Source organism: Pan paniscus, chromosome X (assembly GCF_029289425.2).
Source record: "Pan paniscus chromosome X, NHGRI_mPanPan1-v2.0_pri, whole genome shotgun sequence".
Taxonomy (NCBI): Eukaryota; Metazoa; Chordata; class Mammalia; order Primates; family Hominidae; genus Pan; species Pan paniscus.
The window spans coordinates 110,086,748-110,375,105 of record NC_073272.2 but is presented as its reverse complement, the minus strand read 5'-3'; the positions used below and the strand labels follow the sequence as shown (position 1 = coordinate 110,375,105).

The following is a 288,358-nucleotide window of genomic DNA, read 5'->3' as shown; positions in this document are numbered from 1 at the left end:
AAGACATGGAATGAAACTAGATGTCCATCAATGGTGGACTGAATAAAAAAAAGTGGTACATATACACCATGGAATACTACACAGCCATAAAAATGGAATGAAATAATGTCATTTGCAATAACTTAGGTGGAGCTGGAGACCATTATCCAAAGTGAATTAATGTGAGAAGAAAAAAAACCAAATACATGTTCTCACTGTTAAGTGGGAGCTAAATATTAAGTACACATGGATACAAAGAAGGGAACAATAGACCCCAGGACCTTCTTGAAGGTGGAGGGTGGGGGAGAGGATGAAGATCGAAAAATTACCTATGAGGTACTATGCTTATTACCTAGGTGACAAAATGTCTGTACACCAATCTTCCATGATGCACACTTTACCCATATAACAAATCTGCACATGTACCACCTGAACCTAAAAGTTGGAAAGAAAAAAATTATTGATAGGTGCAGATTTACTATTGCCATTTTATTATTTTTTTCTGTCTGTTTTGTAGTTATTTTGTTCCTCTCTGCCTCTCTTGCTGTCTTTCATTGATATTTAATAATTTTTAGTAGTGATTTGCTTTGATTCTGTTTTCTTTATCTTTTGCATATTCATTATAAGCTTTTTTTTCTTTGTGGTTAGCTCAAGCCTTGTATAAAGTATCTTATATTTGTAGTTATTTTAAGTTGATAAAAAATTTAACTTCAATCGCATTCAAAAACTCTACTCTTTTACTCCCCACAACTTTGTGATTTGTAGTCAGAGTTTGCTTCTTTTTATATTGAGTATCCATTAAAATTTGGCTTATTTTAACTTTTATATTAAAAGTTATTTGTACACCACCATTACAGTGCTACATTATTCAGTATTTATCTATGTGTTTACCCTTACCAGTGAAATTTATGCTTTCATATGCTTTTGCATTGCTGTTTAGCATATTTTCTTTTCAATTTGGAGAACCCCCTAAGCATTTCTTTTAAGGCAGTCTAATGGTGATAAACTCCCTTAGTTTTTGTTTGTGTGGTAAAGATGATCTCGTCTTCATTTTTAAGGGATAAATTTGCTAATATAGTATTCTTGGTTGACAGTTTGTTCTTTCACTATTTTGAATATATCATGCCACTCTCTCCCCATATAAAAGTTTTGCTGATGGGCTTAGGCAGTTTTCCCTCATATGTTATGGGTCACTTTTCTCTTGCTGCTTTCAGAATTCTATTTTTGTCCTTGACTTTTGACAATTGATTTTAATATGCCTCCATGTAGTACTCTTTTTGTTGATCCTTTCTGAGATGCATTATACCTAATGAATCTGGATGCCTATTTCCCTCCCAAGATTTGGGAAATTTTCTGTCATTATTTCTTTAAATAAGTTTTCTCTTCTTTCTCTCTCTCTGATGCTTCTAAAAATTCCATAACATAAATATTGGTTTGCTTGATGGTTGTCCCATAAGTCCCATAAGCTTTCTTCACTCTTTTTAATTTTTTTTCTTTTTTCTTCTCTGACTGGGTAATTTTAAATGACCTGTTTTCAAGTTCATACATTCTCCTGCTAGAGTGAATCTACTTTCTATTGCATTTTTATTTCATTCATCGTATTCTTCAGCTCCAGAATTTCTGTTGTTTTTCTATGATTTCAATCTCTTTGTTGAACTTCTTAATTTCTTCATGTATTGCTTTCATGACTTTGTTAAGTTTCCCATCTGTGTTTTCATGTATTTTACCGAGCTTCTATGAAAACTATTATTTTGAATTCTTTGTTAGGCAATTTATAGATCTCCATTTGGGGAGGATTAGTTATTCAAAATTTGTTGTGTTTCTTTGGTGGTGTCATGTTTCCACTGTTATTTGTGTTCCTTATAATCTTGTGTTGATATCTGCACATTGGAAAAAGCAGTCACCTCTTTAAGACTTCATGAACAACCTTCAGTGGGGAAAGACTTTCACTTACAGGTGAGTGCAAGGGCATGAGCTAGGTAGGGTGTAGTGGGTCTAGTTCCAGAAGGAAACAGTGGCATAAATTCCAGACCAATCTGTCAGCTGAAGTCACTGTTGGCAAAGACAACAGAAGTACTTGGCAGTGAAAGATGTGTGTGTCCATGATGGTAGAAAGATCTGCTAGAATCCTTGCTAGGGAAGACTGCTGGGGTGCTCCTGCTCTCCTTTTTTTCCCATCAACATTAGTTATGACCAAGGTGATCCCTTTTGGTGCTGGAGTATTGAGCACAGTTGCGTGTGCAACAGCAGCACCACCAAGGCCTGAGAGATGAGTGTGTGTGTAGCAGTGACCATGCCATGGCCCAGGGCATGGGTGTGCACACAGTGGTGCTATAGCAGGGAAAAGGTGTCACAGCTCCAGTCACAGGGTTCACAGTGGCATGAATTTCAAACAGCTCCACCAGCTGGAGTTAGCATTGTCAAAGACTGTTGGAGTCCTTGTTGGTGAAGACTCCTTGGGTCTTCCTGCTCTTCTTTTTCTTCCACAAGGTGAAGTCGCAGCTGAGGGAATCCATCTTTGCACCAAGCTATGCTGAGCTGGGGCATAGGCTGATGCTGGTAAAATGCTTCTTATACTTTTCTATGCCAACATCCTTTGTTTTTGTGTTCCACTAGGTTGCTGCAGCTTTTTCATTGTACTCCAGAGTTTTGCCAGAGATATTTTCATCAGTGGGTAGTTGTTAATCATTATTTTGGCAGGCGGGATATAGGCTGGGACTTCTTAGTCTGCCATTTTGCTGATGTCAATTCTAGGGGATAATTCTAGTGACTAAGAACACCACTATTCAAGTAGCATATTACTGCCTTTGAAATAATACTCCAGTTGTATCAAACATTGCTGCCAAAATCATCAAGGAAATTCTCCATTTCCAAGAATGTGACATCCACTGATCTCTCATGAGAAAGTCATGTTTGTATCCCCACTTTGGAGAATGCTGTCAAAGCCCTCCACATTTGCATCTACCTGTCACCATCTGCAGATGGATGTTATGGTGGGTCCTTTAAATGGACTCTTGGACTTGGAAGCATCACTCTGTGCTACACCTCTTATGTACAGTAGGTACATTTTTTACCAACCTATTAAAGTGGGATTCACACAGAGTCAGCCACTGCACTCCTCCAAGAGGCAGAATCCCTTCCAGAGCAAACAGTTTTTCAGTTTTCTATTTAGTACTTCCATTACTCTAATGGCTAACCAGAACCTAAAGGATATCCAGGCCAATCAACAGATGCTGGTGAGGTTGTGAAGAAAAAGGAACGTTTATACTCTGTTGGTGTGAGAATAAATTAATTCAGCCATTGTGGAAGACTGTGTGATTATTCCTCAAAGATCTAAAGAAAGAAATATCATTCGACCCAGCAGTCCCATTACTGGGTATATACCCAAAGGAATATAAATCATTGTATTATAGAGACATATGCATGCCTATGTTCATTGCAGCACTATTCACAGTAGCAAAGACATGTAATCAACTTAAATGCCCATCAATGATAGACTGGATAAAGAAAATATGGTACATATACACCATGGAATACTATGCAGCCATAAAAAATAATGGCATCATGTCCTTTGAAGAAACATGGATGGAAATGGAGGCCATTATATTTAGCAAACTAACACAAGAACAGAAAACAAAATACCACATGTTCTCACTTATAAATGGGAGCTAAATGATGAGAACACATGGACACATAGATGGGAATAACACACACTGGGGCCTTTCAGAGGGTGGAGAGTGGGAGGAGGGAGAGGATCAGGAAAAATAACTAATGGGTACTAGGATTAACACCTGAGTGATGAAATAAACTACACAACAAACCCCATGACACAAGTTTACCTATGTGACAAAGTCGTACTTGTACTCCTGAACTTGACATAAAAGTTAAAAAAAAAATCATGTTTTTTGTTCTTGAAAAATAAACAGAAGCACCACCACTCCACCACCCTGGTGTGTCTATGATGATAACTAGAATGCTGCTGGCCCTTTTCTCAGCCTCAGGGGGTGCTCCTCTGCCTGCCTCTGCTCTCAAATGAAGGATGCCTACTTGATACCCTTAAAAATAAAAGAGACAGTCAGTTTGGTGGCATTTCTACTCTGTGTCCTCCCTTGCATATTTCACCATTCTCTGTTTCATCTGAGCTATCCCTCAACAACTGCCCCAATTACTCAAGTTGGTAAATAGAATGTGTTGCAGAAAATGTAGTTGCTCACTCAATTCTCATTTCCTTTAAAAGCTTCTTGCATGCCCATGTTACTGCAGTTACTTGTCTTAAGAATCAAAAGTTAGGATAAGCTTTATTCCCTATTATGAGCTTCTAACATCTCTTCCCTTTGGCTGCTTGTAGACTATTTTTATTGGCTGGAGCTTGCTACAACTGGTTCATGAGAGCTGAAAGTGTGCATCTTTTCCCAACTCTGTATTCAGTGATGCCACATTAAATAGAAATTCACATAATAGAAATTATGTGAATTTCACATAATAGAAATTATGTGAAATTCACATAATAGAAATTATGTGAAATTCACATAATAGAAATTATGTGAAATTCACATAATAGAAATTATGTGAAATTCACATAATAGAAATATGATGTCACATAATAGAAATATTAACATGAAAGAAATTGCCACACACTGGTTTTCCCCTGCCTGTAGAGCCAGTTATTACACATTGACCAGCAAATCCCTGCTTGTACCTTACCTTCCCATTTTTTACAAGTCTCCTTTGGCTTTCTGGCCTGGCACAGATATTTTCCTTTTTTCTGAACTTGCACTTATTAAGGAAGTTGCTTCAGGGAGCTGCTCTTTGATTCCAAATATCACATCAAGGAGCAGGAGGCATCCCACTTCTTCAGCTTGCCCAGGCATAAGGGACATCCCTCTGATCAGAGCTACAGTAACCTTTCTGACTCAACTTATCACAGGCAGGGTGTCAGACAAGCTTTAGAGTCCACTTGACTCCTGGGGGCTTCTATTTGCATTTCACAGAGGAGGACTGTGGCAGTGGTATATTTAGACACTCTGCCAAGTGACAGCCCAGCATTGGAACTGTGGAGTTTCAGTATCCAAACCTTAGTTGTTGCTTGCAAAACTCCCAATCCTGTAGAAAATCACTGATGATTCCTAGTGGTAGTCCTACTTTCCATTGAAGACATTCTGCTCCAGGAATGTAGGGGAAGGTTGGGCATGTTACATTTCTGATCTCTTGACAGGCAGATAACAAAAATGACAGCATGCTAACATAGCATTCACCATCTATCACATATTAACTAATTTAATCATCACATTAACCCAAAAATGGGTACTATTATATACCCATTTTAAAGATGAGGACACTGAGGCATAAAAATATTAAGTAACTTGCCTAAGTTCACACAGCCAGTAAGCAGCAGAATCAAGATGGTGACCCAAGCAGTCTGCCTCTAGATCTCATTCTCTTAACCACTACATTATGTTGCCTATTAACACAAAAATGTGGGCAATTCTCTTGCTATAGCTCAATAGTACATCCCTCACAAGAGCCAACATGTGCTTAGCAATTCCATCTAGGATGATCTTTTCTGAGCAATGGATTTCTGCTATGTTAGTGATTTTCAGTTCTTGGCATGGGGCTGGAATGAAATGATTTTCCTCACACACACAGTTCTGAGATGATCTCAAGGGTACAGATCCCAAGCCCCTGAGAACTGCAAAACTGGCAGACCTATTAACAGTCAACCTGCATTTTCCACTGCAGCTGTTGACATTGCCCCTCCAACTCACACTAAAATCAGCTGCCTGCACACATCATTCATTGACAACTGTGGAGTGTATGTTTCCAAAGGCTGGGAAAGCACCTGTGCCTATTTTCCAGAGGTGCTGGTCCAGTCATGTGTACTGGAGCTGGCTTGTACTGGCTCACAAGAGCCAAATGTTAATGGGTTCATAATATTATTTAATTTTTAATAAAATTATTAAACACAGCCATTATTAAAAATTAAATAATATAAACTTCAAATTAAATTATATGAAAAACAAAGATAATACTCAAAATTTATCACTTGTTAACTATTTTATTATATTTTGTTATCATCATCTATGCTGTTGATGTTATTTATGGCTTTTGTATATGTAGGGTGGAAATAGCATATAATGGTGTACTACTGTATATCTCTTCCCAATTCCATATTCAGTGATACCATGTGGGCAGCTTGGAGCATGATGGTTTGAACTATGCTGGGAATAATTATACCATGAAAATCAGCAAACACTACAAATCAGGGCTTCTCCTTTTGAAGAGCTGATAGTTAAACATGTACCATGACACCATAACCCTTGTGTCCTGACCTACAGTGTCATTGCCCTCTTCCGTCAAAGACACATTGAGCCCAACAGCATAGAATATACAGGCCCAAGTGCTATTGAACGTGAACTCACAGTAGCAAATGGGCTTCTATCTCTAGGTAAAGGCTTTGAAGTCCCCACCTCCCAACGCAAAGCCCCCCTGATCTGAGATGACATAGTGATACCAGTCAGTCCACAAATGCCTACCTGCTTCCTTTCATGTACCAGTCACTGTTTTAGGTGCTGGTAATTTAGCTCTGACAAAAACAGACAAAAATCCCCACATTTACAAGGTTTTCATTCTGGTTGGGGTCGAGAAGATAAAAATAAACAAATACAAAAATATAAATAACATGATTTCATGTAGTCATGTGACAGACATAGAGTGGGGACAGCTATTTTAGATTGAGTGATCAGGAAAGGCCTCTCTGATAGAGTGACATTTAAGTTGAGATTTGAATGATGAGAAGGAGGCATTTCTGTGACAATCTAGAGGAAATTGTTTCAAGCAAAAGGAACAGCAAATGTAGGAGCCTTGAGGCAAGAATAATTGCTTCCATCCTAGTAGTTAAGAGGGCAGGTTCTGGATTTAGTCCACTTGGGATTGTTACTGGCTCTGTTATCTTTTCTGTGACCTGAGGCAAATCATCTAACTTCTCTGTGCTTAATTTTTCTTATCTTTAGAATAGGAATACTAATAGAACAGGCATTATAAGTAGTCATGAGGCTTAAATGAAATACTCCATGTAAAATGCTCAGCACAGTGCTTGGCACATAGTAAGTAATAAAAACATGCTATCTATTATTACTATTAATACTGATATATTTGACAGGCATTACTTGTGAAAGGGATCAGTAAACATGGAGCCATGCCAACAAGCTGGAAATGGGAGAAAGCGCCAAGAGGCTTAATATGGTTTGGCTCTGTGTCCCCACACAAATCTCATGTGGAATTATAATTGTCAATGTTGAGGGAGGGACCTGGTGGGAGGTAATTTGATCATGGGGTCAGATTTTCCCCTTGCTGTTCTCATAATAGTGAATGAGTTCTCATGAGATCTGGTTGTTAAAAAGTGTATGGCACTTCCCTCTTCACTCTGTCTCCTGCTCCTCCATGTAAAGAAGGTACTTGCTTCCCCTTTGCCCTTCCACTGTAAGTTTCCAAGGCCTCCCCAACCATGTTTCCTGTATAACCTGCAGAACTGTGAGTCGATTAAAACCTCTTTTCTTCATAAATTACCCAGTCTCAGGTAGTTCTCTATAGCAGTGTGAGAATAGACTAATATAAGGTTTGTGCATCCCATTACACAGGGTCCACCTCCACCTTTCCGCTGGGCCCTCAGCCTTTCCTGGGTAAAAGTCTTCAAAGTGGTTATCATCTGGAAAAATCAGGATTTCCCCTTTATAACAAAATGATACAGTTATCATGTTCCTCCTGTGCCCCTCAGTCCTGGATCACATGGAACACTGTCCATCATGAGGGGTTTTCTTGCAGTGAGTAGGGAAACTGACATTACGCAGAAGTCTAGCTGTTCCAGTCACCTTGGACTCCAAGGTTCAGGCTACTGCTCAGTTCACATATTGTGTCTTAGAGCCCAAGAGTAAGACACTAATTTTCTGCAGTGCTTCATTCACTTCCCTTGATGACACTCCTGATTTCTTTTTAACTTTGATAAATGAAGAGTTCTACCCTTGCTTGGATGCCAGTGATCTCAACATTATCACCACTGCCTGTTCATGCTCAATTCAAATCTCTGGGACAAGCTATGTGAGGTATCACTATGAAATGGAACCTCTGGGGCCCTACAGTTGTTCATTTCCTGGGGGGTGACAAGTAGAGGTTGCACTTCAGCCAAGGTAAATCTGCTGTAGTATTATTTGGCCTGAGCAATCTTGAATATCTTCTAAATCCTAGTGGAATGGAAGACAGCATAGCATTTGACAGTGGTTTAGCATAGGTGTTCAGAGCATGGGCTCTATAGTCTCACTACCTTAGTTTAAATCTCAGCTCTTCCAATTAGTACCTGTGTGATCTTTGGGTAAATTAGCTATCCTTTCAGGTTCTGAGTTTGCTAACCTATAGAATAGGGGTAAAAAGAGGATCGGGTTCATAATAAGTGCTCAATAAATGTTAGTCATTATTATTTTAATGATCAACATCTATGTGACCTCCTGCACAGATAGTCTGTTCTCTACCTGGATGACATCCTATTTTATTTTCACACCTGCTTTTAAAAATAAAACAAAACAAAAAGCATGGTCTGGCATGTTCATAACTACCTGTAGTGGTATCATCTTGAACCCACAGTAAAAAGTGCAGATTCCAAAGTTCAGAGGTAGAATTCTCAAACTAACTCTTGTCTGACTAATATGCTAACCACCTAGGAGTAGTACCTCCTTAGGCTAATCAAAGATGCCCTTAGAAGCCTGAGGTTCACCAAGTGCTGCTGAACATTTATCCACCATTTTTCTGCCCCGATATTGTAAAAGGTAGATTTTTACCTAAGGGGAATGGGATCCTCTAATCTTCAATCATAGCCATGGCCATAAAGACTCTGTTTACCTCTGCTCAGATTCTAGTCTATCCAACTAGGCAATATCCTAGCAAAGGTGATTCCTCCAGCATTATTTTGGGGGAGCCATTCTATCACAGGTGAATCCCAACACCAGTGCTCACTTCTGTTGTGTCTGAGTCACCAAGACATCATCAATGTTTTTTTTTTTTTTTAAAACGAAGGCTACTGACCAACAAAGCTCTCTCAGAAGCATGTTGTTACTTCCTCAAGGATCCCAGAACATGATGACAGAATACTCAGATCACTGAGGTCTAGAGCAACTGATACACAGTCGTTGCTGCTTACTTCTGGTTTAACTTCTAGGCACACTATGTAACATGGAATTTTGTGGTTATCAGGACACAGCCACAGCCAGCAGAGGTGATCTGAGTATTCTGTCTCCATGGCCTTGGGTGGAGAGGAATGACCACATCCTGACATTACCCCAGCTGTCCACCATAGCTCATTCCAAACCTTAAATACAAGGCCTATGGGCAACCTGGCAGCTGATATGATATGCTCCAGTACACTGCAAACTCTGGCACCTGTATCCAGGTCAAAGATAGATCTGGGCAACCCAAAGATTAGTTTCACCTACTCCTGACACCATACTGTTCCTGGGACACCATCTCACTCGAGTTAATTTCCAACCTGGCCTTTGCCATAGCCACAAAATCATCTTTGTGATAGTGGTGGGTGGGTGTTCTAACAAAAAATTGTCATATTAGATCCTGACTCTGACTTCCACTCATAATGCATTCATTTGTTCAAATAAATAAATGCCATGCATTCATTTGTTCATATAAATGAATGCCATGCATTCATTTGTTCATATAAATGAATGCCATGCATTCATTTGTTCAAATAAATATGTATTAAGTACCTACCATTTCAGTACTGTGGAAACACTGCTGAAAAGGAATGACAATGTCCTGGACCACATGGATGTTATAATCTGGGAATGGGAGGAATAATACATAAATAAATAAATCTGCAAATGTTGATAAATTCCACCAAGTAAATTAATAGGGTAATTTTAAAGACTTTAATTAGTAAGAGACAACTCTAGACAAAGTGATCAGGAAAGAGTTCTTTGAGGTAAGATGTACACTATGAAAAGGCACAAGCTATGCAAAAAAACATTCCAGGCAGAAGGAAGAGCAAGTGCAAAGGTCCAACAGTAGGAAAGGGCCTAGGTTTCAGGAACAGAAAGAAGAGGCAGGATTATGGTGAATGAGTGGGAGACTGATAGGAAATGAAGATGTAAAGTTAGGCAGAGACCACCACAACCTTAATTATCTTACAAGATCCTTAGCCCCTGTGGACTTCCCAGCCATCTGGCCCAGTTTCATCCATCAGTGTACCATCCATCTACAGACTAAGTAAAAGTTTCATCATTCCAATGCCAGAAGAATTTCTCTGTGGCTTTACCGCCTACCAGCCAAATGACTGATCCACCTACTTTACCATGGCAGAAGTTTCCTATGTCATCTCATTGTAATACTGCTTTGGAAACACTTCCTTTCACAGTAACTATAGTCTTAGCCTTCACACTTATTTCACTTCTACCATCACGGACATCCTTGTAATTAGCTTTTGCCCTGCAAGGGGAGCTTCAGGATGCCTAGAAAGTTACCTAGGGCACTTACTGGTGGGTCAAAGACAAAGGCCAGGCACGGTGGCTCACACTGTAATTCTAACACTTTGGGAGGCTAAGGTGGGAGAATCGCTTGAGCCCAAGAGTTCAAGACCAGCCCAGACAACATAGTGAGATCCTGTCTCTCCACAAAAAAATATTTTAAAAATTAGCCAGGTGTGGTGGTGTGTGCTGTAGTCCCAGCTACTCGGGAGGCTGAGGCAGGAAGATCATGTGAGCCCAGGAGTTTGAAGCTGCAGTGAGCCATGATTGCCACTGCACTCCAGCCTGGGTGAAAGAGCAAGAACCTGTCTCAAGGAAAAAGAACAGTACAAAGGATAGACCTCCTAGTACTGGGTATGGAGTAGGGCCAAGACAATGGAAAACCTGATATGGAAGACAACTTCTGGGTCTTCTCTGGGCACATATGCACCATGGAAGATCAGGGATCACAGGGGTCACTGCTTGAGACTTTTAAGGTATCTATCATCAACTCTGCAGGTCTCTGACACCAGCAGCCTTCCTATTCCATGCCTTTTGGTGAATATCCAACCTGTTCTAGATATGTTTACTGCTACACCTGTCCCACTATGATCTAGTCTTCCATTTGGCACTTCAGTGTCCTTCACAGACGGCCTAGAATGAAAATCACTATTACAGAAAGGGAAGGTATCGGGTTCATGTTGATAGTATGATAAGACCTATACCTGGCTTGTTGATAGGGTAACAGCCAAAAGACTGGCCTTGGGAATCTACCTCTGGTCAGCAACAGGCCAGAGTTTATGAGGCAAATACAGGAAAATCCTGGGATCCTCTACCTGTCAGAAGGAGTCTAGAAGGGAATAGTGTCTACTCTGTTATTGTCTATGTTAATGCTTCTAAAAATACCATGACAGGGGTCATGGGCACTGGATAAAAAGCCACTGAAGTCACCTGCATTCTGGCACAGTTGTTACTCCAGGCCTCATTCCCAGCTCATTCGCTCAGGGTACACAACCTCTCTTGCAGATCTCATTCTTTGTCCATCTCCCTCAAATTCATACATTTACCCCCTCTTTTGGTTTAGACTTATGTGGATTAGCAACTTGATTTTGGACTTTCCTGATGGCTCTGACTAGGAATTTCCTCAGGACAGTGCTCCAAATAACTTCCCCTGAACTGCATTCAGTACAATAATAACAATAAGAAAGAAGAAAAGTAGGAGGAGAAGGAGAGGAAACATTTATTGAGCTGTTACTAGGTATCAGGCGTTGTGCTAAACATTTTATGTTTGTTATCTTATTTACTCCTTGAGAGTTTCTTATAGCTAAAAAATGTGAGGCTCACTAAGGTTAAGTGACTTGCCAAGAACACACTGGTAGACAGAGACACAGATTCCAGTCCAGATTCATTTGACTCCGGAGCCCATGCTCTAAACCATACTCTGTCCTTTCTACATGCCTAGCCAGGCTTGCAGCATAGGAGGGGAATCAGACACATCATGGCCAACTTTAATATGCACCCCCTCTAAATGTGGCCAGTATGATCATACCCAAGGCCATGGGCACTGCATACAAGGCTGCTACTGAGTCCCTAAATGAAGGAAAATTCTTCCAGATTTGGCTCCCTTCCACTTCTGCAAATCTCCTATCTTGGCCCATTTTCTGCCTACCTTTGTATTTTGGGCTCCAGCTTTGATTAAGACTCATTCATGTTTAGTAACCTGGTAATGCTAGAGAATACCATTTCCAGTTACTAGCTGTAGGCTAAACCTTCTTAAAACAGAGATGAGAAGCATTATTGCCCCAGTATCTAGCCTAGGAATATGAGATGACTCTCACACACATGCTCATGGGTACCATAATCTGTCCTGCAGAAACCACTGGAACCAGGGACTTTGTGTAGCTTCCTCCTGGATCCCATTGAGGATGTGGGGCTGTGCTTGTAGTACAGTTTGTCTGCACTATTTCTTCATGTACCTAGAGCATGGCTGCCATCTCCACCATCTGTAGGTTGATGACCCAGGCCTCCAGCTGCCCTGTGAGGGCATAACAATGACAGAAACTCTCTGATGTGCAATCTCATATAAATGTGAATAGTGGGGAGCACATCAAAAGACATGTCCCAATTTTTATCAAGTATGATAAAACTTTTCACGAAACACAAATTAGATCATGCCCCTACTCTGCTTAAATCTTTCAATAGCTCATCCTTGTTTACAGGAAATTGTCCAAATGAGTTAGCACAGCTCCCAAGGCCTCTATGACAGTGGCTTTTAAATGTTGTTCACCAGGATCAACAGCAAAACCTACATTTTATTTACTCTCCATCTTTATCCTTGGTCAACAAGGTTTTTGGTGCTAGCAGCCTACAACTTTAAGCTACTTTCTCAAAAAGCCATGTTCTTCCCTTTATAATGTCCAGTCTTCTTGTGGGCCCTATGCCATCTGTCAATCCTGGGCCCAGATCCCAGGAGTAATTTTACTCAGGAAAGCAGACCTGCCTCTGCAGCCAAGGTACCTATCCAGTACCCATATCCATCTCAAAGCCAAAGACCTAGGCCTTCTATCAATACAGGGCAACTGACACTATATAGCTTGACGGTTAAGCACAGAAGTTTTGGGGTCAATTACATCAGAGTTCAAATCCTAGCTCGGTCTCTCATTAGCTGTGTGACACTCTCCCTTATTAGCTGTATGACACTCTCTGCCTCAATTTCCTTCTGTAAAATGGAGATGATAATAACCATTGTGTCTATCTCATAATGTTGCTATGAGAATTATATGAAACAATGCATATAAATCACTCAGGGTCTTACTAGCTATCTAGCTTGGTTCTCTAATGCTTACAGATAAGGGTGCAGGTGCTGCAGTCAGACAGACCTGGATTCAGATTCTATGTCTTCCATTTGTTATCTGTGTAACTTTTGGCAAACTAACCTCTGAGCCCTTTTCTTTACCCATTAAATCAAGGTACTAATAGAATTGTTGGGGAGATTAATTAAGCATAGAAACATGGTTATCATAGTTTCTGGCACATAATATATGCTCAATAAGTGCCAGCTATTTGCATAATTGTAATAATTACTATTATTACTGTGATGATGATGATGATGATGTGTTGGGAGAGTCATCAATTCCTCCACCTCCACCAAAGAAGACACAATGCTCTGCTTAGTTTTTATTTTTTATTGTGGTAAAACACACACAAAACTTTACAAAAGTAACCATTTGAAGGCCTACAATGTGTGACACTAACTGCACTGACAATGTTGTGCAACCGTACTACCTATTCCCATAATATTTTCATCACCCCAAATAGAAATTCCACACATATTAAACAATCATTTCCCATCATCCCTCCTCCAGCCCCTGGCTAATGCTAATCTGTTTTCTGTCTCTGTGGATTTGCTTACTTTAGATATATCATATAAATGAAATTATAAATCATACAATATGTAGCTTTTGTGGGTAGCTTCTTTCACTTAAGATAATATTTTAAAGTGTCATCCAAGTTGTAGCATGGATCAGCACTTCATTCCTTTTCATGGTGAAATAAAGTTTTATTGCATGAATATGCCACAATTCGTTTATCCACTCATCTGCTCGTGGGCATTTAGGTCATTTTCACCTTGTTGCTATGGTGAATAGTGCTTTTATGACCATTTGTGTGCACGTATTTGTTATAGTACCTACTTTCAATTCTTTTGGGTACACACATAGGGATGGAATTGCTCGGTCATATGGTAATTCCATGTTAAACTTACTGAGGAACTGCCAGACTGTTTTCAAGAGTGGTTGCACTATTTTACACTTTCACCAGCAATGAATGAGGATTCCAGTTTTTTATATCCTCACCAATTTTTGTTTTCCATTTTATTATATTATAGTCACCTAGTGAGTATGACGTGGTATCTCATTGTGGTTATGATTTTTATGTCCTTAATAACACCATTGAACAACTTTTCATGAGCTTTTTGGCCATTTGCATATCTTCTTCTGAGATATATCTATGCAAATTGTTTGGATCTTTCATTTAATGGGTTGTTTGCCTTTTGTTGTTGAGTTGCTAGAGTTCTTTATATATTCTGGATAGGAGAACTTTATCAGATATATGATTTGCAAATACTTTTTCCTATTCTGTGGTATGTCTTTTCACTCTGTTTACAGTATGCTTTGATGCACAAAAAGTTTTTAATTTTGATAAAGTCCTGTTTATCCATTTTTTCTTTCATTGCTTGTGCTTTTGGTATTATAGCTAAGAAACCATTGCCAAATTCAGGGACATGAAGGATTCATGTCCACTATGTTTTCTAAGAGTTTTGTAGTTGTAGCTCTATATTTAGGTCTTTGATCCATTTTGAGTTAATTTTTGTATATGGTATAAGATAAAGATCCAGCTTCATTATTTTGCATGTAGATATCTAGTTGTCTCCGTACCATTTGTAAAGAGACTATTCTTTCTGTACTGAATGATCTTGACATCTTTCTAAAAAATCAATTGACCATAGACGGAGGGGTTTATTTCTGGGTGCTCAATTCTATTCCATTGATCTATATGTCTGTCTTTTTGCCAGTACCACTCTGTTTTGATTACTATATCTTTGTAATGAGTTTTGAAGTCAGGAGTGTGAGTTCTCCAACTTTGTACTTTTTTTTAAAGATTTACGGGCTACTTGAGGTTCCTTACAATTTCATATGAATTTGAGAATCAGCTTTTACATTTGTGCAAAAAAAAAGACTGTTGGGGTTTTGATAGGGATTGCACTGAATCTGTATATCACTTTGGGGAGTACTGCCATCTAACAATATTAAGCCTTCCATTACATGAACACAGAATGTCTTCCATTTATTTAGGTTTTCTTTAATTTTCTACAGCAATGTTTTCAGAGTATAATTCTTGCTCTTGGTTAAATTTGTTCCTAAGCATTTTATCTTTTTTGATGTTTTTGTAAATAGAATTGTTTTTTAACTTCCTTTTAGATTGTTCATTGTCAATATATGCAAATTCAATACACACTTGAAGAAAAATATCTCAAGGCTTGGCCTCTTCCACGACTACTTTGATTTAAAAATTGTTGTCTACAATTTAATCTGTGGTAGGAAAGTTAAGAAATGGACAATAGCCTACGAAAATCTCCCAGCTAAACCGAATACACTACCCTGCCCTTTGGCCTTCGTAATATCTAGTCATTCTCCATTAATAAATAACCAGTATTTCACACCACTACCTGGACAGAAGTTTATTGTCTAGCTGGATGACATTCTCAACTATCCAGCCTTCAGACCAACTATGAGAGGTATTCATTTAAAAGCCATGAGGTCTAACTCTTGAGTCAAGAGTTACTTAGCCAAAGTTCTCCCCTGATGTCAGGGGTCAAGTTACATGTGTTAGCCTTGCTAGACTTGCACTCACTTAAGACAATCTAAGCCATCTAGTCATTCCTTGGAATTTATTGGGTATTAGCAAAGGTTCAATCCTTCCTTCTTCACTGTGACTGCCTAGCTAACCAAAATCATCACTCAGGAGAGAAATGTATCTGTAAATGTATCTGTATCCTGACCTTTTGTATACACTCTCCTATTCTGACCATTCTTCCCTGAACCTAGACAGACAAAACCAATGCCTTTTTCATTGCAGTGGGAGCCATCCTGTTTCAGAAGAACTTAGTTACTTCCATCTCTATACTTATTTCTCTAGGAAGCTTCTTCTGGAATCAGTGCTGTTTGTCCACCAAGGCCACCTCATATTGTTCTGCTCTCAGACCACTGCAACCTGGAGCATAAAAGGTAAAGTCAAAAAATCACCCTACACCAGATAAGTCATTCTATTTTTTTTTCAGCTTATATTCATGATCACCATGAATATAAGCTGAACCTCCAAGTTTTTGCTTATTTTGGTCGTGTGCTACTTGCTACTCCATTTTGAACTGTGTGCAGTTTAATTCCAGTAGACCAGTGACAACATCCAGCACACAAATCAGGTTTTAGAGCAGGATTTCTCAACTGAGGCAGTATTGACATTTGGGCCAGAAAATTATTTTATGTAGAGGCCTGTCATGTGGATTGTAGGACATATACCAGCATCCCTAGCCTTTACCCAGTAGATTCCAGCAGCACTCTTCCCTCCCATTTGAGACAACCACAAATGCCCCCAGGCATTCCCAAATGTGTCCTGGATTTAAGTGCACTCCTGGTTGAGAACTACTATTTTAGAGGAGTACCTCTTCTGCTACATCTCCTTCCAAAACACAACTGATCTTATCTCAGCACAACGGAGATGCACTAAGAACAACGGAGATGCACTTCCAAAACACATCTCCTTCCAAAACACAGCTGATCTTATCTCAGCACAACTGAGATGCACTAAAAGCACTGCAGTCCATTTCTCAAAACAGCTTCTTTCTCTGCAGCCAGAGTTTCCACTGCTATTCTCCCAAACTCACTGGAGCCAGAAGATCTCTATAGGAACTAGAGGCTACTCCACAAAACTTCACTTTTTAATGTATTGTTAGAAGGAGAATACCAATTTGTACTAAACCACCAGGAAGGACATCTGAATGGACCACAACAGATGGTCCACTTTCATCCACCATTCTCTACTCATTTATTCTACAATCTGGAAGGTTACTACTGGGGACTCTGACGTGGCAGAAGTTGCCAACTCAAAGCTCTTCCAGTTCAAGCAGACCTCCTCTATGCACATCCAACCAGTCTTGCCTTACTGCTAGCATCACAGCAAGAAGTCAACAACCCGAGTTCAAAAACGTGAGTTTATTATGCAAGTGGTGGTGGGTTCAAGGAAAGGTCTAAATATTGACACCCAGGAAGTTGTAAAGGCCCCAGAAACAATCAAACAACCTGAATGATACCCTTGGGGTTGTGCAGTGCACGGCATGCCATAATGGTTTGCAGAGGCACATTTTCATTTCTGGAATCCTCCCAGACACTTTAGAATGTTCCTCTAGGCAAATCTCCAAGGAAAAATGGTTCACTCCACTTGGAGCAGGAGCCTGTAAAGATGGAATGGTGTTCTTTTTTGTTTTGGGGTTTTTTTTTTTTTCTGTTGTTGTTTTGTTTTGACAGAGTCTCGCTCTTTCGCCCAGGCTGGAGCGCAGTGGTGCGATCTTGGCTCACTACAAGCTCCACCTCCCGGTTTCACACCATTCTCCTGCCTCAGCCTCCCAAGTAGCTGGGACTACAGGAGTCCGCAACCACGCCCAACTAATTTTTTTTTTTTTTTTTTGTATTTTTAGTAGAGAGGGGGTTTCACCGTGTTAGTCAGGAATGTCTCGATCTCCTGACCTTGTGATCTGCCTGCCTCGGTCTCCCAAAGTGCTGGGATTACAGGCATGAGCCACCGCGCCTGGCTGGAATGGTGTTCTTTACACATTAGTCCTTTTAACTGCCCCTAGTGTGCCTGTGCCAGAAGCCCTAGTAAGTAACCCAATGCAAGCCAATTCCCCCAAAGTTTTAGCGTGCCTTTCACCTACATCAAATATCACACAATGGCCTTCCTGGTCCTTAGATCTCTGCTCTTACCATTTGGTCATCACACTCCAGCCACAATGGTCTCCTTTCTGTTCTTGAACATGCCAAGCTCCCTTCTTGCCTGCAGGCCTTTGCACTTGCTGTTCTCTACCAGAGATACTCTTTCCCCACACACTTGGTTTCTAACTCCTATTTATCCATAAGGTCTCAGCTTAAAGACTACTTCCTCAGAGAGCCTAACCCTAACCACACAGTTGAAATCATTATTTCCTCCTGTACCCTTCCTCCAGTATTCTGCCTCTAGCTCCCTGTACTTTTTTCTGTAACACATCATACTCATTCAGGTTTTTTCTTTACTGTCTTTTTCACTGGACTGAACTCCATGAAGGTGGCGATGGTGTTAATTTTGTTCACCATTGATTGTGTCCTCAGTGCCTAGCACAGTGCCTGACACATGATATGCACTCTAAAAATATTTGTCAAATAAATGAATATGTACAAGTTGAAGTGTCTTCCTTGTGAGATATAGATTAAATTATTCTGAACATTTCATTTTGAAAAGATCAGCTGTCTATCTTTACTAAATTTGATTCTAAAACCTTTTCCATGGCTAATTTAATCTAAGATGGTTAAACTTTTTGATGAAACACAAATTGGATAATGCCATTACCTTACTTAAAATCCTTCAATAGCTTGCCATGGCCTACGGGAAAATGTCCAAAAGTATTAGCAGGGCTGACAAAGCCCTCTTTGACAGTGGGTTTCAAACTTTTTTTGGCTGTTACCCACAGTACATAATATATTTCACTTCGCAACCCAGTACTCATCTATACAAATATGTATTTACAGAGCTAAAAAAATTTTTTTTAAAAGTTTACCCTTACTATACGCAATGCATTATATTTTCTATACTTTTATAGTTCATATCATTTAATAAAATTTTGGCCATGACTCACCAGATTTATTTCACATTGCAATGAGTTCCAAGCTGCAGTTTCAAAAGCACTGCTCTATGATTTGGCCCCCATCTTCAGTCCCTCCAACAATGCTGATGGCCTTCTGGGCCGTTATTCTCACCTTTACTCATATTGCTCCCACTATCTGTAGAACAGTTACTTGTGTTTCAAGACTCAGTTCAACACTTAATAAAGCTGCCTGGCCTCCCTAAGGAGAAGTGATCACTCTCACTTCTGGGCCTGCCCCAATCCACTCATCAGCACCCTGTAACAGCATCCTTTATCAGAGCTCTTAACATGGTATGCTATATGTGGTTTCTTACGTAGTTCCTCTTCAGCACCAGGTGTGGGTATAAATACATTGAGCATCAGAAAGTTCTTAGTCCCTTTGTGCCTAGCAAACTTCTTAAGTAGCTCTTGGAGATCATTAGGCACCTTCATTCTGAATTCCATTTATCAACCCTCACTACACTCTTAATGAACCACTCACGAAAAGGACAGACTTGGTTTGGGTTCCAGTGGAAAAGCTTAATGATTTCCCATACATTGCTACAATGGAAGATGGGCTCCTATAATTTTTCTTCCATATTAAATGTTTACTGTTGGGCTTAGTATTCTTCCCCAGATAGGTAGGAGCTGGAGAGCGAATGTGACAGACCCAAATGATGGTGTCCTTGGGGCCTAGGTTGGATGCTACGATTGGCACAAGTTTGCCAGGTCAGTACCATCCTGACTTTGGACACTCTTTCTTCGTTTGAGTTTCATTATTTCCCTTTGTGATTAAAATTTGTACTTAATTTGCTTTGCTTGACCTTCTGTGCTTCATAATTTGAATTCTCTGCTTTGGCTCATTAATGTTTCTGATTATCTTGGGGTGAGGAAGACAGATGTACTCTGCTTCTCATGACTCCAACCCCAGCACTGGCTCACTTGGCTAACACTCCTAGGCTAGACTTACCTTAGCCCCCTGACAGAAGAAGTTCACTAATATAAAAATGGCTAAGACCCAGTCCCTGTCCTCATGAAGCATACAGTTTATAGACTATATTGAGTGACTAGAACTTTCCTTAATCCAACATATCTGCTTTTAATTAGTCTTACCTAGTTCTAAACTCTTGTCATTCATGGGTTCTGGGCTTCTAGACCTCCAGCTACCTCAGCTTTTTGTTGTAAACTGTGACCACATGTCACCCAGTGTGACCACAGAATCCACCTAGCCAGGCAGTGCAGTTCTCCAGAGATCTCCTTGGAACAGAGAGGAGTGAGCTCCCACTGCACTTCCCTCTGTCTGGGGTCTACACCCTTTCTAAGATATTATAGCCCTCCTTTATAAGGTAGTATAGCATCCTGGCAACCACCAATCTATAGTCTCATAATATTTAAAGAAAACCTATGAATGAGACTCTCTACCTCCCCTTTCCAAATCCTAGTACCTTTTATGAAAAAGGAGAGAATAAAGTTGAGGATGTGCTGAAATGCTGAGAATATCAAAGCAGTAATAATAAAGGATCATGAACTTTGTGCTCAGGCCCAGAGTTTCATAATACCTCAGGGGACTGAGTATTCATAATCCTGAACCTAGGGAGGAGAACATGATCCTCTCTAAATCACAAAGGAAATGAATGAAAGTCAGATTTTTAGATCTTTACAGGTTTAAACTATTTAATGATTCCCTTTGGCATATCCTTTGGCATATGCAGTGCCTCGATGATATATCCACACCTTATGAATGGCATCATTCACAAGACTGAAACTGATTTGTTTCTTCAAAAACATACTAACATACTCCCAAGATCTAGTCTCCCTTAATGCGCTGATTTAGACGTTCTGGAGTGACTACAGAAGAGCCACCATACACGGGAGACAATATAGCATAATTACACACACACCATAGACAAATACTAACTTTATGCTGTTGGCTCTTAAACTTGTGTCTCCAGCCTGGACCTTTCCTATGAACACCAGACTTATAATTCTGACTTTCTACTTGACTCTTTACTTGGATGTCTAATGAGGATCTTAAATTTAACATATCTATAAATGAACTCCATCTCTACCCCAAAAAACCTTGTCCTCTCATGGACTTCCCAATATCAATTAATGGCAATTCCACGCTTCAAGTTGCTCAACTGAAGAAAACTTGACTCATCCTTGATTCTTCTCTTTCTCACTCCACATTCAGCATGTCAGCAAACCCTTTCTACTTTGCCTTCAAAACATATCCATAGCCCAACTGCTTTTCACCACTGCTACTATTTCCGCTACAGCCTAACCCTCTATCATCTTTTTTTTAAGAAAAAACAGACTTATTGACATACAATCCACATTCCATACAATTTATCTATTCAAAGTGAATGGTTTTTAGTACATTCAGAGTTTTGCAACCATCACCAAAATCAGTTGTAGAACATTTTTATCACCCCCAAAAGAAATCCTGCACCCTTTAAGTTATTTTTATTGATAGAATAAAATAAAACACGTTTGTAAATGTTTTGGAGTACATGTGATATTCTGGTAAATGTATACAATATGTAAGGATCAAATCAGGATAATTGGGATATTCATCACCTCAAACATTTATCTTTTCTCTATGTTGGGAACATTACAACTCCTTGCTTCTAGGTATTTTGAAATATACAATAAATTGTTGCTAACCATAATTTCCCTATTTTCTATCAAATACTAGAACTTATTTCTGCTTTGTAACTGTACTTTTGTACCCCCTAACCAACTTCTCTTCATCTTCTCCTCCCCATCTCCCTTCCTAGCCTCCAGTAACCACCATCCTATTCTTTACCACCATGAGATACACTTTTTTAACTCCCACAAATAAGTGAGAACATGCAATATCTATGTTTCTGTGCCTGGCTTATTTCACTTAATACAATAACCTCCAGTTCCATCTATGTTGCTACAAATAACAGAATTTCTTTTTTTGGTTGAATAATATTCCATTTTGTATATATACATTTTCTTTATCCACTCATCCATTCATGGACATTTAGGTTGATTTCATATCTTGACTATTGTAAATAATGCTGCAATAAACATGGAAGTGCAGATACCTCTTCAACATACTGATTTTGTTTCTTTTGAATATATGCCTAGCAGTGGGTTTATTGGATCATATGGTAGTTCCATTTTTAGTTTTTTATAGAAGCTACATACTGTTTTAAATAATAGCTGTGCTACTTTACATTCCCATCAATAGTGTATGAGCATTCCCCTTCCTTTGCATCACCACCAGCATTTGTCGTTTTTTTTGTTTGTTTGTTTTTTTCATAGTAGCCATTCTAACTGGGGTGAGATGATATCTCATTGTGGTTTTGACTTGCATTTCCCTGATGATTTGTGATGTGGACATTTTTTACTATACCTGTTGGCCATTTGTTTGTCTTCTTTTGAGAAATGTCTATTCAGCTCTTTGACCCATTTTTGAATTAGATTATATGGTGCGGTTTTGTTGTTGTTGTTGCTATTGAGTTGTTTGAGTTCCTTGCATATTCTGGTTATTAATTCTTTATTGGATGGATAGTTTGAAATATTTTCTCCCATTCTGTAGGTTGTCTCTCCACTTTATTAATTGTTTCATCTGCTATGCAGAAGCCTTTTAACTTGACATAATCTCATTTGTCTCTTTTTGCTTTTGTCACCTGTGCTTTTGAGGTCTTACCCCAAAATATTTCCCCAGATCAATGTCCTTCTTGTAGCACTTCTCCAGTGTTTTCTTTTAGTATTTTTCATAGTGTCAGGTCTTACATTTAAGTCTTCAATGCACTTTGAGTTGATTTTTGTATATGGTAAAAGATGGGGACCTAGTTTCATTCTTCTGCATATGGATATCCGGTTTTCCTAGCACCATTTATTAAAGAGACGGTTCTTTCCTCAATGTATGTTCTTGACACCTTTGTCAAAAATGAGTTGGCTGTGTGTAGATTTATTTCTGGGTTCTCTTTGCTGTTCCATTGGTTCATGTATCTGTTTTTATGCCAGTATCATGCTGTTTTGGTTACTATAGCTTTGCAGTATAATTTTCAGTCAGGTAGTGTGATGCCTCCAGCTTTCTTCTTTTTGCTCAAGATTTCTTTAGCTATTTAGGGACTTTTGTGGCTCCATTTGAATTTTAGGATTTTTTTTCTATTTCTCCGAAGAATGTCATTGGTATTTTGATAGAGATTGCATTGGATCTATATATTGCTTTGAATAGTGTACACATTTTGACAATAATAATCTTTCCAATTTATGAGCATGGGATATCTTCCCATTTTTTTGTAGCCTCTTCAATTTCTTTCATCACTGTTTTATAGTTTCCTTTATAAAGATATTTCACTTCTTAAAACCCTGTATCCTTTAGCTATCACCCACGTAGTTGCCCATTCTCTCTACCTCCCCAGTCTAAAACAACCACTAGTCTACCTTTTGTCTCTGTAGCTTTGCCTTTTCTCGAAAGGTCATATAAATGGAGTTATACAGTATGTGGTCTTGTGACTGGCTTCTTTCATTTAGCAAAGTGCTTTTCAGATACATTGATGTTGTAACATAGATCATTACTTCACTTTCTATGACCAAATATCCATTGCATGTATACATTACATTTTGTTTGTCCATTTTTAGCTGATGAACATAGGGGTTGTTTCCACTTTTGGGCTATTATGAATAACGCTGCTGTGAACATTCACTTACAAGTTTTTATGTGGACATATGTTTTCATTTCTCTTGGGTATATGCTTAGGAGTAGAAGTGCTGGGTCACATATGGTAATTCTTAAGTTTAACCACTTGAGGAACTGCCAGACCCAGCTCCATCATCTTTTGTTTGAATTATTTCAATAGATTCCTAACCATTCTCCCTACTTCTGCCTATGCCTCCCTTTGGCTTATTCTTACTTAGTGATCGGGACAATGCTGTTATAACCTAAGACAGATGTCAAACCTCAGTCTCGCTTAGAGTAAGATATAAAGTCCTAGAAGCTCTGTATGATCTGGTCCTTCAATTACCTCTCTGACTTTATTTCCTTTTACTCTCCCCTGCATTTGCTCCATTGCAATCACAAAGGCTGCTTTCCTAGTCCTCTAGTACACCAAGTCCGCTACCAACTCAGAGATTTTGCACTTGCTTACATACCTTTCTCTTTGACATCTGAATGGCTGCTCCATCTCTTACTTCTGGGTTTTGCTCAAATGTCACTTGCTTAATGAGATCTTTCCTGGCCACCTTATTTTTACTTCCTCCCCTCCAAAAACATTATATTGCCACTTGTCTGCTTTTCTTCCCTTTGGCACTTACAATTATCTTATATACTATAGAATATACTTTACTTACTTATGTAGTTTATTGTGTGCCTTCTGCATTAGAGTAAAACTTCTATGAGAGCAGAGATTTTTTATTCGTCTTACTCATGTTCCCTATTGTATGCTCAATACCTAGACCATGTCTTTCCCATCGTATTGTCTCAACAAATACTTGAATGAATAAATGAATGAATTAATGAGCAAGTGAATGAATAGTTATAAGCATGAGCTTTGGAGTCAGATAAACGTAGTTTCAAATCTCAACTTTGTCACTTATTAACAGTGTGACCTTGGGCAATCTTTTCTGAGCTTCAATTTCTTGCATGACTCACAGGGCTGATGTAAGAATTTTAATGAGATAATCTATGTAAAGTCCTTAGTATAGTTCTTGGCACATAGAAAGTGTAAGTAACACAAAAAATAATTAATATACACATATTTTTAAATGCATATTTGAAAACACAGAGGATAAATTCCTAAGTCATGTCCTGGCTGAAGCTAGACATGACATCCTCAGATGTAATGTGGCAAGGCAGGATTCTTGAATGAGCAAATGGATCACAGAGATTGCTGGTGGTGATGAGGTATCACCTTGGAGTCTTGTCCATTTTCCCCCTCTGAATGATCTCTCTCTTCCTTTCTTTTTTTTTTTTTTTTTTTTTTTTTGAGACAGGGTCTCTCTCTGTGGCCTAGGCTAGAGTGCAGTGGTGCAATAATGGCTTGCTGCAGCCTCGACCTTCTAAGCTAAAACGATTCTCACACCTCAGCCTGCCAAGTAGCTGGGATCGCAGGCACATGCCACCATGCCTGGCTTTTTTTGTTTCTTTGCTTTTTGTTTTTTGTTTTGTAGAGACAGAGTCTCCCAATGTTGCCCAGGCTGGTCTCAAACTCCTGGGCTCAAGCGATCCTCCCACCGCAGCCTCCCAAAGTGCTAGGATTACAGGTGTGAATCACCATGCCTGGCTTAAGTGATCTCTTTAGGAAAAGATGAGCCTTCCTCTGACTCTAACTATGTTTAAGGCCTATTTACCTCCACTAAAATCCTTGCAACTCTGACCTGACTTATCCATGATTCATGGAGACAGGCACCTCCACTATTGTCATAGTGACCATCCTATCACAAGAGGGTACCTGAAAAAGATCTGCCCAGAAAATGTTGTGAGGCTAAGCTTGCTGGAATCTCATCGGGAGGTAACAGTAACTGACTTTTATACCCAGCAGCAATCTGTAGGGTATAAAAGTAAATTCCAACTGCCCAGACTCAAAAATATTATGATGTGGCATCCAATGGATGGGATGTAGGAGTGGTGATATCTTAGTGCAGGGGCTCTCAAACTTAAGCCTGCATCAGAATACATGGAGGTCTTGTAAAAACATACATTGCCTGGTTCTACTCCTAGAATTTTTATTTCACTAGGTGCATTAGTCCATTTTCACGCTGCTGATAAAGACATACCCAAGACTGGGCAATTTACAAAAGAAAGAGGTTTATTGGACTTATAGTTCCACATGGCTGGGGAGGCCTCACAATCGTAGTGGAAGGCAAGGAGGAGCAAGTCACATCTTACATGGATGGCAGAAGGCAAAAAGAGAGAGAGCTTGTGCAGAGAAACCCATTTTTAAAACCAGCAGATCTCGTGAGACCCATTCACTGTCATGAGAACAGCATGGGAAAGTCCTGCTCCCATGATTCGATCATCTCCCACTGGGTCCCTCCCACAACATGTAGGAATTATGAGAGCTACAAGATGAGATTTGGGTGGGGACACAGAGCCAAACCATATCAGTAGGTCTAGGATGGGGCCCAAGAACTCGCATTTCTAACAAGTTCGCAGGTGATACTGATGCTGCTAGGCAGTTGTGGGGGCACACTTTGAGAACTACTGCTATAGTACAACTACATAATCATCCCTGAGCCTAAAAATCTGATTCAGTAGGTCTGGGACCCAGTCCAGGAATCTCCATTTTAAGCGAACAGTTTAAGTAATTCTGATGCAGGTGTTCTATGGACTGAGTACACTTTGTGATGCCTGCTATGGATGCTCAGGCCCTATCTATCTCTGAAGATGCTGGTTGAGTACGTTCTGGGGTGGCACCTGAGAATTCATGTGTTCAATAAGCCCCCAAGTGGTTCTGATGCACATTAAAGTTTAAAAGCCATGGTTATTTACTGTCATCAGTTAGCTACACTTCTGAAACAGCTATTACAAACAGCTCCTTACAAGGCACAGCTGGGAGATGTAAAGGGAAGAAGGGATGTCCACATTAGCAAGTGAGAGCTTGCATAGAAAGAGCCTTGAGAGAAATTCTTTTCCAAATAGGGACCATTATGCAGGTAGGGGTAAAGGGAGGGGATGGAGAGGGCAGTTAAGTAGCTGTAAGGCTCAAGCAGGGTTTGCAAGGGAGGTCAGCTTTTGGTTGCTTGGGCAAGAGCTGCTCTGACAACAGTATACGCAGGCAGACTCCTCCTTATCCTTCAAGACCCTACTCAGAAGCATCTAATGCCTGGAAGTGACCTAGGAAGCTTTCCTAGGGCCAGTTCAAAGCTGTTCTTTGGACAATTCCTCAAGGAAAAGTCACAAGATTGAGAGGAACTTCAGACATCTTGCACCTAACCTTTCCCTTGTGGAATTATGGATGTGGGACATTGAGTCCCTGAGACAGGATTGGACTTGAGAGAGAATAAAAGCCTACACCAGTGCCAGAGAGGGGATCCTGCACATAATTTAATAACAGCAGCTAGGAATTGTGCTAGGCATTTTATATGCATTATCTCCTATAATAACCACAATCCCATTAACTAAGCACTATTATTATTATTATTATTATTGCACCTCATACCTTCCCCTGCACTCTGAGACATATAGAGGCTTTTGCACCTGAGTGTAGGTGTGCACTTGAATAGAAGTTGTTATAAGGGCAGTGAGCTGGATAAAGCAATAGCCGAGTAAACAATATCAGCTCCCTGATTGGTCAGAGCAGTAAATTCCAACCACCTAGCAACCATGTTTGGGGAGGAGGATTGGTGATTATTTCATAACAGGAGACTAGGGAGAAAAGGACAAAAGATGGCTGCTTGTCAGATAACTGCACGTGTGCAGTAAAGAAGAGAAGAGGTCAGTTACACACAGAAAGGAAGATTTTCTTCTGCCCACAGCCAGGAAAAAGGTAGCCATGCAATTGAGCCTGTGCAATTGGAGCAGAGTTTTGTAAAAAGGATCCTGGGACCCAACCAGCAAGTTAGCAGTGACAAATGTCAGGGGTGGGAGCTTCAACACAGCCAGGGAGTGGCTGGACTGGGATTTGAGCTTAGGTCTATCTGAAACAGAAGACTGCTTTTAATTTTACATTAATGACCTGGGAGGCTAGTTATAAGTACATGTCCCTAGGCCCCAACCACAGAAATTCTGATCCAAAGGGTTTTGAGTGGGGTCCAGAGATCTTCAAATAGCCCCTGTAGGAGATTATGTTACAGCTGGTCCACTGGCCATAATTTGAGACACACTATCTTGGACATCCTAACAGACCAACACCATTCCCAGGCCACAAAACAGTGGTCATTGTCAACATCTTTATAAATATGATCCACATCTTCCCCTGCACCCAGCTGTCTTCAGCCCTAGTCACTACCTGCATCAAAAGAGCTCTGCCCCTCAGAGTCTTCAGAACCAAATGCTTTGATCAATTGTCCCATTAACAGCCTTTCCCTTTTAAACACAAGAGTATAAGTGATCACTGATGGCCCATAATTACTGACAGCCCATTAGTATTTCTTGAATGTTGTAATTCACACATGGTAAAATAAATAATTCAAGAAGTTCAAAAAAGCACAAAATTAACTGTGGAGACTTCTTTCTCACTCCCCGCCCCCACCCCATCCTCTAAAGGAAATCACCATCAACAATACAATATTTTGTGTATCCTTCCAATTTGTTTTATTTATCAACTACTGACTGTGGACATCGTGCTTCAGACCTACCTGTTTGCCATCCACAGGTCAAAAGAGTTAACACCGAATGTGCCCTATATATGTACAAGTCTCCTCACATGTATTGTCTCATTTAATCCTCACAACAACTTAATGAATTCAGATAGCATTATTATCGTCATTCTATAGATAAGGAAACAGGCTTAGAGAGGATAATGTGCCCAAATTCACACGGAGAACACATGACAGAGCTAAAACTTAACTTACTCTGTGTCCAGAGCCTATACCTTTAAACAATCAGCTCTATTGCTTTTGGCAGAATCTAATAATAACAGCTAACACATATTAAAATTATACTATGTGTCAGGCACTTTCCTAAGTACTTTACCTACATTGCCTAATGTTAACCTGTTGAGTTGGGTACTATTCATATCTCCGTTTAACAGTTAATGAAGCAGAAGCACAGAGAGGTTAAATAATTTGCCCAAGATCATACAGCTGGTAACAAGCTGAGCTGGAATATAAAGCTGGGCAGTGTAGCTTCAGTGCCTGCATGCTTACCCACAATGGAGCTGGGCAGTGCGGCTTCAGTTCCTGCACACTTTCCCACAATGCATGTGACCTCCTTAGGCAGAAGGAACACATAAACAAGAGTTTAAACACTTCAGACTTCACAACTGCCTAATTCATGCATGATTGCTCCTGGTGTCCCTTGTTCAGAGCATCCCATGTCAGCAACTTTGACACCCACTGGATGTTTTCCTGCATCCCCAGACTCCCTCACCCTGAACCTTTGAAGCCAGCTTTCCCTGCTTACACCAGACACACCAGCTGATCCACAATGGCAAGCTACCATGACCCATTGCTCATCAGGATAATTACCCTGCAGACTGTTCTGTTCTTACTTCTGCCTATGGCCTTCTGGCTTTTCAGCCCCTTGATTGACTTCCTGTGCAACCTCTGGACCTTAAACTTGAGTTTCAGGGTGACTCTTTCTAGTAGCCCACCTTTATTTTTCTCTAGTGGAAACTGACTTGGCTAGCCCTCCAGTTTTTGTGGTCCAGCTTGCCTCTCAAGTAGGGATCCCAATTCTTCCTTTAGCCCTGCAGGACCAAGCCTCATCCCCCCGCTTCTTTCCTTCTTCCTAGGTGGGTTAGCCTCGGTCTCTGAACCCCATGGGGTAGAGAGCCAAACAGGTTGTCTACAGCTCATTCTTCACAGCGTGGTCACCCGCTGTTCCCGGAGAAAGGAAAAGGCAGATTTCTCTTGGCAGGTGCTCATCCTGGCAGCTAAGTAAGCCACAGAGAGGCCAAAACTGCTCCTTTGCGGGTGGTGATGCCTCAGGGTGTAGCTGCCAAAGGATCTCTAGCTCTGCCTCTATGCCACCCTCTGGAGAAAAGAGGAAGTGACTCCAGAAAAGTGACATCTAAAGCTGCAGCTGACTCTGGCACTTGGTACAGGAGCCTGAACACAGGGGATTTAAAAAAATGGGAAGGGTGGCTGCTCTAGCAGCTGGTTGGTTTCCTTTCAGGGTGTTCCGTGGGGTTTCTGATTACCCTCTTCTAAAAACCTTCCAAGAGGGTAGCCCAGGTTGCAATCTGCAGCCTCCTTATCCAGAGGTGCTCTAAGGCAGCTTAACCTGGCCTTCACAGATGGGGTTCGTCCACAGTAGGGATCTGAGAATTTGGATTCAGAAAACATATCTTTGTCTTTACTAACCTCTAATTTCAGTTTCCTTAAATTCAGTGTAGCATGTCCTACAATTACGAACATAAGCAACAGCCCACAGTGGTGTCAGCAGTACCTGTGACTTTGTCATCAGTGGAAGTCACAGATGGTTGCATATCACATTACAACAGCTGCACTACAGCATCTTCTAATACTGCTTATTCTTATGACCACTTTAAAATTACAGTAGTAGAGACCTGCCACTAGATCGTGTTACTTAATGTGTGATAACTATATCACAAGTTCATTTTTAATATTTTGACAACTCCATTTCAGTGTAATATGTTTCCTTTTTATTCCTATGTATTTTGTTCTAGGCACCTAAAAACGTGATTCTGATAAGGGGTTCTGTTGGCTTCACAGGCTGGCCAAAGGGTTCCATGACACCTAAAAGTCAAGAACCCTAACTCTTAAGAATTCTGTCAAACTTGGTCCTAGAAACTGGGATGGGTATATCTGAGCTGAGGGCCCATGTTAGGAAGGCTTGGTGGAGATGGAGCTGTAGGAGGTGGGAGAGCAGGGGAGCAGGTCAAAGGAACAATGACTGATTGCTAAAACTGCAAGCAGAACAGAACAGAAACTTAGGTATGAGGCTGACCTCACCATTGCCACAGGAGCCTACACTCCCTCTACTTCCCTACCCCTCGGTTAAAAAAAAAATAGGAAGCCAGAACAGCCAGCTCTGTAGCTGGTAGCCTGGCGCAGTGGCTCACACCTGTAATTCCAGCACTTTGGGAGGCCAAGGGAGGCGGATCACCTGAGGTCGGGAGTTCGAGACCAGCCTGACCAACATGGAGAAACCCCATCTCTACTAAAAAAGAAATACATAATTAGCCAGGCGTGGTGGCGCATGCCTGTAATTTCAGCTACTCAGAAGGCTGAGGCAGGAGAATCACTTGAACCCAGGAGATGGAGGTTGCAGTGAGCCAAGATGGCACCATTGCACTCCAGCCTAGGCAACAAGAGGGAAACTCCATCTCAAAAACAAAAACAAAACAAAACAAAAAACAAAAAAACCTCATTCTCCACTGCACAGCATATACCACAAGATGGCGCAGTTGTATGAGTTGGTGGTCAGGAGGGGACTCTGCCAAACAATATCAGAACTGTATCGTAACAGTAATATAGTCACTATTCAGAATTTTCAGGATTTATTGTCAAGGCCCAATTAGGACCTTCAGAGGCCTTGAAGCACTGAAAAGACTATGGCATTCCCACTCACATGTAATTCAAAAGAAAAGTAAAACTAAACTAAATGATTTTGCTGAAATTCCAGTAATTTATTTCTAGAATTCCTGATTGCAAAATTCTGGATAAGGTCTTTGAAGTTAAACCTTTCCTTAGGCCCTAATTTCCTGTCCTGCATCTGACAGTCCCTGCATCTGACCTGTCCCTGACAGTTCCTGCATCTGTAAACGGCCTGCAGCTTGTAATAGGTCTTGTAATAGGTCTGAATTCTCAGCCTTTGAAGCAGCTGATGAGCAAAAACCCGGTATCAGGGTTTCATTTTTACTGATTCTCTCCTCCATCAAGTCCTTGGTTCAGCCACCACTGGGTCTACTACAACAGTATTAACACGGGTAAATAAGCATATTTAAAACAGAAAGTTCATTGGCAGTTCTTTCTACGTGCCCAGGGCATCTGCATAAAGTCAGACAAAAAAAAAATCACTTCTTACCTGGAGAAGGGATCCCTCTGAACCCTTAAGGATCTGTAGCAATTCCTGCCTTCTGTTGGGCACTACTTTAGTTTTCTACACTTGCAGTCTCACTGCTGCCAAGGGTCTGGAAGCAACAAAACGAAACGATTCATTTGGGATGGAGAATGCACTGGAGAGGGTTCTAGCCTTCTGTGATGCAAACCTGTTTTTAAAAAGGCTGCCTTTAGGAGGGCTGGAGGTGGAAGGGGGATGGCAAGGGTGGGTTCTAGCCCAATCCAGCCAGGCGGCTGCCCTGCCCCGGGTAGGCCACCATTACCCATCAGGAATGGCCAGCCCAGTCCCACACCTTGTTTATGGCCTAGGTGCAATTTACTTCCTTGCAGCTCTGTGTTTAACCTTATCTTAAATTTTTAAAAATACTTTAACAAATACTTTTCATGCTTCTATGTGCCTGGCACCATTCTAGACCCTTTATATGTAATAAATTATTCAATCCTTACAACAACTTCCTGACATGGGTGCTATTTTTATTTCCATTTTGAGGTGAGGAAGCTGAGACACAGAGAGGTAAAGTAACTTTCCCAAGGTGAAACAAGTGATAAGCAGTAGAGTCAGAATTCAGACCTAGGAAGCCTGACTCCACATTCCATGGGCTTAATCACTATGCTATAGCCTGCTTTGCCATGTGATGCCTCTGATAATACCCTTTTAAATTCTGGGCCATAGTCTTACCTTGGGTTTCATTTGTTCCCACCCATTCTAGATAAGTGTCCTGCCCATTGCCACTCAGCCGTTAAGACTTTGCCCAAGCAGAGTCCCAGTAGAACTAGTCCTCCCCTCTTCGACCGCGCCAGGTGCAGCCAAGCTCCACAGAGAGGATATAAACCCAGGGAAGAGGTGTTGAGGGGCTGAGGTGAAAGCACTGGCAGTGCGGTTGGAGGAGAAGCAGTAGATACAAAAGAAATTTCAGAGGAAACATCGGCAGGATTGTGAGACATGAGGAAGACAAGGTCAACAATCATCTCTAAGCTTCTGGCTTGGATGGCTGAACAGGTAGATGGTGATGCCACTCACTGAGGTGTGGGCATGGAAGGCAGAGGAGTTCGGTGGGGAAGGTAGTAATGATAACAGCTAGCCTACACTGCACATATACTATGTGTCCAGCACTTTACATATGGTCTCATGTGTAATTCTCACAATCACCATTTGAGGGAGGAAACAAGCACTATCAGTATTTCCAATTTACAGATGAGAACAATGTGAGGCTCTGAGGTTTGCAGTGACTTCCCCAAGATCACACAGTAAGTAGCAGAGCTGAGATTTGAGCCCAGGTCTGTGTGACTCTACGTCTGCACTTTTAACCAGCTGAATGGAAGACATTCAGGCTGTATTCAGACCCCATTTCTTTGCTCCGTTAGTTCAATCCTGGTTGGGGGTCTGTCTTCATGGTTCCAAAGTTTCTGCCTTTCCAGGGCCTTCATTTTACCTTGGGTCCTGACGCTGGCTGCCTACTCGTCAATGACTCCCAACATTTCTTCAGTCTTCAGTACCTGAATACCATCCTTCCCACCAACTTCCCCACCCCAGCTCTCTCACCACCCCTTTCCTTGCATACCTCATCCAGACTGTAAACATAACTGAATCTACAGGTTTTAAGAACCTTCTCCATATCCCACCCACTGTCCAGTCTCCATCCTTGGGTTCTTCCGGGCTAGCCCTGGATGAATATCAAGGCCCTGACTCTATTTCCCCTTGAGAGTTTATATCTGTACCTGTCTAATTCTATGGTTCTGTATGCATGTGAATATGTATAAGATAGAGACTGGTATACAAAGGAGGTGGGAAGCACTTAATGGAAAAGAGGATGCTAGACGTCCTCAATGTGCTAGACAGTCCCACACAGTGAAGAATGCCCCATATTCTGTCCAAATTTTGAATGCCACCTCCCACCCAGTTATTCATGTAGGTTAAAAAAATCTGTTAATAATTAGCTGTGCCTAGAACAGAACTCTGATTTATACATAAACACAAAGTATTTTTTGCACAGTTTAATTTCAGTATATGCTGAAATTTCCAGGAATACAGCTACCATGTAAATTGAGGGAAAACTGCTCTTTGTTGTGTTCAGAACTCTCCCAAGAGTTGTTTAACATTTTTGAAGATCATATTGCCAACAACAACGCTGATCATGGTAATTGAGTCACTAATGCAATGCCCCTACATGCGCCTGCATTTGTAGTGTTTGAGTTCATGCTGTTTCTGTACGTAGGTGCAAGCTTCTACCTGTTCCCCTACATCTTATAGCATGGTGTGGCCTCAATCTTTGCAGATGGAAATTCATTATTTATTACCAATAATTTCCTTTTATTTCTCCTTCACACTAGTTGGGCCTCTCTCTCTCTTATATATATATATACACACACACACAAATATATAAAATTATGTGTGTGGTAGGTACATTGCTCTATGAGTTTCTCTGTCTCATTTTAGGACAGTAAAGGGGCTGTAGCAAAGTATTTGTCAAAAATTACAAGCACTTACTAAATTGCCTACACTGCTTTCAGTGCTTTACATACCAGTCTCAGTCAATCCTCACAGAACTTCACAGAACCTGAATGAGATGAGTATTATTTGCACTCTTATCTTGCAGATGAAGAGGTGCATAGAGGTTAAGTAATTTGCCCAAGGTCACGCACTTAGTAAGTGATAGACAAGTAATCTGAACTCCAACCTGTTTGACTCCAAATGCAGTATACATTCAGCTGCTTGCAGTGTGGTAGATTACATCTACTGTTTCTTATTCGTGTTAGAACAGGCTCAGGATGATTCCAAGGGCAGTGTATTCCAAAACTATTTGAGGATTCCTACAAATGTATAGACACCCCCACCACCTGAATGACTGAAAACACTCATGCATACATCTGGATATGTTTCACACACACAGCCAATCAATGACCTGAGTCAAATTTAATGGTGTCTTATTCCTTAATTGCTTCTTGTGTCCAATTAGATTGTATAATGCCTGAAAGCAGATCTGTGCCAGCCATATTTTCCTTTTGAAAAAAATAAGGTACATAATCTGATGCTGAATGTTACAATGGGAACAAATAGGTTCCATCTGGACTGTCCTGTACAATTCCCACCCCATCAGCAACTAGCCACATTAATAGGACTTGGTGGCTAACAAATGATATATTTAGACCTTTATTTCCCTCAATTAACACGATCTATCGAGTGAAATGTACATCGCATAACTACATGCCTTATTCAGAGAAACTAGCCATTCCTCTTTCTCGGTGTAAACGAAAGCTCAGTGGTTTTCTCCAGGCTTCCATGAAGAACTACAGATCTCATTCTCAAGCATATCTAAATTCCATCACTAGATGGCAGTGTTGCCCAAACTTTTAATAGAGTAGTAAGTCAGCTTTGTTTAATGCCATTTTCTTCATGAGTCCTAGATCGAATTAATCATCTTTCCTGCCACCAGAAAAACGTCCAGAAGTTTTCCATGCTGAGATTTCAGGAAAGATAACTTGTCTGTGGCAACTTGTTGACATTTAAAAAATAAGCTTAAACCTGTTCCAGTACAGCTGGGTCGCCTCAGTTTAGTTCAAATACCCATTGAGTCTATATTGTGTTGAAAACACTGAGCTAGGTGCTGGGGATACACAGATGAAGTTGAAAGGGCCTGACTCTCTTAAGAAAGGCGCAATCTAGTTGGAGAGACTGACGCACAAACAAAAAGTTCTATAACAATATCATAACACTGTGATAGGGTAAGCATAGGATGGGGCACCCATCTCAGTTTGGGGATTCAGGGATCTACAGCTGGTGACACTAAAAGCTGAATCTTTTCAAAAATTTATTTTTATTTGTATAAATTTAAGGGACACAAGGGCAGTTTTGTTACATCGATATATTAAATAGTGGTGAGGTCTGGGCTTTAATATGTCCATCTAAATGGATCTACCATAAAGATAATAATGATAATAATGTATGTTTTACTCATTATTTTCTCATACCCCACCACCTCCCACCATCCCACCTTTCTTGAGTCTCAAATATCTATCATTCCACACTCCATGTTCATGTGTACCCATTATTTGGCTCCCACTTAGAACTGAGAATATGTGATATTTGACTTTCTATTTCTGAGTTGTTTTACTTAAGATAATGGCCACCAGTTCCATCCATATTGTGGGAAAAGACATGATTTCATTATTTTTTATAGATGAACACTATTCCATTGTGTATATATACCACATTTTCTTTATCCAATCATCCATTTATGGACATTTAGGTTGATTCCAAAGCTTGGTGAATACTTCTGCAATAAGCATAGGAGTGCAGATATCTCTGCTATATACTGATTTCAATTCCTTTGGATATACATTCACTAGTGGGATTGCTGGGTCATATGGTAGTTCTATTTTTAGTTTTTTGAGAAATATCCATACTGTTTTCCACAGAGGGTGAACTAATTTACATTCCCACCAACAATGTGTAAGCATTCCCTTTTATCCACATCCTTGCCAACATCTTTTTTTTTTTTTTTGACCTTTTATAATAGCCATTCTGACTGGTGTAAAATATCTCATTGTGGTTTTGATTTGCATTTCTCTGATGACTAGTGATGATGACCATTTTTTCATATGCTTTTTGGCCACATGTATGTCTTCTTTTGAGAAGTATCTGCTCATATCCTTTCCCATTTTTAATGGAGTCATTTGGTTTTCTGTTGCTTTTGTTGAGTTGTATGAGCTCCTTGTAAATTCTAGACATTAGTCTCCTGTCGGTTGCATGGTTTGCAAATATTTTCTCCCATTCGGCAGGTTGTCTGTTCACTCTGTTGATTATTTCTTTTGCTGTGCACAGTTTAAAGTCTTATTTGCTTATTTTTTATTTTTGTTGCTTGTGGTTTTGAGGTCTTAGTCATGAATTCCTTGCCCATACCAATGTACAGAAGACTTTTTTTCCTAGGTTTTCTTCTACGATTTTTATAGTTTCAGGCCTTACATTCAAGTCTTTAATCCATCTTGAGCTGGTTTTTGTGTATGGTGAGAGACAGAGGTTCAGTTTCATTCTTCTGCATATGGCAATGCAAGTTTCCCAGCACCATTTATTGAAAAGGATGTCCATTGCATTAGCTGACTTCAAATTGTACTGCAAGGCTATAGTAACCCAAATCGCATGGTGCTGGTATAAAAATAGACACACAGATCAAAGGAATAGTATAGAGAACCCGGGAATAAGGCCATATATCTACATATCTTTGACAAAGTAGATAAAAACATACACTGGGGCAAAAGAATCTTTAAGAGTGGACAGGCATTAGCCAGGGAATAAAGTATGAAAGCATATTTCAGGAATGAAACAGACTAAGCAGAAAGGCTTGCAACAGTGTGGTGTGTGCTGAAAAACTAGGTAGAAGATGTGGGGCATAATGAGAAAACACACTATGAAGTGTGGAGGTAGATAGAAATCAGGTCAAGGGATGCGATAATAATGATACAATCAGGAATCAATATATAAAACCATCTGCTTCTCCCAACTATTTGCTGAGATAAGAGCATCATCACCTTACCTTGAGAAAAAATGATGCCGTTATTTCTCACAACCACATGGTGTAGTTCAAAATAACATTTACCTTTATTACTAAGTACTGGGAACCATGATAAGAGCTTCTTCATGCGTTGCCTTTTTAAATATCAGCAATTATTCTGAGATGAGTATTATTATACTATTATCATCTATATTTTACAGATAAGGAAACCTAGTTTCAGAGAGGCTAAATAACTTGCTCACAATCACACAGCTAACAAGTGACAGAGCCAGGAATTGAATAGAAGCATGTATGAGATACAAAGTACAGGAGAGAGAGGGAATCACTAATAATACTAGTGGGCATGGGGTTGAGAATGACAAAGTAGACTTTCTGGAGGTAATGCCTAGGCTGGATTTAGTAAAATCGTTAACAATAGTGAAAATACAACATTTTTGAATATGTGCTATGTGCTAAACTCTGTACTGAATATTTTATAAGTATTACCTTGGCTGGGCACAGAGGCTCATGCCTGTTACCCCAGCACTTTGGGAGGCCAAGGTGGGAAGATTGTTTGAGCCCAGGAGGTCAAGGCTGCATGAGGCTTGAGTCCTGTGATCTCACCACTGCACTCCAGCCTGGGCGACAGAGCGAGACCCTGTCCAAAAAACAAAAAAAAACAAAAAACAAAAAAAGTATTGAAACGGGAGAAGTTCCCTTATCCCTCTTGCAGGGCGTGCGATGGGGGTGTGGTTCACTTTCTCAGTGCCCCGCTGCTCAAACCTCTAGGGGGAGCATGCAGATGGGCAGATTGTGGGGCTTTGACCCCAAGGCAGTGTGTAGGGGTGAATATTTACAGCTGAAGCCCCATTGGGTGTTTGTTGCAGTGTGCTCCTTCAGTTTTGTGTGTATGCGGTTTTTTTTGTTTGTTTTTTGTTTTTTGTTTTTGAGACCGAGTCTAGCTCCGTCGCCCAGGATGGAGTGCAGTGGCACTATCTCTGCTCACTGCAACCTCCACCTCCTGGGTTCAAACTATTCTCCTGCCTCAGCCTCCCGAGTAGGTGGGACTACAGATGCATACCACCACGCCTGGCTAATTTTTGTATTTTTTGTAGAGACGAGGGTTTCACCATATTGAACAGGCTGGTCTCGAACTCCTGGCCTCAAGTGATCCACCCGCCTCGACCTCCCAAAGTTCTGGGGTTACAGGCATGAGCCAGTTTTTCCCTCTGTAGGCTGCTTGTGTTTATCAGCTCAATGAGACCCTCTGCCTTATCGCAAGGACAGAGGGCTTTCTGTATGCCAGGTTTCTTGCCTTAGTGTACAGGAAAAATTGGATCACAAGTAGGCTTGGAGGATGAAGGCAAGGTTTTTTATTGAGTGGTTGTAGCTCTCAGCGAGGTGGATGGGGAGGCCAGAAGGAAGATGGAATGGGAAGGTGGTTTTCCCCTGGTCAATGGCCTGCAAGTGTGCTCTTCCTCCAGTGTGTTCCCCTCGACGTCCAGCCGCTTGTGTCTTCTTCTGCTTGTGTGTTCCCCTCAATGTCCAGCCACTTGTGTGCCCTTCCCACTAGGGTCTTCGGGTTTTTATAGGCACAAGATGGGGGCATGGCAGGCCAGGGTGGTCTTGGGAAATGCAAATGTTGCATTTTATGCCCAAATGTTGGGCATAAAAACAGAAATGCCTGTCCTCACCTAGGTCCATGGGCACAGGCCCAGGGATGGAGCCCCAGCCATGGACCCTTCCTCCTCTACCCAGCACTTCCCTGCCCACAGGGAAAGGAATCATATCAGTATTACCTCATTTAATCTTTACAACAACCCTGTGAGGAAGGAACTATTATTACCCCCATTTTACAGATTAGGACACTCAGGCACAGAGCAGCTAACCAACTCGCCAAAGGTGACATGGCTAGTAATTGACAGAGGCCAGATTTGAATCCAGGTAGTCTGGCACGGGCACCAGGAGGACTTGAGTGGCGGCATTTTAGGCAGAGGAAACAGTAGGAAGTGGGCATGAACCAGCATGAAGAATTGGAAACACACCGAACTTGGAATCACTGGACTGTAAAGTGGGGATAACCAAAAGGTCAGGATTGTGAGGTTGGAACAGTACCTAGGAGCCATATTGTGAAGGGCCTCAGATGCCCTGCTCTCAGCTTGGGCTTGACATGTTAAGAGCAAGAGGCGGGAAGGACAGGAGAGTCTTAAGGAAGAACAGACCTAATCCCATTGGTGTGATGACTGTTTTTCCTTCCCCAACTCCCTTAGGTAACAAACTCATGCTGCCACACAGAAATCACACCAAACCTCATTCTTTATCTAAATGTGCATAATTGTACTTCTTGCTGCTGCATTGCCAGACGCTCTCTAAAGACAGTTATACTCTAAGACAATGGTTCTCATGTTGAAATTTCTGGACTGGCAGCATCAGAGCCAGCTGAATACACAGTTCTTTCAGCCCTACGCAGTACCTACCGAATCAGAAACCCTGGAGGTAGGGCCTGACAATGTGTGCTTTAAAAAGCCTCCAGGGCCAGGTACGGTGGCTCACGCCTGTAATCCCAGCACTTTGGGAAGCAGAGGCTGGCGGATCACGAGGTCAAGAGAGCGAGAGCATCCTAGCCAACATGGTGAAACCCCGTCTCTACTAAAAATACAAAAATTAGCTGGGCGTGGTGGCGCACACCTGTAGTCCCAGCTATTCAGAAGGCTGAGGCAGGAGAATGGCGTGAACCTGTGAGGTGGAGGTTGCAGTGAGCCGAGATTATGCTACTCTACTCCAGCCTGGCGACAGAGCAAGACTCTGTCAAAAAAAAAAAAAAAAAAAAAAGCCTCCAGATGATTCTGAGACACATAACACATGAAAACCACTGTTTTCTATCGTTGCTTAAATATTGCATATGCATCTGGTTTATTTCTTCTCTCAACTCCTTGAGGTAAGGAACCATGTCTTCTGTTTTATCATCCTGCATGCCACCCCCAATTCCTGCTCCCTGACATGGATAACTATACATATCTCAGCTCTGCTACTGTACATAAATCTCTTATTCTTTCTATGCCTCAGTTTAATCATCTGTAAAATGGAAATAATACTACTGACTTCATTCAGGTTTTGTATTAAGAGTTAATGCAAGAAAAGTTATCAGAACAGTTCTTCTTGACTCATATTAAGTGCTCAATTTTATACAGATGCCCCTTGACTTACAATTGTGTTAAATACTAATAAGCCCATCATAAGATGAGGAGTGCCCTGAATGCCTGTCACCTTTGCACTATCATTAAATTGAAAAATCATAGGTTGAACCATCCTAAGTCAGGAACCATGTGTATATTATTAGTTATTTGTACCTAGTGTTCAATGAATACACAATAATTGATTAATAATTGAGAGTAGATTTAGACAAAGTGGGTAGAGAAAAGGCAGGATGGGAGAGCAGGCCAGAGAAAATGAGAAAAGAAAACCTGTTTTAGATTCAGCTAGCCCTACAGGGCGTTCCCAGCAATCCAGGAGCCTGGCTTTGCAGGGAGTCAGAGAAGGAGAAGGGGGAGAGAGGAAAGAGGCAGAAATAGGCCCATTTATGTCCACAATAGGGAAATCCACAGAAATAGAAGGTAGATTAGTGATTGCTGATGGGTGGTAGGTGGGAATGGAGTTTGACTGCTAATGGGTATGGGAATTTTGGGGTGAGGGTGATGAAAATGTTGAATTACCTAGTCATGATGATTGCACAACCCTGTGAATATACTCAAAACCACTGAATTATATATTTTAAAAGGATAAATTTTATGCTATATGAATTCTGTCTCAAAGAACAAAAACAAAAACAAAAAAACTGTTTAAAAAACAAATAGGCCTGGTCAATCTGGAAAGAGAAGTCAAGACTTTAGTCTTTTTCTTCCATTAAGCCCCAGGAAACTAGGCACAGAGCAGGTGCGGAATTGAGACCAGGAAAAAAAAGACAGAGTCTTGTGGCTGGATTTTGCTCTAATTTATTTGCTTGCCACATAGGGGCAACCAACTCATTTCCTGTGTCATTATTTCTAAAGACATAAAGTCTGACATTTTCATTAAGATCCACCATATCAATGGCATAAAATTAAATTCCAAGACAGACACAACCTGATTGTAATAAAAGTGCAATCCAAGACTGGCACATAATGGAGAATCTCACAAGCGTGTGTGTCACATGCTTGAGGTCAACATGGGTGAAAATATCAACCTTTTATTTCTAAGTCCTCGGGCAACATAACCTAGCCAAATAGTCCTGGAAGATCGAATTATATACCCTAAGGGCCCAAACCACTTAACTTTCCCTCCAAGCTTTTAGAGTTTCCAAGAAAATCATTTGATTATTATTTCACTGAGTGATAAACACAGACTTATGCCTTTATAATACAGGGTAAATGAATCAGGACTTGGGGACTTTTCAGGTTTAAATATATGCTCCAGTGTTAATTGTGGGGTAGGGGGCACTTTATTTTATTAAAAATAGTCTAAACATGTCTGCTTTATAGACACTCTGTGCGACAAGATTGCTTGTTGCCAAGAGAGTTCTACCAGGAAAAGTCCAAGACAAGAAGCAAAATAAACAAGTACGAATCAATGAGTGCTGGCAAAAGTAATCTAAATAAAGGCAAAAGGGAGGACATGCAGCCTAGAAGAGTCAAGGATGCCATATGCCACAGGCCTAACTTTATTAGACCTGAAATCCTCAACCAAATTAAAGATATGAATCTATATAGTGCAATGATTGAGCATGCAGATTTTAGAATTAGGCTGCCTGGGTTCAAATATTGACTCTATTCTCTGCTCTTCTCACTTCCCTAAAACATTAGTCTATTATTTCCTTCATAGCACTTTCCACAATCTTTATTTTTATGACCTGACTCCTACTAGATTATAAATTCTATGAATAAGACAAAGTCCCATATAGTAAGTACTCAATAAATATTTGTAGAGTTTAACAGAACCCTTACATTTCTGTGGTTGTAGTACCTATGTAATAAAGTTGTTGACAGGAATCTACATAAAAGTACAGTGCCTGATACCTAGCAAGTGCTCAAAAAATGCTACGTATTATAAAGGAGAATTTCTAGATAAGCACCATGCTTGGAACAGGCAACTCAATAGGCTGGAGTCCTTTCTTTAACAATGACATTTCATTTGCTTTTAAAACATAAGCAAACCTAGCAAGAATGTTAATACATAAATTCTGGGTCATGGATAATTTGTGGTTTATATATTATTCTCTGTATTTTTATGTTTCATGTTTTTCAAACATGCCTGATGTCCTTGATGTTTTTCCTATAGATAGGCAGAGTATCTGTCCTCTCCTGTTGAATCTTGGAAAGTTCACCTGTAACCCACAGAATGTTGTGGGAGGGACACTGTGTGTCAGTTTTGAGGTCAGGTCAGAAAAGATGATTTCTGTTTCCTCCTTGCTTGCTGGGAACACTTATGCTTGGAGCCCTGAGCCATTATGTAAGAAGTTTGGCCACCCTGAAGCCACTAGACAGTGAGGAAGCCAGTATTGTGAAGAGGCAACACGTAGACAATTGAGTTAGCATTTCTAATCATTGAGAATCCTTCCAGCCTAGGCATCAGAAGTAAGAGTGAACAAGATACTTCAGATGATTTTAGACCCTGGCCATCAATTCATCCCTAGCCTTCAAGTTTCCCAGTAGAGACACCAGACTAGAACAGAGACAGCTCTCCTCATTATGTACTTTCTAAATTCCTGACCTGAGGAATGTATGAGCATAATGAAATAGTGGTTGTTTTAAGCTGTGAAATTGGGTGGTCATTTATAATAATATGTTTGAAATATTTCAGAATTTAAAAGAAAGATCATTAAAAGGACCAGTCCTCCTCTTATGCTGCCACCCCCAATTCAGCTCTGGGTCACTGGAGCAAAAGCTAGGATGTGTCTCAAGAGTGAGTAGCCACATCACGATGCCATTTGAAGGGCACTGAATCTCCAAAATACATCACCCCCTTCTAAGGTCTGAAATGCTCCCAATCAAGATTTCTTTGAGATATTTTATCGTGAGAGCCCACTATTAAGAAATATTTATAAGTAATCCCCAAAAGGCATGGGGGTGGGGGACAAGGAAGGAGATCATTTGACCTGGGCATCTTATTCACTAAGGGCTTTAACTTTCAGCTTCTGACGTTACTACCAGATGAGTTTCCAGATATGCAGAATACAATGACACAACGAAAAGAAGATATTTGTCATATTAAGCTTCTGTCTTATTATTGGAAAAACCAAACTCTGTAAAATATTTAAAGAGGTTTATTCTGAGCCAGTATGAGGGAAGATGGCCCCAGAAACAATTTCAAGAGGTCCTGAGAAAGTATGCATAAGGTGGTTGGGTTACAGACCAGTTTTATACATTTTAGGGGGACAGATGTTACAGTCAAGACATAAATCAACACATGTAAGGTATACACTGGTTCAGCCCAAAAAGGTACAACATCTCAAAGTCAGGGGTTGGGGGAGGAAGTGCCACAGTTCATAGGTGGATTTAAATATTTTCTGATTGGCAATTGGTTGGAAGAGCTAAGCTTTGTCTAAATACTTGAAGTTAGTAGAAAGAAATGATTGAGTTAATATAAGGGAGGTTATGAAGGCCAAGGCTCCTGTCATGTAGATGAAGCCTTGTAGGCAGTAGCCTTCAGAGAGAATAGATGGTGAATATCTCTTTTTGGACTTAAAGAATGTCAGATGCTTAGTTAATCTCATCTCGATCGGGGAAAGACCTAGAAAGGGAAGGCCTGGTTTCATTAATGAAGATTCTCTATAGATGCAAATTTGTCCCACAAAAGACAGCTTTGCAGGGCTGTTTAAAATATATCAAAGAAATCTATTTTGGGGTAAAATATTTTGATTTCCTTCAGGGCCTGCTATCTATCATGTGATGCCATGCCATAGTCAGCTTTGAATTTGGTATCTTATTATCACAAACAATCTGTTTTGTCAGCTTTATGACCTCTATTTTAATGTTAATGCTAGTCAGTTATGCCCAACCTCCAAAAAGGAGAGGATATAATGAGTTATGTCAGACCTTCCCTCCCATCACAGCCAGGAATTCCATTTTTCAGGTTTCTCTGAGGTTCCCTTGGCCAAGAGGAGGTGGTTCATTCAGTTGGGGGGCTTATGATCTTATTTTTGTTTTACAGTCTCATCAGCAGACCCACTACCTGTCCTGCACTGTGATTTTTTTTTAACCTGGCAATTATCTTGTGACTACTACAGTTGTATTGTAGAACATTGCCATCTGTGGTGAAATATTTAAATTAGAATTAAGCTATAGATTATGAGTGACGCACAGTCATCAGCCAAACCCCTAATTGGCAAAATCGTCTCTGATACATCAAAAATCCTGTGACATCATTTAGCTGCAAAAATTCAGAACATTGGAATCAGTCAAAAAATATGTTAATCATTAACTCTTTATGAGAAGATAGAAACAAATTAATGCATTGTCTTTTTAAAATTAAAAGTGTGTTTTTGTTCCACATAAAAATTGAAAACATAGCAATATAGCACAATATGAGAAACGTATTTGGTATTTGAAATATATATATATATATATATATACAGAGAGTCTTAATACCTAGAAATGGCCTCTTTGTATCTGGCTTTCTGAGAAGCCCCAGGGGATACTAAAAAGCTGTCATTTTGAAGGGACATTGGGAATGAAGTTTAATAGTGGAGTTTTATACAGAAATTATCTTTGAAATCTTTTCTAACCATGAAGACCAGTGAGTGTTTGACCAGAAAAAGGCCCCTTGGGGGATAATGTGCAGCTCAGGAAGAGGAAGAACTAGAGTCTTGTATCAAATAGTCTTTTCTGCAAGTTTTGCCTAGTACTCCTAGAAAAAAAGGGTCCAGGGGACTGAGACTGACTGGATCAGTCTTTTCTGAATGTGGATGTCTTGATGCAAAATTGAACCCTGTGAATCCAAACAGGGTAGATGGCACAAGTTCCTATCTGATCCCAGGAAAGAGTGTGTGCCACACTGTGGCTCGTCCATTCCTTGCAACACTAAGCCAGCCTCAAAAGCTCCCTAATCCACTAGGCAGCCTGCTGTTGGGGCCCCAGAGACTGCCCAGAGGGTCCTCATCAGACAGCTGCTGCTGCTTCTGCCACCTTGTGTCCTGTTAGGAAAAGCAATTGCTTCCTGAGAGAAGAGCTCCATCTTTCAAAGAGAGAGCTCTCCCTATATGAGGTGGTTTGGTGGTATCCCACCTAACATTTACCTGGCAATCCTTGCCTAGGGCCTTCCAAGGATTCCTGGGTGGTGGCTGTCTTAGTTTGTTTTCTGGTGCTATAACAGAATAGCAGCACAGTCAGCTACCATGGACTGAGTAACTTAGAATGAACAGAAATTTATTTGGTTCATTTCTCTCTACTCTTCCCTGTATCTTTTTTTCTTCCTCCCATCTTTTTTCTTTCTTCTGATCTCTTCTCTTTTTTCTCTACTTTACTGTTTTCCCTCTACCTCTTGAGCTCTCCACAGGCCCCTCCTCATTCCTCTTTTTCATCAACCTTTATTTGATCTGGAGTTCTAGGATTATAGGATATGAGTATACATTATATTAAGCAACTTCTTATTGCCAGATCTTGAAATAGGCTTACAATGGGTAAGAGGAAGTGAAAGTTGTAAATCTAAGGATTGTTCCTTGTGAGGCAAGAGAAGAGCAAGAATCCTGCATCCTTACTTCTAGACTTTTCAGGCCCTAGTATAGCAAGCTCAATACTTGCTATATTAGGGGAGACAGAGAGATCACTAGGAGCCCTTTGAAATAGTTTATTATGAAATATCAAAGACATACAAAAGGTATGTATATCTTTTTGTTTAATCATTAGCCAGACTAAGAAAATTGATTATTACCAATGTAGTTGGAGCCCCCATGTGCCTCTCTGATCACAACCCCTCCTTTTACTCCAGAGATTACTTCCATTCTAAATTAGGAAATTGCTATTCCGTGGGTTTCTTTATTATTTTACTACATATGTATGTAGCAGCAGGAGCCCTTTTAAGGGCTTTGCCAACTCCCTAGTAGCAGACTTGCACCATTTTGGCAGAAGTAACAGAAAGAGGAGGTTTTGATGATTCTTTGGAGGCAGACAGCTTTCAGCTTCATGCACAGCCTAGATCCTGTAGGCTGTCAACAGTTAGCAGTACATAATGTGATGGTTAAGAACCTGGACTCTGCAACCACACTGACTGGCTCTGAATCCCAACACTGCACTGCCTGCCTATGTAACCTTGTAAAGTCTTTAGAATAAAGAGTGCCTGGTACACAGTAAGTGCTCCATAAATGGAAACTTTTGATTAGTAGTAATGAAGGGCACTTGCTAGATAATGAAGTGGAAGGCTTCTCACTTTGACATCAACAAAGAGAGGCTTCAGCTAGATAATGAGTGGCCTCTGGGATTCCACATGGGAGGAGCAATTTCATGGATCTGAGTGAAACTGACCCAGAGGAAGAGTAGTTGAGACCCTGCCCTACTCTAATTAGTGCCTTATAAGATGTCTGGATCTTGTAACAGAATTTCCGGAGACTCCAAGTTTTCTCCGAAGAGCACATGCCTGATGAGGACTTGGAGACTGTGCTATAAAAAATTATGCTGCGACAGTGTCTATGCAATGATAACAAGCTTTCATCTACTATGACCACCCCCCACCCCCGACACATGCATGGAAAAAAAGACCAATCACAAATAACAACAAAAATAGGAACAAACAATGGATTCATCTGAGTTTGTTGCTGTTGACTTTGAGGTTTGATTCTGGGATCCTGGAAGTATGGTGGTGCTACTGATGTACATGGAAGAGTTGATGCAGGGAAGCAATTTAGAGTGGAAGAAGAGTAAGTTTAGATACGTTGAGTTGAAAATGATGATGGACTATATAAATGGAAATGCTCTCTAAGCAGCCCTCTAAAGTAAAAGGCAATTGCTCCATTTGCTTATTGAGCAAAACAAATAAAAGGCAATAGTTCTTCAGTTTTATTTTATATCAATTCGTCTTGCTAGGGCTCAAGAATCTGCATTTTAATAGTATTTTAAGTGACTTGGCTCCTGGTGGTCTTTGCACAAAGCACACTAGTAAAATTTCTGATACATGGTGTAAGGAAGGGAATTTCATATAGGGAAAATGGTACACTCCCAGGATTATGCAAAGGGAAAGGGGTCAAAGAACAATCTGGCCAGCTCCCCAAATGTTTGCTGAGGGGTAGCCCTGACAAACCAGGCCTTTGGTTGATTAAGTGGAACGAAGCCCTTCCTTCCATTCCAATTCTGTCCTCCCTACCCTGACTGTGTAATAAATCATATCTTTCCTTGCACTGTTATCTTATCATCTTATATTTGTTTATTGGCATCTAGCTTGGGGATATGGGGAGGAATCAGTACTGAGGCATAGGGGAGTATTTAGTGTATTGGCATAGGGCAATTGGGATGGAGATGAAGGTAGGGGCTCTGAGTTTTCCATCGAGGTTTCACAGTACAATTTGGATTGAGCTTGCTACTTTGAGAGACAATAGGGTAGGCCATGAGGCAACAAGACAGACCAGTACTATAGATGTATATTTCTGAGTTATTAGCATATATGATAAATTATACCTCAGCTACATGAAATGATTTGGAAATTATGTTGTTTATTTGTCAGCATAGACAAGTGATCTGGCTAATTCAGCCTGTTCACTAATGACTGCATGAACTCATAATTTCCAGCTAACAATCTCACTGTGGGCTCTTGTAAACACAGTTCCAAGTTTTCAAGTTCCACTTGAAAAAGAGCAAGTGAAAAGTTAAGAGATCCAGATAAAGCAAGCTGTGCTTGAAGAGCCATAGAAATGAAGATTGCTATGAGACTAAAATCAAGGAAACACTTGGCCAAGAGAGGCATAGAATGGGAGAGGACAGCTTGAAGCTGCTTAAATTTCTGGAGGGGCCAAAAAAATCAACTGATTCCTCCTTTTCTCTATAATCCACAAACAGGGGGTTACTCAATGAAACCAATGGCAAATAAACATAAAACAAGTAAAATGGATTATGTTTTCCTGTATGTCACTCCTCTGTGGAAGTCACTACCACGGAAGTCGTAAATGGAAATGTCTGGAACATGCTTTAAAAGTGGATAGGCTAAATTTAGTTCTAATCATATTTGCATCTTTGGCCCAAGTTAAGTATAATTCATTTTCAGGTTTCAAGTTCCAAGCCTATAACTTGGTGAGGCAGGGGAGAGGGGAGCTTCAGGAAAGAACGAGGTCTTCTAAGAAGAGCAGTATACAATTAACATGCACTGTGGGGTTTCGTTAGCTGGCTTGCGTTAGTGTACAGGAGTCTGAATCCATTTTGCTCTCACTTCTCTTGGAGCCTTTTTTAGCTTTGCAGAATTCATGATTCACAGAATCACAGTACCATGCACTTCAGAGTTGGAAGCATCCTTAAAGAGGACCTAGTTCAATCCTGTCATTGTTCACATGGGATTCAGAGCCCGGAAATGACTTTCTTAAGGTGTCAAACCTAGTTATGTGCATGGACAGAAGTAGAAATATAGTCAAACTAGTTATTTGGTATGGAACTGGTAAAATGCTCAGACGCTTGTCTGAATTGACTAGATCAGTGGTTCTCAACACTGGTTGCAGGAGGGGTATTCAAAATATTTAATAATGGGTACCGTACTGGGTACTGATTAATTAGAATGGAATCTGGCTAAATGCGGAAGCATTGTGCTGGAGGACTCCTTCAGGGCCAGGCATTAACTCTATAGTTACTGATTATGAGAAAGTCTAGGGATTCTGAGCTGGAGGAGATGAGGTTTCCAGGGCACTTGGGTCTCAGGGCATTTACCAATTCACTTGAAAATATCTCAATATTTTCACAACTTGTATGGCTATACCAGTGCATCCTGACTGAATTATCTTCCTTCTTTGACCTCACACTAGAATCATTGGGAAGCCTTTGAAAAATTAGTGCCTGGGCAAGACAGGGATGCCCTCGCTCACCACTCCTATTCAACATAGTGTTGGAAGTTCTGGCCAGGGCAATCAGACAGGAGAAGGAAATAGAGGGCATTCAATTAGGAAAAGAGGAAGTCAAATTGTCCCTGTTTGCAGATGACATGATTGTATATCTAGAAAACCCCATCGTCTCAGCCCAAAATCTCCTTAAGCTGATAAGCAACTTCAGCAAAGTCTTAGGATACAAAATCAATGTGCAAAAATCACAAGCATTCTTATACACCAATAACAGACAGAGAGCCAAATCATGAGTGAACTCCCATTCACAATTGCTTCAAAGAGAATAAAATACCTAGGAATCCAACTCACAAGGGATGTGAAGGACCTCTTCAAGGAGAACTACAAACCACTGCTCAAGGAAATAAAAGAGGATACAAACAAATGGAAGAACATTCCATGCTCATGGGTAGGAAGAATCAATATAGTGAAAATGGCCATACTGCCCAAGGTAATTTATAGATTCAATGCCATCCCCATCAAGCTACCAATGAGTTTCTTCACAGAATTGGAAAAAACTACTTTAAAGTTCATATGGAACCAAAAAAGAGCCCGCATCACCAAGTCAATCCTAAGCCAAAAGAACAAAGCTGGAGGCATCACACTACCTGACTTCAAACTATACTACAAGGCTACAGTAACCAAAACAGCATGGTACTGGTACCAAAACAGAGATATAGATCAATGGAACAGAACAGAGCCCTCAGAAATAACGCCACATATCTACAACTATCTGATCTTTGACAAACCTGACAAAAACAAGCAATGGGGAAAGGATTCCCTATTTAATAAATGGTGCTGGGAAAACTGGCTAGCCATATGTACAAAGCTGAAACTGGATCCCTTCCTTACACCTTATACAAAATTTAATTCAAGATGGATTAAAGACTTACATGTTAGACCTAAAACCATAAAAACCCTAGAAGAAAACCTAGGCAATACCATTCAGGACATAGGCATGGGCAAGGACTTCATGTCTAAAACACCAAAAGCAATGGCAACAAAAGCCGAAATAGACAAATGGGATCTAATTATACTAAAGAGCTTCTGCACAGCAAAAGAAACTACCATCAGAGTGAACACGCAACCTACAGAATGGGAGAAAATTTTTGCAACCTACTCATCTGACAAAGGGCTAATATCCAGAATCTACAATGAACTCAAAAAAATTTACAAGAAAAAAAAACCCCATCAAAAAGTGGGCAAAGGATATGAACAGACACTTCTCAAAAGCAGACATTCATGCAGCCAAAAAATACATGAAAAAATGCTCATCATCATTGGTCATCAGAGAAATGCAAATCAAAACCACAATGAGATACCATCTCAACCGGTTAGAATGGCGATCATTAAAAAGTCAGGAAACAACAGGTGCTGGAGAGGATGTGGAGAAATAGGAACACTTTTACGCAGTTGGTGGGATTGTAAACTAGTTCAACCATTGTGGAAGTCAGTGTGGTGATTCCTCAGGGATCTAGAACTAGAAATACCATGTGACCCAGCAATCCCATTACTGGGTATATACCCAAAGGATTATAAATCGTGCTGCTATAAAGACACATGCACACGTATATTTATTGCGGCACTATTCACAATAGCAAAGACTTGGAACCAACCCAAATGTCCAACAATGATAGACTGTATTAAGAAAATGTGGCACATATACACCATGGAATACTATGCAGCCATAAAAAATGATGAGTTCATGTCCTTTGTAGGGACATGGATGAAGCTGGAAACCATCATTCTTAGCAAACTATCGCAAGGACAAAAAACCAAACACTACATGTTCTCACTCATAGGTGGGAATTGAACAATGAGAACACATGGACACAGGAAGGGGAACATCACACACCGGGGACTGTTGTGGGGTGAGGGGAGGGGGAGGGATAGCATTAGGTGATATACCTAATGCTAAATGACGAGTTAATGGGTGCAGCACACCAACATGGCACATGTATATATATGTAACAAACCTGCACATTGTGCACATGTACTCTAAAACTTAAAGTATAATAATAATACAATTAAAAACAAAATTAGTGCCTGGGTAATTTTAATGTGTGGCCAGGAATGAGAACCATTGGACTAGATATGCTGCCATTGTGGAGAGCTATTTCCTTTTGAGCATAGCTCACAGCCATCACTTGGGTGCACGATTAGGATAAGAACAAGTGATCAAGCCTGCTGGACTTCCTCTAAGGCCATTGGACTTAATCCTGGTTCCTAAAGAAGCATATCATAACTTGCCTGGGAAGGTGTTCATAACACTGCCTGGGCCCCAATATCTATACAAATTATCTTTGCAATAAACTGAAGTTCTCATATTTAGTCTGGATATAAGGTAGCACAGAAACTCCACACAAGGTCATCTTTAACTCTACAAGCCAGGATGGAAACCTTTGTGTGTCCAATGCAATTGTCTTTGTACTGTGAGCTTGTATCTCTGAAAGTAATGGGCCTAGAAGCTAATCCTTTTTAGTGGGAGCCAGGGAAGGGTTTTAGAACTTGCAATGGAAGGTTTCATCAGATGGAGCAGTCCCTTGAAGAGATCCAGCAGACAAGCTGACTACATCCCTTATCAGAGGACAGTTTGAAATGAACTTAGTGATGGGGATGGAAGTCATGGTTGTATATGGGGGGTAAGATATAACCTGGAAAACAAAACAGGAGGGGGAAGTTCAGATACTAAATATGAGTGAGCATGGAGAAGTCATTCACAGAAAGAGATGTGGGGAGATCATGGGTACTCCTGAATGAATCAACACAACCATCATTATTCTCTCCAACATTTTTTAACCAAGATTTTCAAACATACAGAAAAGTTGAAAGACTTTCACAGTGAACGTCCATATACCCAACACCTAGATTCTACAATTTACATTTTATTGTGCTTTGCATTATCACAAACTTAATTTCTCTATCCCACTATCCATTCATCAATCCATATTATTATTTTGATACATGTCAAAGTAAATTGCAGACAGTAATACACTTCTCCCTAAATACTTCAGCATGCATATCATCAACTAAAGTTCAGAATTTTTTATGGTACTTTTTCTTTTGAAGTTAAATTTACATAAAATTGAGATACATAAATCTTAATTGAACCACCAGTGAGTTATGACAAATGGATACAAACGTGTAACCAAAACCCCTTTCAAGATGTAAAACATTATTATGACTTCAGAAAGTTTTTCATGCCCTTTTCCATTCAATCCCCACCTTTATCTCTGCCTCAGGCAACCACAGTTTTTTTCACCATTGATTAATTTTGCTTCTTCTAGAAGTTTATATAATGAAATCATACAGTTTATTACACTCTTTTGTGTAATAATTCTTTCATTCAGCATAATTTTTTAAGATCCATCCATGCTATTGCATATATCAATAATTCATTCCTTTTTATTGCTAAGTAGTATTTCACTGTACGCCTATACCACAGTGTTTTATCCATTCACATATTAATGAACACATGAACTATTTCCAGTTCAGAAGTATTATGAATAAAGCTTCCATGAGTATTCATATGTAAGTTTTTGCATGGACAAATGTTTTATCTATTTTGGGCAAATACCTGGAAATAGAATTTTTAGATAATAAGGTTGCTGTATATTCACATTTATAACTAACTGCTGGACATTTTTCCAAAGTCGTTATACCATTTTAAACTCCCAGCAAAAAATGTATGCAAGTTCTAGTTGCTCTGCATCCTTTCCAACATTTGGTGTTGTCTGTTTAATTTTAGCTGTTCTTCTGGGTGTCTACTGGTATCACAGTATGATTTTAGTTTGCAGTTCTCTGATGTCTAATGATGTTGACTGCATAGTCATGTGCTTATTGGTCATTCACATATCTTTTTTTTTTTTTTTTTTTTTTTAAGGCAGGAGTAAGCAAACTACAGCCCACAGACTGTTTATTAAGCCTGTGACCTAAGAAATATATCAGATAAAGAAATGGTATTCAGAATATATAAAGACAAATAACCTAATCAAAACAGGCAAAATGTTTAAACAGAATCTTCACAAAAGATATGTGAATGAATAGATCATTCACATATCTTTTGTGAAGATTCTGTTTAAACATTTTGCCTGTTTTGATTAGGTTATTTGTCTTTATATATTCTGAATACCATTTCTTTATCTGATATATGCTTTGGGATACTTTCTCTTAGAATGTGGCTTGTCTGTTCATTTTCTTAATGGTGTATTTTGATAAAAAGCTGTTTTTAATTTTGATGATGTTTAATGTATCAATTTTTATTATATAATTATTTCTGTGTCCTAAGAAACTTTTGCCTACTCCTGGTTCATAGAGATATGCTCCTATATTTTCGAGAATTTTTATGGCTTAAGTTTTATCATTAGGTATGTAATCCTATGCAAATTAATTTTTGTATGGTGTTATGGTCTGAATATTTATGTTCCCCCCAAATTAATATGTTGAAATTATAATCCACTAGTGATGGTATTCAGTGGAGGGGCCACTGGGAAGTGATAAGGTCATGAGAATGGGACCCTCATGAATAGGATTCGTTCGTTTCCCTATAAAAGAGGCCTAAAAGAGATTGTTTACTTCTTCCACCATGTGAGGACACAGTGAAAAGACAGCCATCTATGAACCAGAGAGTGGGGCCTTACCAGACACCAAATTTGCCAGTGCCTTGATCTTGGACTTTCCAGCCTCCAGAACTGTAAGGAATAAATTTTGGTTGTTTATAAGCCAGTCAGTCTATGGTATTTTGTTATAGCAGCTCAAATGGACTAAGATATGTAGTTTGAGGTATAGATTAAGTTTCTATTTGTATATCCAGTTTTCCAGCACCATTTGTTGAGGATTCTTTACTTTTCTCATTGAATTGTTTTAGCATCTTTGTCAAAAATCAGATGACTATATAAGTGTGTGTCTATTTGTAGACTCTATATTTTGTTCCATCACCTTATTTGTCAGTCCTTATGCCAATGATATATGGTCTTGATTACAGTAGTTTTACAATAAACATTGAAGTCAAGTATAGGAAATTTTCTGGTCTTTCTGGTGAGTTTTTACTGCTAATAAAATTGGTTTTATTTAGTTAAAGTGGTATTCAAAAGATCCAGTTTATTTTATTTGAATTTCAATAGTTTTGGGAGAACAGGTGGTTTTTGGTCACATGGATAAATTCTTTAGTGATGATTTCCGAGATTTTGGTGCACCCATCATCCTAGCAGTGTACACCATACCCAATATGTAGCCTTTTATCCGTCACCCTCCTCCCACCCTTCCCCTCGAGTCCCCAAAGCCCATTATATCATTCTTATGCTTTTGCATCCTCATATCTTAGTTCCCACATACAAGTAAGAACATATGATATTTGGTTTTCCATTCCTGAGATTTTTTTTAAGATTGCTTTGGATATCTAGGTCCTTTGTATTTCCAAATAAATTTTAGAATTAGTTTGTACATTTCTATGAAAGAGCCAGATGGGATTATGTTTGGCATATGGTTATATCCCTAGATCATTTTGGGGAAATGAACATCTTAAGACAAGTCTTTCAAGATACAAATAGGTATTTCCATCCATGTATTTAGAGCTTTAATTTATCTTAATTAAGCTTTGAGCTTTTTCAGTCTAGAGTTCTTGGCACATCTTTTGTTAAATTTATTCCTAAGTAGTTTATGTTTTCTTATGCTATTACAAATGGAATTGATTTCTGAATGTCACTTTCCAATCATTTGCCAGTATAAAAAATGCAGTTGATTTGGTATGCTAACATTGTACTATGTAATTTTGTTAATTCACTTATTAGTTCCAGTAGTTATTTAAAATTCTTTAGGATTTTCTATGTAAGCAATCATGCCATCTGCAAATTTTTCCTTTCTCATATTTATGCCTTTAATTTCATTTGCTTGCTTTATTGCAAAGGCTAGAATCTCCAAAGCAATGTTGATTAAAAGTGGTCAAAACATGTAGTATTTCACCATTAGGTATGGTGTTAGATGTACATTTTTCATAGATACACTTTATGAGATTGAAGAAGTGTCCTTCTATTCCTAGTTTGCTTAGAATTTTAATCATGAAAAAGTGCTGATTATGTCATGATTCTTCAGCATATTTGGATGTGACTATATGAATTTTCCCTTTGTACTGTTAACATGGTGAATTATATTGATTTATTTTCAAATGTTATGTAAACCTTGAATTCCTAGGATAAACCTTGCTTGGTCCTGCTGTATTATATTGTTTCTATATTGCTAGGATTGTATCTGTTAATACTGTGTTAAGGAGATTTGCACCTGTGTTCTTGAGATACTGGTCTATAAATTTCTTTTAATATCTTTGCCATATTTTGGTGTTGGCATTATGTTGTGCTCAAAAAATGAAGTGGAACATGTTTCCTTCTTTTCTAATTTCTGTCTAAATTTGTGTTAAGATTGGCATTGTTTATTCATTACATGTTTGACTTCATTAGTGAAACAATCCTGGCACAGAATTTTTATTCCAGAAAAGTTTTTGATTATAAACTCAATTTCTTTAATAGATATGGTGCTGTTTATAACTGATGAGTTGTATTTTTATGTAATTTGTCTATTTTATCTGCATTATTAAATTTGTTGGCTTGAAGTTCTTCATAATAATCCCTTAATAATATACTTTCATGTTTGCAGATTGTTAATGGTAACGCTACTTTCATTTATGATATTGGTAATTTATATTTTCTAATTTTTTTCCTTGATAAGTCTTACTAGGGGTTTATCAAATTTGTTGATCTTTGTGAAGAATCCCTTTTTGGTTTTATTATTTTTCTCTGTTTTTCATTTGTTTTCTATTTAATCAATTTCTGCTCTTTTTGATTTCCTTCCTTCTATTTGGGTTTAATTTGTTCTTCTTTTGCTGGATTCTTAGAGTGGAAATTTATATTATTGATTTTGGACCTTTCTTCTTTTCTACTATAATTGTTTAATATAAGCTTCCTTCAGTGAATATCTTAAATTGCATCTCATTAATTTTGATAGGTTGTATTTTTATTATCACTCAGTTTCAAATGTTCTCTAATGTCCCTTGTGATTTGATCCATGGATTATTTAGAAATGTGTTACTTAATTTCCAAACATTTTTTGTTTATCCAGATATCTTATTATTAATTTCTAATTCAACCATGGTCAGAAAACAGACTTTGTATAATATCTGCATTAGTTTTCTAGGGCTGCCGTAACAAAATATTACAAAATGAGTGACTTTTAAAAGAGAAGTGTATTGTCTCACAATTCTGGATGCTTGAAGTCCAAAATCAAGATGTAGTTAGAGCCAAGTTCCCTCTGTAACCTGTAGGGGAGAATCCTCCCTTGCCTCTTCCTAGCCTCCGGTGGTTTGCTGGAAATCCTTGGTGGTCCTTTGCTTGCAGCTGCAACACTTCAATATCTGCTTCTATCACCACACAGCATTTTTCTCTCATGTGTTTATGTCTCTGCATTTTTTCTTCTCTTCTTATAAGGACACCACTATCATCTATATGTTATAGCAGTCAGATAAATCAGACCTATATACATGTTAAATTTCACATAATAATGTTATAGTCTTTGCTTTAAACAGTCATATGTGTTTCAAGAAAATTAAGAGGAAAATTGTTTTTATATTTACTAGATATTTACCATTTCTGGTAATCTTCATTCGTTTCTGAAGATTCTGGTTTTCAATCTGGTATAATTTCCCCTTTAGCCTGATGTATTAGGCCATTCTTGCACTGCTAAAAATAAATGTCTGAGACTAGGTAAATTATAAGAAAAGGGGTTTAACTGGCTCATGGTTCTGCAGACTATACAGGAAGTATAGCGGCAACTGCTTCTGGGGAGGCATCAGGAAGCTTTCAATCATGGCAAAAGGCAAAGAGGGGCACAGGCACATCACATGGCAAAAGCAGGAGCAAGACAGAGATCGTGGAAGGGGGTGAGGCAAGTGCCACACACTTTTAAAGCACCAGATCTCATGTGAACTCTGAGCAAGATCTCATTTATCACCAAGGAGATGACCCAAGCCATTGATGAGGGATCTGCCCCCATGATCCAGACATCTCCCACCAGGCCTCACCTGCAACACTGAGGATTACAATTCAACATGAGATTTGGTGGAGACATGCATTCAAACTCTATCACCTGAATAACTCTATCATTTCTTGAAGTACAGATCTGCTGGAGACAATGTCTATTTGTTTTCTTCTATGTAAAACTATTTTTATTTCACTTTCTGTCTTGTTGGATAAGTTCTCTGGATATAAAATTCTAGGTTAAGAGATTTTTCCCCCAAAAGATATTATTCCACTGTATCCCATTATATTATTTTTTGTACTCCAGTGTCTTCTAATTCCAACATCTAAATCATTTCTAGATTATCAGAAACATTGTTCCCTGATATAATGTATTATCTTCTCTGGTTGTTTTGGGGTATGTTCAAGATTTTGTCTTTGCTTTTCATCAGTTTGACTAGACATGGTTTTCATGGTATATTTTGTTCACTGAGATTCCTGAATCTGTAAATGCATGTCTTTCACCAAATTTGGGATATTTGCACCCATTATTTCTTTAAAAAGTTTTTTTTTTAAAGACTGAAGTTTGCTTCAGTCTCTCTTTCCTTTCCTTTTGGAACTCAAGCTACATATGAGTTGATACTGCCCCATTTGTCTCTGAAGATTTTTTTCCCTTTTTTGTCAAATTGGATACTTTCTATGGATCTATCTGCAAGTTCACTGGCTCCTTCCATTGTCATCTACACTTTTTTGCCCATTTAGATTTCTTAAAATTTCAGATATTGTATTTTTCAGTTTTAGAATTTTCACCTATTCCCTTTTTATGGTTTCTATTTCTCTGCTGAGATTCCTAATTTTTACATTCATGGTAAGCATATTTCCTTCATTAAGCATAGTTGTAATAGCTGCTTAAATATCATTGTCTGCTAATTTCAACATGAGTCATTTCAGAGAGGGTCTTTATGAATATTTTTCTTTTGAGAATGGGTCATATTCTCCTGCTGCTTCATACATATACTACATAGTTTTGAGTAGCATCCTGGACTTCATGAATATTGTATTGTGGAAACTCTGGGTAATTCTATATTTCTCTAATGAATGTTAATATTGTTATTTTAGCAGGCAACTACAAACTGACTGATCTAAGGTCAGATCAATTTGTTTACCTTTAGCTGAACTGCTTGGAGTCTTCCCTGCACCTATAAAGTTCAGAGGTCAACCAGAGAGCAGAGAGTTGGGAAGAATTTCTTCAGAGAATTTGTGCTTCCTCTTCTTTGTCACTTTGCTTTCTGATAATTCCTCCTCCCTTCCCAGCAGCCTTGGTGGGCCCAAACTCTATCCTTTTGCTACTCAATCTAGAAAAACCTGCCAGTTTTCTATCAGAGCATTAGCTGTTTCCATGGCACAGATTAGGGCCTACCCCCAGGCAAGAAATTGTGAAAGAGGAGACTTAAACCCTTTGCCATTCTCTTTGCCTGGCTGGTGACTCTCCTCCAGAATCTGCCTGCTTTCTGTTGTTTTCCAGTCTCTTAATTGAGTTGCCTTTCAAATTTTGTCCAGATTTTATATTTTTATCTTCAGGAGGGTTGGTCCAATACGAGTTTACTTAGCCATAACCAAAAGTAGAACCCATGAATTTTTTCAAAAAAAATTCTAATTACCAAAAAAAACACCATGGCTATATTTTCTATTTTCCTTGCTAAAATTTCAAATTATGTAGATGGAGCAAAAGTCCCTCTTGTTCCACTCTATTTCATTATCTTCCCCCAAGGTAGCCATTAGTAGTTTGGTACACATCCATCCAGATCCTCTTCTATGAAATAAAGTATATATGTCTGCATACTAATATAAAATTTTGGAGTTTCATGTATGTAAATTAGATAGGTGGTATAAAATGGAGGTTAAGATCATAGGTTCTATTGTCAAACTGCTTGAATTCAAATCCACATTGTAGCACTTATGAGCTAAGTCACCTTAGTGAATTTCTTCAAACCTTTTGTACCTGTGTTTTTCCATCTGTAAAAGGGGGATAATGATATTGCCAACCACATAGGTAGGGTTATGATAATGGTAATAATTAGTACATATAAAGGACTTGAGACAATGGCTGGCATAAATTAAGCCCTCAATAAATGCTATGATTTATTATTATCCTGTAACTCACTTCCCCCCCAACAATGTTTTGAATATTTTACATATATAAATTGCATTTTTATCCTGCTGCAAAGTATTTCATAATATGGAAGCACCAAGTTTGGCCTTCCCACTACCCTACTGATTAACATCTAGGTTGTTTTTTATTTTTTTTCCTCTTCTGTGAATAAGACCATAAAGAACATCCTGGTACATGCCTCTTTTTGTGCATAGAAGAGCATTCGTCTCAGAATAAATACATAGAAGTAGACTTGCTGGGCCAGAACATAGGTACATTTCAGCTTTGTATGGAATAAAGCAAATGAACAATTGAGTGATAGTCTGATTCTATCAATACTGCTACCTTGAGAGCAAGGATTCCCAAGGAGGTATAGATGTAAGGTAGAAGAGTTTAATAAAATCCTATGTCATACGAAGTATAATTGGTAATATCAGTACATACTCATACAGTATTGTACTTAAAAGGCATAACAACCAACCCAGTAGTAATAAGCATTTTTAGAACTCAGAAGGTGGTCTTGAAAATGCGGTTCCTGGAGGAGCCAACATGGCCGAATAGGAACAGCTCCTGTCTACAGCTCCCAGCATGAGCGACGCATAAGACGGGTGATTTCTGCATTTCCATCTGAGGTACCAGGTTCGTCTCACTAGGGAGTGCCAGACAGTGGGCGCAGGTCAGTGGGTGCGCGCACCGTGCACGAGCCAAAGCAGGGCAAGGCATTGCCTCACTTGGGAAGTGCAAGGGGTCAGGGAGTTCCCTTTCCGAGTCAAAGAAAGGGGTGACGGACGCACCTGGAAAATCGGGTCACTCCCACCCGAATACTGCGCTTTTCCAACCAGCTTAAAAAACGGTGCACCAGGAGATTATATCCCGCACCTGGCTCGGAGGGTCCTACGCCCACGGAGTCTCGCTGATCGCTAGCACAGCAGTCTGAGATCAAACTGCAAGGCGGCAGCGAGGCTGGGGGAGGGGCGCCCGCCATTGCCCAGGCTTGCTTAGGTAAACAAAGCAGCCAGGAAGCTCGAACTGGGTGGAGCCCACCACAGCTCAAGGAGGCCTGCCTGCCTCTGTAGGCTCCACCTCTGGGGGCAGGGCACAGACAAACAAAAAGACAGCAGTAACCTCTGCAGACTTAAATGTCCCTGTCTGACAGCTTTGAAGAGAGCAGTGGTTCTCCCAGCACGCAGCTGGAGATCTGAGAACGGGCAGACTGCCTCCTCAAGTGGGTCCCTGACTCCCGAGCAGCCTAACTGGGAGGCACCCCCCAGCAGGGGCACACTGACACCTCACAAGGCAGGGTACTCCAACAGACCTGCAGCTGAGGGTCCTGTCTGTTAGAAGGAAAACTAACAAACAGAAAGGACATCCACACCAAAAACCCATCTGTACATCACCATCATCAAAGACCAAAAGTAGATAAAACCACAAAGATGGGGAAAAAACAGAACAGAAAAACTGGAAACTCTAAAAAGCAGAGTGCCTCTCCTCCTCCAAAGGAACACAGCTCCTCACCAGCAATGGAACAAAACTGGATGGAGAATGACTTTGACGAGCTGAGAGAAGAAGGCTTCAGACTATCAAATTACTCCGAGCTACGGGAGGACATTCAAACCAAAGGCAAAGAAGTTGAAAACTTTGAAAAAAATTTAGAAGAATGTATAACTAGAATAACCAATACAGAGAAGTGCTTAAAGGAGCTGATGGAGCTGAAAACCAAGGCTCGAGAGCTACGTGAAGAATGCAGAAGCCTCAGGAGCCGATGCGATCAACTGGAAGAAAGGGTATCAGCAATGGAAGATGAAATGAATGAAATGAAGCGAGAAGGGAAGTTTAGAGAAAAAAGAATAAAAAGAAATGAGCAAAGCCTCCAAGAAATATGGGACTATGTGAAAAGACCAAATCTACATCTGATTGGTGTACCTGAAAATGATGGGGAGAATGCAACCAAGTTGGAAAACACTCTGCAGGATATTATCCAGGAGAAATTCCCCAATCTAGCAAGGCAGGCCAACATTCAGATTCAGGAAATACAGAGAACATCACAAAGATACTCCTCGAGAAGAGCAACTCCAAGACACATAATTGTCAGATTTGCCAAAGTTGAAATGAAGGAAAAAATGTTAAGGGCAAACAGAGAGAAAGGTCGGGTTACCCACAAAGGGAAGCCCATCAGACTAACAGCGGATCTCTCGGCAGAAACTCTACAAGCCAGAAGAGAATGGGGGCCAATATTCAACACTCTTAAAGAAAAGAATTTTCAACCCAGAATTTCATATCCAGCCAAACTAAGCTTCATAATTGAAGGAGAAATAAAATACTTTACAGACAAGCAAATGCTGAGAGATTTTGTCACCACCAGGCCTGCCCTAAAAGATCTCCTGAAGGAAGCACTAAACATGGAAAGGAACAACTGGTACCAGCCACTGCAAAATCATGCCAAAATATAAAGACCATCGAGACTAGGAAGAAACTGCATCAACTAACCAGCAAAAGAACCAGCTAACATCATAATGACAGGATCAAATTCACAAATAACAATATTAACTTTAAATGTAAATGGACTAAATGCTCCAATTAAAAGACACAGACTGGCAAATTGGATAAACAGTCAAGACCCATCAGTGTGCTGTATTCAGGAAACCCATCTCACATGCAGAGACACACATAGGCTCAAAATAAAAGGATGGAGGAAGATCTACCAAGCCAATGGAAAACAAAAAAAGGCAGGGGTTGCAATCCTAGTCTCTGAAAAAACAGACTTTAAACCAACAAAGATCAAAAGAGATAAAGAAGGCCATTACATAATGATAAAGGGATCAATTCAACAAGAAGAGCTAACTATCCTAAATATATATGGACCCAATACAGGAGCACCCAGATTCATAAAGCAAGTCCTGAGTGACCTACAAAGAGACTTAGACTCCCACACATTAGTAATGGGAGACTTTAACACCCCACTGTCAACGTTAGACAGATCAACGAGACAGAAAGTCAACAAGGATACCCAGGAATTGAACTCACCTCTGCACCAAGTGGACCTAATAGACATCTACAGAACACTCCACCCCAAATCAACAGAATATACATTTTTTTCAGCACCGCACCACACCTATTCCAAAATTGACCACATACTTGGAAGTAAAGCTCTCCTAAGCAAATGTAAAAGAACAGAGATTATAACAAACTATCTCTCAGACCACAATGCAATCAAACTAGAACTCAGGATTAAGAATCTCACTCAAAACCGCTCAACGACATGGAAACTGAACAACCTGCTCCTGGATGACTACTGGGTACATAACGAAATGAAGGCAGAAATAAAGATGTTCTTTGAAACCAACGAGAACAAAGACACAGCATACCAGAATCTCTGGGATGCATTCAAAGCAGTGTGTAGAGGGAAATTTATAGCACTAAATGCCCACAAGAGAAAGCAGGAAAGATCCAAAATTGACACCCTAACATCACAATTAAAAGAACTAGAAAAGCAAGAGCAAACACTTTCAAAAGCTAGCAGAAGGCAAGAAATAACTAAAATCAGAGCAGAACTGAAGGCAATAGAGACACAAAAAACCCTTCAAAAAATTAATGAATCCAGGAGCTGGTTTTTTGAAAGGATCAACAAAATTGATAGACTGCTAGCAAGACTAATAAAGAAAAAAAGAGAGAAGAATCAAATAGACGCAATAAAAAATGATAAAGGGGATATCACCACCGATCCCACAGAAATACAAACTACCATCAGAGAATACTACAAACACCTCTACACAAATAAACTAGAAAAACTAGACGAAATGGATAAATTCCTCGACACATACACTCTCCCAAGACTAAACCAGGAAGAAGCTGAATCTCTGAATAGACCAATAACAGGATCTGAAATTGTGGCAATAATCAATAGCTTACCAACCAAAAAGAGTCCAGGACCAGATGGATTCACAGCCGAATTCTACCAGAGGTATAAGGAGGAGCTGGTACCATTCCTTCTGAAACTATTCCAATCAATAGAAAAAGATGGAATCCTCCCTAACTCATTTTATGAGGCCAGCATCATTCTGATACCAAAGCCGGGCAGAGACACAACCAAACAAGAGAATTTTAGACCAATATCCTTGATGAACATTGATGCAAAAATCCTCAATAAAATACTGGCAAAACGAATCCAGCAGCACATCAAAAAGCTTATCCAACATGATCAAGTGGGCTTCATCCCTGGGATGCAAGGCTGGTTCAATATACACAAATCAATAAATGTAATCCAGCATATAAATAGAACCAAAGACAAAAACCACATGATTATCTCAATAGATGCAGAAAAAGCCTTTGACAAAATTCAACAACCCTTCATGCTAAAAACTCTCAATAAATTAGGTATTGATGGGACGTATTTCAAAATAATAAGAGCTATCTATGACAAACCCACAGCCAATATCATACTGAATGGGCAAAAACTGGAAGCATTCCCTTTGAAAACTGGCACAAGACAGGGATGCCCTCTCTCACCACTCCTATTCAACATAGTGTTGGAAGTTCTGGCCAGGGCAATTAGGCAGGAGAAGGAAATAAAGGGTATTCAATTAGGAAAAGAGGAAGTCAAATTGTCTCTGTTTGCAGACGACATGATTGTATATCTAGAAAACCCCATTGTCTCAGCCCAAAATCTCCTTAAGCTGATAAGCAACTTCAGCAAAGTCTCAGGATACAAAATCAAAGTACAAAAATCACAAGCATTCTTATACACCAACAACAGACAAACAAAGAGCCAAATCATGAGTGAAATCCCATTCACAATTGCTTCAAACAGAATAAAATACCTAGGAATCCAACTTACAAGGGATGTGAAGGACCTCTTCAAGGAGAACTACAAACCACTGCTCAAGGAAATAAAAGAGGATACAAACAAATGGAAGAACATTCCATGCTCATGGGTAGGAAGAATCAATATCATGAAAATGGCCATACTGCCCAAGGTAATTTATAGATTCAACACCATCCCCATCAAGCTACCAATGACTTTCTTCACAGAATTGGAAAAAACTACTTTAAAGTTCATATGGAACCAAAAAAGAGCCCGCATCACCAAGTCAATCCTAAGCCAAAAGAACAAAGCTGGAGGCATCACACTACCTGACTTCAAACTATACTACAAGGCTACAGTAACCAAAACAGCATGGTACTGGTACCAAAACAGAGATATAGATCAATGGAACAGAACAGAGCCCTCAGAAATAATGCCGCATATCTACAACTATCTGATCTTTGACAAACCTGAGAAAAACAAGCAATGGGGAAAGGATTCCCTATTTAATAAATGGTGCTGGGAAAACTGGCTAGCCATATGTACAAAGCTGAAACTGGATCCCTTCCTTACACCTTATACAAAAATCAATTCAAGATGGATTAAAGACTTACATGTTAGACCTAAAACCATGAAAACCCTAGAAGAAAACCTAGGCATTACCATTCAGGACATAGGCATGGGCAAGGACTTCATGTCTAAAACACCAAAAGCAATGGCAACAAAAGACAAAATTGACAAATGGGGTCTAATTAAACTAAAGAGCTTCTGCACAGCAAAAGAAACTACCATCAGAGTGAACAGGCAACCTACAAAATGGGAGAAAATTTTTGCAACCTACTCATCTGACAAAGGGCTAATATCCAGAATCTACAATGAACTCAAACAAATTTACAAGAAAAAAACAACCCCATCAAAAAGTGGGCGAAGGACATGAACAGACACTTCTCAAAAGAAGACATTTATGCAGCCAAAAAACACATGAAAAAATGCTCATCATCACTGGCCATCAGAGAAATGCAAATCAAAACCACAATGAGATACCATCTCACACCAGTTAGAATGGCAATCATTAAAAAGTCAGGAAACAACAGGTGCTGGAGAGGATGTGGAGAAATAGGAACACTTTTACACTTTGGTGGGACTGTAAACTAGTTCAACCATTGTGGAAGTCAGTGTGGCGATTCCTCAGGGATCTAGAACTAGAAATACCATGTGACCCAGCCATCCCATTACTGGGTATATACCCAAAGGACTATAAATCATGCTGCTATAAAGACACATGCACAGGTATGTTTATTGTGGCATTATTCACAATAGCAAAGACTTGGAACCAACCCAAATGTCCAACAGTGATAGACTGGATTAAGAAAAGGTGGCACATATACACCATGGAATACTATGCAGCCATAGAAAATGATGAGTTCATGTCCTTTGTAGGGACATGGATGAAATTGGAAATCATCATTCTCCGTAAACTATTGCAAGAACAAAAAACCAAACACTGCATATTCTCACTCATAGGTGGGAATTGAACAATGAGATCACATGGACACAGGAAGGGGAATATCACACTCTGGGGACTGTTGTGGGGTGGGGGGAGGGTGGAGGGATAGCATTGGGAGATATACCTAATGCTAGATGAGGAGTTAGTGGGTGCAGCGCACCAGCATGGCACATGTTTACATATGTAACTAACCTGCACAATGTGCACATGTACCCTAAAACTTAAAGTATAATAAAAAATAAATAAATAAATAAATAAATCAAAAAAAAAAGAAAGAAAATGCGGTTCCTTAGAGAAACAGCTGATTAAAGTCCTTTCAGTGGCCTGCAAGGCCTAGCATGATCTGATCCCTACCTTGTCCTTATCCCCCACAACTTTCCCCCATCACTCTCCCCTCCTGCCACACCAATCACCCTATTTAATATTGCAAATCATTCCTTGACTCCAGCACTCTTAATCTGCCTCACACTTCTAATGTTTATCTTTTCCACAGCACTTAGTATCTTCTAACATACCTATATATGTATGTATACATCAATATATCTATCTATCTATCTATCCATCTGTGGTATCAGCCAAGTATTGCCAAAATAGTTTGCACTAACATACCATCCCAATTCTCAGTGACTTAGAACAACAATCATTTGTTCTCAATCACATATCTCTGGATTGACTGGGAGTTGGCTCCAAGCTGCTATTTGTATCTAATCATCCTCCACTTGTTTCTTATCTTCCTTGGACCAGTAGGCTACCAGGGACATATCTTTCTCAAGCTTATGGTAGAAGCACAAGAAAGCAAGCCCAAACACACAATCACATTTTAAGCTTTTGTAAACATCACCTCTATCAATATTCCATTGGCTAACACAAGTCTTATGACAAAAACCAACATTAACGGGATAATACAAAATAACACACTCTGTCTCTAATAAGAGAAACTGTACAGCCACATGGCAAAGAGTATAGATAGAAGGAAGATGAACATTCAGAGACAAAAATTATATCAACTACATTTATTATTGTTTATTTTCTGTCTTCCTCAATTAGAATATAAATTCTACAAAGAATTGTTTTGTCATTGATATATTCCAAGTACCTAAAACAGTACCTGACACCTAACAGGTGCTCAGTAAATATTTCTTGAATTAATATGTGAATGAAGTATTTGTGTAAGAATTAATTGATCCCTCCTCTTTGCTTCCACAGTACATGGTTTAGACTTCTCAGGTGACAGTGCATCAGACCTTGTGTATGGTTTCCTCAGGAGACACTGTGTACCTACTAGTGCATCCACATTCTCAGCAGGAAGGGAGAAAGGGAAGAGCCCTCAAGCCTCATCCCCCTACTCTGAAGCCTGAGAAGGCACTGTAGTTTGGGTGGGCATGGCCTGCTTCTCTACCCCATATGCAGTGTTCTGCTTGCAATGACAAGCGAAAAGCAAAGGCCATGACAGGCAGCCTGCTGAGCACTTCTGACTCAAAAATAACAACTATAATCACGATGTGAAATCAAAGGAATAAGAAATGCAGAATTGTTCTTTCTATTCAAGCAAAAATTATCTGTGCCATCTCTCATCCCTGACAAATTCCTGTTAAGCTAGCTGTCACACTGGCAAGGGACTGGAACAATTTCCTCTAAGATGTTAATGATTGATAATGGCATATTGTTTTACCTCCTTTGCAGTGCCTTCACCCTAAGGATCTAGAAGGTGAGAGAAGCCAGATGTGGGCAAATGGCTTTTCTAGTGCTCCCTGAGTCATCTAGCAGAGGGCCTGGTCAATATTAATACTTTTACACACACAAACACACACACACACACATCAATATGCCTAGGTTCTCAACCAGACATTCTGATTTAATTGGTCTGGGCATTACAATTTTAAAAAGCAAAGCTCCCAAAGTAATTATAGCATGCAGCAAAGCTTGAGAACCACTGCACATAGCTCAACACAACTGCCACAAACTAGTAAAGACCTGGGGGATGAGAGCACTAAGAAATTTCTCTCTGCTGGAACTTCCCTAATAAGTGTAAAAACATATTGTTATCTCTCCCATCTTTAAGCCAAAACTTCTTTTTGACTCTACTTCCTCCTCCACCTATATTTTCTTTTTTCCTTTGTAGAAAAACTTATGACTAGAATTGTCTACACTCTCAGCTCCCCATTTCTTTCCTCCTACACTCTCTTGAACCTGCTCTAATAGGATGTTGGCTTCCACCACTCCTCCAGAACTACTCTTATAAGGTCACTAGCAACACCCATATTGTAAAATCCAAGGATTACTTCCCAGTTCTCATCCTAATTGATCCATCAGCACTCTTTCGCTGCTGATCACTCCTCCATATAATACTTTCTTCACTTGGTTTCTAGGCTGCTATACTCCTTTGTCTTTTACCTTTATGACCATTCTTCTCAATCTTTTTTGCTGGTTTCTCCTCATCTTCCCAACCACTAAATGTTAGAGTAACCAGGGCTCAGTTCTAGTACCTCTTTTCTTCTTTATCTACATTCATTCCTTAGAGGATCTCATCCTGGGTCTTAATTTTATGTACCATCAATACAGTGGTGACTCCAACTACCTATTTGAAATTCACACTTATATGTCAGGTAGGTATTATAAATTTAACATGTTTAAAACTCTCTATTCCTGGTCTTCCTCCATTAACCTGCTCCTACTATAGTCTTTTTCATCTCAATAAGTGGCAAATCTTTATTCCTTTTTGCTAAGATCCAAAACCTTGTAGCTATACCTCACGTCTGATCTGTTGAAAATTGTCAACTCCACCTTCAAATTTTATTGAAAATTTGACATCTTCTCACCATGCGCACTATGCCACTCTGGCCCGAGTTACCATCTTATCTTGCATGGATTATTACAATGACTTTCTAACTGCTGTTTCTGCTTCTGTCCTGGCCCAACGTAAACCTGTTCTCAACAGAGAAGCAAGGGCAATCCTACTAAACAATCAATCAGATGACACTCCTTTTCTCAAAATCCCCTAACAGTTCACCTTGTCCCTCAGAGTTAAAACCAACATCCTATCCACGACCTACCTTCAAAGCCCTACATGATCTGGCCCTGTTCCCTCTCTGACCTCATCTCCCTCACTCTATCTTCTCCAACCACACTGGTCTCCTTGCTGTTCCTTGACCACACCAGGCACTGTCCTACCTTAGAGCCTTTGCACTTGCTATTTCTTCTTCTTAGAACACTTTAATCCCAGATATCCACATGGCTCACTTCCGTAGGCCCTTCAAATGTCACCTTCTCTGTGAGTTCACCCTATCCCAGAATTGCAAACTCCATCCCCACCCTCATTGTATACACTCCGTCACTGTTTGACCTAACATAGTATATATTACAACGTACCACAGTATATACTTTCCTTATTTACCTTGTCTTTTACCTGTCTCCCCTATTCCCACCCAGATGTATGCTCTGTGAAGGTAGCGATTTTTTTCTCATTCTTTTCTATTTTTTTAACCAATGGTCCCCAGAGTCTATAACAATGCTTGGCTAAAATGTGGTGCCTGATAAGTATTTGTTGAAAGAATGAAAGAAGAAAAGAAAGTAGAAGATATATTTTTATTGATACAAATTCTTTATATCATTCCTTATTTAATGAACTAGCTCAAAGATAGAATCTCATTCTTTTTTTTTTTTGGATCAAGATAGTTATCACAGTGGTTAAAGGCATGGGTGCTGGAGTGTGGCAGTCTCCATTTATAAGCTGTATGACTTTGGGCAAGCCACTTAACTTTCCTGAGCCTCAGTTTCCTAATGGGACATGTGAGACTCAAGTGAGACAACTCAGTAAATGGTCAGCTTCTCTGCAAAATGGGTCAAAGCGTGCACTACAAGCATGAAGAAACAAAATGGTAAAATAGTCAAGTTGGCTCAAAAATATTACGACCAGCCAGACACAGTGGCTCACGCATGTAATCCCAGCACTTTGAGAGGCTGAGGTGGGAGGATCACTTGAGGCCAGAAGTTCAAGGCCGAAGGTCAAAGGGAAAGCAGACACCTGTGAAGAGGCAAAACCCAAGGGACTCCTGGCTTTATAACAACCCATTATCACAGGAACTAATCAATTCCCCTTAAAACTAACCCAGTCTCACTAGAATGAGAACTCACTCACTACTGTGAGTATGGCACCAAACCATTCTTGAGGGATCTGCCCCCATGACCCAAACACCTCCCGCTAGGCCCTACCTCCCAACACCACCACATTGGGGGTCAAATTTCAACAGGAGTTTTGGTGGGGATAGACTCAAATCATAGCACTGCCCTACTCTCATTCCCACTGACACTCACAAAGAAACTACAGAATCTAATAAATAATGTGCTTTAGGAATTTAAGGGTCTCTAATGTCTAATTTGTTGGTTCTCCCCATTTAACATATAATTTCCTAAATGTCATGTCATATTCTGGATGGAATCCTCGAACACAGAGAAAGAATATTAGTGGAAAAACTGGTGAAATCTGAATAAAGACTGGAGTTTAGTTAATAGTAATGTACCAATATTAATCTCTTAAGTTTGACAAATGTATTCTACTTATATAAGATGTTAACGTTAAGGGAAACCGGTTGAAGAGTCCATGGAAACTCTCTGTTATTTGCAACTTTTGCAACATTTCTGTAAATATAAAATTGTTTCAAAATAAATGTTTATTAAAATAAAATTGCAAGGCCATGCACGGCAGCTCATGCCTTGTAATCCCAGCACTTTGGGAGGCTGAGGCAGGTGGATCACTTGAGGTGAGGAGTTTGAGACCAGCCTGGCCAACATGGTGAAACCCTGTCTCTACCAAAAATACAAAAATTAGCGGGGCATGGTGGTGCGCGCCTGTAGTCCCAGCTACTCTGGAGGCTGAGGCAGGGGAATCACTTGAACCCAGGAGGTGGAGGTTGCGGTGAGCTGAGACTGTGTCACTGCACGACAGCCTGGGCCACACAGCGAGACTCAGTCTTAAAGAAAAAATAAAAATTAAAATAAAAAAATTGCAAAGTAACAGCGACTTTGAAATTAACTTGTAGTATATCTCACCTAGAATGTATGCATTTCTTATCACTATCAGCACATTTTTACTTTCCTCTCTACTTTTTATGTAACTCCCATGTTAGTGGGAGTGGGAGTAGTGAAAGAAAAAATACTTTCCCAAAATACTTTTCAACCAATTTCCCCCTTAAAACATCTATCACAGTTGCCAGTAAATGCCTCTCAGAGTGCTAAGCACATGACACCAGTCTGAAAAATAAGCCTTGTATTGACCTTGGAAGAGTAAGAGTTAGGAAGCAGCAGCTGGCTGCCCCTTGGCTAAAGTTAAAACAGTATCCATCACGTACCTCCCCTCCCCCAACCATCTACCTGATCTTTTCCCTAAATCAAGGTTCATAAGCCACAGGCTGGGGAATTAAAAGGAAAGAAAATCCTCAAAGCCAGTTCCATATTTAAATACTTTTGTAAGCCATATAAACCACCTCCTTTCCTCTTATAAACATACTTCTCACCCAGGATCTCCAGTAAAATTATTCATTTTCAGCATTTTGCCTCTAAGTGGCACTTGTCAGTATCATGAGGTACTTAATTGTGACAGAGAAAGGAAAATATCTTAGGAAATCTAGATTCAAATTGTGTTGGCACTAATGACAGCATAATTTTAGCAGATTCAATGTTCTTTAGTAAATGGGGAGATAATCTAAAACATGACTAAAGGATGCTAATTATAATATTGAGCCAGAAACCACATTCTTTCCTAAACTTTCTCCACCACACCTATCCTGTTTTCTGAGCAAAACTATCAGGAGACGGGGGAGGAGAAATAAGCTAATTGATATACTGCATTTTTATTACAAAGATGATGCTCCTGCAAAACAAGTCATTTTGGGGATGGTTTTTCAGTACCTGGGTTCAGCAGCAAGGAGCCGTATCTACTTCCTTTTTCCCCTAAGACCACTCCTTTTTACCAATGAATATGCTTGGGGTTTGATTAGGTAAAAGCCTTTGAGTTTGAGGGGGATTATTTTTGGTATATTAAACCAATGTGTGCTTTCATTCCAGGTGTTTCCTGTTACTCCATTATCATTTTCCCATTCAGGCAGCTTCACTGTAAAGCATCCATTGCCTCAGAGTAGGGCCAACAGAGCATAAATAATGGAGGTAACAAACATCGCATGTTCTCACTTATTTGTGGAATCTAAAAATTAAAACAATTGCACTCATGGACATAGAGAGTAGAAGGATGGTTACCAGAGGCTGGGAAGGGTAGTGGGGGGTGGGAGGAAGGTGGGGATCGCTAATTGATACAGAAAAAGTAGAAAGAATGAATAAGACCTGTGTGTTTGATAGCACAACAGGGGGACTATAGTCAACAAAAAACTTCATTGTACATTTTAAAATAGCTTAAAGAGTGTAATTGGATTGTTTGTAACATGAAGGATAAATGCTTGAGGGGATGGATACCCCATTCCCCATGATGTACTTGTTTTGCATTGCATACCTGTATCAAAACATCTCATATACCCCATAGATACACCATGTACCCACAAAAATAAAAATAAAAGAGTCCATTGTTTCCTTTTGAAGTTCAATAGAAACAAAACAAGTATCAATCAATTTGAGCCTAGATGAATAAGCTGTGATATCGTCACAAGACACAATATCATACAGCTGTCAAAATGAGTGATCTAGAGTCACACACAACAATGTTGATGAAGTTAGTGATACGATTTTAGGTCAAAAAATGAAGTCCCCAAAGGTAAGACATGATACCTCTTTAACAGAATTAAATATAAGAAGTAATTTTTAATTTTTAAAAATCATGGCAGTTTTTAAAAATTAAAAATTAGTTTTTATAACACATGGATGCAATAAAATGATATGAAAAGGAAAACAAGAGAATGATGAGCATGGGTTTCAAGATAATTGAGGTGGTGGGTGGTAGGGGAAGGCAGAGATATGATAGGGGGTAGAACACATGATTAGGTGTAGGTTATTGTTAAGGTTCTAATTTTCTAGCTTTTGTTTTGAAAGGGGTCTATTACAACTATTGAAAATAAATAACTAGTTAAAGCAAAAAGAGCCATGCATGGAACAATGATAAGGGTGTATCTTAAAACAAGGATTATGTTTAATTCACTTCTGCGCACCTAAGGATCAATTTTTAAATACTTAATAACAAAAAACTCAAAGCAGAAATCATTATTTAAGAGCAACAGTTTCTTGTTTTTGTTTTTGTTTGAGACAGTGTCTTGCTCTGTCACGCAGGTTGGAGTGCAGTCGCGCCATCACAGCTCACTGCAGCCTTGACTTCCTGGGCTCAAGCAATCCTCCTGCCTCAGCCTCCCAAGCAGCTGAGACTACAAGTGTACATCACCATGCCTGGCTAATTTTTTAATTTTTTGTAGAAGAAAATCAGAGTTATTTTTATATCAAGTATGATGCAAAGGATATTAGCTGCATCTGGTGCATTTGAAGTCCAAAGAAGTCCATATGAGAGTTAGAGTTATAGATTACTGAAGCTAAAAGAAATGTGTATGATTTGCCATGTTTCCCAGGCTGACAGCAGCAGGTTTTGGGTTCCCTTATCCCTTATCCAAAGACTGGCCAGAAACAGTGGACATGGGGAGAAAAGCCTTCCTTACCACCACAACAATATAAAAATATTCCGAATGGGAAAGTCAGAGAGTCAGTGAGGAACCTGGTAGTGTATTGGGTCAGCACAGCGAGCCATGAGCAGAGGTCTTATGTCTGTCACTTCACTGGGAAAAGTTCTGGAGGCAGGAAGAAACATGGACTTCCCAACTAGTTTAGGGAACTCAGAAGGAGACTGATCCTGTGGGACTGGGAAGGACACAGGAGTAGTTACCTACAGCCCAGATTTATGTGGGATCACAAGAAATGTCTACAGATGGGCCCAAGACAAATGGGCCTGATTCAGCTCCATTTAATTTTCTGAAGCTCCAGAGAGACAAGGAGGAAAATCCTGTGTCCTATGTCTTTGAGGGGCATGGAAGTGGCTGAGAGAGACTGGACCTGAGAAGTCCTGTGGTGGCGAATAAAGGACAATGCAACAGTGATCGGCTTGAATCCTCAGCCAAGGATCAGATGAGATGTGCCACATCCAAGCAGATGCCAGCATCCCCAGCCCCTACACCACCCCAATCCCATTCTGAGGAAACTAGGAAATCTCCAGAACTTGGATACAGCTGTGGAGCAAGCAAAGGAGCCTGAAATGACTAGGAATAACTAAGATGGAGGGTCTATTACTGGCCCGAAGGAAGACGTGGTATTCTTACATAACTGAACTTATGGCCTGAGATATGAAACCCCTGAATGAATAAGCTGTCCAACAAAGCCCTTTGGTTATCTGGGAATATAAGGTATGGAGGCAAAGCAGAGAGGTTACCCTTGCCTTTCCCCCATAACTAGCTGTGTGACCTCTGGTAAATCTCTAAGTCTCAGTCTCATTTATATAAAGTAAGGGCAATGGCTAGAGCCCAGGTCAAACTCTGACACTGCCAGTAACTCACTGTGTGACCTCAGGCACATCCCCTTTCTTCTTTGGTTCTGTTTCCTCAGTTGTAATACAAGAGAAATAGATGAACTCTACCTATTTCCTTTAAATCCAATAATCTATACCTCTAATTCTTATATGGGCTTCTTTGGACTTCAAATGTACTAGATGCAGTTAATATCCTCTGGGTCACTATGAATATAAAGGTAAATCTTGTTTTCTTCTAAAAATTGTATAGCCAAATTGGGTTTGTAGAGGATCATTTAACCAAATCTGCAGCCTGTCACTCAGATGGCCAAAAACAGCTGAGACGTTAATATTTAACCATGAATAACCAGCAGGACTCCTCTGCAGAGCTAAATACAGTCCATTTTTGTTATTTTTCTAAATATTAGTGGCTCGGCTGTCTCTGCTATGGAACAGTTTCTAGGGTCATTAATATAAGCAAACAACCCTCTTCTTCTAATCCAGCCACAAAAGAGAGAAGGTGGGTGCATTTTTTAGTGGTCTGTGTATAATTGTTGGCCCCCTATTTTATTTATATGCTTGTGAAACACCATAGAGATGGGGAAGATGGGAGAATGAAACATGGTGGGCACAAGGCTGGTGAGCTAGAAATCTGTGAATAGAGGAACTAGGGGACTCATTATCAGGGTAGTGTGGATACAAGGAAAATAGTGGTAGTGGGGCACACCAAGACATGTGTAGACACATGGGCTGCAGTCGCAAACACATGGAGATACAGAACAGGTGGGATAGAGAGAGGTTAAGGGCACACATCAAAGATTCAGACAGACATGGGCTTGAGTCCTGGCTTTATCCCTTACTGGCTGTGTGACCTTCCTCAACCTGTAAAAGGTGGGATGACAGTAACAGTGCCTATCTCAAAGTATTATTGTGAAGCCTAAATAAAAGAATACATGTAAAAGTCCTTACCATGCCCAATATACAGTAAATACCTAACAAATGGTAGAGTTCTGATGACTAACAATAAGCTCAATTTCACAGAATCCCAAAGCTAGAAGGAACCCCTGAGATCATTTTACTCAGTCATTTGCTTGCATAGATGAAGAAGCCGAGATTCAGAGAGGTAAATGGACTTGTCTCAGGACACAGAGCTAGCTAATAACAGCACCAATACTAGGATCTGGGTCCCCTGAAGTCTGTTTCTAAGATCTTTCCACTCCACATCACATACTTTTATATACTTTGGCAGAATTGTAATGATCACATACTCATATACTTTGGCAGAATTGTAATGAGGGTCACTTTAGCCCTTTTGTCCTTCTACCCCTCCTTTCCCCATTCTGGTGACTACTACAAAACCATGAGTGATCCCTATTCAGGTAGATCTCTATCCCTAGGAGCCATCCTATCCTTAGGGAAGATCATAGCAGAGAAGAGTGGCAACAGCTGTTTCCTCAGTAGCCAGAGCTGCCTTCTTCAGTGTACATGCACTTTGTGCCAGGCCTTGTACCCAGGATGTCTGCAACAAGTGCCCACTGCCCTTAGGAATGAGAAAAGATTGTTGTTGTTTCCCTCATGAAAGTCACATGGTGTTTTTTTTTTTTTAAATAAATGTCTTCCTCACCACCATCAGCAATGGCAATATCATTTTGTGATGTACTTAGGGTGATATCCAAAATAGTTAACTTCTAGTCTAGCATGGGCAATAACCAACTAGAAAAGATGTCAGAAGGCCCATGGACCAGGGGCTTGAAGGCCTTCTGCCACCCCAGCCAGTAGCCCTTTAGTTATGGATTGTGTGAAGTACCCAAGGGTCCACAAGGAGGGACAGGAGCAATGGAGACTGCAGGGGACACCTGGGGAGGCTTGGGGAAACAGCAATTCACCCAGTAACAAGGAAGTATTTTGATGTTTTAACAATGGTACAACTGCACTGGAGTGTACTGTGAAGTACTCAGTAAACTTGGATGTACTCAGGTAAGGTTTTAAGCCTGGGGCTTACAAAGGAAACTAGCCGGAGCTGGGCCTGGCCCTCTAGAAACTCACATGTTAGACAGCTCTGCCCACACCAAGGTTCTAAGACAACTGGGCAGAAGTGTGAAACCTCTGCTGGCAAGTGAGCAATGTACAGCAACTCATGACTCCCAAGGTTAAGAATGCTTCTTGGCTGCCACTGCCTATGTCTTCAAGGGCTGCAACTGGCAAACAGCTCAGGAGCAGTTAGATACGGTACTTAGTACTTTTACACGAAGTCGCATTTTTTTGCAATGGATAGATCTGGTGTTGTTCGGAATAAGAACTGAAGGGAAAGTCTCTGGTCTGTGGGGGACGTCAGACCATCTTTCTTAACCCACACACCATCTTTTTTAACCCAGACAATTTGCCATATGGTCACTTCCCTTTTCCTTGTCTCATGAGGTAAGGTGTTCCAAGAAACCACAGAAGTACCAAATCTCAACAATGACTCTCCAGAGGCATAGTTAACCAATGTTACTTAGAAAAAAAAAGTAGAGCTTGTCAAATGGGCTGCATAAAGATGACAATTAATTTAAACAAAATTAATCCGAAGAACTACTATTATGGGATTGGCTGATTATATAGGTAGCTAAGATCCACTAACTACCATTTTCCCTGCTGGACTCAAAAAAGACATTTTTGTGATGCATGAATAAGTAGTACGAGCAACACAGGTCTGTCCACAGAAGGAACTCTTCTTTACAAGTACTAAAACTAGGGAGTCAGGACAGTCTCTGGGGGTGTGCACTTTGGCCTGATGGCCACCCTCCTGAATGCTCCTTGCTGTGCTGTGCCACAATTAATCAAGCTTTCTAGGTTTTAGTTAATTTCAGGACCCCAATAAATTGGTTTGTACTGGCATTAGTCCAGCCCTGATAATTTCACAGCCATGTGCTTGGAAACTGCTGCAAGTTTGCACAGGACTTAGCAAGCAGGGAGCTGGGGGGAGAAAGCATAAAAGGAACTCTTGTTTGGCTTAAGTTCCATTAATATTGGAGAGAGCTGAACTCTAAGTGACAGAAAAACATGGTTTAGCACATGGACTTTGTAGCTGGGAATGGGTTTCTCTGTGTTCTTTCAACTCTCCCTCCCCTTCGACTCATGATGGATTTAAAAACAATAAAATTAAATAAACCCAAATCTTTAGTTTGACATTTCTCTTTGTCTGATTGTTCTCAAGTTTTTGTCTCTGATTTCACAAGAGTCCCTTGAGGAATAAGCAGTGGAGCCCATAATCTAGTAAAAGGTTCTTCGGGTTTAGGCATTTTATTTTTAAAGATATGACTCTTTGAGGGTTTTTTTTTTTTCAATTTCAGGGAGCTTTTATGACTTGAGAGGTTACCAGGAAAATTCAAAGACAGCAATACTAGGGGTCTCTAATGAGGATAAAAATTTGAGGCTGCCTGTATAAATTAGCTGCAGTGGAGAATAACTCCAACTACTAAGTCTTGCAGTCTTTTAGAGGCACAGTTCTGTCTCTGGCACTTGGGTTCCAGAAGGTCCTGTAGCCAGAGAAACACAGGTTGGAAAGGGCCAATGAGTTGAGTGAATGGACACTTGGATTAGGATTTTACCATGAAAGACTGCTAGAGCTTGAAGGAATCTACGAGATCATGGAGTTCAGGTCTTACATTTTACAGACGGGGAAACCGAGGCCCACAGGGAGCAGGAAGTTGGGATATGACCCATCCAAGGAAGAGACAGAATTAAAGCCAAGAGTCATAACTCGCAGTTCAAGAATCCTTCCAGATTCTGATGCTGCTTTCCTTGTGGCAAGAACATTATATTTTCTCTAATATGAAAAGGGGAAAAAAGATTTGGACACTTGGTTATAGGGCCAATGTGAGAGTGACTGTTTAGATTTTCAGATTTTCTTGGCAAAACTCCCTGGACGTGCAGATTCTCTGTTAGGTTTTTAAATCATCCAAACACAGAGAAAACTGGAGATGAGTGTTTGACTATGTCTACAGGATTCCTAAACAGACAGTTGATTCAGTCAAAAAATATTATTCATGTTGCTGGTTTGGCAACACAACCAGTTGGTGGACTGAATCTTTTGCTTTTTAACTCCTGAGAGGCAGTGTGAGGTAGAAGAAATAAGCCCCAGACTGGCTGTCAGAAAACCTGGCTTCCAGACTTGGTTGTGCCACTTATCTTCCTCTCTGGGCCTCAGTTTTTTTCTCTGTGAATTAATCAGATTTGGACTAAGCTGTCTCTAAGAAGCTTTAGAGTTTTCACCTTCCAGGGTAGTATTCTATGCACAGTCACTTTCCGGTACGGGATAGGACAGGATGATGTCCCTGCCTGTGGTCTTTGCCACATGCATAGGTCATAGCCCTATAGTTCTAGTGTGAGAAGAGATTTCTGGATGTGATTCACAGCCTATTTCAATATCTCTCTGAACTTGGGTTCTAAATGGGTGGCTTCCTGCTCTCCGCAGTCCCTTCCCTTAGTCTCCTTCCTGTAAGGACAAAAGGAGGACAGTATTCAGTTTACAGGAAGAACTCAGCAGTACTATTAGGGGTCCTGTACTGTGTCTTCTGACCTCCTCAAGCTAGTGCTCACCCTTCATTAGCTCATACTTCCCTCTCAGATTATCCTATGCCCAAAGGCTAGATAATTGACCTGTGGGATTTTTAAAAAGACATAGAGAACAAGGAAGTAGTGTTGGTCTAAAGACAGGTTCCATGTCAAGTGTTGAAGCTTACTTTTTCTGGTTGATTTCTGACTCATTCTATGAATAAGATCTCCTGGCTCACGCTCCTAACTATTCCATTAACTCGATGAAGCTTTTTTTGAGCAAATTCAAGCCAGTAGTGCTCCAGAGCCAGCTCTCACCAGTTTGTGAGAAGTCATTGTGCACAGTTTTTACCAACTTCATGTTAAGTGACAACAAATTGTTAGTCTGAAATTGGCCATGTAGGAGATATTTACACAACAGAAGTCGGAAATTGCTACAAATCAGGGTTTTTGTTTTCCTCCCTAAAAAGCCACTTCTCAAATAGTTATCATTGTACATAATGGTTCAAACTCATACATCTCTAGGGGTTATGAAAGTAATGTGAATGACACACTGGGACCTGTCGTGGGGTTGGGGAAGGGGGGAGGGAAAGCATTAGGAGATACACCTAATGTAAGTGATGAGTTAATGGATGCAGCACACCAACATGGCACATGTGTACATATGTAACAAACCTGCACGTTGTGCACATGTACCCTAGAACCTAAAGTATAATAAAAAAAAAAAAGAAAGTAATGTGAATGAGTAAAACATGCCTGAGGGTAACAAAAGGGACACAATGGGGAGTGGTGGGGACTGTGGCAGTTGGCAAGCACATATGCTGTCTAAAAGCAGCGGCTACTACTCTATTCCAGTCTGTGTTACCATGGAGAGATGTCGGCCCAGTGTTCCTAGTAAATCTATTTTTTTATGAGAAACTGGAATCAAGGTCTTTTATGTAAAATCTCCCAATAATAAAAATTAAAGATTGTTTAGAACCAATTCAAATTTTGAAAAAAAAATGTGGGCAGGCTCTCCTCAGCCCTTGGGTCAGCAGTTTGTCATCTTTGCTTTATGGAATCTCTGGTTCCTGCTCTTACTCCCTGGGTTATAGCTCTAAAGCTGAGTTGCCGGCATCTTTCCTAATGAGAAACAAATTTTCTTTACTTGAGAACTAAAAGAATAGGCAATGTGGATCTGAGAATATCCAGGTGGCTTCTTACGATTCTACTCTGGCTTGAGTCTTGTTTTCTAGTCCATGTGACATGAAGCTAGAGAAGAGCATACTAGCCCCAAATCTGCGTCTAACATTTTATAATAGTCTCCAGGCACCAGGACAATAGCTAGTGCTTGTGCACCTGTGTGCAAGGAGAGAGTAATTTTACATCTTGGCATTAGTTCCTTTACTGTTTCTGTTGAAGGGATGTTGGCACTCTACTCTCCAACTTACTCCCCGCCTTGAAGAATAGGGTGGGAAATTGGGTTAATTATTGGTTTTCTCTTCCTGCTTTTATCCCCACTTTCTTTTAAAGACAGACAAACTGAAGCTTGACTAGCTAATAAAGAACTTTACTGAATGTGTAATAGCTTTCACATTTGGACTAAGTGGATGGAAGCAGGGAGGGGACAGTGAGGATAGAAACAATTATTGCGCACCTACTATATTCCAGGCACTCCACATACAGTAGGCCATTGAACTACCACAGTTACCTTATCATCATCCCCTTTTTACATACTATAAGGAAACAAGCTCAGAAAGGCTATATGACTTTTTGGGATTCTAATTCAAGTATGCTTGATTCCACAGTCTTAGTTGTCTTGGTTCTTTGTGCATCATGTTACTTCCCTGAGGAGACCTAGATGCTGTGGTTAAGACAATTAAACATTGATTTTTATTGCTTCTGCTGAAAAATAATAATAAATCAATCTGCTGCCTAGCTCTGGGAATAAAGGTGAAAAATCTGGGAAGTTCATGGAGGTTCTAGGGAACTGTGGATGCTTTGAGGTCCTATAGTAAGCTATCTAGGCAAATGAAATTTGATAAAGTGAATCAACATTCTATAGGAATACAGCTTCTAGAGAGGCAGTTTCTATTCTACCATATTGCATTTTTCTATGCATAGCATAACACTTGGACATATTATGTCTCCAATTTTTCATGACATCTTTGATTAAAAGTTTTAAACACCTTTGTATAACTGTTTGGAAATGCAGTTAAACTATCTGAAACAAATCTTCAGTCAGAAGTGGTGTATTTTATGCTCTGCCCATATGACCCACTCATGGTGATGATGAAGCACAATATAATTTTGGATCAAGAAATTAACTCCTTTCATCTTTTAGGTAGTTAATATAATCCTGTATACTATGATGAGATTATCTTGAGTTTTAAAAATAAATATGTTTCTGAAATTTTCTGTAAGCCAAATCTTGCTTTTACAATGCCCTTTATTATAAATCTGGAGATGTGTTTCTTTGGGAAATGAATCACTTAAAATGCTTCTAAAAATATCTTAAAATCACTTAAAAAAGAAAATTATTTCTATAAGATAATATTCAGATATAACACAAAGCACAAATAAAAAATACTTTGTATTATTTTTGTTTACTACAATAACTGAAAGGCATAAATAGAAAATGACAGCTTAACTTATAAGAATACATTAAAACAAAGAGAATCTGCTCCTTTTAATTCTACCTTCAAGAATCTATAACCTACTCTTGCTATTTACTTATTTGGTTGTCATAAAATTCTAAGAAACAGAATTGTTTTCACTGGTGCTAAGAGACAGTATTGAAGGTTATGCTGTAAAAATAAGCAACACATGACTTTTGCTAAGATTTCATTAGCCAAAGCAAATCAAATGGCAATACTTAATTTCAAAAAGGGAAGAGGAGTAAAATCCTACCATGAGCTCAAAAGGAGGAAAGCTGGAAATATTAGATGAACCATACCAACTCTTTTTTTTTCTTTTTTTTATTTTTTTATTTTTATTATTATACTTTAAGTTCTAGGGTACATGTGCACAACATGCAGGTTTGTTACATATGTATACATGTGCCATGTTGGTGTGCTGCACCCATTAACTCATCATTTACATTAGGTATATATCCTAATGCTATTCCTCCCCCCTCCCCGCACCCCACAACAGGCCCCGGTGTGTGATGTTCCCCTTCCTGTGTCCAAATGTTCTCATTGTTCAATTCCCACCTATGAGTGAGAACATACGTTGTTTGGTTTTTTGTCCTTGCTATAGTTTGCTGAGAATGATGGTTTCCAGCTTCATCCATGTCCCTACAAAGGACATGAACTCATCGTTTTTTATGGCTGCATAGTATTCCATGGTGTAAATGTGCCACATTTTCTCAACCCAGTCTATCATTGATGGACATTACTCTTTTTTCTAGCAGTTTTTAGAAATGGCTAGCAGGAAGAAAATACAACAGAGAAAAATTTCAGTAACAAACAAGAACATATACAAATAACAAAAGGGCTCATTAGAATATAGCTGAATAATCCTAAGGGGTCTTTACAGAGAATTGTCAACTTCTATATATTGAATCAAGTATCTGATTAATACAAACTCTAAGTTGGTGGCATCTTTTCTAAAAAGAGGTAAACCTATAGTACAATATACTCATCAATCTTTATGTATTCTGCCATTTTTGAAAGTTAATTTAATAACCTGAGTTTTCTAAGTCCCAGTGGGACAAGAAGCACTAAAAGGCAAAAAGTTTGTGCTATCAGAAAATTATTTTGTATATAATCATTTCATAATACCTCCACTTACATATTTATTTTTTAAATAAGTATGAGTTCTGCAACACATGGCATAGAAGATCAGCACACAACAACTACTTGCATTCATATATACTAGCAATGAGTGCGTGGAAACTGAAATTAAAAATACAATAACATTTGCAATTGCTCCAAAGAAAAAGAAATATGTAGATACGAGTCTAACAAAATATGTATAGAAGTCATATGCTGAAAACTACAAAACACTGGTGAATGAAATCAAAGAAGACCTAAATAAATGGAGAGATACTGTGTTCATGGATTGGAATGCTCAACAAATTAAATTTGTCAATTGTCCCCAAATTGATCAATAGGTTTAATGCAATTTCTAGCTAAATTCCAGTAAGATATTTTGTAGACATAGACAAGTTTATTCTAAAGTTTATGTGGAAAGGTACAAGACCTAGAGTAGCTAAAACAACCCTAAAAAAGAGTCATAAAGTGGGAGGACCCACTCTGCTTGAAATTCAGGCCTATCATATGTCTACAGTAATCGAGACTGCGTGGTACTGGTGGAGGCATAGACACATAGATCAATGGGATCAAATAGAGAAGCCAGAAATAGATTCACACAATATGACCAACCAATGTTTGATCAAGGTGTAAAAGCAATTCAATGAAAGAAAGATAGCTTTTTCAACAAATGATACTGGAGCAATTGGACAAAAATATATAGGCAAAATATGAACATCAACCTAAACCTTATACCTTTTATAAAAATTAACTCAAAATAGATCATAATTAAATGTAAAACTTTATAACACTTTTAAAACAAAAATAGAGAAGAAAATATTCAGGATCTAGAGCTAGGTAAAGGGTTCTTAAACTTAATGCCAAAACATGACCTATATGACAGAAATTTGATACATTGGACATAAAACATTAAAAACTTTTGTTTTGTGGAAGTTCAAGGGAAGAGGATGAAAAGAAAAGCTACAGACTGGGATAAAATATTTGGGAATAAGATATACAGGTGTCAAATAAACAATGAAAAGATGGTAGATATCATTAGGTATTAGGGAAATGCAAGTTAAAACCACAATGAGATATCACTATATACCTACCAGAATGGCTAAAATAAAAAATAATGACAACAAAAAATGCTGGCAAGAATGCAGATAAACTGGATCTCTCACACATTTCTGGTGGGAATATAAAATAGTACAGTTGCTCTAAAAACAGTATGACAGTCCTTACAAAACTAAACATGCATTTACCATACAACCCAGGAACTACATTGTTGGGTATTTATCCCAGAGAAATGAACACTTACGCTTATTCAAATACCTGTAGACAAATGTTCATAGCAGTTGTAACCGAAATCTAGACTCAACCCTCCAATAGATGAATGGTTTAAACAAATTGTGATATATCCCTACCATGGAATACCACTCAGCAATGAAAAGGAACAAACTATTGATACCAGGAACAACTTGAATGGGTCTCCAGAGAATTATATCAGGGTTGGGGGAGAAGAGAGAAGAGACTATCTCAAAAGGTTGCATACCGTATGATTCCATGTAACATTCTTAAATGACAAAATTATAGAGATGTAGGACAATTTAGTTTAGTAGTTGACAGGGAGTAGGGAGAGGAGGAAGGGAAAAGATGGGTGTGACTATTAAAGTGCAATACAGGGTATCCTTGTGGTAATGGCACTGTTTTATATTTTTACTGTGGTGGTGGTCACATGAATATACACATGCGATAAAATTGCATAGAATTATATACACAGGCAAATGAGTGCATATACAACTGGTGAAATCAGAGTAAGATGAATGGATTGTACCAATGTCAGTGTCCTGTTGTGACATTGTACTATATTTATGAATGATGTTATCATTGGGGAAAACTAGGTGAAGGGTATTTGAGATCTTTCTGAATTATTTCTTACAACTGCATGTAAATCTACCATTATCTTAAAATAAAACTTTTTTAAAAATGAGTATGAGATTATGCTCTCATCCCTATTTAATAAACAGAGAAAATAAAGCATGAAGGTAATCATCACTTAAGTTTCTATAAGACCTGGTAGGATGTCTAGATTAGGACTCACCCAAATGGGAGTTCTCAATTCAGAAATCAAGGTTGGAACTAATACAAAATACAAGGATGACTAACATTTACACTAATGGAAAACCTGTCAGAGAATTCCAGCAGCCCCATATACAGCTGCCTGCAACTGCATAAGAGATCTTAAGCAAGTTCAATAGAATCAACTCAATAGAACCAATTGAGAATAATTGCTTGCTTTAAGCCACTAGGTTTTCGGATGGTTTGTTATGCAGTAATTAGGATTCTACACCAAGCAAGGGAGTGAGTGGTTGTAGCCAAATAGATGAACTTTTAAATCCCAGTGAGTCTATTTATTTTAAATGCTAGAATTTATGTTTGTCTCAGACTATCCCTTGAAACTCATTTTCCAGAATACTCTGTAAGCATGTTGGAAGTAATGATGGGAGTTGGGTAATGCACGCACAAGAGAAATTGAACAACCAGTCCTTGCCCTTGAAGAACTCACAATCTAGTAAGACAAAACATCACTGCATTAAACGGCATGAGAACAGTTATAAGGCAACAAATCAGCAAGTTCAAACCGATATACTACAGCACAAATTGAATGCATGTGGCAGTGTATGGCTACCCAGGCAGCAGGACGGAGCTAGACATTTTGGGCCCTGAAGGCAACATTACAGAAAGGGCCCCCTTTCCTTTGTTAACAGTGAAATAAACATCACCAGCAATGCAGGGGCTAGTTGGATACTATTAACACTTCTGAAAAAGCAAAAGGAGGTAACGTTCAGGGACAATTATTCTTGTTTTAATTTTTCTTTGTTTTCTGTTCCTGATAAGTGGTTTGTTTGTTTGTTTGTTTGTTTTTTGACAAGCCACAGTTTCTCTGAACATCAATTTCCTCATCTACAGACTGGAGATAACAACCAGAGAGTAGTGGGTTGAAAGTCAGGGAATCTGGATTGGAATCTCAAATTTGTCATTTACTAGCTGTGTGACCTTAGATACATCATCCTCTTCCCCCAATTCAGTTTCCTCTTCTGTGAAATGATGAAGTTAAGCTGAATGGTTCAGAAGTTCCCCACCAACTCTAACACTTGAGACCTCAGGTAGTTCGGTTGGTTTTGAGGGTTTAAAAAGTAACGTTGATGTATGTGAAAACACTCCGTAAGCCATAAAGTACTATACAGATGTTAGGAATATAGATATTTATCTAGTTCATCTAGAAAAAAGCTCTGCGGTTCTTCTCCAAATTTAGGGGCTTAAAATTTTGTCTGTCGAGGCAGCACTTTCCTGGACCCTAGAAGTTTCTGACAATTCTTTGCAACTATCACTTGTTGAATAAACACAAATTTGGAGTAGGCAGGCCCACCAAGGCATCAGCAGTACTACTGTGATTTCCAGGTTGAGCTCTTGGCCCAACTTAGAAGCTTAGGGACTCATTTTAAAAAAAATGGTGGGTATAGTGTGTGGCACCAAGTTTTCTTCAAGACACTTAACAGTTAGAACAGGCCCTTTCCATGAGGCTTGGGAGCCCAGTTTGTAAGAGAAAGTGGATTTCTAATCCCTGACCCTACACACACCCATCTCCACCCCGCCTTTAAGGACACCAAACCAAAGCTTTGTCACTCTGTTAGCCACAGTGTGGATATGGGAAACGCCCTGAAATGATAAGCAGCATGCTAGGGCGTGATTTGCGAGGCGGGTTCATTCTGTGTCCAGGGCACCAGCTCAGGACCAGACCAGGTGCACACCTCGGAAAGGCCTTGGTGCCGGAGGAGAGCGGGTGTGGGCTTCCAGGCAGGGGAGTCCGAGGGTAGTCGGTATCTTCAGGGCGTGCGCGAGTGGTGGGGAGCTCCTAGGTGCATCCAGTGCAGAGGGGGAGGAGGGACCGGAGGAGCTGTGCGGTCCCTTTAAGACCCCAACGCTCGCCTAGCCAAAGGAGGGGGGGCTGCAGTGGGGGCGCTGTGTGATGGGAAAGTAGCCGGCTGAGTCTCACACTTTCTCCCGATTTTTAAACTTTCGGGCCGGGGGAGCAGAAATAAAGCCATTGTGCCGGGGTGGAGAAAGTGTGCGTGCTTGCAGCGGCTGCGTGCTTGCGGACTTCCCGCCAGCGCCGAGCGGCCGGCTTCTCGGGCCAAGTGGGGAGCGAGCGGGAGGGCGGGCAGGTGGCCCCGGGCCGCCGCGCCCGCGCCTTGGCTCTGCCCCCGGGAGCCGAGCAAGCTGCTGCTCCCTCGTGGTGTGAGGGCGGTGATGTTTTTCCTCCCACCCACTTTTGAGTTCCCCCTCCCCCCTCGCGCGCACTCTAGCTCTCGCCACAACCTGCGAGCCCCAGACCTCGGACGAGAGCGCCCCGGGGAGCTCGGAGCGCGTGCACGCGTGGCAGACGGAGGAGGCCAGTGCCCAGGTTAGTGAGCAGTGCCCGGCGCCCGCTTCCCTCACCTCCTTTTCCAGCCTTTGCACAGGTGGGTTGCCTTCTCTTGGCCGGAGCCGTCCCTGGAAGTTTCCCCAGGGTGCCCCAAATTCCCCTGCCACCCCAACCTGTTCTGTGCTCCAGCAGTTAGCAACCTGGATGGAGGTGGGGCCCAAGGCTTCTGACCAAAGCAAGTTGGGGGTCTCTGAATTCGAACTCACAGCTCGTCCCTCCCCACTCGGCCTGCATTTCTTTATGCTCTGGCGCTTTGAGAGGTCACTTAGGTACTCCACCCTGAGCTACCCAAGGGACTCTGCAGTCCCCTTAATCACTGCCTGTATTCCTGAGCCTGTTTTCTCATTTTGCTGATGAATACGTGGTAAAGTTAATGTAACAGGGTAGATGGGCGAAAGGCTCCCTATCCTATCCTCTGGCCATCTGCCTCATTTTTTGTCCCTGACTACGGGGCTCAGAATTTGAGACACTAGGCTCTGGAAGCAACGTGGTATATTGCCAGAACATAGGGCCCGGAAAGCCTGCTTTCCAGTCCCTCCCAGCCCTGCCACTAAAGTTATTTGAGTTCTCTGGGTCCCCCCAGTGCCCATTTTGAAGGTGGAGTTGTGTGGAATGAAATGAAATGATAGAAAGGTGTTTTGCAAGCCAAATGTGAGGCATTGTTTGTCAGTCATAAGCAGCAATGAAAGCATTTCCTCCAACAAGAGATACCCTGGGTTAAAACTGCCATTTTCAGTGGCAACACACCACCAGTTAACTGAACTTTTCTTGCTGGGTGGTAGAGTGGGGAGAGGATTTCAGCTGATGGACAAGGGCCTGGGACTCCAGTGTCTTTCTTATTGTTTGTCGGAAAGAAAATTGCTACCCTAGGGGCTGTCCCACAGATGATAGTCAATGTGAGATTACAAGGTCAGTCAAGCCTCTCAGGAGGATTAAAGAGACACTGTGGGGCGTGAAGAACTGGCTGACATGTGTTCATCCCTTAGCCTTCCTGTGGGGATGTCTCTTTGCTTCTGTTCTACCCAGGAGACCTGTTCTGAAAGTGGGCTCCTGACACTTGATGGCCCAGATTGCCTTGCAGTCACAGCTGGGCAAGGAGCAGTTGGTCCCTTTGCTTAACGCAGATGAACAATGTGAATGCTTGTTTCATGGAAGCACCTTAATAAATACCTTTCTTTTGGTACTTGATACATTTCTCTCTCTCGTAAAACACAGGAACTCTCCCATCCCACCTCCACTACCTGTGTTAGTTGCAGGGTTTTGTTTTTTTTGTTGTTGTTGCTTTCTTGTTGGGTCCTGGATCCCCTGAAGCATGTCAATGGCTACATGTCTAAGTAACCTGTAAAAGAGCCAGTGCAAGTTCAATGGCACAACAGCCTGTGTGAAGCAGACAGAGAGTTAATGCAGAAATAACTCCAGTTAACTGGGTCAAAGTATAATTTGAAAAATTAAGGACAGTTTGGCTCTTTGCAAGAATAAGAGTCGGCTAAGTTCGCTGAGCAATGCTTGCTAGTGTTTACTGCTGCAGTCCCAACACATGTTTTGAACCACCCCCTTCCCTAAAAGAAAAAGCTGAAGAGATAAAGAGAAATTGAACAGTGAGGAGATCTGGGGAGGGAACTCTTCTTGGTTCATATTTCTGCACAGAATACAAAGGCAGGACTTCAGGATCTTGTAAATCAAAAGTGAATATTTATAAAGCGATTCATTTTCTGATGTTCTCCATCACAGCCTGGGAGGCCACACAGATGACAGGAACGCCAAAGGAGATTAATTGCTCTCTAGTTACCAACTTTTTTATTTGCTCATAATATTAGTTGGGACCTAAGAAAGGCAAAAAAATCTATGAGCTGTTTTCTTGCCAACTTGAGTTATGAAGCAATGCTACTGTTCACCGAATCGCCCAACCATTATACAAGAAAAGCAGCCCTGTTGATTGTCGCATGGGGAGACCCTAAAACCATGGTTTCAGAAACACCCGTTGAAATCCATATATGAATGTGATAAATTGGATTTCAGTGGTTAAAAATCTTTCTCTTTTGGAGGCTTGGGGAATAAACTTATTAGAATAGGCTCAGGAAGAACCTCACTGAGGTGGGTAGCTGTGTTAAATTGTTAATGAAAATGATTTGTTTCAAATAAACGTGGTAGCCCTCAAGGGACAGTAACATTCTGAGTGATTGTAAGTGGGCCACAAACTCACAGAGGGGACCAAGACATCAGAACTCAGGTCTTTAGATGGGTAGGAACATGCCCTGAGAGAATTTGGTTCTTTAAGGAGCAGGGAGGAGGTAAAGAAGGAAGGCAGACGGTGCTGCAAATCTTGTTTGATAGCACAGATTACTCTATCATCAGTTCTTCCTTGGTTATGCATTCATAATTGAAACAGTGGATTTTGAATGACCCGGGCAACTTCATAGCATTTAAGTAGGAGCTGTAGCATCTACTTCAGAGCCCAAAGATATTCAACTCTCCAAAATGATCGTTTTGCATTCCTTCAAGTTCTTTATGTGCAATATTTAGGTTGGATTTTCTGGAAAGATCAATGAGTTCATTTCCCATTCAGATTGAATCTGGTGTTTTTAGAACATTTCAATATTTTCAGATCACCCATTGGAGGAATTTTGCAAACTCTAACATCGGTGGAAATGATCCGTGACTAGATATGAGCTACAGCAAACTTTCTGTGTTCCAAGGTTCAAAAGGTTTAAGATTTCTACCCCTTATACTGGGAATGCCAATCTCATGTTTTGAAGAACTGTAGTTGTTTTAATGGTCTTTTGCATGGTGGTGCAAGGTGAACAAATTATCTATTTAATTTGCCCAATTTCCCCTAAAAATGGCCCATTTAAAATTTCCATTTTACAATGGACTTCTTGGGGGAGGAATATGTTGGAACCATTTTAAGCAGTAAAACTTTTCAGGTGTTTAATTGCATCCATTTGCTAATTACATCTATCTTTTGCAATATTAGTTGCCAAACCAAAGATCCTTGTAGATCTCATAGAGGACACAGGAGAAACTGATCAATTTGTACTTCATTCCAAAAGGATTAACGGTAAAAGTAGTCTTGAAGCTAAGATTAGTTAACTTTCATTTCAGAAATTGCTTGGTCTCATGCTTGTTACTTCTACCTTGTTTGCTAAAATAACCGTTTTGCAAGCTAAAGTTTCCCTTTTCTCCCAAAAAAATCTCTTGAGAAATCAACTTTAATTCCCTTAGAAAGGAAGATTTCAAAATTTATTTTCATTTTCCTATAACTTGCCTGTAAGGACTTAGCCTCAGCTTTGGATAGGAATGCACCCTCATTCACTTGAATTTTCACCCACAAGCCTTGCAAGACAGGAGAGGCAAGTCCTTTATCTTGTGCAGGCAGACAATACTTACACTTATGTAAATTCTCGGACTTTTTTTTTTTATTCTAGCAGGTTAGAAGCCTGAGCATCAGTGACCTCTATCATTTCCAGAAGATCTGTGTTAAGTCTTTTTTCTGCTTTCTTCCCAACAGCTTAAAGGTTCTGTCACCTTTTGCAGTGGTCCAAATGAGAAAAAAGTGGAAAATGGGAGGCATGAAATACATCTTTTCGTTGTTGTTCTTTCTTTTGCTAGAAGGAGGCAAAACAGAGCAAGTAAAACGTAAGTGTCTTGCATTTGGAAAATAATACACTTTTTATAATTTCTTTGAAAATGTGGCTATAATCTGTAGCAATTATGATTTAGCCCAAATGTGGCCGTGCCATTATTCTAAGAGAAGAAAGTGAATGTTACTGGTTTATGCATGAATTGATAAAAGAATGAGAGCTTTGAATCAGGCCAACTAAATTTGGGGCTGTTTTTCTGATTATCATGTAGTCTTTGTCTCATAGAACATATGACACATTAGCTTATTTTCTCTTCCCTGTTCTAAACTATACAAATCTCATTACATTTTACGTAACTCTAGAAATATCTGACAGATGAGCTGGAATTTTCCCAAATTTCAGACTCTTCAGCAAAGGCTTTCAGTTTATGAAAAATAATGACACAGAAAAGAAAAAAAAAAGAAAAAGAAAAGCAGGCTCTGCCTATTCCCTTATGCCGAAAAACGAGGAAGGACGAAACCTTCCTATGAACTGGGCTCAGATGAAAAATGTTTTGAGGAAATTGAGATTCCAGGGACCGTTAGCAAATTGGATGCCATTTATTGAAAAGAACATCCCCGCAAAGCCAGGGAATATTTCTAGAAAGTCAGCGATCCGTGTAATGGGCTAACACATTGGAGAAAGCAGAGAGTGGCAGGAAGTGGGGGCGGGGGGATAATTAACCCTCCTTGCTGCCACGTTTAGGAGATTTATGAGTAACGGTCGACATCTCCGTTCTTGCTGCCTTTGCACAATGTGGGTCTTACCTTCTTTGGGCCACTTGCAGCCATCTCTGAGGTAGATGCTTGCTCTAAATTTGAAGGAAAAGCCTAAGCTCTAGTTCCCCTTTATGACAGCATCAAAAAAAGCACAAAATGGAATTGGTCCAAGAGGGGCATTCTCTGCTTCACTGAACTTATTCATGAGAAGGAGCTGTGAAAATATTCTTGGTAGGAACTGAAGCAGCATCTGAAGCCCTTCACTTAAACCTTTATCTCTTTTATCACATAAGTTAAATAGATCAGGCAGAAGGCTTGCTGACAAGGAGAACAGTGCCAAGCCTATTCCATCCTTAAGTGTGTTTCTGTCCCACTACAATTTTCATAGTAAATGTAGTCTTCTTCCTGGGAGAAACAGTGTTTAATAGTGTTTTTGATTATGCTTTTGAGCATGAGCGGTGTATGGTGATATCTAGTATGATTGGGACACAAAAGGAAGTTTAGTGGGGCATGATCTCAGCAAGGAAGATTGGATCAGCCTCTACTCTTGTATCCCTCAAATTGCTTCCTTCTTCTTCCACTTGAATATAGTTCATCTCAGAATCCTCCTCTTCCAGAAGCCTTCCTTGATTTAAGTGGATGTGACAGAAGCATCCATGCATTCTCAGCTCAGCTCACAATTAGCTGGGCTTAGGGATGAAATATTACTCAATAAGTACAATGTACATTATTTGGGTGATGGTTACACTTAAAGTCCAGACTTTATGCGATATATCCATGTAACAAAACTGCACCTGTACCCCTTAAATTTATACAAAAAAATCTTCCTGTCTTAGAGAGAAACTTCCCTTATAGCCTGTTAATGATGACCTCATGGGGAAAGCTTGTAACTCTCAGAAGACCATCTCTTGTGGAAAGCCTTTCATATTTATGAAGAATTGAATATTGTCCATGAAACTTAGACAAAGAAAGATGTGACTTAAAAAAATTACAAACCCAAATCGACTACTTTCTAATATTTCCTTGTGCTGATGAATTTGTCCCAAGCCCTTTTGATATTCAATTGGTGCCAAAGTGATTATGTAACAGATGGCCTAGGGCACCAGATCTGGTCCAGTGTTTCAGGCTTATTGTCAGATGATGACGCTAAGGTCATGGTCCTTCCCTTAATGAGCCACTGAGCATCATTATGTGTGTCCATGCCCAAGCTAACTGTTCTGAAGACATGCAAAATCATCTCTGCTAAAGGGAAAACCTCAAAGCATATGTCCTATGTATGCTGTCTTGATATATGCATGCACATACACAAACACACACAATATGCATGCACAGAGATTTATATTGCAGCTCTAACAGTGAGAAGTCAGAAGCAGTGGAAATGTCAGTTCATAGATAAATAGTTACAAAAATGATCCAGGTAATGCAATATAATGCTACTATTAAAAACACTGTTTATTGAAAATTTGGTGGCCCTGGGAAATGCTTGTTAACTTATTTTGAAGTTTCTTAAATTATAAAATTAATATATATGCTTATTATACAAAACAACATGAAAGCATCTGAGCTTCATATGGAACATGTGTCCCTAAACTCTCATTCCACTCTCCTGGGATAACCATTATTAGTGGTTTGCTGTGTGATCTTCCAAACTACTTTCTTTGTTTTATAAAATTATATATACATGTCTGTATGATATTTTGTTTTACAAAAATAGGATATTATATACACTTTTCTGTGATTTGCTTTTGCTCAATAATGTGTGTAGGACATCCTTCCATGTCAATACATTGCAATGTAATAGTGCCATATTCTTTCTAATGCTTGCATGGTTTGCAGTTGCATAAGTTTGCATTGGTTTATTTAACCAGTCTATATTTGTAGATATTGAGGTTGTTTCTGGTTTTTGCTATTAAAAGTAAGACATTTATGAACATCTTTAGGCACTTATTCAACTATTTGTGAGAAATAGTCGAAGTGCATGTTCAGTTTTAATCTTCATAAGTACTGTCAAATTGCCCTTCATATAAGTTGTATTAATTTATGCTCCCACCATCTATGTATGAAAGTCCATTTCTAATTCCTTCACCAAGATTATAATCAATCTTTGTATTTCGGGGCCATTTTAATAGGAGAAATAATCTGTCAGTTTTGCTTGGTATTTTTCTGTTTCTGCAGCATCTTTTCGATTATGTACTAGTTCAATTTTATTTCTTCAGTGAATTGTCTATTTTTAGTTTGGTTGCTTGTGATATTTATTTGTTAAAAACTTACTTATTAACCTTTTATATTTTAAATATTATTTTTGATATGCCACTTGTTTTAATCTTTAAGTTGTATTTTTCCCATATAGAAGTTTTAAAATTTTACGTAGTCAGATCTGTCATTCATTTTCTGTATGGCTTCTGGATTTCTTATTCCTAGGAAGGTCTTTCTCACCCTATATTTTTATATTTTCTTCTACTGCTGCCATAATTTTATGTTTTACCCATAGTTCTCTATTCCATCTGAAATTTATATTCCTGTACGGTATGCAATGGGGAACTAATTTTTTTTAAATCTCCGGATGGTAGGTTTATGAATGTTATTTTTGCTCACTTTTATGCTTCTGTCTATTCCAAAATTTCCACAATTGGCAAGTTTCACTTTTAAAACAGGAGAAAAGCTCTTTTTAAAGTAAAAGTACATCTTATTTCCCATATTTTTACTGTGCAATTCTAGAGACAAGTTGGTATGTGAGTAGATGAAGAAACAGAGGGGTTTTCTAAAATTAAAAAGGAAAGCAACTGGAAAAACTTCAGAAAATGGGTAAGAGTAGGCCTGGGTCATAAACCCTTCACGTCTCTCCTTGTCTGACACCATTTTACCAAAAGAAGGCAAAGTTTTTTATCTTGCAGGGGCTGGTTAGAATATAAGCTTTTAGGTCAAGGAATGTGTTTTGTAGCCTGTTTGCTCTCCTATTTGGGGCATCACGGGGGAATGACGGGGGATGCCATTATGGTCAAAGATGCTCACTCAATTGATTCAGAAATCTGAAGAGGTGTGGAAAAAACGCTTTGTTTGTGGAAAGCTCATCACAAGGAATGGTGAAGATGGGTGCTGCCACTTGCTGGTAGCTAATTACCCATAGTTACAATTTCTCTTATAAGAGAGAAGACAGGCTCAGGAAACCCGAAAATACTGATAGTGCATTGCAATGGATGAATGAGCCATTTGTTGCTTACATAAAAGTTTGTTACTGTTTAGCATCAGCAAGGTTTGAGTTCTTTAGCTGGGAAAAGGTCCTTCTGTATAACTCCATTATGCTCTGTTGTTAAAGTTGTAGTCAATGAGGCCAGGAAACTCTTTTGAAGTTCAAAGGAGCGTAACATTCACAGCATAATATTCATGCAAATATGGGATAAATGGGCTGAAGAGTTTGCCCCTTTGGCAGATCTAACTTAGGTAATGAACTATTGATCAAAGTGAGGTTGAAGAATTGAGTTGTTAAGAATATTCAATTATGTATTTCTAATAGACCAGCCTGTGCCAAGTCTGACAAAGGTTCTGGAGAGAGAAATTGTTCATGTATTTCATGGAGTCCACTCCTGCTTTACAAGGTAGTTAACTGGATCTTCAAGGAGCTAGATTGTCACTTATTTTTCTCCTCAAGAGAAAAGCTTCCAATATTCAGATTTGGCTAAAAGTGGGCCTCTGGACTTCTCAGGAAAGGCAAGCCACCAAAAGATTGAAAGGAAGGAAGAAGATACTTAGAAAGTTTGAAACATGTGAAGCCCACTTAGAACTTCTCTGTCTATTGTGAGAGCCAGCCAGGAAGGCATGGGTTTTCCTCCTCCAGATTCTCCCTTGGCCATTTGAGGTGATTATTGAGCAAGCAAATGCGTGGACCTGTTCACATCTTAGAAGTTTAATTAAGTGGAATTAGACGAAAGGAATACTTAAAATTAGATAGCTTAATGCTTTTCAAAGTATATTCTTAATTGTTTTTTATTTTGGTGAGGGGGCAGTAGGTTTTGTCATGGAGGCTCTGTAGTTAGCCTAGATCCAATCCCCAGCTCCTTGACTTACTTATGTACCTTGGGAATGTTACCTAACCTCTCCAGCTTTCGTTTTCTTATCAGTACAGTGGGGGAAATAATAGCATAATGAGCGTGAGTATTTTCATTTGAAGAAGAAACGAGATTGTGTACACCAAGTGCTTTGCATAGTGGCTGGCACATAGTAAGTTTTTCATAAGTAGTTGCTATTAGAGCAACTCTCTTACAAGCCAAAGATATTATCCCCTTAATTTTAAGGTGAGAAACTTGAAACTCAATGAAATCAAGTGACTTTGTACAAGGACAAGCAGCAAGTCCCAGCCAGAGCTAGAACCAAAACCCAGGTCTCCAAATTAAGTGTTCTGTTCACTATACCCATCTGCCTCTTGGAATTCTTTGAGGAAGTCAGTTCATTGTCTTGAATAGAAGCCCAGTCCTTTATACATGGCAGCCACTTAACACATAAGAGATGATCCAGGTAAATGAATAAAAATTTTCTAACCCAAATTCCTAAGAGGGATAGTATACTATTTGGGAGTTAAAAGACTGAGACAAGGACTAAAAATTTTTCAGGAACCTACATTTGCTAAGCCAAAGGAAAGTAGTGAGGAAGGTTAAAAGTATGTGCCTCTATGTCTATGCTTCTTATATTTCCCTGACTTCTCAGTAGGATTGGAATGTCTTCATAGTTTAATGGAAAGAGGACTGTGCTTAAAGTCAAGAGACCTGGTTTCTGGTCAGTCTTCCCTTGTTTGCCGTGTGGTATTGGTTGAATCATTCGTGTTCTATGAAGTAAAGATTCACTACTTACAAATTGAAAAGAATTCTTGCCTTCTGGACTGAAAACTAAAGGAGAATAGTATAGGGGCTGGGGAGGTGGAACAAGGGAAACGAAGGCCCTGGTTTTGTGTACTTGGAGCAAACCACATGGATGTTTAATATTGTCACAAGGTAATTGCAAAGAATATTTTATCCATTTAAGATTTATAGCCTGTCTGCTTCTAGAAAGGTTAGATACACATTAGAGATGAAAGAATAGGGGCAAGATAATGTTTTTAAAGATGAAATAAAATAGAGATCATCTGAAGAAAATAGAAGGAATAGATGTTTTTAACATTTGGTTTAGTAGATTATAGCATTTATAATGTAAATCTGGCTTATGCCTCCCAAAAGGATGAAAAGAGAAACTTTGGGTTTGTTGTCAAGAGAAAATTTACAGTTTCATCTACAGAGATTATTCCCACCTCTAACCCACTCAAGCAGTATTGATCCTGGGATGTTTGAATAAGGCACATTCTGGGTAACCTTGGTTTCATAGAAAAAAGAATTGTCTGGCATTTCTTTACTGATGCTCTGTAAAGGAAGAAGGCAAATATTAAATTATAATTCAATAAAGGACTTTCTATAAGCAGTAAGGAAATGCATTCCAGGTACTTTCCCTTTGAATGATCTAAATTGGAGAATAGAACATGGAAATGTTAAATAGATGTTTAATATGTCTACTAGACTGGATGGTCAACTATCAGATGCCCTAAGCAAGCTTTCTATTAACATGATTTGTTTCTGATTTTAAAATAGATGCTCATTGTTAAACATTCAAAAGGTACATAAAAGTATAGGGAAAACAAAAATGAACAGTAATCACAACGTGTATGGATAACCATAGTTAATTGATATATATATATACTTGTAGTCTTTTTTTCTAAGCTCAGTTATACAAACATATTAGTTTACAAAACTGAAGCACTTTTTAAACAGTATGGATCAGGGTTTGTTTATTTATTTATATAAACTTAGGGGAGACAAGTGCGGTTTTGTTACAAGGATATTCTGCATAGTGGCGAAGTCTGAGCTTTTAGTGTAGCCATCACCCGAATTGTGTACATTGTATCCAATAGGTAATTCCTCATTCCCCATACTTCTCCTACCCTCCCACCTTTCCACATCTCCTGTGTCTGTTTTTCCAAAATGTATGTCCATATATACACATTATTTAGCTTCCACTTGTAAGTGAGAACATGCAGTATTTGGCTTTTTGTTTTTGAGTTGTTTCACTTAAGATCAATTCACAATTGGAGTCTCTAAAATGCACTTGTAGTAAAGATATATCCCATGTTGTCTGTAAGTGAAAGCTGGGCGGTTTAGACACGAGTTGCAGGATATGCAAATTTGATTCTATTGTGAAAAGTTCAAGAGCTCAACTTTTATTGTCTACCAAAGGGAACAAAAGTATTCCTGATCAAACAGAAAGCCTCCCTTCACAGAGATTTGCACCGCTAAAGTGCTGATAGGAAGAACAGTTTGGTTTTTTGAACAGGCATTTTTATTTTTGCCCAAAGTCCTATGCCATATGACATGGAAGAGATGATATTAGCCTGAAAAAATATTCAGGTCAGGTTTCATCAGCTTAGCAGCCTTTCTGTAAAAGGATCTCCTCATGGCCTCATAGTAGACACTAATGAGAATATCATCAACTCCCAGTTATTTATGCTAATGAAAGATAGAAGCGCACAATAAATTGAAATTTCATGGAAAATCTCCAGTTCTCATCTTAATGGTGTCACCTTGCTTGACTGCCAAACTTCTCTGAATTATGGACCCTTTTCTTTTCGATGGGTTTGCCCACCTGCTAATAGGAAAGTAAAATAACCACAAAACAAGTAGTGAGAGGGCCATGCTGTGGGAGGCCCAGGCAGGTGAATCACGAGGTCAGGAGTTGGAGACCAGCCTGGCGAACATGGTGAAACCCCATCCCTACTAAAAATACAAAAAATTTAGGTGGGCATAGTGGCGGGTGCCTGTAATCTCAGCTACTCGGGAAGCTGAGGCAGGAGAATCACTTGAACCCAGGAGGCGGAGGTTGCAGTGAGCCGAGATTGTGCCACTGCACTCCAGCCTGGGTGACAGAGCAAGACTCCATCTCAAACAAAAAACACTCAGTATATAATTTTGGGCAGGTGATCCAGCAAGTAGGAAAAAGCTAATTAACTTCTGAATGAAGGGAAAAGCTGCATACACAGGACGGAGAATGTTGCTTCTTCATGACTTTCTTTTTTTCTCTGGCGTCTGCAGGCTGGAAATGAAGTCTTAAAGTCCTGAGAAAACATGACACAGAGTCTTCAACTCTAGAAACCCAATTGTCAGTGAAATAAGAAACGTTTTCCCCTTAACTACTACATCTTGCCCTTCCTACATTCTGCTTCAAGTTTGATAAATGACAGAAGAGACGTACTTATGCCTTTATTTTTTCTTCACTCTTCTAGTAGCCTTTTAAAGAAAAAAATAATTAAAAAGGAATTTGTTTACTTGATGTGTCCACTCATATAATGAATAGCAGAGATTCATCTTTTTTTCCACTGACCATGTGTTATAATAGAATAAATATTATTGTAATACTGACATGACAATGTGTCTACAGTAATAGCGCTTATCAAAAACAGTTCTTGGGAATGTTTTCTTGATTTTGGACTGGTGATGAAGTTACTGACCTTTGCCTAATCCTGGGAGCTAGTCAGTAATGATTGGCAAAACATTGATGGCATAGTGACACGTATCTGTTGTTGTTTACTTTTTGTCATCATTGTTCCTATTAACAGGGGCCCCTAAAGTAGCAGAGATAGCCACCTCTAATGAGGGCAAGCTGATACATTTGAAAAATAGCTGTGATGTTGCAGGTTGAAGGTCCATTTCACAAGTTAGTTGGAATTCCTTTGGGACCAAATTCTACTCTCAGACACCATTAGTTAGCAGTAAGTCATGCATCTGATTTGTGCTTTTTGTCCAAGATGATATACTGGGGTTTTATGTGTTATTGATTATACTGCATAACTCATTAAATTCTCTCCTTGGTAATGTCAACAATTTTTAAAATTTCAAACTTATAAGCATATACTGAAATTGACTTTATCATAGTTTCTCAAATTTGGTGATTGTCCAATGTGTTCATGGTGAAATTAGTATAATTGTGCTAACCACTCAATATTGGACAACCATGCTCAAACACGTCTTAAAAATTATGGTGTTCCAGCACTTTTGGAGGTGAGGTGGGTGGATCACCTGAGGTTGGGCACAGTGGCAGGTGCCTGTAACCCCAGCTACTCGAGAGGCTGAGGCAGGAGAATCCCTTGAACCCAGGAGGCGGAGGTTGCAGTGAGTCAAGATTGTGCCATTGCACTCCAGCCTGGACAACAAGAGCAAATCTCCGTCTCAAAAGAAAAAAAAATTATAGTGTTTACTTTTTTGATGTGCTATAAAAATATCAGTGTCAGTAATTGCAGAAGCATTGTTTAATAGCACTAATGGCGTGACCGTTCAGCTCCTTGTCTGCCTTCAGTTCCTAAATTTGCTCCTTCCAGGAGTTGTAGGTTTCTGTCTGGGTCATAATTAGCCAAATCCCATGTTGCTGAGATAATAAGACCAATACACTTGATGAAATACCATTATGTTTTCATTTTAGATCAGGTTTCTATCAGCAGTTAGTGTTTGAGTAAGATATTTGCATCCTCAAGAAGCATAGTTTGGAAGACACTGGTACGTGGGATAAATGCCACGTGAACAAATGAGGAAAGTGCTGTTAGGTTTAAAGAGAATGAAAAATAACTTTTAGCTGGGGTAATCTTGTCTTCCCATCAAGATTTCAAAGCCCTTAAAAGCATGAGCACTATTTTATACATTATGTGTTGTCACTGATGTAAATACAAAAATGCAAAATAGTCTCTGCCAGCTGCACTATTTTATATAGTCTTTGTCGAGTATTACTTGACTTCACTACAAACAACATTGATTTTTAAAAGGTGATCAAAGTTGTGTTAAAAAGGTATAGTGGAAAGGTAATTTGAGAAAAGGTTAGTAAAGAATATGTGGAAGCTCTTTACTTTCCAAGTTCTAAAAACAGTGACCTGCACCTTACCAACTACGTAGCAGGAGAGGCAGAATTCTGTAAAGGTTATAGTCTTTGGTTCTAAAGCTACAAGATATAGGTTTGAATTCTATTTCCATACCTTGATTAGTCATGTCAACTTGGGCAAGTTACCAAACCTCTCTGTGCCATTGATTCCTCAGTGGTAAAATGGGGCCAATAATGAGACCTACCTTGTAGGGTTGTTGTAAGAATTTAGTGAATTCAGATATGTACAACCCTTAGAGCAGATCCTGCCTCATAGGAAATGCTCAACAAATATAACTTGTTGTTTTTGTTATTGTTATCACCGTTCTCATCTGGCTCTATATTTTTCTTGCAGTTGGTTCCCTGGCTGCTTTTTACACTTATCATCTACCTCCTAGCCTTTGAGCCAAATTCGGGGCAGAAAATTCAGATGGCTCAGCTTTCAAACTTTGTCTAATAATACTCCTTAGAGGCTGAATTTGGGGGGAAATGTAATCTATTGTCTGAAATCAGTTAGTTGGGTTATCTGTGGTTTTCAGGAATAATGGTGAACTCACATATACTGAAGCGATCCATTTAATAGTGTCAGTGAAATAATCTATCTTAAATATTTTTTAGAGAATAGATAGCAACTTGCCTGAAAGTTATATATTAAGAATACCTTCCTCATCACATCAATATATACTGTCCTTTTGGAAACAGACTTTCCTGCAAGTCAGAATCTTAAACAGTTTGGAAGAGAGTTTTAGAAATGTGCAAATGAACTTGAAACCCACATTTGTATAGCTCGTTTTATTTCAGTGCTTGAGTAGTCTTTTCGGTGGTCTTTATCTTTTATTATCCCCTTTCTTCTTTATCAAGTAAGAAAAGGGTAGGTCATTCAACCATGCAGAACATATAGCTGATAGGAAAACATATTCAGTTTCATATTTTAAATACGTAAATATTATGTCAACCTCTGAGCTAATCTAAGCAAGAAAAATAATTCAGAATCAAACGCATAATATACAGGTTATAGCTTACTCTGCAATGTGGATTTAAATCTACAAAGTAACTTTTAGCTTACCTCCATTCAAGTTTTAGTGGCCCCAGACTCATATAAGTATGAATATTTATGCTAACCTAGTAATGCCATTTGAAGGAGCCACCTTGTAGGATTTGCTTCCACATGTATACTCAGATTCTTTCTGAAATGTTGAAATAAGTTGTATATGTGAAATGCAAATCACTTAAGTGTTTGTCAGTGAGACTATACATTTATTGTACAGAAACAGTAACTCTCATCTCACCGAAATGGTAGAGAAAGATGCCTTATTTAGATGTTAGTCTTGGGAAATTCATAATCATCTCTCATCAGTTAAATATACTGGGATTATTAAAATATTTAAAATATTTCTTACCATGTCCTTGAATGTTGTGGAGCAGAAGTTTAATTTGTATCTATACCAAAAAAAATGTATTGCTAAGATTTGGCTGAAAAACACTAACATTCTGCCTTAAAAGTATGTTCTGTTTTCTTTCAATTAATAAATATTTTGAGCACCTACTTTTAGCTCACAAATAGAGATCAATATAACAATGTTGACAATGATAGTATCATAAAAGGGGAAATAAAAATTGTTACTAAAATGAATATATATTCAACCTTGCCGATAAGAAAAAGAAAGAAATATTCGTTCCATTTTCCCTTACTTAACCAAGTTGCCAAAACTTTAAACAGTCCATTGCTGGGCATTCTCACTCACTGCTAATGGGAAAGTAAATTACTGTGGCTTTTCTGGAAGGTTGTCTGGTAATGTAAATCAAGAATTTGAAAGTACTCAAAACATTTGACCCAAGAAATCTACTTCTAAGATTTTGCATTAGGAAAATACCTAATGTTGCAAACAGAACTTTATATTTAAGGATCTTTGTCATAATTTATTTAATGGAAAGAAATGGAAACAACCTAATATCCCAAGATAGGGGATTGGTTAATAAATTATGGTTCAGCTGTGTATTGGTGTAGAACTATGTAATTAGTCATGAGGTATGGGTAAACTATTTAATGGCACAGGAATGTTCTGATATGTTAATTTATAATGTAGTTTATAAAATGTATATAATATATGCTGTTAATTTTGTAATAAAACCTTAATACACATAACCCATGGAAAAAAAAGATCAGAAAGAGCTTCCAGTTTCCAGTCTGATAAATAGTGATCTTGGAGGTTGTCATTCCTGTTGTCAAAAGAAAAAAAACTGAATGAACTGAAAATCAACAACAGATGCAGTAAGATGGGAAATGGAAATAAAAGGTATACATATTGGGAAGGAAAAAACAGTATTACCTTTGTTCATAGATGACATGTTTTTCTGCGTAGAAAATCCCAAGGGATCAACAACAATGACAAACACACTCCTGTTACTAATAAGTGATTATTGCAAGGTTGAAGTATACAAAGTTAATATAAAAGTCAATTGCTTTTCTGTCTACCAGCAATTAACAAGTGGAATTTGAAATAAAAAATACAATATTATTTATATAAGCAGTCATTAAAATGAAACAGGTGTAAATTCAGCAAAATATGTACAGTATCTATATGATGAAAGCTATAAAATTCTGATGAAAGAAATAAAAAACTAAGTAGAATGGAGAGATACTCCATGTTTGTGTTTAGGAAGACTCGATATTGTCAAGATGTCAGTTTTTCCCAACTTGATGAATAGATGCAATACAATATCAGTAAAATCCCAGCAAGTTATTTTGTGGATGTCAACAAACTGACTCTAAAGTGTATATGGTAAGGCAAAACCCAGAACAGCCAACACAATATTAAAGGAGAACAAACTCACTACCCAACTTCAAGACTTACTATTAAGCTATGGTAATCAAAGTTATGAGATATTGGCAAAGTAATAGAAAAATAGATCAAGGGAATGTAATAGAGAGCCCAGAAATAGACCCAAATAAACATAATCAACTGATCTTTAACAAAGTAATTCAATGGAGAAAAAATAGTCTTTTGAATAAATGGGTGCTGGAACAACTGGGCATCCATATCCAAAATGTAAATAAATCTGGACATAGATTTCACACCCTTCACCAACATTTACTCAAAATGGAACACAGACGTGAGTGTCAAATGCAAAGCTAAAGAACCCTTAGAGGATAATATAAGAGAAAAATTTAGGTAACCTTGGATTTGGCAATGACTTGCTTTTTTAACTTTTAGTTTAGGTTCAGGGATACATGTGCAGGTTTGTTAATACAGGCAAATGTGTGTCACGGGGGGTTGGTGTACAGATAATTTTGTCCCCAAATACTAAGCATAGTACTCAATAGGTATTTTATCTGATCCTCTCTCTCCTCCCACCTTCATGCCTCGAGTAGGCCCTAGTGTCTGTTGTTATCCTCTTTTTGCCCATTGGTTCTCATTATTTAGCTCTCACTTATAAGTCAGAACATGCAGTATTTGGTTTTGTGTTCCTGCATTAGTTTGCTAAGGATAATGGCCTTCAGCTCCATCCATGTTCTTGCAAAGGACATGACCTCATTCTTTTTTATAGCCGCATAGTATTCCATGGTGTATATGTGCACATTTTATTTATCCAGTCTACTGTTGATGGACATTTGGATTGATTCTGTCTTTCGTATTGTGAATAGTGCTGCAGTGAACATATGCACGCATGGGTCTTTATGGTAGAGTGATTTATATTCCTTTGGGTGTATACCCAATAATGGGATTGTTTGGTCAAATGGAAGTTCTGTTTTTAGGTCTTTGAGGAATCACCACACTGCTTTCCACAATGGTTGAACTATTTTACATCCTCTCCAGCAGTGTATAACCTTCCCTTTTCTCCATAACTTGCCAGCATCTGTTATTTCTTGACTTTTTAGTAATAGCCATTCTGATGGGTGTGAGATGATATCTAATGGTGAGTTTGATTTGCATTTCTCTAATGATCAGTGATACTGAGCACATTTTCATGTGCTTGTTGACTACATGCGTGTCTTTTGAAAAGTGTCTATTCATGTCCTTTATCTGCTTTTTAATGAGGTTATTTGTTTTTTGCTTATAAGTTTGTTTAAGTTCCTTACAGATTATTGATATTAGACCTTCGTCAGATGCATAGTTTGCAAATATTTTCTCCCATTCTGTAGGCTATCTGTTTACTCTGTGGATGCTTTCTTTTGCCGTGCAGAAGCTCTTTAGTTTGGTTAGATTCCACTTGCTAATTTTTATTTTTGTTGCAGTTGCTTCTGGCATCTTTGTAATGAAATCTTTGCCAGTTCCTTTTTCTAGAATGGCATTTCCTAGGTTATCTTCCAGGGTTTTTATAGTTTTAGGTTTTACATTTAAGTCTTTAACCCATCTTGAGTTGACTTTTTGTACATGGTTTAAGGAAGGGGTCTAGTTTCAGTCTTCTGCATATGGCAAGCCGGTTATCCTAACACTACGTATTGAATAGGGATTCCTTTCTCCGTTGCTTGTTTTTGTTGACTTTGTCGAAGATCAAATGGTCTGTGACATTATTTCTGGGCTTCTTATTCTGTTCTGGGCAATTACTTTTTAGATACAACACCAAAGGTTCTATCCAAGAAAGAAAGAATTGATAAATTTGACTTCATGAAAATTAAAAATTTCTGCTCTGCAAATGACACTGTCAAGAAAATAAAAAGCCACAGACTGGGAAAAATATTTGCAAGAGACATATCTGATAAAGGACTGTTATCCAAAATATACAAAGAACTCTTCAAACTCAACAATAAGAACACAGACAGCTCTATTTAAAAATGGACCAAAGACCTTAGCAGACACCTCACCCAAGAATGTATACAGATGGCAAATAAGCATATGAAAAGATGCTCTATATCATATGTCATCAGGGAAATGCAAATTAAAATCAGAGTGAGATACCACTACACACCTATTATTATAGAATTGCCAAAATCCAGAACACTGACAACACCAAATGCTGGTGAGGATGTGGAGCAACAGGAATTTTCAATCATTGCTGATGAGAATGCAAAATGGTACAGCCACTTTGGATGACTGCTTGGAAGTTTCTTACAAAACTAAACATACTTTTACCATATGATCCAGCAGTTTCACTCCTTGATATTTACATCCCAAATTTTAAAATTTATGTCCCACAAAAACCTGCACACAGATGTTTATAACAGTTGTATTTGTAATTACGAAAACTTGGAAGCAGCCAAGATGTCCTTCAGTAGGTGAATGGATGAATAAACTTCGGTAAATGCAGGCAGTAGAATATTATTCATTGCCAAAAAGAAATGAGCTATCAAGCCATGAAGAAACATGGAGGAAATGTAAATGCATATTACTAAGTGAAAGAAGCCAATCTGAAAAGGCTACATACTGTTTGATTCCAACTATATGACATTCTGGAATAGGTAAAACTATGGAGACAATGAAGAGATCGGTGGTTGACAGGGGTTAGGGAAGAGACAGGAATGAATAGGCAGAACACAAAATATTTTTAGGGCAGTAAAATTGCTCTCTTTGATACTATAATAGTGGATACATGTCATTATATATTTGTCCAAACCCACAGAATGTGCAATACCAAGAGTGAACCTTAATGTGAATTGTGGACTTTGAGTGATAATGATGTGTCAGTGTAGGTTCATCAGTGGAAACAATTGTACCTCTCTGGCAGGAGATATTGATAACTGGGGACACTATGCATGTGTGGCAGTGGTAACAGGGGGTATATGGGAAATCTCTGTACCTTCCTCCCAATTTTACTGTAAACATAAGACTGCTCTAAAAAATTAAGTATTAATTTAACATATAAAAATACATAAATACTTTAAAGTATTTATATAATACTTTCCCTCCCCCCACAGTTTATGGGTACATCAAATTTCTCTTCAGCAACTGCAAGCAAAGAAAGAAAGGAGTGAAATATTTAAGTTGTTGAAAGAAAAAGGCTACCAATCTGGAATTCTGTATTTAGAGAATTTATTTTTCAAAAATAAATGATAAGTAAAGACTTTCTCAGACAAAAAGTGAGAGAATTTGTCAGCAGTAGACCTTCCTTGCAGGAACTATTAACAAAAATTCTTCATAAAAAGGGCTACCAATCTGGAATTCTGTATTCAGAGAATTTATCTTTCAAAAATAAATGATAAATAAAGACTTTCTCAGACAAAAATTGAGAGAATTTGTCACCAGTAGACCTTCCTTGCAGGAACTATTAACAAAAATTCTTCATAAAGAAGAAAAATGACATAGGTCAGAAACTTGGATCTACATAAAGAAAGGAAGAACATTAGCAAAATAATAAGTGAAGTGAAATATTTTTCTTTTTCTTAATTGACATAATAAAGGACAGTTTGTTCAAAATAAAAATAGCAGTGATATCTTACATGTCTGTAGCTTATGGGAAAGTGGAATGAGTGACAGGTATAATAAGGAATGGAAGGGAGGAATTGGGAAAATTCTGTTAGAACATATCTGTTCTACACATGCAGTGGTATAGTGTTATCTAAAAGTAAAAGTGGACTTGGATTAATGTAAATGTATATTGTAAACTCTAGGGCAGCCACTAAAAACTTTCTTAAACGAAGTATAATTGATATGCTCAGAGAAGAGAGAAAATGGAATAATATAAAATGTTCAGTTAAAACCAGAGAAGACAGAAAAAGAAAGGAAGACAAAAAAAAAGTAACAAAAAAACTAGGGCAATGAATAGAAAGTCATTGCAAATACGGTCAATATTAAACTAGCAAATCAATAGTCACTTTAAATGTGAATGGTCTATATAAACCAATTAAAAGACAGAGACTGTCAGGGGATTAAAAATCCCCAAAATCCAACTATGTGTTATCTATAAGAAACCACTTTATTTTAAAAAATATTTCTAATAAATTCTATTGTGTACATTTAAGGTATACAACATGATGTTATGAGATACATATAAAAATTGTAACTGTACTGAAACAAATTAGTATATTTATTCATCTTACATGGTTATCCATTTTCCCCCACAAGAGCAGTTATAATCATATTAATTGAACAATTTGTCCCTTCAAGTCAAATTCCTCAGTTGTGATGGGTCAGATTCCTCAATTGTGACCAACCATTGCAGGTGAAATTCAAATTTTATTTTTTTAGTGGTTTTATTTTTGAGAAAAATTTTATTTCACCTCTCCCAATGGATAGACATTTATTTCAAGATACACTGCATCCTCTTATTGTCAACACTTCAAACCTACCAGCTACTTACATCTTGAAACAGCATAATTTGTTATCCATGACTCCTGAAAGTTCCTCATGTCACCAACCCTTATATGATACAAATGTAAAGATGGCTATTCGTGGAAATGTGTTCACCACATTGCCAAGTGTCTTGGGTCTCCTTTTGAAAAGAATGTTTTTTCACTAAAGTCAACATTTCCCTGAAAATGCAGCTCCATCTTCTATTGGTATGGTCTGTGGAAGTCACAGAGACTGAAATTTCGGTCCATATTATGGTTGATAACTACAATTTCTGTTGCAAAGTATGCAAGCATTACTTTGAACTGCATCTGATGCAACTTGGTGGTCTAGGCCATTACTTGCAAATCGCCAAGGCCTATTTTGGGAACAATGCTTTCAATTCCCTTTTATTGCATGTATCAGAACAATATCCTGTTAACTAATATGATGGTTCATTTTACTGCATATATGAGAAAAATGTCCTGTTAACCAATATATTTTGACTTTTGGTTTTAGTATGTTTTAGTACAAATATCCAGGGACAAATTCTTCAGTTGAATACATCCAAGAGACAATTTGTTCAATTGATCTGCTATAATCTAATCATTTAGCAAAAATTCTGACTACAATACACTATCATTAGCTATGGTTCTCATGCTGCATATTAGATCTTTAGACTTGTTCATCCTGTATATCTGCTGCATTGTATTTTTTGACCTGTATCTCCCATTTCCACACCCCTACACCAATCATAGTCACGACTGTTTTATTCTGTATCTCTGTGAAGTTGACCTTTAAAAAAAAAAAGATACCACATATAAGTGGGATCATGTGATATTTTTCTTTGTGTGTGTGGCTTATTTCACTTATTGTAATGTATACCAAAGAATATTTTCAGCTATACAAAAGGAAGAGATCCTGTCATTGCCATAAGATGGATTGACTTGGAGGACATTATGCTAAATGAAAGAAACCTAGTTTAAATATAAAGACACAGATGGGTTAAAAGTAAAGGAATGGAACAATATATACTGTGCTAGCTCTAATCAAGAGAAAGCTGGAGTTGTTATATTAATTTCAGACAAAGAAGACTTTAGGACAAGGAAAATTATCCGGGAAAAATGGGGGGCATTACATATTAATAAAGGGGTATATTCTCCAAGAAAACATAACAGTCCTTAATGTGTTTGCACTTAACAAAGCATCAAAATATGTGAGGCAAAAACTGATAGAAATGCAAGGAGAAATACAAACTATTAGAGCTGGAGGCTTCTATACCCCTTTATTAGTAATTTATAGATCCATCAGGCAGAAAATCAGTAAGGACATAGTTCAATTTAATCATCAGTCAACTGGATTTAACTGATGTCTGTAGAATACTCCATCCAACAACATGAGAATATACATTCTTCTCAAGATCACATGGAACATTCGCCAAAATAGACCATATTCTGGGTCATAAAACATACCTTAGGAAACACAAAATAATAGAAATCATACTATACTTTTTTTTTTTTTTTTTTTTTTGAGGCAGAGTCTCACTGTCGCCCAGGGTGGAGTGCAGTGGCGCGATCTCGGCTCACTGCAAGCTCCGCCTCCTGGGTTCACACCATTCTCCTGCCTCAGCCTCCCTAGTAGCTGGGACTACAGGCGCCCGCCACCACGCCCAGCTAATTTTTTGTATTTTTAGTAGAGACGGGATTTCACCGTGTTAGCCAGGATGGTCTAGATCTCCTTACCTCGTGATTCACCCGCCTCGGCCTCCCAAAGTGCTGGGATTACAGGCGTGAGCCACCGTGCCCGGCCCTACAATATATACTTCTACACCATACTGGAATTAAACTAGAAATCAGTAACAGAAAGCTGTACAATTCCAAACTATTTAGAGATTAAAAACCACACTTCTAAATCGCACATGGGTCAAAGAAGAAGTCTCAAGAGAAATTTTAAAATATTTTGAGCTAAAAGAAAATGGAAATACCACTTATCAAAATTTGCAGGCTGCAGCAAATGCAGTGCTTAGAAGGAAATATATAGCAAGGAATTAATATATTAAAAGTGGAAAGATTTAAACTGAATAATACAGACTACCACCCTGGGAAGCTAGAAAAAGAAGAGTAAATCAAATCCAAACTAATCAATAGAAAATAAATTTTAATGGCTACAAAAATACAGTTAGATAGAATGAATAAGATGTAGTATTTGGTAGCAAAATAGGGTGCTTTTATGGATTGTGACATTGGTCATTTCTAAACTTTTTGCCTAAACCAGAATCACAAAGATATTCTCCTGTTTGTTCTTTTAGAAGTTTTAAAAAATTAGGTTTTAAAGTCTATAACCCATCTTGAGTTTATTTTTATATATAGTATGTGATATGGATTAAGGTTCATTTTAGTTTATATTTTGTATATTACTATCCAAATATTTAGGCAGCATTTGTTGAAAGTACTATCCCTTTTCCATTGAATTCCCTTTGCACCTTTGTTGAAAATCAATTGACCACATATGTGGGTAGATTTTGAATCTATTTTATTCTGTTGATCTATTTGTCTAACATTTCGCCAACACCACATTGTCTTGAAAACGTCAGTCTGTTGTTGTTCTTTTTGCTTTTGAGACAGAGTCTTGCTCTATCGCTCAGGCTGGAGTGCAGTGGCACAATCTTGGCTCACTGCAACCTCTGCCTCTCAGGTTCAAACGATTCTCGTGCCTCAGCCTCCTGAGTAGCTATGATTACAGGCGTGTGCCGCCACGCCTGGCTAATTTTTGTATTTTTAGTAGAAACAGGGTTTCACCAGGTTGGCCAGGCTAGTCTCGAACTCCTTGCCTCAAGCGATTTGCCTGCCTCAGCCTCCCAACGTGCTGGGATTACAGGCATGAGCCACTACACTCGGCCAAAAAGTGTAATTTTATATTAAGTCTCTGACATGTTTCTTTTTCAAAATTGTTTTGGCTATTCTACTTTCTTTGCCTTTCCATATAAATTTTTCATTAGATTACCAACTTTTATAAAAGATCATGCTGGTAATTCGATTTAGATTGTATGGAATCTATAAATCATATTGGAGAGAACTGATATCTTAACAATTTTGTATCTTTCAATCCATAAATAAAGTGTATCTCTCCATTTTTTAGGCCTTCATTGATTTTTTTCATCAGCGTTTTTTAGCTTTCTAAGTGAAGATCTTACACATATTTTGTTAGATTTATACTTCAGTATTTTCAAGTTTTGGGAGAGCTATTGAAAATAGTACACTTTCAATATTCAATTTCTAATTGTTCATTATAAAATATATAAATATGATTTATAAATTATAGTAACTTTTTAATATATTCTTATAGATTTTCTATGTAGAAAATTATGTCCATTTGTGAATAGAAAGTTTTATTTTTTTACTTTCCAGCATATAGGCCTTTTATTTGTTCTTCTTACCCAATTTCACTGACTAATATCTCCAGGAGTAGTGAAGCAGACATCCTTGTATAATTCCTGATCTTAGGGGTAAAGCAGTCTCTTGCCATTAAGTGTAATATTAGCTATAGGTTTTTTGTAGATGCCCTTTATCAGGTTGAGGAAGTACTCATTCTAGTTTGCAGAGACTGTCTGTCATGAATGGATGTAGAATTTTGTCAAATGATTTTTCTGCATCTGTGGCAATGATTACATGATTTTCCTTCTTTGGTTTGTTGATATGGCGAATTACATTGATTGGATTTTGAATGTTGAACTAGCCTTGAATTTCCAGGATAAGCCCCACTTGCTCATAAAAGTATTATCTTTCTACATATTGTTAGATTTAGTTTGTTAAAATTTTGTTGAGAATTTTTGCATCTATGTTCTTAAGGGATATTGGTCTGTAGTTTCTGTTCTTGTAATATCTTTATCTGGTTTTGGTATCAGTGTAAAGCTTGCATTAAATATTCAGTTGGGAAGTATTCCCTCCTCTTCAGTTTTCTGGAAGGGTTTGGTAGAATGTTTGATAGAATTCACCGGTGGAGCCATCTGATTCTGGAATTTTCTTTGTAAGAAAGTTTTCAACTATATATATAATTTAAATTCCTTTAAAATATATAGGACTATTCAGGTTAGCTATCTTTTTTTTTTTTTTTTTTTGAGACAGAGTCTTGCTCTGTTACCCAGGCTGGAGTGCAATGGTGCCACCTCAGCTCACTGCAACCTCTACCTCCCATGTTCAAGTGATTCTCCTGCCTCAGCCTCCTGAGTATGGGATTATAGGCACTCACCATCAAGCCTGGCTAATTTTTGTATTTTTAATAGAGACAGGGTTTTACCATGTAGGCCAGGCTGGTCTTGAACTCCTGACCTCAGGTGATCCACCCACTTCGGCCTCCCAAAGTGCTGGGAGTACAGGTGTGAGCCACCACGCCCAGTCTCAGGTTAGTTATCTCTTTTTGATTGAGCTTTGGTAATGTGTGTCTTTCAAAGAATTAATCCATTTTATGTTGTTTCAAGAATTAATCATTCTATGTTGTTAAACTAACTGGCATACAGTTATTCACATTGTTCCCTTTTTACCCTTACCCTTTTAATGTCTGTAGTCAATGCAATGAAACCCTCTTTTTTGTCTCTAGTCTTAGTAATTTTTGTCTTCTCTCTTTTTATCTATAGGGGTTTATCAATTTTATTGATCTTCCTAAAGATCCAGTTTTGATCTCATTGGTTTTTCCTTATTGACTTTCTGTCTTCAATTTCATTGATTTCTGCTCTTTATTATTCTATTTTTTTTTCTTATTTTGTCCTACTTTTTCTAGTTTAAGATATTGATTTGAGACTTTTCTCCTTTCCCAATATAGATATTTAGTGATATGAATTTCCTTCTAAGTGCTTTTTTAGCTGAATCCCTAAATGATGTGCTGTGTTTTCATTTTCATTTAGTACAAAATACTTTCTAATTTCCCTTTTGATTTCTTCTTCAACCCACAGACTATTTATATGCTACCAGCTTCTTAAAAGTGGTTATCTTCCTGTAATGGGATTATGTATAATGTTTCTTGCTTCTTTTCTATTGTTGCCCTTCTTGTGTGTTTGTGTATGTTTTCCAATTTTCTACATTAAGCATGTATTAGCTTTCTAATTAGAGAAAAGCCAATGAATATAAAATAACACTCTATATTTTATAGCACTTTATAATTTACAAAGTGCTTCATTTAATCCTCTAACATCCACTTGAGAAACATAATATTTCACAGATGTTGAAAAGGTTATCAGGGTTTGAGTGACTCACTCAATGAGGTTATCAGGGTTTGAGTGACTTACTCAATGTCACACAGAGTAGGTTAGGACTCAAACCTAGATTTTCTGTCTCCCAGTTTATTGTTCTGAAGAAATTGTAAAGAAAGGTTTGAAAAATAAATTGGAATTCACCTTGTGGGTATTTGGAAAGATTCATAGAGGTTCTTTGAAGCAATCATTGATATGAGGCATCTCTCTCAGTTTAGTTTTAATTTAGATTTCTGATTACTAGTGAGGTTGAACATCTTTTAATATTTACTCTCTGGTATTGTTTGGCTATGTCTCCACCCAAATCCATCTTGAATTGTAACTCCCACAATTACCACATGTCGTGGGAGAAACCCGGCGGGAGGTCAGTTATGGGGGCGGGTCTTTCTTGCTCTGTTCTAATGATAGTGAATGAGTCTTACAAGATCTGATGGTTTTAAAAAAGGGAGTTTCCCTGCACAAGCTCTCTTCTCTTGAATGCTGCCATGTGAGATGTGCCTTTCACCTTCCACCATGATTGTGAGACCTCCCCAGCCACATAGAACTGTAAGTCCAATAAACCTCTTTCTTTTGTAAATTGCCCAGTTGCAGGTATGACTTTATCAGCAGCATGAAAATGGACTAATACATTGTCTGTTCCAATTTCTTCTTTTCTGACTTGCCTATTTCTGTACTTAGATTGTTTTTCTATTGGATTGGTTGGTCCTAATTGATTTGCATGATTAAAATATTCCAATACTAATATTTTGTTTACTATTTGTTCACAATATCTTCTCTTAGCTTCCTGCTTATCTGTCTTTATTACTTCAATTTTGATCGTCAGGAAAATCTGCACTGGACTGAAGAAAATTTGTGTGTTTATTATAAGAGGAGTATTGCTTTATTTTGAGCTAGTATGATGAAAAGTGGGAGATAGAAGAGGATGGGATTAGAAGATAAACCACTTGATTTGGAAATTCAATTTACCAATCATTTGTCAGTTGCTTATGCTTGCATATTGCCTATAATTGCTTATTGCCCACAGTGTACTAGGCCATGTGATGAATAGAGAGTAAAGAATAAATGTTACCTACTTTCAGGGACTCTGATGGAGAAATATATCATGTACAATAAGGCAGTTAACATGGTATGTGCTCAAGTGAACTGTGGTATAAGATAAGCTGTGGCTACCAAAATTTCTGTTCCAGCAAAGGAGAGTGAGTGGTTTGAGTTAGTTGGGAGTTGTATTAGTCAGGGTTCTCTAGAGGGACAGAACTAATAGGATATATGTATACATGAAAGGGAGTTTATTAAGGAGAACTGACTCACACGATCACAAGGTGAAGTCCTGTAATAGGCCGTTTGCAAGTTGAGGAGCAAAGAAGCCATTAGTGGCTCAGTCTGAGCCCCAAAACCTCAAAAGTAGGGAAGCCAACAGTGCAGCCTTCAGTCTGTGACTGAAGGCCCGAGAGCCCCTGGCAAACCACTGGTATAAGTCCAAGTGTCCAAAAGCCAAAGAACTTGGAGTCTGATGTTCGAGGGCAGGAAGCATCCAGCATGGAAGAAATATGAAGGCCAGAAGACTCAGCAAGTCAGCTTCTTCCACCTTCTTCTACCTGCTTTTTCTGGCCTTGCTGGCAGCAAATTGGATGGTGCCCATCCAAATTGTGGGTAGGTCTTCCTCTCCCAGTCTACTGACTCAAATGTTAATCTCCTCTGGCCACATCCAAAAACACCCAGAGACACCCAGATACACCCAGATAGGATACACCCAGAAGGATGCTTTGCATCCTTCAATCCAATCAAGTTGACACTTAATATTAACCATCACAGGAGTTGTTTATGCAAGAATTCTGTAAGTTGAATGGGAGCAGGGACTTTGTATAAAAATTTTAGTTCTTTTCGTCTGCAACACTTAGCATATTGCCTGACAGTGCTCAAATATTTGTTTAATGATTGAGTGATGTTAACATGTGTAGGCAAAGCCAATCATAGAGACCTAACACAATGCATCATCTATCATTCCTATACCACCAACAGCTCTGAGAATGTTCTGATACATCCACATTTCAGACATTAGCTTGCATTTCCAAAGAAAGGGAACACAACCTTTTCAAGAAAAAGAACACATGATATGCTCCCTTTATCATTGTAACGGAGTAGTAGTTAAAATTTTGTATTGCTGACTATGGCCTTATAGTATAGTTTGAAATCAGGTAGCGTGATGCTTCCAGATTTGTTCTTTTTGCTTAGTCCTGCTTTGGCTATGCAGGCTCTTTTTTGGTTCCATATGAATTTTAGAATTGTTTTTTCTAACTCTGTGAAGAATGACTGTGGTATTTTGATGGGGATTGTATTGAATTTGCTGATTGCTTTTGTCAGTATGGTCATTTTCACAATATTAATTCTACCTGTCTATGAACATGGGGTGTGTTTCCATGTGTTTGTGTCATCTATGATGTCTCTCAGCAGTGTTTTTAGTTTTCCTTGTAAAGGTCTTTCTACTCCTTTGTTAGATGTATTCCTAAGTATTTTATTTTATTTTATTTTATTTTATTTTATTGCATCCTTTGTAAAAGGGGTTGAGTTCTTGATTTGATTCTCCACTTGATTGCTTTTGGTGTATAGAAGAGCTACTGATTTGTGTACATTAATCTTGTATCCAGAAACTTTGCTGAATTCTTTTATCAGTTTTAGGAGCTTTCTGGAAGACTCCTTATAGTTTTCAAGGTAAACGATCATATTGTCAGCAAACTGGGACAGTTTGACTTCCTCTTTACTGATTTGGATGCCCTTTATTTCTTTCTCTTGTCTGATTGCTCTGGCTAGGACTTCCATTACTTTGTTGAAGAGGAGTGGTGAGAGTGGGCATCCTTGTCTTGCTCCGGTTCTCAGAGGGAATGCTTTCAACTTTTCCCCATTCAGTATTATGTTAGCTGTGAGTTTGTCATAGATGGCTTTTATTACATTAAGGTATGTCCTTTGTATGCCAATTTTGCTGAGGGTTTTAATCATAAAGGGATACTGGATTTTATCGAGTGCTTTTTCTACATCTATTGAGATGATCATGTGATTTTTGTTTTTAATTCTGTTTATGTGGTGTACCACATTTATTGACTTACATATGTTAAACCATCCTTGCATCCCTGGTATGAAACCCACTTGATCATGGTGGATTGTCTTTTTGATAGGTTGTTGGATTCAGTTAGATAGTATTTTGTTAATGATTTTAGCATCTATGTTCATCAAAGATATTGGTCTGTAGTTTCCTTTTTTGGTTGTGTCCTTTCCTGGTTTTGGTGTTAGGGTGATGCTGGCTTCATAGAATGAATTAAGGAGGGTTCCTTCTTGCTCTGTCTTATGGAGTAGTGTCAAAAGGATTGGTACCAATTCTTCTTTGAATGTCTGGCAGAATTCTGCTGTGAATCCACCTGGTCCTGGACTTTTTTTGTTGGAAATTTTTTAATTACCATTTCAATCTCTCTGCTTGTTATTGGTTTGTTCAGGGTATCTAATTCTTCTTGATTTAAGCTAGGAGGGTTGTATTTTTCCAGGAATTTATCCATCTCTTCTAGGTTTCCTACTTTATGTGTGTAAAGGTGTTCATAGTAGTCTTGAATGATCTTTCATATTTCAGTATTTGAAGATACTCCTGTTTCATTTCTCAGTGAGGTTATTTGAATTTTCTCTCTTTTCTTGGTTAATCTTGCTAATGGTCTATCGATTTTATTTATCTTTTCAAAGAACCAGCTTTTTGTTTCACTTATCTTTTGTGTCTTTTTTTTGTTTCAATTTCATTTAGGTCTACTCTGATCTTGGTTATTTCCTTTCTTCTGCTGGGTTTGGGTTTGGTTTGTTCTTGTTTCTCTAGTTCCTTGAGGTGTGACCTTAGATTGTCTATTTGTGCTCTTTCAGACTTTTCGATGTAGGTGTTTAGGGTTATGCACTTTCCTCTTAGCACTGCCTTAGCCTTATCCCAGAGATTTTGATAAGGTTCTGTCATTATTATCATTCAGTTTGAAGAATTTTTAAATTTCTATCTTGATTTCGTTTTTCACCCAATGCTCATTCGGGAGCAGGTTATTTAATTTCCATGTATTTGCGTGGTTTTGAAGGTTCCTTTTGGAGTTGATTTCCAGTTTTATTCCACTGTGGTCTGAGAGAGTGCTTGATACAATTTCGATTTTCTTAAATTTATTGAGGCTTGTTTTATGACCTATCATATGGTCTATTTTGCAGAAAGTTCCATGCTCTGTTGAATAGAATGTGTATTCTGTGGTTGTTGGATGAAATATTCTATATATATCTTGTAAGTCCATTTGTTCCAAGGTATAGTTTAAATCCATTGTTTCTTTGTTGACTTTGTGTCTTGATGATCTGTCTAGTGCTGTCAGTGGAATATTGAAGTCCCCTACTATTACTGTGTTGCTGTCTATCTCATTTCTTAGGTCTGTTAGTAATTGTTTTATAAATTTGGGATCATGGTACTGGTATAAAAATAGGCATATAGACCAATGGAACAGAATAGAGAACCCAGAAATAAACCCAAGTACTTATAGCCAACTGATCTTCAGCAAAGCAAACAAAAACATAAATGTGGGGGTCCTTTTCAACAAATAGTGCTGGGATAACTGGCAAGCCACATGTAAGAGAATGAAACTGGATCCTCGTCTCTCACCTTATACAAAAATCAACTCAAGATGGATTAAGGACTTAAACCTAAGACCTGAAACTATAAAAACTCTAGAAGATAACATTGGAAAAACCCTTCTAGACATTTACTGGGGAAACATGCCCCCAATATTTCAATGTAGGTTCTTTCTATTTTCCATAAGTGTCAACCGGCTAAGAAATAAAGAGAAAGAGTACAAAGAGAGGAATTTTACAGCTGGGCCGCTGGGGGTGAAATCACATATCGGTAGGATGGTGATGCCCACCTGAGCCACAAAACCAGCAAGTTTTATTAAGGATTTCAAAAGGGGAGGGGGTGCAAGAACAGGGAGTAGGTCACAAGATCACATGCTTCAAAGGACAAAAAAGAGAACAAAGATCACATGCTTCTGAGGAAACAGGACAAGGGCAAAATCAGAAACTCCTGATAAGGGTCCAACAAAGATCACAACTCAAAGGGCAAAAGCAGAATTACTGATAAGGGTCTATGTTCAGCGGTGCACTTATTATCTTGATAAACATCTTAAACAACTGAAAACAGGGTTCGAGAGCAGAGAACCAGTGTGACCTCAAATTTCCCAGAGCGGGGTTTTTCCCCACCCTAGTAAGCCTGAGGGTACTGCAGGAGACCAGGGTGCATTTCAGTCCTTATCTCAACCACATAAGACAGACACTCCCAGAGCAGCCATTTATAGACCTCCCCCCAGGAATGTATTCCTTTCCCAGAGTAATCCTTGCTAGGAAAATAATTTAGAGATCTCTTCCCTACTTGCATGTCCATTTATAGGCTCTCTGCAAGAAGAAAAATATGGCTCTTTTTGCCTGACCCCACAGGCAGTCAGACATTATGGTCGTCTTCCCTTGTTCCCTAGAATTGCTGTTATTCTGTTCTTTTTCAAGATGCACTGATTTCATATTGTTCAAACACACATGTTTTACAGTCAATTTGTACAGTTAACACAATTATCATAGTGGCACTGAGGTGATGTACATCCTTAGCTTACGAAGATAACAGGATTAAGAGATCAAAGTAAGACAAGTGTAAGAAATTATGAAAGTATTGTTTGGGAACTGGTTAATGTCCATGAAATCTTCACAATTTATGTTCTTCTGCCACGGCTCCAGCCAGTCCCTCTGTTCGGGGTCCCTGACTTCCCGCAACAGACATTGGCTTAGACAAGGATTTCATGACCAAAAACCCAAAAGCAAATGCAATAAAAACAAAGATAAATAGCTGTGACCTAATTAAACTAAAGAGCTTTTGCATGGCAAAAGGAACAGTCAACAGAGTAAACAAACAACCCACAGAGTGGGAGAAAATCTTCACAATCTATACATCTGACAAAGGACTAATATCCAGAATTTACAATGAACAAATCAGTAAGAAAAAAAAATCCTATCAAAAAGTGGGCCAAGGACATGAATAGACAATTCTCAAAAGAAGATATACAAATGCCCAACAAACATATGAAAAAATGATCAACATCACTAAAGATCAGGGAAATGCAAATCAAAACCAGAATGCAATACCACCTTACTCCTTCAAGAATGACCATAATCAAATGCAATACCACCATACTCCTTCAAGAATGACCATAATCAAAAAACGAAAAAACAGTAGATGTTGGTGTGGATGCAGGGAATGTAAACTAGTACATCCACTATGGAAAACAGTGTGGAGATTCCTTAAATAATTAAAAGTAGAACTACCATTTGATCCAGCAATCCCAGTGCTGGGTATCTATGCAGAGGAAAAGAAGTCATTATTCGAAAAAGATACTTGCACACGCATGTTTATAGCAGCACAATGCACAATTGCAAAATTGTAGAACTAACCCAAATGCCCATCAATCAATGAGTGGATAAAGAAACATATAGATAAATAGATAGATAGATAGAGAGAGAGAGAGAGAGACAGAGACAGAGAGTCAGTATGTGCATATATACATATATATATGTTTCTATTGATTATATATATATGTGTATATATATATGTGTGTGTGTGTGTGTATATATATGAATACTACTCAGCCACAAAAAGGAATGAATTAACAGCATTTGCAATGACCTAGATGAGATTGGAGACTATTATTCTAAGTGAAGTAACTCAGAAATGGAAACCAAACATCGTATGATCTCACTGATATGTGAGAGCTAAGCTATGAGGATGTAAAGGCATAAGAATGATACAGTGGACTTTGGGCACTTGGGGGGAAGAGTGGGAGGGGGACAAGAGATAAAAGACAACAAATATGGTGCAGTGTATACTGCTAGGGTGATGGATGCACCAGGATCTCACAAATCACCACTAAAGAACTTACTCATGTAACCAAATACCACCTGTACCCCAATAACTTATGGAAAAATAAAATTAAATTTAAAAAGATTTTGTACATCATTGTCAGACAAACCTGGGTTTGAGTTCCATCTCAGCTTCTTACTGGTTATAAGACTCTTGATTTTCCTTATCTATAAAATGAGACTAATAATAATATCTACCTTATGGGTCATTGTGGTGAGGATCCAGTGAGCAAAGTATGTATAACACTAATCCCCTAATAGGAATTCTATAAATACTTGCTATGCCACTTCTCTTGATGTATAATAAAATGGATGGAACTTGTGATTGCTTTTGAATTTTGTGACTTGGTTGATGTTTCCTAACAGGCATATTCTCCATCTCCTTCTTCACAGATTCAGAGACATATTGCATGTTTCAAGACAAGAAGTACAGAGTGGGTGAGAGATGGCATCCTTACCTGGAACCTTATGGGTTGGTTTACTGCGTGAACTGCATCTGCTCAGAGGTACAATCTGTCATGACATGTGATTTCCCAGTTTGCTCCTCAGCATGCCGAGAGGCTTTCAGTGCCCAAATGGCCAGGGACCATGGGTGATAAAATCCTGAAAGAAAGTAAAGAAGCAGACCGATCGCACTGTCTCATGCCTATAATCCCAGCACTTTGTGAGGCTGAGGCATGTGGATCACTTCAGCCCGGGAGTTCTAGACCAGCATGGGTAACATGGCAAAACCCCATCTCTACAAAAAGTACAAAAATTAGCTGGGCATGGTGGCACATGCCTGTTGTCCCAGCTAGTTGGGAGGCTGAGGTGGGAGGATCACTTGAGCTCGGGACTTCTAGGCTGAAGTGAACCGAGATTGTACCACTGCACTCCAGCATGGTTGACAGAACAAGACCCTATCTCATAAAATAAAAGAAGAAAGTAAGAAGATGATTGCAAGAAAAATAAACATTTTCTGTCTTCTGTCCTCTCTTGCTTTTTGGCTTGATTTTCATGGGTTCTCTGAATATTTACTATGGACAGATATTTATGATCTCTTAACCTAATGATATAGGGCATGGTTAGAGAAGGCAGAAGAGCCTGATAGTGGGAGTGGAGGCAAAAGCTCAATAGAATGTTTAGATTGTAAGACAAAGTAGTTTTTGAAAATTATTTTAAGGCTGACCTTTAGGGAGAATATTAGGACAAATTATAAACTGGTTCATTGGGAGAGTGGATTCTATGTTGTCTCAGCCAATAACTGTAATTAAAACTGAGTTTGTGAAACGTTGGCCTGTACCTCTTAAGGATTAGAGTTCCCTTGACTTAGCCTTGGCTCTTGTCCAGTCATTTAGAAAGGATTTTGGTTGGCCTAAATGCCATCTTTGCAATAGATAAAGCAGGTTGTTCCATCTTCTTCCCATGGTCTTGACCCAGGAGCACAGCTGTGGTCCATCTTTCTCAACAAACCTCTGCCATTATATGTTAGGCTAGAGTTTCTTGTTTGCACTATAGATATTTGTTTGGGGGCTGTCCTGCGCATTGTGGGATGTTAAGCAGTATCCCTGGCCTCTACCCATTAGACAACAAGAGCACCAACCCCAATCCTAATAACCAAAAATGTCTCCAGACATGGCCAAGTTGCCTGGGGAGCAAAAATCACCCCTGGTAGAGAAGTGGTGCACTAGGCTAATTGGAAAGGGAGGCCTTGTACTAGGCATTGAGAATTCTGAACTTACACGAAGAATTTTCAAGACCAGCTTCTTACCTGAGACCTTTTGTAAGGACTGCACCTCTTCCCTCATGCCCAGCTAGAGCAGGAACAATCACTTGCAAGCCTGATCCATTTACCATTTGAACATAATTTTGGGCTGTCAGAATTTTGAGCATGTGGAAACATAATTATCAGGTAACATCAGGCAGTATTAAGAGGCTATGAGGTTCTAGAATAAAGACAGACCAAGTTTCCAGCCCTGCCTCTGCCACTTATGAGCCACTGGACAAGTTACCTGACCTCTGTGATATTCATTCATCTTCCTCTTTTTATAAATGGGATAATGATATTACCATTTCATATGGTTCTGATAAGGATTAAATTTACAAATCCATTTAAATCATTTAAAACAATACTTAGTCATTGTAAACATTCAAGAAATGTTAACAGCTGTTATTGTCATCATTGTTGTCCTTATCATTGTGGTTATCATCATCATCGTTATTATTATTAATCTATTAACTCTAGAACAGAATTCAGTATATAGCATTAATGAGGATTCACTTTAGACCTCAGCTGGGAGGTGTGGTTTCTGATGTGCTTCAGTGATCTCAATTCAAGATTATACCACCTGCCTCTGAGGAGTGTGATACCTGAGGAGCTTCTGTGGTGTTGCCAAATGCAACACTCCAAAAAAAATTATTCTAGAAAGTACACAAGAAAAGGAAAAGGTTGGGATAAGGCAATTCCAATTTGGATAAAAGAAGCCCGCCTCTTTAAGTGGTTAGGGCATGTATTAAATAGATCATTTGGGGATTGATTAACTGCCTGGGATGGCCTGATTTTGTCGGATTCTTGACGTGACACATTTCGACACGTTGGAGATGGACAGCTAACCATTGGGAGCTGAGGCTTTGATGTCTGCAACGCAGTCAAAATGTTAAAATGATCCCAATGCCAACAGCTCAAGCACGAGGCATTTTCTATTTCTATATCCTGTTCACTACTTTCTTCCCCCACAACAGCCTGACAAATACAAGTAGCCCTTGCTGCAAATGATTTATGGATGGAAAATGTAAATGAAAAATTTATTTCCAGACTATGTCTTTGTTCTAGAAATGGTTGTGAGCTGTCAGAGCGAAGGGTCTTGTAATTGTAAATCAGGCAGGGACCCAGTCGCCCCACCCAGGCATACTACCTAATCAGCTAAATTCCAAACTCTAGCTCGTCCTCAGAAGAATTTTGGCTAAAAAGGAAATGAGAAGAATCACTCGGCCCACTGGGCCAAGGCAGATTTATATGGAATCCAGGATCCACCTGCTAGGGATGCCTCCTTGCCCAGGGCTGGGTAGCAGCTCAGGGGACCCATTGCTCATTGTGTCTTTCATGTTATTGGACAGGTGATTATGAAATCAGAGTAGGTTCTTGGAAAAGACATGCAGCTAGAGCTGGGGAATGGTAGAAATGCCATGGAGCCAGGCCAGAAGAAGCCTCCCACAATTAATGGGAAGCTTTGAAAATTGGAGGAGTGGTGATCTCAGCCTTAGAAAAATATGCCAATAAACTATCAACCAACCCAGCAGAGGTGCTGGTGATGAGAAAAGGAAAGAAAATGTTGAATGCATTCAGCTTCTTGGGAATGCATTATTCACTGCCTGGGTGAGTCCCTGCATGACTGTTTCCCAAACTGGCTTGATCCCAGCGACCTTTGAAAGACATTTATTTTTTCTCATTGCCTTCTCTTTTTCAGAATGGGAATGTGCTTTGCAGCCGAGTCAGATGTCCAAATGTTCATTGCCTTTCTCCTGTGCATATTCCTCATCTGTGCTGCCCTCGCTGCCCAGGTAAAGCAATTTGTCTCTTTCTTTCCTAGCTGTGGTTCTCCATTTCCCTCTTCACCCAACTCAACTCATCTCCATAATTCCCCAGAAGGGAAACTTCCAGACAGATAACAATAGGAACCTTTAGGCAGTCCAAACTGGCCTCTAAATACTTTTTATAGCCCAAATGGGGTACATTCTAGGCTCTAATAAGTTATTGGGTACCCAGTAACAGATTTTTATTGGGCTTTTAATCATTTGAAGGTGGGTGTCAATCGGAGATGGAAATTGTGGCCCAGAGATTTTCTGCTATAAGCAGCCTCTTCCTGCCATGGGCAGCAGGCACCAGGAGAGTTGCAGCATGGCAGCATGTGTCTTATACAATTAGTGCTGGAATTGCATCCGAGCATAGCTTCTAAATTATGAGGGGGCCATTCATAAATCAAAGGAGCTGACCCAGTGAGGTTTATGACAGTATAAAGCTGCCTGCCTGCTGAATAGTCACCTCCTCCAGACTGCAGTTATTATGTACACATTGTTAAGTGTAATTCTAAGGGGCAGCCAGGCAGAGACTTTTTCACAAAACTGTTAGGACATCTACTTTCACGATTTGCAGCTACGGTATTTGTCTGAGGCAGGAGCTCCCTCAATGACACTTTGTTCATGTCTGACTGGGGCCCGATTCCCACCCCAAAAGCGTGTGGAGTGATTCAGAGAATGCCTGTGGGCCCAGTGGCAATCCTAGAAAAAGCTACTTGACACTCTTGGGCTTTGTGAAGTAGAAGCCTTATCATCCTGTAAGTTGATTCCATTTCCCTTTAGGGTAGAAATTCTTGAACTAGGGTTCCTGGATGGGCTTTTGAGGGTCAGAGAACCCTTTAAAATTGCTTGCAGTTTTTGGTGTAACTATGTATATTTGTAAATTCCTTTAGAGAACATCCGCAGCTTTATTGTCAGTCCCAAAGGGGTGTACGCGAAGAACCACTACCCCAGCTAAGGTATAGACGGTGCTTTTTAAGTGGTGAGGAACTTCCAGAACTTATAAGAGAGAAACCAAATGTATCCAGGCAAAAAATGTTAGGAATAAGGCTGGGAATGGGGTTCAATGAAAACCCAGTCAACTGAAATGTTCCAAGAGTGGAGAATTTTTTTTTAATGGAGAAGAAACAACCAAACTCTTTTTGTCACTACCTTTATAATATATATTTTCCTGCATCAGTAAATACACCCTAATGAACACAGGTGATTCATTTCCAGATGGCAGAATATCATGCCATATCACAGGTTTTTAAATTCTGAGTGTTGGTGCTGATAGTATATGCTTTGAGATGTCAGAGATTGACTTGGCATATGACCAACCTAAAAGTTGTTGGGTTTTTTTTGGAATAAGTCCCTAAGCCAGGCTTACTGTTTCTGTATGTGTTTATTTGCTTCTTCTTCCTAAACTGGATTGCAAGAATGTGGTATGGGTGGGGGTGGGGGCGCTCTGGTAAATGGGAACAATGTTTCTGATAAAGTTGCCACTCTGGAGAGCTTCTTTGTTTTTTTTTTTGTTGTTTTTTTGTTTTTGTTTTTTGGTTAACCTGCCAGGTAGCCTGTCAGACAGCCTTATAAAAGCTTTTTATTCCTCAGAAGTCTCCAGAAGTGGTCTAATGTCATAGGAACTTATCTAAACTTCTGTGTAAAGATTGTTCTTCCCTGGGAAGAAGGTTGAGGCATGACCCAGACCCAGAGCATGGGGCAAAACAACATAGAATAGAATATGGCTGCACCTACCCCAGCTGCCTAACAGGAAGCAAGTATTGAGAAAAAGGGAAAGTATAAGCTAGCAGTTATTTTGAGAGAAAAATAAAGTGTTAAAAGAACTGAGCTCAAAAATTCCAGAGGTGAAAGCATTGAAAGAAATAAACACCATTATGGTTAAGACTTAAAAAGCTCATTTTATGGTATGGAGGATAGAAATAAACTATTCCTTTTCTTTTCCTTCTTGCTCTTGCAGCTCACTTCTCCATGAGTTCATTTTTCTTCCTGTTAACTATAACCTTTAACAGCTCTTTCTGTGGGTAGTAGTTCTAAAATTCCTTAGTCCTTATATACAAAAAAGTGTATTTATTTTACAACCATTCTTGAATGATAATTTGGCTGGGTATGAAATTATAGGTGCATGTTCATCTCCCCTCAGCACTTTGAAGATATTACTAAATGGTTTGTTGGCTTTATGTTTGTTTATTTGTTTGTGGTTAAGAATTCTGCTATTTGTAGTTCTTTTGTGGGTTCTTCTGGTTTTTTTTTCTTCTAGCTTTTAAAACTTTCTTCTTTTCATTGATGCACACAATGAGATGTGTAAGTTTGATTATTCTCTTCAGCCTGCTCAGCACATGATTTTTTCAGCCAAAGGAGTCAAATTTCTCTTCAATTTTTAGTCAGTTTTTTTTTTTGAAAATTATCTCTTCACCTTCTTATTTTTTCTCATTCTCAAAATTGTCTTTGGTGTATATTATTGCATCTCATTTAATTTATCCTTTATGTCTCCTAATGTCTCCTTTATTTTTCCCTCCTGATATTCTCCCTAAAATGATATATTACTTCAACTCTGTTCTCCAATTCATGAATTCTTTCCATGCATACTATTTAGGCCATCTGTTGGGTTTTGTTTGTTTCTTTGTTTATTTTCAATAACCTTGTTTCCCCTCAGGTTTTCAAGTTATTTAAAAAGACATCTACATGACGCTAATTTATAACCTGTTATTGTTTTGGGGAATCTTATTCTCTTTTTTACTTCTTTAAAGTATTTAAGTTTATTTGAAGTCCATTTCAGATTGTTCAAATATCTAAATATTTTTAGATGCGAATTTTCACCTTTGTTGGGTTTCTTGACAGCTTTTCTTAGTCCTGAATTTTCCTTGGTTTTCTACTTTTTCTTTCAAAGCTCATTATCCATGGGTGTTTTGGGTTTGTTTGTTTGTTTTTGTTTTTGTTTTTTCTTACATGAGCCCTTCTTTGTGGGATGGTTGTTGCAGGCTTTATAGTTCACTTTGCTCTAAACCAGGTCATATATTAATGACTCTGTTTGGGCTGCCTCATGCCCGAATGGTCTATTTCTACCTCTGTTTTCTTGTGCACTACTAGTCTCTGATAATGATCATGGACTGAGACCTCACCTACAACTGCCTAACTTGGACAATCAGTGTTTTTTAGGGAACACTGAGTGGGGAGAGCTATGTCAGCCCCTGTTTACATGCGAGTAGTGTGACCCTAGTCCCCAACTTCACATGGGAAGCCACTTGCAAGCTGTAGTTTCTCCTCAGCCATTTGGATCCAAACTATCCATATTCAGTCCCAGCTACTGATGGACCATATGGCTTTGGCTCCCATTTATTGCTGTACTTTCCTTCTATATTTTATTCCACGAAGAGTTTTTTTTGTGTTTCTGAATATAATTTTGCAGTTTTCACGTTTTATTTATTTATTTTTCTAGTTCCACATTTCATCTCTCTTTGTTTTGAAAATAACAGGGAGATTTCTCATGTGTTCTCTTTGCCATATTGAACCAGAATGCAACCAGCTATTCTTTCTTTCTACTGAAGATAAAACAAGAGTAAATAGCTTTAAATCATAGCAGAGAGGAGTGGAGCTTGACAAAAGGAAGAACTTTGAACACCGTGGCTGTTAAATCCTAGAATAAATGACTAAGGATAATTTTAGTCTCTTTACTTAATATTTCTAGAAATAAAAAGGTACCCACCCATCTGAGATAGAGTTGGCACAGTCCTGCTTTGAGACAGGGCAATGGATGTGATGACTCCTCTGTGTTCCTTCCACCCCAGTGATTATTAGGCATGAGGAAACTCATGCCTTCAGGGCCACAGAAATGTTTGGTCAAAGAAAAGGGCTCTGGTTTTCCATCTTAACCCAATGGAAGGCACTGTGATGAAAATGTCCTCATTTAAGAAGAAAATATTTAAAGCCAAGATGATGAATAAGCTCCGTATAAAAAGACGACAAATAAGCAAACCGTATACCCCAGATATTGGCTTTACATACTGTCCTATAGCAGTATTGATTTAGAGAAGCTTTTGCCTAGGTGGTAACAGACTCAGTGGAAGTGTCCTACCTATCATGCTTAGAGCTTAGTTTCCATTGAAGGAGACAGAGGAGCCATCTCATTTCATTTGTTTATGTATTTCCCATGGCTCTTGCTTTCTAAACTCGTTACCCCTAAAATTTCCAAGGAGCCCACCTGTATTTGAAATTGTCTCCTACAGCTCCTGCTAAACCGTGGAAATCAGAGTATGCAGGCAGCTCTTCCAGAAATACCAGAGAGAAATCTATACTGATTCCCACAAAGAGCAAATAAATTTTTTTTCATCAGCACTTGTCCAAGTCTTGGCAGAGGTCAAGTCTTAGTCACATACCACAGTGCTCTACTGGGCCCAAAGAGGCTACATGGAGGCTGGAACATTCTTAATGGAAAAGTCAAGACTGCATAGGACTCATGAACGTCATTAAATTCATCCTGGTCTCTAAGCAAGACTCTGTGGAGTCCCTGATAATTAAGAGATTTTAGAGATTTGAAGGAATTAAATTCCCTATCTTCTCTTTTGGGGGAATGAAGTGGTAATGTTGGAAGGGAAAGTAAAACAACATGACTTATTTTCATAATATGTGTATGTATATATTTCATAATATATATATTTTATTTTATATATATGCACAGAGAGAGAATTTTATCACAAAAAGAAGAATTTTATAGTGATCAGGAGTCTAAATCATGATATTATCTAAGAGGGCTTTTTAAAATGGTCATTCCACTGAGAATTTGCTATTCAGAATTAATAAATTTGGGTTTTCCTGGAGGTATTCCAGCATTCCTGAGTTATTAAAGAGCTCTTATAAAATTGCCAAAATAACTGATTTGATCTGGTTAGCAGAGACCTAATCCACAGTGTTTCCTTTTGGCTAGGTGTGAAAAAGTTTGGCACTATGAATGGTTTTAATAGGAATAGTGACAGTGTGGTTTGCCAAGAGAGACACCCCAGTCTTAGATATTCAAGGTAGGTTAGGGAAAAGACCTTACCAGTGTTGCACTATAGTATGTGTTCCCATAAGGAGAATGTGGGAAGCCCTGTGTCATTTCTCTTTCAACAATAGTTGGGTTGTGAGTGAGCTAGCAAACACAGGAATTTCTGCCACAATACAATATGCACATATCTGAAAATCCTCACATTCTACAAAATTGTACACTGAAAAATCACAGGGCTTAAGGAAAAAGTAGCATTAGAGAAAACCACTCAAAACTTAGGCAACTTTGTAACCAGAATATTAACAAAGCAACTATACTAATGAAATACTAACACAGTTTAAAAAGGCATCTTACATTTCTAATAAAATATTACAGTAAATATAGACTTCTAGACTTCACCTTTTAAAATGGTAACATTAGCTTGAAGGAACAGTGTTTAAGGAAGGATTGAAGCTGCTAAGTTATAGAGACAACAGTAAATTGCACAAAGATCACGGAGAATCATGTAATAAGCACTTACAAGACAGAGCATGTGGCCCAACTGAGGCAAGAGGAAGAATGTAGGGCAAATGGCTTCCTGATTTCAGTTGAGTTAGTGTACTTGGCTTTTAGCTGCTGTCACTTGGTAGTGCAAAATATTAATTTGCTGGGTAATCATGTATGAACTAATGCAATTTCTATTTTATACCAACTTCATTCCCTTATTTAGCACTCACATATGAACCACTTGTGTTACACAAATCCACACTATAGCACAGACTGTGTAAGATGAGGTGGGTACATGGCATTTGACTGTAGACAAGTTTAGAGTAAGAGTTGAAAATCACTTGTTTACTCTGAATCTGCTTTTTTTTGTCTTTAATCACTGACCTATCTGCCCTTGTGTTCCCCTTTTCTCCCATCCCATGTATTTATATTAAAAAGGAGTCTAGAGTCTAGGTCTATGACTATGTCTGTCTATATCTGTGACTTCCACAGTTACAGTAATCAAGTAGACAGGCCTTTTGTGTTTCCTCCAGTTTTTTTCTAGGGAAGGTTCAAAAGAGAGATTTATTTATTTATTATTGTGGTAAAAGATGCATAACATAAAATGTATCATTTTAGTGTATAATTCAGTGGCATTAAGAACATTTACAATATTGTACAAGTGGTAAGAACATTTACCACTAATCTAGTTTCTGAAATTTTTCACCACCCCAAAAGGAAACCTATTACACAGTCACTCTCCATTCCCCTTTTCCCCTAGCCCCTGGTAACCATGAATCTACTTCTCTATGGATTTGCCTATTCTGGACATTTCACATAAGTGGAATCATACAATTTGTGGCCTTTTGCATCTGGTTTCATTCACTTAGCATAGTGTTTTCAAGGTTCACCCATGTTGTAGCATGTATCAGTATGACATTTCTTTTTAGGGCTGAATAATCTTCCATTATTATGCATAGACCACTTTCATTATCCATTCATCTGTTGGTAGTCATTTGGGTTGTTTCCACCTTTTGGCCATTGTGAATAACGCTGCTACGGACATTTATATACAAGTTTTTGTGTGGCATATGTTTTCAATTATTTTGTATATACCTAGGAGTGGAAATTCTGGGTCTTATGGTAATTTTATTTTTAATTTATTGAGGAATCTCTCTTAAATTTTAAGGTTGCCCCATCTTCTTTTAGTTCATTTCTTTGAGTACCTACTGCCAGCCATCCTCATGGTTGCTGCTGATTTGCTGCTGTTGCCACCATCCATATCTGATCTCCATTGCTCTCTTCTCTCTTCTATTCTCTTCTGAATTCTATATTCATTTGTCTCTTGGATTTTATCAAGACAGATCAATTCCTTTTTAACAGTAACAGCCAATTAGCATATTGTTTTCCCTAGTAAGGTGACTACAACAGCTGTAGTGTGCAAGATGATCAACCAGGAGCCACTCCTTTGCCTGCAAAAGATTGGTATATATATTACACATAATAATTACATATATATATATATATATATGGGTCCAGAGTTATCCAAAAGCCTGAGGATTCTGAAATGTTGGTGTCTGAATAGCAGATATTTTGCTTTATTATTATTATTACTATTTTAGGTTACTGAGGGGTTGCCAAAGGAGATGTTCACTTTTGATCACTAGACCCTCCATGTCCATACTGACTGTTCTCTTAGACCCCTTTAACCATCTTCCATGCCTTATTTCCACTATCTTTCTCATACTGTTGGTCCTTGGACACTTGACACAGTACAAGGGGTTAAAACCTTCTTCAAGAAAGTAGCATTTGCTGGGTGCGCTGGCTCACGCCTGTAATCCCAGCACTTTGGGAGGCCGAGGCAGGCAGATCACGAAGTCAAGAGATTGAGACCATCCTGGTCAACATGGTGAAACTCTGTCTCTACTTAAAATACGAAAAAATTAGCTGGGTGTGGTGGTGCATGCCTGTAGTCCCAGCTACTCAGAAGGCTGAGGCAGGAGGATCGCTTGAACCCAGGAGGTGGAGGTTGCAGTGAGACAAGATCGTGCCTACCCTTCCCAGCCTCTAGTAACCACTATTCTACTTTCTGTTTCTATGAGATCAACTTTTTTAGCTTCCACATATGAGTGAGAACACACGGTGTTTATCTTACTGTTCCTGACTTATTTTGCTTAACTTAGTATTTTCAAGTCTCATTCATGTTGCTGTGAATGACAGGATTTCTTTATTTTTTATGGCTGAATAATACTCCATTGTGTATATATACCACATTTTCTTTATCCATTCTTCCGTTGATGGAAACTTATATTGATTCCATATCTTGCTGTTGTGTGTGGTGCTGCAATAAACATAGGGATGTAGCTATCCCTTTAATACACTGATTTCCCTTTTTTTGGATATATACCCAGTAGTAGGATTGCTGGATCATATAGTAGTTTTATTTGTAGCTTTTTTAAGAAACCTCCATACTGTTTTCCATAGTAGCTGTACTGATTTACATTCCCACCAACAGCATATGAGTTCCCTTTTCTCCACATCCTCACTAGAATCTATTACATTTTGTCTTTTTGAACATAACCATTCTAACTGGGCTGAGATGATACCTCATTGTGGCTTTGATTTGTATTTTTCTGATGATTAGTGATGTTGAGCATTTTTATATACTTGTTGTCTATTTATATGACAGAGCCTTGATACATTAGTACCCATTATGAATCTACCAGAGAGGTATATGGGATGTAACATTGTCTAAACTTATTCAGCCATAATACCCATTTTTTGGAGGCACTTTGCAGAATTAGGGTTCTTTGTTATGTGCTTCAAGAAGTGTTGTATTTTGCCATTCAATTTCTAGGAGCAATGTATGTTATAGCAATAAGCTATTGGTATATACAGTATCTTAGTTTGGAGAAGTTTGTTAGGGTAGTAGGCAATTTTAGCACAAGACCCTAAACTAGTACTACTCAAATTTTAACATGCTTAAGGATCACCTTGGGAGATTTGATAAAATGCAGACTCCCAGACCCTACACCAAAAATCCTGAATCATTTAGGCTGCAGTGGGTGTCATGCATTTCACACAAGCATCCCAGTTAATTCTGATGCAGTTGGATTGAGGACTGCACTACAGTAATAGGGCCCAGGGGAGATTTTGAGAAAGGAGGTCAAGAGAACTGCCCACAGAAAGCCGTTCTGGGTAAGATCTTGCAGCATTGGGATCTCCAGAGGGCTGTGGGCAACATGACAACATTGTTTTGCTGATAATGGAGCACATAGACACTCTGGAAACACATTTTCCTTGTGTGACATTTCCCCAGGACCAACCCTGCAGTAACATGTGCACAATGTGCCATCTGGCCTGCCCCTCTGCTTTCCCAGAGCTCCCACCCAAAGGCTGCCTCTTCTGCCATCTTCCACATTCAGAGTCCTTGGCTGTCATGTCCAGAAAGCAAGACCCTCCGTGGGGAGCTTCCCCCTCTACCCCGCCCATTGTTCATGACTTGTTGTTGGCGAGAAATGAATGGCATTTCTCGGAATTAGCCCAGGAATTTCTGCTGATAAACAAATGAAACTCTCAAAGGGAAAAGCAATCAACATAGTTTGCAATAAAATCAGTGTTTTCAGCTTAGTCTGTTTTTAACTTAGTTTGAAATAAGAGTCACATCTAGGGTATTTTAAGGAAAGGATTAGCAAAATGTCCTGTAGTGGGCTTTTCATCTGAGTTGCCAGACTGACCCTTGAACCAGGGCCTGTTTTCTTCTTGAGTAAGCAGAAGAGGCAATTATTACCTTGATTTCCTGTGACCTGTGATTCTGAGACCTGTCCAGCCATCGGATCAGCTTTGCCCAAGCCCACCCCCACTTCCCTGCCAAGTTGCCTGACGCCTGAAATTGTCATTACAGCTTAATCTTTTAAATTTAGGCCTTGTCCTGATAAATTCACCAATCTTTGAAGGTAGTAAATTAACTCTTATTAATCATTTTTACTTTCGTCTGAACACAGGATTTAGAAAGCAGATTTTGATTGTAGAAAGAGGAGACAGGTGTTGCGGGGGGAAGATCCCGAGGCCACTAAGCTCAGCTGGGCACCAGAAGAGTTACAAAGGGAGAGGGGCCTGTTGAAGGAAGGGCCTAAGGAGTCAAGCTCTACCTACCCCAAAGTCCTGCAGAACACCAGTAGTATTTAGGATAAGTTCTTTATTTGTGGCAGAGGACACAGTGGTTTCTAGAATGAGTTGCCAGCTCTCAAGTTTTTCACTTTAGTGTTGTTAATTTAAAACCAATATGTTCTCAAAGTAACCAAATATCCTTGCTATCTGTTGCCTAGAGCCAAAGAGTTTCACTTCAGGGTTTTGGACTTAAAATGACTGTAACCCAAAAGGTTTGCCAGATTATTTGCAGCCACTAAGATAAGCAATTGCCTTTATTAGAATGATTTTTGTCTGATTTTTGTGTTTAGAATTTTATACCATCAGCTATTCCCTAAAAGTGATTTTAGGAACTGGCAGACTTAGGGTGTCAGTTATTGAAATCTGTTCCAAAATCCGCCTCCTCACAGGACTCCATTTTTGGCCATCAAAGTAGTCTATTTTATAAATGTCTTGATGTGTTGTCTTTTGTCTTTGCCACATATACTCTAAGACACAGAGACTGGGAAGTGGTTCAGCAAATATATGTATGGCTACTTACAAAGTGTTTTCTAGAGTTATGCTCCCAGAATTGGAGATAGGCTAAGAAATATATATACTGTATCTCTCAGTAAAGGGCTAAATCAAAGCTGTCTGCAGGAGGGGGAGGAAGAGGGCTGCTTGGATTTTAGTTTAATTGAGAAGACAGAGAAATACGTCAAACTTGGGAGTTGAGGTTATTTTTTGGAACATGAAGATAATGTAAGTGTCCCCACAAGCTCTTTTCCTTTTCTTCAATAAATTCATCCTGTTTTGATTTCTTCACATTCACAAGATTGTGCCCTCAGGGATCTAAGGCCAAATCAGAGTCCACACTCACTATCATACCTTTTATATAATGTATTCTTTTATTATTTTAATAGAGAAATGGATATTGAGAAGGAGAGGACAAGGAAATGTGGCATGCTTTCTTCCTTGTTTTCTTTCTTTGTTTCCCTTCTTTCCTTCCCTCATTCCTTCCTTTTTATTTTCATTCTCTTTTTTGTTTAATTTGTGATTATTTTCTTGTGCTAAAAATCCATAACATAAAATTTACCATTTTAACCATTTTTATGTGTACAGTTCAGTAACATTAAGTGCATTCACACTGTTGCACAACCATCTCCACCATCCATCTCCAGAACATTTTCATCTCCCCAAACTGAATCTCTATACCTATTAAACACTAACTCCTCACTTTCTACTTCCTGTCTCTATGAATTTGACTACTCTCAGTACCTCATATGAATGGCATTATGCCGTATTTATCCTTTTGTGATGGGCTTTTTTTGCTTAGCATAATGTCTTTAAGGTTCATCCAGGATGTAGTGTGTCTCTTTTTCAAATGGGGAAGAGAGAGAAGAAATTTGAGAAGAGGCTGGTGGTAGAAATGAGGAAGTGAAGTCAGGAGACAACCAAAGAATCTTAGAGGAATCTAGCAAATGTTGCTTTTCAGAGCACATTTTTTCTGGAAGACTCCAGAGACCACACTGTCTTTGAAAATGACAGGCCTGACAAGCAGTAACTAGTATTACTGCCTGTGTGAAATGCTAGGTTTTGAAAGACGTGTTCCTTATTAACGTTCCCCAGGGAACTTCAGAGAGTGTCATCTATTAGGAGCTGATTACTGGCAAGTTTTGTCATCTGCTTTTGGAGAAATCCATAGGAATAGAACAGTACCCCTGTTTCTCTTTATCTGGAGAAGTACTTTTCCAAAAGGGCCTCTTCTGCGATTACTTTCTGAGGGAAATTGTGTCTGGAGCCATTCAACATAGCTTTATTAGAAAGATTATTAAAGGATTAGAGTATGAAACCTATGAGGTGATGTTGAAGGAAAACTGTAATTACTGAAACTGGTGAAAGAAAGACAGGGGCCTTCACCAAGTTTCAGAAACATAAATGGATCTTAGAGGAGGCTGATCAGCTTTCTCCTTCCACTTCCAAAGGGGGAGAAAGAGTAGAAGTGAGCTTCAGTATAAAAAACTTAGGCACAAAAAAGTAGTTCCAGGCATAGATAAGGGAAGCTGAAGTCATTTTACAGTCAATATATTATATGAATAGCTCAGGCTCAATGCTGAGTAAACACAAGACACACATAAATGCACAAACGCATACAATATGATTCCATTAATATCAAGTTCAAAATAGGGAAAAGTAAACTATATTGATTATGGATGTGCATAAATGTGATAAAACTACAATGGAAAGTGAAGAAATGATTATCACAATAGTCAGCATGGTGGTGAGTTGACCTCCATTGGGGGGTGGTGCTTCTGGGGTGTTGGCAATGCACTCTTTCTTGATCCACGTGGTAGTCACATGGGTGTTTGCTTTGAAAGCATCAGTACAACTCTACATTTATGTTGTACGTATGTAAGTTATATTTCCCAGTATGATATAAAGTGGGATTACATTTTCATTTGTTCTTGATGGTTCTGATTGGAGGCAAAAGTACCAGAAGACCTTGCAAGATTACAACCAAGCATAGGATTCTGTATGTGCATATGGCAATTTGGGGGACTGTTATATTTGTCTACTTGTTTGCATTGTTTTGGTCTTCTTGATGTTTGGTTTTGTGTGTGTGTGTGTGTGTGTGTGTGTGTTTTGTTTTGGTTTTTCTTTTTTTTTGGTTTTTGGTTTTTGGTTTTTGGGGTTTTTTGTCACAAAGAATAGCAGTACCAAAACCTAGAGAAAGGTGTGCTCCTTGTCCTCTAAGTGGGCTCTTGGAATTAGTAAGTAGGCATTTGAGGCATTGATTTCTAAGCTGTAGAGTGCACAGTGTATTGGCATCTGGATGAAGCCATCTGGCTCCAGGATTTTATCACTGACCAAAGGGCCAGAGGGCATGTTTGGCTTCCAGGAAGTCAGGCTGGTCAGGATCCCCTTTGGGAAGAAAGAAGGGCTTTGGACCTGTGGAGTATGCCTGCCTTCCCTCAAAGTGAGGTTTTATTGTGTTATCATGGGGGGAGGAAGGCAGGGGGGCCAATAAAGAGATGGGGCCTTGTTCTGCTGTCCTTCCAGTTCACTGTGGGACATTCACAGAGCTGATTAACCTCTTTGTACCTATTTTCTCAGCTTGTAAAATGAGATGATAATTCCTGCCTTCTCTTAAAGTTTGCATTGACAGTGAACAAGAAAGTTGATATGGGAAATTGCTTTGAAAAGTATAAGGAGGTATATATAATCAAGGCAGTGATCAGCAATGAAAAGAAGGTATTTAAATCCTGGGTCCCCAGATTTCATCTGGGCATATCTCAATATGGGCAAAGCCTGAAACCATAGCATTTTGGTACGTGTTCCTCTAGATCCCAATGATAGCAGCCTCATAACCAGGCATTGACCATGTGTCTCCAGCCTCAGGGAAAAGATGAGGGGAGTCTAAAGGAAACAAGTGACAGGTTTAATGACTGTCAGGCAAAAGGCATTAAATTAATGGCATCACCTCTGCCTTGCGTTTCTATTTCCTTCTGATTAGATTTTCAGAGGTGCCTGTGTGAGTATGCCGCACAATAATGCTGATGTTCTCAAAGCTGAGTGAGCTCTTAACAGAAACATAAGGTAGTGCTGAGAATGCACTCAGAGACAAGGTAAAAATCTCTAGACTGCCTTGAGAAATTGAAGGGGATTTTTCTGGGGGAGGGCTAGAACTGATACCTCCTCCCTCCTAAATCATAAAAAGAGAGAGCAAGATTCACCATTATGTGTTGATTAGGCTGCCTTACTCCTGTTTGGTTCCTACCTTCTGCTAATTCGTGGTCTTGCTAGAGGCTGTCATCTGGCGCCTCTCGCAGGAGCACAGTGTGTCCGTACTGCAGGGGGCCTCTCAGACCACTGGGATCAGGGAAATGAGCCATTGCTGTAGTGTTACTTCCAAACCAGGGAGGATCAGCACACACACACACCCTTTCTGCCCCCACCAACTTCTCCAGGGCTTTAGAAATGTCTGGGAACTGTTTTGTTCGTCACAGTAATGGGAGGATGTCATTGGCATTTAGTGGGCAGCAATAAGAGATGCAAAATGTTCCACAATAAGTACGAACACAACGCATGGAAGAAGTGTCCCACACAAAATTCCAGTGGTGGCTCTATTGAGAAATACTGGACAGCAGCCTTAGTCAGAGAAGCCTAGTGAAGGGCGTCTCTTCCTAACCAGAAGTTGGTGGTATGAGTCCACACATTCATTAATTCACTCACTCACTCATATTAATTTCACAAACATTTACAGAGTATAAGCTTTGAGACATAGCCCATGTATGGTGCTGAGGTTTCAGAGTTCCTGCCTCGAGGAGTTCACAATCTAGTGGAGGAGACACGCATAACAAGATTATTAAAATGTAATGTGATGAGTACTCTGGTAGAAGTGTGGACAAGGGCTGTGCAGGCAGAGAGGGGAGAAGATAGGCACTCTCCAAGAGCCAGGAGTCAGGCACAGTCCCAGAGGGGAGTGGACATTTGAGCTGGGTTCTGACAGATGAATGGCACTTTGCCAGGTGTAGAAGAGGGAGGTGGGGAGGGCATGTGCAGAGGCATGTGTGGGATCCGTGACTGCAGTTGAGTATGGTCTGTGTAGGAGGGAGGAGGCTGGAAAGGTCAGATTGATGGAGGCCCAGTCTCAAAGGACCTTGTACATCCTGTGGGTAGACATTATTTTGCAGAGCCAGCCCACTGCAAAAGTAGGGAGGAGGTGCAGTTTGTCTTTAGTGTTCTTGGATGTCTTTTTGCATCCCCTTTCCTCTCTTGCAGTCCCTCATATCCTCATCTCTCTCCCAGCCACTTACAAAGGCAGCTGATGAGACTCCTTCCAGCAGAAAGGTCAATGCTTAGCTTAACTATAAGAATTCACTAAGGATAGAATTCTGGATGTCAAAGGCAGAGTCTTTGGGCAGAGAACCTGGAAGAACTGAGCACTATGGAGATAGGGCAGAGGAGCTTTGTTCAGTTTACACACACTTGATGTAAGTGTAAGTGTATGTAAGCGTGTGGGTGAGCATGTATGTTGGAGTGGGTGACATTGTGTGGTATGTATTTGTGTGTGTGTGTGTGTGTGTGTGAATGAGAGAGAGGGAGAAATGGGACAATGATAGTTCCTATCTCAAAGGACTGTTGTGAGGATTAACTGAATTAAGGTATCTAAAGGAGTTAGCATAGTGCCCTGCCCATAGTATACCCTCAATAAATGCAAGGTATTGTTGGTATTATTTTAGAATGCAGGGCCAGAATTCAGTCTGGAGAAGGGGGAACATGCTTACTACCAAGATGGTGATGAAGATTTTACACTAAGGCTTAGTGGCTACGTCTGGCTAGTTTCAAATATGTGCCTAGGACACATTCTATCACTGGGATAATATAATTTTTCAGCATGTTGGCTTATCAGAATGTACATGTTCCCAAGTGGAGCCATAGCATTACACTGTATATATTTGGGTACTTTCTCCATCTCTACTCATGGAACACATGGCAGGTAGAAAGCTGTTGTTTTACAAATAACATGGACCTGTCTTGAGGCCCAGATCAGCTGATCTGTCCTCATGTATAGGAACATAAAATAGAAGAACCACAGCACTAGGGCCAGAGCCAGGGAGATGCATTAGAAAGGAATTAACTTGGGAGGATCTGAATTAGGGAACAAAAGTCCTAGCCAGAGAAGGAAGAAGCAAAAAGGGGGGAAAAAATCACTAAAAGGACAGGATACACAAGATCATCCAGCTGCCCCCAAACTGAACTTACAATGTTTTCTGTGTTCTCTTTGGAAGAGGAGTTGGCTTGTCCAGAATTCAATGGAAACTTGTTGATTGACACTGAATTGGGCACAAGTTCAATGTGAGTGCGCCTGCAGCTATTTATTTGATTTTTTAAAAATGCACCCTTTGCAATAAGACTGTTTAGTTTCTACTGGCGCCCTGGGGCAGTGAGTTTAGATTGTTAAAATAGCGGCCATTAACACTCTCTGTGTTATGACACTGTCCTTCCTACCCCACTTTAGAGGAATCAGGCATGAGGTTGTTTGACAAAAGTTTAATTCTCCTCTCCCCACCAAAAGAAACTGAGATTCCTCCTCTGAGTCAGAGGCACGTTTGCCCAGCCCTAACCCTGAAAACCTCCAAGTCTGCCTACCCGCCTCACCACCATCCCCACAAACACACACACGTGACTCTCATGTACATCTGGAACACACACACTTTCACATACACTCTCACAGGCTCACACCCACACCCATCCCACAAGCTAGAGAAACCCTAGGGAGCCCTTGTGCTTGTCTTGCTGTTCTTTTGTTTTGCTTTCCTGTATTTGCTTTGTTTTGATTTGAAATCAGTCTTTGGGATTACATTGGATAATTTTTTCATGTTATTAATAGTGCTGTGCAGGGAGCATGTAAGGACTTCCTCCTCAGTCCTGGCCATGCTTGCTTCTCCAAATACAATGCTGACTCTCATTGATCAATCAAACTGATCTTTGTCAGACTTTGCATACAATACCTCATGGGCAAATAGCTCAGGGAGCTCTAAAAGATGCCTGAATTCTGGGATTATCTAGATTATTCATGAGTCTGCTTAAAAGGAAATTTTTTAAGGCAGGACTGGATAGCTATGGCTTTCCCAAAGGCCCTGGGGAAAAATCAAAGGAGCAGAGACAATGTGGAAAGTGTGGAACTGCTCAGCTCCCAGAGCAAGGCAATAATCTGACCAAACACTAAGCCCCCACCCAAAGTCAGCATTGGTCAGGCTGAACAGCCATCATGAGCACAAGCCTAGGAGGCATGGAAGGGAAGTTCTGTGTTCTCTGGACATCTGTGATACATGTTGTCTATACCAGCACTGTCCAATAGAACTTTTTGCAATGATGGAAACATTCTATATCTGCACTTTCCAATGTGGCAGCCATTAGTATAGGTGGCTGTTGAACATTTGAAATGTGACTGGTGTGAGACTGAGAAGCTGCATTTTAAATTGGATTTAATGTTAATCGGTTTAAATATGAATAGACATATGTGACTAGTGGTTACTGTGGTGTATGGCACAGCTTTATCCCATTCGCTGGATATTTCTGTGCTGCATTGAATTTAATTTTGTACCTCCTCTCTGTTCAGTGTCTTGCAACTACATCATAAACTTCTTGAGGGCAGGAATCATATATTGTACAACTACAGAAAGTTATACCTTGAAAAGATATTTTTTTTCAGCTGCCTCTCCCCATATTTGACAAATAGGGAGACTGCGAAAGACTCTGTAACTTTCTTGAAGTGACAGCACTCATTAGTAACATTACCTGAGCCTGGAACCCAGGTCTCCTTGCCTCCCGGACTGTGCTTCTACCACATCTCCCTTGCAGACAAGTTTTCAAAAGAGGAAGAGTTTTCTTCCTCTCCACTTTCTTCACTGTTTATATCTGAGATTCAGCCCCTGATACTTGGAAATAATTTGGATCTCAAGTCTGCATTTATCTCCTCATCTGCCAAGGCACAAAATAGGCTCTGGACAAATGTCTGTGGGGTGAAAATTCTCTGAGGTCTTTCTGTTGTCTGTTATCTTCTATATTTTTAAAGAAAATCTTTTTCTGCCTCAGTGTGTTTGAGACAACCATTACTTATGCTGTTTCAGCCCAGGGAGATGGGGTCTCTGTAGATGTGGCCCTGGCCTGTGCAGGTGCTCAGGTATACATTAGAGAAGCCTGTGCAACAGCCTGGCAGGCTGATAAAAAAGCTGTAGCAGTTTGGGACCTGGGCCCCTCTGTCTTCTAAATTCTCTAGACTTGATGGTAGACAAGGATGCCATCAGACATAGCGCCCTCCCTTCACCACATTTTCATAGTAACCTAGAACTAAAGATGCCTCAGGGAGGAGTCTAGGGCCATATCTTACTGGTTACTTTAGAAAGTAAGAGAAAATACCCAGTAGAAACTAACCTCAGAATCACCTGCTAAAAGAAAGAATAATTCAACTTGTAGGTCCAAGTAAAGTATCCTTTCATCTCTCTTCTCCTTTCTCTGTTTTCCACCCCAGGCCTTTGCCCTCAACCCAGAGCCAACCTATGGTAACACAGCAATAGCTGAATTGAAGCAAAACCTGTTAACAGTCACCAAAGGCTGAGTTTCAGCCAAGCAGATAGCTCCTCCAGGCAGCCTTTCAAAAGCCAGGCAGAGGCAAGGGGGTAAATAGCCTGTGGCCTATCTGCAGTAGAATGGCCAGATGGTTTGCTGGTGCCACCAAATGAAGGAGTGATCTGGTACTAAGATAGAAGGCTTCCAGGGACCCTCCCAGCCCTAAAAATCTTAAGCCCAAGTGTAGTCATCAGATGCCAAGGACACTGGAGAAAGTCTTTGGAGCATGTAGAACACCAAGCCAATTGGAGTGCCTGCTAGGACAGCACAGGATTCCTAGAATTCCGGCCACACCATATACACCCCCACCCCCAGAGGGCAGCCAGTGGCCACAGCAGAGGCCTTACTCAGCAGGCTGAGACCCTCATCAGACCCTCCAAGAGCCTACTTCCTTACTTAGGGCCTGCCTGCTTGCACTGTGCTGAGTTCAGGGAGGTGGACAAACTGTACCTCCCACTTTAGCCTAAGAATCTGACTTGCCATGGACTCTCCAGGCAGTGAATCATTTTGAGCAAGCACTTAAGCAACTTTCCACTGAGTCATTCTGAGGACTGTCAGGTTTGCTAATCCTGATATATACTGTGTATACCCTTTGTTCAGATCCTATACCCATCCTGATATTGGAGGAGAGGGGTTATAAACAACAGAACTTTAAGGATGTGCTCATTAGAAGTCATTTGTATTAGGGTTCCCTTTGCCCCACTGTCTCTAACAAGGCCTGAAGCACTAAGAGAAATCCTGCTGGTACCAACTTTTGATTTGTGTATGCTTTTGGTTACATAGCTATCAAGAGTATGTACTCTTTACCTGGAGTGGCAGTGCACATTGGATTTCTTTTCCAGACCCTCCATGGATCTGTTTTCCTTTGGCTTCTTCTAGACTAGGGGCCAGCATTTCTTTTTTTCTGTAAAGGGCCAAATAGTATATATGCTAGCATTAGCAGGCCTTGAAGTCTCTGCTGTAGCAACTCTTGCATTGTAATGTGAAAGCAGTCATAGGCAGTATGTAAATAAATGGGCATGACTATGTTCCAATAAAACTTTATTTACAAAAACAAGTTGCAGGTCATATCTGGCCTATAACCCCCATTCTAGACACAATAGGCTAAGTCAAATTGGTAGCTGAGACTTAGTTTCAGCTGCTAGAGTGCTTAAGCATATCACATTGGGGAAAAAATCACTCTTATCCTCCATTCTTTTGGGGAAGAGAGGTAGAAATTGCAGGAATATTTTCATCTTTCCCATTTTGAATATCAAAGCCCATTCCTCATCAAATATTACATACTCCATAGTAATCAGAATTGGCTAAAGTATGATGCAGTAGCAACCTACAAAGTTCAGGACTTAAAACAACAAAGATTTATTTCTTACTCATACTACCTCTTTGTCTTAGGTTGGTGCCTGTCATTATCACCAACAGACTCTGGCTGACAGTGCCGCACCATCGGGAATTTAGTTCCAGCACTATGGGAAGGGAATATAACAAACTGTGGTCTGGCTGTTTAAGACTTTTGGCCAGGAGTGATACAGATTACTTCTGCTCATCTGGCATTGGCCAGAGCAAGTCACAATACCATGACTTGACTTCTACAGGACAGGGAAATGCAATACTACCATGTGCCTGGAAGGAGGAGAATTTGAATATTGATGGAAAGCCCTAATGACAACCACACACTCTAAGAACTCCTTTTCAGTTTCTTCTTCATGTCATTCCTTGCCTACCTTTAGGTTATCTGGCCTAGTTGTATCTTTTGTCCAACCCTACCTGGCCTTCCTCAGACATGCTGGTCATTGACATTGATACATGGGGGAGGGATAACTTAGGGACTAAAGCATTGGGACAGTAATTATTCCCTAAAATGCTGTGTAGACCAGCATGAACATGAAGTCAGGCCTCAGAGCCAGGTCTTACATGCCGTTGGATCCAAGGGTTGATTGCCATTGGGCAGCAAGCCTGAGAAAAATTGGACCTCCCATAACTCTGGTTTTGATTTCACTTTAGTTTACTTTTAAGGAGAATTTGAATCAGAGAGGAAGTTCTAAGCATATTGACTTTAGGCAGTGCCTTCCCTTAGTGCTATGGAGAGCAGTTATCAAGAGGGAAGAGGAATATGGAATGTGAAAGGTAGAAAGTATAGGTGATATTAATGCAGTATTATGGGCTAAAGTGAAACATATGGCCCATGATTTTAGAAGAAGGAATATATTTGCAAAGACAGAAGAATTAGTTGGGATAAGCCCATTGCTCTAACAATCCCCAAATCTTAGTGACTAAAGACAATGAATGTGGGAGTGGAGGGGCCTATGGAGAGGGAGGGCTTTTGCTCCATGCAGTCATTCAGGGACCCAGGCCCCTTTCACTCTAGTGGTCTTTCTTTCCTCTAGAGTCTCACAGTTCATCACTGGAGCCTCTGGTATGTGGTCCTTAGTTTAGGGAAAAGAAAGCAAGGAGAGTTTTGCAGGACGTTTTATAGGTCAGTCTTCTAAGGCATGTTTATCATTTCTTCCCACATTCAATTGACTGGAACTCATTCACATGGCTCCACCTAACTGCAGGCGAGACTATGGAATGTAGTGTAGCTGGGTGCCAGGAGTGGAGGATGGAGATGGGTTTAATGAGCACACAACATTGTGTATTCCGCTGCATACTTGTCTTGAGCAAGGGTGATTTTTTGTAGGAAGGGTTCAGTCTGACTGAGTCTTAACTGAAGTCTTCATCAACATACTCTCAATATTGAAATGTTTGCCCCTTACAGAGCACTGTAGGCCTTGGTTGAACAGAAGACTAGTCCTGACCGCAGAGGCCTTAGATAAATGCAATTTTGCCAGTCCTTACATTTTACTTCATAATTCACATGGCCTCTGGACAGATATGTAAGAGCACTTGCATTCTCATTGATACAGGTTTGGGATATGTATCCTGGGTCAGGAATGTGAAATAGATGACATTCAATGGTATCGTGAGCAATGATCCTAGGAAATTCATTCTGAATCCTAAACTGGGCGTAAACCATTCTTAAAAAGTAAAAGGAAACCATTAAAGTTGGAACTACATAACTAATCTTTGTTCCATTTTTGGCCTGGCTACCAGGGCATTCAGAGTCCTTTAACACACTCACATAGAATACATAGAATAATTATGTTAATCCTATTCATTGTTTTTTTTTTTTTTTGAAGGAGTCTCACTCTGTCACCCAGGCTGGAGTGTAGTGGTGCAGTGTCGGCTCACTACAAGCTCCACCTCCCGGGTTCACGCCATTCTCCTGCCTCAGCCTCCCACGTAGCTGGGACTACAGGCGCCTGCCACCACGCCCAGCTAATTTTTTGTATTTTTAGGAGAGATGGGGTTTCACCGTGTTAGCCAGGATGGTCTCGATCTCTTGACCTTGTGATCCACCCGCCTCAGCCTCCCAAAGTGCTGGGATTACAGGTGTGGTATTTCTTATAGCTACTTCTCGGTTCAGGTGTTTTCTATTTTCAATTACTTCGTGATACATGTTGTTTGTTGAGAACAGGAGAAAAAAATAAGGCATGGCTTCTTCTTGTTTTATTTAGGCTCGGTTTGAAGACTGGCATTTGTGAAAAAGATTTTTCTGTGTCTATCGTGACTTCCTGAGCAGTTGGTTTTATATGGTGTAGTTTTGGAGATGAACTTCAGCTGAAAGAAAGGCTCAACTCTAAGTTTGATGTGAGCCAAAGGAGTGCATCACCTCTTCAAGGACAGCTAGATCTTTGCTGTCTAATCTAAAGCTGTTCATCAGAATGGAGAAAGCACTTCTATGTTCCTTTTCTCCCTAGCTATATTTCAAACATTTAGGGATTAGATGATTTGTATCTATTATTTTTTCTAGTCCAGAGCTTCGCAAACACTTTGGGGCCAGATAATTCTTTGTCATATCGTCTATCCTGTGCATTGTGGGATGTTTAGCAGCTTCTCTGACCTCTACCCACTAGATGCCAGAGTACCCTTCTCAACTCGTGACAACCAAAAATGTCTCCAGACATTGCCAAATGTCCCCTGGGGAAAAGTTGGCCCCAGTTGAGAACTACTGTAGTTATAAATTTTTTTTTTAATTGGGGGTAGATACCCTCACTTTCCCAGAATCCTGTTCTGTATTTGACATTTCTTGCAGAGATGGGAGTTGGAAACAAAGGTTATGGATGTCAGGGAGCTCAGTTCTAAGATTGCCTGCATTTATACCTCACTGGGGTGTGGACTCAGGCCATATGAAACAAATATGACATGTGTTTGTCCAGTACGGGCAGTAAAAAGGCTTCTCAATACTCATTAACCTTTGAGAAGCTGACTTGTTTCTACAGCATTATTGAAGGTTCTGAATAAGATGAACTCTTAGAATCTGAATCACTGGGAATCTTCCTGAAGTGCAGATGATGTTTCAGTAGGACTGGAGTGTGGGTGTGAGATTCTGCATTTCTAACTAGCTCTCAGGTGGTATTAATGCTGCTGGTTCCCATACCACACTTTGAGTAGAGGGTTGGTGGTCTCTGGAGAAGAGGAGCTGGCTATCTAGACACTATTTTTAGGTTCTGCAGAGGGAATTGTTCTTTCCAAGATTATTCCATTGGCCCAGTAAGTAGTGAAGTAATCTGCAGTTCTTAAACATTCCCTCCTTCTCCTCTCAAGAAGGTACAACCCACAGTGATAGTCTCCCTGCTCTCTCTTTCATTCTCTGCAGCCATTTAAGGCTAATATGAGGTAAGCTAGTCAAGTACTTCCTTTTGATTAGCTACCTTATATTTTTTGGACCTTCTGTGTGTCCGTGTGTGAGAGAGAGAGTAGTTTCCTTTCCAGAGGAAATAGTGGGGATAACTTCGGAAAAGCCATTACAGTGTCAGAAATAGGTGGCTATTTTATCCTAGCTGGAGTTTCAGATAATGCAAAATCCATCTCTAGAGCAATGTAGTATAGCTCCACTTCTGGGATCACTTCTGGTTGGCCACTTCCTAGCCTTTCTTTCCTCATCTATAATTGTAGATAATAGCAGTAATCACCTTAGAGGGTGGACATAGGGAGAAAAGAACTAATGAATATCAACCTGAAGCCCTGAGCACAGAACCAGCTCAGTGTAAGCATGAGCCAGTAAATATTAGTTCCTAATCTTATTGGTGTGGTTATTGTCATTATTGGAACTGTGATCCTCAGACTCTTTTTGCCTCTAAATTGTTTGCATATATTGTACTCCTATCAGTGACATCTTTCATCATGTGCAGTGATTCTCAATCAGGGATGAGGTGGTATGTGGAGTTTGAAACCACTCCCACCAGACACCATGGTCTCCTTGTTCCTCTTTTGAGGGTTATTGGTCTAAGCAATGACTGAATCTCATATTGTTTTTCCAGCCTTGGTAAGTCCAAAGATGATAATATACCTTATTTATTTGTTTGATCTCTGACCCCTATCATCACTTTTCACTCTAATCACTTTAATATGAGCATCTGGCTGCCAAAAGAAGCCCAGTTTCAAACTGGAAATTTTTATTAATATTTGACATATTTTTACTTTTCACACCTTTCTTTCCTAAGGAATTGTCACCATCCCATGGCAATCAATGGTGGAGTTCTTTAGAATCCAGATTTCCTAACACCTTCCCTTTCCTTTCTGTGTATTGTGTAGTCTTAACTAAATAACTCTCCCCACATCAGGAATTTTGGTCTGGGTTCTTAAAGAATTTCCTAGGAGAAGCAAAATGATACTTTGTCTTTTCCTCTAGTAGTTCCATGACATGGCAGATGAGCTGCCTCCTTGGTCGTCAGGAAGAGGTAGACTGGATTTTCCTAACAGCGTTCCCACTGCTCCAGCAGCCTGGAGCCTTGGGTGCCACCACTTTCCTTGCACCCTCTGCCAGTGGCCTCCAGGGACCACTTTCTGAAGCCAGCTGCTAACAGTTTTCCAAACAAAATAATATGTGCATTGGGGGATAACTTTTCTCAATTAATCTTCAAGTACCAAATGCCTCTTTTCTTCCTTTAGTGCCTAATGTGATAGCAATGGGCTCTTTCAGTCACCTCCTGACATATCCTGTCCCCGAGCTCATTATCTCTTTTCCAATCATCTCAGAATAGTTTTTCAAAAATGTAAATCTCATCAAATCATTTTACTACTTAAATAACTTCCCTGGCTTCTCATCATATACAGGAAAAATACCACCTCCTGGACTTGACTTCTTTGTGTCTCCAGGTGCCTGATGTCATTGGGCTGTTGTTGCAAGTGGTTCTGGTTATTAGCACTATACAGTATTTCACAGGGGAGCATTTTCTCTTGATTTATAGGGCTTGCTAATGAAAGAAAAGATACTGGAGATGCTATCAGCCATCTAGGAGTAACGTGTTAGGTCTTAGCTGAAGGTTGAGTGTGACTGAAGTTGGGAGTGCGGTTCTGGATTCAGCAGATAATAGTGTCCATGAGATGGCGAATATCCAGATCCTCAAAATATCTAGGTTTTGATGTGGTGCAGGGCAGTGCTTTCCAAGGAGTGTTTCTGGGGCATTCATAGTTGTTACCTAGGTGAAAAAAAGAGTCTGGTGGATAAGTAAAGTCAGAGAAAATGCTGAGTTATCATTAAACAGGTTTCTTTACTATGGGACTTGTGAGATCCTTTTAACATATTGAAAGGGACACTGAATGTTGAATGTGGATCTTTTCCCAACTTTATTTAAGCACAGAATTTTGTTTTCACAGAGCATCTTGTGGACTAGTAGTGCTCTGCAGAGCAGACTTGGGAAATGCTGGTGTAGGCAATACAAAGGAATGCTTGACTGAACTCCCCACTGTCTCATCCAGATGCCTCACATTGTTTCTGTAAATGCTGCTTGAGGGTAATGACTAATTTGTCCATTTCAAAGGGTCATTGACCTTCAAAAACAAAGTCTAGTTCTCAAAGGATTAGAACTAACCAAGTAATAGTAGAACTCATTCTTAATTTATTCAGGGAGAAGAGGAAGGCAGTGAGTGACAACATTACCACATAACCTGTTATTAACAATGAGGCATCGTGAAGAATCATTGATTTAACATTACACCTCCTGGTAATTAGAGGTTTTTAAAACCCATAGTACAGTAGCAAAGGAATAATACAAATCTATCAGATTCACCATGGAAGGGATTCTTTTTGTTGGGCTACATAATCCAAGTTCACATGAAGATTTGAGGTTGAGGAATTAGCCTCTGAAAACAGAGGGATTTGTGTTTTATCTTCCTCAATTATTAGACTGGATTTTAGTGGGCTTTTCTAGCCCTCATGTTTTGCTGCTCTAGGTAAAATGAAGAGACCTAAATTTGAATCTTTGCTTTGGCACTAAATAGCAGTGTCCCCTTGGCATCTCTGGGCCTCATTTCCACCTGTCAAAAGAGAAGGCCATTTCCAGTTTCCTCTTGGAGATAGAACCCTAGGAGGCTTATGTAATGAGATTGGAATGGTCCATGAGCTGAATAATGGAGCTGATGATAAAGCTGTTCAGTAAAGTGGAAGAAGAAATTTTGATAGGAAAGAACATAGAGGTTGCCTCTGAAGACTGGATTATGAGAAACTTCCACAAGTAAGTACTCTCAGCACACAGAAAGCTGAAAACAAGTGTGCATAACCTTAGAGCCACAGAATCTGGACAGAGTTGTTTGCAGAGATCTCATACTGCTGAAGTGAAATCCTCAGCCCCCCTGCTTTTTATGGCAATAGAGAGGGTACTTCTTTTGGGTCATGAAATCCTGAGAATCTGATTGAACCCACAGACCCTTTTCCCAGAAGAAATCGATTCTGTAACTCACTTCTGAATCACTTTTGAAAATCATACTTATTTCTCTCCAGCTATCTGCCCTTAAATGAAGAATCACCTTGCCTCTAGATATGCATATTTATATGTTAATGAAATTAATACCAGACTCTTAAAATTAGCATGTATCACTATTTGAATATTTGTTCCTTCTTGCCATGCTCTGTTCTTTTTTTTTTTTTTTTTTTTTTTTTTGAGACAGAGTTTTGCTCTTGTTGCCCAGGCTGTGCGATCTACAGCACAGGCTGTGCACTGCAGCAGTGCAATCTCGGCTCAATGCAACCTCCGCCTCCTGGGCTCAACCAATGATCCTGCCTTAGCCTCCTGACTAGCTGGGATTACAGGCACCTGCCACTACACCAGGCTAATTTTTGTATTTTTAGTAGAGACAGGGTTTCACCATGTTGGCCAGGCTGGTCTCGAACTCCTGACCTCAGGTGATCCACCCATCTCAGCCTCCCAAAGTGCTGGGATTACAGTCATGAGCCACTGCGCCCAGCCAGCATGCTGTGTTCTAATGCTAGAGCCAGCAGGAGATAGAGAAGTAGAAGGCATAGACCCTGTCTCCTTTGCACTTATTGATCACTTAAAAAGCGGCACACTTTATATTAGGTACTAGATGGTAGGATGCAAACAGGCAGACCATGAGAGTTGCTGCAGAAAATAAGAGTGTGTTTGATGGGCCCTGGGGGCTGGATATGAGTAAGCAAAGAGTAGTCTGTGGGGGCAGTTGGGGCTAGCATGAGTCAGGGCAGAATTGGCCAATCAGAGGTAGAGCATTCTTTAGCCAAGTGGCACATCCTCAGGGGATACATCTTTGACATGAACTTCATGACCCTGGCTGGGCCATGCTGTGGTGTGGGTCCGTACATGGAACTCCAGTCTTTGGGGTGTGCTTACTCACAAGCAGGTGACTGACACTGCAAGACTAGAGTTGCTACCTGTAAGGCAGCACATCACAAGCTGAAGGGACTTTTCTAACTTCTATGGGATGTAGTAACTCTGGACACTGGACCATCAAAGCAGACAAAATTATACATCTCTTTTTGCCTTCAGATAGAATGCATTTGGTAAGCAGGGAGATAATCATAATCAGTTGACTTTGTTGTATGTTGCTTCTTTACTCCCTGAATCTTTTTGAAAAACATAATCATTTTTGTTCTTTATAATATATCCCTGTGAAAGAGAAGCAGGTGAAATGATTACCTCTGACACACACATACACATATCCACACAGAAAGTTCTTTAGAAACTGAAGCCTAGAGATGCAAAGTGATAGCAGTTCCATCACACAGCAAACAAATAGTACAACTTAGCTAAGAATACATGGGCCCTCCCCCTGCCCCCCAAAAAACCCCCAAATCTATGCCACTTGCAAGCACTCTTTGCTTCACAGAGACATGGCCGTTTCTTGCACACTCTCTCCTCAAGCCATCCTTCCTAGCCATCTGTCTGACAAGACGACATATTCAGGCAGGGTCAGCTACTGACTGACAGCAGCTGAAACATTGACGGAAGTGGGATGAAAAACAGCCTGCAGATGGGGTCCGGATGAGGAGGGGGAGAGCTGGGATTAGACTAGGATGTGAGCTTTCAGCGCCCTCTTCCACTCTCTTCTCGCCAGCTGGAGCAGCAGATGACTGTTTCCTCTCACTCGGCACCTTCTTGGTTGGGACAGAGTGTTGTGTCTGTCTGTTTAGCTGCAGAGTGATCTGTTGAATCTGCTACAAGAATTTCCTGGCCTGGGACCTCACTGGGGGTTGGGCCAAGGGTAGAAGTAGGGAGGCCACTAGTCTTGTTGAAGGTGTGGTCCCACAGAGTCTCCTGGAAGCTTTCAAGCAGGAAAATCTTCCCCCCATCACCCCTCCTTTAGCTGAGCTGTCTGGCTGACCCACTCCATCTCCCAAAGTGGATACACCACGGCTGGGGACACTAGGCAAAATTATGACTTGAGATTGACTCCCTCTACCCATTTGTGATTCTCCCTTTCTTTTTAATTTACCTTTCTCTTCTTCACCTGCCTATCACCTACAAAACGCCTTCATTTTTTTCAGGCCCGCTCCACTCTGATACCCAGTCTTTGTGTTTGTATTGTATAACGTTTGGAGGTTATTTTTTTTTTTTTGGTAATGCTTTATTGAGGTATACATACCTCATACTGAGGTTTACATACTGTAAAATTCACCCTTTTATGTTGTAAAGTTGTTTTTAGTATATTTACAAGATGTTGCATCCATCACCACTATCTAACTCCAGAATATTTTCGTCATCTCTAAAAGAATCCCATACCTACTAGTAGTCACTCCCATTCTTCCCTTCCCCCAGCTCCTGGCATCCAGTGTTCTTCTTTCTCTCTCTATGGATTTGCCTATTTTGGACATTTAATGTAAATGGAATTATACAGTATGTGGTGTTTTGTCACTGGCCTTTTTTTTCACTTAGCAGAATTTTTCAAGTTTCATCCATTATAGCAATAATATTACATTTTATGGATATACCATATTTTGTTCATCCATTCATCTACTGATGGACATTTGCATTGTTTCCATCTTTTAACTATTATGAATAATGCTGCTATAAACTTTCATATACACATATCTGTTTCAGTTCCTTCTTTCAATTTTTTTGTGTATATACCTGGGAGTGGAATTGGTGGCTTATATTGGTAACTCTATGCTCAACTTTTTGAGAGACTGCTAGATTATCTTCCAAAGCAGCTGTACTATTATTATTTTTTTTTACATTCTCACCAGCACTGTATAAGGGTTCCAATTTCTCCACCTACTTGCTAACCCTTGTTATTGTTGTCTTTTTTATTATAGCCATCCTAGTGGATGTGAAATGGTATCTCATTGTAGGATTCCCCCCAACAGTGCCTTTCTCTTTACTGGGGAATAGTTCCAGTCTTGTGCATTCATCACTGTGAAGATATTAAACCTCTGGGAAAGATAGGGCCCTTCTCTAACTAATGATTGAATCTGGGGGCATATCAGGCATTCTGGCAGGGTGGAGAGGAAGAGAGTTTAGGGACATGGTGAACTTGCCACCTTTGGAAGCTCTACCATCGCAGAAGCAATCTGCTCTATTGATTGCTTTCCCTTCCCACAAAGAGACCATCAAGTGCAGAAGTAATCAAGTGAAGTTTTCTTGAAAAGGCAAGACAAGAGCTGGGCAATGAAGGGTGGGAGGCCAAAGGATGTATGAAGGGGGAAATGGAGAGGCTTCCTAAACTAAAAAATATTAAATCCTTTCTGAAAAGCACCTTCAGTAGTGACCTAAAACAAAGATGAAAGTCAAACCAATCAACAATTACTTTTGTTTAGCAATTCTGGAAAACATGTTGCAGGAGAGGACACTGGAAATGATGGTTAAAATACGGTGGGAGCCATGGCAGTTCAAGCCTGTAATCCTAGCACCTCAGGAGGCTGAGGCAAGAAGATCAGTTGATCCCAGGACTTTGAGGCTGCAATGAGCCATGATCACACCACTGCACTCCAGCCTGGGCAACAGAGTGAGACCCCAACTCTAAAAATAATAATAATAAAATAAAATACAATGGGAGTGTTGGCCAAGGAGTTCACTTTTTCTCTCTATTCCATGCCCTTTAGGACTACTCATAATCATAAATACATTTGTGACCCTTCTGAGCGTAAATCCACCTGTCTGGGGTGCTCAATAAGTCCAAAGTAGAGTCTATGGGCTTGGTAAATGGCTCTGGCTAGAAAGCAACTGCTTGGCTAAATCACACCTGATGGTCTTCCCACTGAGATGGGAAAATGGGGCAGATGGTGTTTGCCCAGGAGCTGGGGCATAAAAGGATTCTTAGTGGATGTGATGGCTCAGAAGTGAATCTCTAGTTACCACTTGGGATCTGACAGTTTTTGAGAAGTTCTACAGGGCTGTGAAGGACTGCACAGGGGTAAAAACAAACCTTGTCATTACATTACAGGTGTTGAGAATTTCTAAAATTTACAGTATATAATACTGATTGAAAAGTAAATGTCACTGCTACTTTGGAGTTCAGCATAAGCCTTATACAGAGGCAGGGTCTGCCAGTGTGGTAAGAGGGTGGCCCCTGTAAGGGTTAAGTAGCCCCACATCTCTTTCCCTACCAGCCTGCTTTCTGCCCTCCAGAAACCCTATCATTTATAGCTAGTAGTAAAAGAACAACAATTGCATTTATTGGGCATTAATATGTTCCTGGTACTATGCTGAACAGATTATGTCTTACCTTGTTTGATCATCCCAACAACCTATGGGGTAGGTACCATTATCATCCCAATTTTATAGATGGAGAAACTGAGACTCAGAGATGCTAAGAATTTGCTCAGCTAATAAGCAATAATTAGCAATGGAGCTTTAATTTGAATCCAAATGGGACACTCTGAAGTAAGGCTTCTCCTCTCCCTAGGACAGGTCTTGGAAGCTGCGTTTTCAGCAAGTTCCCTCATTCAGGTCTTAAGTTCTAGAAAGTTTCACACTCTTTACCTGGTGCTCTACAGCCTCATTATGAATAAAACATCAAAGGCCTATGTTACAATATAATTATCTAGAAAAGGACCCTGTTTTAAAACATTATCTACCATTTTCATTTCAGTATGAATTACTTAACGGGATTAGTATTAAGGCCTGCCAGCATGACCTCAATGTGATGGGCCACAGGAGAGTTAAGTTTTTATGGGGGAGGAGAGTTTGGGGAAAATCTAGAAATCGTTGGACTCTACCCGAGGAAAGCAGATCTAGTTAAGTCGTCACATCAAGAGGCCCAGGGGAAAAAGAAGTGATGGCAGTTGAAGTGCTGAAAAAAAAAAAAGAAATCTAAAGGTAGGCATCATTGATTCAACTGATGGGCCCATTTGAAGCAGTACCTCTGATCTCAGGGAGCATCCCAAGGAAAATGTCTGAATCCACATAGCCTCAGAATATGAGCATTGTTACTTTTTGGAGGTGGGGGGAGGCTGCAGACACTCACTCTTCTTTGTTTTTGTTTTGAGATAGAGATTTGCTCTTGTTGCCCAGGCTGGAGTGCAGTGGCGCAAGCTCAGCTCACTGCAACTTCCACCTCCCAGGTTCAAGCGATTCTCCTGCCTCAGCCTCCAGAGTAGCTGGGATAACATGCTCCCGCCACCACGCCTGGCTAATTTTTTGTAGAAACGGGGTTTCACCATGTTGACTAGGCTGGACTTGAACTCCTGACCTCAGGTGATCCACTGCCGTCGCCTCCCAAAGTGCTGGGATTAGAGGTGTGAGCCACTGTGCCCAGCCCACTGTTTTTGATACATTCATCCTGCAAGATGTGTTGCATCCTGGATGTATGCTCTTACTTTGCCTGACTGAGATGCAGCTAGCTCCCAGCTGCTCCTCCCTCCATTACAGCAGTGCTCTGGTAGAAGGCCATGGGTGATTTCCCACTAGCAACCTTATTTGTCTATGTTCCTTCCATTTGGGCCAAGGACTAAAAGCCAGCTCAGATTTACACAATTACTTTAACATTGTTTAAGAAAGCAATGTAACAACCTCCACTTTGCCCAGATGGACGGGCTCAATGATGTCGGTGGAGAGAACCCATTATTGGAATAAGACTGGGAACACAAAGTCATAGCTAGGATCTCTCCCACTAGTAGGAATACAGCCGGGCTTCTGATGACCAGCTTTGTAGGATTGATTTTCTATGGTTGGAATGGACCCAAAATGTTCACCTAGTCTAGTCTACGGCCTTCAAGTAGAAGTTTTTTCAAACGTAGTCTTCAAATTTAATGAGGAATACATTTATATCATTCAAGAATATGAATGCATATGTATATGTACATGTATATATGATTATATATCTAGGTATACATATAAAAGAATGCAATAGAATATCTTATTCGCCCCTGTCCCACACTCACCCAATTCTTATCTTCTCCCTACAACATGTAGTTCCCCCCCATAACTTTTAGTGGTTATATATCTTTCCAGATTTTTATGAAAATGTAAGCAAATATGAATATATATATATATTTTAAAAATATTTTTTCATTTACATAAAAGGTAGTCTATTGTGCACATCATTTTACCCCTTGTTTTCATCATTTAATAATATATCTTTCTGTATTAGTGCACAGAGAACTTATTCTTTTATAGAACTACATAATATTTTGTTATAATAATGAGCCATCATTTATTTAACCAGATTTCTATCAATGGACATAGAAGTTGTTTCCATATTCAACCATTACAAACAATGCTGCAATGAATAATTTTTATATGTTTCACACATGTGCAAGTATATCTGTAGAATGAATTCTTAAAAATAGGATTGTTGGGTCAAATATATATGTATTTTTAAATGAACAGATATTGCTAAATTGCCCTTCATCATGTTTTAATCAAGTCTTCACAGACTTACCAAGAGAGTGTTTTATTCAAACTTTTGGATTTTTCTAAATCTGCTAAGAAAAATGGTATTTCATTGCAGTTTTAATTTATATTTCTCTAATGAATGAGGTTGATTTTTTCATGTCTAAGGGCCACTTGTAGTTCCATTTCTGTCAACTGTCTATTTATATCCTTTTTCCATTTTTACCATTGGGTTATGAATCTGTTTCTTGTCAATTTATAGAAGCTCTTTATATATTAGGGACAAATAGGATTTTAATCCCCAAACAGCAAATATGTGAAGAGATTCTATTCCAGTGTTTTACAGTGTCTTATGGCAGCAAACTCTTTCTTCAAATGAAATTTTAAAAAGCTAATAAAAACACATTTCACTAACAAAGTAAGAGGTATTCTGTTGAAGTAGAAATGAGGAAGGGATTTTTTTTTTCACATCCCTCAAGTACCTCTGAAGAATCCTAAAGCAGCACAGAACCTAGTTTGAAAATAATTTCCCTACATGCCTAGTTGGCCTGTGGTTTCAGTTTCTAATAACTCTTTCAGCAAGGAATCTTTTTTAGTATCTAACCTGAATCCTTATTGATGCAGTTGATACTCCTCCCCACTTAACATTGGCAATTTGTGATTATTTGACCTCTCTTCCATTATGAACCTTTATGTGTTATTTAAATACATTATCATTTAACACCTTTTTGTGCCTTCCCCTCCAATGAAAGCAGGATTTTACTTGAAGTCAGGGGAATGTCCTATTTATCTTTGTAGCTTTAAGGTAACATAATGCCAGGTATTGTCAATGTATAGTCAAGGATCTATTAGTGCCAGGTATAGTCAAAGACCTCCACAAGTGCTTGTTGAATGAATAAGAAAACAAGAGAGAAATAGTGTTTTGACTCATGTCTCCATAGCACCTACCATACACATCAGTGCAAAGCAAATGCCTTTCAGTTAGTTATCATCTATGGAAACTGGGAAAATTCCTTCATATTCTTCAACTTTACTGCTTTCCTCTCTGTGACTTCTTTCTAGAGCAAGATCATCTACCATTTATTGTGAATGTTATGTACCAGATACCTTTGGGCTTTTTAAAATTAATTATCGCTGAACCTCACAGCCATGTAAAGTAGAAGGCATACTCAAGCCTTCCTAAGATCACAGAACCAAGACATGCCAAAGCTGGTGTCTTAGTCTGTTTGAACTGGTATAACAAAACACCACAAACTGAGTAGCTTATAAACAACAGAAATTTATTTCTCACAGTTCTGGAAGGTGGAAATCCAAGATCAAGGTACCATCAGATTTGTTCTCTGGTGAGGGCTTGGCTTCTGGTTCAGAGATGATACCTTCTCCCTGTGAGCCTATATAGTAGAAGGGGCAAACAAGCTCCCACAGGCCTCTTCTAATAAAAGCACTAATCTCATTCATGAGGATGTTGCCCTTATAACTTAATCACCTCCCAAAGGCCCCACCTCCTAAAAGCCATCACCTTGGGGGTTATGATTTCAACATATGAATTTCAGAGGCACACAAATATTCAGATCATAGCAGCTGGGACCCCAGAGACCAATGTTTGCAGACCCCAGAGACCAGGCTCAGTTATCTTCTCTTGCATCACTGTGAGATATGCACATAGAAACAGCATCCTATTCTAGGGGTTTCTTTCATGGCCTTTTTGTCATTCTCTCTTCCCATATATTTCTGAGACCTGGGGTAAAGCCCTTTAGATGATGTAGTTTTACTTTGTTGTATGTGTATGTCTCTCTGTGTGTCATGGGCAATTAAAGGGACTATAACCTCTTCTTTCTAGTCTTTACCTTCATTTCCATGTCCCTTCTCCAACCACCTCCCAATAGCCTGCAAATGTTCTAGGACTCTATCAGTAGAATGACAGAGAACCAAAGAAATGCTAGAATCAGGCTCAGCCATCAGAAGAAAAGTAGGAACCAAAGTAATGGCAGCAATGGCAAAAGAAAAGATGGCTTGGCGTCAAGGAGATTAGCAACTGATCTCTGAAAGCTCTGGGGAGGTTTGTATTTATAACACTGGGAGCAGATTTGTCTCCTGACATACAAGCTGCTTTTCTGACTATCCAAGAACTGTCCTACTATGGAAATGATCATTTTATAGGGTGGGGAGAGTGGGGAAGAGAGCAGTCAGCATGAGGACTTGGTTCCAGAGTGTGGGAAGAAGGGTAACACCAGGAGAGGAGGGAAGGCGTACAAAAAGAAGTGAAGTGGAACCACAGGCTTCTTGGTAAAATTTGCCAGTTGCTCTGAAGGACAAAAAAAAAAAGGCCTGTGGCAGTTATTCACACTGAGGTGTTAGTTAGTGACAAGGTGTAAGTGTACCCTCTCATAGAAGTCTTGGGATTACAAAATCTGATTGCAAAAGGCAGCCATTTAACCTAGAGGAATGGACTTCCAATAGTGGCATTTTAAGCATCAGTGTGAGAAAAGGTGGTAAGAGACATTTGGGATATGGGGGTATTTTCTGAGCATCCCGGAAATCATAGTTCTGCTTACATATGAGATCATCCCTCACTTGGGGAGAAGAAACCTCCTCTTTCCCAACACATCTGTGGTCACATGGCTTAGTGCTTGTCTGCTCACCCTACAATGGTTTTTTCTCCAGTCCTCTTCTTAGTGCTAGGTGGGAATTTGACTGGAAACGGAAGAGATGGGGGAGGTTAGAAGCCACGCAGCCTGGTCATTCCTATTGTAGCATTCCCTGAGGGGCCCTGTAGCCAGCTTTGCTTTGAACTGATTTTCTGCTAGTTTTCAGTCAGGAACACTGAATGTGTTCCAAGGATATTTGGTTACTAGCCCAGCCACCTTGGAAAATCTGGGAGAGGAGAAGGTAAAATATGAGGTGGTTTTTCTTCCTTCTGCAGTTAGGAAGCATGCTGTGTTGGCCCTCTAAAGATGCAAGGGGAGATTTGAGTCCATATCGCATTCCTAGAAATATTGAAGCTTAAAGAGGTAAAGTGCCTTGTACAAGATTATGGGGAGTCAGTACCATTGAGTTGGGATTGTGACTCAGTGATCCTGCTCTGAAGCTTTAACACCCATTCTGTGAAGAGCACAAATTTGAAAGCAGGAAAGCTATATTTCTGAGTTGGCTCTCTTGTTAAACAGCTGTGTGACATGGGACAAATCTTTTGGAGTACTAGTAGCCTCATTTTCAGTAATTCGCCCCCCACCCCCGAGATACACACCATTAAGGGTGTTGGAAGAATGAAATAAGAATGAGATGTTAAGAATTTTATTGCATAAAACTAGCCTTAAGCATGACCATAATTGGTTTCTTTTTCTTTGATTCTACTGTGTCTTCCTCTCTTTCTCTTTCTCCCTATCTCCTGTTGAGTAGAATAATAGACTCCAGTGCCAGGTTACTCAGAAGACTATTGCAAGGAAGATTCTCAAGATCATTCTTCCACTGGAAAATCTCACCCTGCAGTTGCCTTGCCATTGATTCCTTGGTAGAAGGCCCGGTTCAAAAATCAAGCCACATTCTTTTGAGGCAAAATAATTCCAAACTTCTTTTTTGTTGTTGTTGTTTGTTTGGTATTCCAAACATCTGCCAGCTCCCATAAGAGCCATGACAAATATTATTTTGTAGGTCACTGTAGTTTTCCTTCACCACAAAATGCTGAGATTTGGAATAATTAGAGCCCAGGGGGCAAATGGGCCTGCTTCTGTCCTTTCTCTGATGGGTTTCACTCATGTCTGCCAGCTGCAGCTGTCTGATTGTATACGCTTGTGGGCAGGGGCAGGGCCTCTTAGCCCAGACAGAGTTAATTAGTATGAGTTAAACTCTTTCTAGGAGCTAAGGCTGTCTTTATAAGGCAAAAGTAAGGAACTTTCTTTATATCCTGTAAAGGGTCATTAATAAGTAGTTAACACCCTAAGAGTGAATTACTCAGAAATTGATGTTAGATCGACTTATATAGCAAAGTATAGAATTGAGTTAGTTACCCAAATTGCTGAAGCCAAAAGAAGTGCATTGTCTGTTTTCTGGGTATTTTAGGCCACAACATTAGGGACAGCATAGCCTTCATGTTCTAGTGGTTTGGGTTTTGGTTTTTAATTAAATGGTCCCTTCCTTATTATAGGTTTGAAGTGATTGGCACTCTTTTTGATAGTGGTTATGAGGGAAGGTTCTAGAATCAGTCAGACATCAAGTTATATCTTAGTGCTGCCACTTGCAAGTTGTGTCACCTTGGGCAAGTCAGTTAATCTCTTAAGCGTTAGTTTCTTCATCTGCAAAATGGGCATAATCATAATGTCTACATCAGAACATTATTAGTAAGAGCCAATGAGATTATGTATGTAAAAGCACTCATTCCTGCCTGGCACATAGCTAGGGCTTGATAAATGGTATCTATTCGTGTATTATTATTATTATTATGGATGTTATTATTGTTAGCCTTATCATTTTCACTACATACTGAGAATAATTTCATTCTTTTTGCTTGTTTGTTTGTTTGTCTGTTTGTTTGTTTTTTGAGATGGAGTCTCGCTCTGTCGCCCAGGCTGGAGTGCAGTGGCGTGATCACGGCTCACTGCAAGCTCTGCCTCCCGAGTTCATGCCATTCTCCTGCCTCAGCCTCCCGATTAGCTGGGACTGCAGGCACTCGCCACCATGCCTGGCTAATTTTTTGTATTTTTTAGTAGAGACGGGGTTTCCACTGTGTTAGCCAGGATGGTCTCAATCTCCTGACCTCGTGATCCGCCCGCCTCGGCCTCCCAAAGTGCTGGCATTACAGGCATGAGCCACCGCGCCCGGCCCATTCTGTTTTTTTTTAAACAGTTGTATTGAGGTATAACTTACCCACCACAAAATAGACTCATATTCATTACAGTTTTGACTGATGGAAAGAAAGGATGGTTCAACTCTCTAAGCCCCTCCCTAATGAAACACACAGCTCCCCTGATTTCTCTCCTTCCACTGTCTTATGGCAGGCACTTTCCAAGCTCTGGTTGTATCTTTTGTTGGTTTCAATTCCTTTTTTCACCACTCACTAGCTTTGTGACTTCAAATAATTCACATAACCTCAACAATCCTATTTCCTTCAAATGAAAATGAAGGTAAGAATTTACCCTACTTGATTCACAGGGTTGTTATGAAGCTCCATTGTAATAATATATGTGAAATCTCTTTGTAAATGGTCTGCTGGGTTACTATAATTCACAAATATGAGTTTCAATAATATTCAAATGTAATATTGTGTGCTTCAGACATTAGATGCCTTGAGAGATCCAGATTGTGGCTGGAGTTATTTAGAGAATGCTTCGTGGAGGAAAGGGGGCATAAGCTGAACCTTCAAGATCAGATAGGACTTCAATGGGTGGAAAAGAGTCAGGGAGTGGGCAGTCTCGGTGGAGGGATTAAAAAAAAGCAAACCCACAGAGGCTGGAACAAACAGATAAGCACAAAAGTGATTTAAAATGTAGGCGGTGGCCAGGCGCCATGGCTCACGCCTGTAATCCCAGCACTTTGGGAAGATGGGGCAGGCGGATCAATTGAGGTCTGGAGTTTGAGAACAGCCTGGTCAACATGGTGAAACCCCATCTCTACTTAAAAAAAAAAAATAGCCAGGCGTGGTGGCAGGTGCCTGTAGTCCCAGCTACTTGGGAGGCTGAGGCACGAGAATTGCTTGAACCCAGGAGGCAGAGGTTGCAGTGAGCAGAGCTCGCACCATGCACTCCAGCCTGGGCAACAGAGTGAGACTCAGTCTCTAAATAAATAAATGTGGGAGGTAATAAAGTTATCAGGGCAGTATAATAGATGGGTCCCCTTCTGAAGCAACTGGGGGAAAAGATTAAATGAGATAGCATGGACTCCTTCCTTTCAGGAAAGATAATATCTTATTCATCTAGGAATATTAGCTCCATCTAGGCAGGGACCTTGTCCATGTTCTCTGATCCCTCTCTAACACATATTACAATTCCCGGCACATAGTAGGTGCTCAGTAAATGGTCAACAAATAAAAGAATGGATGGATGGATGGATGGATGGATGGATGGATGGATGGATGGATGGATAGATCATAATGTCAGCTGCTGTACTTGTCTGGCTGTTTTAACATTATTCAAAATCATTGGTCACTGGAGCGGGGACTGTCTTAAAACTCCCTCTATGTAGTACAGCCCCGTCTGCTGTTGGGATTTATGAAATTCTTTTCAATGATGCCAATACTCAGTGTGGTTTTTCTCCACCCTGTTCTAGAAGACTCCTTACCCCCAGTGAACAATAAGGTGACCAGCAAGTCTTGCGAGTACAATGGGACAACTTACCAACATGGAGAGCTGTTCGTAGCTGAAGGGCTCTTTCAGAATCGGCAACCCAATCAATGCACCCAGTGCAGCTGTTCGGTAAGACCCTACATCTTAACGTTCCTGCTAGGCCCTACTCAAATACAAGAGCTTCCTCTGTACTTGTACTTTCATTTGTGCCTGCACTGTAAGGTGTTTGAATAAAACATGACTTGCATTAAATCATAAGCCTCCTTGACAATCCAAACTCCCTGATCTTCACCCACCCTGAACAACTCTGTTGAAGGGCTCAGGCCCAATCATATCCCAGTCTTAAAGCTGTAGGACTGCTTAAATGGGCAAAGGTGAGCTGTTTGTGTTGATCGGTGCTCCTTTTCATAATAATTATACCACCAAAGCCTCCATCTGAAGGACTCACAATTATTTGAAGCTTTGGGAATGCTATGGGTGGAAAAGTCACTTTGACTATCTAGGGCCACTCACTCCAATTAACAAGAAAATGAGTTGTCTGTTAGTTCCCATATCTGAAGTATTTTACTAACCAGTTAATTCCTAGTGCCCTGCCATGAGAAAACTCTCTATAAATGCTTGGTCATGATGACTACCAGGACATTACTTGTCAGAAGAACTGCATTTACTTTACAAACAACGTATACTAATTATATCTTATCTAATATGCAGTCCAGAAAATATAATCGATAGAACTAGAAAATGGAGTAAAATGAGTGTTTAAACTGAAGCAGGAAGGAATGAAGTTAGATGTAGTAACAACTTTTCTGCCTGCAAGTGGCATTAAGCACTGGATTGTCAAGGGAAGCTATAGAATCTCTTCCCTTTAGGACTTTTAGTAAGAATATAGTATCTCAGTAGTTTAGGAGAATTTTCGTGTGGCCTTGCTTTCTTAATGGCCTTCCAGGAATCATTCTAGCCCCAAAAGAATGTGCTTCTAAGAACTAAGAACAAGGTTTAAGGAATAACATTTGAAAGATAGAAATTTAGGAAATCAGGATTATTGCAAAGACAGATGTAACCAGCAAGTAAATTTTATCCTCTCCCTTGCCTTGTGCTAGACTGAGCTGTGGCCATCAGATCATCTTGTATAGTTTTGTATTACCCCAGAGAGCTTGTTCCTTTGGTTTGGAAGGGAGAGTCTAGTGAATATTACAAATGGAAGCTATGAAATAAATCTTCATTCCTTTAAACCCCCAATCCAGCTGGGGGACCAAGGGTACCATGAACAGAGAAGAAAGAAACGAGACTATAATTCATGGTTCAGAGGCTCATGGCATCCCTGACAGACTACTTTGTACCACCTTAGACCATGATGCTCGACTAGGATTGCTAACTTTTCTGTGGCTTAGTCTCTGGCATGGAGGAATTGTAGGAGAAAAAAAATAATGCGTAATAAAATGTAGGAAGTACCGAGAACTGACGATGGGAGAGCTGGGGGGAAGGACATGCCATGTTTTGAGTCCCTGCTCTATTTCAGGTATTAAGTGAAGCCTTTACACTTATCCTAGATGCTTCTAATCTTAATTCTGTTTCTCCTTGGCAGGAGGGAAACGTGTATTGTGGTCTCAAGACTTGCCCCAAATTAACCTGTGCCTTCCCAGTCTCTGTTCCAGATTCCTGCTGCCGGGTATGCAGAGGTAGGTGTGTTATATCCCAAGACCCCTGGGTGCTGCTATCCTGTGTAGTAGAATTTAGAAAGGAGGAAAATACCTGTCTAATGTCCTAGGGAAAGGTAATTTTTATGGTAGCCTTAGTTTTTAAAGGTGGTTTAATTAACAAAGGGAAAAATAAATAAAGCATTGATTTTAAAGGCCACAGCCTTTAAAAAAAAAAAAAAAACTACAGGATGGAGTGCTGTGCTTCAGGGGAGGATGGGAAAGAGTCATCAAATGTGAAAATGAATATATTTATTTCTCCATCCTTAATCCCTTCTAGCTTGGCCCTTAAATTATTGTATCATAAAACAGACTATTTTCATTCATAGCCTTAGAAGGAAGAATGGACCTTGCAAGGAATTGATGTGGCCATTTTGAAGACTGTGCAGGGCAAATTTAGGTATACTTTTTAAACCCCATAATAAGATGGTGACAAACTCAATAAAAGCAAAACAGAAAGCATTTTCTCAAATTATATTCAAAATTGAATTGTCTTCTCACATTAGTCTTTTTTTCTTTAGGTTTTATTTTTTTTATAATGGCACCAGTTTTTTCTCTAGGTTCCTGGGATCAAGTGTAATCCCCTTTAATTTCTCCTTTGTTACCTCTTCTCAGATTACCAAATCTTTCAACAGTTATCTGTATCTCTCCCTTTTCCCACTTTCCAACTGGCAATATCCTTATTTTGTCCTTTTTCCTTCTATCCAGTCAACATATTTTTTGACCATCTACTGTATGCTCAGCATTGTGCTAGAATTGGGGTATTTATATTGATAAATACAGTAGATATATAGGGTGGTGCTAGACCATATGGCATCTTTATGTGAGTTACAAAAAGGATTCCCTTACATAAGATACTTTATTGCCATTTTTCAGAAAATCCCAGGGAAAGCACCTTTGTAGCTGTGGCATCCTTTTGCAGCACACAACCTGCACAACAATATATATAGCATACATAGCAGCCAAGATATGTTCTTTGCTCTTATGGAACTCACCAGAAAAGACAAATAATAAGCAAACGTGGAAATACAGATAATGCAAGTACTATGCAGAAAATAAACATAGGACTGAGATTAAAAATAAGTAGTTTATTTAGGTTGAGTTGTCAGGAAGGCCTCTCTGAGAAGGTGACATTTAAGCTGAGACCTGAAAGATAAAAAGAAGTCACCCATGCAAAGATCCCAAAGAAGAACATTCTAAGTAGAGAGAAAAGAAAGTTCAAAGGCCCCAGGCAGGGAAGAGCTTAAAGCATTCAAAGAGCCTAAGGACCAGTGTAGCTGAAATGTAGTGATCGTGGTTGAAACTGACATGAGATGAGGCTGAAGAGGTAACTAGGAATTAGACCATGCAGGATTCTGAAGGCCATGGGAAAGATTTTGGATTTCCATTTTTAATACATTGGGAAGCTATTGGAAGGTTGTGAGAAAGAGTATGAAGTGATCCAATTAACATATTAAAAGATCTCACTGGCTATTATTTCCAGACTAGACTGGAGGGAGGCAATAATGCAAGTGGAGAGACTAGCAAGATGATTAGGGTAGTACTCTTTCCAGTGTGAGAAAAAGGGTGCTTGGACTGAGAACACAGTAGTGGTTCAGAGTGGAGCCTTTGGAGCCAAACTGCCTTGGTTCTAATCCCAGCCTTGCTACTTTGTAGTTGAATGACCTTATTCAACCTTTCTACCAATCTTTAAAGTGAGGATAATGTTAGCTCCTACCTTCAAGATGTTTGTGAGATTTCAATGAGATAATATAAGAGAAGGACCTGGCACAGTGTCTTGTATATACTGAGGACCCAATAATTAAAAGTGGACAAATTTGAAATACATTTGGAGCCGTGGTTCTCAACTATGGGTGCATATTGGAATTACCTTGGTAGATTTATACCAGATCAGAAGGAGGAGGATGTGATTCCAATATGCAGCTAAGGTTGTGAACCACTGAGTTAGAGGAAAAAAATTATAGGATTTGCTGGTGGGGGATGTGTAGGTGACTCCTATACATTACTGCCATTTTAATCTTCCAAAAAGCAATCCATCACCGTGTTACACCCCTGTTCAAAAATTTTTATGCCAACATGTATTTGGACTTACTATATGTCAGTCCCAGTTCTAACTAAGCATTTTACAGATATGAACTCACTTAATCTCATGACAACCCTATGTGAGGAGTACTATTGTTCTCCCTGTTTTATGGATGAGGAAACTGAGGCAGAGAGAGGTTAAGAATCTTATCCAAGGTCAGGTAGCTAGTGAATTGAGGAGCTAAGATTTGAATCCTGGCAGCCTGGCTCCAAATTTCAGGCTCTAACCACAGTGTTCTGCCACTGAAAGGGATGACTCCCTGTCGCCACTCAAATACATGTCAACCCCCGACTCTGATAGTGAAGGCCTTTCATGGTCTAACCTCAAGTTACCTTTATAGGTCAATATTCTTCCATTCATGCACCTCAGGGCCCACTGCATTATTCCTGTGCTCTCTTACCTTTTTACCTTTGCTCAGTCCTCTTCCTGTCAATGTTTCTCACACTTTAGTGTGCTTCAGAATTGCTCAGAGAACTTGTTGAAGTTCAGATTCCTGGATCACACCTGCAGAGATTCTGATTTAGTGGCCTTGGAGTGGGACCCAGGAATCTGCATTTAAGCAGACCCCATCGTTCATTCTGATGCAGAATGGTGGTCTGTGGACTGTCACTTTGAGAAACCATTCCTGAGACCATGTAGATAACCTGGAACCATGGATTTGTTTTAAAAAATCTGAGTTTAGTGCACTTAAATTGAGCACATTAAAATTCTGAAACCTGAGTGAACCAGTGGAAAAGCAACCAATTTCAGTTCCTGATTGGTTAAAGCATCTAAGTCCGACCATATGGCAACCAATTTGAGATGAATGAGTGGTGGCCATTTCATGATAAGGAACTGGGATGAAAAGGAGACAAAAGGGCTGTCTAAGTAACAACTGCACATGTACAGGTGGGATGGAGAAAATGTTTCCTCTTTCTGGAAAATTCTTTTTCTCCATCCCTGCCTATGGAAATCCTGCTAGTCCTTCAAGACCTAGCACAAATGCAGCTTCCTCAGATTCTATTGCAGGCCGTCCTCAGGTCGCATTTTGATAAGTAGTAGTTGGAAGGCCTTTCTTTTCTGCCTTCCCACTTCCATCCCTAATTTCTCCACCCATAAATCCTGCTTATCCTTCAAAATCCAGCCTAATTGCCACTTCTTCCATGAAATGTTTTTAAATCCTGCAAACTAGAAGTAAACCTGTCTCTACTCTAGGACCCCTCAGCACTTAACCTGTGCTTCTTCTGGAGCATTTATCACCTTGTCAACTTCTGTTTTTTATTATTTGTGCCCATGTATTATCATCCCTATTAATGCATAAACTCTTTAAGACAGATACTCTTTTTCATTTATCTTTATTTCTCCCACTGTGCCAGGCAGAGTAGGTGCTCTTTAAATGAATGCACACTAGATTGGAATGATTACTAGAAATTTAGTCAGGATTTGAATTAGGTGCTACCAAAAAAGAATATGGTTGTTGTGCATTTTTCCCCCTGAATTACTGATTGACTGTGGTAGATGGTGTTGACTATACATTGATTCCTCGTCAATAGGAAATTACGTGGTCTCATTCCTGATCTCCAAGTTGTTTTCTTCCCCTATACCACTTTAGGAAACTACAGTTAACATTGCTTTTTGGAAGGACTGACCTTGTTTGGACTACCAGTGTATGCTCATCCCTTTTAATATGCTATTTGCATCAGCCCTCATAAGTCAATATGGATTTAGTTACAGCCTAATTTGATTTATGCTTTGGTAAGGCCCTGGATCTTTCCATACATGTTTCTCACAATGTGTGTGTGTATATGTCTGTACTACAGTGTAGCTGTTACATTTCAGTCAAGAAAGATGGATATTTTGTTCCTCACCTCCTTTCTTGTCTTTGCCCCAACTTAATTTCAGTGTGGCTAAAAAGAAAGTCCATACTGAGCAGAGGTGTACATGTGGTTGCTAATATAACCAGTTGGTCACTATAATCCAGCTGTTAGGCTGATATTATTCCCTTTGGGGAAAAGGATATGTGAAATCTAAACTGGAAAACAATTGATAATAGAAAGGAAAGGCAACAGTGAAAAGACATGTCACTGCAACCTAGGGGCAATACGGTATAATGCAAAGGACAGAGGCTCTGAAGCCAGAAGGTCATAGATTTGACATTGCAGGGCTACCACCTACGAGTGCTGTTATCTTGGACAAACTATTTAACCACTCAAAACCTTGGTTTTCTCAGGTGTAAAAATGGAGATTATGCTTACTACGTATGAAATGGGTTGTGTAGATTAACTGAGATGGCATAGAGTGCTAGGAGATGGCCTAATACAGAGTTATTGGTTTATAAGTAACAATTACTATATTTTATATAGTAATTACTATATTTATTACCCCTGAGTTAAGTATCATTGCACCTTCTCCTCTATCTTTGATAGTTTTGCCTTTTTAAAATGTAATCTCCATAGACAGAACTTTAGTTCTAGTTCTTCTTGTGGTAACAGATCCTGGAACTAGCTATTTTATGTACTGTTCTATCGTTACAATTTAAATTTCTTTTCTTTTTTATGTCCTCAGAAGCAACAGATAAAAGCTAGTTATTACTGGCCATGTATTGTCCCTTTATATACTTGATAATTCATTAAGTTCTTTCTTTGCAACCTCTCATCCAGCCTAAATGCACAATTTTCTTTCATCTTCCTTTATAAAGACTAAATCCTACACTTTTATAAAAATTGTTGTTCTTTCATTGCCTCCAGTTTCTTTGCATCTTTCAGCTGTATATAATGTGGTTGAAACTCCTTTGAAGTTCTAACTTTTGAAGCACCTAGTTATTTTTTCCCATGGAAATGACGTTTTTACAATACTGTATCTTATATAAGCATATTACTCATACAGCAGGGAACCCAGAAACCTCTCCCCTATGCTGGCCACCCTGACTGCAGGCCAAATACTGAAGAAGAAATAATCTTTTGACTGCTGAACTTGCAAACCTTCATATAAAGGGCATTGAAATAGCCTCTCTGCACTGTCCCCAAACACTAATGTGTGTCTTTCTTCCTGGGTCAGACAGCAATCCTAGACGCGGATTGAATCTTAGACCTAGCCTTCGTTGGCTAGACGTGTCTTTGAGGCTGGGACAGTCAAGGAGAGCGTTGGCAGAATGTGTGTCATTGCTAGCACTTCAGCAAACCTCATTAGGACTGGAAGCATAGTGCAAACAGCCACTGGAACCTTAAGGGAAATTTTATCAGAAGAAAAAATCTCTTCAGATCCTGTGTTAGTTTGCTAAGGATGATAGCCTCCAACTCCATCTATCTTCCTGCAAAAGACATGCTCTCATTCATTTTTATGGCTGCATAGTATTCCATGGTGTATATATACCACATTTTGTTTATCCAATCTGTCATTGATGGGCATTTAGGTTGATTCTGTGTCTTCAGAATTGTGAATACTGCTGCAATGAACATTTGCGTGCATGTGTCTTTTTTTTTTCCCAAATACTGCATGTTCTCACTTATAAGTGGGAGCTAAATGATGAGAACTTACGAACACAAAGAAGGAAATAACAGACACTGGGGTCTTCTTGAGGATGGAGGGTGAGAGGAGGGAGAGAAGCAGGAAAGAATCTGTACAACAAACCCTCATGACAGGAGTTTACCTATGTAACAGACTTTCATAGGTATCCTCAAACCTAAAATAAAAGTTTTTTTTTTTTTAAATCTCTTCAGAGATTATACTACTGCCACATTCTGGGAAGGCAGGCTTCAAACCCAAACCCACACCCAGCTTCCCTCCACCATTGATCATTTCCACTTCCTGTCCCCTGCTCATCTTGCCAAAACAACAGGGAAGGCTATGTACTTGGACTCTAGACAAGGGAAAGGTATTTGGGGTAGGTATTAACTGTATTGAAAGCCAAGTATGCATTTAGTAAATGGTGTCTAAATGTAGCACGTACAATGTGCCAGACAATGTTCTAAGCACCTATGTGTGGAATAGCTCATTTGATCCTCGCAAAAATAGTAGCAACTATTTGTATCCCCATTCTACAGATGCGGAAGCTAAGGCAGAAAAGTTGAGTGATTTGTCCAAGGACAAATGGTAGTAAGTGGCAGAGCTAGAATTTTAACCTGGTCAGTCTGGCTTCAGAGTTTCAAGCTCTTAACTTCTATACTACCTGTTGGGACCCATTCATAGGAGTATGACAAGGATATCTCCTAGTACAGGGGAGTAAAGGGGAAGACGGGACATGCATGGCACATTATTGTGTGCAGATACTCCTAAGAGAGTATCTTACCACACTGCCCATGTTTTCCCATCAAGGCCTTAACTTACCCTTCTCTCACTCTAGGCTTAAAGTGTCTTGAGTGTAAATGTCTACTTTCTTTCATTCAGCAAACATTGTTAAGCAATCACTAAGAGCCTGGCACTGCACCAGTGCTAGAGATACAATGGTGAACAAAAATGGACATGGAACCTGCCTTCATGGAGTTTTAGTAGGGAACATAGACACCACGTCATGATATAAGTAATTATAAAATTGCAACTGTGCCACATGCCACAAAGGAAAGTTGTTATAAAAGCCAATAATTGAGAGGGGTTGACCTAGTCAGGGAGGTGAAGGAAGACTTCTGAGACTGTCTCTCCAGCCTCAACTCGCACCACATCCCTCCTTGTTCTCTGCACTCCAGGGTGAGGAAAGATTGGCTCAAAAATTAGGGAGATAACTGGTGGCAGTCATACACTCCTGGGATCCCCAACTTCTGATCCCACCATGAATCCAGTCCCTCCCAAGGCTGTAGGGGTCTATAATGTTCTTTCTACATTATACATGCTACATAATACCCTAATCTAGGAATTTTCTTTTACTCTTCTTTCTTTTGGCTGTTTCCTGTTTTTCAGAGACAGGGTCTCACTCTGTCACCCAGGCTGTAGTGCACTGGCACAATTATAGCTCACTGCAGCCTCAAACTACAAGCTATCCTTCTGTCTCAGCCTCCTGAGTAGCTGGGACTACAGGCGTGCACCACCATGCCCAACTAATTTTTTTTTTTTCAGAGACATGGTCTCGCTATGTTGCCCAGGCTGGTCTCAAACTCCTGGTCACAAATGATTCTCCTGCCTCGGCCTCCCAAAGTGCTGGAATTACAGACATGAGCCCAGCCTAGGAATTTTCTTTTTGAGAAACTACTTGATCATGCTACCATTTCTTACCATATTATCCAATCTGAATTTTTCAGCTTGTTTTTAAAGACCCTCTGTGAAACAGTCTGATCCTTCCTCAACCTACTTTCCAGCCTCATTTCTCTGACACCAACACACACATCTCCTTTAGGCTGGCTGGCTGATCTCTTTGTTCTGTTACATGCTATGTTTCTTCCTACCTTCCCTCCTGTTATGTGCTTCACTTAAACTGTTATTTTTCACAAGCTTGGAATAGCCCCCGCTCCTCTTCTACCTATTCGCATCCTACTCATCTTTCAAGGGTCCAGTTGAAGTTGCACCTCTTCTAATAGTTTTGCCCAGTCACTCTAGTTCTCATTGATCTTCTTTGACCACCTTCAGGACTTAATCTGGTTCAAAAATAAGCATTCAAAAATATATTCTTGCACTGTTATTGCTTTGTGTCTTCCTGTTTCCCCTGGCATAATATTAATCATATATCATGCTGACTGGTTTATTTAATACAAAAAGAGCCACAGTCACAAAAAGCTCTTCACAGCATTCCAAGTACAGATGCAGTAGGGAGGCAGGAGAAATGGTGGAACTTACAATTTGCTCAACCCAAGCCCGTTCATCCAACATATCTCAAATGAGCCCAGGGAGAAAATGGAAGTCGCTTTTTATGAAATTTTGATATTTCTGCTAACTCCTTCAAGGTAAATGAAACTGGAAGCAATTGTTTAAAAGTAATTAGTCAGTGTTCAAGATAAGTGCCATTTTACCTAAGACACTTGATTTCTCTTTCCGAAAGAGCAGCAAAATTGCACCTCAGATCCCATCTCAGCTAGAATCCGGGATCTTCAGGGAAGTGGTATGTGAGATACTTCATTGATTTTAAACATCATAAAAATTGACCAGTTTTTCAAAGTTTTCAAAATCAAAGAAAACTGAAGAAAATAACAGCAAATCCAAATATAGATTCTCACAAATTAGTCTCAAGTTGTTTATGTTTTGGCCCACATTTTCTGCAGAAACACCACCATCTCCTGGTCATGATGATAGGAAAGAAACATTGTTAATGAGAAACACTACTTTAAAAAATGAAAATTCATCTTGTATAACTGAAACCTTATGCCTGTTGATTAGCAACTGCCCACTTCCCCCTCCAAGGTGAACAAGTTCTAAAGATCTGCAGTACAACATTGTGTGTGTATAGTTAACCATATAGTATTGTATACTTAAGTTTGTTAAAAGGGTAAATCTCGTTAAGTGTCCTTACCACAATAAAATAAAAAAAATTAAAATTAACTCAGTAATTTTTGAGTTTATACGTTCTCACCTAAACTTCAAAATACAGTCCGCCCTCTATATTCACTGGTTGCACATCCATGGATTCAACCAACTGCAGATAGAAAATAATTTTTAAAAACACGTTAAAAGTAACAGTACAACAATCTAAAAATTACAAATTTTAGAAACCAATATAGTAAAATGACTATTTACATAGCATTTACATTGTATTAAGTTTTATAAGTAATCTAGAGATTATTTAAAGTATATGGGAGTATGTGTGTAAGTTATATGCAAACACTATGCCATTTTTTATCAGGGACTTGAGCATCTGTGGATTTTGGTATCTGTGGGGGGTCGTGGAACCAATTCCGCATAGATACTGAGGGACGACTGTGTATTGAGATACTCTGATATTTTCATAGCTATAGAAGAGTCTCGCTGTCATTAATAATACCTTTTCAAAAGTGAATCATTTATGTTCATGTGTATGGGACCATTTTAGAGATTTGCCATCCTCACCTACCTCTCCTCATCTTCTAAATCCCAACTGGATCTCCTTCCATGGAAATGTTCCAGATTGTTTTTGCTTTCTCTCCATCTCTTGTGCTCAAAATTCATCCCCACGTACTTGCTGACTGTCCCAGGACCCCGTCCCTCTAAGGTCATCATGTTCCTTCTTGGCATGTTTCTTACGTCTAGAATATTTCTTCTTGAATAGAAAGTCATTCAGACAGTGGATGGGACAGCGTTGACTTTCACATTGAGTTTAACAAATTAATAGCACTGATTCCTAATCGGCCATCTGGGTTGTCCTGTCAGGGTCAATAATACCCCATTCTGTTTCTGGGATTGGAGGACTTTTTTGTGTGTATATGAATCTGTTTCTATAATAAAAATAAGGAATTCCCAGTGAAGCATTTCAGAGCAATTATTTCTTCATGGGTGGTTAAAGCCACTCTTTCTTCAACCTTATTCTTTCTAACTCCTTCAAGGAATTCCATAGCTGCCCAGAAACACCATTGGATGTGCCCATTACTCACATTATAATAGTCTTTATGAGCTTAGACTCCAACAATTTATAGAAATCAACCTGGTTTGTTGACTGACAGTGCAAACAGAGGTAAAAGATACATGAGAAGGAAGAGCAGTGTATACAACTGACTGCTTTTCATTTTCAGGTTGACCAGACAGTCAGCATGGGTAGGTCATTGAGTTTCCCCTCTCTGTCCTGCTTTTTATTTTCAGTTCATGGATGTGGTAGCACAGAACTCTACTTTATTTGGGTACTTGGATTTTTTTTTTTAAGACAGAGTCTCTGTTGCCCAGGCTGGAGTGCAGTGGCATGATCTCAGCTCACTGCAACCTCTGCCTCCTGGGTTCAAGTGATCCTCCCACCTCAGCCTCCCAAGTAGCTGAGACTACAGGCGCTTACCACATCTGGCTAATTTTTGTATTTTTAGTAGAGACGGGGTTTCCCGATGTTGTCTAGGCTGGTCTCAAACTCCTTACCTCAGGTGATCTACCCACCTCAGCCTCCCAAAGTGCTGAGATTACAGGCATGAGTCACCGCGCTCAGTGGGCACTTGGATTTTTAAGACTTCACTTTATAACTTTGTAAATTGTACTCCTACCAATGAAGCAGATATCTGTCCTGTCAAGCCTCATTTTTAGCCAAGAGAGAAAAGAGATTTTAATTAAGATGCAAACTCTTTTTTAAAAAATTGGAAATAGAGGACTAGCATAATTATGAGAAATTCTAAGCCAGTTTAGAAGGTGTGAACCGAAGAAATCTCTCTAGCCATTTTTTAAAATATCTCCAGGACCCTGTCTTCCAATGATTTAGAGATGAAATGATTCCTTTTCAACGTGCAGGCATACAGTTATCTTTGCTAGGCTTTGTTTGCTTGTTTGTTTGTTTGTTTGATCCAAGCCCTTTTCTTTGTTAAATACACAGCACACTTGTGGGAGTCCCTTAAGCCGGGTATTCCCCCATGTGTAAGCTACCCTTGAGGAGAAGGAGGAAAAAGAAGTGGAGGCAAAGAATGGGAAGAAAGGGGATTAGGAATAGCAGCTAACATTTAGCTGAGACAGTGTGCCAAGCCCAATTCTAAATGCTTTGCATATACTAATTCATTTAATCTTCACAACCCTATAAGGTAGGCATTATTGTCTCCATTTTAGCAATAAGGAAACTGAGGCACAGAGAGGTTAATTCATTTGCCCAAAGTCACATAAGTAGGAAGGAGCAGAGCCAGAATTTGAATCCAAACTGTTTGGCTCCAATCTATTCTCTTAGCCATTATATTATACTGCCTCTCAACTTGGGGAAGCAAAGCAAATTTGGGAACTCTTATTTCTGAGGCTACCGGGAGGAACAGACTGTGTGATGACCATCTTTCCAGGGGCCAGATATGGTAACAATCCAGCAGATGCATTGGGACTGCTCTGAGAAGCAAAGATTCTGTTTCTCACCATAAACTTGGATCTGTTTAGCCACATCTCCATTGAAAGAGCAGAGTGTGGATGGTGGGTACCATCCAGCTCGTAGTTTCTGTATTCACTCTCTTCTGATTTCCTCCTGAAAACGCATGCATTCTCACAATGCACTTTTTAAAAAGTATTTATGATTTTTCTGGACAAATAATTTTGTACTCTTCTTCAGATTTGGCTTGCTACTGTTGGCAGGAAGTCCCCCCATTGTGTGTGTTTTGGTATTTCTCAAGGAGCTATTTTGTTAAAAATACTAAGATCTTATATTGACAGCCCAAACAATAAAGTACTTCATTTGACAAAGAAGTATTTTTTAAGAAAATAACTGTCTGATCCTTTTTATGGCTGTATAGTATTCCATGGTGTATATGTGTCACATTTTCTTTATCCCGTCTATCATTGATGGGCATTTGGGTTGGTTCCAAGTCTTGCTATTGTGAATGGTGCTGCAATAAACATACCGGTGCATGTGTCTTTATAGTAGCATGATTTATAATCCTTTGGGTATATACTCAGTAATGGGATTGCTAGGTCAAATGGTATTTCTGGTTCTAGATCCTTGAGAAATCACCGCACTGTCTTCCACAATGGTTGAACTAATTTACACTCCCACCAAGAGTGTAAAAGTGTTCCAATTTCTCATCCTTTCCAGCATCTGTTGTTTCCTGACTTTTTAAGGATCACCATTCTAACTGGCATGAGATGGTATCTCATTGTGGTTTTGATTTGCACTTCTCTAATGACCAGTGATGATGAGCTTTTTTTCATATGTTTGTGGGCCATATAAATGTCTTCTTTTGAGAAGTGTCTGTTCATATCCTTTGCTCACTTTTTGATGGGGTTGGGTTTTTTTTCTTGTAAATTTGTTTAAGTTCTTTGTAGGTTCTGGATATTAGCTCTTTGTCAGATAGATAGATTGCACAAATTTTCTCCCATTCTGTAGGTTGCCTGTGCACTCTGATGATAGTTTCTTTTGCTGTGAAGAAGCTCGTTAGTTTAATTAGATCCCATTTGTCTATTTTGGCTTTTGTTGCCATTGCTTTTGGTGTTTTAGTCATGGAGTCTTTGCCCATGCCTATGCCCTGAATGGTGTTGCCTAGGTTTTCTTCTAGGGTTTTTATGGTTTTAGGTCTTACGTTTAAGCCTTTAATCCATCTTGAGTTAATTTTTGTATGAGGCGTAAGGAAGGGGTCCAGTTTCATTTTTCTGCATATGGCTAGCCAGGTTTTCCCAACACCATTTATTAAATAGGGAATCTTTTCCTCCATTGCTTGTTTTTCTCAGGTTTGTCAAAGATCAGATGGTTATAGATAAGTGGCATTATTTCTGAGGCCTCTGTTCTGTTCCATTGGTCTATATATCTGTTTTGGTACCAGTACCATGCTGTTTTGGTTACTGTAGCCTTGTAGTATAGTTTGAAGTCAGATAGTGTGATGCCTCCAGCTTTGTTCCTTTTGCTTAGGATTGTCCTGGCTATATGGGCTCTTTTTTGGTTCCATTTGAAATTTAAAGTAGTGTTTTCTAATTTTGTGCTTTATAAAACTTGCAGATTTCTTGTATTGCTGTATATCATCATTGGAAGCTCAAATGCCTATCATTGGAGAATCCTTATACTAGTTTCCTTTTAAAGCTTCTCTCAAATTTCAGCACACTTGCTCCCTCCCAGCAGAATTTATAGAATTAGATGTTTGGCAGAGGCTCCCTAAAGTCATCTGCTTCTACTCACTTCTTCATCTCTAGCTTCGGTATGGAGCACTGGCATTAAAGTGCTCCCCCATGGAACCCAGCTCATGGTAAGGAGAGACTTCACAATGGGTTTATTCCTCCCTGCTCTCTTCCACTTTGCCCTGATTCTGCTGATTTCAACTTCTGCCTCAAAAAATACAGAGAACATTTCCCCTGTCTCAGGGATTTGTCTCATGTCCCTTTGCCTTATGATTAGAGTGACTATGTAATTTACTATCTCAACCGAGGCACATTTTGAAAGCAAGAGCTGCAATCTTAATAATTATGCCTGCCAGAAAAACAGGCAATAAAACTGGGTTGTCTGAGATAAATCTGCTCTATGGCTACCCTATTTATGATGTATGGTTCAAAAGTGGCCACATGCTGGCATAGTTTTGCTCTCTGAGGCTTATCTTCATGGGTATCTCGGAATCTCATTGTACAGTTAGTCCTTTTGAGAGGACAGTTTACCTCTCTGACCTGCTCAAGCCACCAGAGATTAATGGAAGCCACAGGAGTTATAAACAGTCTGAATTTCAGCCTAGCTTTTGGCCATTTTTCAAATACTTGTTCTCCATTTCTCCCACTACTAGAAAGCCAACCCATTACAGCTTCATAGGGTACCACTCGGAGAGAGTATGACTGAGGTTTGAATAAACAATACATGTGGCTTTTAGGGTTAAATGAATATTGTTTGACATACAGTACACTACACTTGTTTTTATTTCAGTTCAAAAAATTGGTTAAAATTATATCTTGTTGCTTCTCAAAATTAATTAGAATCCATCTGAATCCATTAGAATCTCTGTTTTTTGTTTTGTTTTGTTTTTTACAAAAAGACTTGGCTGAATGAAAAAGCCTCCATCTCATTCAAGATAATCTTTCCAGCGATCAGACAAAAAGAGCAAAGAAACAGGTTTTTTAGGGTATTGGTGCCTACTTTTTTTCAAAGTATAATATCTAAGGTTGCAAATGGACATACCTATTTTCAGCTATCCAGACAGACTGTACCCAGGTCTAGGAAACCACTTATAGCCTTATAAAATGTCAACATCTAAGAAGATAATTCCAGTTTAATTATGGGTTAAATTAAATAGAATAATTCAAATGTTAAAACCTTTAGCAGCTACTTAATAGACTTAATAGAACATTGAAGTTTAGAGAATGCAATTTTGATGACTTTGAAAGCTCAGAGGCACCAGAAATGCTAACAGTTCCTCGTATTTATATATTTAATGTATATAATTTATAATGTACATAGTATATCTTATATATAAATATAGTGTATATATACATATATGTGTGTATTTATATACAGGTTAAATATCCCTTGTCCAAAATGCTTGGGACCAGAAGTATTTCAGATTTCCGATGTTTTTGGATTTTGGAATATTTGCATTGTACTTACCAGTTGAGCATCTCTAATCCAAAAACCCCAAATCCAAAAATGCTCCAGTGAGAATTTCCTTTGAGCATCGTCAGCACTCAAAAACTTCTGGAGCATTTTAGACTAGGAATACTAAAACCTGTATGATATATATAACATACAGTTTTAGTATGATATAGATGATATATATATATCATACAGTTTTAGTATGATATAGATGATATATATATATAAAATACAGATTTAGTATTCCCCCATACAAGTAATGGGGGAAAAGATTCCCTATTTTATATATATATAAATATTTATATATATTATATTTTATATATAAATATTTATATATATTATATTTTATATATATATTTTACATATATGTATAAAATAGGGAATCTTTTCCCCCATTACTTGTTTTTGTCAGGTTTGTCAAAGATCAGATGGTATATATATATGTGTGTGTGTATATATATATATGTGTGTGTGTATATATATGTGTGTATATATATGTGTGTGTATATATGTGTGTATATATGTGTGTGTATATATATATTTATATATAAATGTATATATATTTTATACATATATAAAATATATATGTATAAAATTTATACATATATAAAATATATATGTATATATGTATATACATATTATGTGTATATACGTATATACATATTATGTGTATATATGTATATGTGTATATACGTATACACGTATATGTGTATATACGTATACACGTATATGTGTATATACGTATACACGTATATGTGTATATACGTGTATACGTATATGTGTATATACGTATACATGTATATATAAAATATATATAATATATAATATATTTTATATATAATATGTATTATATATATTTTATATATATTATATATAAAATATATATGTGTATATATATTTTAATGTATATATATAAAATATATATACATTAAAATATATATATATATAAAATAGGGAATCTTTTCCCCCATTACTTGTTTTTGTCAGGTTTGTCAAAGATCAGATGGTATATATATGTGTCTGTGTATATATATATATGTGTGTGTGTATATATATGTGTATATATATGTGTGTATATGTATGTGTGTGTGTGTGTGTGTATATATATATATATATATATATATATATGGTCTCCATTACTTTTTAATGAAGTGCTGAAATTTAGGTATGCATTCTTGTCTGCAAATGCTCATCAAATACACATCACGACACACTCATCTGATTTGTGTTACAGGGTATTAGTATTCTTCTCCTATGCCTGATAGTGACTTGCCTCCTTGATTTTCCATCTTACCTCTCTGCTCATTTGTAAGAGGCGCTATGTGCTTCTATAATGCTTTGAGATTCTGACTGGACTATAAGTATTTAATGACACTCTTTAATTAAAATCCTTTTAAAAACTCTAGGGTATAAATTAAATAAACTGAACTTTTCAGAAGGCCAGCTAAGTAAACATTTTATGTCAATACCAATCATTAAATCTACATTTTAAAAGGACATTTGATGAAGAGAACTAGTCTATCATTTTTCTTTTGCAACTTGTTTTCTCCCTTTTGACTACTTAAATTAGGCTTGAAACCACATTATATAGCTTTTACATTTTGTTTTGCCATTTGCTGGTAAATCTTTACTGGTTTCTATTCGTCTCTCTAGTCCCATATTTTGTTTGGCCCAGACCCACTACTGCCCACTGAAACAAGGGGGACAAGTAAATCTAAGCTCATCCCTGCTCAATCACTGTCCCCAGCTCTCCAGATTTGCAACCCAAGAGTTGTCAGATACTGATTTCCCCTTTGCCTTCCTTCCCCATCATCAAATCTTCCTTCAGGGTCTTATCAGTTTCTTTTCATCTGTAGGAGTCTCATTCAATCCTTCTTGTGTGTTATTGCACAGATGCTCATGGCCTATTACATATTACTATAGCAGCTTCCTGTATGGCCTCCTGCATTCGAGTTACTCCCCAACTAGTCTATACCCCATTGCCAGAATAGGCTTCCACAAATACAGTTTTATCATAGGAACCCCTACAGAAAAATTGGCAACATAATCAAATGTGAATTCTTCAGCCTTTTACAAAATTTTATATTTTTTTGAATTTTTACTGTTTACTTTTTACAATTTAATTATTTTCTTAAAATTGTGTGGGTACATAATAGGCATATATATTTATGAGGTACATGATATGTTTTGATACAGGCATGCAATATGAAATGAACACATCATGGAGAATAGGGTATCCATCCCCTCAAGCATTTATCTTTTAAGTTACAAATGATCCAATTACACTCTTTAAGTTATTTTAAAATGTACAAGTAAGTTATTATTGACTATAGTCACCCTATTGTGCTATCAAATAGTAGCACATTATTTACTACCCCTATTTACCTCAACAACATACCCCACTGTCATTCTCCCTCCCTCCTTCGCTCTCCCTCTCCTCCCTTTCTCTCTACATGTTCAATTACTAGCGTAATTTCTCTTGTTTTCATATCTGAAGTTTCTACTCAAGCCACACCTTGCTTGCTGTCTCCAGTATGTGACTTGCTGTTTACAAAACTCTGGTCCTTTGCCAATGTCACTCCCTTTGGTTGAGGTACTCTCTGCCCATATCACTGTCTGTTTATGCTGTGCAGTATCTACTTCTAAAAATGTGACTTAATGGTTCTTTCAGGAAGCTTTCTACGATTACATCTGACTGCTCACTCATCCCATTCAGTGTCTCCTAAGCATGTGTATTTCATTTGTATTTGCTTTTTTTGTGTGTTTTTAGGCTGTTTCCTATATTGATTTCCCATCACCTCCAACCTGGGTGTAAGTATCCTGAGGGCAAGAGCCCAGCCTGATTTTCTCCTCTTTCTGCTGTAGTATCAGGCTCTTCACCCAAGAAGTGTTCAAAGCATGTTAACTGACTCTTGGGCATAATTTTCTAGTTATAAACATAGTTGAAATCATCTTTGTTTTACAGTAGTCAGTCAGGGTTTCCACAGAGTTCGGCTTGCAGTCTACAATCTTTACTCAGACATGGAATAAAACAGGCAGAAAAGAGTATATATACTATTGACCAAGCACTTAATTCTGTATGTTTTACTGCAGTTCAATTCAATACATATATTGAGCACCTGATGTGTACCCAGCAATATGCTAAGTGCTCCAGCCTGGTTATTCACAAACTCCTGCATCCATCAGAATCCCCTGGAAGGCTTGTCAAAACCCAGGATCACCAGCCCCCATCCTGAGTTTCTGACTTAGTAGGTATGGGTTGGGATCTGAAATTTGGCATTTCTAACAAGTTTCCAGGTAATGCTGATACTGCTAGTCCAGGAAGCACATTTTGAGAAGCAGTGGTCTAGGAGATACAGAGGTGGTCTAAGACAGAATCTCTCATTCCAAGGAATTTACAGACTCTCTAGGGAGACAAGGAAGGCCCAGAAAACATTTAACAGTAATAAATATTGTACAGTGTTTTAGTATTTATTGATTCGACAAATATTGAATAAGTACTATGTGCCCAGCACTGCCCCAGATGCTGGAGTTACATCAGTAAACACAATAGGCAAAAATCCCTGCTGTCATGGGGGGATTCTAATATGGGAAAGCAGACAATAAACAAAATAAATAAAATATAAGAAATATAAGATAGTAATAACTGCTAAGGAGAAAAAGCAAAGAGCAGGCATAAATATTAGATGGGGGTTGGAACTATAGATAGGGTGGTCAGAGAAGGCCTCCCAGTTCCATCATTTGACAAGTATTTATTGAGCGACTACTATGTATCAGGCACTGTTAGAGATGATGGTGATATAGTAACACAGGTAATGAACCCTTTTCTTATGGAATGGACATACCTATTTGGGAGCCAGGTAACCTAGAGTTTTGGTGTTAATTCTCACAAACTCATTATTAGACTCTGAATGGCTACTTCCCCTCTCAGCCATGGTTTCTTCATCTGTTAAATGGAGCAGTTGGACAAAGTTATGCTTGACGTCCTCTATACTTCTAAAACTTCAGGATGCGTAGTCTTTTAGGCAATCAGAAATATGTAAGAGTGTTTGAAGAAGACTTTGCAGAGGAGAGAAAACTTAAATGGTTTTCACAGGCATGGGGGAGCTATGGGGTGTGGGAGATGGAAGGTAATTTCAGAAGAAGAATAACATGAGCTAAAGCACGGAAGCAACAATGGGAGTCCAGTATTCAGTGAAGAGCAAGTAGCTCAAAGGGTTCCCATTGAAGAGTAGCTGAGATCATTGGGTAGGCAGTAGGGGGTGATTGTAGAGAGTCTTGGTTGGGAACCCACTGAGGGTTTTGATCAGGGAATGACACGATTATACAATCAAAGTGGTGTTTTACTGTTTTATGAAGATTAACCTAGCAAATAGTTAAATCCTCAAAATTCATTATTTTTCATCAGATAATATTTGAATTATGAAGATTTACAGTCATACTCTGTTATAAGTCACTGCCTGATTCTAATATTGCTATCAAACTAATGTTTAGGTCGTTTTCAAGCCCTAAAAGCCTATGATACTACCTAATTTCCCCTAACACTACTACTACATACTTGAACTGGTAACATGTTACTCTTTTTGTGTGTGTGTGTGACAGGGTCTGGCTCTGTTGCCCAGGCTGGAATGCAGTAGCATCATCTCGGCTCACTGCAACCTCCACCTGCCAAGCTCAAGCAGTTCTTCTACCTCAGCCTCCCAAGTAGCTGGGACTACAGGTGCACACCACCATGCCCAGCTAGTTTTTGTATTTTCTGTACAGACAGGGTCTCCCTGTGTTGCCCAGGCTGGTCTCAAACTCCTGAGCTCAAGTGATCTGCCTACTTCGGCCTCCCAGAGTGCTGGGATTAAAGGCATGACCCACTGCACCCGGCCTGTTACTCTTATGAAGGCTTGAGAGAGTAATCAGAATAGAAAATTCTTAGTACTTACACTTTTTTGTGTTTCTGGTTATCTTATAAAATATATGTTGAATATTAGGTTTATCTTCAGCCATATATATAATTTAAATAGTACTCATTTCAAGTGATGCAAACATCTCTAAGACAAGGCTCTTCCCATTCGCTTGCTTGGTCAGAGGTAACACAAGGGCAATATTCTTGGAAATGATCCTTTTGTTTTTTAATCAGTTGAGGTATATCCACAGCTCTTGTGTGTTTGTTGCTCTAGAGGCTGAAAGTAGAATATTCTTCCTATAAGCAGTTACTTTAGAAGATAATGATAAGGAGTTCTCTGTCCAAAGAGTGGGTCATGTAGACCTAGAGAAAGGTGTGTCATAAGAAATTACGACAGATCAAATCCTCAAAACTCATTATTTTAATGGTAGTTTAAACAGAAGTGAAATATGACCTGCAAAACACTTAACTGTCACGAAGTAAAATGAGCAAAAGTGACAGTGATGGTTAAATTAGGTGGAAAGTGATTATTTTCCTTTTATTTTCCAAATTCTGCATAATGTTGCTAGGACATCTATTTAGAAAGTGGCAACTTTCTTCAGAGTTGTTTTGAAAAATGAGGCACACCCAGAGAAATCTTTCACAGCCGCTTTTTGAAGGACAGCCACAAAAGCAAAAACACTTCAAGAACTTTGGGATCATAGTACCAAAAATGTTGCTGGGTCACAAGGGTGATAACTTTCCCTTCTATGAATGTATGATTTTCTCCTTATTTCTTTTTAATAAACAGGAGATGGAGAACTGTCATGGGAACATTCTGATGGTGATATCTTCCGGCAACCTGCCAACAGAGAAGCAGTAAGTGTGAATAGCTCAAATAATTCAACACTCCACAGCATCAGGCCAAGCTTTCCTCTCCCCGTGGCTACTATTCTAGCAAATCCAAAAAAAAGGCCCGATTTCTAACACCATTTTTCTTCCCTTTTCTCAAAGTTTTGAATGTCATCACCAACTGGAAACCATTTAAGTACACTGTAAAATTGGTAACTGGAGGCAGGAAATGTGCACAAAGAAACCATAGCCCCAGCCCTTTGTCTAGGTCAGAAGTTGGTACTCTTTCAGGATGACTTGCCAAGTCTTTATGTGTTCTCTAAGGAAGCTAGGTCACTCCTATCCTCAACAGTGAGGACCTTCTGTAGGGTTGTAGGATACAACCATCTTTTTGGTGGGATTTGGTAGGTACTTCAGACATGTCCACATAAACTCTTTCCCAAGCCTTAGGCTCTCAGTCATACAGTTGGAAAAGAGGAAAGGTAGCAGTCTGGATTCTCCTCTCTTCAGCCTGGTGATGTCTCCCTTCTGTTCTCTGCACTAATCTCAGAATAAGCCTCACAAGTAGGCATCTGTCTATGTAAGTAATAGCATCTTTTGTTCTTTTGTATTTTGAAGGAATTTATAAAATAGCATTCCTCTCTAAAAATATATGTCTAAGAAGCTTTACACTACAAATTTCTTAAAATCTGAAAAGGAGATGTTCCAATTCAAAGAATCTATCATACAAAATGCACAGTGGTGACCATTGCACATAAATAGGTGTTCATCACATCCTTGTACAAAAAAAGTATGCAAGGACATTCACTGCGTTGTTGTTTTCATAAAAACAAAACAAATGGAGACAACCTAAATGTCTACTAGGGACTTGGTGTGTACATCCAATTAATGGGACACTGTGCAGTTGTTAAAAGAATACGGTACATCTAAATGTAGTAAAGTGAATTGAGCTCCAAGATATGTTAAGTAACAAAACAAGGTGCAGAATGAAATTGTACACTATCACTTCTTTATGTAAAAATTGTATGTGCATGTATATAAATGCATATAAACCAATCTGGAAGGTCACATACCAACATGTCAGGTGTGCTAATCTTAAAGGAGTAGAAGTGGGCAGGAGGAAAGGTAGATTTTGACTTTTTACTTTATATTTTCTGTATAATTTGATGTTTTCCTATAAGCATCAATTAGTTTTGTAATAAAATATAATTGATTTTCTAAAACCCTAGAAAAATCTCAGCAAGGATTGAATATGAGGCAGGAGTCCAGGGAATTACAGGGCAAGCCTGAGGATATTGAGCATGTGAGGAAGATGTTGATAGGGGATGCAGTAGAATGACTCATACAAACATCACAGTGCTGCTGAGGCTGGGCTTCCTGGTCATCACATGGGCCACTTCTAACTTGCATGCTCCCAGCTTGCCAGCACCCAACCCAAAGCTTCAGCAGTGAGATGGAACCATTTCTATTTGTCTTACTCTCTATCAGTATTATTTTCTGGACACTGCTGTTTCTGAATAGTTGCAGAAGAATTGGGGAAAGGGGGTTTGGAGAACAGTACTCTGGACATCTCAAAAAATCAGCATCCTGCAAGAGAGGGTAGGCTTCCCTGTTTGCTGGTTAATATAAACCCTGAGGAAAGATTTTCTCCACCCAACTCTATCTGCTTTATAGTAAGTGAGATTCCTTCCAGAGCCTGACAGGAGATGATGTCAGTCTCAGTTTTCTGTGTTGTCTGTTCCTCTTTTTCTCAGCCCCTATTTTTTATTGTGGTAGGTAGTTGAGAGTGGCTGAATTAGTGGCTGTCAACCAGATGTCATTCTAAACCAAATTTAGAGTTTAGTCACCTTAAGCTATGTGGCTTATTCCCTGAGAGGTCCCCACACTAAGCACTATGGCCACCTTAGCAGTCTTGCTGGTAATGCCATGAATTAGCCTTTCTTCTTGACTTCATTTTACACTGCCCTCAATTCCAGCCCTTATCTTTCAGCTTCATTGACAGGCCTAGTGATAGGCCTGGACTTAATCCAGTACTTCCTGTAGCAAAAAAGGTCGGGTACAGAATGTGGGCCCTTGAAATAGTTATTGATTTTCAAAGGAGTTCAAGACCTATCTTTAGAAACAAACATTTGGGCCTGGTAGACCAAAATGGCCATATGGTTTCACTTTATTATAAATAAATATTTCCCTTTGTTCTAAAAGGGATAGATATTGTGGGATATGATTTGAATAATAAATAGCATCTGTAGTAATGGAAAAATATATACCTGGCACATAGTAGTCACCCAATAAATAAACATTGAATGAATGGGTGTGGGAGGTGGCGTAAAATGTGTGTGATGGTGGAGTGGGGAGGGGGTTCCTCATTAATTTTAATGCACAGGAATTTGTCTCAAATCAGAGATAAACTCTTCAAATTTGTTGTTTGCTCTTGACCAGCCTAAAATGAGAAAATAGGAGAATCCCTTCTGAATATCCTTTGCAGGCCCAACTTCCTCAGGGCAAGAAGAAAAGGCAGCCCTAACAACAGATTTCTTATCCAGTAGACTGTCCTTTTCGTAAACTGTTCCTATTTACCGGGAACCAGCAAAACCTCTGTTCAACAGAAATACAGCTGACTGGTTTCTTTTGCCAAGTGGTCTGAAAACCATCGGCTTAGCAAGTTTTATGAAGTGCGCAGGAAGAGGAACCAGTGGTTCAAATATGACTCCTTTGTAAAAACCTGAAACAGTTTTTGTTTGATTTCTAAGTTGTAATTTCTCATGAATTGGTCCTCGTGCCATTGGTGGGGAGTGTGTCTGCGTGTGTGTGTGTGTGTGTGTGTGTGTGTGTGTGTGTGTGGAGTGGAGTGGTGTGGTATGTGGGGAGGAAGAAGTAGGTGCAGACTAGAAAGCCAAAACATGAAAGCATGCATAATTTTGTTTTGGACAACAGCCAAGCCCTGATTTTTGCCCCCAGTAGATTACGTTGAAATTTACCATTAAAAAAAGTGAAAGCGTTTGGGATAGAAACGACATGAAACAGATAAAAATCCATGTCTCATTTGTACTGTCAGAACAATGGTTTGGGAAGGAAATTGGCCTAAGTGTCTTCCAGCCAGAGATAGTCCTAGGTTGGTAGTGATTAAGATACAATGTTTTAATGGCTGTATGGATTAGAATATATTCTGAAGCTGCTTTTTAAATTAAAGTTTTTTTATTTTGAGATAACTATAGATTCACTTGCAGTTGTAGCAGAAAATACAGAGAGATCCCATATTCCCTTTGCCCAGGTTCCCCAAATGGTAACATCTTGAAAATCTATAGTACAGTATCACAAACATGAGGGCCCTTTCTGGACCCTGATGTTTTCTTGTCTACACCAATAAAACTCTTATATTTTAGACTTTAGAACATGAAATTCTTGGGGGTCCTCTACAATAGTGGGGATTTTTCAACACTGGAAAAGAACTGTTTTAGAGCCACCTCTAAAGCCTGAAATATTTTTCAGTCTTTCAAGTAAGTAAATCAAAAAATACCAAAATACTGAGCAAAATAAAAGATCATAGCTATATGGTCATTTCTAACTGGTTTTGACCTGCTCTCTCAAGCAGCCTAGTTGCAGCTAATTTTTAAGATAAGCTCCAATTTCACTTACAACTTCAGGGCGTTAATAACCTTTTTCTCCTTTGCTCTGAGTTACAAGGTCAGAATGGCCCCTCATAAGTCTCTTTCATTTGTTTAGGGGAGGAACTCTAAAAGAACCATTACCCTTAAATCAAAATCACACACCACCACCACCCACTCCAGCCCCCAAACAGAAAATCCTTTATGTCAGTGATTCCCAACCTTGGCTTCAAACCAGAGTCTCTTGGGGAGTATATAAAATCCTAATGCCCAGGCCTTCCCCCAAACCACTTACATAAGGATACCTCAGAGCGGGACCCAGTTATGAGTATTTTTTACAGCTCACCGGGTGATTTTAGTGTATAGCCAAAGTGGAGTATGTGGTATATGTGGTTGTGAACATTGTAGCTGAATGAACTTTTGTATCTGAAAGAACTTCTCTTTGGACCAGCTTTTAGTCAAATGGTTATAGACCACTGAGTTTGATTGGACATTCTTTCTTCCACTTTCTCCTTCTTCTCCTTCTCTTCCTCCTTCTATTCATCTTCCCCCTACTCCTACACTCCTACCATCTCCAAAAACTCAATCTTCATTATCACCATGAGTAAACTGCCTCTCCTCCTTGGCCTCAGTTTCTCTGTCTGTAAAACAAAAGACTTCAACAAGATTAGGTTCTGGGGGACTGACTGGTCTACAGTAGGGCCTGTGATCAAAATTCTTGAGGATTTTGTTTTTTCATCATGATCATTTTCCTACCATTATTATATGTCCCAGGTCTGAGACGTTGGTGCTAAAGAATGGCTTTTCATTTTGTGTTCACCATCATGAGTCAGAGAACTTCTCGTACTTGCAGCTTATCCTGGGTCAACAACCTTCCCTCTCTAATTCTATCCCAGTCCAACTGCTTCTTTTTAGGATCGGTGGGACACCAACCAGCCAAACTGTCCTCTATGTGTTCCTTTGGCAAAACTTTGCCAAACTTCAAAAAGGACAGAGCAACCTGTAATGGCCTTTGTGGAATGTGAGTGATTATGGCAGAAAAGGACATATGAGCCATTGTGGGAATGAGAAATATTTGCACTGAGAATCCTATCCATGTGCATGAAAACAAATTGATGCAAATTTTTATTTGTGTGAATTTTGATAGCAATGCACCAACATAGGCTCTTCTTAGATAGAATAACATTGTCTTTCAAAAGGCTAAAAAAGGTCCTCTTACTTCAGCTCCTGTTTACTCTCCCTTTCCCCTACCAGTGGCCCCTTCCTGCCAAGAGGGCAATAATACTTCCCAAAGTGAAATTTGCAACATGCCTGTCTGTGGCCCATAACTTTAATCAGTGTTTTATGGGATGATATGGTCAGGGGACCCCATAACTATCTTCCCAAGGTTCCTCACTATTTCTGTCACTGAATATAAAGACCTTCCTTTTCAATTGCCTGTGAAAGAGTTTTTTAATGGGTTCCCCCTCCTTCACCCCTAACAATTGCCTATAAAATACAATTAATCTTACTTGGCTTTAAGCCTTAAGGTTCCATTCTTCATTCATTTCATCTTCTTGTACCCCCAGCCTACTTTAGCTCCTGGGAGAGAGGTGGGTAGCACAATAGTCTGGTCATCACGTGTGTTGAACCCTTGCTGAAAGATTACTTGTATGACAAGACTCTAAGCTTTTCTTAGGTACCAGAGTTTTGTTCACTCAACAAGTATTTGATGAACACCTTCTAGATGCCTGACACTAAAATCTAGGCACTGGAGATATAGCAGTGAACAAAAAGTCCTTGATTTCGTAGAGCTTACATGCCAATACTGTCATGTACTATCAATTCTTCTACCTATAAAATACCTAGGGTATTTGTACTGCATTGTATGATCTTATGCCATTACCTGTCTTTAGAGTCTAAGTACATCTTATCAAGACTATACTCGAATCTCATCTTTTCCTCCTATCCAGTTCACCCTATGCATGATCAGGATTCAATGCTTTGAAACAGTTCTGATTACATTATTTCTCTAACTTTAAAAAAAAATCCCTCAAAGCCTTCTATGCCCTCACCTCTATTGCTTACCAAATAAAGTCTTCACCCCTTCGCCTGTCATTTAAAGTCTTCCATGATCTGGCTTCAACCCACTTTTGGAATGTTATCCTGCAACTGTTCCCTTTTATGGACTCGATGTTCTCTTCTTCACCTTCTCAACTTGTAAACCTCTGCCTGGACTATTCCACTTAACTTCTGCCTGTAAAAAAGTCTACCCATCCTTCGTGGCCCAGGTCACAAGCCCTCCCCAACTAGAAGCTCTCTCTTTCTCCTGATTTGCACAGGACTGCTTACTTCTTCTGCAGCCTCTATTCACATTCTGCCTTGCGTGCAGACTACTGTCTTAACTCTTAAACTGAAATGTGAGAGTCTTGGCAGCAGGAAGGACGCTTTAGCCTTTTTGGCTCTTTTCTCCCTGAGAAGTTTGCCTGTGAATCTAGTCCTATCTTTTAGAAGAAGAGAGATAAACCTTGGCAAGTTGTCATTTAAAAAAATTTTAATGAAAAAAATGTCAGCTGCTTGTACATGACCACATCCCTATTTCTATTGGTGTAGGTAAGCATGCAGCTGAAATCAGAGCTCACCACTATAAATCAAAATTATTGAATGACTTCTAGTATATAACTTAATCTCTGTGATCTCATTGGTGGCTTTTGGACTAAATTTGTTCTTGTTATTTTACAGAGACATTCTTACCACCGCTCTCACTATGATCCTCCACCAAGCCGACAGGCTGGAGGTCTGTCCCGCTTTCCTGGGGCCAGAAGTCACCGGGGAGCTCTTATGGATTCCCAGCAAGCATCAGGAACCATTGTGCAAATTGTCATCAATAACAAACACAAGCATGGACAAGGTAAGGGGCATCCTTCTTTTGTATACTTCCACAACAAGGCTTCAGCAGCCCTGGTCTTTGCAGGGCTGGAGCTGGGAAAGGACCCTTTCTCCCAGGAATAGCCCATATTCACTTGTGGCTCACTTAGCATCAACTCTGTGGGTATAGTCAGGTGACTCCAGGAGACTCTTTGGACTTCCTTAAATGCAGCCAAAAGAGCATAGTCCGGTCCCTTTTGTAAACAGCCTCTTGTATTTTCTCAATTATCCCTGGGGATTGTAGGTCATTTGGGAAAATTTCTTGGGTCTTTAACAGAATGAGTGATTGTCTGTGTTTTAGTAGGGGACCCAACATTCAAAGGTACTCAGTGCCAAATATCACTGAAGCTCTTATCTATACCTTAGAAATAGCAATTCTCACACCTCAATGCACCCCAGATTACCCTGGGGCTCTCGTTAAAGATACATATTCCTAGCCCCACACTCAGATTCTGGTTCAATGTGTAGCATATGAGACTATCCTTAGAAACGAGTAATCCAGGTGCAGTGGCTCATGCCTCACAGCACTTTGGGAGGTCGAGGCAGGAAGATCACTCAAGGCCAGGGGTTCAAACCAGGCTGGGCAACATAATAAGACTCTACCAAAAAAAATTTAATGAAAAAAATATTAGCCAAGTATGGTAGTGAGTGCCTGTAGTCCTAGCTACTTGGGAGGCTAAGACAGGAGGATCACTTGAGCCCAGGAGTTCAAGGTTACAGTGAGCTATGATTGTGCCATTACACTCCATCCTGGGTGACAAAGTAAGACCCTATCTCTAAATTAAAAATTTTAAAAAGGAAAAAGGGTAATCCAGTGAGAAATCCCAAAACCACCTGGCTGAGCACCAGGAAGACTGATCAGGTTAAGACTGACATGCTGTCCACTTAGTTGATCAACTGGCTACAGCAGGCACCCATAGACTTCCATAGCTTCCAATTTCTTCTTGCACAGCATTTTCTGGCCTCCACCCGCCCCCTGCCCCCACCCCCACACACACCAGTAGCAGGAGTCAGGGAGGAGAAACTCAATCAAACAATTGACTGCTTCTTACTTTTTTAGGCCTCCTGTCAACCAGCTCGTTGGAGCAAGGGCTCAGCTGGTTCCTTTTATGAAACCACAAACATGTTTTGTTTCCTTTAAAGGGAAAACAAATCAAAAGCAGTTTTCTGAATGGGTTAAAAGTAATAAATTATTAAACCAAATGATTGAATAACATGGGTGAAAAACAATCCGTTACAAAGAACTCCTACCATAAATCTCAACAAAGCTAGTCAAGCCAAAGCTAGTTGATCACATCTGTTACTAGTTAGATGTATATTTCAGATTACAGATAAAAAAATTAAATTGCTTTTGAAATTTGCAGGCTTAAAAAAACATTCGAAATAAAACCGTTAATGGAAAATGGTGATGTAGTAGAAGAATTGGAAATACTTACTATCGATCTGTGTTTGATTTGTATTTTATTATTTTTAAGTTCCAAGGATTTCTGATAAAAGCTTATGAAATCAGGAAGAAAGGTTAAGATAGTTTGATTTTCAATTCTAAATTGCCTCCAATAGATTCCATTTGCTGTGAAAGTATTTCAAAGCCTTTTAAAAGTGTAGGGAAATGGATTTTGAAAATCCGAAATCCCATAATTTCCACAAGGTCTCTTTAATTTCAGGGCAGAGGCTCATCCCTTGATTTTCTCCACGTCCTACAAAAACCCCAGCTGGTTTACATTTATTCATTTGCCCCCACTGATTTGGATGCAACACTTCTGTTCTGACCTTTCTAATATAGCTCACTGAGGAATCACTTGTCCCCACCCCCAACTCCCAAGCTGGATGATTCAAAATCATCTCGATAATTTTTGGGGTAAGGAGAGGGCTATGTTTCCCTGTCCAGAATTAACTTCACCCCATTCCACTGCAGAGTCTCATCCAGTCTAGACTATTCCTTTAGTCCAAATGTTCAGGGGAGATGGAGCCTAGCTATATAACACTGGGAATCCTGCCTGCCCTGCTCATCATGGATCGTTCTTTTCCTTACATCTCTTGCTAATAATGTGGTCCTCTGATATATCTACTTGGCTCCTTGTTAGCATCAAATAAGAGAAATGATAGGAATCCACCATTTTGAACTTGAATCCAGCCTAAATTTTCTTGAAGCATACTGTGTGTCCACTTGATCACATTGTCTAGAAGGGAACATTACTGTTTGGGGAGAAAAAAAAAAAAAAGAGGTAAGGGCAGGAGAGTGAACAGCACATCTGGCCTGTCTTGTGTGATCCTGTCCACAGCCCTGACCTCACAGTTGAGGTGTCAGCTCTCCATTTTGTCTCATTGTAACATTGTGAGCCACTCCAGTTTAGGTTATTGGAAATCTTTACGTGGGTTGACCAGTTAGAGTGTCCAGTATTCTAGCAGCTCTTGCAAAGGACAGGAAAAGGCAGCCAACATTATTCTTATTTCTTAATGTGACTCAGTGGACTTGATGAGAAAGAACTAGCCCAGTGATTCATCCTTCTGAGGCCATTGTCTTGCAGCCAAATCAGCCAATTCCTAGAAATGCATCAAGTGGGACTATTTCTCCCCAACAGCCCAGCCTGAAGTGATGCAACCCACCCTAGAGATGTTGTTGATTGGGATGCCAACAGGTTTCCCTGGGTGTGATGAGGTGATGGGAATAATAAGAAACACACCCAGTCCTAGTCATGACTTGAAATCTCCACAATGTCTCAGCACTCTCAAAAAGGGAGATAACTCATCCTCGGACTTCCCCATCTGCAGCGTTGTGCAGTTATCTTGGAGCCTAGCTCCATGCCTTATAGTAGGAGCCAGATATATTTGGTGTTGATTTGCATAGAAAGATACTCCTGTGGCCCCTTCCCTTTATAGGCCCCTCAGCCTGCATCCTAGATGCTTGCTCCTTTTTTGGGTGGGTCCGGGGAGGGAACAGGGTCTCACTCTGTCACCCAGGCTGGGGTGTAATGGCACCATCACGGCTTACTGCAGCCTCGACTTGCCGGGCCCAAGTGATCCTCCCACCTCAGCCTCCCAAGTAGCTAGGACTACAGGCATGCACTACCACACCTGGCGACTTTCGTATTATTATTTTTGTAGAGACTGGGGTCTCCCTTTGTTTGCCAGCTGGTCTTGAACTCTTGGGCTCAAAGGATCTTCCTGCCTTGGCCTCCCAAAGTGTTGGGATTACAGGCAGGAGCCACCACACCCAGCCAGATGCTTGCTCTTTTAAGGTCCTTCAGAAGACATGGGGCCAATGACTTAACTTCCCACTTAACAAATGTCAGACTGCCAAAGGATATCTGTGAAGCAAGCAGTGATCAGCTGTAGCCAAATATCTATAGCCAGTATGAGGTGGGAGACTGAGGAAATTGCCTGAAGATTAGAGGCATAAAAGGCTATCCCTTCACAAGTTACCCAGGAGGCCTTGGTCCTTTCCCTCTCAATCTTGACTTATCACTTTCCTTCCTACACCAAACAGTGCCCAACACCATTAAGCTCCATACTTATATATGTTGGTGGATCAGACAGACTCATAGCATTTGACATTCTGAATGGATTTGCTTCAGGATCCGGAAGAAACTGTCCCTTTGGGAAGAGCAGTAATTTTTGCATCTAGCCTCCATGGAAAGCAAATCTCCCAAGGAAATTTTCATGCCTGGAAGCACATCCACTTGAGGCATACAAATTTTCTATAGAACTGAAAATATTAACATTACATTCTACTAGAGATAGAACTCTGCTTTCATGCATTCATTTATTCTCATATATATATATATATATATGTGGCTGGGCGCAGTGGCTCATGCCTGTAATCCAAGCACTTTGGGAGGCCGAGGCGGGCGGATCACGAGGTCAGGAGATCGAGACCATCCTGGCTAACACAGTGAAACCCCGTCTCTACCAAAAATCCAAAAAAAAGTTAGCCGGGCGTGGTGGCGGGCACCTGTAGTCCCAGCTACTCTGGAGGCTGAGGCAGGAGAATGGCATGAACCTGGGAGGCGGAGCTTGCAGTGAGCCGAGATGGCGCCACTGCACTCCAGTCTGGGCGACAGAGCGAGACTCCATCTCAAAAAAAATATATATATAGATATATAGATATATAGATATATAGATATATAGATATATATAGATATATATAGATATATAGATATATATAGATATATATAGATATGTAGATATATAGATAATAGAGATATATAGATATATAGAGATATATAGAGATATAGATATATAGAGATATATAGATATATAGATATATAGAGATATATAGAGATATATAGATATATAGATATTTAGAGATATATAGATATATATAGATATATAGATATATATAGATATATAGATATATAGATATATAGAGATATATAGATATATATAGATATATAGATATATAGATATATAGAGATATATAGATATATAGATATATAGAGATATATAGATATATAGAGATATATAGATATATAGATATATAGATATATATAGATATATAGATATATAGATATATATAGATATATAGATATATAGATATATATAGATATATAGATATATAGACATATAGATATATAGAGATATATAGATATATAGATATATAGAGATATAGAGATATATAGATATATAGAGATATATAGAGATATAGATATATAGAGATATATAGATATATAGATATATAGAGATATATAGAGATATAGATATATAGATATATAGATATATATAGATATATAGATATATATAGATATATAGATATATAGATATATAGATGTATATAGATATATAGATATATAGATGTATATAGATATATAGATATATAGATGTATATAGATATATAGATATATAGATGTATATAGATATATAGATATATAGATGTATATAGATATATAGATATATAGATGTATATAGATATATAGATATATAGATATAGAGATATAGAGAGATATATAGAGATATAGAGAGATATATAGATATATAGAGATATAGAGATATATAGATATATAGAGATATAGAGATATATAGATATATAGAGATATATAGATATATAGATATATAGATATATAGAGATATATAGATATATAGAGATATAGATATATAGAGATATATAGATATATAGATATATAGAGATATATAGATATATATAGATATATAGATATATAGATATATAGATATATAGATATATAGATATATATAGATATGTAGATATATATAGATATATAGATATATATAGATATGTAGATATATATAGATATATAGATATATATAGATATATATAGATATATATAGATATATATAGATATATAGATATATAGATATATATAGATATATAGATATATATAGATATATAGATAGATATAGATATATAGATAGATATAGATATATAGATATATATAGATATATAGATATATGTAGGCTGGGTGCGGTGGCTCATGCCTGTAATCTCAGCACTTTAGGAGGCTGAGGCAAGTGGATCTCTTGAGTCTTAGAGTTTCAGACCAACCTGGGCAACTTAGGGAGACCCCATCTCTACAAAAATTAAAAAAAAAAAAAAGCACGGCATGGTGGTGCATGGTAGTCCCAGCTACTCGGGTGGCTGATGTAGAAGGATTGCCTGAGCCCGGAAAGTCAAGGCTACAGTGAGCCACAATCACACCACTGCAGCCTGGGTGACAGAGCAAGATCCGGTCTTAAAAAAAAAAAAAAAAAAAAAAATATATATATATATATATATATATATATATATATATATATATATATATATATTTATTTATTTATGGACTGCCTACTATGTCTGAGGCCATTTATAAGCATCCAGAAGCTGCTGCTGAAGAATCTGGAGAAGCTGCTGAGAGTAGAATATGGCCCAAGCTGTTTTTTGGTCACAGATACTACTCGGTAAACATAGCCCCATGGCTATGACAAGAACAAAGGATGCTTGATATGTTAAGTAGTTCAGGGCTTGGGTTCTGAATATAGGGTTCCATTTCAGCTCCTTAGCTTTTTTTTTTTTTTATTTTTTTTTTTTATTTTTTATTTTTTATTTTTTATTATACTTTAAGTTTTAGGGTACCAACAATGATAGACTGAATTAAGAAAATGTGGCACATATACACCATGGAATACTATGCAGCCATAAAAAATGATGAGATCATATCCTTTGTAGGGACATGGATGAAATTGGAAAACATCATTCTCAGTAAACTATCGCAAGAACAAAAAACCAAACACCGCATATTCTCACTCATAGGTGGGAATTGAACAATGAGATCACATGGACACAGGAAGGGGAATATCATACTCTGGGGACTGTGGTGGGGAGGGGGGAGGGGGGAGGGATAGCATTGGGAGATATACCTAATGCTCCTTAGCTTTTAATTGCTAATTCTGCATTCTCTTTCAGTGTGTGTTTCCAATGGAAAGACCTATTCTCATGGCGAGTCCTGGCACCCAAACCTCCGGGCATTTGGCATTGTAGAGTGTGTGCTATGTACTTGTAATGTCACCAAGCAAGAGTGTAAGAAAATCCACTGCCCCAATCGATACCCCTGCAAGTATCCTCAAAAAATAGACGGAAAGTGCTGCAAGGTGTGTCCAGGTAAAAAAGCAAAAGGTGCGTTGGTTGGAGGCCCTGCCTTTGGTTGACTGAGATTCTCACCTAGTCTTTCTAAACTTTCTTTAGGCATCAGAAACATAACCTTTCATATAATTGTAATGATAATATTTCTAATAATAATGAATTTCATTCTGTCTTCTCTTGAAAGACTGAAAAGGCAGTTGCTTGGAAGAAATTTACTACCCAGAAATATGCTTGTGTCTACCACACCTCTCATGTATCCCTGAGTGTTGAACTTACCTATGCTTTTCTAAATAGTAGAGAATTTAGGCTATCATGATGATAAGGAAGAATAGTAGCAGCTTTCATTTATATCACTATTAAACCCATCAAAGTACAATCACATCCATTGCCCTTTTAAGACAGGACGAGAGGCAGGTGAGTTATAGTGGAAGGAGACCAGGTTCTGATCCAAGCCTAAGATGTTGAGTGATCTTGGAAATGTGCCATATCCATTCTGAGCCTCATCAGCCTTATCTGTACAATTGAAAGTTTAGAAAAATTATCTCTAAGCTCCCTTCTAACACTATAATCCTATAATTATATTATTATTTATTTTTTAAAGATAAGAAAATTGAAGTACAAAAATCAAAGGACTTGCCCAGATTCATTCAACTAATCAATCATAAAACCAAGGCCTATAACCCAAGTCACTTCCAGCCCATCGTTTTTTCTATGCCAGTAGAAAATATTGACTGATAAAAAAGACAAGTTAATTATTTAAATGGTAGTTTTTAAAACATGAGCTAAATAAAAATATAGTCCCTAATATTGGGGTTGACAGAATATAGGATGGGTAATCAAGCATTCTATCTCTGTCTTGCCACAGGTTTCCTGTGTGATCTATAACAAGTCACTTCACCCCTCTGAGCTTCAGTTTCCTTCTTTGCAGAATGAGAGGGTTAGAGTAGATTTTTTGGGGGGCCCTTACAGCTCCAACATTCGAAGAGTCGATGATTTAGTCAATCCCAGGCACATGAATTTATCATTTCTTATGCTTCTGCAAAGCATTTTTATAAACACAGATGAAAATTCAAACATTTTTAAAAGTAGGTAGAGAGCTAAATTATATACTTCTTCAACTTAGTTCCTCATGACTAGTAGGCAAACATGCCCTGAATCAATGTATATTTATTGAGCATTTTCCTGCAGGCCAGTGGTACTCAAACTTGTCTGAACATTAGAACCCCTTGGCAAGCTTCTACATATACCTGTGTCCCATCCCCAGAGACTAATTTGAGGTGTGGCCTGGGCTGTGGCATTTTTAAAAGATCCCCAGGTGAACATTGTGTGCAGAAAAGTTTGAGAACTACTGCTGTAGGCCCAGGGTCATTTATGGTCTTGCTACTCAAAGTGTGGTTTATGGACTGGCAACAGCTAGGGGCTGGTTAAAAATGTTGACTCTCAGGCCCCCACTCAAGACCTACTGCATCATAATCTGCATTTTAACAAGAACCTCAGGTGATTCTAATGCACATTACAACTTGAGAAGCACTGATTTATGACACAAAATCTTCCTCAATGTAACAACCCCCATCTTCCAGAGTACACAGGGGGCAGGGTGTGGACAGGAAGGACAGGAGCTATTTGATAAGGTGTAGAGAACTGGGGCATTGAAATTTATGAGAAAATGTATTTATTACGAATACAGAGAGAACACATTCTTTTTATTTTTTATTTATTATTTTTTTTTTTTTTTGGAGACAGAGTCTAGCTCTGTCGCCCAGGCTGGAGTGCAGTGGCATGATCTCGGCTCACTGCAACCTTGCAACCTCCACCTCCCGGTTCAAGTTATTCTCCCGCCTCAGCCTCCCGAGTAGCTGGGACTATAGGCATGCACCACCACACCCAGCTATTCAAACTCCTGAGCTCAAGTGACCCACTCGCCTCAGCCTCCCAAAGTGCTGGGATTACAAGCGTGAGCCACTGCATCCGGCCAATGGAGAGAGCACATTCTAAGGATGATATGGACATCTGGGCCACCCAGCAACGATGACCTATTATGACTTCCAAGTCTGTGGTCTCACTGGTTCCTCAAACCTTTTAGTATCACATAGTGGTAGTTTCATGAACACAATTTTCTCTTCTGTCAGGGGTCTCACACTTAATAGTTTAAAAAGTAATGCAACAAGATAATTTCAGACAAAAACTAATATTTACGCAAATTACCCATGATAACATAAACCCTCTCATTGTATAATATTCCAATTTGAATCTCAGGCCTTCAGACCAAGTCTTATTTCATTTTGTGCTTAAAATTTTATTGATGCAGATGATTCAATTAAAAAATTAAATAAAAAGTTGTGAGAACAAGACAAACAACAGTCATTGCTTTTAAAACAATTGTCCTCTCAGGTTGGTAATGTTTATTAAAACATTTGGTGGCCGGGTGCAGTGACTCACACCTGTAATACCAGCATTTTGGGTGGCCAAGGCAGGAAGATCTCTTCAGCCCAGGAGTTTGAGACCAGCCTGGGCAATGTGGTGAGACCTCCATCTCTACAAAAATAAAAGAAAATTAGCCAGGTATGGTGGCACGTACCTCCTGTAGTCCCAGCTACTTGGGAGGCTGAGGGCTCAAGTGAGAGGATCATTGCCTGGGAGCAATGGCTGCAGCGAGCCACGATCACACCAGTACTTTCCAGCCTGGAACAGAGCGAGACCCTATCTCAAAAAAAAAAAAAAAAAAAATTGGCTAAAAAATTCCACTTCTAGGAATCCTAAGAAAGTAACCACAGACATACACAAAGATATACAAATAAGAATTTTTGCTGCAATGCTGTTTACAATACTGAAAAATTGGAAATAATCTGAAAGTTCACGAATATGGGAATGATTAAACAAATTATGGTGTATCTGTACTGTGGAATATTAATATAGCCATTAAAACTCATTATAGACCAAGATTGAATGGCAGAGAAAGATGTTTGCAATGTATTTGTTAAGTAAAAATAGCAAGCTAAAGAACAATATGTATATTATGATCCAACTTTTTGTGTTAAAAAAGAAAGCGTTGACCAGGTGCGGTGGCCCATGCTTGTAATCCCAGCACTTTGGGAGTCCGAGGCGGACAGATTGCTTGAGCCCAGGAGTTCAAGACCAGCCTGGACAACATGGCAAAACCATGTCTCTACCAAAAATACAAAAATTAGCCAGGTGTGGTGGCATGTGCCCATAGTCCCAACTACTCCTACTTGGGAGGCTGAGGTGGGAGGATGGGTTGAGCCCGGGAGGTGGAGGTTGCAGTGAGCCAAGATCGCGCCATTGCACTCTGGCCTGGGCAACAGCCAGACCCTGTCTCAAAAAAAGAAAGAAAGAAAGTGTTTATATATGCTAAGACAAAAAAAAGAAACAAAAAGACTGGAGGAGCATACGGCAAAATGTTAACAGTGACCATTTTTTTGTGACTGAATTATGGGTAACTCTTATTTTCTTATTTATTTATTTGTATTTTCCAAATTTTCAATAGTAAATATGTGTTACTTTTGTATTTAGAAAACATAATAAAATTTATCATGTAAAAAACTGCCCTCCAGTATCCCAGTTGGCAGTATATTGAAGTCTGAATGATTAAACCGATTTTTCTGGAAGAGCTGCTTTTCCCACTTTCCCACTCTGCTCAAGTTTGTGGAGATAGACGATTGATTGAGCAACATGGAAGAAGAGAATTTCTGTCTCATTCTGTGTATCTGCCTCTCAGTGAGCCAGACATGGGTGTCTGCATGTTGAATCACTCCTTAGTCACATTGCCTGAGAGTCAATAGCCACATAGCCAAGGGCACCTGCTCCAGGTACTCTGCAACTGCAGAGCATCAGGAGGCATGCACTTGCTCATGCATTCAATCTGGAAATTTGTTTTAAGTACCTACTGTGTGCAAGACACGGTTACATGCACTGAGGACAGAGATGTGAACAAGACAAAGGCTACTTGCCAGCATGCTCTTTACATTCTAGCAGAAAAGAAAGACAGTGAACCCAAATCAATAAGGTAATTTTAGATTGTGATGAGTGCTGTGAAGAAAAACCAAACAGGATCAAGAGAGAGTGAATGGGGCAGGAAGCACTTTTAAAGGAGTAGTCAGGGAAGGCTTCTCTAAAGATATTTGAATAGAGTCCTGAATGACGTGAAGGGGTGAGAAATGGGATGATCATGACATTACTGGCCTCTTAAAAAATGACACATGACACAGAAGAAAAGGAACAAGGCAGTGAGGAGAGAAGTAGATGGAAGGAAGAAAGAATGGTAAATTCAGTTATGTTGAAAAGGGAAAAGAGATAAATAAAATTCACTGATAATCCAGCCAAAAGTTTCATTGTAACAAGTTGATTGCAGCCTCCTACAATAACAAACTAGGACCAATATTAAAGATGTGAGTTTCATCTCTCTCTTCCCTTTGCTCTGGTAGAGGCTGACCTTGCTTTGCATATCAATGGCCACCTACAGGGTTGGGTAAGATGTCCACTTCCTGAAGATTCCCCAACTCACTTCTCACACTGTCGTGCCAAACTCCTATTAACCTCAGTAGGGAAGGCACCAGATTTAAGAGGCCGAAGAAAAGATCCAGAGCCAGCAAACAAGACATGGGGTTTTATTAGGGGCTGACATACAGGGGAGAGAGTCCAGTGGAGGTGGGCTGGACAGGAGAACCACCTTACATATAGAAACAGTCCAGTGGCAGCAGGTTGGGCAGGAAAACTGCAACCACTTGCAAACATCATGCAGTTTATATAGCATTTTCACTGAACACTCTCCCCTTAACGACCTGGCAACCTTCATCTAACCCAAAACTCAAGGCCTCTATCCCCTGTGCAGCCCCAGGGATGAGCCTGGGGTTCAGATGGTCCTCACAGACAAGGAAATAATCTCCCAGTTGGCCACGCCTGGATTCCCAAGCTCAGAACACACATTCAGATACGTCTGCCATACAGGGTCATTCTAAGGGTACACTTAAGTTATTGCTATCATGAGCATTTACCGTACATACAACCACAATACCATCCCAATACCTCGAATTTCCATACTTACATACTCCTTTTAGGTTATGGCATTAAAAGTCCCTATTAAGACTTAAAAGTTGTCCCAGCTGGAATAATACCTCTCCTTCATTACCACTTCTGCAAGGAATTCTGGAAGGCTCAGGATGGGAACATTCTCTTGGGCTGTGGAAATGGCCAGAAATGACTTCAAGCACATTGTCTTCCCCAAAAGAAAATGAGAGTAGGTGAACTATAGTGATCAGAAAGCACCTTGAAGTGCAGAGTGTGAAAAACGGCGGATGTTGCTAAGTAGGTAGTTCTAAAGACAAACTTTGCTTTTCTTAGCATTTTCAAGTACCAGCCAGAGTTAAGTCAATAATGAGTTTTGTTGTTTGTAGATCCCTTCGGTCAAGTAAATTAAGCTCTTGTAGGGAAGGAGGTAGTGGTGCAAGATGACTCTTCAGGCTACTGGAAGAACTTTTAGCATATTACAGGTACTGCCAGTGCCATCATGTATTTCATGTCAGCTATAGCTGTAGCCAATATTAAGCTGGTGAGCAAAGTTTGAGAAATGAATTTGGCTGTCATTCTAAAGGTGATAATTGAATACACAGAAGTCTCTGTACACTCAGTGACCTCTTCCCTCTCTCCAACCCATTTAAAAAGTGCTAGCACGTGGCCCTTAATTACCTATCACCAAAAAGACTGGCCCACCAAGTAAATAAATAGCTAAAAAGAAGGACAAAAGGAGGAAAACAAAAAGCTTGATTCCACAATAATCCACAAATTGAGTAATCCAATCTGGAATCAAGAGAAGACTATGGTTTTGTCCTTACAATGCCAAATGGTGGTGGGGGTGGGAAAGCTAATCAGGTTACCAAGAGACATACAATAGCAATTTGATTACAACTTCTAGTCCAAATGTGTCTGATTGGCTAACAGTGAGTCTCCCTAATTAGAGTCACAGATCCAAAGCACTCAACACTCAGTGGTTTCATCCTCAACAATTCAGATATTCTTACAGATGGCTTCTGTTGTTCTGATTTGAGTGTATGCTTTAAGTACGCAGCTCAAGAGAGTACTGATTACAAGGCCAGCAAGCAAACTTAACTCACTGATAACCAACAAGAAGAAACTTTTTAAAACAGGGGACTGAGGAAAGAGGAGGGAGGGTGGAGTGAAATGGAGAGTTTGTGCCTTTATGCCTGCGAGCTGAAATTCAACAGTTTAGTTTACACATTAAATGATCCATAGTTGAGGGACTTGACCAATTTTTTGTGTCTCCCAACCATTCATTTGGCATAGCATACATATGGCTAATCTGACATCTAGATTTTGGCACTGGTGCTGATCCGGTATTATTGTTCCCCTTACAAACAAATCAAAGAGCATTCAGAAATGTCAAGCCAATTTGGATAGATCCTTTGGGCAAGTATATGCACATAAATGAGTGTCATGAATGTTTTCTAAGTATACCAAAATGATGTCAGGGATGTTAACCAAGGCCCTTTTTCAGCCCATTCCCTGGGCCTCTCCTGGCAACACTGAGCTGGACAGAGCATGATCCTGACCCTGTATGGAAATTCCTATGTTCTCTTAAGTGCCTAGGAGATTTGTACCTGGCTACATTTTTCCTCATGAAAGTCCACTTCTCAGTGACAGTAGTAGGGGTCCAGTGTTCCGAAGAACTATGGATTCTGTCAACACATGGACTTCAATCAAAGTTACGTGCTCCTTTGTGATTTGTGGCTTAATCTGTGGCTTGTTGCAGTGGCAGCCTAAGCTGGGCTAATGAAGTATGGGTGGAATTTCTGTCTCTCGAAGAATGTTCTTGTTAATTGTCCACTTTTGATAAGTGTGAGATGTTATGAACAATGAGATACATAAATGCAGAAGTTCACTTCTAGCTTTAGAAAACCATGACAAAATTCTACTTGCTTCCTGATTCCAGAAGAACTTCCAGGCCAAAGCTTTGACAATAAAGGCTACTTCTGCGGGGAAGAAACGATGCCTGTGTATGAGTCTGTATTCATGGAGGATGGGGAGACAACCAGAAAAATAGCACTGGAGACTGAGAGACCACCTCAGGTAGAGGTCCACGTTTGGACTATTCGAAAGGGTGAGCAAGACAACATTAATTTCTCATCTTTGTAAGGGGGCACAGAAAAGGATGAGAGGACTCACTTTAATTTTGCTTCAACCTGTTCCCTCATTTGGATTAAAAGTTCTTTTTGATTGCTTAGAAACTGACATATCTAACACTATTGTCATTATGGCCTTTCAAATTTAACGATGGCCTGTGCTAAAGATCAAGTACTGACCCTTGGGTTTCCAAAGCTGCCTATTTCACACCACCAAAAGCTGGAGAAGCGGTTCTCAACCCTGGCTGCCCATCAGAATCATCAGGGAGAGTTTTGGTTTCCTTTAAATACCAAATATCTGGGCCCTACCCCCAAAGATTCTGATTAGTTGGTCTGGAGTGGGGCATGGGCATCAGTGTTTGTTCATAATGCTTCTCAGGTGATTGTAATATGTAGCCAGGATTACAAACTGTCAAACTGTAGTCTGTCATTCTTTCCAGAATAAAGCTCAACAACCATGAAAACCCATTCATTCAGGGCAAAGCTAAGTCCCTAATATCACGATGTGTATTCTGGGGTAAAACAAATTTAAAACATCATCCCTGCCCTCAAGAAGGTTATAGTCTTACTGGAGAAACCCCAGTCACAATGTTCAATTCCTTTTCTGATTACTCACAGTGACTACCACAGCAAGCCACATTCTGTTCATTGTGATCCTACAGCTCTTGTAACTTTTTGTAGGCTCAAGACTAGTGCTGATTTAGTGTGGTCAAGGTTCCTCACAATCCAAGTGGATAAGTGAGATTTCAGCTGGAAAATATACACATCTTTTTGCTACTGGCTCTCACATAAGGCTCAAGAGTACTCGAACTTCTGTATGCATCACCATTACACAGGGAGCTGGTTTTAAATGCAGATACCTGGCCCCATCCCAGAGATAGGAATTCAGTAGACCTTGGGTAGAGTCCAAACATTTGAGTGTTTAACAAATAGCCAGATGATTCTAATGCAGGTGGCACTTGGACCATGCTTTGAAAAAGACTGCTCAGTATTTATGAGGCTTTTTTTCTCTCCCTTTAGACAACAGCCTTTATCTAAAGAATGCATTTCTCCCTAAAAAAAAAGATGCTTGAACATGTATATATTCACTCATGCTTATTTTTGGTCTATGCCTTGGAGTGTTGATTTGCCATCTTTAACTCCCTAGCTCATCCATAACAGGACACCTAGGACTAGGCACTGGTTTGTTGCGTTTCCCCAGCAGTGGGCCCACTATTCGTCATCCCACATCTTTCGCCTCTCAGAGATGTGCAGATGAATTTCAACTTGCTAATGTAGCGTCTAAATATCCTCTTGTTCACAGTGCTGGGTTATCAAGGTCTATGCTTGGTGGACACAGAAAAAGAGGCTTAATCTACTTCGCCCATTTAAGTGGGCTGGTAATATGTTGCTCCTTCAGTATAAGGCAGTTGTCAGTTGTCTACCTGTTATTGTGATAAAAGCTATTCAGGCAAGGTTGAGACTGTGGAGAGCACTCTATTTTAACTCTCCCCATTTATGAATAAGGAAGGCTAAAGGATCTGTGAATATTTCCCAAAGGAAAATATGCTTTTCAGTGAGTTCAAGAACAAGGGTGGCTTCTCCATTTACAAAACCAACCTGCCTGCAATCCCACTGCAGGCTCTCAGTGCTTAGCCAGGAGGGCAGCCCAGCGGTTTGGCGTGGACACAGTCTATCCAGGTTGGGGGCAAGTGCAGAATTTCTAATACTGCTTTTGGCTGCAGAAGCTCCAGTAAGCACTTATGCTAGATTCCATGTGGCTTTCCCTAGGAGAGAGTCCCATGGTCAGCAGCACTATCTCCCTTATCTCCATCCACTGGAGAAGCCGAGGGGAAGCCAGTAAGCCAAGGAAACAAATGGAGTCAATTATAACCCTTGAGCCATCCAAGTTCCTGGTTAAGCACATTACACAGCCCAACTCGATACTCTTAAGCCCTAGTAATGAAATGATACGCTGAGCCTGAGCAGAAAAAAAGGAGTTGATGGTTCCAGATTGAGTGCCTGACCATTTGCTCCACTTTTTGCTTGGCCCTAGGCATTCTCCAGCACTTCCATATTGAGAAGATCTCCAAGAGGATGTTTGAGGAGCTTCCTCACTTCAAGCTGGTGACCAGAACAACCCTGAGTAAGTAGTACTTCTCTTGACTGCTCCCTGAAAAACACATTCAGTTTTCAATTTAGCATAGCCACAGCTAAAGTCCCTCCGCAATCTCAGTGAACATTAGCACTGCTCAGTATCAACACTAAAGGATGTTCCATCTCTCTTCTGGGTGACTTAGCAGTGAATGGGGTGTCTGAATGTAATCTGAAGAGCTTGGACATGGTGAATACAAACCCAGATGTAGTCTGAGCATAGGATACCTCAGGTCAAGGCTTCCTGAATGTCTTTAATGAAACTGCTAAGCACAGAGTCTCAAGAGGGTTGGAGAAAGCTCATAAGATTCCAGGTCTGGTATATTTATGGAGACTTCACATCTGGAAGGGTGTATCCTCTGGTGGTGGGTATGAGAGGCAAAGAGAAATTAAAGGCATATCAATTCCTGTGTTGTATGAAAGCACTTTTACTCCTGGGGAACTGCCCCTGGGTGGTCATGTTTCCTTAAAAGCATTCAGGCACTCAAAAACACTTGCAGCTCTCCCACTTTCCACACTAGATGGAGCCTAGGGACTAAGATACTTCTAGGCATTGGGGCGGGTGTTGAGCACTTCTAATGGGATAAAAGGCACACAGTTTCTATCCACAGGGAATTATAATGGATGAGACAGAACATGAAAATGCCTTCAGTATGAATTAGTATAGTTCTGAGGAGTTAAATATCAAAGTGCTCAGGGGAATCTGCAAAGAACAATGAGATGAGAGCCAGGTGGGCTTAGTCGGGGAAGGCTTCGGGGAGGAGGTGTGTTTTGAAAGAGAAGGGTATGACTGGGCAATGGGTCAGGAAATCAGTCCAGGAAAAGAGTGCAGCCTAAGAGAAGACTCAGACAGGAGCAAACAGGAAATGTGGGTAGGGGAGAGGAATGATCACAAAGGCCACAGAAGGTGCACTAAAAGATTAGAAGATTTGGAGGTAGAAAGTAGTCATAGGGCCTGAAAAAAAGCCAGTAAAATGTTCAAATGTAAGGCAAGTAGCATCTGTAGTTGCTGCAAATAGCATAGAGATATCAACATGGTGCTTTGGAAAGATGTCTTTCGGCTATCAGATGCATCTATTACATTAAGCACACACTTTGACGAAGCCAGATTATGAAGTGCCCAATTTATCATGCTAGGACATTGGACTTGATCTCCAGGCCAGAGAATGCCAGTGGAGGTTTTTAAGCAAGTGAATGGTGCATTCAGATCTGCTTTATTTATTTATTTATTTATTTTTTTTAGAAAGAGGTCCTCGCTGTGTGGAGTGAAAGGTGGACCCTTATTAAGAGAAGTGGGATAGTCTGAATTAGGAACTAATTATACTGTATTAAATCAATGAGACGGGAGGAGAGGTCACTGTGAGAAACATTTCTGAGGTTAAATCAACAAGATCAGCATCAAAGAGAGAAACGAGTTTGGAATGGGTCCGATATTAATAACTCGACTGGGTGAATAGTAATACCATTCACCAACAGGGAAACTGTGAAGAATAAGCAGGTATTGGTGAAAAAGAGTTTCACTTGGAACATGTTTAAATTAATATGCTTAAGAGCCATCTGAGCAGAGTTATCCAATAGGCAGCTAGAAAAAGAGCCAAGGCAGTCAGTTGCTTGTCTTTGGCAGGACTCATAGAAAATAACAGGACAGTATGAGAATTCAAATGGAAAAGTTGGGAGTCCTTACATGTGAGTAAGAAAGGAGGCAGAGTGTAAGATCCTAGGATCAATGATGGGACTTCTGAAGTTACATGTTTTAGTTCATACTGTGAACAAGGCTTTGTTCTAGGTTCCAGGGGACTTAAAAGATGATTTAGATATACTCTGTGCCCATGGCAGGATTTGGGGTATATAATGGAGTAGAAGGTATGTGCCTCAAACTGTGTGTAGCTGAAAGAAGTTGGTATGATCCTACAGGGTCACCTAGGAGCAAAGAAGAACAAACCCAACTCTTTTATATAATGTGCCTAGCAGAGCCCAGCACATTATAGGGCTTCAGTAATAGCTGGTTCCTTGCCCAAATCCTCTTCTTGTTTTTTTGTTTTTCCTTCTATCTTCCCATTGAGTCATAGAGAATGGGGAAAAAGGAGAAATCCAAGGGAGAAAGGAGCAGAGAAATCAGGCCCATAGGGAAGGTGGGTCATTATTCTCTTGTGGCTAAGGAAAAGAAAAAGAGGTTCAAGACAGGTTTGGGCTTAAGAGGAGTTGGCTTAACTTGGACTAGGAGTTCTCCAGGTTGCAGTACCATGAGCACAGGAATAAAAACAAGACAAAACACAGTATCCAGGGTGAGCAGAGACAACAAGGGATGGAAGGGCTACAGCCAAGTTTACTCTGCGTGGAAAGGGATTCCATGGGGTATATGAGAATGGATGAGGAACCACGGGAAGGGATTTAGGGTGCTAAGGGGGTATAAGGACAGCATGTGGACGTAGGAGAAAGCAACGTCGAGAAGTTTTTAACAAAAGATAGCAGGAATAGAGGAAAGAGTGATACATAATCAAATAGTAATCAAGTAACCCAAACCAATATTTGGGGACCCTAAGGGTAAGCAAAGCCCCAGTAATACAGTAGGTGCCGTTTTCCAAAGTGCCTTTTTGACCTGGTGCCAAGTAAGCTGCCTAAATAGCTAACAAGCAGATATTGAAGCATTTTGTAAATGCTAAATATACTGTAAAAATTCCAAGAATAACACTTAGGTTTTGCTCTTGAGGAGGGGCAGTTCTATATTATTCTTGGGATTCTTACAAATGCTATGTGTTGAAATGAAAACTTCATTTCCCATTTTCCATATCTGCTACTAGAAAAGTGTTTTGGGGCCATTTTTTGAAACCAAGTGATATTTGTATTCCAAATTCCCTGGTAGGTCCATGAGTAAGCGGGTAAGCATGGGGTATATTGGTTCTATTCCTAATTTGCTCTGCTTTCCTCTTACACACTCCCGGCCACTTTGCGTTTGTTTGCCTTTTAGGCCAGTGGAAGATCTTCACCGAAGGAGAAGCTCAGATCAGCCAGATGTGTTCAAGTCGTGTATGCAGAACAGAGCTTGAAGATTTAGTCAAGGTTTTGTACCTGGAGAGATCTGAAAAGGGCCACTGTTAGGCAAGACAGACAGTATTGGATAGGGTAAAGCAAGAAAACTCAAGCTGCAGCTGGACTGCAGGCTTATTTTGCTTAAGTCAACAGTGCCCTAAAACTCCAAACTCAAATGCAGTCAATTATTCACGCCATGCACAGCATAATTTGCTCCTTTGTGTGGAGTGGTGTGTCAGCCCTTGAACATCTCCTCCAAAGAGACTAGAAGAGTCTTAAATTATATGTGGGAGGAGGAGGGATAGAACATCACAACACTGCTCTAGTTTCTTGGAGAATCACATTTCTTTACAGGTTAAAGACAAACAAGATCCCAGGGTTTTTATCTAGAAAGTTATTCAAGTGAAAGAAAGAGAAGGGAATTGCTTAGTAGGAGTTCTGCAGTATAGAACAATTATTTGTATGAAATTATACCTTTGAATTTTAGAATGTCATGTGTTCTTTTAAAAAAATTAGCTCCCCATCCTCCCTCCTCACTCCCTCCCTCCCTCCTTCTCTCTCTCTCTCTCTCCCTCTCTCACAGACACACACACACACACACACGCACGTCCACACTCACATTAAACTAAAGCTTTATTTGAAGCAAAGCTAGCCAAGACTCTACGTTACTTTTCCCTTGACTGCATCCCAAGTAGCTTGGAAGTTTTTGTGCCCAGGAGAGTAAATAACTGTGAACAAGAGGCTCTGCCCTTAGGTCTTTGTGGCTGTTTAAGTCACCAACAATAGAGGCAGGGTAAAGAATAAAAACACTTTCATAGCCTCATTCATTCACTTAGAAGTGGTAATAATTTTTCCCTAATGATACCACTTTTCTTTTCCCCCTGTACCTATGGGACTTCCAGAAAGAAGTTAAATTGAGTAAAATCATCAGAAACTGAATCCATGTAAGAAAAAATAATTGTTGAAGAAAGAAGTTGATAGAATTCAAAAAGGCCATCTTTTTGCTTTCACATCAATAAAATTTACCAAGTAATAGATCAGTACTCACTAATATTTTTGAGACCATAGTTGTCTGGTCAGAAAAATTATATTAAATTAGTAAATTCTAGAAGCTCTTTAAAAGGGAAGTTTTCCTTCTTCTCCAATTATAGGAGTTGATTTTTACTTTGCAAAGTGGCTCGGTCCTCATGAGCATCTGCATGTTGACTCTTCAGTTAAGAAAATTGTTGTTCATTTAGGGAGCTGGATATTCTGATAAAGATCTTTATCCTAAACCTTCCTACTATCCTTGTCTTATTCATCAAGCAGATATTTTAGTCAAGAATTCCAGAGAAGGCTGCTCCTAAAATGTCTACTTGCAGCCCAATACCAGAGCATAAACTATCCATTCTGGGGTCTGGCTTTAGAAATCATCTTTGTGGGAAGATCTAATTCTTCATAGCAAGGATCTCAGGCATGCCTTCTAGATTTGTTCCCTCTGAGGGGCAGGAATGAACTGTAGAAATGTTTTAAGGACCCAGAAACCCCATATGTCTCATTCCATGACTATAGGTGAGAGAATTCTTTCCTAAGAGGGTTTGATACCAATAGGGGAAAATGTAAAATGTTCAGTCTTTATGACAACCTGGCATAAAGGAGTCAATTCTTATAAAAGAGACACAAGGGCCTTATGGCCAGGGCTTCTTGGGACAAGACTCTCACCAGCTCATCACACACATTCTCCTTGGAAGAGAGAAGCAGTACATCCCGGTTGAAAGGTCACAAAGCATTAGTTTGTGTGTGTGTGTGTGTGTGTGTGTGTGTGTGTGTGTATGTGGTAAAGGGGGGAAGGTGTTATGCGGCTGCTCCCTCCGTCCCAGAGGTGGCAGTGATTCCGTAATGTGGAGACTAGTAACTAGATCCTGAGGCAAAGAGGTGTTTCTCCTTCTGGATGATTCATCCCAAAGCCTTCCCACCCAGGTGTTCTCTGAAAGCTTAGCCTTAAGAGAACACGCAGAGAGTTTCCCTAGATATACTCCTGCCTCCAGGTGCTGGGACACACCTTTGCAAAATGCTGTGGGAAGCAGGAGCTGGGGAGCTGTGTTAAGTCAAAGTAGAAACCCTCCAGTGTTTGGTGTTGTGTAGAGAATAGGACATAGGGTAAAGAGGCCAAGCTGCCTGTAGTTAGTGGAGAAGAATGGATGTGGTTCTTCTTGTGTATTTATTTGTATCATAAACACTTGGAACAACAAAGACCATAAGCATCATTTAGCAGTTGTAGCCATTTTCTAGTTAACTCATGTAAACAAGTAAGAGTAACATAACAGTATTACCCTTTCACTGTTCTCACAGGACATGTACCTAATTATGGTACTTATTTATGTAGTCACTGTATTTCTGGATTTTTAAATTAATAAAAAAGTTAATTTTGAAAAATCATCTGTAGTCTTGTTGCATAAGTAATTGACTCTCTGGTCAATGCTGACCTTGGACAGGGTAACAAGTCATGGATGGGTGCGGTGGTTTCACAATAACCTTGACATTCTTATACTATAGCATGGTGGTTAAGAGTGTGAACTTTGCAGTCAGACTATTTAGATTTTTAAGCCCAGCTCTGTACTTACCAGCTGTATTTGTCAGTCTTTCCAACTATAAAATGGAATAATAGTGATATTATTTCCCTTTGCCTGCAATCTTGCAGTGAGTTTTAATTTAGTCATTGCATATAAAGTGATTAGAATAGTGTCTGGCACATAGTAAGTATTCATTTATGACCATGGACATTCATGGATGTCGTGGCACTGAAAATGGCTATTGATTTCTGACCTCCCTTTAGGTCAAGATACTTAAGAGATTGGGTACAGAAGGCCATTGGGTACAGAAGGTTTCAATGTGGCCTCAATTTTGGTCTGCTGCTCACATTATTTTTTTACAGGCATTTGTATAGGGATCAGAGTAAGAGTTTTGTCACATATGCTGATCCAAATCAAATTCCCTCAAGTGCCCAATACTAGCTAAATTTGTGCTATCACAGAAGCCAAAATATGAGAGTGCTTCAAGAGAGTAGTCAAACGTGTCATGTCCTGCTGAGATGTCAAATAATATAGAGACAGAAAAGTACACATTGGTGTTAGCAACACAGAAGAAAAGTGTTGGTGTAGTGATTGGAACAGAAACCACATGGGAGTGGACTGTAAGAAGTGTGTGGGGAGATGAGGAATTGGAGACAGCAGCTAAAGACAACTGTTTAGAAAAGTTCTACTGCAGAGTCTGGAGAGATATGGTGAAGGAAGGAGCTGGAGAAGGATATGAGGTCAAAGGAAAGCCATTTTGTCTTAAAGGTGGGAGCTCTTTGGCCATATCTGAATATTGGGTGGGGGGCAGGGTCCTATAGAAAGGATTGAAAATATTGAGGAAAAAGAGATTATCCTGTCATGTGAGATGCATAAGAAGCCATGCCTCCATGCTGCACCCCTGGAACTCACAACAATTCTTGACCCACACCCTGGATGGAATTTTGGCCTCTGGTTGCCAACACTCATGCTGAGCTACGCGTAGTCCCTCTTTACACCCAGCACACTTTCTTCTGGAACTTTGGGCTATAGATCCCAGTATTGCTCCACCTCCATTGAGGAAACTGCAAATAACTCAAACCAGAGAGCTTGGCCCTCTTTCTCTGCTTAGCCACATCAGAATTTCACCCAGTCCTGTCAATTTGGTCTCCTAGATGTAGAAAATGTTTACAGGTTTTTCTTCCCTATAGTCTCCACTTATCTGCCCCCACTGTGATTCCCAGGAAGCACTGAGAAGTCCTGTCTGTTACCACATGTTACCACCCTTTCATTCCTTTCTTGCTTTGACCCTTGAAGAAGATCAGAATATGACACCCCAAAACGTGACACTTTGGCAGAAGGATTATTTTGACCTGCAGGAAATTGAGAACCAACAGATGTAGAAACAGTTCTCTGCCTTCCCCTTATCTGCCTAAAAGCAGGGGGATGAATTTCCCTTTGAGAAAGGTGCTCCCCTAATATGGTTTGGGTTTGTGTCCCCACCCAAATCTCATGTCGAATTGTAATTCCCAATGTTGGAGGAGGGGCCTGGTGGGAAATGATTGGATCTTGGGGACAGATTTCCTCCTTGCTGTTCTTGTGATACTGAATGACTTCTCATGATATCTGGTTGTTTAAAAGTGTGTAGCCCCTCCCCCTCCTCTGTCTGTTCCTCCTGCTGTGGTCATGGAAGAGATGCCTGCTTCTCTTTTGCCTTCTACCATGATTGTAAGTTTCCTGAGACCTCCCCAGAAGCCATCATGCTTTCTGTACAGCCTGTGGAACCATACGCCAATTAAACCTCTTTTTTTGAATATAAATTACCTAGTTTCATGTATATCTTTATGGCAGTGCAAGAATGGACTAATACACCCCCATTCATACCAGGGAGAGAAGAGTGACTCTAATCATTGAAGATTGGAAGTCAACAACAAGAAGAGTTTGCAGAAACAGACTGCTATGGTTTGGATATGGTTTGGCCTCACCAAGTCTCATGTTGAAATTTGATCCCCAGTGTTGGAAGTGGGACCTAATGGGAGGTGTTTGGGTGATGGAACAGATGACTCATAAATGGCTTGGTGCTGTCCTTGTGGTAATGAGTGAGTTCTCACTCTTGGTTCCTTCGAGAACTGGTAGTTAAAAAGCCTGGCCTCTCCTCCTCTGTCTCTTGCTTCCTGTTTCACCATGTAATCTGCACACGCCAGCTTCCCTTCTTCCACCATGAGTGGAAGCTACTGGAAGCCCTCACCAGAAACGGTTGCTGATGCCATGTTTTTTGTACAGCCTGCATAACCATGAACCAAATCAACCTCTTTTCTTTATAAATTACCCAACCTTAGGTATTCCTTTATAGCAACACAGACTAAGACACCAACCTTACCAAACTAGCCCTTACCCTCCATTAGTTCCCCCGTATATTTTCTAGTCACTTTCTCACATTTTGTCCTCCCTTGAATCCCAAACCTTTCCTTTGTTAAAAGGATGTAAAGGCCCCAAGTGTAACCACTTGAGTTTCACTTCCTTTTTATGAGTTTCTGTACATGTAAATATTAACAAAAATTGTGTGCCTTCCCTTCTATTAATCTGTGTTTTGTTAGTTTAATCCACAGGCTCCTAGTTACTGAACCTAAGAGAGTAGAGGAAAAGTTTTTCCTCCCCAACACCTACTTCCATGATGGGCTCTGCTAGAAAAAAAAAAAAAAAAAAAAGTCCATTGACTGCCTGTACGGCCACACATATCACCACTGCTGCCAACTGTGCTATTCCTGGTAGGGGCTCTTTCTGCTGGTCTAGAGATGCCACCACAGTGGTGATGCTCTGGAATCCTCAGCGTTCCCAAATGGCACCAGATCCTGTGCACAAGTAGAGAGAGTACCCTCTTTCCTCCCAACCTGTGATGTTACACTTTATCACCTTACATGAAACCAGTTAACAAATAGTTCTTGAGTGTGTATTGTGTGCACCAAAGCAGGGTCTTCATGTGTCCCAGAGTCTCACAGTTTTTTTGTGCAAACAAGTCATTCAGATTCTACTTTTATCCCTTTTATCAGGGCTCGCTTGCCAGTATGCAGAGTCTGTGCTGAGTACAAGCTTCCAAGACAGACATATTACTGTTTTCCAAATTCCTCTCCTTTTGCGGGTACATGTACTGCTTCCATTCCCCTCTGAAATCCTCACATAATTTGACATCAAGGGGCCCACCCCACCAGCCTAGCAAACATGCCCAGACACCTTTGAAAGCTCCACATGGGAGAGGTAGCTTCTTGAATGCAGAGCTCCACCTACAGAACACTGTCCCCCAAATATTTCATATGCGTGTACAACTTTGTGCCTTTGTATATGCTCTTTCCACCACTACAGTGTTCTTTCTTCTTCTGTGACTGGCAAACTTCTACTCATCCTTCAAACATCGCTGCCCCTGTGGAACCTTGCCTGCTCACCTCCTGGTTTGCCACCATGTTCCCTTTCTCCTTATATACTGTATCTTCCAACCATGGCAGGCAACTCCAGGATCCTGGAACTTACCACATTCTCACGAATTCTGAGCCTTCATATACAGCTCCCTTTGCCTGGAATGTTTATTCCCTGATGTCTCTACTTAACAAACACCTACTAATTGTTAAAAGCTCATATTGCTCAGCTCTGAAAACTTGTCCACCTCCTTCAGGCAGGTTAGTTAGTTCTTCCCTACCCCATGCTTCCAGGAAATAATCACCAAAGTATTTTTCCTGTGCCAACCACTATAGTAATCAATTGACATTCATGTTTTTTCATTTAATCCTCACCATAGCCCTGTGTGGGAAGTATCATTATTGACCCTATTTTAGACTTGAGAACATTGAAGGCATTCACCTTTTACATGCCATTATATGTAAAAACATGAAATGTTTGCTCAGTCATGGTCTCCATGATTAGATTGGAAGGCTCTGAGAAGTTAGGGACCCAATGTCCAGCACGTCCAGACATTCAGTAAATATTTGCCAAGTGAAGAGTCCATCTGGTGAGATTCTTTCTCCATTTGGGAGAGCAAGCAGTTCAGGGAATACATAAATATGCAGAGGCTAGGCAGATTTTCAGGACATTTTCTCTGTACCCTACTCTAAAGAAAACTAATAAAACCTGCGTTAATAAGTACAAATGAAAAAAAGGTCTTATTTGCTTTGTAAACTGATTTGCCATAAGATGTCTTTCAAAATAAATGATAAATATTAGATTTACACATCGATTTTTCTAAATGCTTAAAGCAAAATGTCCTTGCATGTGTGGCATAGGCTTCACAGTAATACTAAGCTGTGAAGGATTTTTGCTAAGACTTCAATATTGTGGATAAGAAATATCTATATTTCTACATATGCTATCTATAATATATAATATTTATAATAGCTATAATATATATTACAGGCCGGACATGGTAGCTTATGCCTGTAAGGGAAACATAGTGGGACACCCATCTCTACCAAAAATTTAAAAAATAGCTGAGCATGGTGCACATGCCTATAGTCCCAGCTACTCAGAAGACTGAAGCAGAAGGATCACTTGAACCCAGGAGTTCAAGGCTGCAGTTCTCTATGATCATGCCGATCATGCCACTGCACTCCAACCTGGGTGACAGAGCAAGATCCTGTTTCATATATATATATACATAACAATACTTATATATCTTTATATCTTTCTCTCTGTGTGTATGAATACTTACGCTCCAACATGGTGTGTATGGAGCCTTCACAAAATCTCCCACACAAGAGACCCAATGCCTGACTTCAAGTTAATGTAGACAGAAGGAATTCTAAATTGCCTCCCAGTATAAGCAGTCCCCAATGTAAGAATAACATATTGGCCAAAAGTTTAGAATTCAGCATGCATTTTCTTATTGAAATATCATTCTATTTGATTCTCAGATTCCCAGGCCAGTCCACACAAGTCTCTTGAACCCTGAATGTAGCCAAGTTATATATAGTACTAATTAGTACCCGCTTAAGCTCCATCCTGGGGGCAGGGGCAGGTGGTGAGGAGAGGAGTGAGCAGGGAGTTTCCTCTCACTTTTCTGGATGGGATGGATGGGAGGGAGGCAAGGCACAGGTCCTAGGCAAAACCTCAAAGAAGACAAAGTTTGTACTTGACAGCTTCCTCTCTCCATGTCATCATGCACTCTCTGGATTCTCAGTGCCCTCATTCCTCCCTTCAGATCCAGCTATCCCACCTGCCTTGTTCCACAAAGAACCTCAGGCTCCGCCATTAACCACCTCACACAACAATCAAAACCTAAATCCCTCCAGGGCAGCTGTCTGGCATTAGGAAGGAAGCAACTTAAGTGAAATAAATGATAATTGCTTAACCCTCAGATACCTTTTCACTTTTAAATACTTTATTATTCTTTATTACCCTCAAAATGCATTCCCCAATTACAAAAATAAAGGCAGAGGGGTAAAGTGAGTGAAAACCTTCTGGCAGTGGAAGCAATAGAAGGGAGTTTTGGGAATGCGAGGGATGAGATTTTGGGTGATGATAGAAGTAGGCAGCACCAACTAAATAGGCCATACCTGTCCTTCCTAAGCATCCGTAATGTAATCCAGGCCTTCTCCCCTTACAAAGAGTGCTAATGTTATTCCTGCTCTTCCGACTTTCTCTTTCTTTCACTTCTGAACCTGCTACTTCTCTAAAATGCCAGGGGTTTGGGTTTATTGTGAGATGTAGCAGCTTGCAGGGCAGCCAGAGGCCCTGGTGAGGAGGAAGGGGCTGATGGTCTACACGTGTTCCTGAAAACTGCCTGTGCCATTGTCCTCTGGCATTCACGTGGGCGTTGCCATAGGAGGGAGCAGCTCAGAGAGGAATTCTGAAGCTCTGGAATGCATCCGCATAGGGAGCCCTCTTCATCAAGAGGTAAGTGAGGGAGGGGAAGGAAACGCTGCAGAAGGGCATTGGCCCTTTTCAGTCCTTCAATAAACCTGTTTACCTCTGTTCAACTTATCACCAAAATTAATAACAAAATAACTTTGGGGTCAAAACTATTGAGAGGTTCACTCCAATCAGGGAATCAGGAGAAGACAGAGTTAATACACGCAAACAATTCGTATTTCTTGTTTCCTACATCTCTTAATCTTCGTTCCCTCATCTGTAAAATAAGGATAAGAATAATCTCTATGCCATAGGGTTCTTGTCAGGCTTAAATGAGTTAATAAGGTGTTCATGAGAGTGACTGACGTATAAATGCACAGTAAATGCCTTTTAAAAAATTAGACCAGGTGTGATAGCTTATGCTTGTAATCTCAGCAATTTGGGAGGCCAAGGCAGGAAGATCACTTAGAGACCAGCCTGGGCAACATAGCAAAACCCCATCTCTAAAAAAGTTAAAAATAAATTAGCTGTGTATGGTGGCACATGCCTGTAGTCCCAGCTACTTGGAGGCTGAGGCAGGAGGATCACTTGAGCCCAGAAGTTCAAGGCTGCAGTGATCATGCCCACTGCACTCCAGCCTGAAGGACGGAACAAGACGCTGTCTCTAAAAAAATAATAATAAATAAAAATAAATTTAAAAAACTAGGTGAACACTTTGTTCATGATCTCTAGTAGTTAAAAGAAAAAGGAAAGCAGTCTCAGGCTGGGTTAACTTCAATCAGACAGTGGAACTTAAGCACGTCTTTGAAGGAAGTGCCAACCTGAGATGGCCAACTAGGAGAAGCCTTTTGGGGGGTCCTGGTATAAAACAGAAGAGGAGACTGTCCCTGCAGAGCTTCAGCCAAAACTTAGTAAGAAGAAGAACCTGACTTTAGTGCCAAAGAGAGGAGGAAAAATCTACACACTAGAAATTGGGAGTTGTGGCTGTTGCATTTAGTTTTACTCACATGACTACAAGGTGGGAAAACTGGTTAACCACACTTTTTTTCCAAAAAAAAAAAAATGATCTTGGGGTTGTTTTTGACCATAATTTCAATAAAAACCCACAATATAACATGTGACATGGTTATTTCCAATGTTCATTTACTCATAGGCTATAATAACAGAAGGGCTTTCATTCATTCATCAGCTATTTACGGACCACATACAGTGGGCCAAGCACAACACTTGCTTCTGGGGTTCCAGTGGTGAACAAGATAGATGCAGTATCTGCCCACATGGAGGTTACAGTCTACTAAGGAATACAGACACTAGACAAGTTATAACACGTGTGATGGGTAGTATGAAAGGGCGAGTCCAAGGTGCTGTGACTAAGTCATGGGGACTTGTCCTCATCATGGAGAGGCAAGGAAGACCTTCCAGAGGAAATGACACTGAAGGTGAGACTTAAAGAAGAGTTAGGAGATGGGGTTCCATACCATATTTTGTTTGAAAACAGTGTTTCACTGCCTTAAAAGAGTTAGAACACCATTGGACTAAAGCGTTGATTCTTCAGGTAACTTCTGTTATAACATAGGTGCCCCTGGTAGAGACAGCTGGTAACCCCTATAAATATTTCCCTATAAATAAATTCCACCAAGGAAAATAAAAAGCACAGCCTTAGGGGGTTAGAGCACAAGACAGGAGCATTTTGATAGAGGGAAGGGATATAATCTGAAGTATTACCTGAAAAGTCAGGCTTAAATATGGCTCTCCAAGGGGAGATGAGGGAATCACTTAGGTGCTGGGGTGGGGGCAGTGGTATACCAAAGTGAGAAGTATTTTATCAATGACTGTTTAGAATTGCCAGCATGTGGTTATAATAAAAGTCTGACCAACTTTAGTCAGTTTTAATATTGTTTTTAAATTATTCATAAACAATGCACCTGCTTATTGACTGAACCCTGTTGGAGCACTCTCCACCACCCCCCACCACCACCCTGCATGCCACTAGATGGCAGTCACACAGAAGTTGGAGAAAGGCAAACACTAGTAGTATTCAGCCCAGTTTTCAGGAGCCCTTTGCTCTGCAATTCTAAGAAAATCAGCTCTCTGGAGTACCTCTTGGGATATGGCCTCTTCTCAAACAGCTGAAGTCATTATTGTACACTTGCCGTGTTTGTGCAGGGGAAAGTAGCCACTTATGGCCCTGAACTCATGTCAGGCAGAGAGGAGAATTTAGGCAACTATCTGGTTGTCAAGCAACCAAAAACCCCTTCTGCAAGGACTAACTGATTGTTTTCTCAAATGTCCCTTTTGCTTTGGTTAGTGGAGACCTAGTCTGAGTATGATTACTCTCCTGGATCTGAAACAAAGGCATAATCACATGGGGTAGGATTGGAAAGGACCAGATATTAACCCCAAGCCACAGACAAGGGGATGTCTGGAGCAAGACAACAGGCTTGAGAATGCTCTGATGCAATGCAGTGGGTAAGGAGGAGGGTGTTTGGGTGAAAGGAAAAGGTCAGTGTGCATTTGAAGTCAAAACTGTGGCCTATGGGATGCCCTGAAGTTTCGGAAACTGAGGACAAGCTCCAAGAATATTGAGACATTCTGGCAAGTTTGGAGAGGGAACCCCTCCAGAAAAACACAGACAATTCGAGCTGATTGAATGGCTTTGGATACAAAATGGGACTCTGTGTTGGATGAGAGGGGAAAGTTTGTCAGCAAGTATAGGCGAAGGAGGTTCTGGGACAGAGCAAAAGGAAGGGAGGACCTCAAAAGTAAAGGAATTCTAAACGTCTTTTCAAGATTGTAGTCTGCTAAAGTTTTGGGGTAGATATGACTATCTCCTTGTCCTCCCAACAAACTAAGAAGTAGACAAATTTGGTCTTGGCCACATATTTTGCTGTCCCCTCCTACCTTTTAGCTCGCATCTCTGGTGCTCAGCGCCCTCTTTTTTCCCTTGGAGTGTTTTCCAACATTGGTAGAAGTTGGAGAACATTTGGGGTTTGGCTCTTTGGAGTGGTACTAACCAAGCAATAATTCATCTATCAAAGTTTGACTACTATTATAAGTATAAAAACTGTCGAATTCCTGAAGCACACATGGCACCCAAAAGACTAATTCTAACCCACTAGACCTGCTTGGAGCCATTGCTGATCCCCACTCTGCTTTTAGGATGAAAGTGTTCAATGCTCTACCCTGAAGCAAGCTGATTAATTCAGGCTAATGTGTTAATGACTGCTAATATGTTGATGCCCTACTAAATGAAACATTTGTACCCTATGAAGAAAGGTCTTTGTTTAATTTAGTGGTTCCTAAACATTTTGGGTCCATATAACTTATTTTATCAATCAAAACTATCTGATTATCCCATGACAGTAGTTGCACTCCTAGTGTCTGCTGATTGAGAAAATATATAATGAAAAAGGTTACTATATAATAAAAAAGTTACATATGCAGAAGATTTTTTTCCTTTATTAATCACAACAGTACCCATGTATGATTGAGAAATAGTAGCAAACGTGTGTAAGATATATTTAATCAAAATAAAAGCCTCGTTCACAAGCTGATTTGCAGGTTTCTCACATAACTCCTTGGCTCCCCAGAGTGTTGTGGCCCCAGATTAAGAACCACTGTCTGAACGAGAACAAAAATGATTGAAGCAGAAACTTTAAATCTCTTTTAAAGCTTCATACTGAAGATACTTTAATGTCAGGAGGGTAGGATAGAGCCTCTCCCCAGTACCTCACAGATGTATTTTCTGTAGGAGGTCTGGGCAGGGCTAGCTAATAGCTAACAAAATAAAAATAATGTTCCTGTTTCAGGGAGCCACCCTAAGTGCTCATGTGAATAACTTCCACAGAGACCAATGAAGCTGGTGGAACATTCAGGGTTTAACTTTTGGAAGTAGAGATTGCCAAACAATAGGCCATTCATTAAAGTTTGGCTACCATCACAAATACAAAAGAATCAATTTCCCCAAACAGGGCTAATGGAGAAAACCCACACAACTCTGTGAATATACAAAAACCCGCTTAATTGAACACTTTGAAGGGGTAAATTGTATGACATATGAATTATGCTCAATAAAAGTGTTATTTTAAAAACAAAATGAGTATCATCAGGAGCACTTAGTTCAACACACTTGCCAATATTAAGTTCCCCATATCTGAGCACCTTGTACCTCCAATATCCAGGGCCTGTGAATTTAGGCTATCCTCAGCTCCGCAGAAGGTTGACTCTTACTGATATTGTCTATCTGACTTTGTATATTCTGAGAGGAGATGATGATGAGGAAAAACATCAGATAGTAAAGGAGAGTGGAGGGGTTAAAACACCAACACTGAAATCAGTCAGCCTGGTTCCCTGTCCTTGCTGTATGACTTTGGGTATGTCAATGCATTTCTGTGAGCTTCATATTTTAAATCAATGTGTTTTATCACATTGCTTGCTCCTGCCTCCTGACATTGCTTTATATAGAAGTGTTTTCTTTCATCTCTGAATATTTGAATATTTTCTAGATATCTTTGTTATTGAATTTTAATTTATTCTATGAATATCATTGTATGATTTCTATTCCTTTAAATGTCTTCTTTTTTGCTACTTTATATCTATATAGTTTTCATTTTAGATTCAGGGGTACATATGCAGGTCCCACAATATGCCCTCTCTTGGGTATATGTGTTCCATATACACTTGGAAAGAATGCATATTCTCCTGTTGTTGGGTGAAGTGTTTTACAAATGAAAGTTAGGTCAAGTGGTTGATAGTGCTGTTTTGGTTTTCTGTATTTTTTTTATTTTTATATTTTATTTATTTATTTATTTTATTATACTTTAAGTTCTAGGGTACATGTGCACAACATGCAGGTTTGTTACATAGGTATACATGTGCCATGTTGGTTTGCTGCACCCATCAACTCATCATTTACATTAGGCTTTTCTCCTAATGCCATCCCTCCCCCAGCCCCCCACCACCTGACAGGCCCTGGTGTGTGATGATTCCTGCCCTGTGTCCATGTGTTCTCGTTGTTCAACTCCCACCTATGAGTGAGAACATGTGGTGTTTGGTTTTCTGTCCTTGTGATAGTTTGCTTAGAATGATAGTTTCCAGCTTCATCCATGTCCCTGCAAAGGACATGAACTCATCCTTTTTTATGGCTGCGTAGTATTCCATGGTGTATATGTGCCACATTTTCTTAATCCAGTCTATCATTGATGGACATTTGGGTTGGTTCCAAGTCTTTGCTATTGTGAATAGTGCCACAATAAACATATGTGTGCATGTGTCTTTATAGTAGCATGATTTATAATCCTTTGGGTATATACTCAGTAATGGGATTGCTGGGTCAAATGGTATTTCTAGTTCTAGATCCTTGAGGAATCACCACACTGTCTTCCACAATGGTTGAACTAATTTACACTCCCACCAACAGTGTAAAAGTGTTCCTATTTCTCCACATCCTTTCCAGCATCTGTTGTTTCCTGACTTTTTAATGATTGCCATTCTAACAGGCATGAGATAGTATCTCATTGTGGTTTTGATCTGCATTTCTCTAATGACCAGTGATGATGAGCATTTTTTCATAAGTTTGTTAGCTGCATAAATGTCTTCTTTTGAGAAGGGTCTGTTCATATCCTTCACCCACTTTTTGATGGGGTTGTTTATTTTTTTCTTGTAAATTTGTTTAAGTTCTTTGTAGATTCTGGATATTAGCCCTTTGTCAGACGGGTAGATTGCAAAGATTTTCTCCCGTTCTGTAGGTTACCTGTTCACTCTGATGGTAGTTTCTTTAACTGTGCAGAAGCCCTTTAGTTTAATTAGATCTCATTTGTCTATTTTGGCTTTTGTTGATGTTGTTTTTGGTGTTTTAGTCATGAAGTCTTTGCCCATGCCTATGTCCTGAATGGTGTTTCCTAGGTTTTCTTCTAGGGCTTTTATAGTGTTGGGTCTTACATTTAAGTCTTTAACCCATCTTGAGTTAGTTTTTGTATATGATATAAGGAAGGGATCCAGTTTCAGCTTTCTACATATGGCTAGCCAGTTTTCCCAGCACCATTTATTAAATAGGGAATCATTTTCCCATTTCCTGTTTTTGTCAGGTTTGTCAAAGATCAGATGGTTGTAGATGTGTGGTGGTATTTCTGAGGCCTCTGTTCTATTCCACTGGTCTATATATCTGTTTTGATACTAGTACCATTCTGTTTTGGTTACTGTAGCCTTGTAGTATACATTGAAGTCAGGTAGCATGATGCCTCCAGCTTTGTCCTTTTTGCTTAGGATTGTCTTGGCTTTGCAGGCTCTTTTTTGGTTCCATATGAACTTTAAAGCAGTTTTATCCAATTCTGTGAAGAAAGTCAGTGGTAGATTGATGGGGATAGCATTGAATCAATAATTTACCTTGGGCAGTATGGCCATTTTCAACATATAGATTCTTCCTATCCAAGAGCATGGAATGTTCTATCATTTATTTATGTCCTCTTTTATTTCCTTGAGCAGTGGTTTGTAGTTCTCCTTGAAGAGGTCCTTCATATCCCCTGTTAGTTGGATTCCTAGGTATTTTATTCTCTTTGTAGTAATTGTGAATGGCAGTTCACTCATGATTTTGTTCTCTGTTTGTCTGGTATTGGTGTATAGGAATGCTTGTGATTTTTGCACATTGATTTTGTACCCTGAGACTTTGCTGAAGTTGCTTATCAGTTTAAGGAGATTTTGGGCTGAGATGATGGAGTTTTCTAAATATACAATCATGTCATCTGCAAACAGAGACAGTTTGACTTCCTCATTTCCTAATTGAATACCCTTTATTTCTTTCTCCTGCCTTATTGCCCCAGCCAGAACTCCCAACACTATGTTGAATAGGAGTGGTGAGAGAGGGCATCCTTGTCTTATGCCAGTTTTCAAAGAGAATGCTTCCAGTTTTTGCCCATTCAGTATGATATTGGCTGCGGGTTTGTCATAAATAGCTCTTATTATTTTGAGCTACGTTCCATCAATACCTAGTTTATTGAGAGTTTTTAGCATGAAAGCCTGTTGAATTTTGTCAAAGGCCTTTTCTGCATCTATTGAGATAATCATGTGGGTTTTGTCATTGGCTCTGTTTATGTGATGGATTACGTTTACTGATTTGTGTGTGTTGAACCAGCCTTTCATCCCAGGGATGGAGCTGACTTGATCATGTTGGATAAGCTTTTTGATGTGCTACTGGATTCAGTTTGCCAGTATTTTACTGAGGATTTTCGCATCAAAGTTCATCAAGGATATTGGCCTAAAATTCTCTTTTTTTGTTGTGTCTCTACCAGGCTTTGGTATCAGGATGGTTCTAGCCTCATAAAATGAGTTAGGGAGGATTCTCTCTTTTTGTATTGATTGAAATATTTTCAGAAGGAATAGTACCAGCTCCTCTTCGTACCTCTGATAGAATTCGGCTGTGAATCCATCTGGTCCTGGACTATTGTTGTTGGTAGGCTATTAATTATTGCCTCAATTTCAGAGCCTGTTATTGGTCTATTCATGGATTCAACTTCTTCCTGGTTTAGTCTTGGGAGGGTGTATTTGTCCAGAAATTTATCAATTTCTTCTAGATTTTCTAGTTTATTTGCATAGAGGTGTTCATAGTATTCGCTGATGATAGTTTGCATTTCTGTGGGTTTGGTGGTGAGATCCCCTTTATCATTTTTTATTGCATCTATTTGATTCTTCTCTGCTTTCTTCTTTATTAGTCTAGCTAGTGGTCTATCAATTTTTTTGATCTTTTCAAAAAACCAGCTCCTGGATTCATTGATTTTTTGAAGGGTTTTTTGCGTCTCTTGTTTCCTTCAGTTCTGCTCTGATCTTAGTTATTTCTTGCCTTCTGCTCACTTTTGAATTTGTTTGCTCTTGCTTCTCTAATTCTTTTAATTTGGATGTTAGGGAGTTGATTTTAGATCTTTCCTGCTTTCTCTTGTGGGCATTTAGTGCTATAAATTTCCCTCTACACACTGCTCTAAATGTGTCCCAGAGATTCTGGTGCATTGTGTCTTTGTTCTCATTGGTTTCAAAGAACATCTTTAATTCTGCCTTCATTTTGTTATTTACCCAGTAGTCATTCAGGAGCAGGTTGTTCAGTTTCCATGTAGTTGTGCAGTTTTGAGTGTGTTTCTTAATCCTGAGTTCTAATTTGATTGTACTGTGGTCTGAGAGACAGTTTGTTGTAATTTCTGTTCTTTTACATTTGCTGAGGAGTGTTTTACTACAAATTACGTGGTCAATTTTAGAATAAGTGCAATGTGGTGCTGAGAAGAATGTATATTCTGTTGATTTGGTGTGGAGAGTTCTGTAGATGTCTGTTAGGTCCACTTGGTGCAGAGCTGAGATCAATTCCTGGATATCCTTGTCAACCATCTGTCTCATTGATCTGTCTAATATTCACAGTGGAGTGTTAAAGTCTCCCATTATTATTGTGTGGGAGTCTAAGTCTCTTTGTAGGACTCTAAGGACTTGCTTTATGAATCTGGGTGCTCCTGTATTGGGTGCATATATATTTAGGATAGTCAGCTCTTCTTGTTTAATTGATCTCTTTACCATTATGTAATGGCCTTCTTTGTCTCTTTTGATCTTTGTTGGTTTAAAGTCTGTTTTATCAGAGACCAGGATTGCAACCCCTGAGTTTTTTCTTTCCATTTGCTTGGTGAATATTCCTCCATCCCTTTATTTTGAGCCTATGTGCATCTTTGCATGTGAGATAGGTCTCCTGAATACAGCACACCAATGGGTCTTGACTCATTATCCAGTTTGCCAGTCTGTGTCTTTTAATTGGGGCATTTAGCCCATTTACATTTAAGGTTAATATTGTTATGTTTGAATTTGATCCTATCATTATGATGTTTGCCGGCTGTTTTGCCCATTAGTTGATGCAGTTTCTTTATAGGGTCAATGTTCTGTACCATTTGGCATGTTTTTGCAGTGGCTGGTACCTGTTGTTCCTTTCCATGTTTAGTGCTTCCTTCAGGAGCTCTTGTAAGGCAAGCCTGGTGGTGACAAAATCTCTCAGCATTTGCTTGTCTGTAAAGGATTTTATTTCTCCTTCACTTATGAAGCTTAGTTTGGCTGGATATGAGATTCTGGGTTGAAAATTCTTTTCTTTAAGAATGTTGAATTTGGCCCCCATTCTCTTCTGGCTTATAGAGTTTCTGCCAAGAGTTTCGCTGTTAGTCTGATGGGCTTCCCTTTGTGGGTAACCTGACCTTTCTTTCTGGCTGCCCTGAACATTTTTTCCTTCATTTCAACCTTGGTGAATCTGACAATTATGTGTCTTGGGGTTGCTCTTCTCGAAGAGTATCTTTGTGGTGTTCTCTGTATTTACTGAATTTGAATGTTGGCTTGCCTTGCTAGTTTAGGGAAGCTCTCTTGGATAATATCCTGAAGAGTGTTTTCTAACTTGGTTCCATTCTCCTCATCACTTTCCAGTACACCAATCAAACGTATATTTGATCTTTTCACATAGTCGCATATTTCTTGGAGGCTTTGTTCATTTCCTTTCACTCTTTTTTCTCTAATCTTGTCTTCTTGCTTTATTTCATTAGTTTGATCTTCAATCACTGATATCCTTTCTTCCACTTGATCGAATCAACTAGTGAAGCTTGTGCATGCATCACGAATTTCTCGTGCCGTGGTTTTCAGCTCCATCAGGTCATTTAAGGTCTTCTCTACACTGTTCATTCTAGTTAGCCATTCGTCTAACTTTTTTCAAGATTTTAACTTCCTTGTGATGGGTTAGAACATGCTCCTTTAGCTCAGTGAAGTTTGTTATTACCGACCTTCTGAAGCCTACTTCTGTCAACTCGTCAAACTCATTCTCCAGCCAGTTGTGTTCCCTTGGTGGCGAGGAGCTGCAATCCTTTGGAGTAGAAGAGGTGCTTGGTTTTTTGGAATTTTCAGCTTTTCTCCTCTGGTTTCTCCCCATCTTTGTGGTTTTATCTACCTTTGGTCTTTGATGTTGTTGACCTACAGATGGGATTTTGGTGTGGATGTCCTTTTGTTGATGTTGATGCTATTCCTTTCTGTTTGTTACTTTTCCTTCTAACAGTCAGACCCCTCAGCTGCAGGTCTGTTGGAGTTTGCTGGAGGTCCACTCCAGACCCTATTTGCCTGGGTAACACCAGCAGAGGCTGCAGAACAGCATATATTGCTGCCTAATCCTTCCTCCGGAAGCTTCATCCCAGAGGGGCACCCGCTTGTTTGAGGTGTCTGTCAGCCCCTACTGGGAGGTGTTTCCCAGTCAGGCTACATGGGGGTCAGGGACCCACTTGAGGAGGCAGTCTATCCATTCTCAGAGCTCAAATGCAGTGGTGAGAGAACCACTGCTCTCTTCAGAGCTGTCAGACAGGGACGTTTAAGTCTGCAGAAGCTGTCTGCTGCCTTTTGTTCTACTATGCATTGCCCCCAGAAGTGGAACCTACAGAGCCAGTAGGCCTTGCTGAGCTGTGGTGGGCTCTGCCAAGTTTGTGCTTCCAGGTCTCTTTGTTTACACTGTAAGCTACTCAAGCCTCAGCAATGGTGGACACCCCTCCCCCCACTAATCTGCAGCATTGCAGATCGATCTGAGACTGCTGTGCTAGCAGTGAGCAACATGTGGGCGTGGGACTCGCCGAGCCAGGCACACAAGGGTATCTCCTGCTCTGCCAGTTGCTAAGACTGCAGAAAAAGCACAATAATTGGTCAGGAGTGTACCGTTCTCCAGGTACAGTCTATCACAGCTTCCCTTGGCTGGGAAAGGGATATTTCCAGACCCCTTGCACTTCCTGGGTGAGGCCACGCCCCGCCCTGTTTCAGCTTGCCCTCTGTGGGCTGCACCCACTGTCCAACCACTCCCAATGAGACAAACCAGGTACCTCAGTTGGAAATGCAGGAATCACCCGTCTTCGGCATCAGTCTCGCTGGGAACTGCAGACTGGAACTGTTCCTATTCGGCCATCTTGGAAATGCCCTCCAGTCTTCTGTATCTTTAATGACGTTCAGTATACTTGTTCTATCAGTTACTGAGAGAGGAATATTGAAGTTTCCAAAAATAATTATCTATTTATCTTTATTTCTATCAATTTTTGCTCAAGTATTTAAACTTCTGTGTTAGATGCATACATATTTTAAATTGTTATATCTTCAGGGAGAATTGACCCCTTTATAATTACAGAATGTCTCTCAGTATCTCTAATAATATTCCTTGATCTGAAGTCTACTTTATCTGGTATCAATATTCCAGATTTTTTTTTAAATTTTAAGTTCTGGGATACATGTGCAGGATGTACAGGATGTGCCTGTTTGTTACACAGGTAAACATGTGCCATGGTGTTTTGCTGCACAGATCATCCCATTACCTAGATATTAAGCCCAGCATCCATTAGCTACTTTTCCTGATGCTCCACCTCCCCCTGTCCCCCTAACAGGCCCCAGTGTTTGTTGTTCCTCTCCTGTGTCCATGTGTTCTCATTGTTCAGCTCCCACTTATAAATGATAACATGCAGTGTTTGTTTTTCTGTTCCTGCGTTAGTTTGCTGAGGATAATGGCTTCCAGCTCCATCCAAGTCCCTGCAAAACTCATGATCATGTTCCTTTCTATGGCTGCATAGTATTCATAGTATTCCATGGTGTATATGTACCACATTTTCTTTATCCAGTCTATCACTGATGGGCATTTGGGTTGAATCCATGTCTTTGCTGTTGTGAATAGTGTTACAATGAGCATATGCATGCATCTATCTTTATAATAGAATGATTTAAATTCCTCTGGGTATATACCCAGTAATGAGATTGCTGAGTCAAATGGTACTTCTTGTTCTAAATCTTTGAGGAATCACCAACTGTCTGCTACAATGGTTAAACTAATTTACACTCCCACCAATAATGTAAAAGTGTCCCTATTTCTCTGCAATCTCATCAGCATCTGTTGTTTCTTGACCTTTTAATAATCGCCATTCTGACTGGTGTGAGATGGTATCTCATTGTGGTTTTGATTTGCGTTTCTTTAATGATGAATGATGTTGAGCTTTTTTTCATATTTTTTTTTTGGCTGCATAAGTGTCTTATTTTGAGAAGTGTCTGTTCATGTCTACTTTTTAATGGGGTTGTTTTTTTTCTTGTAAATTTGCTTAAGTTCCTTGTAGATTCTGGGTATTAGACCTTTGCCAGATGGATAGATTGCCTATCCACTATGCACAGATGCCAGATGGATAGATTGCACAACCCACTACGTAGGTTGTCTGTTCACTCTGATGATAGTTTTTTTTGCTGTGCTCTTTAGTTTAATTAAATCCCATTTGTCGATTTTTGCTTTTGTTGCAATTGCTTTTGGCGATTTTGTCATGAAATATTTGCCCATACATACGTCCTCAATGGTATTGCCTAGATTTTCTTCTAGGTTTTTTATAGTTTTGGGTTTGACATTTAAGTCTTTATTCCACCTTGAGTTAATTTTTGTATATGGTGTAAGAAAGGGTCTAGTTTCAATTTTCTGCATAAGGCTAACCAGTTCTCCCAGCACCATTTATTAAATAGGGAATCTCTTCCCCATTGCTTGTTTTTGTCAGGTTTGTTGAAGATCAGATGTTTGTAGATGTGCACTCTTATTTCTGAGTTATCCATTCTATTCCATTGGTCTATGTCTCTGTTTTTGTACCAGTACCATGCTGTTTTGGTTACTGTAGCCCTGTAGTATAGTTTGAAGTTAGGTAGTGTGATGCCTTCAGGTCTGTTCTTTTTGCTTAGGATTGTCTTGGCTATACGAGCTCTTTTTTAGTTCCATATGAATTTTAAAATAGTTTTTTTTCTAATTCTGTGCAAAATGTCAATGGTAGTTTCATGGGAATAGCATTGAATCTATAAATTACTTTGGACTGTATGGCCATTTTCACGATATTGATTCTTCCTATCAATGTGCATGAAATGTTTTTTCCATTTGTTTGTGTCCTCTCTGATTTCCTTGAGGTGTGGTTTGTAGTTCTTCTTGAAGAGGTTCTTCACTTCCCTCATTAGCTGTATTCCTAGGTATTGTATTATCTTTGTAGCAATTGTGAATGAGAGTTCATTCATAATTTGGCTCTCTGCTTGTCTATTGTTAGTGTATAGGAATGCTTGTTGTTTCTGCACATTGATTTTGTACCCTGAGACTTTACTGCAGTTGTTTATCAGCTTAAGAAGCTTTTGGGCTGAAGCAATGGGGTTTTCTAGATATAGGATCATGTCATCTGCAAACAAAGACAATTTGACTCCCTCACTTCCTATTTGAATATGCTTTATTTCTTTCCCTTGCCTGATTGCCCTGGCCAGAACTTCCAATACTATGTTGAATAAGTGTAGTAAGAGAGGACGTCCTTGTCTTGTGCAGGTCTTCAAGGGGAATGCTTCCAGCTTTTGCACATTCAGCATATTAGCTGTGGGTTTGTCATATATGGCTCTTATTATTTTCAGGTATCTTCCTTCAATACCTAGTTTATTGAGAGTTTTTAACATGAAGGGATGTTGAACTTTATCAAAGGCCTTTTCTGCATATATTGAGATAACCATATGTTTTTTGTCATTGGTTCTGTTTATGTGATGGATTATGTTTATTGATTTGCATATGTTGAACCAGACTTGCATCTCAGGGGTGAAGCCAACTTGATTGTGGTGGATAAGCTTTTTGTTGTGTTTCTGGATTCAGTTTGCCAGTATTTTATTGAGAATTTTTGCATCAATGTTCATCAGGCATATTGACCTAAAGTTTTCTTTTTTTTGTTGTATCTCTGCCAGGTTTTGGTATCAGGATGATGCTGGCCTCATAAAATGAGTTAGGGAGGAGTCCCTTCTTTTTAATTGTTTGGAATAGTTTCGGAAGAAATGGTACCAGGTCCTCTTTGAAACTTCCAGATTTGTTTTGTTTAGTGTTTACATGTATATGATCTTCCATCCTTTTACTTTTTAACCTGTGTTTTTATATTAAACTGGGTTTCATATAGACAGCATATAGTTGACTCTTGTGTTTCTTTGCATTCTGAAAATCTCCTTTTTGACAAATAGAAATTGTATATATTTATGGTGCACAATGTGATTGTTTTGGTATGTGTGTGTATACACTATGAAATGGTTAAATCAAGCTAATTTAGATATTCAGCTCACATACTTATCTTTTTTTGTGGTGAGGATATTTAAGATCTACTCTCTTAGCAATTTTCAAGTGTACAATACATTATTAACTGGAGTTACCACTCTGTACAATGGATCTCCAGAACTTATTCACCCTGTCTAATTGAAACACTGTACTCTTTGATTTAGATTCCACATATAAATGAGATCATACAGTATTTGTCTTTCTGTGCCTACTTTATTTTACTTAGCCTAATATCTTCCAGGTTCATCCATGTATTCACAAATGATAGGCTTTCTTTCTTTTTTTAAAGGCTGAATAGTTTTCCACTGTGTGTATATACGTGTGTGTATTACATTTTCTTTACCTATTCATCTGCCAATGGACACTTAGATTGCTTCCAAATTTTGACTATGGTAAACAATTCTGCAATGAACATGGGAGTACAGATATCTCCTCGACATACTGATTTCCTTTCTTTTGGATATATGCCCAAAAGTGAGATTGCTGGATCATATGGTAGATTTATTTTTTAGGAATCTCTGTAATGTTCTCCATAGTGAATATGCTAATTTACATTCCCACCAACAGTGTGTAAGAGTTCCCTTTTCTCCACTTCCTCACCAGCAATTGTTATCTTTTGTCATTTTGATAAAAGCAGGTGTGAGGTGATATCTCATTGTGGTTTTCATTTGTATTTCCTGATGATTAGTGATGCTGAGCATTTTTTATACACCTGTTGGCCATTTGTATGTCTTCTTTTGAGAAATGTCTACTCAATTATCATTCTTTAATCGGGTGATTTTTCTTGCTGCTAAGTTGTTTGAGTTTTTTAATATATTTTGGATATTAACCTCTTATCCAATATATGCAAATATTTTCTCCCATTCTGTTGGCTGTCTCTTTGCTCTCTTGACTGTCTCCTTGGCTATGCAGAAGCATTTTAGTTTGATGCAATGCCATTTGTATATTTTTGCCTTTTTTGCCTGTGCTTTTGGTGTCATAGCCAAGAAATCATTGCCCAAATTAATGTCAAGAAACTTTTCACCTGTATTTTCTTCTAGTAGTTTTACAGCATCAGGTCTTATGTCTAAATCTTTAATCCATTTTGAGTTGATTTTTGTGTGTGGTCTTAGATGAAAGTCCAATTTCTTTTTCTTTCTTTCTTTTTTTTTTTTTTTGCATGTGGATATTTGGTTTTTCCAACGCCAATTGTTGAAGGTACTATTCTTTTCTCATTGCATATTCTTGGTACCTTTGTCAAAAATCAGTTGGATGTAAAATGTATGGACTAATTTCTGTGCTCTCTGTTCTATTTCATTGGTCTGTATGTCTGTTTTTATGTCAGTACCATGCTGTTTTGATTACTATAGCTTTGAAGTAGATTTTGAGAACAAGTAGTGTGATGCCTCCAGCTTTGTTCTCTTTGCTCAAGATTGCTTGGATATTTTGGCTCTTTTGTGGTTCCACACAAACTTTAGGATTGTTTTTTCTATTTCTGTGGAAAATGCCTTTGGTATTTTGATAGAGATTATTTTGAATCTGTAAGTCACTTTCAGTAATATGGACATTTTAACAATATTAATTCTTCCAATTCATGAACACAAATATTTTTCCATCTATTTGTCTTCTTCAGTTTCTTTCATCAATTTTTTATAGTTTCCAGGGTACAGATATTTCACTTTCTTGGTTCTCTGTCTTTTGATAAGTGTGTTTTGCACCACTTACATTAAATGCAATTAGTGATATGGAAGCATTTAAGTCCATGATTTTATTATTTTCTGTGGTTGTTCCTCTGTTTCTACTCTCTTGCTTTCTTTTGTAATCATTTGAATATTTTTCAGTATTCCATTTTAATTTGTCCATTGGACTTTTAATAAATATATTTGTATATTTTTAGTAATTCCTGTAGATATTAAAATACACACAGTTAACTTTCCAAAATTTTAATTGTAAAATTAATATTTTATCATTTCAAGTGTACTATAGAAATCTTTCCACTGTATGGATCCCCTTACACTCTCTCTGTATGTTGTCGTCATTACATATATATACAGACGAACTTTGTTTTATTGCGCTTCACATTATTGCAGTTCACAGATAATGTGTTTTTTACAAATTGAAGATCTGTGGAAACCCTGTATTAACAAGTATATCGATGCCCATTTTTCCAACAACATGTGCTCACTTTGTATCTGTGTGCCACATTTTTATAATTCTCACAATATTTCAAACCTTTTCTTTCTTACATCTATTATGGTGATCAGTGATCACCGATATTTGATGTTACTATTGTAATTGTTTTGGGGCACCACAAACCATGCCCATATAAGATGGAAAACTTCATCGAGAAATGCTGTGTGTGTTCTGACTGCTACACTTACCAACTTTCCTCCCATCTCTCTCCCTCTCTCCTCAGGCCTTCCTATTTCCTGAGGCACAGCAATATTGAAATTAGGCCAATTAATAAACCCACAATGGTCTCTAAGTGTTCAAGTAAAAGGAAGAGTCACATATCTCTCACTTTAAGTCAAAAGCTAGAAAAGATTAAGCTTAGTGAGGAAGGTATGCCAAAAGCTGAGATAGGTCATAAGTTGGGCCTCTTGAGCCAAACAATTAGCCAAGTTGTATGCAAAGAAAAAGTTCTCGAAGGAAATTAAAAGTGCTACTTCAGTGAGCATATAAATGATAAGAAATTAAAATAGCCTTACTGCTGATACAGAGAAAGTTTCACTTGTCTGGATAAAAGATCAGACCCAGCTAAGACATTCTCTTAAACCAAATCCTATTCCAGAGTAAGGCCCTAACTCTCTTCAATTCTATGAAGGCTGAGAGAGGTGAAGAAGCTGCAGAAGAAAAGTTTGAAGTTAGCAGAGGTTGGTTCATGGGGTTTAAGGAAAGAAGCCAACTCTACAACGTAAAAATGTAAGATGAAGCAGCAACTGCTAATGCAGAAGCTGTAGCAAGCTATCCACAATATCTATTAATAGCTAAAGAAAAACTCTTCTGTGCATAGGCCTAGGCAAAGAAATTATGATGAAGACCCGAAAAGCAAATGTGACAAAACAAAAATAGACAAATGGGATTTAATTAAACTAAAATGTTTCTGTACAACAAAAGAAACAATTTACCGAGTGAACAGACAACCTACATAATGGAAGAAAATATTTGCAAATTATACCTCTGGCAAAGGACTAATATCCAGAATATACAAGGAACTCAAACAACTCAACAAGAAAAAAACAACCCCATTACAAAATGGGCACATTACATGAATAGACATTTCTTAAAAGAAGAAATACAAGCAGCCAAAAACACATAAAAAATGTTCAACATCACTAATCATCAGAAAAATTCACATTAAAACCACACTTAGATATTAACTTACATCATCATATTGTCTATTATTAAAAAGTCAAAAAACAATGGATGGTGGTATAGATGCGAGAAAAGGGAAAGGTTAGAGACTTGGTGGGAATGTAAATTAGTTCAACTTCTATGGAAAACAGGGTAGATATATCTCAAAGAACTAAAAATAGGACTATTCAAGCCAACAATTCGACTACTGGGTTCTTTTCCTTTCCCAAAGGAAAATAAATCATTACAGTAAAAATTTATCTGCACTTGTACTTTTATTGCCACACTATACACAATAGCAAAGTCATGGAACCAGCCTAAGTGTCCATCAATGGTTGATTGGATAAGAAAATTTAGTATATATACCCCATGGAATATTATGCAGCCATAAGAAGGAATGAAATCATGTCCTTTGCAGCAACATGGATGGAGCTGGAGGCCATTATCCTAAGTGAACTAACTCAGAAAAAGAAAATCAAATATCACATATTCTTACTTATAAGTGGGAGCTAAACAATGGGAACACATGGGCATAAAGATGGAAATAGTAGACACAGGGGACTCCAAAACAGGGTAGGGTGGGAGAGGAATGAGGGTTAAAAAATTACCTATTGGGTACAATGTTCAATATTTGGTTTATGGGTCCACTAGAAGCCAAATCCCCACCACTATGTAAGATACTATGTAATGTGCCCATGTAACAAACATGCACATGTGCTTCTGAATCTAAAGCAAATTTTAAAATAAAAGACCTGACTAAGATTATTGATTAGGATAGTTACACACAACAAATTTTCAATATAGACAGTACAGACTTATATCAGAAGAAGATGCCATCTAGGACTTTCATAGCTGGAAAGAAAAAGTCAATGAATGCCTGGTTTCAAAACTTCAAAGGACAGGAAGATTCTCTTGTTAGGGGCTAATGCAACTTGTTACTTTAAGTTAAGCCAGTGCTTATTTAACCATTCCAAAAATTGTAATACAGGCAGAGTATATTTAAGAATTATGCTAAATATACTCTGCCCATACTCTACCAATGGAAGGGCAAAGCCTGAATGACAGCACGTCTGTTTACAATGTGGTTTATTGAATATTTTAAGCCCACTTCTGAGACCTACTGCTGAGAGAAAAGGATTCCTTTCAAAATGTTACTGCTCGTTGGCAATACACCTGACCATTCAAGAGTTCTGATGATTTATGAGGAGATTAATGTTGTTTTCATGCCTGCTAATGCAATATCTATTCTTCAGCCCATGGATCATGGAGTCATTTCTACTTTCAAGTATTATTATTTAAGGAATACATTTTGTGAGCCTCTAGCTTCCATTGATAGTGATTACTCTGATGGATCTGAGCAAAGTACATCTAAAACCTTCTGGAAATAAATCTCCATTCTAGATGCCATTAAGAACATTTGTGATTCATGGGAGGAGGTCAAAATATAAACATTAATAGCAGTTTGGAAGAAGTTGATTCCAACCCTCATGGATGACTTTGAGGGGTTCAAGGCTTCAGTGGAGGAAGTCACCACAGATGTGGTGAAAATAGCAAGAGAACCTGAATTAGAAATGGAGCCTGAAGATATGTTTGAATTGCTGTAATCTCATAAAACTGAATGAATGACGAGTTGCTTCTTATGGATGAGCAGAGTGTGGTTTCTTGAGACGGAGTCTACTCCTGGTGAAGATGCTGTGAATATTGCTGGAATGTGGATTTAGAATATTATATAAACTTAATTGATAAAGCAGCAGCAGGGCTTGAGAGAATTGACTCCAATTTTGGAAGAAGTTCTACTGTGGGTAAAATGCTACAAAACAGCATTACACTCACAAAGAAATCTTTTGTGAAAGAGTCCATTGATGCAGCAAATTTCATTGTTGTCATAGCCATAGTCACCCCAGGCTTAATCAACCACCACCCTGATCAGTTAGCAGCCATCAGCATTGAGGAAAGACCCTCCACCAGCAAAAAGCAAATGACTTGGTGAGGGCTCAGGTGATTGTTAGCATTTTTTAACAATAAAGTATTTTAAAATGAAGGTATGTTTTAGACATAATTATATTGCACACTTAATAGACTACAGTATAATAGAAAAGTAACTTTTATATATGCTGGGAAACAAAACAATTTGTGATATTTGCTTCATTGAAGTGGTCTGGAACTGAACCTACAATATTTCTGAGATATGTCTGTATTACATTTACATACATCAAAAACCCCATCCGACAGAGTTATAATTTTTGTTTTCAAACATTATAAGAGATTTTTAAAACTAAAGAAAAGAATAATAGTTATATTTACCCACATAGGTACCATTTCTCTTGTTCTTCCTTCATCCTTGAAAATTCAAGTTTATTCTGGTATTATTTTCTATTCTCTTCAAGATATTATCTTTGCTTTTTAGAAATATGACTATGATGTATCTATGCATGATTTTCTTTCTATTTATCCTACTTCAGGTTCACTGAGTTTCTGGAATCCTTCACCAAATTTGTTGTATTTTTGGCCATTATATCTTCAAACGTATTTTTTCCACTCATTCTATTCTCTCCTGGGACTCCAGTTACATTTGTGTTAGGCCTTAAGGTAGTGTCCTATGGGTCCCTAAGACTATAGGTTTTTTCCCATCTTATTTCTCTCTTTGCATCACACTGGATAATTTTTATTACACAATCTTCAAGTTTACTAGTTCTTTCCTCTGTCATTTGCTTTCTGCTGTTAAGCTTATGCAGTGAATTTTTATTTCTTATGTAGTGTTTTTCAGTTTTAAATTTCCATTTTGCTCTCTTCAAAAAAATGTTTATTTCCCTGCTGATATATGCTATTATTTCATTGGTTACAAGCATATTTTTGTCACTTAATTGAGCACAGTTGTAATTGCTGCTTTATATTCCTTGTCAACTGTCTTAGCCCAATTCGGCTGCTATAACAAAATACCAAAACTGGGTAGCTTATACACAACAGAAATTTATTTCTCACAAGTCTGAAGGCTAGATAGTCCAAGGGGAAGTTGCCAGCAGATTCAGTGTCTGGTGAAGGCCTGTTTTCTGATTCATAGAAAGCATCTTTTAGCTGTGTCCTCAAATGGTGGAAGGAATGAACAAGCTCTCTGAGGTCTCTTTCATAGGAGAACTAATCCTATTGACAAGGGCTCTACCCTCATATCATGACCTTATTACCTGCCAAAAGCCCCACTTCCACATACCAACACATTGGGGATCAAGTTTCAACCTGCTGTCAATTTGGAAGAGACACAAACATTCAGTCTAGAGCATCCACTAATTCCAACATCATGATATCTCTTGGCTGGTTTCAATGGTTGTCTTTTTTTCTTGAAACACGATCATATTTTCCTGGTTCTTCATACGTCAAGCAATTTTGTATTACAGCTTGGACATTATGAATGCTATGTTGTAGAGGCTCTGAGATTCTCATGCATTCTCTTGAAGAATATTGATATTTTTGTTTTAGCAGTAAATTAACATGATTGGACTGAAGCTGCCAATTCTAATTATTTAGTCCGGCTGCTTTGCATCTGTCCCACATATACATGGTTCAGGGGTAAGTAATGGACTTGAGAGGAATTTGATGGCCCCATCACTGAGTCTGTCCTTTCTGGAATTATCCTCTCACTTTCCAGTGGCTGTGGTTGTCCAGAGCTCTGTCTTCTGGTTCTACAGTTCAGAAAGACTACTGACTATCTGTCAGAGTGTTAATCGATTCCCACAATCCAAACATTGGCCTACCCTCAGGCTAAAAGGAGTAAAACATGGGAAACTCTCTCCCTCCCTTCTTTTTTTTCATGTCCATGGTTTTTGCTCACTCAGCAGTCCTTTGTGTCATTATTTATTGTATTTTCTTCAGAGCAGTTGATGGCAAACTTTTTCTATAAAGGGCCAGATAATAAATATTTTTAAGCTTTGTGGACCATACAGTCTGTCATAACTACCCAATTCTGCCACTATAACATGACAGCAGAAATGCATATATAAATGAATGGGTGTGGCTGTATTCCAATAAAGCCTTATTTACAAAGACAAGTGACAAGCAAATTTGGCCTGTGGGCCATGGTTTGCCAAACCTTACTCTGTTATTTTCAAGAGGGTTGAATCTGATAGTAGCTTACTTGGCTGTACCAGTAGTTGAAACATCTCATTAAACATTTTGTTTTAGCTAATTCATTTTAGGATACTTACACATTAATTGGCTACATAGAAATAAATTAAAATTAATCCAGTTTAAAGTAGGAGAAATAGAAAAAGGTACATAAGGGGTGGAGCCAAGACAGCCAAATAGGAACAGCTCCAGTCTACAGCTCCCAGTGTGAGCGACGCAGAAGACGAATGACTTCTGCATTTCCAACTGAGGTACTGGGTGCATCTCACTAGGGATTGTCAGACAGTGGGTGCAGGACAGTGGGTGCAGTGCACTGAGCCTGAGCCGAAGCAGGGCGAGGTATCACCTCACCCAGGAAGTGCAAGGGGTCAGGGAATTCTCTTTCCTAGCTAAGGAAAGGGGTGACAGATGGCACCTGGAAAATCGGGTCACTCCCACCCTAATACTGTGCTTTTCTGACAATCTCAGCAAATGGCACATGAGGAGAATATATCCCACACCTGGTTTGGTGGGTCCTATGCCCACGGACCCTCACTCATTGCTAGCACAGCAGTCTGAGATTAAACTGCAAGGCGGCAGTGAGGCTGGGGGAGGGGCACCTGCCATTGCCCAGGCTTGAGTAGGTAAACAAAGTGGCCGGGAAGCTCGAACTGGGTGGAGCCCACCGCAGCTCAATGAGGCCTGCCTGCCTCTGTAGACTCCACCTCTGGGGGCAGGGCATAGCCAAACAAAAGGCAGCAGAAACCTCTGCAGACCTAAATGTCCCTGTCTGACAGCTTTGAAGAGAGTAGTGGTTCTGCCAGCACACAACTTGAGATCTCAGAAAGGACAGATTGCCTCCTCAAGTGGGTCCCTGACCCCCGAGTAGCCTAACTGGGAGGCACAGCCCAGTATGGGCAGACTGACACCTCACATGGCTGGGTACTCCTCTGAGACAAAACTTCCAGAGGAACGATCAGGCAGCAACATTTGCTGTTCAACAATATCCACTGTTCTGCAGCCTCTGCTGCTGATACCAAGGCAAACAAGGTCTGGACTGGACCTCTGGCAAACTCCAACACACCTGCAGCTGAGGGTCCTGACTGTTAGAAGGAAAACTAACAAACAGAAAGGACATCCACACCAAAACCCCATCTGTAAGTCACCATCATCAAAGACCAAAGGTAGATAAGACCACAAAGATGGGGAAAAAACAGAGCAGAAAAGCTGAAAATAATATAAATCAGAGCACCTCTCCCCTTCCAAAGGAACGCAGCTCCTCACCAGCAAAGGAACAAATCTGGACAGAGAATGACTTTGATGAGTTGAGAGAAGAAGGCTTCAGATGATCAAACTTCTCTGAGCTAAAGGAGCAAGTTCAAACCCTTGGCAAAGAAGTTAAAAACCTTGAAAAAAGATTAGACTAATGGCTAACTAGAATAACCAATGCAGAGAAGTCCTTAAAGGACCTGATGGAGCTGAAAACCATGGCATGAGAACTACCTGATGAATGCACAAGCCTCAGTAGCCGATTCGATCAACTGGAAGAAAGGGTATCAGTGACGGAAGATGAAATGAATGAAATGAAGTGAGAAGAGAACTTTAGAGAAAAAAGAATAAAAAGAAACGAACAAAGCCTCCAAGAAATATGGGACTATGTGAAAAGACCAAATCTACGTCTGATTGCTACACCTGAAAGTGAAGGGGAGAATGGAACCAAGTTGGAAAACACTCTGCAGGATATTATCCAGGAGAACGTCCCCAATCTAGCAAGGCAGGCCAGCATTCAAATTCAGGAAATACAGAGGACGCCACAAAGATACTCCTCGAGAAGAGCAACTCCAAGACACATAATTGTCAGATTCACCAAAGTTGAAATGAAGGAAAAAATGTTAAGGGCAGCCAGAGAGAAAGGTCGCGTTACCCACAAAGGGAAGCCCATCAGACTAACAGCGGATCTCTCGGCAGAAACTCCACAAGCCAGAAGAGAGTGGGGGCCAATATTCAACATTCTTAAAGAAAAGAATTTTCAACCCAGAATTTCATATCCAGCCAAACTAAGCTTCATAAGTGAAGGAGAAATAAAATCCTTTACAGACAAGCAAATGCTGAGAGATTTTGTCACCACCAGGCCTGCCCTAAAAGAGCTCCTGAAGGAAGCACTACACATGGAAAGGAACAACTGGTACCAGCCACTGCAAAAACATGCCAAATTGTAAAGACCATCAAGGCTAGGAAGAAACTGCATCAACTAACGAGCAAAATAACCAGCAAACATCATAATGACAGGATCAAATTCACACATAACAATATTAACCTTAAATGTAAATGGGCCAAATGCTCCAATTAAAAGACACAGACTGGCAAATTGGATAAAGAGTGTGCTCTTTATCCACAAGATCTTTAGCACAAGACCCATCAGTGTGCTGTATTCAGGAAACCCATCTCACGTGCACAGACACACATCAGCTCAAGATAAAGGGATGGAGGAAGATCTATCAAGCAAATGGAAAACAAAAAAAAGGCAGGGGTTGCAATCCTAGTCTCTGATAAAACAGACTTTAAACCAACAAAGATCAAAAGAGACAAAGAAGGCCATTACATAATGGTAAAGGGATCAATTCAACAAGAAGAACTAACTATCCTAAATATATGCACCCAATACAGGAGCACCCAGATTCATAAAGCAAGTCCTGAGTGACCTACAAAGAGACTTAGACTCCCACACAATAATAATGGGAGACTTTAACACCCCACTGTCAACATTAGACAGATCAACGAGACAGAAAGTTAACAAGGATATCCAGGAATTGAACTCAGCTCTGCACCAAGTGGACCTAATAGACATCTACAGAACTCTCCACCCCAAATCAACAGAATATACATTTTTTTCAGCACCACACCACACCTATTCCAAAATTGACGACATAGTTGGAAGTAACACACTCCTCAGCAAATGTAAAAGAACAGAAGTTGTAACAAACTGTCTCTCAGACCACAGTGCAATCAAACTAGAACTCAGGATTAATAATCTCACTCAAAACCGCTCAACTACATGGAAACTGAACAACCTGCTCCTGAATGACTACTAGGTACATAACGAAATGAAGGCAGAAATAAAGATGTTCTTTGAAACCAACAAGAACAAAGACACAACATACCAGAATCTCTGGGACACATTCAAAGCAGCATGTAGAGGGAAATTTATAGCACTAAATGCCCATAGAGAAAGCAGGAAAGATCTAAAGTTGACGCCCTAACAATACAGTTAAAAGAACTAGAGAAGCAAGAGCAAACAAATTCAAAAGCTAGCAGAAGGTAAGAAATAACTAAGATCAGAGGAGAACCAAAGGAAATAGAGACACAAAAAACCCTTCAAAAAATCAATGCATCCAGGAGCTGGTTTTTTGAAAGATCAAAAAAATTGATAGACCACTAGCAAGACTAATAAAGAAGAAAAGAGAGAAGAATCAAATAGATGCAATGAAAAATGATAAAGGGGATATCACCACCGATCCCACAGAAATACAAACTACCATCAGAGAATACTATAAACCCCCCTATGCAAATAAACTAGAATATCTGGAAGAAATGGATAAATTCCTCGACACATACACTCTCCCAAGACTAAACCAGGAAGAAGTTGAATCTCTGAATAGACCAATAACAGGCTCTCAAATTGAGGCAATAATTAATAGCTTACCAACCAAAAAAAGTCCAGGACCAGACGGATTCACAGCTGAATTCTACCAGAGGTACAAGGAGGAGCTGGTACCATTCCTTCTGAAACTATTCCAATCAATAGAAAAAGAGGGAATCCTCCCTAACTCATTTTATGAGGCCAGCATCATCCTGATACCAAAGCCTGGCAGAGACACAACAAAAAAAGAGAATTTTAGACCAATGTCCCTGATGAACACCAATGCAAAAATCCTCAATAAAATACTGGCAAACCAAATCCAGCAGCACATCAAAAAGCTTATCCAACATGATCAAGTGGGCTTCATCCCTGGGATGCAAGGCTGGTTCAACATACGCAAATCAATAAATGTAATCCAGCAAATGAACAGAACCAATGACAAAAACCACATGATTATCTCAGAAGATGCACAGAACGCCTTTGACAAAATTCAACAGCACTTCATGCTAAAAACTCTCGATAAATTAGATATTGATGGGACGTATCTCAAAATAATAAGAGCTATTTATGACAAACCCACAGCCAATATCATAATGAATGGGCAAAAACTGGAAGCATTCTCTTTGAAAACTGGCACAAGACAGGGATGCCCTCTCTCACCACTCCTATTCAACACAGTGTTGGAAGTTCTGGCCAGGGCAATCAGGCAGGAGAGGGAAATAAAGGGTATTCAATTAGGAAAAGAGGAAGTCAAATTGTCCCTGTTTGCAGATGACATGATTGTATATCTAGAAAACCCCATTGTCTCAGACCAAAATCTCCTTAAACTGATAAGCAACTTCAGCAAAGTCTCAGGATACAAAATCAATGTGCAAAAATCACAAGCATTCTTATACACCAACAACAGACAGAGAACCAAATCATGAGTGAACTCCCATTCACAATTGCTTCAAAGAGAATAAAATACCTAGGAATCCAACTTACAAGGGACGTGAAGGACCTCTTCAAGGAGAAGTACAAACCATTGCTCAATGAAATAAAAGAGGATACAAACAAATGGAAGAACATTCCATGCTCATGGATAGGAAGAATCAATATCATGAAAATGGCCATACTGCCTAAGGTAATTTATAGATTCAATACCATCCCCATCAAGCGACCAATGACTTTCTTCACAGAATTGGAAAAAACTACTTTAAATTTCACATGGAACCAAAAAAGAGCCCACATTGCCAAGTCAATCCTAAGCCAAAAGAACAAAGCTGGAGGCATCACGCTACCTGACTTCAAACTATACTGCAAGGCTACAGTAACCAAAAGAGCATGGTACTGGTACCAAAACAGATATATGGAACAGACCAGTGGAACAGAACACAGCCCTCAGAAATAATGCCACATATCTACAACCCTCTGATCTTTGACAAACCTGACAAAAACAAGAAATGGGGATAGGATTCCCTATTTAACAAATGGTGCTGGGAAAACTGGCTAGCCATATGTAGAAAGCTGAAACTAGATCCCTTCCTTACCCCTTATACAAAAATTAATTCAAGATGGATTAAAGACTTAAATGTTAGACCTAAAACCATGAAAACCCTAGAAGAAAACCTAGGCAATACCATTCAGGACATAGGCATGGGCAAGGACTTCATGTCTAAAACACCAAAAGCAATGGCAACAAAAGCCAAAATTGACAAATGGGATCCAATTAAACTAAAGAGCTTCTGCACAGCAAAAGAAACTACCATCAGAGTGAACAGGCAACCTATGGAATGGGAGAAAATTTTTGCAATCTACTCATCTGACAAAGGGCTAATATCCAGAATCTACAATGAACTCAAACAAATTTACAAGAGAAAAACAAAAAAAAACCATCAACAAGTGGGCAAAGGATATGAGCAGACACTTCTCAAAAGAAGACATTTATGCAGCCAAAAGACACATGAAAAAATGCTCATCATCACTGGCCATCAGAGAAACGCAAATCAAAACCACAATGAGATACCATCTCACACCAGTTAGAATGGCGATCGTTAAAAAATCAGGAAACAACAGGTGCTGGAGAGGATGTGGAGAAATAGGAACACTTTTACACTTTTGGTGGGACTGTAAACTAGTTCAACCATTGTGGAAGACAGTGTGGCGATTCCTCAGGGATCTACAACTAGAAATACCATTTGACCCAGCCATCCCATTACTGGGTATATATCCAAAGGATTATAAAACATGCTGCTATAAAGACACATGCACACGTATGTTTATTGCAGCACTATTCACAATAGCAAAGACTTGGAACCAACCCAAATGTCCAACAGTGGTAGACTGGATTAAGAAAATGTGGCACATATACACCATGGAATACTATGCAGCCATAAAAAATGATGAGTTCATGTCCTTTGTAAGGACATGGATGAAGCTGGAAACCATCTTTCTCAGCAAACTATAGCAAGGACAAAAAACCAAACACCGCATGTTCCCACTCATAGGTGGGAATTGAACAATGAGAACACTTGGACACAGGAAGGGGAACATCACACACTGGGTCCTGTTGTGGGGTGTGGGGAGAGGGGAGGGATAGCATTAGGAGATATACCTAATGTTAAATGACGAGTTAATGGGTGCAGCACACCAACATGGCCACATATATATATGTAACAAACCTGCACGTTGTGCACATGTACCCTAAAACTTAAAGTATAATAAAAAATAAAAAATAAAATAAAATAAAATGCCCTAAAAAAATAAAATAAAATGCTTCTCATTTTGGGTTTGTTATTTCTCACTACTAAATTCAGGTTATGCCAGAATTCTATATAAGCAATGTTGTGTTCATCTTGGGATATCACATATGAAGGCACAAAATATTCATCTTGTGCTCATTGGTGATATTAATTTTGATCTTCTGATCAAGAGGTTACCTGGTTTCTCCCTTACAAATTTACTACTTTTTCCTTAATTATTAGTATGCAATCTGTGGAGAGACACCTTAAAGCTGTGTAAACATTTAGCTGCTTATCATGTTGGGTGCTTTGTATCCTTCCTGTCTCAGCCTAAATGTCACCTCCTCAAAGATATCTTCCTTGACCATCTCTAAAATGGGCCTCCTTCTTTTGCTTTCAATTGCAACCCTGTCCAATTTCTTCACAGCACTCACCCTAATTTGTGATGACATATCTATTTGTGCATTTGTTATGTCTGTAGCATATTTCCACTAGACTGTAAGCTTGATAAAGGTGGGGGTCAGATCTATTTTGTCTATTGTTTCCTCTCTAGCACCTAACGCAATGCCTGGAACACAATAGATGCTCAATAAATATATGTTGAATGAATGGATAAATGAATAAGAAGAATGCCTGTGTGGTATGGAAAGGATTTGCTAAACACCTGAGGACCCCACTGGTGCTGTCCTTTTGGTGAGAAATCCTCTTATTAATCTTCATTAACTTTGCAATCCATGTTCTATTTTTTTCTTCTTTCTGGAAGGGAAGGTGCCATGATCAGGTGTGACCTACCATACATGGCTTTTAAACTTCACTTTCCTGCTGAGTTATCCATTATGTGGTAGAAAGGGCTAAAACCACTCTGGCAGGCTTTATAATTCAATAAATGCATAATCACACAAGTGTGCCAGTAGCCACTGGCAGGAAGCTGATTGATTGGCAGGCGAGACTCCATGACAGTTGTCTTCTGAAAGAAATTTCTACAGCTCCCTGGAGACGATTCTGCAAAGGACCCCTCTAGATAATCGGGTTGGTTATTTCCCTCATATTAAAAAAAAAATAAAGAAACAAAACACTACCCAATCCCACGTGCAGATTAAGAAAGAGGTGGTTCTAGGAAGAAGTATAAAGTAGGCCAAATCTATTATTGGAATTTTTTTCTTTGGGCAGATTTCTTCTGCCTTATGAAGTGCATACTGCCCCTCACCCCCACACCCAATGTCTTGCTGCTGTCCCTGTACATTTCTCTCTCCAGGTGGCATCATAAGTGTTGCTCTTCCCCTGCACTTGTTATGACTTATTGGACTAGCTTTGTGACTATGGGCAGTACATGACAATTTTTCTTTTAAATTAAAGAAATCCTGTGTTTTAAAAACTTGTGAAAATATATTTAAAAGCAGAGTCAGGGAGACTGCCACACCATTTTGCCCACTACAAGTACCTACTGATACCAAGAGATAGTACAATAGCCTCTGTTTTTATAGGACTTATTATATTAGCTCTATTCTTTTTTTATATTTTTTATTATACTTTAAGTTCTAGGGTACATGTGCACAACGCGCAGGTTTGTTACACATGTATACATGTGCCATGTTGGTGTGCTGCACCCGTTAACTCGTCATTTACATTAAGTATATCTCCTAATGCTATCCCTCCCCTCTCCCCACACCCCACAACAGGCCCCAGTGTGTGATGTTCCCCTTCCTGTGTCCAAGTGTTCTCATTGTTCAATTCCCACCTATGAGTGAGAACATGTGGTGTTTGGTTTTTTGTCCTTGCTATAGTTTGCTGAGAATGATGGTTTCCAGCTTCATCCATGTCCCTACAAAGGACATGAACTCATCTTTTTTATGGCTGCATAGTATTCCATGGTGTATATGTGCCACATTTTCTTAATCCAGTCTATCATTGTTGGACATTTGGGTTGGTTCCAAGTCTTTGCTATTGTGAGTAGTGCTGCAATAAACATACGTGTGCATGTGTCTTTATAGCAGCATGATTTATATTCCTTTGGGTATATACCCAGTAATGGGATTGCTGGGTCAAATGGTATTTCTAGTTCTAGATCCCTGAGGAATCGCCACACTGTCTTCCACTATATTAGCTCTATTCTAAACTGTAACTCTCTAGAGAAAAAAATAGAAAATAGGGAACAAAGGTAAGGCAATTTGACTAATGAAAAGAGGATGCAAATTAAAAGCAAACTGGAAAGCAAGAGCGATATTAAGGGTGTGGTGAGAGACTGAAGTGGAGATTCTTGAGAAATATGTCAGAGTATGCTCTGGTTTGGGAAATTGAAGAAGAGGTTAGATATTTAAAGTACAATCCCATTGGTGATAAATGACCATCCTTTTCTTCTGACTCCTTCCCCAACTGGTCATCCCTCACACAACCGTATACAGCAGGCACATTTCAGGGCTTAGAATGACACACCAAGTAACAACCATCTTTTACAAGGTTGTGAAGAGCTTGCCAGAAGGCTAAGCCAGGGAATCTGTTCAATTCCATTGGCTCCCACCATCAGTTGCTGGAATAGGAACCCCCTAATAACATAGACAGCCATCAGTGATGCAAACATGAGAAGTAAGACAGAACCCATCCCGAGGTGGGAGATCTCCGGGGAATAGATCAGGCTCCTATCCATCTCAAAGAGGTAGAAACAATCTTGGACTTTGTCTTCCTCCTCAGACACAGGATTAAAATTGCCCACTAGGGTGTGTTGATAGTCTTTACTCCTATTATCACTGCTGCATGACAATGCTGCTTCTGGCTACAGTGGTTGTTGTATTCATCACCCTCTTTATAGATCAGCATGATCCAATTACTTCCATTGAAGACATGAGTCTGGTTGGGTCTGCCTACCTCCTCCCTGTTACTTTTATTGATTGGCACTAGGCCTGCCCCAGATATGTGATTACTAGCTTCCCAGCATGCCCTGAACATGTATATGTATATATCTGGGCCCTGGTCCACAGTGCTCTCAAAGCTTTTGTTAAACACTGGTTTCAGCCACTTCAGTAGAGCCAACTTGTTCCCTGACTCTTTACCTTTTTCTCTACCAGGTCACAGGTTTTTTCTTTGGTGTGACAGCACTGTCTTTCTGCCACAGCCAGGAGTAGCAGCAGTGGCAGTCTAGCCTTTTGGTAGCTGTAGAAAAGGGACATCTTGCTACAGGCAAGGGGAATAGGAAAGTCTCAGAATTCTCCAGCAAATACCTGTCTGAGGCTGGGACATGGGGCTAGATGTGAACCCCAGTCCTAGAGTCAGTGTCAACTCATAACCTTTTGCATTATATTTAAATTGGAATTGGCAAGAGAAGAAAGAAAGATATAGATGTGAAATAGCCTACATAGTGCCTGGCATATAGTAGGCATTAAATAAAATGTCTAAGGCTGTGCTGTCTGCTTTCAATGATAACAGCACATTGTAGGACAATGAATATGAATATTATACTAATTTGATACAGGTTAATGTGCAGTCACTACCTCAGGGATTTGCTAGCTTGCTTACCCTGGGGTTTTGCTCTCTGGTAGCCAATGACTTCTGGTAGTGCAATATTTTAAGCCCCACAAAATGAATTTTGTGCCACCGGTGGTTTCTGAGGCACAGTAAGCAGCCAGCCAGTGGGCAGTGGGTATTTTCATGAGCTGCCTAGACTTTCATGTTCAGAGAGTATCTATTATGTAATTTATTCAAGATTTAACACATATTTGTTATGACTTCTCTGGTAGATTATTACATTGTTCATCCATATTCAGTGTCCCTCCCTGCAGCATCTCTGCCTTTAGAAGGGTTATACTTCCCTACTCCTTCAAAAATCAGGCTTAGACATATGACTTGCTTCAGTCAACGAACTATGAGCAGAAGTGACATGTGTGACTTCTAGGTGGAAGCTTAAAGAAACAGTGCTTGCTTTGCCACATTCCCTTTCCCATATGCTTTGTTGACTGGCAACATCCCAGATGGTTCCTTTTCTATTGACTAGTGTCCCAGAGTGAGGTCAACTAAGATTTACTATGAGTAGAACCATCTACACTGCCCTTCTACCAACCTATTTTGGACATGTAGTATGGCAAGAAGCAAACATTTATTATAAGCCACTGAAATTTTGAGATTGCTTCTTACTGAAGCATAACCTAGCTTGTAAAGCTTCCAAGGATGCCAGAAGAGTGACTATAAGCAATTCATCTGCAGTTGGTATATGATATGGTTAGGTTCAGTGCCCCACCCAAATCTCATCTTGAATTGTAATCCCCATAATCACCATTTGTCAAGGGCAGGAGATGTTGGGAGATGATTGGATCATGGGGGTGGTTTCTCCCATGCTGTTCACATAGTGAGTGAGTTCTCACAAGATCTGATGGTTTTAGACGGGGCTCGTACCCTTCACTCTCTCACTCTCTCTCACCTGCTGCCATGTAAGACATGCCTTTGCTTCTCTCTCACCTTCCACCATGATTATAAGTTTCCTGAGGCTTGCCCAGCAATGTGGAACTGTCAATTAAACATCTTTCCTCTATAAATTACCCTCAGTCTCGGGTATGTCTTTATAGCAGTGCGAGAATGGACTAACACAGTACATGACAACTCTGAGCTTGGGCTGAGGGTCCAACTCACTTCTTGCTTTGATTCTGGTATAAATATTGAAAATCCCAAGTCACAGAGCTCAGGAAGTCCAGGTGTGAGAGTCCTCTAAAGACAAAGACTGTTCTGTGACTAAGCAGTCTCTCTCTTTGCCCCCTCTCTATAGGTAATGATGTAGAACCTCTGAGCTGGCCCCCTGAGGTGCCAGTTCAGTGACTGTCAAAACTTTATGAGAAGTATATTGTAAATCTTTGCTTTCTCTCATCATAAACCAGTGTGAGAGTTGGCATTGTGTTGCAATGGGAATTTTCTGCTTTTAGTGGTTTGACACTTTAGCCCTTTTGTTACAAATCCAGTTTTAATTTTCTTTACATAGTCCAGGCACAGCACATAAAGCTCTGTACACTGGGGAGGGCTATATGGTCAGTTACATTAGGGGCTAAGTTTTTTATTTTTTTTTTAACTTTGCTGAAATTGATTACAAGTGTTTTAACAAGTACCCAGGTTATTTCCTTGTCTGGGCAGCTCAGGGACAAGGGGGAAACCAAGTTGTCAGAGCATACACAAAACTTGTTGGTATTCATTCTGGTATAAATATTGAAATTGGTGAATTTGGGAAAGCCCTGTATGGGAAGGTACATAGCAGATGGGTGGAAAACAAAGTACTGACTACCACTGCTTTTTCTAGCTTTTGTTTTACTTTGATAACATTTTACATATGTATACACTTTTTAACTACTACCCAGAACAAGGTATCAAACATTTCCAACATTCCAAAAAGTTCCCTTATCCTCTTCCTCATCAATACGTCCCCATTCCAGAACAAGCAACTGTTCTGACCGCTATCATCTTAGATTACTTTAGCCTGTTTCAGCAATTTGTACCAATGGAATCACATAGTATGCACATTTTTGTGTATGATTTCTGTATAACTGGGTTTTTAAAATTTTTCATTTTAACTTTTTCTGGGTGCATAGTAGGTGCATATTTCTATGGGTTACATGAGATATTTTGATACAGATATGCAATGCATAATAATCACATCAGGGTAAATGGGGTTCCCATTACCTCATGCATTTATCCTTTGTGTAACAAACAATCCAATTATACTTTTACTTGTTTTTAAATGTACAATTAAATTATTTTTGGCTATAGTCATGCTGTTGTGCTAGGAAATACTAGGTCTCATTCATTCTTTCTACTACTTTTTGTACCTATTAACCCTCTTGAATCCCCCTCCACCCCCTGATTTCCCTTCTTAGCCTTCTACACTCTGTCTCCATGAGTTCAACTGTTTTAATTTTTAGCCCTCATAAATCAGTGAGAATATGCGATGTTTGTCTTTCTGTTCCTGACTAATTTCACTTAACATAATGACTTCCACTTCGATCCATGTTGTTACAAATGACTGGATCTCATTCTTTTTATGGCTACATAGGTCTCCACTGTGTATATGTACCACATTTTCTTTATTCATTCATCTGTTGATGGACACTTAGATTGCTTTCAAATCATGGCTATTGTAAATAGTGCCTCAATAAACATGGGAATGCAGATCTCTTTGATATACTAATTTCTTTACTTTTACATATACACCTAGGAGTGGAATTACTGGATTGTATGGTAGTTATATTTATAATTTTTTGAGGAACCTCCAAGCTGTAATCCATAGCGGTTTTACTAACCTACATTTCCACCAGCAGTGTACGAGGGTTCCCTTTTCTCCACATCCTCCCCAGGCATTTGTTATTGGCCGACTTTTGGATAAAAGCCATTTTAACTGAGGTGAGATGATATCTCATTGTAGTTTTGATTTGCATTTCTCTGATGATCAATGATGTTGGGCACCCTCCTATATACCCATTTGCCATTTGTATGTCTTCTTTTGAGAAATGTGTATCAGATCTTGGGATCTTTTTCTTAATTGGATTATAATATTTTTTTCCTATATAATTGCTTGAGTTCCTTACATATTCTGGTTATTAATCTCTTGACAAATGCGTAGTTTGCTAATATTTTCTCTCATTCTGTGGGTTGTCTCTTCATTTTATTGACTGATTGTTTCCTTTGCTGTGCAGAAGCTTTTTAACTTGATGCAATCCCATTTGTCCATTTTTTCTTTGGTTGCCTGTGCTTGTGGGGTATTACTGAAGAAATATTTGCCATGTTCAGTGTCCTGGAGAGTTTCTCCAATGTTTTCTTATAGTAGTTTCATGGTTTGAAATTTTAGATTTAAGTCTTTAGTTCATTTTGATTTGATTTCTGTATATGACAAGAGATAGGGTCTAGTTCCTTCTTCTGCATATGAGTATCCAGTTTTCTCAGTATCCAGTTTTTCTCTCAGTATTGGAGAGACTGTTTGTTACCCCATGTACGTCCTAGGCATCTTTATCATAAGTGAGTTCGCTGTAGATGTATGGATTTGTTTCTGGGTTCTCTACTCTGTTTCATGGGTCTAGTCTATGTGTCTGTTTTTCTGCCACTACTGTGCTGTTTGGTTATTATAGCTCTGCAGTATAATTTAAAGTCAGGTAATATGATTCCTCCAGTTTTTTTTTTCCTTTTTTGCTTAGGATAGTTACGGGTATTCTGGGTCTTTTGTGGTGCAACATAGATTTTAGAGCTTTTTCTATTTTTGTGAAGAACGTCATTGGTATTTTCATAGGGATTGCAATTAATTTATAGATTGCTTTGGGTAGCATGGACATTTTAACAATATTTATTCTTACAACACATGGACATGGAATATCTTTCCATTTTTGTGTGTCTCCTCTTCAATTTTTTGCATCAATGTTTGATGGTTTTCATTGTAGAGATCTTTCACTTGTTTGATAATTACTAGATATTTTATTTTTTTTACAGCTATTGGAAATGGGATTACCTTTTAATTTCTTTTTCATATTGTTCACTGTTGGCACATAGAAATGTTATTAACTTTTTGTTCTTTTTTATTATTATACTTTAAGTTCTGGGATACATGTGCAGAACGTGCAGGTTTGTTACATAGGTATACATGTGCCATGGTGGTTTCCTGCACCCATCAACCTGTCAGGTACATTAGGTATTTCTCCTAATGCTATCCCTCCCCTAGCCATGCAGCCTCTGACAGGCCCTGGTGTGTGATGTTCCCCTCCCTGTGTCCATGAGTTCTCATTGTTCAACTCCCACTTATGAGAGAGAACTTGCAGTGTTTAGTTTTCTGTTCCTGTATTAGTCTGCTGAGAAAGATGGTTTCCAGCTTCATCCATGTCCCTGCAAAAGACATGAACTCATCCTTTTATATGGCTGCATAGTATTCCATGGTATACATGTGCCATATTTTCTTTATCCAGTCTATCATTGATGGGCATTTCGGTTGGTTTCAAGTCTTTGCTATTGTGAACAGTGCTGCAATAAACATACATGCGCATGTGTCTTTATAGTAAAATGATTTCTAATCCTTGGGGTATATATCCAGTAATGGGATTGCTGGGTCAAAAGGTATTTCTGGCTCTACATCGTTGAGGAATCACCACACTGTCTTCCACAATGGTTGAACTAGTATAAACCCTCACCAACAGTGTAAAAGCATTCCTATTTCTCCAAATCCTTTCCAGCATCTGTTGTTTCCTGATTTTTAAGTGACCTCCATTCTAACTGGCATGAGATGGTATCTCATTGTTGTTTTGATTTGCAGTTCTCTAACGACCAGTGATGATGAACTTTTTTTCATATGTTTGTGGGCCACATAAATGTCTTCTTTTAAGAAGTGTCTGTTCATATCCTTCGCCCATTTTTTTGATGGAGTGGTTTTTTTCTTGTAAATTTGTTTAAGTTCCTTGTAGATTCTGGATATTAGCCTTTTATCAGATTGATAGATTGCAAAAATTTTCTCCCATTCTTTAGGTTGCCTGTTCATGCTGAAGATAGTTTCTTTTGCTGTGCAGAAGCTCTTTAGTTTAATTAGATCCCATTTGTCAATTTTGCCTTTTGTTGCCATTGCTTTTGGTGTTTTAGTCATGGAGTCTTTGCCCATGCCTATGCCCTGAATGGTGTTGCCTAGGTTTTCTTCTAGGGTTTTTATGGTTTTAGGTCTTACGTTTAAGCCTTTAATCCATCTTGAGTTAATTTTTGTATAAGATGTAAGGAAGGGTTCAGTTTCAGTTTTCTGCATATGACTAGCCAGTTTTCCCAGCACCATTTATTAAATAGGGAATCCTTTCCCCATTGCTTGTTTTTGTCAGGTTCATCAAAGATCAGATGGTTGCAGATGTGTGGCATTACATCTGAGACCTCCGTTCTGTTTCATTGGTCTATATATCTGTTCTGGTACCAGTACCATGCTGTTTTGGTTACTGTAGCCTTGTAGTATAGTTTGAAGTCAGGTAGCATGGTATCTTCAGCTTTGTTCTTTTTGTTCAGAATTGTCTTGGCTATACGGGCTCTTCTTTGGTTCCACATGAAATTTAAAGTAGTATTTTCTAATGCTGTGAAGAAAGTCAATGGTAGCTTAATGGGGACAGCATTGAATCTATACTCTGGGTAGTATGGCCATTTTCACAATATTGATTCTTCCTATCCATGAGCATGGAATGCTTTTCCATTTGTTTGTGTCCTCTCTTATTTCCTTGAGCAGTGATTTGTAGTTCTCCTTGAAGAGGTCCTTCACATCCCTTGTAAGTTGGATTCCTAGGTATTTTATTCTCTTTATAGTAACTGTGAATGGGAGTTCACTCATGATTTGGCTCTCTGTTTGTCTATTATTGGCATGTAGGTATGCTTGTGATTTTTGCACATTGATTTTCTATCCTGAGACTTTGCTGAAGTTGCTTATCAGTTTAAGGAGGTTTTGGGCTGAGAAGGTGGGGTTTTCTAAATATACAATCATGCCCTCTGCAAAGAGAGACAAATTGACTTCCTCTCTTCCTATTTGAATGCCCTTTATTTCTTTCTCTTGCCTGATTGCCCTGGCCAGAACTTCCAATACTATGTTGAATAGGAGTGGTGAGAGAGGGCATCCTTGTCTTGTGTGGATTTTTCAAAGGGAATGCTTCCAGCTTTTGCCCATTCAGTATGATATTGGCTGTGGGTTTGTCATAAATAGCTCTTATTATTTTGAGATACGTTCCATCAATACCTAGTTTCTTGAGAGTTTCTAGCATGAAGGGGTGTTGAAATTTATTGAAGGCCGTTTCTGCATTTATTGAGATAATCATTTGTTTTTTGTCATTGGTTCTGTTTATGTGATGAATTATGTTTATTGATTTGCATATATTGAAGCAGCCTTGCATCCCAGGGATGAAGCTGACTTGATTGTGGTGGATAAGTTTTTGATATGCTGCTGGGTTCCATTTGCCAGTATTTTATTGAGGATTTTTGCATCGGTGCTCATCAGGGATATTGGCCTGAAATTTGTTTTTGTTGTTTTGTCTCTGCCAGGTTTTGGTATCAGGATGATGCTGGTCTCATAAAACGAGTTAGGGATGATTCCCTCTTTTTCTATTGTTTAGAATAGTTTCAGAAGGAACGGTTCCAGCTCCTCTTTGTACCCTGGTAGAATTCAGCTGTGAATCCTTCTGGTCCTGGGCTTTTTTTTTTGTTGGTAGGCCATTAATTACTGCCTCAATTTCAGAATTTGTTATTGGTATATTCAGGGATTCAACTTCTTCCTGGTTTAGTCTTGGGAGGGTGTATGCTTCCAGGAATTTATTCATTTCTTGTAGATTTTCCAGTTTAATTGCACAGAGGTGTTTATAGTATTCTCTGATGGTAGTTTGTATTTCTGTGGGATCAGTGGTGATCTCCCCTTTATCATTTTTTATTGCATCTATTTGATTCTTCTCTGTTTTCATATTGGTCTTGCTAGCATCTATCTATTTTGTTAATCTTTTCAAAAAAACCGTCTCCTGGATTCATTGATGTTTTTCGAAGGGTTTTTCATGTCTCTATCTCCTTCAGTTCTCCTCTGATCTTAGTTATTTCTTCTGCTAGCTTTTGAATTTGTTTGCTCTTGCTTCTCTTGTTCTTTTAATTATGATGTTAGAGTGTTGACTTTAGACCTTTCCCACTTTCTCCTGTTGGCATTTAGTGCTATAAATTTCCCTCTAAACACTGCTTTAGCTGTGTCCCAGAGATTCTGGTACATTGTGTCTTTGTTCTCATTGGTTTCAAATAACTTACTTGTTTCTGCCTTAATTTCATTATTTACCCAGGAGTCATTCAAGAGCAAGTTGTTCAGTTTCCCTGTAGTTCAGTTTTGAGTGAGTTTCTTACTCCTGGGTTCTACTTTGATTGCACTGTGGTCTGAGACACTATGTGTTATGAATTCCATTCTTTTGCATTTTTTGAGGAGTGTTTTACTTTGAATTATGTGGTGAATTTTAGAATAAGCATGATATGGTGCTGAGAAGAATGTGTATTCTGCTGATTTGGGGTGGAGAGTTCACTAGATGTCTATTACGTCCTCTTGGTCCAGAGCTGAATTCAAGTCCTGAATATCCATGTTAATTTTCTGTCTCGTTGATCTGTGTAATATTGACAGTGGGTTTTAAATCTCCCACTATTATCGTGTGGGAGTCTAAGTCTCTTTGTAGGTCTCTAAGAACTTGCTTTATGAACCTGGGTGCTCCTGTATTGGGTGCATATATATTTAGGATAGTTAGCTCTTCTTGTTGCATTGATCCCTTTACCATTATGTAATGCCCTTCTTCATCTATTTTGATCTTTCTTGGTTTAAAGTCTGTTTTATCAGAGACTAGAATTGAAACCAATGGGTTTTTTTGCTTTTCATTTGCTTGGTAAATATTCCTGCATCCCTTTATTTTGAGCCTGTGTGTGTCTTTGCATGTGGGATGGGTCTCCTGAATACAGCACACCGATGGGTCTTGACTCATTATCCAATTTGCCAGTCTGTGCCTTTTAATTGGTGCATTTAGCCCATTTCCATTTAAGATTAATATTGTTATGTGTGAATTTGATCCTGTCATTATGATGATAGCTGGTTATTTTGCCTGTTAGTTGATGCAGTTTCTTTATAGTGTTGATAGACTTTACAATTTGGTATGTTTTTGCAGTGGCTGGTACCAGTTTTTCCTTTCCATATTTAGTGCTTCCTTCAGTAGCTTTGTAAGGCAGGCATGGTGGTGACAAAATATCTCAGCATTTGCTTGTCTGTAAAGGATTTTATTTCTCCTTTGTTTATGAAGCTTAGTTTGGCTGGATATGAAATTCTGGGTTGAAAATTCTTTTCTTTAAGAATGTTGAATATTGGCACCCCCTCTCTTCTGGCTTGTAGGCTATCTGCAGAGAGACCCACTGTTAGTCTGATGGGCTTCCCTTTGTGGGTAACATAGGCTTTCTCTCTGGCTGCCCTTAACATGTTTTTCTTCATTTCAACCTTGGTGAATCTGATGATTATGTGTCTTCGGGTTGCTCTTCTCAAGGAGCATCTTTGTGGTATTCTCTGTATTTCCTGAATTTGAATGTTGACCTGTCTTGCTATGTTGGGGAAGTTCTCCTGGATAATATCCTGAAGAGTGTTTTCCAACTTGGTTCCATTCTCCCTGTCACTTTCAGGTACACCAAAAAAATGTAGGTTTGGTCTTTTCACATAGTCCCATATTTCTTGGAGGCTTTGCTCATTCCTTTTCATTCTTTTTTCTCTAATCTTGTCTTCATGCTTTATTTCATTAAGTTGATCTTCAGTCTCTGATATCCTTTCTTCCACTTGATTGATTCAGCTTTGATACTTGTGTATGCTTAACAAAGTTTTTGTGCTGAGTTTTTCAGCTACATCAGGTCATTTATTTTCTTCTCTAAGCTGGTTATTCTAGTTGGCAATTCCTCTAACCTTTTTTTCAAGGTACTTAGCTTCCTTTCATTGGGTTAGAACATGTTCCTTTAGCTCAGAAGAGTTTATTACCCACCTTCTGAAGCCTACTTCTGTCAACTTATCAAACTCATTCTCTGTGTAGTTTTGTTCCCTTGCTGGCAAAGAGTTGTGATCCTTTGGAGGAGAAGAGGCATTCTGGTTTTTGGAATGTTCAGCCTTTTTGCGCTGGTTTTTCCTCATCTTCATAGATTTATCTACCTTTGGTCTTTGATGTTGGTGACCTTCAGATGGGGTTTTGGTGTGGACGTCCTTTTTGTTGATGTTGAGTCCATTCCTTTCTGTTTGTTACTTCTCCTTAAACAGTCAGGCCCCTCTGCTGCCGGTCTCCTGAAGTTTGCTGGAGGTCCACTCCAGACACTGTTTGCCTGGGTATCACCAGTGGAGGCTGCAGAACAGCAAAGTTTGCTGTCTGTTCCTTCCTCTGGAAGCTTCATCCCTGAGGGGCACCTGCCAGATGCCTGCCAGACCTCTCCTGTATGAGGTGTCTGTTGACCCCTGCTGGGAGGTGTTTCCCAGTCAGGAGGCATGGGGGTCAGGGACCCACTTGAGCAGGCTGTCTGTCCCTTAGCAGAACTCGAGCACTGTGCTGGGAGATCCACTGTTCTCTTCAGAGCTGGCAGGCAGGAATGTTTAGGTCTGCTGAAGCTGCACCCACAGCCACCCCTTCCCCCAGGTGCTCTGTCCCAGGGAGATGGGAGTTTTATCTATAAGCCCCTGACTGGGGCTGCTGCCTTTTTTTCAGAGATGCCGTGCTCAGAGAGGAGGAATCTAGAGAGGCAGTCTGGCTACAGCAGCTTTGCCAAGTTGCCATGGGCTCCACCCAATTCGAACTTCCTGGTGGCTTTGTGTACACTGTGAGGGAAAAATCACCTACTCAAGCCTCAGTAATGGTGGACACCCCTCCACGCACCAAGCTCCAGCATCCCAGGTTGACTTCAGACTGCTGTGCTGGCAGTGAGAATTTTGAACCAGTGGATCTTAGCTTGCTGGGCTTTGTGGGGGTGGGATTCACTGAGATAGACCACTGGGCTCCCTGGCTTCAGCACCCTTTCCAGGGGAGTGAATGGTTCTGTCTCACTGGCATTCCAGCTGCCACTGGGGTATGAAAAAAAAAAAAAAAACTCCTTCAGCTAGCTTGGTGTCTGCCGAAATGGCCACCCAGTTTTGTGCTTGAAACCCAGGGCCCTGATGGTGTAGGCACCTGAGGGAACATCCTGGTTCATGGGTTGTGAAGACCATAGGAAAATCATAGTGTCTGGGCTGGAGTGCAGCATTCCTCATGGCACAGTCCCTCGTGGCTTCCCTTGGCTAGGGAACGGAGTTCCCCTATCCCCTGTGCTTCCTGGGTGAGGTGATGCCCCACCCTGCTTTGGCTCACCCTCCATGGGCTGCACCCACTGCCTAACCAGTCCCAATAAGATGAGCTGTGTACCTCAGTTGGAAATGCAGAAATCACCCACCTTCTGCGTTGATCTCTCTGGGAGCTGCAGACCAGAGCTGTTTCTATTCATCCATCTTGCCCACCACCTGAAATGCTACTAATTTTTGTATGTTTATTTTGTATTCTGCAACTTTACTGAATTTGTTTATCAGTTGTAATAGTTTTTTGATGGAGTCTTTTTGATTTTCCAAATATAAGATCATAACATCTGCAAACAAGGATAATTTGATTTCTTCCATTCCAATTTGGATGTACTTTATAACTTTCTCCTGTCTGATTGCTCTAGCTATTACTTACAGTACTAGGTTGAATATCAGCAGTGAAAGTGGGCATCATTGTTATGTTCCAGATCTTAGAGGTAAGCCTTTCAGTTTTTCCCTATTCCGTATGATACTAGCTGTGGGTCTGTCATATATGGCTTTTATTATGTTGAGGTGTGTTCCCTCTATCCTCAGTGTTTTGATGGTTTTTATCATGAAGGGATGTTGAACTTTACCAAATGCTGTTTCAGAATCAATTGAAATGATCATATGGTTTTTTGTCCTTTATTCTGTTGATGTGATGTATCACATTGATTGATTTGTGTATGTCAAACCATCCTTGGATCCCTGGGATATCAACATGGTCATGATGGATGAACTTTTTTATGTGTTATTAAATTTGATTTACCCTAATACCAAAATCAGACAAAGACACATCAAAAAAAAAGAGAAAACAATAGGCCAACATCACTGGTGAATATTGATTCAAAAATCCTCAGCAAAATACTGGCTGACAGTATCAGACAAAAATCAGACAAAGGCAGTATTTTGCTGAGGATTTTTGCATCAATATTCATCAGTGATATTGACCTATTTTTTCTTTTTTTTTCATGTGCCTTTGTCTGATATTGGAATCAGAGTAATACTGCCTTTGAAGAATGACTTTGGAAATATTCCCTCCTCTTCTATTTTTGGAATAGTTTGAGTATGATTAGAATCAGTCCTTCTAAAAGTTTGGTATAATTTAGGAATGAAGCCAATTAGATCCCATTCTTTTCTTTGCTGGGAGACTTTTTATTATGGCTTTGATCATGTTATTTGATATTGGTCTGTTCAGGTTTTGGGTTTCTTCATGGTTCAATCTTGTTAGGTTGTATGTGTCTAGAAATTTGTCCATTTCTTCTAGAGTTTCCAATTTATTGGCATATATTTGCTCATAGTAGCCACTAATTATTCTCTGAATTTCTGCATTATGAGTGGTAACATCTCCTTTTTCATCTTTGATTTTATTTATTTGAATATTCTCTGTTTTTTTCTTATTCTGACTAAAGGTTTGTTGATTTTGTTTAACTTAAAAAAACAACTTTTGTTTAATTTATCTTTTCTATTGTTTTCTTCATTTCAAATTGATTTATTTCTACTCCAATCTTTACTATTTCTTTTCTTGTACTAATTTTGGGTTTGGTTTGTCTTGCTTTTCTGGTTCTCTAACATGCATTGTTAAGTTGTTCATTTGAACTTTTTCTTCTTTTTGATGTGAGGCACTTACAGCTATAAACTTCCCTCTTACTTTCACTGTATCTCTTAGGATTTGGTCTGTTGTGTTTTCATTATCATTGGTTTCAAATAATTTTTCAATTTCCTTCTTAATTTCTTCATTGACCCACTAGTCATTAAGAAGCATATTGTGTAATATCGATATGTTTTATAGTTTTCAAAAATTCCTCTTGTTTTTGATTTCTAGTTTCATTCTTTTGGGGTCAGAGAAGATGCTTGAGATTATTTCAAATTTTTTGAATGTCTTAAGACTTGTTTTCTGACCTAACATATGGTTTATCATTGGGAATGATCCATGTACTGAGGAAAAGAAGGTGCATTCTGCAGTCATTCAATAAAATGTTCTGTAAAAATCTATTAAGGTCCATTTGTTCTACAGTGTGCAGATTAAGTCAGAAGTTTCTTGTCTGAAAGATCTGGCCAGTGCTGAAAGTGGAGTGTTGAAGTTTCCAGGTATTATTGTATTGAGGTGTATCTCTCACTTCAGCTTTGATAATATTTGCTTTATATATCTGGGTGCTTCATTGTTGCATGCATACATATATGAAATTTTTATATCCTATTGCTGAATTGACTCCTTTATAATTATATAATGACCTTCTCTGTCTCTTCTTATAGTTTTTGTCTTGACATCTATTTTTTCTGGTATAGGTATAGCTACTCCTACTTTTTTCGTTTCCATTGCCATGGAATATATTTTTTCATCACTTTATTTTCAGTCTACTGTGTTTCTTGTAGGCAACAGATCATTGGGTCTTATTTTTTTGTTGTTGTTTGTTTTAATCCATTCAGCTACTCTATGTCTTTTGATTGGAGAGTTTAGTCCATTTACATTCAATATTCTTATTGATAATTAAGAACTTACTTCTGCCACTTTGTTACTTGTTTTCAGATTGATTGTAATCTTCTTTCTTTCCTTCCTTCTTGTTTGACTTTTAGTGATTTTCTCTAATTGTATGATTTAATTTCTTCTGTTTTATTTTTTGTGTATCTTTTGTATTTTTTTGACTTGAGGATACCATGAAGCTTTTAAATATTATCTTATAACTCATTATTTTAAGCTGAAAAAAACCTTAACACTGTTTGCCTAAACAAACAAAAAAGCAAAAAGAAAACTAATAAAAATTCCACACTTTAACTTTGTCCCCCACTTTTTAACTTTTTACTATTTCTATCTTATCGTGCTGTCTATGTCTTGAAAAGTTGTAGTTATTATTTTTATTTGGCTCATCATTAAGTCTGTCTACTTAGGATAAGTGGAGTTCACACACTACAGTTACAATGGCATAATACACTGTGTTTTTCTGTGTGCTTACTATTACCAGTGAGTTTTGTACCTTCAGATGATTGCTTATTTCTCATTAACACTCTTTTCTTTCTGACTGAAGTACTTCCTTTAGCATTTCTTGTAGGACAGGTCTCGTGTTGATAAAATCATTTGGCTTTTGTTTGTCTAGAAAAGTCTTTATTTCTCCTTCATGTTTGAAGATTATTTTCAGCAGATAAACTATTCTAGGTTAAAAGATTTTTTTTCCTTCAGCACTTTAAATGTCTCATGCCACTCTCCTGACCTGTAAGGTTTCCACTGAAAAGTCTGCTGCCAGACATACTCCATGGTATGTTATTTCTTTTCTCTTGCTGCTTTTAGAATCCTTTCTTTATCCTTGACCTTTTGGAGTTTGATTATTAAATGCCTTGAGATAGTCTTCTTTGGGTTAAATCCGTTTGGTGTTCTATAACCTTCTTATACTTGGATACTGCTATGTTTCTTTTGATTTGGGAAGTTCTCAGTTATTATCACTTTGAATAAATTTTCTAAGCATATCGCTCATGTAACTCCTCTTTAAAGCCAGTTACTCTTAGATTTGCCATTTTGATGGTATTTTCCAAGTCCCATAGGTGTACTTCATTGTTTTTTATTATTTTTCCTTTTGTCTCCTCTGACTTTGTATTTTCAAATAGCCTGTCTTCAAGCTCACCAATTCTTTCTTCTGCTTGATCAATTCTTCTTTTAAAAGTCTCTGATACATTCTTCAGTATGTCATTGCATTTGCCAATTCCACAATTTCTGCTTGATTCTTTCTATTTATTTCAACCTCTTTGTTAAGATTATCTTATAGAATTTTGAATTCCTTCTCTGATTTATCTTGAATTTCTTTGAGTTTCCTCAAAACAGCTATTTTGGACTTCTTGGGAAGATATTAGATAGAAGGCAGGACTAGCTTGCAGCTCCAGCTTGGATGGACAGAGCAGCATGTGGAGACTCACATCATGAACTTTTGCTCCAGAACTACTGCAGGAATATACCAGGAAAGCTGAGAAAATTCACAGACCCTTTGAAGGAAGTGGATTTCTCCTGCAGGACCCAGGAGACAGCCCAAATACTGTCAGTGTCCAAGCTGTGACAGTGGGAAAGGGGGATCGTTGGCCTCCGAACACACACCCTCACTGGGGAACCCAAAGGTCTAGATAACTGGAGAAGGGTTTGACCTTACCTGGAGCTGAGTCAATTTAGACAGCCAAATGAAATACAGGGGTAGAGGAAGCAGTGGGAAAAGCCCTGTGGGCTCTCTGAGTCCCCAGGGAAGCCATTTCAGACTTGTCTCACAGGGGCCCTTGTGGAGGGCTGCCAGAGGAACTGGGAAAAGACCACAGGGAGAAACCTCCAGCTGAACTTTGTAACAATTCCAACTGAATACAAAATCTCCTGACCAGAACTTGGGGGAGGGCATGAAACTGGTGTGCAGACTTGACAGGTGGGGAGGTGCAAAAGTACTGCTTGCTTTTTCAGTTGGGAGGCTGGAATCCTGGGGAAGGTTCTCAGCCCTGCTCACCCACTGCCTGAAAACAAACTCGATGCTGTTGTGGGGGGCACACCTAACTGTGGCTCCACCTGATGGTCCTTTCCTACCCACCCTGGTAGCTGAAGACAAAGGACATATTCTCTTGGGAGTTCTAGGGCCCCACTCACCACCTGATCATCCCTATAATACCACAGCTGATGCTCTCTTGAAAGCACTACCTCCTTGCAAAAGGCTAACCAGCACAAAATGGTGCATTAAACAACCAAAATTAAGGACTCTCACAGAGTCCATTTCACTCCCTTGCCACCTCCACTGGAGCAGGTACTGGTATCCACAGCTGAGAGAACTAAAGACCGTTCACATCACAGAACTCTGTGCAGACAACCCCCAGTGCCATCCTGGAGCCTGGTAGCCCTGCTGGGTGGTTAGATCCAAAAGAGAAATAACAATCACTAGAGTTTGGTTCTCAGGAAGCCACACCCCTAGGAAAGGGGGGAGAATACTACATCAATGGAACACCCTGTGGGACAAAAGAATCTGAACAGCAGCCTTGAGCCCCAGCAGTCTTGAATCTTCCCACTGACACAGCCTACCAAAATGAGAAGGAACCAGAAAAACAATTCTGGTAATATGACAATACACGGTTCTTTAACACCTTCCGAAATAACACCAGCTTGCCAAGCAATGGATCCAAACCAAGAAGAAGTCCTTGATTTACCTGAAAAAGAATTCAGAAGTGTGATTAGTAAGCTAATCAAGGAGGCACTAGAGAAGGGTGAAGTCCAATTTAAGAAAATCAATAAAATGATACAAAATATGAGGGGAGAAATATACAGTGAAATAGCATAAATAAAAGACAATTACAACTTTAGGAAATGACACATTTAGAGAAATGCAAAATGTACTGGAAAGCCTCAGCAATAGAATTGAACAAGCAGAAGAAAGAACTTCAGAGCTCAAAGACAAGGTTTCTGAATTAACCCAATCCAACAAAAACAAAGAAAAAAGTATTTAAAATATGAACAAAGCCTCTAAGAAATTTGGGATTATGTTAAACAACCAAACCTAATACTAATTGGTGTCCCCAAGGAAGAAGATAAATCTAAAAGTTTGGGAAACAGACTTGAGGAAATAGTTGAGGAAAACTTCCCTGGTTTTGCCAGAGACCTAGGTATTTAAACACAAGAAGTTCAACAAACCCCTGGGAAATTCATCACAAAAAGATCATTGCCTAGGCACATAGTCATCAGGTTATCTAAAGTCAAGATGAAGGAAATTTTCTTAAGAACTGTGAGGCAAAAGCACCAGGTAACTGGTAAAGGAAAACCTATCAGATTAACATATCAGCAGAAACCCTACAGGTAAGGAGGGATTGGGGCCCTATCTTCAGCCTCTTTAAACAGAACATTTATCAGCCAAGAATTTTGTATCCAGTGAAACTAAGCTTCATAAGAGAAGGAAAGAAACAGTCTTTTTCAGACAAATAAATGCTGAGAGAATTTGCCACTGTCAAGCCAGCACTACAAGAACTGCTAAAGGGAGCCCAAAATCTTGAAACAAATCCTGAAAACACATTGAGACAGAACCTCCTTAAAGCATAAAACTCACAGGACCTATAAAACTAAAATACAATTTAAAAAACAACAAAGTATACAGGCAACAAATAGCACAATGAATGGACTAGTACCTCACATCTCAATCTAACATTAAGTGCAAATGGCCTAAATGCTCCACTTAAAAGATACAGAATGACAGAATGGATAAGAATTCACCAACCAAGTATCTGCTGCCTTCAAGAGAGTCACCTAACACATAAGGACTCACAAAAACTTAAGGTAAAGGGGTGGAAAAAGACATTCCATGAAAATGGACACCAAAAGTGAGCAGGGGTAGATATTCTTATACCAGACAAAACAAACTTTAAAGAAACAGTACTCAAAAAAAGACAAAGAGGGACATTATATAATGATAAAAAGCTTTGACCAACAGGAAAATACCACAATCCTAAATATATATGCACCTAACACTGGAGTTCCCAAATTTATAAAACAATTACTACTACACCTAAGAAATGAGATAGACAGCAACACAATAATAGTGGGAGACTCTAATACTCCACTGACAGCACTAGACAGGTCATCAAGACAGAAAGTCAACAAATAAACAATGTATTTAAACTATACCCTGAAACAAAGGGACTTAACAGATATTTACAGAACATTCTACCCAACAACTACACAATAGACATTCTATTCATTGGTGCATGGAACTTTCTCGAAGATAGACCATATAATAGGTCACAAAACAAGTCTTGATAAATTTAAGAAAATTGAAATTAATCAAGTACTATCTCAGACCACAGTGGAATAAAATGGGAAATCAACTCCAAAAGGAACCTTCAAAAACATGCAAATACATGGAAATTAAATAACCAGCTCCTGAGTGATCATTGGGTTAACAATGAAATCAAGATGGAAGTTAAAAAAGTCTTTGAACTGAACAACAACAGTGACACCACCTATCAGAACTTCTGGGCTAGAGCAAAGGCAATGCTAAGAAGAAAGTTCATAGGCCTAAATGCCTTCATCAAAAAGTCTGAAAGAGCACAAATAGACAATGTAAGGTTACACCTGAAGGAACTAGAGAAACAAAAACAAACCAAACCCAAACCCAGCAGAAGAAAGGAAATAACCAAGATTACAGCAGAACTAAATGAAATTGAAACGAAAAAGCAATACAAAAGATAAATGAAACAAAAAGCTGGATCTTTGGAAAGATAAATAAAATTGATGGACCATTAGTGAGATTAACCAAGAAAAGAAGAGAGAAGATCCAAATAAGCTCAATTAGAAATGAAATGGGAGATGTTACAACCAACTCCACAGAAATACAAAAGATCATTCAAGGCTACTATTAATACCTTTATGTATGTAAACTAGAAAACCTAGAGGAGATGGATAAATTCTTGGAAAGATAAAACCCTCCAAGCTTAAATCAGGGAAAATTAGAAACCCTGAACATACCAGTAACAAGCAGCAAGATTGAAATGGTAATAAAAACATTACCAACAAAGAAAAGTCCAGGACCAGACAGATTCACAGCTGAATTCTACTAGATATTCAAAGAAGAATTGGTACCAATCCTATTGGCACTATTCCACAAGATAGAGAAAAACAGAATCCTTTCTAATTCATTTTATGAAGCCAGTATCACCCTAATATCAAAACCAGGAGAGGACATAACAAAAAAAAGAAACTAAAGACCAATATCTCTGATGAACATAGATGCAAAATTTATTAACAAAATACTAGCTAACTGAAACCAACAGCATATCAAAAAAATAATCCACTATGATCAAGTGGGTTTCATAGCAGAGATGCAGGGATGGTTTAATATAGGCAAGTCAGTAAGTATGATACACCACATAAACACAATTAAAAACAAAAATCACATGATCATCTCAGTAGATGCAGAAAAAGCATTTGACAAAATCCAGCATCACTTTATGATTAAAACACTCAGCAAAATTGTTACACAAGGGACATACCTCAATGTAATAAAAGCAATCCATGACAAATCCAGAGCCAACATTATACTGAATGGGTAAAAGTTGAAAGCATTCCCTCTGAGTACTGGAACTAGACAAGTATGCCCACTCTCACCACTTCTATTCAACATAGTACTGAAAGTCCTAGCCAGAGCAATCAGACAACAGAAAGAAATAAATGGCGTCCAAATCTGTAAAGAGGAAGTCAAACTGTTGCTGTTTGCTGATGATATGATTGTATACCTAGAAAACCCTAAAGACTCATCCAAAAAGCTTCTGGAATTGGTAAATGAATTCAGCAAAGTTTCAGGATACAAAATTAATGGACACAAATCAGTAGCTCTGCTATACAACAACAGCAACCAAGCTGAGAATCAAACAAGAAGTCAATCCCTTTCCCAATAGCTGCAAAAAATAAAATACTTAAGAATATACCTGACCAAGAAGGTGAATGACCTCTGCATGGAAAGCTACAAAAAACTGCTGAAAGAAATCATAGACAACACAAACAAATGGAAACACATCCCATGTTCATGGATGGGTAGAATTAATATTGTGAAAATGAACTTACTGCCAAAAGCAATCTACAAATTCAATGCAATTCCCATCAAAATACCACCATCATTCCTCACAGAACTAGAAAAAGCACTCCTAAAGTTCATATGGAACCAAAATAGAGCCTGCATATCCAAAGCAAGACTAAGCAAAAAGAACAAATCTAGAGGCATCACATTACCTGATTTCAAACTATATTGTAAGGCCATAGTCACCAAAACAGCATGATACTGGTATAAAAATGGGCACATCGCCCAATGGAACAGAAAAGAAAACCCAGAAACAAAGCCAAATACTTACAGCCACCCGATCTTTGATAAAGCAAACAAAAACATAAAGTGGGGGAAAGACACACTATTCAACCAATGGTGCTGGGATAATTGGCAAGCCACATGTAGGAGAATAAAACTGGATTCTTATCTCTCACCTTATAAAGAAATCAACTCAAGATGGATCAACAACTTAAATCTAAGTCCTGAAACTATAAAAATTATAGAAGATAACTTTGGAAAAATCCTCCTAGACATTGGCTTAGGCAAAGATTTCATGACCGAGAACCCAAAAGCAAATGCAACAAAAACAAAGATAAATAGGTGGGTCTTAATTAAGGTAAAGAGCTTTTGCATGGCAAAAGAAAGAGTCAGCAGTGTAAACAGACAAACCACAGAGTTGGAGAAAATCTTCACAATCTGTACATTTGAAAACGACTAATATCCAGAATCTACAATGAACGAAGACAAACAATCCCATCAAAAAGTGGGCTAAGGACATGAATAGATAATTCTCAAAAGAAGATATACATTTGGCCAACAAACATATGAAAAAATGTTCAACATCACTAATTATCAGGGAAATGCAAATCAAAACCACAATGCGATACCACCTTACTCCCACAACAATGATCATAATCAAAAAATTAGAAAATAATAGATGTTAGCGTGGATGAAGTGAAAAGGGAACACTTCCATACTACTGGTAAGAATGTAAACTAGTACAACCACTGTGGAAAACAGTGTGGAGATTCCTTAAAGAACTAAAAGTAGAACTACCATTTGATCCAGCAATCCCACTAGTGGGTATCTACCCAGAGTACAAGAAGTAATTATACAAAAACAGATACTTGCACACGTATGTTTATAGCAGCACAATTCACAATTGTGAAAATTATGGAACCAGTTCAAATGCCCATCAATCAACTAATCAATGAACTGTGATATATATATATATATGATGGAATGATATATATATATATACATATGATGGAATTATATATATATATATATGATGGAATACTACTCAGCCATAAATATGAATGAATTAACAGCATTTGCAATGACCTGGATGAAATTGGAGACTATTATTGTAAGTGAAGTAACTTAAGAATGTAAAACCAAACATCATATGTTCTTACTCATAAGTGGGAGCTAAGCTATGAGGATGCAAAGGCATAAGAATAATACAATGGACTTTGGGGACTCAGAGGAAAGGATGGGAAGGGGGTGAGGAATAAAAGACTACAAACTGGGTTCAGTGTATATTACTCATGTGATGAGTGAACCAAAATCTCACAAATCACCACTAAAGAACTTATCATGTAACCAAATACCACCTATTCAACAAAAACCTATGGAAATTAAAAAACAATAAACAAAAAAAAACTATCTTCCTATCTTAAGAAAAATAGCTATTTTGAATTCTTTTTCTGAAAAGTACAATATCTCTGCCTCTCCAGGATAAGTCAGTCCCTGGGTGTCTTATTTAGTTCATTTTGTAAGGTCATGTTTTCCTGGATGGTCCTGATGCTTGTGAATGTTTGTTGGTGCCTGGGCATTGAAGAGTTTGATATTTATTGTAGACGGGGATTGTGAGGCATTGCACTGAACTCAGTGCTGCCCTATTATGACAGAAAACAACACCAGACCAAACTCAGCTGACACTTACCCATGGAGGGAGCATTTAAGACAGCCTTAGTGAGAAAGGAATCGCCAATCCAAGCAGTCCAAACTTGAGTTCCCACAAGCCTCACCACCATGAGCTAAAGCAAGATGGGGCTCTTAATAAACTTGAAAGGGAGTCTAGGCCACAAGGACTGCAAATCCTAGGTGAGTCCTAATGCTGAACTGGGCTCAGAGGCAGTAGACTTGGAGGCACACGATGTGCCGAGACACCAGCCAGGGTGCCTAAGGGAATGGTGGCAACACCCCTCCTTTAACCCCAGGTTGCATAGCTCATGGCTCCAAAAGAGACACTTTCCTTCTGCTTGAGGAGAGGAGATGAAAGAGTGAGGAACACTTTTTCTTGCATCTTGGATACCAGCTCAGTCACAGCAGGATGTTGCACTGGGCAGAGCCATGAGGGCCCCGTTCCAGGTCCTGGGTCCCAGACATTTCTAGACACACTCTGGGAAAAAAAGAGAACCTACTGCCTTGAAGGGAAGAACCCAGTCATGGCAGGATAGATCACTTGCTAACTGAAGAGCCCTTGGACCCTGAATAGAAAGCAGCAATACCTAGATATCACATTGAGACCCTTTGGTGAGTCCCTGAAACTTGCTGGGTTAAGGTGAGACTGTACACATTCCCAGCTGTGGTGGCTCTGAGGAGAGACTCCTTCTGCCTGAGAAAAGCAGAAGAAAAACTAAAGGAGACTTTGTTTACATCTTAGGTACCAGCTAAGCAGGGGGTAGAGTACCAAGTAGGCTCTTGGGGTCCAGGATTGCAGGCCATGGTTCTTGGACAGCATTTCTGGACCTGCTCTGGGCCACAGGGGAGCCCACTGCTCTGAAGGGTGAGTCACATGCCAGGAAGCATTCACCACAAGATGACTGATGAGCCCTTGGACCTTAAGTGAGCATGAGTTGTAGCCTGGGAGTACTCCCTTTGGGCCTATGGTGTGGTGGCCATGAGGTGAGAATCCATTGCCTTTGGAAAGGGAAGGAAAGTGTGGGAAGGACTGCATCTTATAGTTTGAATGCCAGATCAGCCACAGCACAATAGAACACTAGGTAGACTTTTAAGGTTTTTGGCTATAGATTCTGGCTTCCAAAGGCATCCATGGACCCACCCCTAGCCCTCTGACCCCTGACAGGCCCCGGTGTGTGATATTCCCCTCCATGTGTCCATGGGTTCTCATTGTTCAATGCCCACTTATGAGTGAGAACATGCAGTGTTTTGTTTTCTGTACTTGTGTTAGTTTGCTGAGAATGATGGTTTCCAGCTTCATCCATGTCCCTGCAAAGGACATGAACTCACCCTTTTTTATGGCTGCATAGTATTGCATGGTGTATATGTGCCACATTTTCTTTATCCAGTCTATCATTGATGGGCATTTGGGTTGGATCCAAGTCTTTGCTATTGTGAACAGTGCTGCAATAAACATATGTGTGCATGAGTCTTTATAGGAGAATGATTTATAATCCTTTGGGTATATAACCAGTAATGGGATTGCTGGGTCAAATGGTATTTCTAGTTCTAGATCTTTGAGGAATTGGCACACTGTCTTCCACAATGGTTGAACTAATTTACACTCCCACCAACAGTGTAAAAGCGTTCCTATTTCTCTACATCCTCTCCAGCATCCATTGTTTCCTGACTTTAATTATTGCCATTCTACCTGCCATGAGATGGTATCTCATTGTGGTTTTGATTTGCATTTCTCTAATGGCCAGTGATGATGAGCTTTTTTTCATATATTTGTGGGCTGCATAAATGTCTTCTTTTGAGAAGTGTCCGTTCATATCTTTTGCCCACTTTTTGATGGGATTGTTTTCTTCTTGTAAATTTGTTTAAGTTCTTTGTAGATTCAGGATATTAGCCTCTTGTCAGATGGATAGATTGCAAAAATTTTCTCCCATTCTGCAGGTTGCCTGTTTACTCTGATGATAGTTTCTTTTGCTGTGCAGAAGTTCTTTAGTTTAATTAGATCCCATTTGTCAATTTTGGCTTTTGTTGCCATTGCTTTTGGTGTTTTAGTCATGAAGTCTTTGTCCATGTCTATGTCTTGAATGGTATTGTCTAGGTTTTCTTCTAGGGTTTTCATGGTTTTAGGTCTAACGTTTAAGTCTTTAATCCATCTTGAATTAATTTTTGTATAAGGTGTAAGGAAGGGATCCAGTTTCAGCTTTCTGCATATGGCTAGCCAGTTTTCCCAGCACCATTTATTAAATAGGGAATCCTTTCCCCATTGCTTGTTTTTGTGAGGTTTGTCAAAGATCAGATGGTTGTAGATGTGTGGGGCTATTTCTGAGGCTTCTGTTCGTTCCATTGGTCTATATATCTGTTTTGGTACCAGTACCATGCTGTTTTGGTTACTGTAGCCTTGTAGTATAGTTTGAAGTCAGGTAGCATGATGCCTCCATGTTTGCTCTTTTGGCATAGGATTGTCTTGGCAATGCAGGCTCTTTTTTGGTTCCATAAGAAATTTAAAGTAGTTTTTCCAATTCTGTGAAGAAAGTCAGTGGTAGCTTGATGGGGATATCATATAATCTATAAATTACTTTGGGCAGTATGGCCATTTTCACGATACTGATTCTTCCTATCCATGAGCATGAAATGTTTTTCCATTTGATTGTGTCCTCTTTTATTTCCTTGAGCAGTGGTTTGTAGTTCTCCTTGAAAGGTCCTTTACATCCCTTTTAAGTTGTATTCCTAGGCATTTTATTCTCTTTGTAGCAATTGTGAATGGGAATTCACTCATGATTTGGTTGTTTGTCTATTATTGGTGTACAGGAATACTTGTGATTTTTGCACATTGATTTTGTGTCCTGAGACTTTGCTGAAGTTGCTTATCAGCTTAAGGAGATTTCAGTCTGAGATGATGGGGTTTTCTAGATATAAAATCATGTCATCTGCAAACAGGGACAATTTGACTTCCTGTTTTCCTAATTGAATACCCCTTATTTCTTTCTCTTGCCTGATTGCCCTGGCCAGAACTTTCAATACCATGTTCATTAGGAGTGGAGAGAGAGGGCATCCTTGTCTTGTGCCAATTTTCAAAAGGAATACTTTCAGTTTTTGCCCATTCCGTATGATATTGGCTGTGGTTTTTTCATAAATAGCTCTTATTATTTGGAAATACGTTCCATCCATACCTAGTTTATTGAGAGTTTTTAGCATGCAGAGGTGTAGAATTTTGTCAAAGCCCTTTTCTGCATCTATTGAGATAATTATATGGTTTCTGTCATTGGCTCTGTTTATGTGATGGATTATGTTTATTGATTTCTGTATGTTGAAACAGCCTTGCATCCCAGGGATGAAGCCGACTTGATCGTGGTGGATAGGTTTTTTGTTGTGCTACTGGATTCGGTTTGCCAGTATTTTATTGAGGATTTTTGCATTGATATTCATCAGGGATATTGGCCAGAAGTTTTCTTTTTTGTTGTGTCTCTGCCAGGTTTGGTATCAGGATGATGCTGGCCTCATAAAATGAGTTAGGGAGGATTCCCTCTTTTTCTGCTGTGTGGAATAGTTTCAGAAGCAATGATAGCAGCTTCTCTTTGTACTTCTGGTAGAATTTGGCTGTGAATCCGTCTGGTCCTGTACTTTTGTTGTTGTTGTTGGTAGGCTATTAATTGCTGCCTCAATTTTAGAATTTGTTATTGTCTATTCAGGGATTCAACTTCGTCCTGGTTTAGTCTTGGGAGGGTGTATGTGTCCAGGAATTTATCCATTTCTTCTAGATATTCTAGTTTATTTGTGTAGAGGTGTGTATAGTGCTCACTGATGGTAGTTTGTATTTCTGTGGGGTTGGTGGTGATATCCCCTTTATCATTTATTTATTTATTTATTTATTTTATTATTATTATACTTTAAGTTTTAGGGTACATGTGCACCATGTGCAGGTTTGTTACATAGGTATACATGTGCCATGCTGGTGTGCTGCACCCACTAACTCGTCATCTAGCATTAGGTATATCTCCCAATGCTATCCCTCCACCCTCCCCCCACCCCACAACAGTCCCCACAGTGTGATGTTCCCCTTCCTGTGTCCATGTGTTCTCATTGTTCAGTTCCCACCTATGAGTGAGAATATGTGGTGTTTGGATTTTTGTTCTTGCGATAGTTTACTGAGAATGATGATTTCCAATTTCATCCATGTCCCTACAAAGGACATGAACTCATCATTTTTTATGGCTGCATAGTATTCCATAGTGTATATGTGCCACCTTTTCTTAATCCAGTCTATCATTGTTGGACATTTGGGTTGGTTCCAAGTCTTTGCTATTGTGAATAATGCCACAATAAACATACATGTGCATGTGTCTTTATAGCAGCATGATTTATAGTCCTTTGGGTATATACCCAGTAATGGGATGGCTGGGTCAAATGGTATTTCTAGTTCTAGATCCTTGAGGAATCATCACACTGACTTCAACAAAGGTTGAACTAGTTTACAGTCCCACCAACAGTGTAAAAGTGTTCCTATTTCTCCACATCCTCTCCAGCACCTGTTGTTTCCTGACTTTTTAATGATTGCCATTCTAACTGGTGTGAGATGGTATCTCATTGTGGTTTTGATTTGCATTTCTCTGATGGCCAGGGATGGTGAGCATTTTTTCATGTGTTTTTTGGCTCCATAAATGTCTTCTTTTGAGAAGTGTCTGTTCATGTCCTTCGCCCACTTTTTGATGGGGTTGTTTTTTTCTTGTAAATTTGTTTGAGTTCATTGTAGATTCTGGATATTAGCCCTTTGTCAGATGAGTAGGTTGCAAAAATTTTCTCCCATTTTATAGGTGGCCTGTTCACTCTGATGGTAGTTTCTTTTGCTGTGCAGAAGCGCTTTAGTTTAATTAGATCCCATTTGTCAATTTTGTCTTTTGTTGCCATTGCTTTTGTTGTTTTAGACATGAAGTCCTTGCCCATGCCTATGTCCTGAATGGTAATGCCTAGGTTTTCTTCTAGGGTTTTTATTGTTTTAGGTCTAACGTTTAAGTCTTTAATCCATCTTGAATTGATTTTTGTATAAGGTGTAAGGAAGGGATCCAGTTTCAGCTTTCCACATATGGCTAGCCAGTTTTCCCAGCACCATTTACTAAATAGGGAATCCTTTCTCCATTGCTTGTTTTTCTCAGGTTTGTCAAAGATCAGATAGTTGTAGATATGCGGCATTATTTCTGAGGGCTCTGTTCTGTTCCATTGATCTATTTCTCTGTTTTGGTACCAGTACCATGCTGTTTTGGTTACTGTAGACTTGTAGTACAGTTTGAAGTCAGGAAGTGTGATGCCTCCAGCTTTGTTCTTTTGCCTTAGGATTGACTTGGAGATTTGGGCTCTTTTTTGGTTCCATATGAACTTTAAAGTAGTTTTTTTCCAATTCTGTGAAGAAAGTCACCGGTAGCTTGATGGGGATGGCATTGAATCTGTAAATTACTTTGGGCAGTATGGCCATTTTCACGATATTGATTCCTCCTACCCATGAGCATGGAATGTTCTTTCATTTGTTGGTATCCTCTTTTATTTCATTGAGCAGTGGTTTGTAGTTCTCCTTGAAGAGGTCCTTCACATTCCTTGTAAGTTGGATTCCTAGGTATTTTATTCTCTCTGAAGCAATTGTGAATGGGAGTTCACTCATGATTTGGCTCTCTGTGTGTCTGTTGTTGGTGTATAAGAATGCTTGTGATTTTTGTACGTTGATTTTTTATCCTGAGACTTTGCTGAAGTTGCTTATCAGCTTAAGGAGATTTTGGGCTGAGACAATGGGGTTTTCTAGTTATGCAATCATGTTGTCTGCAAACAGGGACAATTTGACTTCCTCTTTTCCTAATTGAATACCGTTTATTTCCTTCTCCTGCCTAATTGCCCTGGCCAGAACTTCCAACGCTATGTTGAATAGGAGTGGTGAGAGAGGGCATCCCTGTCTTGTGCCAGTTTTCAAAGGGAATGCTTCCAGTTTTTGCCCATTCAGTATGATATTGGCTGTGGGTTTGTCATAGATAGCTCTTATTATTTTGAGATACGTCCCATCAATACCTAATTTATTGAGAGTTTTTAGCATGAAGGGTTGTTGAATTTTGTCAAAGGCCTTTTCTGCATCTATTGAGATAATCATCTGGTTTTTGTCTTTGGTTCTGTTTATGTGCTGGATTACATTTATTGATTTGCATATATTGAACCAGCCTTGCATCCCAGGGATGAAGCCCACTTGATCATGTTGGATAAGCTTTTTGATGTGCTGCTGGATTCGTTTTGCCAGTATTTTATTGAGGATTTTTGCATCAATGTTCATCAAGGATATTGGTCTAAAATTCTCTTTTTTTGTTGTGTCTCTGCCCGGCTTTTGTATCAGGATGATGCTGGCCTCATAAAATGAGTTAGGGAGGATACCCTCTTTTTCTATTGATTGGAATAATTTCAGAAGGAATGGTACCAGTTCCTCCTTGTACCTCTGGTAGAATTCGGCTGTGAATCCATCTGGTCCTGGACTCTTTTTGGTTGGTAAGCTATTGATTATTGCCACATTTTCAGATCCTGTTATTGATCTATTCAGAGGTTCAACTTCTTCCTGGTTTAGCCTTGGAAGAGTGTATGTGTCGAGGAATTTATCCATTTCTTCTAGATTTTCTAGTTTATTTGAGTAGAAGTGTTTGTAGTATTCTCTGATGGTAGTTTGTATTTCTGTGGGATAGGTGGTGATATCCCCTTTATCATTTTTTATTGCATCTATTTGATTCTTCTCTCTTTTTTTCTTTATGAGTCTTGCTAGCGGTTTATCAATTTTTTTGATCCTTTGAAAAAAACAGCTCCTGGATTCATTAATTTTTTGAAGGGTTTTTTGTTTCTCTATTTCCTTCAGTTCTGCTCTGATCTTAGTTATTTCTTGCCTTCTGTTAGCTTTTGAATGTGTTTGCTCTTGCTTGTCTAGTTCTTTTAATTGTGATGTTAGGGTGTCAATTTTGGATCTTTCCTGCTTTCTTTTGTGGACATTTAGTGCTATAAATTTCCCTCTACACACTGCTTTGAATGCGTCCCAGAGACTCTGGTATGTTGTGTGTTTGTTCTCGTTGCTTTCAAAGAACATCTTTATTTCTGCCTTCATTTCGTTATGTACCTAGTAGTCATTCAGGAGCAGGTTGTTCAGTTTCCATGTAGTTGAGTGGTTTTGAGTGAGATTCTTAATCCTGAGTTCTAGTTTGATTGCACTGTGGTCTGAGAGATAGTTTGTTATAATTTCTGTTCTTTTACATTTGCTGAGGACAGCTTTACTTCCAAGTATGTGGTCAATTTTGGAATAGGTGTGGTGTGGTGCTGAAAAAAATGTATATTCTTTTGATTTGGGGTGGAGAGTTCTGTAGATGTCTATTAGGTCCGCTTGATGCAGAGCTGAGTTCATTTCCTGGATATCCTTGTTAACTTTCTGTCTCGTTGATCTGTCTAATGTTGACAGTGGGGTGTTAAAGTCTCCCATTATTATTGTGTGGGAGTCTAAGTCTCTTTGTAGGTCACTCAGGACTTGCTTTATGAATATGGGTGCTCCTGTATTGGGTCCATATATATTTAGGATAGTTAGCTCTTTTTGTTGAATTGATCCCTTTACCATTATGTAATGGCCTTCTTTGTCTCTTTTGATCTTTGTTGGTTTAAAGTCTGTTTTATCAGAGACTAGGATTGCAGCCCCTGCCTTTTTTTGTTTTCCATTTGCTTGGTAGATCTTCCTCCATCCTTTTATGTTGAGCCTATGTGTGTCTGTGCACGTGAGATGGGTTTCCTGAATACAGCACACTGATGGGTCTTGACTCTTTATCCAATTTGCCAGTCTGTGTCTTTTAATTGGAGCATTTAGTCCATTTACATTTAAAGTTAATATTGTTATGTGTGAATTTGATCCTGTCATTATGATGTTAGCTGGTTATTTTGCTCATTAGTTGATGCAGTTTCTTCCTAGCCTCAATGGTCTTTACACTTTGGCATGATTTTGCAGCAGCTGGTACTGGTTGTTCCTTTCCATGTTTAGCACTTCCTTCAGGAGCTCCTTTAGGGCAGGCCTGGTGGTGACAAAATCTCTCAGCATTTGCTTGTCTGTAAAGGATTTTATTTCTCCTTCACTTATGAAGCTTAGTTTGGCTGGATATGAAATTCTGGGTTGAAAATTCTTTTCTTTAAGAATGTTGAATATTGGCCCCCACTCTCTTCTGGCTTGTAGGCTATCTGCAGAGAGACCCACTGTTAGTCTGATGGGCTTCCCTTTGAGGGTAACCCAACCTTTCTCTCTGGCTGCCCTTAACATTTTTTCCTTCATTTCAACTTTGGTGAATCTGACAATTATGTGTCTTGAAGTTGCTCTTCTTGAGGAGTATCTTTGTGGCATTCTCTGTATTTCCTGAATCTGAATGTTGGCCTGCCTTGCTAGATTGGGGACGTTCTCCTGGATAATATCCTGCAGAGTGTTTTCCAACTTGGTTCCATTCTCCCTGTCACTTTCAGGTACACCAGTCAGATGTAGATTTGGTCTTTTCACATAGTCCCATATTTCTTGGAGGCTTTGTTCATTTCTTTTTATTCTTTTTTCTCTAAACTTCCCTTCTCACTTCATTTCATTCATTTCATCTTCCATCGCTGATACCCTTTCTTCCAGTTGATCGCATCAGCTCCTGAGGCTTCTGCATTCTTCACGTAGTTCTCGTGCCATGGTTTTCAGCTCCATCAGCTCCTTTAAGCACTTCTCTGTATTGGTTATTCTAGTTATACATTCTTCTAAATTTTTTTCAAAGTTTTCAACTTCTTTGCCTTTGGTTTGAATGTCCTCCCATTGCTCGGAGTAATTTGATTGTCTGAAGACTTCTTCTCTCAGCTCGTCAAAGTCGTTCTCCATCCAGCTTTGTTCTGTTGCTGGTGAGGAGCTGCGTTCCTTTGGAGGAGGAGAGGCGCTCGATTTTTAGAGTTTCCAGTTTTTCTGTTCTGTTTTTTCCCCATCTTTGTGGTTTTTTCTACTTTTGGTCTTTGATGATGGTGATGTACAGATGGGTTTTTGGTGTGGATGTCCTTTCTGTTTGTTAGTTTTCCTTCTAACAGACAGGACCCTCAGCTGCAGGTCTGTTGAAGTACCCGGCCGTGTGAGGTGTCAGTCTGCCCCTGCTGGGGGGGTGCCTCCCAGTTAGGCTGCTCGGGGGTCAGGGGTCAGGGACCCACTTGAGAAGGCAGTCTGCCCATTCTCAGATCTCCAGCTGCGTGCCAGGAGAACCACTGCTCTCTTCAAAGCTGTCAGACAGGGACATTTAAGTCTGCAGAGGTTACTGCTGTCTTTTTGTTTGTCTGTGCCCTGCCCCCAGAGGTGGAGCCTACAGAGGCAGGCAGGCCTCCTTGAGCTGTGGTGGGCTCCATGCAGTTGGAGCTTCCCAGCTGTTTTGTTTACCTAAGCAAGCCTGGGCAATGGCGGGCGCCCCTCCCCCAGCCTCGCTGCCACCTTGCAGCTTGATCTCAGACTGCTGTGCTAGCGATCAACAAGACTCCGTGGGCGTAGGACCCTCTGAGCCAGGTGCGGGATATGATCTCCTGGTGCGCCGTTTTTTAAGCCCATTGGAAAAGCGCAATATTTGGGTGGGAGTGACCCGATTTTCCAGGTGCCGTCTGTCACCCCTTTCTTTGACTAGGAAAGGGAACTCCCTGACCCCTTGTGCTTCCTGAGTGAGGCAATGCCTCACCCTGCTTCAGCTCGTGCACGGTGCGCGCACCCACTGACCTGCGCCCACTGTCTGGCACTCCTTAGTGAGATGAACCCAGTACCTCAGATGGAAAGGCAGAAATCACCCATCTTCTGCGTCGTTCACACTGGGAGCTGTAGACCGGAGCTGTTCCTATTCGGCCATCTTGGCTCCTCCACCCCCTTTATCATTTTTTATTGCAGCTATTTGATTCTTCTCTCTTTTCTTCTTTACTAGTCTCGCTAGCAGTCTATCTATTTTGTTGATCTTTTCAAAAAAAAACAGCTCCTGGATTCATTAATTTTTTGAAGGTTTTTTTTGTGTCTCTATCTTCTTCAGTTCTGCTCTGATCTTAGTTATTTCTTCTCTTCTGCTAGCTTTTGAATTTGTTTGCTCTTGCTTCTCTAGTTCTTTTCATTGTGATGTTGGGTGTCAATTTTAGATCTTTTCTGCTTTCTCTTGTGAGCATTTAGTGCTATAAATTTCCCTCTGCACACTGCTTTAAATGTGTCCCAGAGATTCTGGTACTTTGTGTCTTTTTTCTGTTTGGTTTCAAAGAACATCTTTATTTCTGCCTTCCTTTTTCTTATTTACCCAATCATTCAGGAGCAGGTTGTTCCTTTTTCATGTAGTTGTGCAGTTTTGAGTGAGTTTCTTAATCCTGATTTTTAATTTTATTGCACTGCGGTCTGAGAGACTGTTATGATTTCCATTCTTTTGCATTTGCTGAGGAGTGTTTTACTTTCAATTATGTGGATGATTTTAGAATAAGAGCTAGGTGGTGCTGAGAAGAATGTATATTCTGTTGATTTGGGGTGGAGAGTTCTGTAAATGTCTATTAGGTCCTCTTGGTCCAGAGCTGAGTTCAAGTCCTGAATATCTGTGTCAATTTTCTGTCCGTTGATCTGTCTAATGTTGACAGTGGGTTGTTAAAGTCTCCCACTATTATTTTGTGGGAGTTTAAGTCTCTTTGTAGGTCTCTAAGAACTTGTTTTATGAATGTAGGTGCTCCTATATTGGGTGCCTGTGTATTTAGAATAGTTAGCTCTTCTTGTTGAATTGTTCCCTTTACCATTATGTAATGCCCTTCTTTGTCTTTTTTTTTTTTTTTTTTTTTGAATCTTTGTTGGTTTAAAATCTGTTTGGTCAGAGACTAGGATTGCGACCTCTGCTTTTTTTTTTTTTTTTTTGCTTTCCATTTGCTTGTTGAACTTTTCTCCATCCCTTCATTTTGAGCCTATGTGTGTCTTTGCACATGAGATGGGACTCCTGAATACAGCACACCGATGGGTCTTCACTCTTTATCCAATTTGCCTGTCTGTGTCTTTTAGTTGGGACATGTAGCCATTTACATTTAAGATTAATATTGCTATGTGTAAATTTGATCTTGTCATCATGATGCTAGCTGGTTATTTTGTAGACTAGTTGATGCAGTTTCTTCATAGTGTCATTGGTCTTCATATTTTCATGTGTTTTTGCAGTGGTTGGTACCAGTTTTTCTGTTCCGTATTTAGTGATTCCTTCAGGAGCTCTTGCAAGGGAAGCCTGGTGGTGACATAATCCCTCAGCATTTGCTTGTCTGTAAAGGATTTTATTTCTCCTTCATTTATGAAGCTTAGTTTGGCTGGTTATGAAATTCTGGATTGAAAATTATTTTCCTTAAACCTAGGCCATGCCATTCAGGACATAAGCATGGCAAGGACTTCATGTCTAAAACACCAAAAGCAATGGCAACAAAAGCCAAAATTGACACATGGGATCTAATTAAACTAAAGCGCTTCTGCACAGCAAAAGAAACTACCATCAGGGTGAACAGGCAACCTACAGAATGGGAGAAAATTTTTGCAATCTACTCATCTGACAAAGGGCTAATATCCAGAATCTACAATGAACTATACTGTTGGTGGGACTGTAAACTAGTTCAACCATTGTGGAAGTCAGTGTGGCGATTCCTCAGGGATCTAGAACTAGAAATACCATTTGACCCAGCCATCCCATTACTGGGTATATACCCAAAGGACTATAAATCATGCTGCTATAAAGACACATGCACACGTATGTTTATTGCAGCACTATTCACAATAGCAAAGACTTGGCACCAACCCAAATGTCCAACAATGATAGACTGGATTAAGAAAATGTGGCACATATACACCATGGAATACTATGCAGCCATAAAAAATGATGAGTTCATGTCCTTTGTAGGGACATGGATGAAATCGGAAATCATCATTCTCAGTAAAGTATCACAAGAACAAAAATCCAAACACTGCATGTTCTCACTCATAGATGGGAATTGAACAATGAGAACACATGGACACAAGAAAGGGAACATCACACTGTGGGGACTGTTGTGGGGTGGGGGGAGGGGGGAGGGATAGCATTAGGAGATATACCTAATGCTAAATGATGAGTTAATGGGTGCAGCACACCAGCATGGCACATGTATACATATGTAACTAACCTGCACATTGTGCACATGTACCCTAAAACTTAAAGTATAATAATAATAAAAGAAAAAGAAAAGAAAAAAACAAACAACCCCATCAAAAAGTGGGTGAAAGATATGAACAGACACTTCTCAAAAGAAGACATTTATGCAGCCAAAAGACACATGAGAAAATGCTCATCATCACTGGCTATCAGAGAAATGCAAATCAAAGCCACAATGAGATACCATCTCACACCTGTTAGAATGGCGATCATTAAAAAGTCAGGAAACAACAGGTGCTAGAGAGGATGTGGAGAAATAGGAACACTTTTACACTGTTGGTGGGACTGTAAACTAGTTCAACCATTGTGGAAGTCAGTGTGGTGATTCCTCAGGGATCTAGAAGTAGAAATGCCATTTGACCCAGCCATCCCATTACTGGGTATATACCCAAAGGATTATAAAACATGCTGCTATAAAGACACATGCACACGTATGTTTATTGCAGCACTATTCACAGTAGCAAAGACTGGGATCCAACCCAAATGTCCAACAATGATAGAATGGATTAAGAAAAGGTGGCACATATGCACCATGGAATACTATGCAGCCATAAAAAATGATGAGTTCATGTCCTTTGTGGGGGCATGGATGAAGCTAGAAACCATCATTCTCAGCAAACTATCGCAAGGACAAAAAACCAAACACCGCATGTTCTCACTCATAGGTGGGAACTGAACTATGAGAGCACATGGACACAGGAAGGGGAACATCACACACCGGGGCCTGTTGTGGGGTGGGGGGAGGGGGGAGGGATAGCATTAGAAGATATATCTAATGTTAAATGACGAGTTAATGGGTGCAGCACACCAACATGGCACATGTATACCTATGTAACAAACCTGCACGTTGTGCACATGTACCCTAAAACTTAAAGTATAATAATAATAAAAAAAAGGAAATTCTTTTCTTTAGGGTGGCCTCTTCTGGCTTGTACGGTTTCTGCTGAGATTTCCACTGTTAGTCTGATGGGCTTCCCTTTGTAAGTGATCTGGCCTTTTCTCTGGCTGCCCTTAACATTTTTTTTTTCATTTTGACCTTGGAGAATCTGATGATTATGTGTCTTTGGGTTGAACTTCTCATGGAGTATGTTAGTTGCGTTCTCTGTATTTCCTGAATTTGCTTGTTGGCCTGTCTTTCTAAGTTGGGAAAGTTCTCCTGGATAATACCATGAAGTGTGTTTTCCAACTTGTTTTCATTCTTCCCATCTCCTTCAGGTACCCTAATCAATGTTACATTTTGTCTTTTTATGAAGTATCATATTTCTTGAGGCTTTGTTCATTCCTATTCATTCTTTTTTTCTCTAATCTTGTCTGCATGCCTCATTTCAGCAAGGTGGTTTTCAACCTCTGATATCCTTTCTTCCGCTTGGTCGATTCAGATATTTATACTTGTGTATGCTTCATGAAGTTCTCGTGCTGTTTTTCAGCTCCATCAGGTCATTTATGTTTTTCTCTGAACTGGTTATTCTAGTTAGCAACCCCTGTAACCTTTTATCAAAGTTCTTAGCTTCTTTGCATTAGGTTAGAACATGCTCCTTTAGCTCAACATAGTTTTTTAGTACCCATCTTCTGAAGCCTACTTCTGTCACTTCATCCATCTCATCCTCTGTCCAGTTCTGTGTCCTTGCTGGAAAGGCACTGCGATCATTTGGAGAAGAGGCACTCTAATCTTTTGGGTTTTCAGCGTTTTTTCGTTTATTCTTTCTCATCTTCGTGAGTTTGTCTAGTTTCGATCTTTGAAGCTGCTGACAATTGGATGGAGTTTTTTGGGGGCTTTGTTGTTGTTGATGCTGTTGTTGTTGCTTCCTGGTTTGTTTGTTTGTTTTCCAATGGTCTGCTCCCTCTTCTGTAGGGCTCCTGTTGTTTTCTGGGGGTTCATTCAGGCCCTATTAATCTGGTTCACTCACGCATCTGGAGATGTCACTTGAGGAGGCTGGAGAACAGCAAAAATGGGTGCCTACTCCTCTGACCTCAAGGGGCACCAATCTGATGCCAGTAGGATCACTCCTGTATATGGTGTCTGACATCCCCTGTTGGAGTGTCTCACCTAGTTTGGTGGCACAGGGAACAGGACCCATTTAGTGAAGCACTTTGTCACTTGGTGGAGGTGGTGTGCTTCACTGGGGGAAAACCCACTCATCTGGTTGCTCAGATTCCTCAGAACTACCAGGAGGAAAGGACAAGTCTGCTGGTCCACAGAGACTGTGGGCACCCCTCCCCCTATGAGCTCAGGTTCAGGGAAATCCGTGTTCTGTCCCTGAGCATCTGGCTGGAGTTATCGGAGTTCCTGCATGGAAGCCCCACCCAATGAGGAAGGATGAGTCAGGGTTAGGCCTGAAGGGGCACTCTGGCCACAGTCTGCCACAGCTGGTGCGTTGGGCTGTGGGCGACACATCTTCGGACCAAGACATCCAGCCTCCCTGTCTCCAGCAAGGGAAAAACGCAGCCTGGAGCTATAGAGATGGATGCTTCCCTTCCCCTGCCCAGGGAGCTTAGCTTGTTAGACAGTTGTGAGTCCCAGCGCTGGCTGCTGCCCTTCCCCCAAGGAACTCAAATGGCTTAGACGGCAGGCTGCCACAGCTGTGGTGCTGGTCACCCCTTCCCCCAGTATGTCAGCAGGCTTAAGCAGATTCTAGCTGAGAGGCATTTGAGAATCTGCACAGCTCCAGGATTGGGACACTAGGCCCTGATGGCGTGGGTGCATGAGTGGGATCTTCGGTTCCGTGGGTTGCACAGTTCTGTGGAAAAACTGGGTAGCATGCTCACTCACTGCCTCCCTTGGTTGGGGGGAGGGGGCTCCCCTGTCCCATGTGGCTCTCAGGTGGGCCACCACACCACACTGTTCTTCCTTCCTCTCCATGGATCACGCCAGCCTCCTAGTCAGTTCTGATGAGAGAACCTGGATACCTTAGTTTCCGGTGAAGGATTCACATGCTTATTTCAATTCTTTTCAATGGGAGCCTCTGAATGCCGCTGTTTTTAGTAGGCCATCTTGGCCCTGCCCCACTGTATTCTACCAAATATTTAAAGAAGAACTAATACCAATCCTACTCAAACTATTCTGAAAAATAGGGGAGGAGGGAATACTTCCAAAGTTATTCTATGAGGCCTGATACCAAAACCAAACAAAGACACATCAACAAAAGAAAACTATAGGCCAATATCACTGATGAATATTGATGCAAACATCCTCAACAAAACTTTAGAAAACAAAATTCAACAACATAGTAAAAAAATTATTCATCATGATGATGTAGGATTTATCCCAGGGATGCAAGTATGGTTGAATCTTTGCAATTCAATTAATGTAATACATCATATCAAAAAAATAAAGGAGAAAAATCATATAACATTTGCAGTTGATGCTGAAAAATCATTTGTTAAAATTCAACATCTCTTCATGTTAAATCCTTGAAAAACCTAGGTATAGAAGAAACATACCTCAATATAATAAATGTCATATATGACAGACCCACAGCTCATATCATACTGAATAGGGAAAAACTTAAAGCCTTTTCACTAAGATCTGGAACCTGACAAGGATGCCCACTGCCACTCATGTTATTCATCATAGTAGTGCACGTCCTAGCTAGAGCAATCAGACAAGAGAAAGAAGTAAAGGGCATCAAAATTGGAAAAATAAAAGTCAAATTATCCTTGTTTGCAGATGATATTATCTTATGTTTGGAAAAATCTGAAGACTCCACCGAAAAAAACTATTATAACTGATGAACAAACTAAATAAAGTTGCAGGATACAAAAATCAACCTACAAAAATTAATAGTATGTCTATATGCCATCAGCAAACAATATAAAAAAGTAATCCCTTTTACAATAGCTACAAATAAAATAAAATACCTAGGAATTATTTTAACTAAAGAAGTGAAAGAGGCTGGGTGCCGTGGCTCATGCCTGTAATCCCAGCACTTTGGGAGGCCGAGGCAGGCGGATCACGAGGTCAGGAGATCGCAACCATCCTAGCTAAAATGGTGAAACCCCGTCTCTACTAAAAATACACAAAAAAAAAAAATTAGCTGGGCATGGTGGTGGGTGCCTGTAGTCCCAGCTGCTTGGGAGGCTGAGGCAGGAGAATGGCGTGAACCTGGGAGGCAGAGCTTGCAGTGAGCCGAGATCGCGCCACTGCACTCCAGCCCAGGCAACAGAGCAAGACTCCATCTCAAAAAATAATGAATAAAAATAAAAATAAAGAAGTGAAAGATCTCTAAAATGAAACCTATAAAATATTGACACAAGAAATCAAAGAGGACACACACAAAAGGAAAAGAAAATTCCATGTTCATGGATTAGAAGAATTAATATTATTGAAATGTTTATACTACCAAAGCAAAGCAGAGACTTAATGCAATCCTTATCAAAATACCAATGACATTCTTCCCAGAAATAGAAAAACACTCCTAAAATCTATAGGAAACCACAAAAGACCCAGAATTGCAAAAGCTATTCTAATCAAACAGAACCAAACTGGAGGAATCACATTACCTGACTTTAAATTATACTACAGAGCTGTAATAACCAAAACAACATGGTTTTGACACAAACACACACACATAGATAGTGGAACAGAATGGAGAACCCAGAAATGAATTCATGCATCTACAGCAAACTCACTTTTAACAAAGATGCCAAGAACATACATTGGGGAAATCATAGTCTCTTTAATAAATGGTGCTGGAAAAACTGGCTATCCATATGCAGAGGAATGAAACTAGACACATATTTCTTACCATATACAAAAATCAAATCAAAATGGATTAAAGACTTAAATCTAAGACCTCAAACTATGAAACTACTATAAGAAAACATTGGGAAACTCCCAAGGACATTGGATTGGGCAAACATTTCTTGAGTAGGCTGGGCACAGTGGCGCATGTCAGTAATCCTAGGACTTTGGGAGGCCGAGGTGGATTGATCCTTTGAATCCAGAAGTACAAGACAAGCCCAGGCAACATGGTGAAGCCCTGTCTCCACAAAAAACACAAAAAGTAGCCAGGCATGGTGGCACATGCCTGTAGTCCCAGCTACTTGGGGGTCTGAGGCATAATCATTTGAGCCCAGGAGGTAGAGGTTGCAGTGAGTGGAGATTACACCACTGCACCATTGCACTCCAGCCTGGGTGACAGAGTAAGACCCTGTCTCAAAAAAAACAAAAACAAAAACAAAAACAACAACAACAAAAAGACCTTTTGAGTAATACTCCACAAGTGCTGGCAACCAAAGCAAAAATGGACAAATGGGATCACATCAAGTAAAAAAGCTTCTGCAGAGCAAAAGAGACAATTAACAAAGTGAAGAGACAATCCACAGAATGGGAGGATACATTTGCAAACTACCTGTCTGACAAGTGTTTAATAACCAGAATATAAAAAGAGCTCAAACAACTCTATAGGAAAAATTCTAATGATCTGATTAAAAACAGACAGAAAATCTTACTAGATATTTCTCTAAAGAAGTCATACAAATGGCAAACAGATATGAAAAGGTACTCAACATCATTGATCATCAGAGAAATGAAAATCAAAATTACAATGAGATATTATCTCACCTCAGTTAAAATGGCTTTTATTCAAAAGTTGGGCAATAACAAATGCCTGGGGAGGTTGTGGAGAAAAGGGAGTCCTCATTCACTGTTGGTGGAAATGTAAGTTAATACAACCACTATGGATTACAGTTGGGAGGTTCCTGAAAAAACTATAAATATAGCTAGCATATAATCCAGTAATCCCACTCCTAGGTATATATGTAAAAGTAAGGAAATCAGTATGTTGAAGAGATATCTGCACTCCCATGTTTATTTTGACACTATTTATAGTAGCCATTATTTGGAAGCAATCTAAGAGTTCATCAACAGATGAATGAATACAGAAAATGTGGTACATATACATAGTGGAATATTGTTTAGGCATAAAAAAGAATGAGATCCTCTCAGTTGCAAAAACATGGATGAACCTGGAGGTCATTATGTTAAGTGAAATAAGCTAGGCATAGAAAGACACATGTTGCATGTTGTCACTTATTTGTGGGAGCTAAAACTCAAAACAACTGGACACATGGAAATAGAGAATAGAAGGATGGTTACCAGAGGCAGGGATGGGTAGTCGGGGAGGGAGTGGGAGGAAATTGGGGATGGTTAATTAGTACAAAAAATAGAACAAACGAATAAGACTTAGTATTTGCTAGCACAACAGAGTGACTATAGTAAAAAATAATTTAACTGTACATTCAAAAATAACTAAAAGGGCATATAGTTAGATTGTTTGTAACACAAAGGATAAATGCTTGAGGTGATGGATACCCCATTTACCCTGATGTGATTATTTCACATTCCATGCCTGTTTCAAAATATCTCATGTAACCCATAAATATATACATCTACTGTATGCCCACAAAAATTACAAATTACAAATAAAAAAGTGAAAAGGCAATCTGTAGAGTGGAGGAAAATATTGGTAAATCATATATCTGATAATGGTTTAATATCCAGAATATAGAAAGAACTCCTATAACTAAACAGCAAAAAGACAAACAACCAATTTAAAAATGGCTAAAGAACTTATAGACACATTTCTCCAAAGAAGATAAAGAGATGGCCAAAAATCACATAAAAAATTCCCAACATCATTAGTCTATTACTCACTATGGAAATACAAATTAAAACCACAAATAGATATCACTTCACACTTACTAGGAAAACTGTAGTAAGCAAAAAAAAAATTTTTAAGACAAGTTGTTGGTAAAGGTATGGAGAAAATCAGAATCCTCATACTTTGTTAGTGGGCATGTAAAATGATTTAGCCAATGTGGAAATCGATTTGCTTCCTTACAAAGTAAAGTTTATCCCAATGCCAATTACTGAACAGTTTATCCTTTCTCCACTGATCTATAAAACTATTTGCATAGTACATGAAATTCATATATATATATATATGATTCTATTACTGGATTTTTTTTCTGTTGTATCGATCTATTTGACTATTCCTGTTCCATCACTATATTGTTTTATAAAAATCCATGCTATTTGGTAGGCAAGCTCTTCTTTGGCATTATATGATTTTCTTGGCTATTTTTGGACCTGAATCCTTCCATACAAATTTTAGAATCAGTTTGTCAAGTTATACCAAAAAACGCTATTGAGATTTTTGCTTGGGATTGATTAACATTTATGAAGAGTCTTGAGATAATTGTCATGGTTTATCTCTCAATTTATTTAGGTCTACTTTTATGTTCTTCAATAAAGTTTTAGAAGACACTGCATAAAAATGTTGTACATACTGTGATCTGTTTATTATTTAGGTACCTATACCCAACCTATGACCTGTATAGCCATAGGAGCAAGCCAAAGGAAGAGTGCTAGCGCACCGTCGGTGACATGGTGGTGGTGTTTGATGGGGGGTCTAGTTTACCTGTTCATGTAGCTTACTATTGTCCTCTGATCCTTTTAGATCTCAATCCTGGAGTACAATTTCTGTCTTATGATGGACTACTGCTGGGCCAGACTGACTTTATGCCTTGGTGA

At 39.4% G+C, this 288,358-nt stretch overlaps 1 protein-coding gene and 1 pseudogene across 9 annotated transcripts; one reads left to right on the top strand and one right to left on the bottom strand.

The window, feature by feature from the left end:
- The first annotated feature begins 86,431 nt into the window (after nucleotides 1-86,431).
- CHRDL1 (chordin like 1) lies at nucleotides 86,432-210,511 on the top strand. 9 transcript variants are annotated; one of them, XM_034949744.3, is made up of 12 exons: nucleotides 86,432-86,793; nucleotides 90,323-90,450; nucleotides 119,870-119,982; nucleotides 122,923-123,016; nucleotides 161,135-161,277; nucleotides 162,734-162,827; nucleotides 182,650-182,717; nucleotides 189,017-189,185; nucleotides 195,600-195,794; nucleotides 202,741-202,908; nucleotides 204,966-205,055; nucleotides 208,032-210,511. In XM_034949744.3, the coding sequence occupies exons 2-12, from the start codon at nucleotides 90,357-90,359 to the stop codon at nucleotides 208,160-208,162; spliced, it is 1,359 nt and encodes a 452-aa protein (XP_034805635.2). In that variant the 5' UTR covers nucleotides 86,432-86,793; nucleotides 90,323-90,356; the 3' UTR covers nucleotides 208,163-210,511. The 9 variants fall into 9 exon arrangements, with proteins under 9 accessions (XP_034805635.2, XP_034805631.2, XP_057157067.1 ...); XM_034949740.3 differs by having other exon boundaries at nucleotides 161,132-161,277; nucleotides 195,600-195,809; nucleotides 202,744-202,908; XM_057301084.2 differs by having other exon boundaries at nucleotides 86,432-86,851; nucleotides 195,600-195,809; nucleotides 202,744-202,908.
- A 36,069-nt stretch (nucleotides 210,512-246,580) lies between these two features.
- LOC100967586 (cation-dependent mannose-6-phosphate receptor-like) lies at nucleotides 246,581-247,521 on the bottom strand (annotated as a pseudogene).
- Nucleotides 247,522-288,358: the final 40,837 nt, after the last annotated feature.

Excerpts from the sequence above, each read along its gene's own strand:
- CHRDL1 (XM_003822029.5), top strand. The coding sequence starts at position 90,357 with ATGAGAAAAAAGTGGAAAATGGGAGGCATGAAATACATCTTTTCGTTG. Across the intron at positions 162,828-182,649 it reads CTGCTGCCGGGTATGCAGAG|GAGATGGAGAACTGTCATGG; the intron begins GTAGGTGTGTTA and ends TTTAATAAACAG. Across the intron at positions 202,909-204,965 it reads CGTTTGGACTATTCGAAAGG|GCATTCTCCAGCACTTCCAT; the intron begins GTGAGCAAGACA and ends GCTTGGCCCTAG.